Genomic DNA, 276,246 nt, shown 5'->3' with positions numbered 1-276,246 from the left:
GCCTGGGTGTTGTACGTGACCCCTCGCAGAGCCCCGTGCCCAGGGCACTTGTTTGGTGCTGTGTGACAGCAGTGCCAGGGGCTGGGCTAATGAAAAGGTTTGCTGGGTGTTAGACTGCAGCCTGGTAATCCCACCAGGGAGCTCAAACAGGTAACTGTCCCTCTCCACCTACATCTGTCACCCCACTGTGGGTGCCTCCATCACACCACATCCTCTATCTCCATCTGCGGGAAAACTCCTCCCAGCCTTCAGGTGACAAAGAGCAAACGCCCCCTGTCCACCACGTCCCCAAACCTGCCTGGCTGCACAGACCAGCCCTGTCACCCTCCAGCCCATGCTGACAGTCCCCATCTGTGCCCCCACAGCTGCCATCCCTGGGCTCTCCTCACGGGCACCCTGGGACAGAGTCGTGGCTGAGGGCATTGTGGGGAGCTGTGCCAGGGGTGCTGGGCCACTGGGCAGGGTGGTCAGCGTGGTCACTGTGTGGTCAGTGTGTGGTCAGCGTGGTCAGTGTGTGGTCAGTGTGGTCATGGAGGGCAGCCTGGCAGCCCCACCACACCACCACTGGCACTGGCACCGAGCTGGACCGGGCACCAGAGAGAGGTGGCATGTTGGGGTGGTGATGAGAATCTATCACAGACACTGACCAGACACAGGAACAGGATGAGCAGCTCCTTAAATACCTGCCCATAATGAGTAGCAAGAAAAAGTGCTCCATCATGGGTGATTGCAATCTCAGGGACATTTGCTTGGCGCTTTTAAAAATTAAAGATAATAACTTTCTAACAGAAACAATCTTGCTGTCACCTTGGGGAAATTCTCTGCTTGGCCTCACTCAGAGGGCTGAGAGGAGCTGGAGGTGGGGGAAGAGCTGGTGCCTGGCCAGGGCAGCCGCTTCCAGCCCAATTTAATGCCTTCACTGCAACCCAGCTCAGCTCAGCGGAGCCAAAACCAGCCACGGACAAAACCAAGAGGGGAAAATGGAAACTCAGGATCTTTCCTGCATCTCACACTCTTGCCCAGCCTACTGGAATGGGGAATGAGAAGTTGAATTAAAAAATTTAAAATCAGGGACTTTGATATGGGAAATAGCAGGCCACACACAAGTGGATGATGGGAGAAGTTGATGGGATCAGTTAAAATAAATCTGCAACTGAAAGGTCAAGGGTAAACAAAGAGGAATTCTTTCATTGTGCTGGAAGGAGCTTTCCTGATGGTGTAAAGCACGGCTGGATCATGGTGGTGTGACTGTCAGTCATGGAGCACAAGTGACACATGCTTATTTATTCATCAGATACTTCTGTTCTGTACTCGGAGACAAACAGGCTCCTGCATTCTGGCAGGAGCTGGGGGGATGCTAAACAGCGGCTGCGAAGTGTAAACACGGAATCGGGAGGACCAGAGAACTTCCTCCCAGGGGCATTCAGAGAACAGGCCGAGAAGGCTTCTGAAGATCTGAAATGGATTTTAATAAAGCTTGGCATTCTGTTGAATTTCTAGAAGATGGGAGAAGCTGGTTTAATGCCAGGAGTGATGCGATGGGCAATGGCAGGAGCTGTGTCCCCAGCACCGCCCGTGGGTTAGCAGAGGTGGGAACGGAGGAGGAGGCAAATGTCAAACAGCCTCGTGGAAAATAGACTTATCAAACTTCATAAATTTTTCTTGATATAGTCACAAACTCAGTTGATAAAGGAAGTCAGTAACATAATACATTTAAGAATTCCACAGTGTATTTGATTTAGCTCTCCTGAAAAAGTTAAAGACCTGTATTATGCAGAATCAACAGCACTTTATTAACGGGGCTGGGAGCTCACAGAGACAGTTCTCTCATCCAAGGGATGTTCCTGCACAGGATTGCCTGTTACAAGGACAGTGCTGAGCTATGACAACACCTTTATTGAGAGTTTTGAATAAAACATGAAATAATTGGGAGTAAAACAGGGAGAGGGCAGAGAAAAGACTGATGGGAATACTGACAAATGAGGGAGGTGGGTCAGGCAGATTTGGGCAGCTCAGGCTCATTGAGCCATGGCCTTCTCCACACAGCCAACTCCAAGGATCAGGAGCCAGGAACCAGGAGAGCAAGTTCCAGTCTGGGGGGAGGAGATGCTGCTCAGTCCCACAGGATAGGCCGGGGGTCCCACCACTCTGGGGACTCCCTGCGAGGGGCTCAGTGACCTCAGTGTGCAACCGGGCTCACAGCAGGCAGAACTTGGGCAAACAGCCCACATGGAACCCAGGTACCAGAGATTGTTTCTTGTGTTCAAGGGGAGTTTGAGGAGCTCGGGAGCTCTCCAGTGGAACCCCCAGCCTGATCACCCTTGGGTGGAGCCTGCAGGAGTGACCACCCATCCACCACTGAGCCAGGCAGGAGCTGCAGGTCAGGTGTAGAAAGGACTGGGCAGGGTCCTGAGCTGTGGGATCAGCTGATGGTGCCTGCAGTATTGTGTGTAAATCCAGACAGGATCATCCCAAAAGACCAACCCTGAAAGCCCTCAGGCTCAGCATGGAGGAATTGCTGAGCAAGGCTGTGCTGGAGCTGCTCTGGGGGACATTGGAGGGCCCAGGATGGGCCCAAGGGGTACAGCTCAGCTGAAGGACAGCTCTGGGACACAAGATGTCTGTGTCCCCTGCAAAACACTCCACATCCCACCCCAGAGGAACACAGGATGCTGAGCATCCTCTGTGAGGGAGGCAAGCAGAGCAACGCTTGGCCTCCTCCAGAAATGACAGAGCACTTTATTCTGATGAGGGAAATGAAGGAGGAAAGGAAAAGTACCACATCGCCTTAAAATATGGTATTTTGAGCAGCCTTGGCCAAATCCTCCTGCTCCTTCTGCCTGTTTCAGATCCGCATGATGCCATGGAGCCAGTCCCAATCTACACCACGCAGCAGGGAGGACACGGAGCCTCCCTGCATTTAATGATGCTGCATTTAATGATGCTGAATTTAATTAAGTTTGATGAAAACCGAAGTTCTGTTACTTTCTTGAAAACACCGCTGGCCTAAACAGCTATTTCTCAACTCCAGCTCTCTCCCCAAAGCACCGTGTGCTTCCCTCCCTGCCCGACACAGCCGGCACAGAGGAGAACAGGTGACGCTGACACAGGCACGGGGGACACGCAGTGCCCAGCGCTGCTCACACCTGAGCTGGACACACGAGGGGACACCTGGGCTGGACACAGAGGGGACACCTGCCAACCATTCACATCTTGTAAAAGCAACAACCAGGATCCAAAGGCAGAGACTGGAAGCAGACTGCCGCGGCCCAGCAGCCTGGAAACACCTGCCTGGGCTCCAGCTACTGAGTCAACCGCTAATTTGTGTTTCCCAGTGTGGGTGGCTCTCCATGGGTCTGCGGCGGCTCCATTCAGGATTTATCCGCTCTCGCCGATGGGCTTGTGACGCTCACGTGGTGCGTGGCTCCCACGCAGGCGCTGCGCCGGGACCGGCGGGGATGCTCGGAGCGGGCGCTCACGTCGGGCTGAGCCCGCCCGGAGCCACGGGGGCTCCACGCGCGATGCCACCCTCCTCACACGCCTCCAGCCCCCGCTGGCGGCAGAAAGTTCGGGGCTGAGGCAGCTCCCGAGGGGCAGGGAGCTCTGCTCGGTGCCAGAAGCACGGAGAACCGGCCCCTGCGGCAGACCGCGCTCGGAGCGGCGCAGGGGATGGAGCTTCTGTCCCTGCTTCGAGCCCCACGCAGCGAGCGCGCAGAAAGCCGCAGGCGGCCAGGCCCCGAGCAGGGCTCACACAGCACCTGTAACACAGCCGTGTAACAGGTCCAGGGCTCTGCCCCCGGCGCTCCCAGGGCTGGGGGGCTCCTCAGCCCCCGCCCCAGCGCGGTCCTTCCCCCGCTCCTCCTCCTGAGCCCCGCTCAGCCGGGGGAAGTTTTCCCTTCCCGGCACCGCACTGGTTAACAGCCTGCGAGGCGCCTTCTCCTGCAGAATTCAGGAAGGTGATGAGCAGCCCCAGCAAGTCCCCCCGGCACCATCACAGGCTCCTGTGCTCCCCTCGGGGGCAGGCTGGGACCCTCCCTGTCCGTGCCGGGGCGCTGCGGACCCCGCAGCCCCGCTGGCACCCCCGTGCCCCTCCGGCACCCGCAGCCAGGCAGGGGATGGCAGAGCCCGTGCCCCGCACGAGGCCCCGGCGGTGCCGCAGGTACGGACCCAGCCCCGCACGGCTCCCACTCCCACTCCTGCTCCCACTCCCACTCCTGCTCCCACTCCAGCAGCTCTCAGAGTGCCAGCGAGGGCTGGATGTGGAACAGGGAGTGCTGAGCCCACGCCCCGCTGCTCTCAGCCCCGTGCCCAGGCTCAAGGTGCTGAGATCCAGCTCTGAGCTCTGCCATGGCACTGCCAAGCCCTTTCCCCAGTGAGCTGTGCCCAGGGCAGCGGAGCCTCTCTGCCTCCTTCCAAAGCAGAGATTGATCACTGTGAGGGAAACATAAAACATTGGCTGGAAAAAAAAAATACAGGTAGCAAACCAAAGAATTTTGGAAATTACTCATGCCTCCAGCAATCCCATCTTTCACATCCCTGGCTCCTGCCTCCTTGGCTCCCTCAGCCCAAGAGGGGAGACAGATTATCTCAAATTATTTATTATGGAATTAGAGCATGATCCAAACCCTCCCTGAATCAATAAGAAAGCCCTGACTGACTTCACTAGGTTTAGGAGCGAGCACCAGGAGCAGACAGGGTATTTCTGCATCTGTGACTCACCGAGAACTTTCCAACGTGGAGGAGCAGCTCGGCGCGGTGGCTCGCTGCCCCCACGGCTGGAGGGGCCGCTCCTGGCCTGGGGCGGTCTGACACCGCCAGGGTCCCATAGGACAGTGGGGCAGCTTCTCCTGAGCACACAGGACACCAGTGCTGCCACTCAGTGTGAAAGTTAGGGCCCAGGGTGATGCCATCGGCCATTTTTTGCTGCGCAGGTACCAGCACCTGGCTCTGTTAGAGCTCATCTTTAACCACAGCCTGTGGGTGCTCAGAAACACCTCAACCAGAAGCTTTGGGACAAAACTGCCCCAATTTGTGGCCTGTGCTGCAGGAGGGCGGCAGCTGCTGGGCCTCGCCAGGCAGGCGCTGCTGCGGGAGGGAAGCGCCGGGGCGAAGCGGCGAGGCCGGGCAGGCGAGAGCTCTGCCGTGGGGCAGCCGTGCTGGGACAGCCCCGCCGTGGGACTGCCCGGCCCCGGGGACAGAGGGACGAGCTGCGGTGGGGCAGCAGCAGCCCGCCCCGCTGCGCTGCTCAGAGGGAAAGGGCAGGAGCTGAGCTCGGTGATGAAAGCGCCGGGTGCTGTGGGTTTCCCCCTGGTGACAGGGACGGCGGAGCCTCGGAGAGCGGCAGCAGCCGCGGGCCTCTCACTCACCCGTTCCCGATCAGAAGAGGGACCTGTGGCCCCTCAGCTCGGAGCTCCCCGAGAGGACACAGCGCGTCTGCCGCCGCTAGCGCCGGTGCCCGGCACGGGGAGAGCCCGCAGAGCCGCTCCTCCCGGGCCCCGCGCCCCGCCTGGAGCAGCCCCCCGTGAGATTCCACCTCGGTGCCACCGCGAGTGCCCGGGGAGGGGTGCGGAAGGCGGCAGCGGGGAGCGGCGGGGCCGCCGGCCCGGGGGATGCTCGCATGGCCGGGGGATGCGCCGCTCGCCGGGGGCCCGGATCTGGGGTGGGGGGGTCCCGCGATGCAACCCTTCCCCCGAAGTTTTGGGGCCGCGGGGGTCGGTACCTTCCAGGCAGCACGTCCTCCAGAGCCCCGAGTGGGTCATCACCTCCTCGTTCTTTCGGCTCGTGTCGTTGTCGCTCATGGACTTAGTCCTGCACACGCCGCGCGAGTAGAGCCAGTAGTCGGTGCCCACGGCGATGGTCATCAGGCTGAAGGCTGCGAAGGCTCCCACCGTGGTGACGAGCATCTGGACGCCTCTGTCACACATCCTCATGCTGCTTCATCCTCCGGCGGCGGCTCGCAGGGGAAGGGCCGGCGCCGCCGCCCGCCGCCCGCCGCCTCATGCCCCCGCGGCCGGCGGAGAGCCGGGCCCCCGCGGCGGCGCGGAGCGGGGCGGCCCGGCCCCGGGGAGCCCGGCAGGCATGGCCCGAGCGCAGCCCGCGGAGCGCAGCAGCCCAGCCCGGCGGAGCGGCTCCGCCGTGCGCTCCCGCCGCCTCTCCCGGCGCCTCCCCCGCGCCGCCCGGCCAAGGCAGCGGCGGGGGGCGGCGGGGGCGGGGGGCAGCGGGGGGCGGGACCCGCGGGGGGCTGCGCCGCCGGGACACCGCCCCCCGCCCGCTCCGGCCGGCCCGCGGCAGGGACCGGCACCGGGGGGACGGGGACCGGGACGGGAAACCCACCCCGGGGTGCCGGCACTGGGCGGGGACCGCGGCCGTGACTGCCCCGGGAACGCCACCTCGGGGTGCTGGGGATCGGGACTGCCCCGAGAACGGGAGAAGGACCCTACAAGAATACCCGGACTGGGAGGGGGTCCCCACCGCCGGGCACAGGGACTGAGCGCGGACCGGGGGAACGAGACCGTGACCGCGCCGGGGGCCATCCCCGGGGTTCTGGGACCGGACCGGGACTATCCTGCGACATGGACCGAGTGGAAATCCCCCCGAAGTGCCGGTACCGCCCCAGGGACCGTCACCCACCCGCACCAGCCCCCGGCATGGGGCTCCTCGGTTCCCTGATTCTCCCCAGCTCAGTCTGCTCGGTGCCTGAGCATCGGTACCGACACCGGGTGGGATCTGGGACAAGGGGCTGGGGGCCACACGGCAGACCCCAGGGAGGGCGCAGCACCAGCCCGGGCAGACACGGAGCTGTCCCTGTCCCGGCAATATCGGTGTTCATCCCATGCCCAGGAGCTGGCTCAGCCTGAGCATCCATCGTACCCACAAGCCACTCCTGCACCATTCGCAGCAGTTAACCCCCCTGTCCTCTCCCTCTCCGCTGTCTTCTCATCTCCCTGAAACATTCCTCAGCCGGTTGGATGAGCCCATGACTCATGCGACCTTTCCAACAAGCCCTAGAATACACTTACCTCTGGAATTCACGGTCCTGTAAGGGCCACGGTGAGACGGGAAAACGAATGATTTACACGATGGCGTGTGCTTGCTTCCCCAGCCCTCATCTGTATGCACTCACATGGAAATACTAGTTATTTACTCCAAAAAGGCAAACAGAGAATTATGAAGGTACTGAGAAATTAAGAATGCGAAAATTAAGTAGCTCCTCAACCTGGAATCACCGTTTGTGCTGCTCCCCAGGCAGGGCACGTTGATTGCTGCCCTGCCGCGCTCCCTCCCCAGCTTCCCGCTGGCTCCTGGCTGTGGATCACCCTGGTTCATTCCCTGCTTCCCCACGGGCCCTGTGCCTGGTTCCCAGCTCAGGCTGGAGGCGGTGCAGCTCTGCCCAGGCTCTCTGGGCGCACAGCACCAGCTCCTGCTTCCCAGCCTTTCCATCTGGAGAGTGGCAGTGCTCGCTGAGCTGGGAGGGGACACAGCCCTCCGAGGAGTGTGAGGATGGGAATGCAGAGCTTTGGGGTCAGCAGCACCCCCCCACCCACCCTGCATCACAGGGGGCCTTCCTGTGCACCTTTTGAGGAGGGGTTATTGCTCCTCAGTTTTGGGGAGCGCTGCTAGCAGAGGCACACGATGGTTCACAGGTCGCACCTTGGTGTCACAGACTGGACACTGGGATGAGCCCTGGGCATTGCTGCACTGGGTCACAGCATCACAAAACCCCAGAATGGTTTGGGCTGGAAGGAATCTTAAAGATCATCTAGTCCCACCCCCTTCCATGGGCTAGGACACCTTCCACCGTCCCAGGCTGCTCCAAGCCCTGCCCAGCCTGTCCTTGGGCACTTCCATGGATCTGGGGGCAGCCACAGCTTCTCTGGGCACCCTGTGCCAGGGCCTGCCCACCCTTCCAGGGAAGAACTTCTCCCTGATATCCAACATAAATCTCTCCTCTTTTAATTTAAATCCATTCCCTCTTGTCCTGGTGCTATCTCCCTGTGTAAAAAGTTGCTCTCCGCGGTTTCCCCAATCCTTGCTCTTGAGCAATCCCGTGGGCACCACGAAGGCTGCTCAAAGCACGGCACAGGGAAAGGCTGAGTTTCTGTGGGACATCTGCCTCAGCCCCGCATGCAGCCACCCCCGCCACCCCTGCCTGTCCCCACGCTGTCACCAGCGCGTGGGGCAGCGCCTGACGCCAGCACCCTGCCCGGCCCCCGGCCTGCGCAGAGGCTGCAAAGATATCTCCCACCCACAGCTGAGGGGCTGCAAATTGCCTTGCGAGTGGGGGATTTTGCAGCCTTAATTGTGTTATTTTAACACAGCGTGTGTAGGTGTGAGCAGAGTGCACATGTACCGTTTCCTAGGCTTTGAACAAAGCGAGCTCAAACAGAAGCAAAGTCCGTGTCACATCGTGTTGGCCCCTGTGGGGCTGGAGGTGGGGACAGCCCGGCCAAGCCCTGCACCCCTCTCACTGCTCCGTGAATGGAGTGGCAGCTCCAGGAGCCAGCTCGGAGCTCTGGCCTCCCCAGGGGTTCACCAAGATTTGGGACCAATGAGAATTTGGTGACCATGATATCCTGCTCTGCAACTCAAACTGCAGGGTCATCTTTAGCCTGGCACCCTGACCTGGACAGCCCAGGCTCCTCCAGCCCCAGCTCCATCACCTCTTTCTGTTCCCTGCCTTGTCCATCCTCATTTTCCTGCTCCTGGACCTGAACCCTACCATGCTGGGCAAAGTAGAAACAAATAACAAAATCCAGCCCATGCTGCAAAGATCGTACAAGTCTTGCAAGAAAAAAGTGGTCCTTGCAGGCAAAAATGTCCTAACCTGAGATCTGTAAGGCTTTGTCCTCCCAAATCCAGCGATGAAAGCTCTGCTGCATTTAAATTGGCAAAGTGACAGGAAGTAAGTAGTCAGAAATAATCCCTAGCTGGATTAGGTTTTTCCTTGAAGGAAGAGAGGCTGATACAAGACGAGTTTGGGTCATTAGCGATGCAGGGAGATGCTCCAGCCCTGCCTAGTCCTCACTTCATTTTCCTGCTCCCGGGGGCTGCGAGGGGATAAAGACTCCAGAGCCTTCGGCACATGTGTTCATCCTTCCCCACTCCTACGAGGGGATTATTTATATCTGCACACACTTTGGAAGTGCTGGCTGCAATCCACTGGCTCCAGCAGGACTCCAGTGGTGAGGGTGGTGTGTCCCTGTGTGATGTGCTCTGCTGCTCTGACAGTGATGCCACACGTGCCGCAGTGCCCATGGCACAGGCCGCCTGCCTTGGTGCAAGCCGGTGCAATTCCCGACCAGCTCCGCTCTCCCTGCTGGATTTCCGACAGTTGAGTAGCAATAAAAATAGCAGAGGAGGAACAGCAATCCATTCTGATTAAGCCTCTTTATTCTGAGAGATGCCGGGGGAGCAGGGGTGGCCGTGTGTGGGCCAGCACCACGCACCTTCCGGTCCCACAGCAGCAGCGTGCCCAGAGCTGGGGGTTTTACCCACACTTCTCACATTCCTCCAGTGCTTTTCCCCTCTGTACACCGACTCCCTGACAGGAGGGTGCAGCCAGGTGGGGCTCAGCCTCTTCTCTCCAGGTGGGACAAGGGGAAACAGCCTCCATTTGCACCATGGGAGGTTTAAAGTGGATATTAGGGAAAATTTCTTCACTGAAAGAGTTGCCAGGTTGTAGAGTCCCCATAGCTGGAGGGATTTAAAAGCTGTGTGGATGTGGCATGTAGGAACATGGGTTAGTGGTGGCCTTGGCGGTGCTGGAGGAACAGTTGAACACCAGGGTTTTAGAGAGCCTTTCCAACCTGAATGATTCCATGATCCTTTGATTGATTCCCTGGGCACACAAAACAAGCAGAGGAGATGGAAAGGGATGGCACAGGACAACAAGCGTTATGGCACTGCCCCAGGGCTCCTACAGCTGCTCCATGGCCAGCAGCTCCCCATCTTCCTGATCCTGGGCTGTGTGAGGGAAGTCAAGAGAATCCCTTCCCCAAGGTCAGACACAGAGCAGCCTGTGCATGGAGTGTGTCTGCACGGGATGGGTGGAAGGATGGACAGGGAACAAAGGCATCAGTGGGCAGTGGCAGCCCAGAAGCAATAAAAGAACAAATAGCAGAAGATTAAACCCATTCTGTAGTCAGGTCCAGCCGGACCACGCTGAGCCACGAGGAAAGGTTCAGTGCTGCTCCAGCCTGCCACAATTTAATTGATTTGATTTAAATCCTTTGAAGAAGAAGTGGATAAGGAATAATGAGGCAAACAGGATTGTAATGCAAATGAAAGAGATGAAAGATGGCTTCGGGGAGACGCTCTTGAAGGTCAGCGCCCAATGCAGAGCAGCTCCTGGTCACTCAGTCCAACATTAATGAGGCTGTGTTCCCCGGGATGCTTTGATGGATGGAAGGATGGATCAGGAGGCAAGCACCGGGATGTCTGGCCTTTAATCCCCTCGCTCCGGGCGGATCATCCTTCACAGCCGCGGGGAGGGTTTTACCTGGCTGTCACAGGGACTCTGCTCCTGCTGCCCGTGTCACGCTGGGTAAGCAGACTTCCTAATCGGGTTTTTCCAGATACTCCAATGGAGGCTCGAACTTCAGAATTAATTAACTTCACTATCAAAAGCTGAGTCATTTGTCACAATGGTTTTGTCATTAGCTCCCATAATTAAGGCAAGTGTCACAAAACCAAATGTTTCACTTACACAAGCCAGGAGAGGCAAAGCTCAGGAGTGTTTCCAACATGCTGGGAACGGGCACCTCAGTGAGCCTGGGGAGGGGTTCAACCAGGCACCCCAAATCCCTGGGCTGGGCTGGGGGCCCTTCCTGGCATGGCTGGAAGTGGTGGAACAACCAGGGGCTGGGGCTCAGGGGGGACACCCCCAGGGCTGCCCAGCCCGGAGGAGATGCCAGGGTGTGCCAGCAGTGCCAGGGCTGGCTGAGCCGGGCAGTTTTCCCACTCCCAGGAGAATTGAGGCGTTCCTGCTGACCACCAGCCACACGGGGTGGGAGGGATGAGGATATTTTGCTGCAAGTTTATCTAATATTCCCAGAGACAGGAGAAGCCTTTCCCAACCCCGTTCCACACGGGCACTTCTAGCAAAGCAGAATTCCTGGATGGAGGAGGGAAGGGATGTGGCAGGCAGCTCTGCAGAGCCTGAGCACACACTGCTGGTGCCGGGAGCCCCCACAGCCCCCGGGGCACCTGCAGGCGCTGGGGGATCCCGCAGGGTCCCGACCCCCGCGGCCGCTGGCCCTGCCCAGCACTCACCAGCGCAGCCACCTCCTGCCCACAGCCCTGCCCGGCTCCAGAGACTGCAGCTGGTGCTCCGGGGCGCTGGGCAGAGCCTCTCCGGCAGCTTTAGGTAACTCGTTAGCCAGCAGTGAACTGAGGATGCAAAGAACGTGCCCCCTCCGTCCCCTCCCCACCGTGCATGTGCACCTTTCAGCCCAGCTGCATCGCCCAGATCCGTCCTCTCTGGGACCTGCACTGGGGCAGCTCCATTCACTATCATCTCCACCTATGCAGCTTTTTGACCAAACCCCTGAAACGTCCCAGCATTTCCTGCCGTGCCAGGAGTCGGTGGGACCCCCCACCCAGGACCCCCCACACCCAGCCCCTGGCTCGTTCCCAGAGTCCCGTGGGCAAAAGGAAGCCAAGCTCTCAGGGTTTCTTTAAAATTAAATATTTTATTTTCTCGTACATGCAGCAAATCGAATCAAGAGTATATGCCCATCTAAAAGGAGGTCTTCATGAGAACTGTTTGACAACACAGAGCAGGTAGTCTAGGATGTAGAAAAGTCATCAAATACTTGCAGGTGAAATCAAAATCACAAACACAAACTGTTCAACAATAAACATTTTCTCTTTTTTTTATTATTTTTTCTTTTTTTTTTTTCTCCCTCCTTGTTTTAATTGCCACTTTGAATGTGATCAGAAATAAACAGCTTGGGTGACACTTCCATGCATGGAGCCAGAGGCGTGTGGTCGGCAGCCTCATCTGCTCCTGCCACAGCAGAGCAGCCACAGCACCGGGCAGTGTGAGCAGGTTGCACCCTGCAGGTGCAATCCCAGCCCTTGGGAACAGCAGGATCCTTGTGTCCTGTGCTCAGATCTCTTTGGTTCCTCCCTGGGGTTACAGCTCTGGGCTCACAACCATCAGAGCACAGCGACTGCCCTGCACCCACTCATCTCCCATCTGTCTGCATGGGCTGGCCACTGCACAACCCCCCCTTTATTCAATGGATTAAATGGATCCATCGCTCCTTTGGTGATGGGTCTCCTCACAAGAAGGCTGCTCAGAGCCCCAGCCAGGGGACACAGGCACAGCAGCAGCTGCAGCCCCCAGCCAGGAATGAGTGGAGTCACACTGGGAGCAGAGCAGGGTCTGGAGCTGCCCCAGACCAGCCAAGGGGTCAGCACAGCCCCAGGGGGAACTGTCTGATCCACACTGTCCCAGCTGAGAGCCTGAACACACTTACCTGTAGCACTGGGAGGTAATCCAGCCTGGGACAGTCAGGATGTGCCATCCTGTGCGTGTCCTGCCCTCCTCAGCCCCTCCTCAGGGCTCTGTGTCCCCCTCTGCCACAGGGGACCCCACTGCCAGTCCCACTGAATCCAGAGGGGACACCAGACATGAGGATCACTCCCCCTGCATCCCCAGCAGCTCCAGGTGAGCTCCAGGTATGGATTCCTTGGGCTTTCTCCACACATCTGTGGAGCCCCTGGGGACTGGGGACCAGCGCTCTCCTGAGGCTCTCAGCTCTGAGCATCCTCCCGAAGCTCTGTTTTCCCCATCGAGCAGTGAAGATTAAATCATCAAATGACAGCAAACGGTGACTCAACCCCTGTCACTCTGCCCTTCCTTGGAGGAGTCCACACAGATCTGAGTGTCTGTGCAGGGCCAGGCACATCCCACTGCACGTTCCTCCACAGAAGAAACAGGTCATCTGGAAATAAGTCTTGGAACAAGAGTTTGGCAAGCAGCAGAATGGACAGTGTCAGGAATACTCAAGGTATGAGTCCTGGGAAGAGGACCTGGCATTTGCCAAGCTTGCCCAGGAGCGTGGATCTCAGTCCCAAACCTGCCTCCAAAGCTGCCTGGTGCCACATCCCAGCATCCCTGCAGGTCCCCTCCAAGGCCACCTGGTTTGCTCAGCGTCCAGCAGCGCCTGCTCCATGCACAAGTGTCACCCCAACACAGACACAGAAGTTCCAAACAGAAAAGGTGTGACTGCCCCCGCAGCAGCTCCTGCAGTGTGCCCACGGCCCCGGGGTGCCCCTCAGCCCCGGAGACCTTCCAGCAGCATCCTGCACAGACCTGGGAGCACCTCCAGAGCCAAAGGTACAGAAATTAAAAAACATTCACCACTGAAGTAATACTAATTCTGCAGCAACAGGTTTGAAGGTCACGGTAACATGCTCTGAGGTCAGCTGTGGTCTGCAGAGGATGGAGCCATGTCTTCGGGACGTGCCGGGCTCAGGGCAGCCCCCACCAGCCCCCCGAGCCCTGGGCCTCCCCTGCTGCAGGGCCCCTCGTACATCCCCTCCTGGATCTGGCACAATTTGCAGTTTTTCTGGGTTTGGTTTGGGTTCCTCCAGCCCAGGGCGGGACCCGAGGCCACGGGCTCAGCTGTCACCCCAGCAGGCACAGGACAGTGCCCGTGGCTGGGTGACAGGGAGGGGACTCTCATCGGGCCCCCAGCACTGGGACAGCGCCTTAGCTGCTGGCAGCCTTTAGTTCTCAAGGAATCATTGAAAGAAGAAAATAATTTCCAAAGGTAGAGTTTCGTGTTTATAAAAGATCTACAAACTAGAATTTCCTCGATAGAATTCCTTATGATTGATAAAATCCCACCCATTTCCCTGGGGCCTGGAGGAATGGCTGCATCCAGCAGAGCCAGTGCTGGCTCAGAAAACTCACCCGGGGTTCTGCAAACCAGCCAGACTGGGCTGTGACGGGAGCGGGGCGACACGAACTGGGCAGATGCTCACCTGGGGCTCAGCCTCTGTGAACCCACCAATCAGCCAGGGTCACTGCCCAGCCACCGAGGGCAGTGCCTGCCTGCCTCTGCCCTTCCTGCCTGCTCCTGTCCTCCTCTGACTGCTCCTGCCCCCTCCTGCCTGCTTCTGCCCCCTCCTGCCCCTCCTGCCCTCCTCTGCCTGCTCCTGTCCTCCTCTGCCTGCTCCTGCCCCCTCCTGACTGCTCCTGCCCCCTCCTGACTGCTCCTGCCCATCTCTGCCTGTTCCTGCTCTCCTCTGCCTGTTCCTGCCCATCTCTACCTGCTCCTGCCCTCCTTTCCCTGTACCTGCCCCCTCCTGACTGCTCCTGCCCATCCCTACTTGCTCCTGCCCTCCTTTCTCTGTTCCTGCCCATCTCTACCTGTTCCTGCCCTTCTTTCCCTGTTCCTGCCCTCCTCTGCCTGCTCCTGCCCCCTCCTGACTGCTCCTGCCCATCTCTGCCTGCTCCTGCCCTCCCTTCCCCGTTCCTGCCCTTACCTGTTCACCCCCTGTTCATCTCCTTCCTGTCCCTGCTCCCTCCCGCCTGCCCCTGCCCTCCCGCACGCCACGGCTCTGCCTCACAAACGGCTGCTGGAATTGTCTCTTCTCATTCAGAAGTTTTGGTTTTTAAATGATGCAGAAGGTCCTGGATTACTGACTAAAACCCCCAGGAATTTGGTGGAAATCGGGGAAATCAAGATGTCTGTGAAATCCATGGGTTTGGAGCCTGGAAGAGAATAGCAGAGGGTGGAAAGTAGAAAAGTTTCCGTTATAAATAGCCCTCAGTGCAGCCCTTTGGTCTTGGGCGTGTTTTCAGTTGGTAAATTGTAAACCAAGAATATAAATGTGTTTTGTTTTGGTAGAATATTAATATCCTTTACAGAGCTGTTACATCTCGACAGTGTCTGTGAAAGATTTATGCGAGTGCTGACAGAGCGTATCAAAACTGCAAACTGTTCCAGATGTTACAAAACCCCCCCACCTTTCACTTAGAAAAAGGGTTTGCTCTGATTTACAAGAACTGGCATGGGAGTGGTTCGGCGGGGAAGGCGGGTGGTGGGGGACGCTCCGGAGAGCCGGGCTGACCCTACGGACAATGCATTGGAAAAGAGAGGTCTAGAAGCAGATTTTTTTCCACACTGATCAAATATATCCATGTCTTGAACAAAAGGCTCCTCTAAGACAAGCTCACACTCATCGCAAGCTTCAGCACAACGCTTTAAGCGATCAACCATGCTTAGCATTCCACAGCAACGCTTTGCGAGCAGCTGGGTCACTGGGATCTCAGCGTCCCGCTGCGAAAATTACAGAGACCGTAGCAATTTGGTATATTTCTGTTTAAAAACTCTATTAGTCACCACCAACTACAGTTCCTAGAAGTATCACTGACCGGTAACTGGCACCCCGGACACCTCCGGCTAGGGAAACCAAGCTAGCGAGTGGCACGGACACGGAGAGGCTCCGAGGAGAAGCGGTCGGCGTGTTTGGCGGGAGGGGATGTGTTGTGTGTCTGCACTGCTAATCCCGGAAGACTAGTGTCGTATGTACAGGGCCACCTGGCGTGGGACAGCGAGGGCAGGGCTGCGCCGCGACTACACGTTAATGACAAACTCGGGGTTGGTGTAGGAGAATCCAGCAAACTCGTTCTGGTCCAAGTTCATGATGAAGAGTTTGTCCGTGGGCGTGAGCTCCACCGGCTGCCGGGTGAACTCTTTGTCGAAGTTGGAAGTGTCGCGTTTGTCTTTCTGTTAAACGGAAAGCACAGAGTTAAACCGGGGAAGGAGCGAGGGGGTGACAGCACCCGAGGGTGGTGGCAGCACCCAGGGGAGCCGCGCTGGCCCATCGCTCCACAGCCGGGCAGGAACTCACGGCCCTGTAGAACAGAAGCAGCCCCGCGCCGGCAGCAAGAAGAGGAGAACAGCAGCTTAACACAGCTGAAACACACGGGCAGGACACAGAGGGACAGGTGAGAGCCGGGGGTGGTCGCTGGTCGCTGCGGGAGAGAGCACGGAGCAGTTCTCAGCATGCAGAGCCCTCCCTGCAACCAGAGACCGGCACTGCACTGGGGGAAGGAGCCTGGAGGAAGCAACATGCCTCGAAATGGCAGCAACAGTCACTACCATGTCAAAATTTGCACAAAATAATCAGCTGTAAGAGCTCTTTCTGCTTTAAGCTGGATTTTTGAATGATGCCGTGATATGGTGTTGACCAGCACTGGTTCATTGATGGAGGATGTGATTTGCTCCAGGGTTGTACAGAGAAAACACACAGCACTTCAAAACCTCTGAGAAGGAAAATTCCACATATGCAACATTTTCTCCTCGCAATTTCTTAAGAGGAACAACTTTACAGCTACACCCAAGCCAAAAAAGGGAAAAAAAAGGACGTTAGTGTCAGGATTAGAGCTGGGAACCTGCTATCAGCACTGCGGAGCCAGGCTGGGAGTGCGTGGGCTGCTCCTCTAAACCCTGCACATCAGAGAGATCCTGGCTCGGGGCTGTCCTGCTGTGGGAGGTGACAGAGCCACGGCTGGAGGGGTGACTGAGCACTGAGGGTACAGCACAAGCACCCCAGGTCCTTCATCCACAGCGACAGCACTGCAGGGACATTGGCAGCTGGGACTTGGCTCTGCTCTGCCTCGTTACTAAAGCCAACAGGGGCAAAAGGCTTCTCCACCCCGCCTTCCATGGCCCCATCCAGGAGAGACCCCAACTCCCTGCTGCAGGTGACCTTCCCTTGCCGTGACACAGGTAGGACCTTGTCACAAATGTAATGCCTTGCAGAAACCTGTATTTGTTTTCCACTTTTCCCAGATTTTGCCTTTGAAGTGTGGCCCTACCACGCCAGGTCCTCGCTGTGCTCTGCTGCACCACGATTTCCAACCCTGGATTAATCTGCCAGCTTGAACTGAGGAAAGTGACTGTGGGGGTCCTGCAGGTGCTGCACCCCACCCTGTGGCTGCTCTCCCACTGCTGTCCTGCTGAAGGACCTGACAGAAGAGATGCAGTGTCCTCCCTGCAGTCCCTCTTGGCCCAGTGGGACACTGGGGTGCCTTCATGCCTCAAGCAGGAGCATGGCCAGGACGCGGAGCCAGGTGTTGCTGCCAGCCTGGACAGGCCAGGAGCACCACACCACAGCTGGACTGAGCCCTGGGAGATGGGCCAGCAGTGCATCAGGACCTCTGGGGATGCTTGGAGATTCCACTTGCCACAACAGACATCCCATCAGGATGGCTTTAGCCTTGAGGAGGAAGATCAGGAAAAGCCAAGGATGATGGAGAAGAGGCGAGGCGGGAAGAAAACCAGGTCTGGATGGAACTCAAGGATCCAAGAGAGAAAAGGTAGGAGAAGAGCCAGGATAACGCTGTGCTGTCAGGCCTTGAGCACGGTGATGCCCTGGAGGGCACTGGAGGCTGCCAGCCTGTCCCTGAGCACCAGGGTCCCTCTGGGGCTCCTCTCCAGCACAGGGAAGGAAGAAGACGTGGATTTGAGGGCACAGAACAGGAGCAGGGAAGGGCAGGCAAGGTGAAGGGGTCAGCTTCAGGTGCAGAGTTCTGCAGGCAAAGGGTGAAGCAGTCAGAATGTGAGGACAAGCCCACCTCGATGGCAGCAGGGTCCCCCAGGGACGAGGGCCGGGTGGTCCCTGGCAGAGCGGCCGTGGCTGGGCTCGGGTCTCTCTGTGAGAAGTGGCCCCAGGCTCCTGGAGGGGTCTGAGCTGACCATGGGGTTCCTGAAGGCCACATCCATCCAAATCAACGTGTCTTACCAAGCCAGGAGCTTCTCCTGAGCAGGAATGCTGTGGGATGCTGCAAAGGGGAATGACACATCCACATGTGACGGGTGCAAGTCACCACCGAGGTTCCCAGCCCTTGGGAGGGCACAGCCTGGGAGCCCTGGAGTGGGAAAAACCTCCTGCTGCTGCTTTTTGGCAGGAGAAAGCTCTGGGAGAGGCTGCGATGGGCCCTGGAGGGGGCTCAGGGCAGCCCACTCCCCTGCACTGCCCTCGCCAGCAGCCCCCCACTCCTCGGGGCCTTGGCTGGAAGCTGAGCACAGCAAGGCATGGGCTGCTGGTGTCTTACCTTGAGTTTGGTGGCAATTTGGGCTCCGTCAAGATGATGAACAGTCAGGGAGCAGGCAGGGAACGGCTGTGTGGGTCTCACGGAGAGAGGGGAGTGCAGGGGACACTCAGGGCTTAAAGCGCCTGGCAATGGGCCAGTTGACTCTGGGAAGTGACGAGGAGCACAGTGAGGAGCGCAGCGGGATGGCGCGGCGGTGACACGGTGTGGTGGTGTCACAGTGTGGTGGTGGTACAGCGTGGTGGTGTCACAATACGGTGGTGGCAGAGCGTGGTGGTGTCACAGTACGGTGGTGGCACAGCGTGGTGGTGACACAGCACGGTGGTGGCACGGCGTGGCGGTCACACAGCGTGGCAGTGGCACGGCGTGGCAGACAGCCCGTGGCACTGTGCTCCGGGTTTGGCCCCGAGCAGCATTCCTGCCTGGCCACAGGGACGGGGATCCTCCCCGAGCGCTGCCGAGGAGCCGCTCCCGTGCCGAGCTCCGGGGCTGCGGCGTGGGGGAGGACGCCTCGGGGGGACCAGCTCCTGCCGGTGCCCGGCACCTCTCAGAACAACCTTGCAGAACTTGGCAGACGCGGATTCCCAAAGGCAGGAGCGAGGTTAAGAGGAACCTGTAATCCCTCTTTAGCTGAAAGTGCCAATCGCTTCTCACAGGCGCTCCTGGGAGGGCGGGCAGGGCTGGAAGCAAGGATGGATGGATGAGTCACCGGCGCTCGCTGCCTGGCCGGCCTCTGCAGTCTCCGCGAGTGCGAGGCGATGCCGCAGTTCTGCTCCAGGCGCCGTGAGACATCCCCGAGCGGCAGCGCTCCGCCAGCCCGCGCTGGTCCTCACCTCGGACCGTCCTTCCTGCCGGGGTCATCCGCACGAACTCCATCCCTGGCCCTGCTGGAGCGGCCCAGGGCAGCGTGCGCTGCTGCAGGAGGCTGCGGGCAATCGCTCCCTTCTGGATGATGCTTCCAGTACATCCCACCTCGGAGTTTTGGGACAAAGGCAGAGGAAGAACGAGCCGCGGCTCCACCGCCGTCACTGAGCCAACATCCCCCAGCGGCCGGGGCGGCTTCCAGCCCCGGCTATTGGAAGGAATCACCTCGCTGAACTGCAGAAACTCATTATTGCTAAACACATGCAGGTTTCTGGGGGCGTGTTTTCTCACCTTTTATTTTATAATCAGTATCAGAAACAAAAAAAAAAAAAAAATTGGCACATTACAAATCAAGCAGATTGATACAGTGACAGCCCACGAACATCTGCAAGGGTAAAAAAGGAAGCAGCGTGATTGTTGTCCTTTCAAGAGAAATTCACCCTTCCTGAAATGTTTCCTTTGACGCCAGAAACAAAACTCGGGCCATTTAAATACCTAGAGGCAATTTTTAAGGATAGAAGTATCTTTTGAAACAAGTTTCTTTACACGCTTCCTATCAGAATTCACAATACTGGTCAGAGTTAAATATCTCCCGTTTGGGTCAATACCATTTTTGACACATTTAAAGCGCAGGTAACAAACTCCATCAATGGCTTTGGCATTTGAAAAGAAGAAAAAGCTTCACTACGGAAGGGATGTTGGTGGTGTTTACCAGGGTGACCACGGATTCAAAAGCAACACTTCCAAATTTCCCATTTTCCGTTTCCCGCTGGTTGTTTGCTTTGATTTTAAAAAATGCTACTTAGGAACTGCACAATCAGGAGAAATATGCCAACAGCAGCTCTGCCTTCTCGAATAACTTATCCCACTGCTGGCACCCAGTGCTGGGAATAACCCAGCCCATCTGTGCGGGGAAGGGGAGCTGTGGTGGGGCTGGACACAGCAGGACACAGCCAAAAAGGGATCCAGAACCAGCATCTTGGCTCTCCAGAACTTTTGGGAAGAGAGAGAGAGAGGGGAATGGTTTCATTAAAAACACTTACTTGCCACTAAGGCCAAGAAGGCTAAATATTAAAATTTCATGATTATATTAAAACACTAGAAAAAGGAAAGAGCAGGAATTAAAGCACATGATGAAGGGATTTCTCCCAGTTGTCACCGTGTTTCTGTTTTCATTCTGTCACCCACTGAGCTGCTCCCATTTTCTACAAACAAAATGTTACAAAAGCCCATTTGCAGCATTTCTTGCACATCAGTCCCCTCCAGTGACATCCCAAATAACAAGGAAGACACTTGAAATATGGTCACTCCAGTAACGAGCTAAACAAAACCCATGGATGCAAGTTTTGCGATGGAATGTGTCACCACAACAGCGGCTGGAACCGGATGACAGATGCAGGGATGAGATCTGCACAGCGACTTAGCTCTTGGCTTGAGGCTTAAAAAACTCAGAGTTAACAAAGGAAAATCCTTCGAATTCTGACTGGTCAATGTTCCCGACGACTTCCTGGTCGGGAGGTGTTAGCACGGGCGGATGGCGAGTGAAAAACCGGTCGAAGTTTTCCGCATTGCGTCCGCACTATGAGAGGGGAGAAAAGAACCGTGGTGGGTGGGGCAGGAAGCGTGGGATGAGGCTGCACCACCCCGGGAGAAGGTGCCAAACACACTTGGTAAGTCGGGAAGGCGTGGCATGGCATGGCATGGCACAGCCAGGGCCTGGCAAAGCCTGGCTGTGCCATGGGAAGTGGCTGCAGCAGGAATGAGATGGGCTCTGATGACTCGGGGTGGCTCCTGCCCACACACACACACACACCTGGTACCTGCCCCCAGGGCAGTGCCCACCTGGGCATCCCCCCTTCCCCAGAGCACGAGGTTTCCATCATCCTGCCCTCCTCTGCACTGCTCAGAGGTTTCCTCCTGCTCCAGGGGAGGATCCAGCCCTGGCAGTGTCCAAGGCCAAGTTGGACACGGCTTAGAGCACCCTGGGACAGAGGAAGGTGTCCCTGCCATGGCAGGGGTGGCACTTTAAGGTCCCTTCCAACCCAAACCCCTTCTGTGATCCCACGGTTCTGATTCCCAGGGCTGTCCCTTCCCTACAGCCCATCAGACCACGATGGTCCACGGCCTCACAGTCCCAAATGGTGCCAAACACCTGATTTCATTTTCTCAGCAATCCAAACAAGAGTCCTGTAGCTTCCCAGGCTGCAAACCCCGATTTAATGGAATAACCAACAGCAGTATCTGGGATCAGCTGGGTGCCTGGTCACTGCACAGCCACAGACCAACCTTCATCCCTGCCTGTCACCCACATGTCACACCCCCACGACTGCTCCAAGGGCTGGCCACCATCCCTCCTGTCACACACACAGCCAGCGCTCTCCAGGCTCAGTTTTCTCAGAGGAGCTGCTCAGGCAGCACCTCCCAGTCCCTCAGGCCTCTTTCCCACTGCCCCAGGGAGAGAGAACACACTCCAAGTGCTGCCACGTCTTTTCCTGGGCATTTAACTTTCATTTGTTAAGTAAACAGATTTGCATTTTTAATAAACCTCAGACTAAATATAATAAAATATTAATGACAAATACATGCAGAAGTCAATGTTTCCCAGTTCCTTCCTCCACTCTGAGGTTTAAGGGAAGACAACACGAATATCCATCAGCCTCTGATGGCCTGTTCCTTTGGCAGCTCTTGTATTCCTTATAGCATCCAGCGAGACACTTGCTCTCCTCAAACCTCTAAACAAAGCTCAAGGGGCAATGTTTGAGCTGATTTAACTCCAGCTCCTCCAGCGTGGGCACCATGGTAGCCTGGCTTTGGTAAGGCCACATCTTCACATTTCTAGTCTGGCTTGCTTAAGCTTCTGCTCCCAAAGGCATCTCCTGCCCATGCCCTGAGCTCAGCCGAGGCTGGATCCAGCCCTGCTCCCCGGCTCCTCTGTCCCTCTCCCGGGCGGGGCAGCCCCGGCTCCGGGCAGCTCCGGGCAGGTTCTGGGCAGGCTCCGGACAATCTCCGGGCAATCCCCGGGCAGCTCCGGGCAGGTTCTGAGCAGGCTCCGGACAATCTCCGGGCAATCCCCGGGCAGGTTCTGGGCAGGCTCCGGACAAGCTCCGGACAATCTCCGGGCAATCCCCGGGCAGTCCCCGGGCAGGTTCTGGGCAGGCTCCGGACAATCTCCGGGCAGTCCCCGGGCAGGTTCTGGGCAGGCTCCGGACAATCTCCGGGCAATCCCCGGGCAGTCCCCGGGCAGGCTCCGGACAATCTCCGGGCAGTCCCCGGGCAGCTCCGGGCAGGCTCCGGCCGCCGCTGACCCGCAGGAGCCGGGGCTGCTCTCCCTGCACTGTAGCGGCTACTCCGCACCACCAGGCACCAGCCTGAGGACCGGGCAGGAGGATGTTTGAGATGTCTCACAAGCCTCATCCTCAAGTCATGGCATTAATATCAAAGCAGCAATTAAACTCTGCAAATGGGAGCTGCCAGTTGCACAGAGCCCCGGAGCCAAGGGCAGGGCAGGAGGAGCCGGGCTGGGAGCTCAGGGCCACCGGGATGGCACAGCCCGGGAACAGGATCCCTGCAGGAACATCCCTGGCAGGGCTCACCTGCCCACCCCAGCAGCTCCCAGGACACCCCCAGAGCCTCCCAGGGCCCCCTGTCCCTCTGTCATTCCCTGTTTGCTTCAGGAGCCCTGGGTGCAGACAGGCAGGGCAGCCCACGTGCAGTGTCTGACAGCGCTGCCTTGCCTTCTGGCTACAAAGAAATGTGCTGTCTTAGGAAAAAAAAATAAAATAAAAATAAAAAAATCAAACCAGCAACCCCCTCAGAAAGATGGGAAAATTAATCCTGATGAGAGGCTGCCAGTTATTAGAATAGGAAGCACAAATATATTTTAATATGAATATTGGCAAGCAAGAATTTCTCACTATCATGCAATGAGGTAAGAATATGTGGATGGCAAATTTTGAAAAGTTACATCTATCTATGGCATTTCCTGCCCTGCTGTGTGGAATTTATGGACATTCTGTTTGGATTCAGATAAAATGGATGGGTAAAATCAATACTTTAAAGTCGAAAACTGCCTTTGAGTTTATAGAAGACACATCCCAGCCCAACCCTGAGGCTGGAGGAGGTGAGTTCCAGGCTCCAGGATCCTCCCTGGATGAGGGACAGCAGGGAGGCTCCTGCTGCTCCAGGCAGCAAATGGTCATTGTCTGCATCAGCACCTTCTTTACAGCTTCCCAAATTTAAGTTCCTGGTTAATGGACACACACGCCATGTGAATTTTTACATGTATCTAAAGCCATCTTCTGAAAAATTGTCCTCATTTTAGTCTGATATTAATGTACGGGCATCACTCTGTCCTGACTGGAGAAAGGGGGAGGGTGGGAATTTATCTGACATAAATCCTGGTGTGTCCTGTCTAATATTTATAGCCAGCACAGAATGGCTTTTCTCCCTGAGCTGCAGAAATAAACCTGTCAGCTCCAAAGATGGCCTTGTATTTAATCACTTCCCTGCTTGATTTCGAATAGAGACAAAAGGCACAATAAAATATTTTCCATTGATCCCTGGGATGCAATCAAGGACCATAAGAAATCAAGGCTGCTGCTGCCACCCACCTTTGTTCCCAATGCCAAGAGGAGGTGCTGGACACCCCCGATTTCCCAGGGTTTTGTCCCAAGCCAGTGCCACAATCACAGTCCCACCCTGCAGGCATCTCCTGAGCAAGTCTGACCTTCCTGGTGCTGCTCTGGGCCAGGGAATTGGCTACTTGAACCCTGGGGGGGATCAGGGCTCTTCTGGCAATGGCATTTAGGGGCATTTGGAAACTTGGGGCCACACTGAGGGTCCCTGTGCTGGTCAGAGGGGACAGTGGTGCCTTTCACTCGTGTCTGGCATCCAGTTTGGGGTGCTCCAGCACATCCCTTTATCCCTGCTGCTGCCAAAGGGAGCATCCACTGCAAGGGCTCCTGGTGTGGGACCATCTCTCTCCTAAGGAAAAAGCCACATTTCCATTTCCTAATGCACTGAAAACTGAGGCTGAATAGTCTGGGAAACCCCAGGGAAAGTCTTTACAGGGCCCTGGGTCTCCCAGAGCAAATCCTGACTGGATTAGCAGAGATGTTCAACCTCAGCACAATCACCTGCCCAATGTCAGCCCTTCAATCCTTAAATCCCATCTAATTAGGAAATTACTTATGCAAACATTAGAACCCACCTTGAACAGGCTGAACTAAGGCTACAACCCCCCTGTGCAGGGAACTGGTGTTCTTACACATCCAGGTCTGTAAGTGGCATTTCAATATTAATTAACTCCAAGCAGTTAGAGGGAAATTAATTTATGCAATTAAAAATTATTAGATTAAAAGCCATTTTTTAACCCCCCCATGCTGTTGTGAATAATCCTGGGCTCTGCCGTGTGATTTCAGTGCTTTCAAAATGAGACTTTTCAAATCACTAGGCTTTATGTAAAGTAAAGGAGTAATTAGATACCAAAAACAATAATTATCTCAACGAGAGACAGGGAGAGCAGGGAAGTGTAAATACACTCCCAGGGTAACTGCAGACCCAGGAAAGGAATTGTTATGCACCAGCCAGAGCAGGGAGCAGCCAAGCAGAGCCCCACGTCAGAAGCACCAAAGACAACCCAGCCCCTGATCTGTCTTGTTCCTGACTCTGTGATAAAGGTTAATCAAGCACAAAGCAACACAGGAGCTCCTGGGAATTCACTCCCAGCTCCGGGCACGGAGCAGCCCAGCCAGGCACAGGCTGCAGCCTCCACTCGCTGTTGGTGGGAAATGCTGGAGGTTTTGGGAGGAGGCAGACACTGAGAACCCTCCCCAGCCCCTCCTGCACCTCCCTGTGCCCCCAGCCCGAACTGCAGAGGGACTACAGAATCACAGAAATGGGATTTGTGGGATCTGTGGGAGCTGCAAGAGCAAAGGTGGCTCTGTGGGGACTGGGAGGGTGAGGAGCTGAGCCAGGAGTCAGATCGAACACGAGCTGATGATGCCTCTGATAAGGTAAATGAGGCTGAAGACAAATGGGATGGGGCTCTGCTCCCCTTGGCTGGTGTTACAGGGCTGAGCAGGGACTGGAGAGGGAGAGGGCTAGGGAAGGTGGGGCTGATTCCCAGCCATCATTTGCATCCTTTTCCTTATTTTGAAGCTCTGGATACTGACAGTTCCTGCAGCCTGACCTTTAGAGATGCTAACTACAAAAAAAAAAAAAAAAAAAAAAAAAAAAAAAAAAAAAAAAAAAAAAAAAAAAAAAAAAAAGAGAAAATAGACTAAAGCCAAGGTGAAGAGCCAGGCCAGCACCAACCCCCTGTGCAGCAGCACTTGGCCCTGGTGTGGCACCTGAAGGTCACAAGCATTTGCCCACATGTCCCTTTTTCACCCTCCAAATGCTCCGTGCAGTGTCCAAGCCCTGTTCCCATCCCTGCTGCTCTGCTTGGCACCAAAGAAACTGCTTTTTCCAGCACAGAGGCACTGCTGGAGAAATATCAGCTATCAGCAGGTACCTGAGTTGTCTTAATCCTCCCTAAATCCCAAATCAGCTGCTGTTAATCTCCCTGTCCTATCAAACAGGGAATTTTCCGGGCGCCAGCCACCAGCTTAGAGTCCCCCTCCCCAGGGCCGGTGCCACAGGGATTTTTAGAGAAAGGAGGCATTTTAAACACGACAAGATTTGCACATTTTAAAGCAGCAGAGCAGTAAGAAAGTGCTGTTAATGGAATTCAGTTGTTTTTCACTGCAAAGCACCAAACACCAATGTTCTGCCCCTGCCCAGGGCAGGCAGTGACACTGGGGACCTGCTCAGGGAGAGAGAGATGGGTGGAGGGGAGGCAGCAGCAGCAGCTTCATTGGAAAATGGACACAGAGGTGGGAAATGGCAGAAGCTATGGATTAAAGAGACAGGGACTTCTGCAGAATAACCCAGGGTGTCCCTACAGTGAATCCAGGTATGGACCAGGATCCCTCTGCTGCTGGAGCTCACGAATCCCCCTTGTACCTCAGCATCTCTGGCACAAAGGTGCACCCCCAGACAACAACTCATGGGGCACACAAACAGCCCCAAACACTTTCTCACTGTTGTACTTCGATATCAAACTCACAGTTTTCCCAGCAATGCTGTTCCTACATGGTCCAGTGCCCTGAAGATTCCCTTCCCTCCCAGGGAAAGGCAAGTAGGCAGCAGGCCAGCAGCCCCAAACGCAGGCAGGGCAGCACCAGCAGCCCCTCCGAGCCAGGATCCCTGCCCCATCCCTGCCTGAGGGGCTGTGGAGGCTCCTGCCCAGCCACCACAGGAGGGTTTATTCCAGTTTGATCAGCCAGGAAAGGAGCTGTAGGAGGGAAAAACCTGCTGGAGCAGAGAGGCACAGAGACAAAGAGCAGAGCTAAAGGCACCAAGCACCCTCCAGCAAAGGAACTCCCACTCCACGCTGTCCCTGAAAGCAGAGTTTTTCCAAGCACCAAAGGGGGGCCCTCAAACGAACGAGGTGTCTGTAAAGCAGAGGAAAAGCAGATGTGCAGAAGGCTGTTATGGGAGGTGGAACAGGGAGGCTGCAGTTGGAGCATTCCTGCACTCTGAGCTGTGATCTAGGAGGGTGGATTAAGGAAAATCCCCACCCTGATCACAGACATCAGCCATGAGACCACACTCAGTGTGGGTTCTGTTCTCTGTGAAGGACTTGGAACAGCACAGAGAGACTGGACACTGCTGTGCCCCTGCCAGCCCCACCAGTGACAAAGAGAAACAGAGAAATCCTGGGAGGGACATCCCTGTTCCCGAGTGTACATAAGGGCAGGGACAGCACAGGGACAACAGGGGGTCGTGCAGAGTTTGGGGACACAGAGCAGCCCCAGCACCACGGACAGGGAGACCCGTGTTGGGGTTCAGGCTGCACCCCTGCACTGGTGTCACACAGACAGATGTCACTGCAAACACAGCTGGACAAGGAGCACTCAAGCATTCCTGTCTTTTTTGACAAACAGCTTCCAATTGCTGCTGCCTCCACCTCGGTTTGCTCATCCCCCCAGGCTGCACTCCCAGCACATCTCTGCAGCAGAGCCAGGCAGGGCTGAGCAGGGGCAGCCGGGGTCCCCCCACCACAGAGCCGGGGTCCAGCCTCCTTCCACCCCGCAGAGAAACTGCACTGAAATCCTGCTCCACTGGCCACCCAGGCAGAGGGAGCTGAGCTGGGTGTTGGAATAAAGTTGGGATTAAAGAAAAGAAAGACCTGGTCAGCTTGGGATAAACGGAGAAAAAACCCAACAGACCCGGGATGACAGAACAGACAGGGAACACAAAGGGGTCCAGGAGCTGAATGTGTGGCGCTTCCACCCCTGCAAGCCAGAGCTGGGACCAGGCATCACAGGCTTCTCCTGCCCCAGGAGAGCTGTGGCATGGGCCACATCCCAGGGAACATGATCTTCTAAGGGGACAGAGAAGTGGCACCTCCAGGATAAACAGCACCCACCGAGGGTGGGAGAGGTCCCAGAGATTCCCTGGTAGTGGGACAGTGGGGGACCCGGCAGTGCCACAGTGGGGGGACCCAGCAGTGGGACAGTGGGGACCCAGCAGTGGGACAGTGGGGACCCAGCAGTGGGACAGTGGGGGGACACAGCAGTGGGACAATGGGGGGACCCAGCAGTGGGACAATGGGGACCCAGCAGTGGGACATTGGGGACCCAGCAGTGGGACAGTGGGGACCCAGCAGTGGGACAGTGGGGGGACCCAGCAGCGGGACAGTGGGCACCCAGCACACTTACAGCCTTTGGCTTGAAGGGGGGCTGGATCTCCTTGCGCTCCAGCTTGTCCCAGTCGATGTAGCGGAAGAAGGCGTGCTCCTTGATGTCCCGCTCCCCCTCGGGGCCGCAGCCCAGGCGCTTTGCAGGGTGCTTGGTCATCAGCTGGGGACAGCAGGGAGCAAACAGTCACTGCCTGTCCCACTGCTCCCCAAATGGCCCCTCTGAGAAGGCCCCAGGGAGCTGTTTCCCAGCTGGACATGCCAGGACATCGGGGTGCCATCTCCTCCAGAGGCCCTTGGGGCTCCAAGGAGAGGACACTGAGGAAGAAGCTGGAATGACTCAGGGACAGGGAAGGTTGACAGTGGCTTATGAGAGCAGACTGTGCAGATGGCACCGGTGGGATAAGCACATCCCCTTTCCCTCTGGGAATGACACTGGTTTGCCAAGGAACAACTCCAGGGTGCTGGCAGGGCTCCCTCAGCACCTGGCTGCAGCAGGGGAGCTGCCCAGCGGTCCCTTTGCTTGGCACAAACTTCTCAGCATCTGCAGAGTTAACTCTGGAACCCAGTGCCCCTTTAAGATGGAATCTGCCCTCCAAAGCTTTCATCAGCCCTGGAAGCAGAACCCCCTCACCTCTGGAGCTGTGGCAGCACAGACACGAGGTAGATCTCTAATGAGAGAGTCAATTTGGAGGAAAAAGAGCACAAACAGTCCATTAATGTTGTTTATCATCTAAACTTCTCCTCTTCACTGGCTCAATAAGAGAAAGGGGCCCCAGGAACTATGGGCAGCTGTACAACATTAATATCCTGGGGCAGGGTTTGAGCCGTGTTCAGAGATGAGATGGAGATTCCAGAGATTCACGAGACATTGATAAGGATGGAGAAAATGAGCTTTGTACTTGCAACAAAAGCACTGCTTTATTAAAAGCAGGGCAGTCCATCCTGATGCCAGGGCTCTGCAGCAAGCCTGACCCTGTGTCCCAGGGCTGGGGGTCTGTGAGTGCCCCTGGGAGGGACAGGAGGTGCCAGTGCTCTGTCTGGGGAGCTGAGACACCTCCCACCCACTGCCTGGACACAGGGCAGCCCTGCCACCCCCATGGCACACAACAAACTTGCTCAGGAAAGCCAACCTTTAACAGCTGCAATAGGGCTCTGAAAGCAAGGAAAATCCTGGGAAAAAAACCCCAAAACTAAAACCCTGAAAAGACAAAAAAACTCCAACAAATACAAGGTGAGAGCAGAGCCACCAACTGCTCTGTGAGCAAACAGCTCTACATCCCAGGCCTCCAGCTGTGATGGCATCTGCAGCTGCAAGAGTGATGGAGAGAGGCTTCTGTGAGGCAGCATCTCCCTGGAAAGCCCATCCACAAACAGCGAGGGCCTGGCAGGCTCTGCAGGCTGGGCCAGGGATTTTCCAGCCTCTGCTCAGGGCCAGGATGTGACTGGCATCAGCATCAGCCTTGCACAGCCCGTCCTCAAGCAGGGAGCCAGGCTGGAGCCAAGCTGGAGGGCCAGCGAGGAAGGGGCCAGAGGCCAGCAAAAACAAAAGTAAGAATATTTCTCCAGCTCGCTTTTTGTTAGTAATTGAGTTTCCCTTGGCACTGCAGCACACAGCCCTTTATAAAATAAAAGCCCAACAAGGAATCTCAGGAGCCTGGGAAGGTGGCAGCGGTGTCCTGACCTCGTGAACAGGTGTGGCAGCAGCACGGACTGCAGCTCTGGAGGGCTTTCCTCAGGCAGCAGCACCGGGGGAAACCTCCTCTCAAAACACCTGAAAATACTCCCAAAATACCACAGAAAACATTCCACGCCTTTGCTATCAGGCAGAGATTAGGAGGGAGCTGATAGCCACAGACCATCTGCTCTGCTCAGGCACCACCAATCCCCTCCCATGGGGTGGGAAAGGCCAGTGCAGGATCCCGGCTCCTGGAACCAGCTCAGGAGATGCACCCTGAGCCCCTGCACATGGGCACAGCTCTGGGATCAGAAACAAACCCCGCTGACAGCAGAGCAGGGCACTGCTCCATCTGACCTGTTAACTGCTGCTCACTGGCCAGTCCCCCCAGCCTGGGGAATGCTCCAGGTTACTGCCCAGCCAAGGATCCCTGATTAACCCCTGGCTCTGGGCTCTGCTGGGGCCCAGCCTTTCAGGAGCAAGCATGTTCCATCTCCCAGAAATGCAGCAGGAAGTGGGGACTGGCACCAGCACACTGGAGTGAAGCTGTGGGGGAACAACAACATGGGTTTGGAGAGGGTGGTGGTGAAATCCCAAACCCCTCACAGGTGAGGGCAGAGGTTTCTCCAGTTGTGGGTTTGTGCCCTGCTGGCAGCCCTGCCACACCCAACCCCAACAGCTCAGTGCAGCTCATCAGGACCTATTTCACTGTATTCCAGGGGAAAACGAAAACACTTAGTTCCCAGCTTACTAAGAAGTTCTGAAATCCCACACAGAGTTTTAATTAAACTTTCTGGTGCAGCAGTTTGGTGGTGGCAAAAAATGCCACGAGGTTTTGAAACAACAACAGAGGGAACCACCACTCTGCTACAAAAAAAAAAAAAAAAAAAAAAAAAAAAAAAAAAAAAAAAAAATCACAGGAATTTATGGAGAACCAGCCCTCCCCTGCCTGCCCAAATATCCTCCCATGCAGCCTCTCATCTCCAGAGTGAGGAGAGCCATGGCAGCTACACCCAGCAGAGGCTGCAGCCGCAGTCCCTGCTCGCTGATTTACAGCACCCACGTTGTGCCTGATGCAGCAGCAAACAAAGCCAGCCCTGAGCCTGGGCCCTGCTCCAGCCTCTGCTGCCCCGGGGCCGCGGGATGCTCAGCAGCACTGAGTGTCCCCCATCCCCCTGCCTGACCAGGAACACGCTGGATTTTCCCTTTACATCCCAAATAACACAGCAAGAGGATGGAAGATGGTGACAGCCTCGGTGGGACTGCCCCTCCAAACACCTGCCTGCTTTCTGAATTAAGGACTTGATTTTCCTGTGTCCTGCCGACGGTGGCAGGGCAGCACCTTCTCCCTGTGCCCCACTCCAGGTGGGAACACCTGCAGCAGCTTTTCCCCATGGGACAAGTGACTATTCCTCTTTAACACCAGCTGAGAATCCTGGCAACGCCAGGAAGAGGCTCTGAAATGCCGCAGTGGGAGCGGTGAGCGCAGGATGTGTCATTTGTAGATAGAAACACTATTTTGAGAGCGAGAACATTCAGATATTTTCAATATTAACTATTATAAGCAAACATTTCTTAAATTCCTACACAAACACTTATTTATAGCGAGGTGTGGCACTGAGGGGTGAGTGAGGCTCAGTCCCAAGCACACAGAATAACATTAGGACCTGGCCAGCCTTTATCCATCACATCCCAAATTAACTCAGGCTGTAATTAAGTCAGGCCTAGGCCCAGTCCATGGAGAGCCCAGCTTGGGATGCTGGGCAAGGCAGAGCTTCACTGCAAATTAAGAGACAGGATAATGAAAATGCTGCCCTGACCTCCTGGAGACACCATCGGAGCTTCAGGTTGTCCAGAAGGGCAACTTCTCACAGCTAAGTGAAAGGATGAAGGTTTTGTCTCTGATCTTATTTGGGAATCACATCCATTTTTCCTGAGCATCATTTTTCATTTCAGGCTCCCAGAGCTGGCCTGTCCTCACCTGGTGGGACACAGGGTCTGGGCAGGAGCCCTCCCTTCCCACCTCCCAGCCAACACCCCAGTGCCCTCCTGACGCTCCCCTGCCTGCCCCAGGTCCCAGCTGTGTCTCTGCTCAGTGTAAGGGCATGGGGAGGATGCAGGTGGGATTTTAACCTGGGTTTAGTACAGACACACTCAGTAGCACAAGCTGTGGCTTTAGGGCTGGAGGGCACCAGAAGCCAACAGTGTCAGAGCCTGGTGATGCTGGGGAGCAGTGGGGTGAGCACTGGGGTGAGCTGGGAGCCCAGGGGTGCAGGCTCTCCCACCCCACACTCCCCCAGCCCAGCAGAGGGCCCAGCCCTGCCCTTACCCCTTTGCAGATGGCCACTGCCTCCTTGGACATGGACTTGGGGTAGGCCACGTTGTGCTCCATGATGGACTGGAAGAGCTCGTCCTCATCTTCTCCCTCAAAGGGGGCCTAGAGCAAAGCAGACACAGCTCCAGGGGCGTTCCTGGATCTCAAAGCTCCCTTGTCCTCTGTGTCCTTGGCCATGGAGCCAGCCCCGGGTGTGCCACACAGTCACTTGTCACTGCAGTCACCGGGGCTGTGCCCCCAGTGCCACCCCCGGCTCAAGGAGATGCCAAGCATGGCAAATCCCCCCGTGCTCACACTGGAAAGTCACCCAGCCCAGAGGAATCAATTAAAACTCAATTACCTGGCCAGCCAACATCTCATAGAGCAGGACTCCAAACGCCCACCAATCCACAGACTTCCCGTAGGGCTGGTAAGCAATGATCTGCAAACAACAGCAACAGCAGCACTGCACCCCCAGCTCTCACCTGGCGGCTCAGGGCACAGGGACAGCCGGCTGCAGTGGGTCACAGGGACGGGGTAATTCCCTGGGACTCATTTCAGCACTGAAATCCCTCCCCTGGGACACATTTCAGCACTGAAATCCCTTCCCTAAGCACGCTCTGAGTCCCTCCCCTTGCTCTTCACCAGCGTCCTGGGGTATTCGGGTGTGAACAGTTCACACCATCATGGTCTTTAAAAGGAAAGAGCATTTAAAAGGAATCCCCCGTCTCGTGCAGTCCCCCACTGCCGGTTTGGGAAGGTCACAGCCCAGCAGGTGACACAGCCCAGCAGGTGACACAGCCCAGCAGGTGACAGCAGTTTTGTTCAGAGGGAATCACACACGGGGCAGTTGGTTCACAGGCTGTCCCTGTCACCTGGGCACGCACAGCTCTGCTTGGCATAGAAAAAGGCCCAGAAATGGGTCAAGCAAATCACAGGACAGTTTCGCCCTGAAGCCACACTGGCCTGAGCACGCTGCAGCTCCCTGAAGGAGGAGCAGCAGAAGGGCCCAGGCTGGAGCGTGGCCATGGCACCACAACCATGCAACCTTACTGCTGCTCCCAAACGCAGTGGGACTGCTCCTCTGGGACCCACGGGCAGCAGGCTTTAGTGCCTTTCCTGGGTGCCAAAGTGATTTGCATTCTAATTTCCCATTTGCTGTTTTTCTTCTGGAAAAAGACAAATTACAGCAAGGAGAAGGAAATAAGAGTTAAAGTGGAAAACACTTGGGCAAACACATGGAGAACTGGTCATTTGTCCTGCTTTGAAGGAACATTAATCACCCACAGTGACAAGCTCTGCACCAACACCACCAGTATTAATCCTGCTGGGGATGGAACACATGCTGGAGTCAATAATGGGAAACCTCCCTGGGTGCAGCAAACACAACGTGCTGCAGCACACAAGTGCATTGATGTCCTAGCAAAGAGAATCTCTTTTTCTAAAACATTTAAATGAATAAATATTAATTTCATCATTGCAAATTCAGCAGAGTGACAAGAGTTTAAAAGGATATTTTTAAGTGAAGGGAACAGACATTTGAGAATAATTACTCCTCTGAATTTCACAAGTCTGGCGTTAAACTGTGCCCATACAGCACTTCATGGAAGTGTCGTGTGTGACTATTACATCAGTAATAAGCACATGCAAAGTCATTTTGTGGGGATCTAGAGCCGTGGATGGGGAGCCTCTCCCCATCAGACACATGGCCCCTCACTGCAAACAGTGAGCTGGAGAGATCTAAGGATTTCCACTCCACATGAAAATATTATCCACTGATAATTCCCTGTTTGTCACTGGTCATGTTGTGCTGGAAACTTCTATCACACGCAGTGAAGGGCAGAGCAGAGCTCCTGGGTTTGGCATTTCCAGGAGCAAGGGAACAAGTGAGGAGCAACCTGCAGTGGGTCTGAGCACGCCAAGGACAGAACAGGCACAGAGCTGCCAGCAGGATGGACATGGGAAAAAAACCCAGAGAGGGAAAGCACACTGCAGGGAGAGCAGCATGAGGATGTGCTGCTCTTTGAGGTGGAAGCAGGACACGGCACAACAGGGAGGCAGATCCAACACCCCTGTTCCCTTAGGGGGATGTGGGGACGGGCAGTGCCGAGGACATGAACTTTGCAGGCTGCTGGTGAACTCCTGAATGTGCCTGTTTCAGCTGGAAAGCTGCCCAAAGGAAGGTCACTCCGGGAAGGGAGCAGCAGGGAGCTGACCCTCGGCCGCTGCTCCCATCCGTACCTCGGGCGCGATGTAGTCCGGAGTGCCACAGAAGGTCTTGGTGGTCACCCCGTCCCAGATGTTCTCCTTGCACATGCCAAAGTCGGCGATCTTTATGTGCCCCTCGCTGTCCAGCATCACATTGTCCAGCTTCAGGTCTCTGCAAGGCGAGAGCAAACCCGTGACACAGCGCACAGTGCCCAGAGCTGTGCTGCGGCTGAGCCCCGCCTGCGCCTCACACCCAGACCCTTTGTAGGATAATGTTTGGGGAAACCAGGGAAAATAAGTCAGGGATCTGTCAGGATGGAGTGCTGATTTTACTTTTAAGCCACAGGAATGCCGTGCTGGGCACGGCGCTTTGAAGTGTGCGATGGAAAACACTCATCTGGCAGGAGATGGATTTAATCGATTTTTTTTTCTTCTGCTCCCGTGAAATTCAAAGTGCACTTAGAGCTCTCGCCATGGAGAAGCACCTACTCAGCACAAGTCCCTGCCTCACCTGTGCTCTGCTCCCCTGAAATACAAATCAGCAGTGCTTCCCTCTGATCCTCACCCCCAGAATAGCTGTTTGTGGGATCCAGCCCCCAGGAGCTCTGCTCCTTTGCACAAGCTGCAGAGCTGGATCCAAGCGCTGATCCCTGGATCTGAATCCCAGCCTTGAGCCAGCGCTCCAGAGGTGGATGCTCCAGCCTCAAGGACACTTCTGTAGCAAACACTGGGTGTTTTGGTGCAGTTCATACATTCTGGCTGGGTTTAAGGATGCGTTTTTTAATTATCATGTCAGTGCTCAGAACCCTGACAGTCCAAAGGCAGACGGACAGGAGCTGGGATTCGGATTCGGGGAAGGAAGGAAGCAGAGCCACTGGGGACCAACAGACCTAGAATCTCTCTGTAGCAGCTGATGGCAAAAACCAGCCCTCATGTCAAGTTTGTTCCACTTCTTTCATCTTTAGCATCTCCTGACTCCAGCAGCACTGTTGGCATCTCCCTTTACAGAGCACTTAATGGTATCTGACACTCATTAGGATGCTCTGCTCCACCCTGGGCTCTGGGAATTCTCCCAAGCAGGGAAGAGCACTGAAAGCTGGTTCCAGAGCTAAACCAGCAGCGTGTGAGCCTGGTCCCACACATGGCAGTGACCCAGCTACCTCTGGGTGCTGGGATCATATTGGGAACGGCAAAGAAGCCTCAGTGGCTGAAGCAGAAGTGACAGAGTGGCACTGCAGAGCTCGGAACAAGCCACTGGCAAGCGCTGACTCCAGTGGCAATGGTAAGAGAGCAGCGCCCTGCAGCCAAATTCGGGGCTTGGAGCTGGTCCAAGCTGCCAGGGAGCATTTGTGTTGTGCGGAGAGGAGCACATGGAACGGAGGCAGGAGAGAACCAGAGCTGCCTTCCCATGAACCGAGGTAAAGCAGGAACCTCTCCCAAACCAGGGGCACCCCGCGGCTCCTAGCTCCCTTTCAGCCACACCACACTGATGGTTGGACTCAGCGATCCCACAGGTCTTTCCCAACCTTAAGGACTCTGCCATCTACCCGTGGGCAGCCGCCAGCCCCCATCCATGGCACGGGCAGGGCGAGGGGGCTGCGGGCAGGGCGGGACCCCCGAGCAGCGCTCTGCCCGTGCCCCGGCTCTGCCTGGAGCCCAGAGGAAGGGAGGGAGGCAGGGGGAACCCGCTCACCTACCGATAAATGATGCCTTTGCTCTGCAGGAAGAAGAGCCCGATGGCGATTTCTGCTGCGTAGAATCTGAAAGAAGAGGTTTCAAAGGGAGAGTGATAATTAAAGGAGATAAACGAAAACCTTCCCAATCGGACGGCACTGAAGGAAAGGCAGATGTGGCCAGAGGACAAGGCAGCCAGGGCAGGGAAATTCCAGAGAAGGATCACACCAGAAGGACCCGAGGCAGCCTGAGCTCGCACCGGGCAGTGATGCCACCGGGCTGCTGGGGGCTGTCACTTCTGGTTACACAAATTAAGCCAGAGCTGGATCCAGGGCTGCTCCTCACACACGCTGGCAGTGCAGCTCACAAAGCCATCCCTGCTCCCGGAGCCGGCAGTGCTGCCACCACTGGCTTTTGGGAATATCCCGGGTCTCAGAGGACTCTGCCAGAAGGGTTCAGCCCACCAGGCTCTGCTCAGTGTTTGTGGGTTTTATGTGAGCATCTGAGGGCTTTCAGGAACACATCCTGCTCTGTCCAGCTCTCAAGCAACAGGAGCCAAAAGCCCCCAGTTAACACTTGGGTTGGCCATGCTGGCAGAGGAGCCAAACCCAACATCCCTCTCATCCCCTGGGAAAGGACCAGGCAGAGCAGAGACCTGGTGTCTCCCAGGAAGCCTTCAAACCTCCCCACCTCGTGCCTTTATTTACCTAAATGTATCTATTCAACTCAATTACTTAAAAGTACAATATACCCCAAGGATGAGGTGGAGGCACCAGCATCCTCAGCATCAGGCAAAGAGTTCTGCAACTTCCCATTCCTGATCTCTGCGCAGGACACTGCCATGTCTGTGCCTGGGACGCTGTTTCCAGCCCTGTGACACAGGTACAGCCATACCTACCCCAAAGGTGCCAAACCACTGCACTTACACAGCGTGGGGCTCCTTGAACCTCCCAACCTGCTGGATCTGGTACATCAAGTCCCCACCATTCACATATTCCATCACAAAATACAAGCGATCCTGAAGGAAAAGAAGCAGGCAATTAGCACCAGGGTTATCAGAGCAGGGAATCTGCAGGGGTCAGGAGCAGGACCCGAGGTGACTGGCAGCTCCAGTCTGTAATTCCAGGGCAATACAGTCATCATCCCTGTCCTCCCTGTGGGCTGCAGGGGCTCCTGTTCATACACAGCCCATGAGGACTAATTCCTTAAGAATGCTCAGGGCTGGAGCTCTGCCCCTCTGCAGACAGACCCACTGGAGAAGGCAAGTGGAGGAATCCCTAAACCAGAGGTTTTTCAGTTCCCAGGAATACACTTGCTCTTCTTGCCAGAAGCCATTTTCAGTGTTGCTCTGCAGGTCCTTGCTGGCATTTCCCCAGGCACTCCACGGCTTCAGTCAAGGGGTGCACAGGAGACATGAGCAGTTCCCATGGGGACCAAAATCCATCCACCACCAGCAGGACTTGGCCAAGCACCAGGAGGGACGTGTGACACTCCCAGCCCTCCCCCAGGATGGCAGTCTGGGGGTGCACAGGTCTGCAGGGGACCCCTGCTCAGGCTGGGGAGGCAGGAGGGGGCTGCACCCCTCTCCTCAGTCCTTCCAGACTGGGCTGAGGTCTCACTCTGGTCATGTTCACATGGGATTAAGAGAGTCCAGAGCTGATCCCAGGGCTGGAGCCCCTCTGCTCTGGAGTCGGCCTGGGAGAGCTGGGGATGCTCACCTGGACAAGAGAAAGCTCCAGGGAGAGCTCAGAGCCCCTGCCAGGGCCTAAAGGGGCTGCCAGGAGGGCTGGAGAGGGGCTGGGGACAAGGGCCAGCAGTGACATGGGCCTCCAGTGACAACCCCGGGCTGCCCCATCCCACCAAGAGAAGGAAGGAAGGACACAGAGGCTGGTGCACTGCAGGAGCTGCAGGTTGGCAGCATTACGTAATAAAAGATTTCCCATTGCTCATTTCCTCCTTAAATAAGCCTTGCCCTGCTTTTAGACAGGAAGGACAGGGAGCCCACAAGAGATGCAGCTGGAGTCCTGCCACAGCCAGGGCTGTGGGGGAACTGGGGTCAGCAGCCATGAGGCAGTGCCTAAACCAGGGGAACTGGGGTCAGCAGCCATGGGGCTTTTCCCACTCTGACAGTGTCTAAACCAGGGGAACTGGGGTCAGCTGCCACGGGGCACTTCCCAGCCTGGCAGTGCCTAAACCAGGGGAACTGGGGCTCAGCCTCTGCTGCCCCCAGCACAGCCCCCCGGCTGTGGGGCAGCCCCAGGGGATCACACCCAGCCAGCCCTGGGGCCGTGGGGCTGTGCACAACACGTGGCACCGATGGGATGGAGCGGGGAATTCGGCTTCTCAGCTGCCTTGGGGATTCGGGAGCACTCCCCGTGAGCAGGACAGCCCCGGCAGGGCCCGGCCAGCCCCACGTGTGGCAATGTCACCTTGAGCAGCCCCCGGCGCGGCACGCAGCCCGTGACAGCCGCGGCAGAGCGGAGCAGCGCCGGGCTCGGCTGCAGCTGCCTCCTAAATATATCGGTCTGCTTCAAGGAGGAAGAATATTAAAGAGACGGGCTCTTGAAACAGCCAGCTGAGCTCTAAAAGCGGGAGCTGAGCGTTCCTGCTCGGGGTGGGGTGGGGAAGGGAAGGCTGGTGCTCCAGGGGAAGCAGTGCCGTGACTAAAGCGGGCAGATGGCTGGGCTGCCCACGGGCACGCAGCGATGGGCACCGAGCTGTCCTGGCTCCTGCCCGTGCCACACAGGACGGCGTCTGGCCAAGGCTGGAGCGTCCAAACCCGCTGAGCGGCAGCACGGAGATGTAAATCCACTGCAGAGCCTGGCAGGGAGCTGGTGACACTCCCCCGTCCCTGGGCAGCCAGGAGAACGCTCCCAGGACTCCTTTCAGTGCCCTTGTAATTCACTGCTCCATCCCCTGCCTGGCTGCGCGCCGGGAACAAGAGGCAGAGCCAGGACAGCAGCCAAGCTCCCCATCCACACCTTACAGACACTGGGGAGAAATCCTGCCCTGGGAGGGTGGGCAGGCCCTGGCACAGGGTGCCCACGGAAGCTGTGGCTGCCCCTGGATCCCTGGAAGTGTCCCAGGCCAGGCTGGACAGGGCTTGGATCAGCCTGGGCTAGTGGCAGTTGTCCCTGCCCATGGATGATCTTCAAGGTCACTTCCAACACAAACCATTCCAGGATTCTGTGATTTATCGTCTCAGTGTGGCTGTGGCTGCTGTGCCCTTCACTGCTGCGCCCCAGAGGTCACATCAAAAGCACAGCTCACCTGGGGACACCAAAGGACCCCCAGCTCAGCCCCCTCCCCGAGCCCAGGCTCTGACCTGGGACCTTTCAGAGCACCCCAGATCCCCCAGCACAGGCACCTCTCACCCTCCAGCCCCAGCCAGGAGCTCTCTCCTTGCTCATCTTCCCCTTTTCTCTAAAATGCAGATTTAGGGCTTTTCTCTCTCCCAGAGCCGCTGAGCCAACAACCCCGGCAGAGAATTGTGCTCTGGACTGTGCTCCCAGAAATCAAAGTGCTTTGTGCCAGCCTTTGATAATACACCCTGCTATACATTTTGATTACATTACAAATACGATTACTATTAAGCTACTATAGGTCTGCCAGGAATAATCCTGCGCTGACTCACTTCAGATGCCAGGGAGATGCTGTGTGAAATAGCTGCTCCTGCCACATTCTGATTGCTGTGCTGCAAAGCCGGGGCCGCAGGCTTTAAATACACTCAATGTGTTTGGTAAATGAAATTTCTGGGGTAATATTAAAATGTAATCCTCCTGGAAAGCATTGTCATCGTTCTAAAGGACTCTGCTGATTCCCTCTGCCTGGGTCCCACTGATGTGTACCTGGACATTCTCATTCACAGGCTGCTCCAGGGCCGGGCAGGGATTGTGTTAAAGGTCCCCTGTCCCCCTCTCCACTCCTGACTCATACAAACCCAATCAAACACCCGTGGGAAAGGGGATTTCTTGCAGTTTGGATTGGGTTTCTCCCTTTGCTCAGGGCTTTGATCAGAGGAATGAGTCCTGGGAACAAGTGCAGCACTTTGCTATTGAACCAAAAGGGTTGTTGCGGGCTGGGGGCAGCTGAGGGGCTGGGAAATCACCTCTAATGTCAGCAGCAGCTCCCTGCTGAACACATCCCAGGCTGCAGCTATTGTACATTACACTTCCACGTCCCACAGCCACATCTTGGCCCTGGAGGCCCTTTTGCCAGTGAACTGGAGAAGGTGTGAGGCTGCCAAGGCACAGAATACACAATTGCTTTGGCAAGTGCAGTGACGTACAAAGAACATAAAATCTTGGAGTGGTTTGGGTTGGAAGGGACCTTAAAGCCCATCCAGGGCCACCCCCTGCCACGGCAGGGACACCTCCCACTGTCCCAGGCTGCTCCAAGCCCCATCCAGCCTGGCCCTGGGCACCATCCCAATCCATTTTCCAAAGGCTCCCAGTGCTGAGGGTCCCCAGCCCACCACAGCCCTTGGTGGGGACCAGAGGTGACCCCAGCCCTTACCATGGTCTGGAAGCAGGAGTGGAGCTGGGTGAGGAAGGGAGGCTTCCCCGAGAGAGCCAGGACACGTTTTTCCACCATGGTGCACTCCACATCATCGTCCTGGATAACCACGTCCTTCTTGAGGATCTTCACTGCATAGAGCTCGTCTGTGCCCTTCCTCTCTGCCAGCATCACCTGCACCAGGGACAGGACACGTGTGATCTTTGAGGTCTCTTCCAACCCAAGGCATTCCCTGTTTCTGTGCCTCACACAGTGTCTGCACCTCTGCCCTCTCTGGTGTTTCTGCTCAAAATGGAACTGGTTTGGTTCATTGCCTCCATTGATCACCATTTTACACAAGCTGAGCTTTACAAGGCACCCCAGCCAGCTGCTAAAACCAGAGCTAATTTTTAGGTGGTAAAAGCAGAAGTGCTTTGGCTGCTCAAAACCGGTGGAAAAGAAGAAGTAACCACCCCAGGAACATATTTTGATGGAAAATTAAACCTATTACCTGAACGTAAGAGCATTAGATACAACATCGGTTATATAGAGACCTGCCTTGCCATCCACAACCCTGTCGGAGGAAAGTTAACTAAAGCAGGGAGCCTCTGAGCCTGGCATCTGCTTCTGCCCTGAAGGGACCTTGCTGAGGATGTGGCTGCCACCCCACTCTGCAGTGACAGCAGAGCTTGGCTAGGGCACCCTGATAAATGCAAGAAGTGCTCGAGGCCATCCATGGCTGTGAATGGAGGCAGCTCCCAGTGACAGGGCAGCCTGAGCACAGCTGAGCCAGCCCTGCTCCCTGGGAAAGGCAAAAGGACTTCCCAGCTGCTGAGAACCAGCTGAGGGACGTGCAGGGCATGGGCAGGAGGGCAGGCTGGAAACCACCCTGGGCTGCACTCCTGAGCACATCTGGGCTGGATTCCCCTCTCCTGGATTACAGAATCCTTCAGGTTGGAAAAGAGCCACGGGATGATGGAGTCCCACCTGCGCCCACCTTGTCCCCAGCCCTGTCACATTCAGGCCTTCCCTGGACACCTCCAGGGTTGGGGACTCCAAACCTCCCTGGGCAGCCCCTGCCAGTGCCTGACCCCCCTTTCCAGGAAGAAATTCCTCCTGATACCTTTGTCCTGATGTCTGAAGGTGTTCAAATGTCAAAGATCCAAACAGCCAAGTGTCCCTGGCACAGCCCAGAGCCCGGGATGGGTGACAGGGGAGCAGGGACCAGCCCGGCCCATGCCCTGCCCTCCTGCCACATTTCACACCCAGAGCAGAGCAGAGCACTGCACAGCTCAAAGGCTCTCACAGCCCAGAGAACTCTCCCACTGCGCTGGAATGTTGGAACCCTGGGCACTGAGAATTTTAGACTTTCTGTATTAACAGGCACTGATCTCCAAGCAAACACTGCATTTGACCTGAGGCCTTGGAAAAGGCTTCCAAAATTAAATAATAGGACTGGGATTGTGGGTGTGTAGTTTAAATAAAAGTGTGTAATATCACATAGTAGAAAACTATGAGTAGAAAACTATGAGTAGAAAACTATGAGAAACCTTAGAGTTTAAGGTTTTAAAATACAGTAATATATATAAAACAAGATAGAGGTTTTAGGGCAGAGACTAAGTCCTTATTTTCACCTTCTCCTTCATGGGTCCAAATAGTATTCTGTAATTAGATAAAAAGTCCCCATTGCGGGCCACAGGTAGGTAGTTATTAGGTTAAAAGTAAAAATAATTTAGGTGTCATTTCTTAATTAGACAGTTTATCATTAAAAGGCCTTGTAGAGAGAGAGATAGGACTCCATTTTTAGTTTGTTAGCTTGAAGTGCTATAGAAATCAAAGTTTGTGAGACTGTAATATAGATAAAGATTAATCAACATCTAAGTCAAAAAAAACCCAAACAAACAAAAAAAACCCCATCTCACTCATTTAATCCCAACTCTAGCAAAAAACCCAAAAAAACCCACCACTACCCTGGAACCCAGCAGCCAAAGGCTCCGCCCTGCTCAGCAAAACAACACAAACCCCAAAAGCCTGACAGCTCGAGAGCACGACAGATTGATTAGCTGCAAAAATATGAGCAAGCCACCTAAGTTCCCTTCCCTCTATTTATAATACAGCACAGCCAAGCCAAGGTGGGCTGAGCCAAGCGCTGCCTCCTTCCCTGAGAGCATCTCCCTGCCCGTGCCAGCCCCAGGGAGCTGCCACCAGCCACGGCCCCGGGGACCCCAGAGCACCAGGGACATTGTGTCCTGAACGTGCCAAGCCAGGACCACACAGCCCCAAGCCCCTCTTTTCCAAGGCATTTTCCACCCCCTGAAGCTGCCTGGCTCGGGGGATCTCCATCTGCCAGCGCGCTCGCTGGGAAGCAGATTGCATTCTTTTTTAACTTTTTATTGGTGCAGGGGAAAAAAAAAAGGCTGATATTTAACTTGATTTATTCCTGTAATATAGAGTATTTGTTTGGGAATGCTCCAGAATAAGAACTGGAGAATCTTCTGAACACAGAGAAAGCAAGTTTTGTCAAACTCCACTGAGGCCAACGTGTCGGTTCTCCCGACCCTAGACAGCTGAGTGCGGGGAGAGCAAAATACTGAGCACTGAACCTGAGGTCCTGATGCCAAAGGGTTAAAAGAGACAGACAGAGGCTCACTAAAACAGTGTGATTGTAGTCCAAGAGCTCTCCCAGCCAGCAGGGACTGGCAGGAGGGAGGCTGGCAGCAGGCAGCCAGGCACAGGAGCAGGTGCCAGCCCAGGGGAGGGAAGGACACAGTGCCAGCCCGAGAGAAGGATGGCAATGCCATGGACACAGCCAGCTGCTGGGCACACCAGGGGCTAGGGAGCTGCGGGAACTGTTCTCCCTGCCCCAGGCACCTCTGCCTGGCTCCTCCCGAACATCTGGCACCTCTGGCGAGCACAGGAAGCGGGGACGGAGCCGTGGCACCTGGGTGTCCCCGTGCTGGGATGCCGGGGCAGCAGGGATGCCTGGGGAAGTGCAGGAACACGTGAGGGCGAGGCTGCATCCACCCGGAGAAACCAACGTGCCGTTTTAATTAGCGCTAATTAGCATATTTATAACATTCTGTTCCAGGGAACAGTTTCTGTCACACATTCCCTTATATAAGCCAGAGCCGACTGAGGAGTTTGCTAATGTTTCTCAAATTTAAGGGGAGAAGGCGGCGGGGGACACGGCACAGCCACGGAGCCTCCAGATGCCAGGCTCTGCCTTTAAAGGGATGAGGTGTTGGGAGGGAGGGGACAGGGGACATTTCTGTGTGACAGCAGCGCGGGCACCAGGCACGGGGCGTTCCTGCACCCCAGGGCTGATGCTCTGGGGGCTGGGGACCGTCAGGACCTCCCCATTCCCTGCCTGTCACAAATGTTTCCATGGATCTCTGAGCTCTCCACTTCTGGAGAGGGAGCAAACGCTCATGGCTGGACTTCCCAAAGCTCTCCAGTGCCAGCAGAAGGCTGGGGAAAGAAGGGATGCTCCTGCTGCACCCCTGTGCTCAGGGGAGCATCCCTGCACACCCTCCTCATCTCCACTACCTGCCCGAGCAATGAGCCCGCAGGCACAGCAATAATCCCGGCAATTAAAGCAATTCACTAATGAGGGTGGGGCTGGGCCAGCCATGGCACCAGCAAACACTGCACCCACCTCCTGCAGAGCCCCAGCGTTCCCTGGAGCACTGGGATCCCGAATGGAAATCAAGAGACTTGGCAAGACCCCAAGAAAATTGAAGGCTCCAAGTCATATAATTATCAGGAGGATGAAATTCTGTTACCGCTCACAACCGGTCTGGGAAGTTAATTAAAATGCTCCCACATATTTGTAAAGAAGAAAAACCCAACGAAATAAAACAGAGCTTTAAATACACAGCTTGTCCCCTGCTTCCCAAAGGGATGGATTTTGTGGTGGCCTCATTGACATCTCTGGTGTTCCCTGCCTGGGGGAGCCAAGCTGGGCTCCCAGCACCGTGACACCAGTGCTCCCAGTCACCACCACCAGTCACCAGTGTGCCTGCAGACAGTGCCCAGGGGGAACCTCACCTTCCCAAAGCTTCCTTTTCCCAGCACCATCAGGAAGTTGAAATCCGAGAGCTTCATCCGGTCCCGGCTGCCGTTGTTGTCCAGTTTGGAAATGGCATTTCTTGTCTTCTCATCCGCAGCCTTGGACCCGGTTCCAATCTTGGCTCTCTGCAAAGGTGGGCGTGGGGCAGGGAGGAAGAGAACACATGACTGATGGGGCAGGGAGTATGGGCATTACAAACCCAGTGGGTGCTCCCAAAATCCCACCTCAGCAGCTCTTTCCCACCTCAAAAACCACCCTGAGCTTTGGGAGCCTTTTCCATGGGCGTGATGGGGACAGCACCAAGAAAAGCACTGGAGAAGTCACCAGCCACGGCACATGGCACTGCTCATGACCTCACTGATCTCTGCCAGAGCAACTGGGAATCACCTGTGCCCGTGGTCACCCCTCTGCCCTTGCCAGCAGGACACAGCAGCCTGCCATGCCACCCTACACCATGTCCAGGTCATCCAAAGCATGGAAAAGAGGCCTAAATGAGCTCTTTTGGGGCAAAAGCTGGCTTCTGTCTCTCACCTCACCAGAAAAAGAGGGATGACTATAAATATATTAGGGTAAAACGTGGGATTTTTTTATCCAGCTCCACATCCATTACTGCCCTATGGTCCCTTCCATTTGAGATATTCTGTGATTGTATCTGATATTGGAGGGAACCACAGAGGAAGCCACAAATCCATGTGGAACAGGCTCCCAAAGAGACAGACAGCCTCTCCTGCACCCCCAAAGAGACAGACAGCCCCTCCTGCACCCCCAGACAGACAGACAGCCCCTCCTGCACCCCTCAGACACAGACAACCCCCTCCTGCCCCCCCAGCCATCACAGCTGATCACTGAGGACCCTCATTTTAAAGCCCCTCATTTTTAAACACCAGACCCCAGCAGCAGCCTGGTGCCTCCTCCCCAGGCCAGGGGCTCTGATGTGCTGCTCCTCCTCCCATAAAAGCTCTCTCAGAATTTATTCCCTTTTAATTTCCAGAAATGTGTGGCAGTGTGAGGCCTGTGCCGAGCTCAGCCTAGCATGAAATTCCATTAACCCGATCCCGGCGGTTCAATTTGGCTGCTGCTGGCAGCCCCTCCAGACAGCACCTCACGGGGAATCCACAGCCCCTGCTGCTGCTAATTGCTTCTCACAAGGCTCTCCAGGCTGCAGAATTCCCCACTCAAGGTCACCTGCAGCACCTCTGAGCCTCGGAACAGCTCCTGCACTGCAGACCTAAGGAATGGTGTCTGGGATTTTCTCACATCGCTGGTGTGACCACGGCTGTGCCCCAGCTCCAGCACACCCCACTCCTCACTCCCAGCCCCAGCAGAGCCACAGCCCAGCTGGAGGGGGATTCCTTGCCTGAGACACCCACGGGAGCAGTGGGGAACACACAGCAAGGTGAGGGGGCAGGTGTGCTCTGGCTCCTCTGGACAAACTCCTCATCTGACTGCCCAGACCATCTTACCACCACTGGAACATCATGGAATACAATAAAAGCCAGCTGTTAGTTCTTTATGCAGCCAAAACCCATTGGTTGTAGCTAACCTTTGTACTGGAACAGTCTTTCCTTGGATATTCAGGAAAGTTGTGTATAAATAAATAAAAAAGGAAGGAGAACAGGAGCTGACTCTCCAGTCTCTGCTACATTTACAGAGTTCATGCTGAGAACCATAAGGGCAACTCTCTTATTTCTGTATGGCTCATTGCATGTCAGTCTCCAGATGCACCACACTCATTCCCAGGGTTCTGTGGAGACTTCAGCTACACTGAAAAATGGCAAATTTCTGCTAATTCAGCAACGTCTGCATCAATCATTCAGCAAGAACTTCCATGGCTTATTAAGTAGTAAATAGACATTTCTCCTTGGGGCCTCTTTGGGGAGTTGGACCCTGCTCCACATTCCCTGCGCTGCCAGGGGAAGAGCTGGCAGGGAAAGGTCTCCTTGCCAAGGGCACGGCAGGCAGGCAGTGAGGAAAACCCCTGAATGCAAGACAAATCCATTCACCTCAAACTTCTGCCTCAGTTCCTCGTTTCCTTCCTCTCCCTCGGGAGGCACCGGGACATTGAAATACTCTCCCTCCTCCTGGCTGAGCAGCTTGAACCTGCAGGGACAGAGAGGACACGGGTCAGGGGCTGCAGGGAGGCAGGAGCTCACCTGTGCTCCAGCACAGCATCCAGGGGACCCTTCCCCAGGTCAGGAGAACCCCCAAACCACCCTCAGTGGCTGGAGGCATGTCTCTGGGTCCCCCGCTGCCCTGGGGACCCCCCAGCCCGAGGAGAGCATCCACTGCCTGCAGTGGTGGGCACACATAGCCCTGGTGTGGCTCCCAAACCAATCCTGACCCCAAACCCACAGACAAACTCGTGTTTCTTATGGCAGCCACGGGTACAGGGAGAGCAAACCCCCTCCCTTCAACTGTCCCCCGAGGACAGCACACGGCATGTGGTGGCACTGCCCACCCTGAGCAATGGACAGGATGCTCCTCCAAAGGAGGGGGAAAGCTCAAGCAGTAATTATCAGAAATCAGGGAAATGCCACTCAGATCCCAGGAGTTTCACCCTGCTGGGGGCACAGCCAGTCTGTGCTGGGCACTCAGACACTGCCCTGGCACCCCTGGGTGCCACACAGACACCCCTCCATGGCACCAGAGACCCCCAGCAGCCCCAGAGGTGGAGCAGAACCTTCCATGGGGCTGGAAGAGGTGCTGCTTGCGAGGTCTGAGGGGCTGCCACCCTCCCATCTACAAACATCCCATGCTGCTTTGTGTCCACGGTGCTCATAAAACAATCCCAGCTCACCATCCATCCACGCCTGACTTCTGCAGCTCAGAGATCCCGAAGGACAAGGAGCCCATGAAATCATTCCTGCTGGTCAGATCCCAGTCCCAGATCTCCACTGACAACCGCCTGTCTTTGTCTGCCTCCTTCAGCTGGCTGGAAGAGAGGAAGGGAGAAGGGCTGCTTTCATCCTGCCAGCTGCTCCCACACCCCTGTGTCCCCTGTGCTCCACCAGGACATGGCTGCCAAGGGAAGGGACGGTTCTCAAGGCCTGCTGAGGTCTCCAATATTTAATTTCCAAGGCATGCCCAATTCTCATGGAGAGCACGGAGTTCCTGCCCTGACACACTGCTCTGAGCGGGGTCAGGGCAGAGGTTTGAGGGCCTCTGTGTCACTTACAGAACAAAAGGAATCATTTCTCAGTTGAATCAGCTCAATGCCTCTGAATAATTAAATCAGAGCAAATAAAGTCACATTAATTCTTGGTGGCGAGAAAATTCACTTTACAAATTTAAACGTTTTCCTTGTACTTACAATTTAAATGTCTCATTCCACTCAGGATTCAGGGAGCACTTGATAGTTTTGGTCTTCTGTTTGCTTTCGTTTTTGGGGTCAGGGATTAGTTTAAGCTTCACGTAGGGATCTGACAAGCCATTAGGGTCCATAGGAACTAGGTTTTTAGCATCTCTTACTGGGGAAGAGAAAAAGGATTAAATTCAGTATTCCAGCTATAAAAATACCCAACAACTGACAACTTCCCTGTGTGCCAAGAGTATGTGTGAAAATAGTGATTAAAAGCAGAATTAAACTGGATCTGTGCAGACATGGGCATTACATGAGGAACGACATAATTAACGCCGAGCAAACGCGGCTCTCGTGGATGGGGGAGGCTGCAGGGTCGACTCAGGAGATTATTTTTACTTTCTGACAGGCTGATTTGTTGTTTGCTCTCGGTTTTAAGCAGTTTAAAGCTGATTTGTTTCCTCCTGCCCCTTGGGAAGCAGAGTTGCACTGACTGGTGGGGGCCTGGGGATGGAGCTTTCCTCGAGGAGTGGGAACAGTGACGTGAGGGTGCTGGGGTGGGAGCAGGAACCCAAAACCACCACTGCAGCGGCCACATCCAGCACCCAGCTCCCCCCTGGAGCCCCTGGGGGCTGGGGATGCCCATGGGCACCATCACTTGCCCTCTGGGCAGCATCACCCCAGCTCTGGGGCCAGCATCTCCTCCGGGAAGCAGGAGCAGAGCGGGAAGAACAAACCTGAGGTGACTCAGCTGCTTCTAATTGGATTGCAGCTTGGACAAATTAAATACAGCCAGGCTGAGCTGAGTCTCTTTGCCCAGATTAAGTCCAAAAGGGTCTGTCTGTCTGCCAGGGGAAGGATCTTATCTTCCCCCCAGGGCTGAGCAGAGATGTCAGAGATGTCAGAGATGGGAAGTTCGATGGGCCGGGATGGAGGCGAGCCATAACCTGGGGAAAAGCTGTGTGAAGGAAGGCCAGAGCAGAGCCCCCGCCCCAGGCCTGCCCAGGGATCCGGCACAGAGGGTCCTGCTGTGCTGGGAACCTGCTGGCAACAGCTCTGCTGTGAGGGTCACGGGGGGCTCAGCTTCAGCCCCTCATCCCACAAGGAGGAAGAGGAGAAGGAGAAGAGAACTCCAGCTGCGTGTGCAGCACCACAGGAGGGCAGAAGGAACTTTCAGGGTCAGAAGAGTAAAACCAATAACCCCGTTCCCAGCTCACCAGTAAGGAATTTCTCATCAGGTTGGGAACTGGAGAGTTTTGAATGAATGCCCCAAAACCTGCCATCTATGGCTGTCCTCCCTGAGCACTGCCCAATTTCCAGCTCCACGGAATGGAACTCGTAGCCAAAATCCAACTCTGCGTTTATAAACGAGCTCATTTATCAAACGTGACAGCCCCGACAGCAGCCTGTGAGACAGGGAGAGGTGTGATCCTGCCGGGAAGCGCCGCCTGCCCCATCCATCCATCCATCCCAGCCCGCTGCTCGCCGGGGCCGCGGGAGGCGCCTGCAGCAGCCGCAGCCCCCCTGGCAGTGGGGACAGAATGACTTCATCCCTGACGGTGACACGAGGGACCTCGCCGGGGATGCTGCCATAGAATCATCTCGAGTGGTTTGGGTTGGAAGGGACCCTAAAGCCCCCCCAAATGGCACCACTCTGGGGCTCCCTGTGCACCCCCAGTGCCCTGCTGACCCGGGGCCTCTCCACACACTCCCCACGAGCTCTTCCTATCTCTTCTCACCTTCCTGGCTTTCAAATGACCATGAGAACCTGTTTTCAGTGCCCACCTGCAGCACCTGTGGGAGCCTCAGGGAAATGGGGACAGCCCATGGCCAGTCCCAGCAGCAGGCACCGATGGCAGCACAGGGCAGGGGAGGAGGATGGCCCTCACTGCTGTCCTCAGCCTGCTCCTGCCCCAGGGCCAGCAGAAACACCCGAGGATCCCCCGTGTGAGCAGCAGAACGAGCCCAGGGCTGGCAGAGGCTCCGGGCTGTCACACGGCCGGTGTCCCCTCACGGGGAGGAGACACGGAATGATGTCACACAGAACCGGCTCTGCCCCGGGTTTCACTGTCCCAGCAGCCGGCACAAACATCTCTGGAGACTAATGAACAACCCCGAGGTGTTTATCGGGCTGTCCTTCGCTTCTTTAAGGAACAGGAGAAGTCGTTCCTGGCCCTCGCAGTTAATCAGTTTATGCCCTGAAGCATGAGATTTGATTACCTCATGTTATTATCTCAGCGTGCAGACCTCAGAATTTCATTAATGGGAATAATTTTATCTATTCATTTGAAAAACCCAAAATGCTTCTGCTTGACCTTAAGAAACTTCCTGACTTTTCAAGCAGAAATCAACAATTAAGTGAGGGTAAAATAAAAACCTGGAGCGGCACAGCAGCGGTACCTCACGGCAGGGGAGATGTGCTCCTTGCCAACACTTATGGCATTTATTTGACAGTTAAATTTGATGTAAAATAGTTTTACATCTCTCATATCCTGACAGTTTTGTGCATCATTAAGAAGCAGTAACATCATTATTAACAGTGATGAGTAAGAATATTATGATCCCATTTAAAGCAAGTCCTAAATCACTCTGGGCACCAAGTGTGGCCAAGGAGATGCCACTGTGGGTTCAGGCTGTGGTCAGGACAGATGTTGGTGAGTCCTGGACAGCTCTGGAGTGGGGAATGCAGGGGGGCAGTGCTGCCAGTGCCCTTCTCCTGCACACAATTCCTGTGGCAGTGGGGACACAGGGAGGAGATGTCACCCACTGTGCCTTGAGGGCCAGGGCAGGCACAGCTGGGTGAGTGATGTTTGAATAATTTACTCTGCAAAGTTTGCAATAGCTTCTCAATAAGGGTTCAGAAAACATCTCTGGATTACTCTGGCAGCCGTGGCTGGGAAGAGACACCCACATCCCCCATGGAAAACGTGGGAAGCAGCCTCAGTCTGCCACACGCCCAGAGCAGGAGCAGCACGGAGGTCACGGCCAGGAGAGCAGGGAGAGGCCCCTTCCCCAGCCTCCAGCGTTTCAAGGAAAGGAAAGATTGATACGCTGCATAAACAAACCCCAGCAAGAGATTTCCTCAATCCGCCACACGGGGCTCCCTTTGATGTGAAATTAAAAAGAAGTCTACAGCAAACCCGCTCCTGCCCTGCTCCCCAGGCAGATCCCATGGGCTGTCACATCCTGCACCTCCTCTCTGAGCACGTGGAACCACAGGCCCTGCTGAGGGCAGCAACTTCTGCTTCCCACTGCCCACCAAAGGAAAAGGCACTGGCACAGGCTGCCCAGGGAAACTGTGGCTGTCACAGCCCTGGAAGGGTTCAAGGGCTTGGAGCAGCCTGGTCTCATGGGAGGTGTTCCTGCCCATGGCAAGGGCTTGGAGCTGGATGGTCTTTAAAACAAACCATCCCACGATTCTATGGATCTGTGAAAAACCCCTCCAAAGATTGGCTCTCTGCAAGGTCAGAGCTGCACTCCCTCAATCCCAGCCCATCACCTCTCCTGGCCTCTGTTCCACAGCTCTCGGATGGGATTTTGGAGAGGGGAGGGCTCTCAGGCTGACCTGCAGCACTCATCATCTTCCTCCCTGCAGCAGCACCAACATCCCCGGGCAGGAGCAGCCCCATCCCAGCCAGCACTCACATTAACACCCTCGTGAGTTAAAACATTTAATTAATGCTCTGATAGGAATATATTTGCACATGCTGGTACAATGGAAAAGGCACAGGACTCATTATGGCTGCATCTGCCTGGGCCGGTGATTATTAATTAACGCACTTCCAGCTCGTTTATCTAATCAGCAGAATTGGTTTCAGTTTTGGTCACTGTTTTCCCTCATCAGGCCGGTGAATGGGGGAGCTCCGGTGGCGGCAGGTGCTGCCAGGAGCCCCACGGGGCTCAGTGGGGACACGAAGGACATTCCCCAGGGACAGCAGGGAACTGGAGCTGGTTCCGGCAGGAGCACAGGGCACTCTCTGCTCCACACACACACACGGGCAAAGGCCACACTGAGGATTGCCCACACACCCCACAGCACGAACCCTGCAGCTCTGCCTCTTGATCCTTTTCCAGCTTTGTACTTCTCAGACCTCCTCCCTTTACCCCAGCGCTGCCTGGAGGGAGACAGAGGAGCAGTGGGATGCTCTGACAGGACAGACAAACCCCCACTGGAATATGGTGGGAAGAGCTGGCTCTGGAGAGGAGCCCTCAGCACAGCTCCCAGCCTGGAGCAGCCGTGCCTTTAGTGCACTGCCAGCCCTCACGTCCTCCCAGCCCTCCATTTGCCAGGCTCAAATATTCATGGCCCTTAATACGACAGGCTCAGCATAATCTGCACTGGGAGCTTTGCTGTTAGGGAAGCAGAACTGTGCAGTGCCTCGATGCCACGTTAATGTGCTGTGATTTCCTGCTTTATCCCACAGTTTTTTCTCACTAATAAGACACTTGATCAAAGCCCAGAGCAGGACAGCGACTGTGAAGGTGCATTTGCTCCTGTCCCACAGCAGGCAGGCAGTGCCCTGCATGTCTGTCTGTCTGCACCAGGGCCTCAAAGACACATCCCACATCCTAAATATTGGGAAGGAATTCCTCCCTGGGAGGGTGGGCAGGCCCTGGCACAGGGTGCCCAGAGCAGCTGTGGCTGCCCCTGGACCCCTGGCCGTGTCCAGGTTGCTTTATAGCACCCTGGTCTAGTCAAAGGTCTCCCTGCCCGTGAGCTTCAGAGATGAATTTTAAGGTCACTCCCAATCCAAACTATTCCAGGACTCAACGTTTCTGTGAAAAACCCGCATTATCCATAGGGAGGGAAAGACTGGCTTTACAAAGAGAAGAGGGGGAAAAAATCAGAGTAAGAGAAGAGAAAAGCGCAGAGCTGAGGAGCACACGGCAAATCCCCGTTCCATTTGTCAGCTCGACAGGAAAATCAAAGCGGAGTTGGCCGTGCCCGTGCTGCCGCCTGCAGGCACCGGCCCTGCCCTGCCCGCTCCTCCCGGCACCGCTGCGATGCTCCGGCCACGGGAAAGCTCCCCAAATTCCTGGGCAGGCGTCCCCCAGCTGGTGAGACAGCGAGAATTTCCCCCCCCGTGCCCGGCAGAACCCTTTTCCCGAGCAGCAGGAGCAAAGGTGGGCTCACCCCGGCCAGCGCTGCCCCCCACCTCCGCCGGGCTCGGGGGCTGCTCCATCACCCCCACCCATCCCCTCTCGACAGAAATCCGCCCCCTGCCCGCCCCGCACTGGAATTCCTGCAGAAAGCCTGGAAAGGGCATTTCCCACCAGCAATCTGCTCGGAGGCTGCCTGGCTCTGCCCCCGCCCGCTGCCTTCCCCCGTGTGCCCCCCCGGGGAATTGTTCGGCTCGGGAAATTCCTCTGAGCCCATCCAGCACTGCCAGGGCCACCACTGCCCCATGTCCCCAAGTGCCACATCCACAGAGCTGTTAAATCTCCTCAGGAGTGGGGACTCCAAACCTCCCTGGGCAGCATTTCCAGGATGGAATTTTCCCTAAAATCCCACCTAAACCTCCCCTGGGCCAGGCTGAGGCCGTTCCCTCTCCTCCTGTCCCTGTTCCCTGGGAGCACAGCCCGACCCCCCCGGCTGTCCCCTCCGGTCAGGGATTTGTGCAGAGCCACAGGGTCCCCCCTGAACCTCCTTTTCTCCAGGCTGAGCCCCTTCCCCAGCTCGCTCAGCCTCTCCTGGGGCTCCGTTCCCTTCCCCAGCCCCATTCCCCCAGCCCCTCGGTGTCCTGGTTGTGACGCCCCGGAGCTGCCCCAGGTCCCTCAGCAGTGGGTGTCTCTGGGTTGTGCTCTGGGGCCATCTGGGCTCCCCAGTGGCCAGCTCTCCTCTCCCAGAACACTCCCACTCCTCCACCAGCTCCATGGCAGAGCTGGAGAGCTCAGCACGCTTCCCTTCCTTCCTGGAGAAGCCAACAGCTGACACGTTTTCACCAACACCTCCAGAACGGGCCAGAAATAAACCAGCCTTTCAAAGCCAGCTGAAGAAATGAAAATCCAGCTGCACAGAAGGGCTGGGGAGCTCCTCTGCTGCCTGTGGGCACACGGCACAAGGAGCCTGTGGTGCCTGAGAGCTGCACCCCGCTGGCATCTGATGGAGGCTGCAGGAATCACAGCACCTTAGGCTTGGAAAAGACCCCCAAGATCTCTAAGTCCCACCTTCAGGAAGGCACCTGGGAAGCAGGACATGTGCAAACATAGTTCTGCCTGGTTCACTGAGGCTCTCCTTTAAGGACAAATCCAACAAAAATTAAATTACAAAGTCCTCCACAACTTTTTTTTTCAAATTTTCATCAACATTTCCAACAACTTGATATTTTTTCTGAGAACACTCCCGATGGCTCTCCCTGGGGGGACAAGCACCCATCAGAGCACCACGGGATCCCCCAGAGCCAGCCCCATCCCACAGAAACAAACCCTGGGGAGGTCACTGACGGTGACAGGATGAGGCAAACCAGGGAGAACCTGCCGAGGGCGGAGGGATGATGGAGAAGGATCCGGTGTTGCCATGGGTGTCTGTCACGGGTTAACACAGCTCGGTTTTTAGTTAGAGTGGAAACAGTTTCCTGTCAGGACCTTGGGATTGTTTTGGAAAAGACAGGGAGCTATCAGAAACCAACCCTTAGATACTGACACTTTGTTTAACCACTGAAAAAGCTGATTGTGACTTTGGGAATTCACATGGCAGCGCGGGGTCCCCGCCCGCGCAGGGGCACAGAGGGCCACTTCACACCCCTGGTTTTGACTCATCCGGGAATAACCGCGGCAGCTCGGCCGCCCCTGCGGAGCCACAGCGCCCGGAGCTGCCTGGTCACCCCGTGTGGGCAGCAGCCTCCTTCCCCAGCACGGCCTGCAGCACACAAACCCCCGGGGACTGTCACTGCCGTGCCCACAGACTGCAATCCCGGCCTCCCGTCCCGCTGGCACCGCTCCACCCGGAGCCACAGCCTGCGCTGGTGTCCCCGCGCTGGGGACAAGGGGCTTCACCGGAACGTGGCTCAGTGTTCTCTGAGGTCACGGGGGAAGCATTATATCCTGGGAGTCAAAATCCAGGTGGCAAAAGCCTCTAGAGATGGGATAATCCTGTTCCCTGCCACAAACCACACCCTCCCTGCAGATGCTGAATTTTTACATCATTCCAAAACCCACTTTGGAAAGTCTGTGACTGGAAGTGCCATCAACACACGGAGCCCTGGAGCCCCAGCCAGGCTTTGCCAGGGGGCTGGAGTGCGCCTGGAGGAGGCTCAGAGCCTTGTCCTGCCTTGTTGGGGCTGCTGGGCACTGCCAGCGGGCACTGCTGTCCCTGGGCACACACGCACCTGAATCATCATTTTAAAAAATTAAGCTTTTAGCCTAGGGTTAGAAGCAATTTACACTGATTAGGATGCAAGCTAGGAAAAATGGCAGATAAGTTAATGATTATTAGATGCTTAAGCTAGAGCTAGAGGATGGATTGCTTGGTGGTTGTTTTAAGTTGTGTTCGTAGAAAGAAATGAAATAGATGGACCCTCATAATGACAAGTGGAAACCAAAGGAACCATAACCTGCACCTGGACTCAATGCTAATTGATCATGACACAGGAGGGATTGGATCGTGCCAAAAGGTCGTGAAAGCCCTGCCAGCAGTGAGGAGGTAGAAAGGTCATTGTGATGAAGACCTTTCTGACTTCATCCTTCGAGGCCGCCCATCCAATTCAAGAGAAGAATTGCGCAGGCGCGAAGGACTTTAAACCTCATTGGAATACAAAGCGGGAGCGGGCGGTGCTGGGGTTATGCATATACATGAGCATTTTGTGTATGTAGGACTTGGGGCAATAAATAGAGGGCAAAGAGCTCTTTCATTCACGGGCACAACTTTAGGAGATGACTCCTGCGCCGCCCGACGTTGTGATAAACACTCCGCTTTTAACTTTAACTAGTCACAGGGTCTCTGCCCGCGGGCACACGGGTTTTGGGGATCCATACCTACGACGGTGAGCACGTCCTTGTCGATGTCGGCGCGGATGTAGATGCGGCCGCGGCGCTCCGTGTGGTCCGTCCCGCACAGGCTGGGCACGTTCATCACGCAGCGCTTGTGCACGTTCATCATGCAGGCTGTGCCACAGGAGGGGACACTCAGCACCCCGGCACGGTTGCCGGGGCTCTGAGCAGGGCACGGGGACAGCCCCGCCCGCCCGTGAAACCGCGATGTTGGCAGGGAGGCTGGGATGAACACGAATGGATTTTGGAGGGCAGCTGGAGACTCCGAGCGCGGGCACAGGAACCCACTGCCACAGCTCTGGGTCCTGCCTGACTGACCCCGGGGCTCTGTCAAACGGCTTGAGTTCTGCTGACCCATTAAAATTCCCTTCCATCACCCCCCAGGGTGCTCAGCTGCATCCACCAGGAGCCAAAAAGGGCCATTAAAAATTACCTGTGTATCTGTATACACACAGAGAGGCATAACGATCCGTCTCTATATAAAGATACATATATCTGCATTTACATTTTAAAGCAGTTCGCTTCCCCTTGGCAAGATTCCCAAGGCTCTGAGGAATTTGCTGTTCCCAGACAGCCAAATTTCCCCATCCCCGAGCAAGGAGCAGCCAAGCTCGCTGCTCCCGCCGCCAGCGCCGGCACACGCTGCATGTCCCAGTCCCCTTAAATAGGAACATACAGGATTAACTTGGAAAATTACTGATTCCGTCCTTTCCCTCCGCTTCCAGCCCCCGTTTTCTCCTCGCCGCGCAGCGATTCCCCCGCCGGCAGCTCCGGGAGAGGCGGCGGCAGCGCGGGGCCGCGGCCACAGGGTGTCACTCGGAACCAGCGCTGCGGAGCGGCCGAGCCGCGGGGATGCTGCGGGGGGATGCAGGGGAGGATGGGGAGGGCGGACACTGCCGGGGATGCTGCTGTGGGGCGCTTCTGGAGAGAGGGTTTGGGGGGATGCTGCTGCAGTGGGGAGTGTGGGGATGCTGCACAGAGAGATGTGGGGAGATGCTGGTGCTGAGAGGTGCGGGGGGGTTCCTCCCAAACCAAATTCTTTCCCTCCCCTCTCCCTGCAGCAGCTCCGGGGGCTCCCCACACCGGGTCAGGAGGTGCCCACTCGTGTCCCTCGGGCACTCAGAGCCCTGCAGCTGCACACTGCTGGCAGAGGGCACAGGCTGTGGGCTGCAGCCCAGCGCCCTGGGGTGCCTGAGCCTCACCCCGGGGTGCCTGAGCGCCCCTCGGGGTGTCTGAGCCCCCCCGCCATCAGTCACTTACTGTCACATTTCATCCCCTGGTGGATGAGCCCGTACAGCAACGAGCCGCAGTGGTCACAGAAGGTGGGGCTGGAGTACGTGTGGATTTTAAATTTGTGTTTGCTCCTGGGATCCTGGGAAGAAAACAAAGGACAAAGATCATAAACTTGCATCAAATATTGGCAAGGCACTCCTGCTCTTCCCATTCCAGGGGCCAGCTGGCTCCGGAGGTGCTGCTAATGGACTTCAGTCAAGTGCCACCAGCTCGTGGGGACCTTTTCCAGCAGCCACCAGGATCCAGCTTTATTCCTCTTCATCTGTGTTGCCATAACAATGCAAAAGCAATGCACTGGCTTGGCTGGGGATTTAGTGTTTTTCAATAACTCGGTCTTAGCATGGAAAACACCAGGTGAAATTGGTAGGTAGGAACCAACAGAAGGGCTGGACACTGCCCAGCTTCCACGCAGAGCAGGAAAACCACCCATGATTCCATCTATATTAAGCCTGCCCAGGAAACATCTCCTGTGCTCTGGTTCCAGCCCTCCCCTCACACTCCCAGGCATTCAAGCTGCTTAGGGGATACTTCGATATTTTGAGCTTTCTTAAAAGCAAGGGCAGATTTTTGCCCAGAGCAGACACCAGTTTATCCTTTTATCCCTTGTGCAGGCACTGGGCAAACTCCTGGGCTCCAGCAAGGATCAACAGGAGTTAGAGCTAAAAAAACCCAAATCGTGGAATGCCAGAATGGGTTGGAAGGGACCTTAAAGCCCATCCAGTGCCACTCCTGCCATGGGCAGGGACACCTCCCACTGTCCCAGGCTGCCCCAATCCCTGTCCAGCCTGGCCTTGGGCACTTCTGGGGGTCCAGGGGCAGCCACAGCTGCTCTGGGCACCCTGTGCCACAGAAAACTTCCAGAAGGAACAGCTTCTCAACAGGGAGACAGAACCAAGCATTGGAACAGAATCTTGGCATTTCTTGGCAGGTTCCATGCAAGAGAGGACAATTCTGGGAGCTGAGGAGAGCCTGGAGCAGTGGGGCTGGGCAGAGGAAGCTGCTGGGGCTCCACACACTCAGGAACAGCACAGGCAAGGGGGAAGGTTCTGGCATGGAGCAGCTTGATTTCATCTCAGGTTAATTGCTTAAGGGTTAGGGATGAGGCTCAGCTCCCAGCTCTGTCATTCGAGCTGAGCAGCTTTTTAATGGCCTGGAAAGCTGCCCAGGCTTTAGCAAAGACACCTTTTCAGGGCACTGTGAGCAGAGTAAATAAATAAAGAGTGGAATCAGAAGCGAGCTATAACATCACCGCCAATACATTCCATCCCCCTGAAATTAATTTCTCAGAACTGTTGCATTGGAGCTTCCAGCTGCATTAATCACCTGCATTCTGCTTTACTGCTCAGCACCACAGATAACCCCAATGGCCCCCGGGAGGGGGAAAACCAACAGAGCTTCCCTCAACTTGGTCTGTGCCATGCCAGGGATCGGGTACAGGCTTCAGCCAAGGCACTGAAACTGGAAAGAGCTCACATTTTACCCCAAGGAAACTGCTTCCAGACACAGCTCCCAGCGTGGGCTCAGCTGGCAGAATGGCACAGGAAGGTTGAGGGGACAATGTGTCTTCTGGTCACCCCAAGCAGTCAGTGCTGTCAGTGGCTCTGTAGGTCTGAAAGCCTTTTGCATCCAACATGCATTTGTAAAACAGCAGAGAAATTAGGCCTGGATTTTAGGCTAGAACAGGAGGTGGAGGGAGTTTTTCCCCCTGAGACTCAGGGCAGGCAGCCAAGAGGCAGCTGGGACTCAACCTTGGGATGGTCAGGAAAGTTCCAACCCAAACCATGCTGGGATCCTGATTCCCTTGCCAGTGTCCTGGGAGACAAGAGGTGTGTGGCTGCCCAGCCCAGCATCCTGCAGAGCCCCCAGGCACAGCACCTGCAGCCCCCTGCTTCGGTTTCCCTGTGCAGTGAGACAGAGGCAGGGGACACAGGGGCAGCTCTGGAGAAGCCATGTGCCAGCATGTGACACACAGGGATTGTCCCTTCCCTTCCCTTCCCTTCCCTTCCCTTCCCTTCCCTTCCCTTCCCTTCCCTTCCCTTCCCTTCCCTTCCCTTCCCTTCCCTTCCCTTCCCTTCCCTTCCCTTCCCTTCCCTTCCCTTCCCTTCCCTTCCCTTCCCTTCCCATTCAGGCAAGGGAGAGCGTCAGTCATTCATAAAAAACACAAGATTTCTGCAAAGGGAGATGACTCCCACTCCGTGTGAAGGATGTTGGATTCCCACTGGAACCCAGAGTTCCAGAAGCCCGAGCTGGAAAAGCAAAGTGCCAAAGCAGGCTGGGCTCCCCAAACCAGCACCCCGTGCCCCGAGCCGGCTGCACCTTCTGCTCCATCCCCTGCTCTGGGGAGGCTCACACCCCGAGGGGCAGAGCCAAAGGCTGGCAGGGTGATGGAGCAGCCAGGGCTGGAGAGGAAGAGCTGCTGGGCTGTGCCTGGGAGGGGCTGGTGTCACCTTGACCAGAAAGTGCCAGGGACTGGCAGTTGTGGGGATGGTTTTTGAGCAAGGCTGAAGTCTCTGCACAAAGAGACTATTTTTGTACCACGGAGACAGGACTGACGAGAACACTGCGTATGCAGATGCTGAGACTTAAACCAAGAATGGTTAAAAAGAAGTTTGCCAAGAAAAGAAAAGGCTCTTCTCCTCCCCCACCAGTGCTGAGCCAGCCTGAAGAATGGGGCAGGAACAGATTTGGAGCAGAGCTGGAAAATGCCATGAGCAGAGCCAGTGCATGGCAAGGCCTTTCTTTCCCTTTCCCTTTCCCTTTCCCTTTCCCTTTCCCTTTCCCTTTCCCTTTCCCTTTCCCTTTCCCTTTCCCTTTCCCTTTCCCTTTCCCTTTCCCTTTCCCTTTCCCTTTCCCTTTCCCTTTCCCTTTCCCTTTCCCTTTCCCTTTCCCTCAGGGTGGCAGAACCCACCTGGTTCCTGCTACCCAGTCCACCAGCAGGTTTCTGGTGAAACGAACTGATGCAATAATATCTCATCCCTGACTAATTGCATTTGAAGTTTCTCCTCTTCCCTTGTCTAAATAAGAAAAAAAAAAAAAAAATCCTCCCTGTGAGGGTGGGCCAGCCCTGGCACAGGGTGCCCAGAGAAGCTGTGGCTGCCCCTGGATCCCTGGGAGAGGATCCCAGGTTGGATAGGGCTTGGGACAGTGGGAGGTGACCCTGCCACCAGTCTCCCAGAGCACTGGAACTCCCAATCTCCTGCAGCAGAGACTCAGGAAGGGGCAGCTGGACCCACGTCGAAAGCCAAGTGTGTCTGAAACCTCTGCACTCACATTTGCTGCATTTGACAGAACACAGAGCTTTGCCTTCGAGATTAGAGGCTGCTGCTTTCCCCGGCTCATGGCAAAGAAAGCTTTAAATTATCTCTGCTGAAGAAGAATTAGCACAGTTCATGTGAAGAGACCATTTTAAAGTGAATTTCATAGTGATTTAAACAGCATAATAGCAAACACAACACAGCCTCAGCTTACTGCCTGCATTCAACAAACCCTGGCAGGGACATAAACCCCAAACCTCGCACTGGATTCCCAAATTTCCCGTGTGGAAAATCCCCTCGGTATGCAGGGAACGACTCACAGCAGACAGAAGTGGTCTGGCATCCCTTCCAGGGAAAGCAAGAGGGCAGGGGTGGCAGTGTGACAGCTCCAGGTGGCATCCTGCCACTGGCTGGGTTGTTTTTATGGGCATGCACCAGGGACGGGGAGCAGCCCTGCCTGCACAGGGCTGGGAGAACACCTCTGGTGAGAAACAGCTCTGAACCCCAGCAAAAGCCATGCCAGGAAGTTCAGGAACAAGGGAGTGAGGGTGAGGACCTTTGTGTCAATGAGAAAAGCTCCAAAAAAATCACACAGACAGCCCAGAGGAGGTTACACACGAGAGGGAAACAGGTCCTGCTTGGGGCTCCAGCAGCGTGCTGGGACTCAGAGCCCTTTAAAGTCGCTGCCGGCCAAACCCAGTCTGTGATTCCAGAATTCTGGAGCATCCTTTGTGCCACCCTCCCCGTTCCTGGGCAGCCTGCCCGAGCCTGTCACGCCGCGAAGGCACTTTGACATTGCTACACCGGCGAGGAGTGACACCAGAAGTGTTTCTCTGTCGTTTCCAGCCTCCCAGCCCCAGCCAGGCTCCCGGAGCACGGGCCCCGAGGGCACAGGGGCCGCTCCCGGGTCAAACACAGCCTTGCCCCCGGCAGCTCCCCGCCACTAAATCCATTTTTATTGACAAAAGATCTCGTCCTCTCGTCAGACAACTGCAGAGGATTACGGATGAGAGCCGTTCTCCTCTGGCTGCTGCTGCCAACACCAAAGAAAACACGCTGCCTTTCCGAGCAGCAGAAGAAACGCCGAGCTCAGCCGCTCTCCCAGGGCAGCCTTTGCATCTCCCCATCCTCCAGACGTGTAACTCACACGCGCCTCGGCGGTGGTTTTATCGCAGCTCCAGCAGAGCGGGGCTCCCACGGCACCTGCCCTGCGGCGTCCCGGGGCTGGCAGAGCGCAGAGACCCCTGAACACCTACAGGAGCCGCACTGCTGGGTGGGCACAGGCTGCCACACACACCTCATCCCGCTCCCAGACAGGCACAGACCCAGCTCAGCCCAGCCCGGCATTGCACAGGGAGGACACGGACACAACCACCCGCTCCAGCTCCTCCTTCAGCCAGCAGCCGCCTCTGCACTGGGGTCCCAGACCCCTGCCCAGCCCTGAGACAGGGAGAGCTGCTCAGTGACAGGGCCGGAGCCATGGCAGCCTGGCAGGAGGAAGAGCCGGGCAGAAGGAGCTGGGAGGGAGCGAGGCAGAGACATCTTCATCCCACGGGAAATGTCAGAGCAGAGAGCAGGTGCCCTCGCTCCAGGGGCAGATGGCACAGCACGGGAGCTGGAGGAGTTAATTAGCAGGACAACAGAAAGCAGCAAGTTGCGGGAAGGTTGGGAGGGTTTGCCAAAGCGCCGGCCAGGGCAGCCCAGAAGAGCGGGAGCTGCGGGGAGGGATCGGGGTCCTGTTCTCCATGGTGAGAGGGGTCTGGGGGCACAGCATGGAGCCCTTCCCATGGGGAAATTCCTCCTGAAATCCTTCCTGAAATCCCCTCCCCAAGCCACAGATGGGGACAATTTACACACAAAATTGAAATGTTGCTACACTGGCCCCTTACCTTCCCAGAGCAACTCTGATATTTATTAACACATCCTGATTAGATGACCTTTAACAGGATCATGCAAAGAAGGTCATTTTAATGATTATTTTGTCTACAATTTAAATAATTATCCATTCTACTAATAGCTTCAGCTATAATTAGGTTTGCCAACTGGAATACATTTATACAGGCTGACTCTGGATCCTGGAGACCAGTCACACACTGGCTGTGGGTCAGTCACCGGCTGTAGGTCAGTCACACTCTGCTGTGGGTCAATCACTCACTGCTGTGGGTCACACACTAATCCTAGCCCCTAACCCTAAGTAAGCACTGACCAGTCACTCCAGCCCAGTGGTCACTGGGCCCACACGAGAGCCAGGAGTGCCAAAGCTGGGAATGAGGAGCAGCAGAGCTGAGCAGGAAAGGGCCCTGGGGCTGTCAGCCCCTCTGGAGCATCCCAGCAGTTCTCCCTTCAGGAGAGACCCCAGCAGACAGGACAGCAGTGTGGAACAGACAGGACAGCAGTGTGGAACACAAGTCCTGCCATGCCTGCAGCACAAACACAGCCCCGTGTCTGCAGCACCAGCGGTTCCAGCTACAGCTTCATTCCCTGCTGCAAGAAGCAATTAATCTTTCATTTTTTCCTGCTTGGAGACACTATCATGTGTAATTAGCCCTCTCTCCCAGATGGAAGCTCCTGCTTGGCAGTCTTGGCAAGGTTAAACACACAGCCACGCTCTCGCTCTCCTCAAGGAGCTTCAAACACAACCAGATCAAACAGACACCCCAAAGTGGGAGCACTCAACAGTGACAGAGACTCTGACATTTCACTGGTCTCCAGGGATTCCACTCTGCTCCCCAAGCGTGCAGCACCAGCTCCCGCCGGGTTCTCTCTGCAGCACCAACCTCCATCCCTGCAGCACGTCAGCGCCCTGAACCTCCAGCTGCAGAGTTCCACCTCAGTAATTAGAATTACCCAGTTAGGATGTAAGTATTCAGGTAGACCATGAGCCCTGCGCAGGTACAAAATGGTTTTCCCAATTCTCCAGCACTACGAAGACACAGAGATCAAGGAGTGAAGCCTGAAGATATTTTTCTTTTAGCACATTTTTTTTTTCCCCTGGGCTCCAGGTCTAGGCCACAGGGAAGAGCAGCTCTGGGATCTCAGCTGGCAGCAAAGCCCCAGCCCAGGCTGAAGCATCCCTGCCCTGCACAGCTCCCAGCACAGCTCCCTTCCCTCTCCAGCTCAGCAGAACCACTGGCCCCCTGCAGGGATGAACCCACTGCAAGCTTTGACAGCTGCAATAAATCAAACTCCTCCTTTCTCTGGGATTCGCTGGAGATTGATATTTGTGGAAGAGTTACCAGTTTGCTGCAGCAGCTGCAGAAACACATCCCTGTATCCAGCACAGCCTGATGCCACCAGACCTGCCAGCAGTACAGGTGGCTCTGGATGCACACCGTGGTGATCACGAGCCTTGGAGCAGAGGAAAACTCCAGCTTTCCATGGTTCAAAGCAAATCCCTGGCCCTGGCCCATTTCTGAAGCCAACAAGGCATTGCTGTGTGCTGAAGTCGTTCTTCCTCTCCTGATTCAAAGCTCCTTAAGGATGATCTGATTATATAATTATAAATATGATATATTATAGATATAATTATGCTGCTGTAAGAGCAAGACTGACAGTGCAGGAGGAAGGAAGCTTGCCCTGCCTGCATTCCCAGTGACACCCCCGTGTCACAGGGGCAGGGGACAGACCCCAAGGGCTCTGGTTGCCTTTGCTGAAGAGAAGAAAAAAATAACAAAAAATAAAAGAGGGAAAAAAAAAAAAAAAAAAAAAGCTATAAAAGGGCCATTTTTTCCCTGCCTTAGTCCCAAGGACTGCATTCCATCTTCATTTTCAGAAGTTATGTGTTAAAAGATTAATTAACGGTGCTGGGCAGCTGTTACCTGTCTGCTGCCTGTGCCATGGTGCTGATGCTCCCCCGGGGACAGCAGTGAGTGACGGGGACTGTGACCAAGGGCCTTTACACCAGCCATGCTATGGAGCGGGGTGTGTTAAACCTGTGACAATTTTATTTACACCCTTCCCGGGCAGAGGCTGCCCAGAGTCACCCAGAGCTGCTGCAGAGACCAGCTGGGCGCTGCCTGCCCCAGGGCCCCTCGTGTGGCACGGCTGGGGCAGGGCTGGTGGCAGCGAGGGCAGAACATCGTGCCCAGCCTCAGCCAGAGCTCTGCGGGGACAGCGGCGGTGTCCCCGGGCACTGCAGCCCCCGCTGCCCTCCCCTGACCGGCACAGCTCTGCCGGCTGTCCCCGCTGCCAAACCCCGTCCTCCTCCAGCAAGGGGAGTGATTTCGGCATTTCTGTCCCCTCGGGCACCCGCCCAGCCGCTGCCGGGGCCACTCCCGGCCGTGGGCTGGTGGCCCCTCGGCATCACCCAGCTCTGCTCAGCCACCAGCTCCTTCCCCCGGCACTGCCCTGGAGCCTGACCGGCCCCATCCCATCTGGGCACCAACAAGGACCCCAATACCCATCAAAGCAGAGATCCGGGGGGTGACATCCAGCCCCGCAGCGGGGCACAGGCGTGAGGCGTGCTGCGGACACTCCGTGCCGCTGTCCGTGCGTGTGTGAGGTGACAGAGAGCAGAGAGACACTGACAGTGTCAGAGCTGCAGCCACGGCCGGAGGGAACCCGGCAGTGCCACATCGTGTCACAGCAAAGGGCTCAAGGGCTGTGAGACCTCCGGCAGCTGTCCCCGGAGTGAGGGGACAGCGCTCTGCCACATCCCCCGCGGCCCGCAGGGGGACACGGACACCTGCAGCCCTCAGCGAAGGGACCACCCCTCTCCACCCTGCCCTCATTTCTCCGTGCCTTCTCAGCTCTCCTTGCCCCGTTCCAGCAGCGGGGAGTGAAAGTGCCTGGAGAAAAGGCTGGGACCTTTTGGAAGGTGAGCAGTTCAAAGCCATCACTTGCCTCTCCTGCAGCAGCTCCGTCCCCTCTGTGACCTGATCCGGGCCAGGGCATTAGGACAGATGCTGTGCATGCACACACTGACCCCCTGCTCCTTGTAGGGACCTAACCCTAACCCTAATCCTGACCCCTAACCCTGACCCCTAACACTAATCCTGGCAGTGCCATGGGCACCGGCGATGGAAGAGGGATGCTCCCAGCGTCCCAGCCAAGCCTCAGCCTCTCTCCCTCACTCCAGGCAGGCAGCACCTCTTGCCCACACCTCCATCAGCAGTCTCTGCTTGTCCCTGGCACAGGAAGCCCTCAGGGGCTTCTGTCCTGTGGGGGACAGCAGTGCCACCCTGCCACCTCCCCCAGGGTTCTTCTGTCCTGTGGGGGACAGCAGTGCCACCCTGCCACCTTCCTCTGGGTTCCTGCACCGGTGGAGGAAGGGCAGTCTGCGCAGACACCAGGGCTCAGGAGGGGGAGCAGCCGCCCAGAACAAACCTCACCCACTCTGAGAGCCCGATCCCCCCCAGCCCCTCTCTCCCCAGCACAGGGCACAGCCCCGTTTTTGGGAGGGTGGCCGACAATGCGTGTTGAGCCTCCACCTTCCGCAGCCTGTTACGCCGCCTGCTCCCACCACTTCTATTTTTAAGGGTGAGAGCTGTGGTGCTCTGTCGTTTCCCCAATTCGAGCTCCTCTCTCCCAGCAGTTCCCCAAATTAGGCAGTTTCCACGGTAAAGCACAGAACCTGCCAGACAGGCCTGAGTGGTGCTGGCAGAGCTGGGCTGGAGAGCCCAGCCCCGCTGCCCCCGAGCTGGGCACCCACTGGGAAATAAAACCCTCAGGGAAACAAGGATGGGGACTTAGCTAGCAAGGGTTTGGGGGTTTTCTGACACGAGGGATAGAAGGTCATTGGGACAAAGCTGCAGGCTCAGCCCCAAAGGGAAATCTCTGCCCCCTCATGCGTTCCCTCTGCTCTGCTGAGCACAAGTCATTGGGTGGTTTGAGTGTTTTAAGTGTCCCAGAGTCACCACAACTACAGAATCTCAGTGCCTGAGGGGATTTAAAAGCCACGTGGACACGGCACGTGGGGATGTGAGGTAGTGGTGGACCTTGGAGTGCTGGGGAATGGTTGGATTTGGTGATTCTTAGAGGCTTTTCCAACCTAAACCACCCTATAAATTAGAGACGATGTGAAACAACAACCCAGGAGTGCCCTGAGCCAAGGAAGCTGGAGGAGCACCTTCTGTGGGTGCTGTGAAGCCCAGGCAGCCCCCACAGGACCCATACTTACATCCGAGGCAGGGCCCTTGTCGGCACCGGGGCAGGAGAAGGTGACGAATTCATGGCACCTCTTGTGCACCACGAAGCAGCAAACTGCAAAGAGAACACAGGGACAGGGTCAGGGGCACGGCACTGGCACCACGAGAGCCAAGAGGTGACACAACAAACCACGGCTGTGTCGGACTCCTGAGCAGTCCCAGGAGAGATTTTCAGGCAAACCTGTGCGGCAGATTTTTAAACCTTAGGGAATATCCCCACCCAGACCAGGCATTTTGGTGAAACTCAGCAGAACAAAGTGTGGAGTGAACGTCAGAGGAGGGCTGGGAACACTTCTGTTGCTCTGAGCTCATTGTCACTCGTGGCACACGCTCTGAGGTCACCGCCGGGAATGAAGAGAGGGAGAATCTGGCGTTCGCGGGGATCTGAGCTGAAAAGTGCATGTGGCCAAAAATGGAAGATTGTACCCAAGGGAACAGGTGGGCAATTTTCCTCCCACAGCTCTGCTTTTCTTCAGCATCTCCCCAGCCTCCGTTTGCCAGACCAGAAGACACGCACATCTTCCTCCCCTCACTCACGTCAATGCCAGCCTTGCCCTCCTGGGAACGGCACAGGGAAATCAATCCTGACGTGCCACTGCCCAGACTTCCCTGCAGAAGTATCCAGAGCTAAACCCCATCCCCTAAACCACCAAACCCTTTCAGCACGTGCCAGCCTGGAGCTGCCAGCACCCTTTCTGCAGTTTGTGCAGCCAAAGCTCTACATTTCAAGGCTGATTTTTTTTTCCCCAAATGCCAAATAAGCACCTCACCTTCAGTGACAGACCTTGAAGAATCATTTGTCACTGTAGGTAACTTCAACTGGGATGGTCCAGATCCTCCTCCAGGGGTCTCAGCCCCTCTGACCCTGCAGCTGGAGGTGGCAGCACTGCTGGGGCTCCCCAGCTCTGGGGAACAGAGGCACCACCTCGCAGGCAGTGTCACCTCTGTCACCTCCTAGGGGCCAGCTCTGGCCTGGGCCAGCTGCACTGTGCATTCACACCCAGGGGTGCTCAGCCCCATCCCATGCAATGAAACCTCAGCTCCAAGAGGCCCAAAGGGAGCCCAGGCAGGAAAGAGGCAAAGAGAACAAGCCCTGGTTCTGAGGGGAGCCTGGGCACCACACTCTGCCTCAGGCCTCTCCCATCCACCACTTCCTTTTCCCAAAAGCTGCAGTTACACTGAATAAAAGCCTCTGGAAGATGAGGGGCAGGGACTGAGGTTTGGAGACAGAGCACAGGAACCAAACTGAGCTGTGCAAGAACGGAGCAAGTTCCAGTTGCAGAAATATGGGACTTTTCCTAATGAACAATGAAAAGGCAAGTGACATTGGCCATGAACTTCACAGTCCCCTCCTTGTGCCCTGCTACATGCAGCTGTAAATGCATTTTCCTTTTCACATTTTCCATTGTGAACAAAAACAAACCCAGAAGGCTTTAGAGGCAGAACAGCTGCCAAGAGCTCTCTCCTTGCAGGACCTCTCACTTGCTTTTCTGAGTCAAACAAACAAACATTTTCTTGAAAGCATTGCTCACCATTTCTGTCATTTGTATATGGAGACAGAAGCATCTGGGAAGCAGGAAGGAAGAAATTAGAGCTCTATTAGCAGGGATTTCTCCTGAAGTGTGTGTACAAACCATGACACAGGCGCAGGGTGGGCGCTGCTGCCACAGGCTGGGATGTCCTGGGAGCTTCCCAGTGGAGCTGGGACCATTCCAGCTCAGCAGAGGAAACCAGAGTGCCACCAGACTAAACTCACCCTGGAATGCTCTGGATGGGAAGGGACCTTAAAGGGCATCCCTGGAAGTGGCCAAGCCCAGGCTGGAACAAGCTGGGACAGTGGAAGGTGTCCCTGTCCATGGCAGGGGTGGCCCTGGATGGGCTTTAAGGTCTTTTCCCACCCAAACCATTCCAGGACTCTGTGATTCTGATCTATGGCAAGGATAATCCTCTGGAAGATGGGCAAGCCGAACACTTCCCTACACACCCAAGGCACACCAGAGCTCTCTGCCCCCGGCAGCAGTGGGGGCTTTGCCTCCACCCTTCCCAAGAAGCTGCACAAGCCTCAGAAAGATCCACTGGAACATTTCCCATGTGCTCAGGTGAGTGCTCCATCCATGCAAAAGGAAAACAGGGCCAACAGAATGACTCAGGAGCAGGATCTCGTGTCAGTTTTCCCCTCTCAGCTCCCAGACCTGGCCTGCCCAATGGACGTGAGGAGGTTGCAGAGATCTTTCCACTGCCATGCCCTCCTGCTGTCATCACACTTCAGCAGTTTAAGCCCATGTCTTTGTCAGTTTACAAACCCCAGCACGAGCAGCAGCTTTCCCAGGTTGCTAATTAGACAGTTAATTTGTAAATCTTATTATTTGGGTAATAAAGTTATCAAATCCCACCGGTTGGCTACAAACATCCCAAGTCACTTGTAGGCAGCAAGAATGAAAGATTAACCTTTCCCATTCCTTACTGCAAAATGCAGGAGATTTCCTGGCCCTAAAGTCCCCTTCAGGGCCAGCTCCATCACAGGGCTCTGAGGAGACATCCCTGTCCTGGGAGAAGGGAAGGATACAAACCCTATGGAAGGCAAAGAGCTCTGAGCCCAGCGACTCTCCACAGCCTCAGGAAATTTGCTGGAACCCACAGTTTTCACAGCAGCCCCAGCACAGTGTCTCAGATCTGAAAAGATTTGTCCCAAAACATCAGGGCAAGATCACACACCTCTGTTCCCTGGGATCCTGACACAGTCCTTAGAAGAAAGATCTCCTGAAAGGTTGGGTTTGAGAGCCAAGAAACCACAACAGCAGCAGGGCATTCTCAAACCCTAGGAAACGTCTTATTGTGGAGGATGAAAAGAGAGAAAATGCTAGAAAATGCTAACACAGTATTGCTTATATATATATACACACACACACACAGAGAAAGGCGTCTTGGCTTAAACCACTGCTCAAAAACCCTCCAGAAAAACCACAGAGCAGTTTCCCTACTGATTCCAGAAGGTGCAAATCAGTAAAACCACACCAGAAGGTGTTCCAGGCGTTTGAAGGCTGCAGAACACACGTCTGGCTGCAGCTCCAGCACGGGAAGGGCTGCCCCAGGCCAGGGGACAGCATCCCCAGCTCCAGCTGCCCAAGGCTCAGGGCGTTCCCCGGGCTGCAGAGGGACAGGCTGCAGAATCCCAGCTCCAAGCAGCAGCGTGGGGCTGGCAGCACTTGGCTGCCTGCACAAGCTGCAAATTCCTGCAGCAGCAGCAGCAGGAGCTGCGGCAGCTGCTGATCCCGAGAGCGGCATTCCCCCAGCCCTACACACGCCCCTTGCTCCTGCAGGACATTCCCGGGTCTCCTGTTCCCAGGGTGAACAAGCTCGGGAGCCTGTCCCTGCCATCCGTCACCTCACCGGCTCCCTGTCCCCTCGGGCACTTTGCCCGAAGATAACGCCGTGCCCAAAGATTTGCTCTCAGAACACAAAATCCCTCCCAGGCCAGGGGTTCTGCCCAGGAAAAGCCCTTTCCCAAAGCTGTAAGCTCCTTACCCAGGCACCAGGCTGCCCTGGGAGCCAGCCCAGCACAGGCATTCCCAGGGATATGAAAGCTCAGGAGAAGCCCAAGCCAGTGTTCATTGGCAAACTCCTGAGACTGCTGTGCCCATCCTGAAGAGCCCAGAGCCGTGGCACTCCTGGCACATGGAGGAGCTGCCTCAGGGTGACAAATACTCCCGTGGCCTGTTGCCTCAAGTTTGCCTGCTTTTCACTGTTTGCATATTGTTCTCACGCAGCTTCAAGTAAACGATGTACATTTTTAGAAAATTATCTTTGTTGACATGCTTCTTCTCTCTAGGAGGAGAAAGATGATTGATGGTGATGTTCACCAACGAGGTCGAAGAGGTGGCTACCTGTGTAGCCAATCTTGGCCTGTCGGTAAAATTGTATATATTTTGGAGTCAGAAGAATAAAGTAGAAGCTTTCCTTCTTGACCTCCTGCTGGCCTGCCTCATCCTTTCCTGCTCCTAACAGCAGCCGCAAGTGTGACTGTCACACGTGGCCGTGCTCACCCCCAGGCTGGGACACGGGGTGGGATTGGTCCCATGTCCCCCACGGAACGTCCTCAGCTGCAGGAAGGCATGCAGCCCTCCCCAGAGCTGTGACAAACGGCTTCCTGCAGGAATGAACCCTGCCTGGCAGCCCACGGAGCAGCCCTGCCTTCCACTTGATCTCCATTTGTTGCTCTAATTTCATTGCATGAACTCCTTGTCCCAATGTTCTGAAGAAGGGAATAATCAATTTTCCCGAGTCCTTCTCGAGATGAATAATTCAGGGACGTCACCTCTGCTGCCTCCTGAGTCCAGCCCTTCCCAGAACACACATTCCCACCCCAGGGAAGCCTTTGTTCCCCTCCGTCAGGCCAGGGAGAGGTCTGGAAGCACCAGGAACAGTCGTGGATACAGCATGTCAAGTAAGGGAGACAGATGGAGAGTTAACAGACACAGAAGAAGGTTCAAGCAAGATTCATCTCAAAATCAAAGCCAGGGAGGAGTTCAGCCATCCCCAGGGAGCTGACAGAGCTGAGCTTTGGCAGATGGCTCCAGTATCAGGGAAGCTCAAAGATTATTTCAAGCATATCTCAGTGTGTAGCTGCTCCCTTCCAACCTGTGGATATTCTCATTTGGATAACGTCTCCACTTCCCAACCAACAACAGCTTTAGGAAACAGCTTGGAATTCAGATTAGCAAAGCTGAAGGAAACAAAATAACACCAAAAAAAAAAAAAAAAAAAAAAAGAGAGAGAGAAAAAGACTTTTTAAGGGAGCTTTGTGTTGCTCCACCTACGCTGGGCAAACCCCCGGGGTCAGAGGCACGGGCCCTGCCCCAGGGAAGGGACTGAAATGTGCCCCAGACAGAGCTGCCCACGACTTTCCATTCCATGCTAAAAAATCACACTCACGACATCAAACAGAGGCACTGAAGCATGGTAATCATAAAATAAGGGGAAAGAAGGGCTCCAGGAGGGGAAGTCCTGAATTTCTGACAGCGCTTTACAGCTTTTAATCACTTAGAGCATGCAGAGAGAGAAGCTGAGCTAAAATTTGCGCTCTTTGGATTTAATCCTCAGCTTTGGTTAAAAGCTTTCTGGGGTTCTTACAGCACAACAATCTTCAGCTCCTCAGACTTCAGCGGTTTTCCCACTGTCAGCCCCAGAGGGACAGAGTAAAGACAGCTGTGATCCCCAGGGATTTCTGGACAGCTCCAGGGATGGGGATGGCACGGGGCTGCTGCTGCTCCAGGCTCATGTACTGGGTGCCCCTTGGCTGGAGGACAAAGGCAGGGACACCAGGGACACCAGGGACCCTGCCGTCCCTCCCTGGGTCTGTGTCTGCTCCACCACGCCACAGCAACCCCAAGGAATGAGGAGGAACCTCCATCCTTTGGGAGACATTTGGGGAATTCTGCTGGTTTTGACAGCCCCAGCACAGCGGCACTGGGCTGAGCAAGGAGGTCAAGGGAGGGGACAGAGAGGACAGAAGCCACTGGGAGCCAGGAGAGGAGGAGAAGCCACTGGTTCCATGTGGAGGATGAAGGGGGGTGCAGGGGTAAGGAGGGTGAAAAGGCCTTTCTGCCTGGTTAGGGTTTTTTTTTACAGAAAAGAAGAGACATCATCCTTAAGGAAAAGGAGGGGAAATAGCACATGAGGCTCCTGCTCTGTGAGGTGTCCCCAGCTCATGTCTCTGCAAGGCTCTGATTGCCAGAACAGCTACAAAGGTTCCAATCCCAGGGAGTGATTCTTCTCCAGCCCAGTTAATCCTGCCCCAGTGGGACACAGAAACTCCATCACAGCCCTGAGGGGTCCAGCCTAGCAAAGCAGTGCTGACAGAGGTGTCATCGAGTTCCAGGAAGATAAAACTGCATTTCCTGGGGTTTCTGAAGCAAAAGCAGCAGGATGCATCTTTTTAAAGTTATACAATCATCCAGCCATCACAAAAGCAATTGGCACTGTCCCTTCTGCTCCGTGGGAGGTTCCAGCAGCAGGGCCTGGAGCAGGGACCCCACGAGACCCTGACAGCAGTCCCAGCTCTCCTCATCCCTGGGGACTGATGGGGCATGAACACAAACACGGTGGCATCAGGGCCCCCCACATCCCTTGGCCAATGCCAGATCCCATTTTGAAGGGAGGGAAGGATATTCCAGCTCCTCCTGGTCTCCCAAGGCCTTTCCAGCTGAGGAGCTCAGCAATGGGAATTGGGAATTACCTGCTGAAGAGCAGGAATTCTGATCTGTGCAAATCCCTGTCGTGAAAAGGGCAGACTGAAATATCCTCATTAACTTGGGCTCCTTACCTGCCCAAAACCCCAGAGCTAGGCTTTTCCCTCACATCTCCCATTGACTGTACGGGGAGAACTCCCAAGAAAGCTGACCCCTCACTCTCGTGCCTGTTTGCTCTGTGGGAGGGGAGAGGGCAACTTCAACCCTCGAGCCAGAGCCCTGGGATGCTGCAGAAAGGCCCCAGGCTGCCCCGTGCCCCCAGAGCTGCTGGAGCTATTTCCAGAGACACAAAGACGTTAATTTGACATTAGAGAGCCTGTCCCGGCTCCCAGAAAATCGGCTCAGAATTTAAATACTCCATCAGCATTGCTGCCACCCTGAGCTCTAACAGAGATTCACTTCCAGGATGAATAATTCAGGATGCGGAGGGGACAGAGCCACCACGGCCCTGCTGGGGGACCCAGCCCAGGGGCCAGCAGGGCTGAGCCCTGACCTTCACTGGGGACACTCCCAGGTCCCCAGGAGGGGCAGGACGTGGTGACAAAGTAGCAGCTCAAAGCGACTCACTGTTCCCATGTCCCCACTCAGACTCTGAGCCCAGCACAGCCCCCGGCCCGTGCCAGCAGCACCCACAGCTCCCCAGGGAATCTCCCGAGCAGCTGAACTCTCCTCCTGCTCCAGTTCCACCCCTGAAAGGCCCGTGGTGTTGGGAGCCCCAGCAGAGCCCCGGGGGGCAGTAGGCAGTGTCTGCGTGCAGTGTGAGAGCTGCTGCCCAGCTCCTTTCCCTGCCTGCGCCGGGGGCTCAGGAAAACACCAGGAATACAAAGCAAACGGAGCTTTGCAGAAAGGGAAAAGGAGCCTTGGTGCTCCCGGTGTATCCGGAGGGTGAAGAGACCCCAGAGATGCAGGTCTGACACGTCCCCTCTCCTCCTGCTGTCCCAGCCCAGCTTCAGGGAATGTCACCATCCCACAGCACTGCTGCGTTCTGCTCTCAGGGCTGGGCACAAGGGGCACCTGCAGGGCTCAGGTGAGACCTGGCCAACAAAACCCCCGTGAATCCAGTGCCCACCAGCAGAACCAGGAGGGGCAGAGAGGCCTGTGCTCCGGAAAGGGACACCGTCAACATTCCTCTTCTTTCATTGAAGCGGGTTGAGCGTTTTGGGGCCAGCCACGTGCTTTTAGAAGAACTTTCATGAACAAAACACCCCGAACCGCCCGCAGTTTGCCATGAAATACCATAATGAATTGACAACATCCTCTGCATGACAATGAGCGCGCTGGAGCCGGGCGGGATGAGCAGCATCAATCATCCCCGGCAATGGAAGAGGAGTGGGTGGGGACGGGGACGGTGACAGCAGCAGAGCTCGGATCAGGGAGAGATCTTCATCCTGCCGCGGCTCTGGTGTGCCAGAGCAGCACCCAGAGCTCCAAGGGCAGGGCTGCCGGGCACGGGGGCTGCTCCAGGGAGGTGCAGCTGGCCCAGGGTTTGTGCCTCTTGCTGGCACAGGAACCTGTGCCATGTTTGGTTGTGCCAGGGGCTGAGTTCCTCCGATCAGGGCATGGCACAAGTCCAGCTCCTGCTTCCTCTCCGAATTGCTTGGGTCAAAAAAGCTGCTTGGGAGCAGTGGGCAGAGCATCCCAACATCCAAAGGGACCGTGGGGGAACAGCTCTTCCCCTGCCCTGTGCCTGTCCCCGACCACACAGGCACATGGCCCAGTCCCAGCACAAAACAAGCTGTAGAGAGATCACCAACAGCTCCTGGAGAGATCACCAGTAGCTCCTGGAGAGCTCTCAGAGGGGCTCTTTGCCCTGTGGGGGTGGCCCCGGGGCATTCAGACACCACCTCATCCCATTCCCCAAATCCTGCTGCCCCCAGGACACAGTCAGGGCTGGCAGGACAGCTCCAAGCCAGCAGAAAGAATTGGGCACCTTCGTCGCTGCCCAGACCCAGGCAGGAGCAGCGCAGCCGCAGCCCAGTGCTCCCACCCCCAGAGCGGCCCTGCAGGAAGGGGAGAGAAGGAGCTTCTCCCAGCCCTTAATTACAGCCCGGTCACACACTGCAGCACCAGTAACAAGTGGGGGTTTAGGTTGGAATTAGGTCCTTCCCGTGTTAATGACCTTGTTTGTTAAAGCCTGGGTTGCGAGCCCTGTGGTGCAGGGTGAGAGGAACACGCTGGGCTGGAGGGGACAGCCCTGGGCCACCACGGCCAAGGCAAGCAGGAACACTGATGATTTGGGGGTTGCAGGCATTGCAGGAGGAACAGGTAGGTGCTGGCCGAGGTCAGGCAGAGGAGAAGCTCTTGAGATGCAGAACTGATGGACAGACTTGGTTGGCACCTTGGACAAATGGGCATCAAGGACACTCTGAGCCCCTCTGAAAGAGGCTGGGGTCTGGGACATCGCTGGGGACATCCCTGGGGCCTGCAGCCACCTCCACTCACAAACACCCACACAGCAGCCTGGGGAGCAGCCCCAGCAGCCCCACAATGACACCCTCAGCATCTCCACCAGCAAGAGATGAAAAATAAGCGCTCAGTGATTAATCGAAGCCCCGAGGGAGCAGATTAAACGGTCCTGGCAATTAGTTCTGGATTTCTCAGGAAGGCGCTGGAAGACAGTGGAAAGCTGCTGCAGTCCCTGAGGATGAGCACCAGAGTCCTCCTAAAACCCTGCACCAGTTACACAACTCGCCGAGCACCGTGGCGATGTGTTAAATTACAGATGGTCTCAATTAAAAGTGCAGAGATGGAAAGGAGGCTTGGAAAAAGAAAAAAAAAACCAACCAAAACCAAACTCCACACGAGAAGAAAGAGAAGATCATTAAAAACTTGGCAGCCTACTTTGACTCTGGTTGACCTGGTAATTTAATATTGTAATTGAAACTTCAGGTCAGACTCATGAGAGGAGGGAGAAATATGGGAAGGTATCCCGGCAGGATCAGTGCAGCCCAGAGGAGAGGTCAGGCATTAGGAGAGGGCAGCCCCAGCACAGATAACCCACCACCAGCCCAGCCTTGGCTCTTGCAGCTCTGAGCTCCAGAAGATGCCAGCTCGCCTGCTTTGAAGCCATTCCTTTTTGTCACAGCGTATTAATCCTGTTCAAGGCAGATAAAAACCCAGTCCCCAAAGTGCTAATAATGTAACTCAGTTAGAGCTGGATTTTGTGGCTTATCTCCAAGACAGAGAGGGGAACTTCACTCCCATTTTCTTCCTTGCATCCCCTCCCTTCCCCCTTAATTTTAAATACTCTGAGCTCTGTGTTATTTCCAAAAGCAGAGCCCAAGCGGCGCTGCCCAGGGAGCACTGCCTGCTCCAGGCGCAGGCCAGGAGGGACATCAGCCTGGTGAGGAGTGTCTCAGAGGGTCCCAATTCCAGCTCTGCCTGCAGCTGGTGCCCAGCACTGGTGTCACAAACACCCTGGGGGTGGCCAGAGCCAGAGGGAACAAGCACAGAGGTGGCTCCAGCCTGGGGACACCCTGCAAGGTGAGGGATGAGGGAGGGTTCTTCTTCCAGAGCCCTCACCTTCCCTCCAGGAGCGTGACCAGTGGGCCAAGAGCTGGAATCCCAGCCCCATCAATGTGAACATCTGCAGCTCTTTGAACGAGGCACCATCAGGAGCAGACCATGAGCTCAGAGTTACTGCACAGCAAGGGCTGGGAGGCATTTCTACATCGCTAAAGAGCACAGGCTGTAATCCTGCTCCCCTCTGCATTTCTAAAAAAATCCCCACAACACTGCATGATCCCTCTGCTTTCCAGGAAGTGCAGAAAACAAAAATAATCATGAATACAACAGAAACTTTTTTTTGTGTGTGTCTGATATGAAGAGTAATGACTTCCCTGCTGCTGCCTCAGGCCTATTTTGAGCTGGCAGCATCTTAGGAGGGTTTGTTCTCCATACACCGAGCAATGTTTGAAGGGTTTCTTGAACACCCAGGAACGTGAACAGCTCCATTTAACTACAAATGAAAGCATCAATTAGCCAGGGCCGTGGCAAGGTGAAGCTGCCTACAGAGGGTTTGTTTGGTGTTGCAGTTGTGCTGCTGTGCACAGCCCTGGGTTTCCAACACCAGCCCCTGACCGTGGCCACACCACCAGCACAGTCCTCCCCTGGTGCCCAGGCCCAGGAACCCATGGCATGAACTTGAACCAGGTGGTTTGAAAGATCCCTCCCAGTCCCGGCTTGCCCTGGCAGCACTTTAGGCACAGGCACAAACAGTTCCTGCCATGACACGTGTCCTGTCCAAGCCCCGAGCAAACCAAGCCCTCAGACAACCTCAGGACCCTTTTCAGTCCATCTCTGGCCTCCCTGTCCTGTTGGAGGACTTGTCTCATTATTTCACCCCCTTCCTCCTGCTGCACCGCTCAGGCTCAGCCCCACAGCTCTGCCACAGCCCAGGGGCTCCCTTGGCTTTGGGTTCTCCCAGTGTCCCCAGAACTCTGCAGCTCAGGGGGTTCTGAGGGGCCACAGGGGCTGGGGACTGCACCTCCTGCACCCCCAGAACCTCTCAGCACCCCCCAGAACCTCCCAGCACCCCCATCTCTGCAGGCCCAGCCCCGGCAGTGTTATCACAGCAGCTCCATCTGCTCGGGCAGGGCTGACTCACAGTCCCCACGCTCCACCCCGGCCCCCCACGCTCTGCACCCTCCCACAGCACCCAGCCTGGGGGGCTGAGCACTCAGCAGCCACCCCGTGAGCCACGGGCTCAGCCAGGAGCTGCTCCACGGGCGTTAAGGCTGCTCTAAAATAGAGGGGAAATAAAATCAAGCGTTATTTGGCCCTGGCTGTCTGCGCTTTCCAGAGCTCGCCGCTACCACAGTGGGAGGATCAGACACCCCAAGCTGCTGCAGGCAGGGGAGGGATGTTCTCCAACACCAGTTCTCACCAAAGGACCTCCTCAAAAAGGCACCAGCAGCTCTCACCCCCCAGCGCAGAGCCTCCAAACAGACATCATCAGGCAGCAGAAGGAGCCAGGGATGCAGCAGCAGCGCAGGCAAAGGGATGGAACCCTGGAGATCCCCCTGCCCTCTGTGGAGCACCCCGGGGTGGGCAGTGGGATCAGCAAACACAACAGCAGAGGCACGGCCAAGGGCCCCTGTCACACACACCCAGAGGATGTCTGTCCATCTGTCTGGGGTCAGGACTTGTCCCAAGCACACACCAGCTCTGTGGCTGAGCAAGGGACAGAGCTTGGCTGCCCCAGCACTGCCCCAGGCAGCCCTGAGCTCATGGAGAGCAGGGGCACAGACCCTGCTGGGGAATTGTTCAGCGGATGGTCCTTAGGAACATATTATTCCTAATTTATAAATCCTGCTCACAACAGCAGCCAGGTCGGTCACAGATTTGCCCTGGTGATGCACCTGGCAGGACCCAGCCCCTGAGCAGCATTGCTGGTGCATTTTCTGCATCCCAGGACCCAGCCCCTGGGCAGCATCCCAGCTCATTCCCTGCACCCCGGGGTCCCTCTGCCAGCACCATCCCAGAGCCACCAGCCACGAGGGCACCGTGTGGAGCAGAGGTGGACAAGCTCCAGCTCCCTGAGGCAGGCAGCAGCTCCAGCTTTACATAACAGAGTGGATGTTGGGAGGGAAGGACACAGCGGGGGTGGCTGAGGCTCCCAGGGAACGGCACTGCCGAATTCTCCCGAGCTGCAGCCCGACACAGGACAGGACAGGGGACAGCCCAGCAGCCCTGGCACAGTCTGCAGGGAAAAAAATTGCTATTTTGGAAACACTTTGCCTGTGCCCAGATGCTCTGTTAACCCCATCACCCAGGGCTGACCCTCCAGTGCTTGTGCTGAAGTGTCAGGGAACAGGAGTGAGGAGAAGGATCCCAGGTATGACCAGGCACCTTCAGGATCCCCTTCCCAGGCAGCCTCCAGCCAGCCCTGCATCCCTCAGGTGAAATCCTCCAGGAGCACCACACTGGAAAATACTCCACACCCTCGCCTCATCTCTCCATAAAATGGGAAATGAGACCATCCCAAGCCCTGCTGAAGTCGCGGCCTCTCCCCACTGCTCCTTCCTCTCCCTCCTCCTGGAGCCTCAGTCCCAGTTTGTGTTGTGAGGAAACTCCCACGGGATTTGTCCTGGGACAGGCGATCCCTCGGAAAGCCTCGGAGCGCTGCCTCCCACCACGAGACAAGGCGAAGGCTGCTGAGGAGAGCAGGCAAAAACACATCACAAAAAAATCTCAATGATTTGGAAAGTTTCCAGTCGAGGAAAAAAACCATTTATCAAGCACGGGCCTTTTTGCACGAGAACAAACAGCAGCGCTGGGGATCAAGGGCAGCCTGGGCAGAGCCAAAGTCCAAGGAAAAGATGGAAGGATGCCTGCAGGACAGCCAGGCTGAGCTCAGGGCAGCAGGAGCTCTCAGGAGGACACACTCGGCAGCCTCCCAGACAAATCTCACCCCCCCAGACCCTGCTCTGGCATAAATCAGGCACGGGCAGAGCTAGGCAGAGCTGCAGCCCCCCCCAGTTCTGTTCCAGCAACAACCCAGCCCCTCCCTGCTGCCAGACGCCCCCAAAACACAGCCCCTGCCCAGGGTTTGGGTCATGGAACAATCCAGTGGTGGCTGGAGCATCCACAACCTGCCTTCCACCCGCTCTCAACCCTAAACTCTCGGGAAGGAGCTGTCAAGATAAAAACCGCTGCCACTTCCCACTTCCTGCGCAGGAACCAGCAGCTCCAGCGAAGGGAGGGCTGCAGCACACGCTGCTGGGCCACAGAGCCTGGGGCCACCCCCAGGATGCTCATTCCCGACTCCTGAGGAGGCTCGGGCTATCCTTGGCTTGGCTGATGCTCATCCTAGCGGGGAGGCAGAGCCGGGCCAAGCCAGGCACAGGATCCATCCCCTGAGCATCCCTGCACTCCAGGATCCAACCCTGAACATCATCCCAGGATCCAACCCCTGAGCAGCCCTGACTGCCAGCCCAGCCTGACCGGGCCTCGGGGGGCTTTGGCTTTTGGCTGGGCACGGAGAAGCAGGGAGGGAAGGAGGGAGGGAAGGAGCGAGGGAAGGAGGCAGAGGATGCTCACCGCTCTCCTGGGTCCCAGCCAGGAGAGCAATGCTCACTTCCCGGGAGAGGTTTGCCAGCAGCACCACGAGCAGCAGAACCCCTCAGCCCCGAGGCCGCAGGACGGGCGCTGCTCCAGCCCCCGCGGTCCCGGGCAGGGGACGGGATTACCCGGGGGCCGCTCGCTTTTTCCTGCCTGGAACACGGGCCATTATCTCCTGACAGGCTGCAGCGCCGGCTGTTATTGCACAGCAACATCTCTGCCTTGAAGACATTCAAAGGGCTGCAGCTGGCAAGATGCTCGTGTACTTGGCACCGTGTTTGATGCTCCACGGATAAGATATTAAAATAACATTTCCAACATGCAGATTTACTGTGTCTGCTCCCTCCTCGCTCCAGCCAGAGCTGTTTAGAGCAGGGTTTTATTGATGCTGCCAGACAGGCAGCGCAGAGCTGGAGGAGTCACCTTGCTACGGGAGGAGTGGGCAGCTCTGTCCCTGTCCCTGCCCCCGGCTCCTCCCAGGGAGGCTCAGGAACCTGCTCAAGGTGATGGCCACGGGGAGCTGGGACAGAGGAGCACCAGCCCTTGGCCAAGGTCAGCACAGAAGGTGAAATCAGACACTACCTGCAGGATCACGTTAAGGGAAGGGTTTTAAAACACATTGCTGGGGAGGAGGAAATCAAACCTGCCTCGTGTTTTACCTTATTTTAAAAGAAATTTATCATTTAGGTGAATTCTGTTTTGACAAAGTGGCTGAAGCGTTTGCCTTCTGCTGTCCCTAAAAACTCCATGAAGGCAGGCCCTGAGTTTGCTGTTGGTGGGGAACAGTCCTGTGCAATTACACACCACTGGGTTCAGTGAGAGCGTTATCTGGGCTGGCAGCTGGAGGAGGAGCAGGACAGGAGAAAAGAGAGGAGCCCTTTTATTTCCATGGAGCTCTGCAAAGAGCTCTCCTGGCTCACTGTGCCCGTCCCTGCTGGCCAGCACGACTTTATGAACGTTTACGATATGCCCTACTTTCTAACGCGGCTCTGTCCCGCTGAAAGAACCTATTTGCATTTTTAATGAAGTTTGGATAAGCAATTGAGCGGCTCCCCAGCTCGCCAGGCTCCAGGAGCCTCACTCAAAGCCCAGGGACGGCCGCCCCCGGGGCTCCTGCCAGCCCTGGTGTCACCCGGAGCCAAGAGGGGACATTTCATCCCAATTCTGTGCCGACACAGCCCCGACCCTGCCCCGCCCCAGCCGTCGTGCCCAAGGGCAGCTTTACATCCAGTCGGCTTTAATAAAGCGATAAAAGGGAAAGCTCCACACAGAAGAGACTAAGTGGGACAATAAAAATCTGTGAGCTCGCCCAAAATGTCTCCCAGCTGTTCTGCAGCACTTTGGAGGAAACAAAATAGGACAGATTTCAGAAATACCCAGTAGTGCTGAGCTGTGTGTCCCCAGCCACGTCTGCAGTTCTCACCGGCCTCTTCCCTTTGCTGAGCAGGTGAGAGGAGAGGAACCTCTGCTGAGCTCTGAGGAGCTGTCAGCACAGCCAGGACCAGAAGGAACAGAAGCTCCTGGTAACTCCCTGGAAGTTGCAGCTCTGGCTCCGAGTCCCCAGCTGTGTGCCCAGCTTTTCCACGCCACCAGTTCGATTTTTGGAACACAAGCCTGATCTTCAGCAGAAGAGATGCTCACCCTTTACCCGTGACACACTACAGGGCCAGGCCTCCTCACCAGGGCAGGAAAATCAGCTGCAGCAAGAGGATCAGAAATTCCACCCCAATTCCCAGCAATGTCACCACCCGGGATGTCCCCTCCCTTTTGGAAGGGTCACGGTGCAGCAGCCCCACAGCAGGGATGAGGAGCCCACCGAGGCACCCCAGGCACCCTCCAGTGCCGAGCAGGGAATGCTGCAGAGGTGACCCAGCCCTGCCCCACAGCAGCCTCCTGCACGTCCCTGCAGGAGGAACAACGTTCCTGGGAGATTAAAGGAATTTTACTGCCTGGAACTGCCGGGGTTGGACAAGGAGGCACGAAGCCAACAGAGGGGATGCTCCCCCTCCACGCTGCCTCCAAAGCTCCTGCAAAGCCACTCTAAAGCTCGTGCCAACACAAACCTGTGTCTGTTGGAAGAGTCTGGGGCCAGAAAACCCCTAAAAGGAGTGTCCATCCAAGCAGATCTCATTTCAGCCCTGCTCAGGGTACCTGGGCCCCACTGCCCATCCCCAGGTGCTGCCTCCCGCCCTTCCCCGGCAGCCCCAGCCCAGCCCAGCCTGGATTGGCAGCTGCTCGGGGGCGGTTTTCCATCGCTGAGCGCACGGCACCCGCTCCTCAGCACATGATCGAGTAATAAATATTTGGAAAGATCTGTTATTTTTATATAAACAGTCACAACACATCGCCGAGGCTGGGGAAAGAGCCGGCTCCTCGCTGCCGAGCGCTGCTGCCACCCCGCCGGCCCCGTGTCCCCTGTGTCCCCTGTGTCCCCTGTGTCCCCTCCCCGCACCCCGGGGAGCTCCGAGGGATCGGGACTCGCTCCTCCCGGGCTGCTCCCGGCGCCTCACTCGGGATCTCTTCAGCACAACCAAAGTTTTGCAGGAGCACAGCTTCACCACCTCTCCCAGCCCCATAAAATCACTGAGGCTGGAAGGGATTTCTGGGCGTCATCGTGTCCATCCCCTCTGCTCACCCACCTGCCCAGGGCCGTGCCCAGCTGGCATTTGAATATTTCCCAGAAGGGAGACCCCGAACCGTGTCTGGGAGCCGCTCCAGCCCTCCCCTTGCCATGGGACTGCTGTAACACAGAAAACTTCAGGCTCATCCTCCCTTCCCCCTGCATCTCCCGGCTGCTCCCATCCCCAGCACCATCAGCCTGGCAAATCTGCCAAAGAGCCCCCACACAGCTCTGAGCTGGAATCGGTTTGGTCCTTCTGTAAATTACTGCCTGCACCACGGGCGGCTTCTGTCGAGAATGATGGAGACTGGAGTTAAAGGAGAGGAAGCAGGTTCAGCCCAGGACTCAAACTCACTTCCAGCCACCCTGAGGGAAGCTCTTCTCTGCCCTTCAGACTCTGGAACATCACACACTCACCAAAAGGTGCCTCCCCATGTTTTGCACCCTGCCAGGATGCTAACTCACAGCAAACTGGTTCTCAAATAAACCACAATTTACGTGGCTGAACCTCCTCCTGGACTGCACGTTCTCCTGCCTTCCATCATCTTCCCTCCTCCAGCAGCTCCAGGACCTTCCTGCCCTCCCACCCTGCCCAGGCAGCACCGCCGGGCCATGGCTCAGAGTGACACCCACCTGCGTCAGCTCTCTGCCAACCTGGGGGCCATTCATAACAATTACCTTGGCATTCTCTTTCATTATCGTGTTATTTTGGACGGCAAAGGCTGACCCCAGCACATTCAGCTCCTTAATGGAATTACAGCTCCTTCCGCAGCCCCGGGCAGGGAGGGAGAGCTGCAGCCCCGGACGCTGGAGCTGCCCTGTCCCCTCTCCCTGAGCTGCAGGGACACAGCACGGCTCCAGGCTTTGCCTCTGCTCAGGGAGCAGCTCTTGGCACCCTCAGCAGCTGTCGGCACCCTCAGCAGCTCTCTCTGGGCTCTCACACCGACCTGCAGACCCTCCCGTGCCGTGATCGCTCCGGGAGCATCCCCCAGCACGGGCTGCAGCTGAGCACAGCTGAAACGCGCACAGTGAGCAGGGCATGCCTGGAGCAGGGCTGGGCTGCTGCCCCAGCCTTTTCCTCGGCAGGGTGAGTGTTTGCAGACCCACAGACTCTCCTCCCTGCCAGCCCCAGCTCCTGCCTGCTGTCCCAGTTCCCACCCTGGGAAACATTCACATCTCGCCGCAGAGCAGCTCCTTGCTGTGAAGTTCGAACCCGACACAAACACTTTTTGCTGCTTTTTTCAGTGTTGCAGGTGCCCAAAGGAGCAGGAGTGAGTGGTGGGGCCCTGGGGAACACAGGAAGGGCTGGAGCTGGGCCCCAGCACATAATTGATTGCCATCCCCACCTAAACAAACCACTACCACGGGGGTTTGGAAAGCAGGAAAGGGTTTTCAGGAGCAAGAGAGGGTGAGCAAGCTCCCAGGAGCAGACACAACTTCTCGTGATGCTGCTCTGATTCTGCAGTGCCCGTTCAAGAGGGCCAGGCTCACCAGGACGGATTTCAGCTGGGCTAATGCGACTGCAGAACAATTCCTCTGGAGCTCTTCGCTCCAGGTCCAGGATCTGGCCTACATAAGATCCCATCACTCCTCCAGCAGGCTGCTGACGTCCCTCCAGCGAGGAAGGAACATTCTGGACGGCGTTTGTTAGAAAAACCAAATGTACAGAAATACCAGGAGCGCTGAGCTTCTCCTCCATGCTGCAAATTACAGGCTGGGTAAGGCCTCCCCTCCTGTACCTGCCACTGGTGCACCTGACAAAGACAGCAGCCTCTGCACTGGCAATTTCATAGAAAAATATCCCAAATATAAATTGATGTAATATTAGAAGGCAAAATACTCTCTATGGCAACCTGAAAGGTCTTAATTATCCCCGCAGGTGGCAGAACGAGCAGCCCCACACACGCCGAGTGGCAAAGTGGGCTTTTGAGTGGGTATGGAGGGGAAAATCTCATTCAACCCCTTGAGAGTTCAGGCAGCTCCTTCATTAGGGAAAGATCCTTGAACTCCCCGCACCACCCCAAAAACTATTGTATTTGTGACTTCCAATCTATCTGAGTGTGTTAACTAGCAGGGAGCAGGAATCAAACGAGGTTTCCAACTCCAGCGCGCCCGTTCCCGTAGCAACAGCAGCCCTGTGCTGGCGTGCCGGGAGGGGAATGCCGTGGGATGGGGATGCTGAGCACAGCCCGGCCCCAGGCACACGGGGGGAACCCCGGGGTGGCACCAGCACAGCCAGCCTGGGGCTGGGGCACGGCGGGTGGCAGCAGAAATCACCAAATCCCAGAATGGTTTGGGTTGGGAGGGAGCTTAAAGCCCATCCAGTGCCAGCCCTGCCATGGGCAGGGGACACCTTCCACTGTCCCAGGCTGCTCCAAGCCCTGTCCAATCTGGCCTTGGACACTGCCAGGGATCCAGGGGCAGCCACAGCTTCTCTGGGCACCCTGTGCCAGGGCCTCCCCACCCTCACAGGGAAGGATTTCTCCCCAGTATCTAACCCAAGTCTTCCCTCTCAGTCTGAAGCTCTTCCCCCCTGTTCCATCACTGCCTGTCCATGTAGAAGTGTCCAACATCAAGCACATCCTGGTCTTGCAGGAATTCCAGTGCCCAAAGCAGCTGTGTGTGAAGATGTGCTCTGATGGCTCAGAACAGAAGGGCCAGTGGCATCTGCAGGGAGGAGAAGGTGTTTAACCAGCACTGAAACAGAAATTGCCTCCAGGGAAGAAGCATCCAGGTGGGCACACACAAATTGGGAGTTACTGCTGTAGGAATATTTCCTTTGGAGATTGTCAACTCTGCAGTGAACTCCTGACCACCTGGTAAGACAGTGCTTAGACATCATCATTTCTACAAATACAACAACCAGAAAAAACATGAAAAAAACCCTAACAATCAATCTTCAGCAGAGTCAGCCTGAGGTCAACTTCCAGGAGAAATTTGCTGAGTAATTCTGGAGCAGAAAAAGCTCCTTTTCAATTCTTCCCTGTGAGGGTGAGGAGGCCCTGGCACAGGGTGCCCTGGCAGTGTCCCAGGCCAGGCTGGATGGGGCTTGGAGCAGCCTGGGACAGTGGAAGGTGTCCCTGCCCATATCAGGGGTGGCACTGGATGTTCTTTAAGGTCCTTTCCAACCCAAACCATTCCACGAGTTTGAAGCTTTCCTCCCCCCAACTCTCCTGCTCCTTGCAAACACTTTCCACACAACTGTGGATAGAGCTCCTTGAGAAAGACCCAAAGTTTTTGTCACTGGGCAGATCTGACAGCAAAGGGACAGGAACACAGCTCTGCTGACTCTGCAGAGGCACCCGGGGAGAACAACACCTCAGCATCCACCTTCAGCTGCCAACAGGGCCACTGAAACCTGGCTGTGAGGAGCAGCGTTAGCAGATCCTGGGCTCCAGGCTCCTAAAGCAGCAGGGCAGTGCCAGCCCAGCCACGGGGCAGGGGAGGAGCAGCAGAGGTCCTGAGCTCCAGGCAGGTCAGGGCTGCTGGTCTGGAAAGCACTGACCCAGCCTGCAGAACATCACAGTAAGGCTGGCACAGCCTCCAGAGAACAGCTCCTCTGGATGCCCACCACGTGCTGGGGGCAGCCCTGGCTCACCCTGTCCATAGCTGGCCTCTGAGCAGCCTCAGCAGCAGCAGGGCCTGCTGGGTTCACACTCAGGCAATCCCTGCACCTCCATCTCCACGAGATCCAGGCACTCACCTCAAAGCCCGGCCTCGGGGCTGGTGCTTTACACAATCCCAGACCACGCTGAGCACATCAGGGGAGCTCCTCCTGCACTCCCCCACGCTTTCCATCAGAAAAAAAAACCTCCTACAAATTTTATTATCAGCTTCTAGTAACAAGTCTGGAGCAAGGAATTCTTCAGGCAAAGGCTGGGGATGGAGCCCTGCTCCCACACCTTCCCGTGGCTCTGCAGCACCCATGGGAACCCTCCCAGGAGGCCTCGCCCCCGCTCAGGAGCTCTCACCACAGCCCCTGCATCCTCCACCACATCAAGAGGCAGATGGATCATTCTCACGTCAAGGGGAAGACGGACCGAGTCAAAACAGAGAAGGATTCCTTTGAAAGGGCCCCAGTGCGGGGAGGGTGCAGCTGCCGGGGATGACAGAACCAGGCAGCGTCCCCAGGGACATAGCTCGAGGCAGCTCCTCGCTCATTCGGGTACAGAAGTGGGAGAGCAATTAGGAGGAACAGCGAGGAGCTGCTCCCCCTTGCAGCCTGCCCACTCACAGCCTCCCTCCACCGTGCTGCAGAGCCCCCCACAAACACCAGCACAGCCAGAGCCTGCAGAGCCCCCCACAAACACCAGCACAGCCAGAGCCTCCAGCCAACCCCACCTGGGAGGGCTCCGTCCTTTGGGCATCATCAGGTGACAGCCAAAGGTTTCCTGAGGGTGCAGGAGGTGTGTGACCCCAGTACAGCCACTGCTCCTGTCCCAAAATCTCCTTGGAGCAAGGAGGAGCAGGGCCCTGCACAGGACTCGCTGTCACAGCAGAGAATTGGTGCTCGAGCCCCACCAGACACGAAACAAGACAAGTTCAGGCTGAGCAGCGAGAACCTCCGGGTGTCAGAAATAGCTTTGGGGAAGTGATACCGCAGACAAGGCTCCGGGGCACACACGGGGACTTCTGGGGGCACAGTGCCTGCCACTGCTCTGCTGCTGCCCCTTCCTGCTCTCCCACGGCCCCACGGGCCTGGCACCACAGCAGCACTGCTGCAGGAAAACCTGCAGAAAGATGCATCTCCTGCACCTCCCAGCCAGCCAGCCCCCTTGCTGGTGCTCTGGGTGCAGCCTGACCTCAGACTTCCTTTGGCTTCCCCCCAAACCAAGCCCCCAGCACAGCCTGCCCCATGCCCAGGCACTGCCACCTTCCCTCCTTTGGATTCCTGTTCCTCTGCCTCGACATGAAGTCATGTGTTGAAGTTATCAGAGAGCTGGAAGTGAGTCAGCACAGCAAAGACAGCCTAAGAATGAAACTAATTAAAACTCCTCATTCAAGCCAGCATGTTCCAGCAAACACTGGACCCCAGGCAGAGCCAGTTGCAGCAGTGGATGCAGGACACGAGCCCAGGGCTTTGGTCCCACCTCCTGCAGCAGATGGCACAAGGAATGGGTCCCTTCGTCACACACAGGTCAGGGCTGTGCTCCTCACCACCACACGTGGGCTTTGAGGAGTTTTCTCCAGCCTGATGCCTGCAGAGGTCACGCTGCAGCTGGGGAACACCTGAAGGCATCACCAGCTCACCATGGGGTGGTGGGACACGCTGGTGACTGGAGACAGTGAGTGAAACCAGCTGAGACACGAGCTCAGCTCAGCTCCAAGCCATGCAGGAGGAGCAGGTCAGGCAAACCCTTCCCTGGCCTTATGCTGGACTGACCCTCGCCTTCTCTTTTTCAGGGGTAAGGATGGAATTTCCCGACCAAGACTAAAAAAACCCAAGGTCAAACAGGGATCTGAGCCCTCAGCACTCCACAGATCCAAGAGCAACACCTTAACCTGGTCTGAGCAACTCCCAGGGACTGGGCAGGACCTGAACACCTCCCTGCCACTGCCTGCTGCTGCTGGTGTTCTGGAAATGCTGTGCCAAGAGTTTTTGGGCCATCACTTGCAGGGTGACACTCACAGGGACGAGCCTGGAAAGCTGCAAGAGGAGAGGTGTTGGTGTCAGGGTTTGTGGGCATCCCATGGGCACAGCTGGAACACAGCTGGCCCTTCTCCACCAGACAGATACAACAGGGAGAGCCCTCACCACGAACACAGAACCCCTGAGGCTGGGAAAGCCCTCAGAGCCCACCTCAGAGCACAAACCCACCTGCTCTGCTGCTCAGGAGTGTGGCAGAGCAAAAGCATTTTGACCACTGGCTTACATGACTAAAAAACATTCAGTTCAACCCTCTCTGCTGCCGAGAGCGTGTCCTTCCTGCAGCTGAGATGGAAAATGAGCCTGAAACCAAATCCAGTGTCTGCAGTGGGCAGGGAGGGCAGCAGAGCCTGGCTCTGGGCAGCTCCTGGGTGGGGATGATGCCCCTGAGCCCAGTGGCAGACCCACTGCAGTGGGGAGAAGACAGACTCGCAGCAATTCTGGAGCAGTTTGTGGCATTAAAGCACAGAGGTGCTGAGCACTTTGTCCCCTGTCACCTTCCAGCCAAGTCAGACAAAGCAGAGCCGAGCCCCTCTCGAGGGTTTATTATTTAATATTGGCGTGTAAGCAGAGCTGCCTCACGCTAACAAACTCTGACAGGAGAGAAGTAACCATCCAGCCACCAGCCCTGCGAGAATCACACCAGACAATTAAACAGCCCTTCCAAAAATAGCCTACCTGACCTGCTACCACTCCTGACTATCAATCCAGCCCTCCCTGCGGAGAAGCTGCTACAGTTGAGTCAAACCTCAAAATACTCCCTCAGAATAGAGCCAAGCCAGCGCCGTGTCTGTAAGCGATCCTCCCCTTCCTCAATTTAGACTGCTCAGAAACCTTCACAGAGAGAAAAATCACTACGTGTCAGGCAGAGCAGAGGCTGATACTGCCGGCAAACACGGCAGCAGTGGGGGAAGGCTGCGAGCCCGCGGTGCAGCCGGCTGCGGTGGCACAGTGACGGGGAGCTGACATCGGGACACCGCGCCGGGGAGCTCCACCCGCTCACGGGGACGTCTGCGGAGGAATTCGGAGTCTGAGGCCTTCGAAGGTGCCTGGCTGGTGTTTTCCGTGCCCTGCAGTGCGTGGGAATGATGTGCAGCGTTGACAGAACCCCCTTCTGCCTCCCCCTACATCCCTCCGGGCTTTGCTGATCCCCAGCCCCTTCACAGAGCCCACACCAAGGAGCTGCACCCTCAGCTGCTGCGGATGAGGAGGGCTCTGTGCCTGAGCTCTCCTGTCTCAGGTAACCCCACATCTGCCTTCAGCCCCCATGGAAACGGGAGCAGGCTGAGCCCCAGGACCCACCCCGCTCCTGCCTCCAGCATCACACCACGACTTGGGTTGGAACGGACCTGTAAGACCATCCTGTACCACCCCCTGCCATGGACAGCGACGCCTTCCAGCATCTCTGGCTGCCCAGAGCTCCCTCCAGCCTGGCCCTGGACACTGCCAGGAGGGAGCCTGCAGTGCCATGTGAAGGCAGCACAGCCTCACACCCAGCCTGCTGTGAGCAGCGTTCCTGGAGGAAGGCAGGGCACTCCACAACAGGGAGCTAAACCAGGCAGCAGAAGTTTCTATCTGGGTATGGTGACACCAGGGAGGCTGGATGTCACCTCCCCCAGACCCTGGCAGAGCAGGCTTCCCCACCAGGCACATAGATGCAAATAAACTTTAAAAAAACCGACCCTTTCTCACACATTACACAAAGACCTGAAATGCACCCTTTGATTCTTCATTTAGGCCTTTTTTAGGGCTGTATAATTTTCATTCCTCTGCCAGCGAAAGTCACAGGAAGTCACTGCACAGTTTCCGTGTTGCAGCCCTGCTTACAAAACCTGGCTCTGGCAGAGAAAGCTCCGCCGTGTGTCCCAGGCAGGCACCGAGGCCACCAGAAGTGCCCTGCCAGGATGTGCTTCCTCCTGTCCACCTCCCCAGGGCAGCAGCACAGCGCCAGAGGCTCTGCAGGAGATGAGCAGCATCCTCATCAGACATCTCCACAGGGAACAGGGCAATTATCCCGTCTGTCTTCGCCTCTGAGAGCAGCCCCGAGGCTCTGGTGGGCTGTTACCTGAGAGCACAGCGGAGCTCTGCTCCTCAGGAGGGGGACAGCAGGGGACAGCCGCTGGCATCACCCAGGAGTTCCAGCTGGGCCCTGCAGAGCCACAGGCTCCTGCCACAGCTCGCCATCACCGCGTACAAACGTGGATTTTCGTGTCTAACTCCATCAGATCCAGCTGTCCCCTGCTGCTCATCTCCTCCAGCAGCTCTGCCACGGAGGGAAGGGGCACTGCACACCCCAACAGCTCCAGCAGCACAGGAAAAGGAGGATTTTCTGCAGGACCACTGCTTTTCCCAGCTGTTTCAGCACGGGTTTGTTCAGCCTCCCTGGGCACCAGCATCGCTCCTGCAGCAGCAGCAGCACCACCAGTGCTCCCAGCTGGCTGTGCCCGGGGAGCAGCACAGCTCCCGCTCCCAGCTCCGGAGATGCTGGAGCCACAGGGTGATGCTGAGCCACGAGCCCTCACAATTAAGGTGCTCCTTTCAGTGTAATGGCTTGGCAGGGCCTGGACAGCACAATAAAACCTGAGCAGGACAAGACCTGAATGTGCAATAGGCCGATCAAAGGAACAGCTGTCCTGACAGCAGCCACCTCCCACGGCCACTGCAGAGCAATTAGAGGAGCCCGAGAGTCCCCGCAGCGGAGGAAGATGAGAAACCAGCTCATTATTAGATGTCCATCAGCCCCAGCTCATTACAGGGAAAGGACATCAAAAGCAAAGGCCAGGAAAGTGGGACTGGAACGTGAGCAGCAGCATCCACACAGACACCTCTGCTACTGGAGCACCAGGAAATCCCACAGCTCCAGCATTCCCAGCACAGCCCTGGCAGCACCTCCACACATCACGGTCACACACCTGCCCCAGAAATTGTGTGTCTAAAACAAAGTGCTTGACCCCAGCTCTCCTGCAAGTCCACTTTTAGCCTTGTACTAAATGGATGGGTGGTGACAGCTCCCCAAAACCTGTGGGATGTTCCAACAGCAGGAGATGATGGTCCTGAGCGTGCCCATCCCAACACAGGTGGGGCCAAAGCCACCAGCATCACCAGCACCTCCAGTCTGGCTCCAGCCCACCAGCATTCCTGTTTCCTAAATCATCATTCCCAAAGCCAAGAGCTTTAGCACCCCGTGCAAGTCACCAGGGAGCTGACAGCTATTATTTTAGGAGTCTCCATATGGGCCCATTGCAGCATCTTGCTGCTCTAATTTAGGGCACAGCCTGCTGGGGAGGGGATGCTGCTTCCACCCCCGGGGGATGTTGGACTTGGAGCACCTTCCAGTCCCTGAAGGGGTTCCAAGAGAGCTGTGGCTGCCCCTGAATCCTTGGCAGTGCCCAAGGCCAGGCTGGATGGGGCTTGGAGCAGCCTGGGACAGTGGAAGGTGTCCCTGCCCATAGCAGGGGTGGCACTGGATGGGCTTTAAGGTCCCTCCCAACCCAGCCAGCACCACCATCTAACTGGTCCCAGAGTTTCCCTGAGTGCCCCAGCACAGGGCAAGGAGGCAGCACTGGCTGGGAGCCCTTTGCTTCCCCTTTCAGAAGGCACCAGATGGGCCACGTTACTGTGAACCCTGTGTGAGTGCTGACACAACACTGCTCCTCACATGACTTTCCTCCTGCTTTTTAAAGAAGTTTTCTTGTTTCGCTCTGACACAGTGGAAGTAAATTTACAGTCAAGGCAGGAGTGGGAAGGGAAGAACTTGCTGCAGAGCCCGAGGCACCTGATCCAGGAATAAGATAAGGGACCAGGCCCTGCAGCAAGGAAGGGGCCCCGGTGCTGGGGGAGGCAGGGCAGCCCCTCCACCCACAGCAGGAAAGTTTTGCTGCCTCCAAACCCCACAGAGCAGCAAGAGCAAAGGGCCAGATGACTCCAGATTATGGAGAATGATGGAGAAGGCTGCAAACCCCAGCCCGGGGGTGGGACAGATGATGGGGGACACCATAAAGCCACCGAGTCCTGGCTGGAGGGAGGATTAGCTGTTGTGCCTCTTCCAGGATCAGGGCACGACGAGGCTGCTTCCAACCCCAACAAGCCACACCAGCAACAGTGAGAGCAAACCAGAGCAGGGGCCAGGGGAGCCTCACTGGTGTAGGTTCCCCCCACCCCTGGGTGGGGTGTGCAGTCCCCGGGGGATGTTCCTTTGGGTGGCCCTGCAGTGAGGCACCCACTGCAGCCAGCATTCCTTTACAAGAGCCCCAGCCTTATAATTTCTGCAATTAAAAAGGGAGTTCTTCTGCTGCGAGTTAAAATAGAAGTTTTTGTCACAAATTACCGGCTTTCACTCCCCTCATACCTGAGCTTAAACTGAAACTTAAATGGAAATTTACAGGAGAATGAGAAAGTGAGTCAGCCTGCCCTTCCCAACAGGCATTTATTTTCATCCTCTTGGACTCAGTTAATAGTAACAGCAGAGAAATTAAGTTTATTCCAAATTTACAAAGCCCAGAAGAGGGGAGGTGGTTTTGGAGGGAACTCCACAGCCCTGGGGACCATTGGCAGCACTGGGATTTGCTGCTGGCCAGCGATGCTGTGCTGTGGCTCCTGTCCCCAGCCCAGCAGACACCACAGGATCCAGGGATCCATCCTGCTCTGCGGGGCCTCTCCCAGTGCATTATGTCACCTATGTTATGCCACTTTTCCTACCCACACCACCCAGGGGAAACAGCCCAAACGACCTAAAAGATAAATCAGCCTCTTGCCTCATAACCTGCTGGGCCAAACTGCAGCCAGGTGGAAGCACAGGGACTTTGCCTTTGGCACAGAGGCCTAAAGAGCTGGGAATTTCCAGCTCTCTTTGGGAAAGGAACAGCAGCCACTGGCAGCAAAGCCAAAGATGAAAGCAAAGCAATCCTGCCATGATGAGGAGCAGGACCCAGGCAAGGCCAGGAGCTGCTCCCAGGGAGAGCCAGCCCAGGTCCCCTGTACCCAGGGGAGCAGGACAGCCTGTGAGGGCCCTGCCATGGGCAGCACTGAGACGTGGCCCAACACCAGCCCTGGTGACAGAGCCACGCAAACACCCAGCCTGTGACAGCTCCAAGGACGGGCTGGAGCAGGAGCCAGCCCAAGGGTCTGGGCTTGTTCCCATTCTGCACTTGTGCAAGCTGACAACACAGGAGAAACAAAAAGAGTGTCCAAAACGCATCTCCAAGCGTTCAGAACACATTTCAAAGCACCTCATCGTCCAGCAGCAGCAGAGCTGAGGTTCAGGAGATGCACTGCAAACCTTCCCACCCTACCACACATCTCCTGGGTATTCAGGTCAGCAGAGGGGCTGCTGGTAGAGCAGAAAAATCCTTCTACGTGTATAATAAAGGAGAATTGAATTCTGCTCCAAGGTGGAGAGACAGAAGCCATTTGTCACGCAGCATTCGCTGACAGGACATGTCCACAGCCCAGCCCTCTCTCCCTCCCGCAGAGCTGAGTGCTGCAAACAAAGGGATTCGCACCCACAGGCTTTGGGACCACGACACACATTCACCCAGCTGCAGAGAGGGAAGCAGTCTGAGCTACAGTTTGAAGTTATTTTAGAAAAATTCTCTCCAAGGGTTCAGCACCTGACCAAAATGCAAATCACCATCATGGCTTCCTGAGCAAATGAGCTATTGCTGCATTTTTTCCAGTCCGGCAGCATCTTGCTCTGAAGATCTAATAGCAGCCCTACTGAGCAGCAGCTAATTAAAGCCTTTCCTCCTGCCAGAACCCCAGATTCAGTCTCTAAATGACCCAGTAAGTGAGACTTTTTCCACCTCAGAAGCCCTGGGAGACACCAGGCCAGCAGCTGTGTCCTTGTCACTGCTGTGCCTGTGCCCTCCCTGCCCAAGGCAGAGGCACCACGGGCTGGTCCCCGCTCCTGTCCCTGCTGTCCCGAACCAGGGGATGGGTTCAAAGTTCACCCACACAGTTACAGCCCTCCCTTCCAGAGGACTCAGCCCTGAGGCTCCTCTCCATCAAAGACCAGTGAGCAAGGCACATTTGGAAATGAACGGACTGAGCTGTTGGGGACGGCCCTTAGATGCACGATCACACGAATGTGAATTAGTCCAGTTTAGAGCCATGTCTAGGGCAGAAATGTCCCCTGACAGGCTGGGGAGGGGACACACAGGTGCTGCTCAGCCTTTCTGCCCCTGCACACAGGGATGGCCCTCCTGGCACCTCTGCCACCCTCACAAACCCCCTGGCAGCTACAGATGTTGCATGAAAGGGCACTTGGCTCCCATCAGACCCTCCAAAAAACCAAAGTTATTCCAGCCAACTCTTCAGAAACCAAGTTGAACTCGGAGATGTTGATCCCTCCCCGATCAAGGCTGGTTACCCAAGGAGCCCACACAGAACCTGGGGCAGACAACAAAAAACCCACACACCATCCCACATCTCCCTCATCGGCACCCAGCAAAGGCACCTCCACGGCAGAAACGGCACCGAGAGTTAAGAACAAACACTTGGGGGGTTATTTCCAGCCGCGCAGAAATCTTCTGGGTGACAGCGACTGATCCTGAGCGACAACTGAGGACAGAGGGGCTCCAGTGCTGTCCCTGGAAACCTGGTACAGCCTGGCATGGCCCTGCGTGGTGGGGACAGGTCACCTGTCCCCGGCAGAGGGACACACCCCTGCTGTCCCCTGGGCAGCCTCCCCCTCTCGGCTGCTCTCGGTTAAAGCCAAGCTCTGGAGCAGCGCCAGGGATTTCTCCCGAGCCGAGCTCAAGTGAAGGATCTCCGTGGAATGAACGCCAAGGAAGAGAAGACCCGAAGGCGCGCGGCTCAGGCTCTCGGGGCAGGCACATTGTCCCCGCCAGGCTCCAGCCCTGTGCCCTCCCGGCCCTGCTGGTGATGCCGGGGCTGCAGCCGGCTCTGAATCAGCCTCTCCACAGCAGCGCCGTGCGGGAAGGGCTCCGGAGCTGGAGACGCTGTAAATAATGACTTTGCACTGCGTCAGGAGCTAATCCACTCAGTGATGCAAATGAAATTCATGGGCCACTTCCCCCTCACTCCGGCTCCCGGGTGATATTATAAAACAATCCTGACTCCATCGCGATGTGATGTCACCGCGGCTGCAGGAAGCCGTTCAGGGGAGCCAGGACGACTTTCACTCCTCTTCACCACCTCACTTTTCTCATTCTTCTGCTATAATTGGAAATCATGAAAATGCATTTGTTCATGTGCTCCGAGTGTCAGCTATTCAATGTGCCTGTGCTCTCTGTAAAGACCATCAGAATGAAGGTATTTAACTGTTCCCCCCAAAGGTGAAGCTATTCCTGTTGCATCCTTTCACATGGCAACAAAAGATAGGGAGGAATCCACCAGCAGGATCAGCTGGAACTCGCTGCCAGCACAGCGTGAGGAAGAGGAAGAACAGCTGAAGGCTGAGATTTAGACATCTGAATCTTTTTTAGCTTCCCTGCTGCTGACTAAATATCAAATGTAGGAAGACGAGAGCAGAACCACAAGAGACTGAAGATTTTAAACATAGAATCAGAGAATCCTGGCATGGTTTGGGTTGGAAGGGACCTTAAGTCCATCTTGTTCCAACCCCTGCCATGGGCAGGGAGACCTTCCACTGTCCCAGGCTGCTCCAAGCCCCATCCAGCCTGGCCTGGGACACTGCCAGGGATCCAGGGGCAGCCACAGCTTCTCTGGGCACCCTGTGCCAGGGCCTGCCCAGCCTCTCAGGGAAGAATTTCTCCCCAGTATCCCATCCAGCCCTACCCTCTGGCAGTGGGAAGCCATTCCTTGTCCCATCCCTTGTCCCAAGTCCCTCTCCAGCTCTCCTGGCAGCCCCTTTAGGCCCTGGCAGGGGCTCTGAGCTCTCTCTGGAGCTTCTCCTCCCCAGGTGAGCACCCCCAGCTCTCCCAGCCTGGCTCCAGCCCCAGGAGCAGCTCTGGACTCCTCTGGGCTCTCTCCAGCAGCTCCACATCCTCACACACAAGCCGTGACTGAGCATAGAGCCACTCGAGCTCAAGGCTCCTGCTCCAGGGCAGCTGCTCCAGGATCTCCCTGCACAGACCCCAGTTATCTCCCACTTGCCCAACCACACCCCAAAAAACAAGCAACTCATCTCCTGCTTGGAGCTGGAAAGCTTCCCTTGTTCCAGAGACTGAGCTGGGGAGGGAGCTCCCACCCAAAGAGGGAAGCTCACAGACTGGCTCTTTGGAAAAACCCAGATTTAAGTAGATGCAAAAAAGCCAATTTTCAGGGAGCTGTGCCATAACAAGCCTCAAGTTTTCAAATCCAGTAACTTCCATGTACTGGAGCTTATTAATATTGGATTTTTTGGCAGGCACTGCCTTGTCCAGCTCGGATTAGCAGCAAGTATATTCTGCTTGTCAGATTTAAACAAGATGTATAAATCTGGCACAAAAGCAAGACCAAATATGGAAGCAAATTATTTAAATTGACAAGATGTAGCTCACAAGCACTAAGCACTCGGCAGTCAGTGCCCATCAGCTGGGGCAGGAAGGCTCCTGCTCTGGGCCACAGGAGTTAAATCCTGCAAGCAAGAGGCTAAGGAGGTTACCCACCCCAAACACTCACTGATTCCAGCCTGGATCGGAATTTCTTTTTTTTTTTTCCGTATGATGGGAAGGGCAGGATGGCTATAAACAGCTGAGGGAGTCAGCCCAAAATCCCTCAAAAGCAAACGGCCTGAGCAGTGCCAGGGAAGGGAAGGGAAGGGAAGGGAAGGGAAGGGAAGGGAAGGGAAGGGAAGGGAAGGGAAGGGAAGGGAAGGGAAGGGAAGGGAAGGGAAGGGAAGGGAAGGGAAGGGAAGGGAAGGGAAGGGAAGGGAAGGGAAGGGAAGGGAAGGGAAGGGAAGGGAAGGGAGGGAAGGGAAGGGAAGGGAAGGGAAGGGAAGGGAAGGGAAGGGAAGGGAAGGGAAGGGAAGGGAAGGGAAGGGAAGGGAAGGGAAGGAAAGGAAAGGAAGGGAAGGGAAGGGAAGGGAAGGGAAGGGAAGGGAAGGGAAGGGAAGGGAAGGAAGGGAAGGGAAGGGAGGGAAGGGAAGGCAGGGAAGGGAAGGGAAGGGAAGGGAAGGGAAGGGAAGGAAGGGAAGGGAAGGGAAGGAAGGGAAGGGAAGGGAAGGGAAGGGAAGGGAGGAAGGGAAGGAAGGGAAGGGAAGGGAAGGGAAGGGAAGGAAGGAAGGGAAGGGAAGGGAAGGAAGGGAAGGGAAGGGAAGGGAAGGGAAGGGAAGGGAGGGAAGGGAAGGGAAGGGAAGGGAAGGGAAGGGAAGGAAGGGAAGGGAAGGGAAGGGAAGGGAAGGGAAGGGAAGGGAAGGGAAGGGAAGGGAAGGGAAGGGAAGGAAGGGAAGGGAAGGGAAGGGAAGGGAAGGGAAGGGAAGGGAAGGGAAGGGAAGGGAAGGGAAGGAAGGGAAGGAAGGAAGGGAAGGGAAGGGAAGGGAAGGGAAGGGAAGGGAAGGGAAGGGAAGGGAAGGGAAGGGAAGGGCTCATAGGAGGTGACACCGAGCCCTGTCCCTGTTTGGGACACACAGGGGCCATCCCATGGTGCAGAGCAGGATGTGGCCAGGGCCAGTGGCCAGCAGAGCCTGGCAGCTGGCAGGGAGGAGCAGCAGGAGCAGAGCTCCATCTGCCCCACGATGCTGCAGGAGCAGAGCTGTCACATCTCATGAAGGACATTTCTCTTCACAGGGAGCCTCAGCTGTCAGGGCTGCCAGGGCTCCAAGAGGGGCTCTGGGAGGGCTCAGCCAGCTCCCCACCCATGAACAGGAGTCACCCTCAACAGGAGAAAAGCGAGTGCTGCCGCCAAGTTATTAATGATATGGAGTTCAGGTGCCTCCTCGCAGGGAGAACATTTTAATTTGTTCCATTTTTTCCAGTGGAGGCTGGTCTAAAACCAGGATGGATCAATCCCTCAGAGCCTGCATCAACGTGGCCCCAACAGCCCAGGACAGAGCACAGCAGAGCCAAACAAGCCACCTGCACACAGGGGGAAGCAGTTTGGCCACAGCCATCCCTTTGGCTGGCCCAGCCGAGCCTTGGCCACCCTCTCCAGAGCAGAGACACCTTTGGGGTGCTGACAGAAGGAGCTCCCAGGACACAGCTCCATCCCCCCAGAGCTGCAGTCAAAGCATTTCCTCCCTGCAGCCCTCAGCTCCTTGGGAGGAGGCACAGGGAGGCAGCAGAGCATTCCCTGGGAGAGACCCCACAGCTTCTCCACATCATCCCCATCACCTGGGTGAGCCCAGCCTGCGGTTTGGAACTGTGCCTTCCCTTCCCAGGAAGAGCTACAGCAGCACAGCTACTTCTGGGAATTGCTTCTGCTTAACACAGAACTGGGCTGCTACCAACCACCACTGAGCTGCCTTCCTGTGTCCCCCATCCCTTCTGTGGCTCTTGTGGAAAAACTGACTTCCTGGTGCTGCTCCTGCAGGACAGGGCCAGCCAGGGCCACATCTCCCCCTCTCTGCTGGGGCAGCAGCCCCTGGCACCAGCCCTGATGGGGCTGAAGAGCTCTGGAGAGATTTTCACCTTCATCCATTGGATCACTGTCTGCAAAACTAAGGCAGGTACTGTGTCGTTTTTACATCCCTGGTGTTCGTGTCACCTCTCTGCCTCCAGGGACTCCTGGCCATGGCACAGAGGCCACCAACACCAGCCCAGACCAGTGGGATGGAGGGATGGGCTCACAGCTGGGGAACAGCAGCCCACAACTGTCCTTTCCCTGAAGAAAGGGAACCCCAAGGGACAGCCCTTGTCTCCCTCGCCCTCAGGCCCAAATGCCCCTACCCCACGTCTCTGTTCAGCCCCAGGTGTGGGGGATTTGTCACTCCAGGGCCCCACTCCAAGGAGCACAGGACCTGTGGTTTCTGCTAAATCTCAAAGTGTGGGACACAGCCATTCCAGGTAATGCTCAAGTCCTCGGCCAGGCTTTATTTCCTACAGCATCACTTGAAAGGTCTGGAGGGGCCCTGGAGCTCTCTGTCCCCTGCCCTCACCCAGCTGTGGGACACCGGGTGATCCCAGAACAGTGCTGGACACCCAAGGCTGCATCCAGGACCCTAGATGGAGGTATCCTGATTTGGTGTTATTGCATTTTCCAAAGTGTTCCTTTTTGACGACCTCACAGAGGACAAGGAACACGCTGCCCAAGCACCTGTGGTTCCTGTTCCCCTACAGGCAGCTCCCTACTCCCCCTTTTCTGAGTGCCTCTCCTTTATGGACCAGCAGAGCAGTGACTCACTGCACTCTCCACCACACTCCGTGCTGCCCTTGGGGCTGAGCTGGCCCACAGACACACAAAGCCACCAGCCCAGGGGAGAGGCTCTGGCAGCTGTGGCCCTGAGCAGCATCACTGCTCTCACAGCTGCCTGCTGCAGGAGAAGTCACTCAAACACTTCACCCGGGCACAATCCCATCCCAGCCAGGACTGCGGACCTCCCGTTTGGTTACCACACACTTTCAGTTCAGGGGAGAGCACTTTCCCCTTCCCCTGGTGATCACACCCCTGTAACAACCTGTTCCAGGCAGCCCTGCCCTCCCTGAAGGACGGACACAGCCAGAATTAATTTCTCAGTCACTGATCCTGCCACTTGTTTGCTGATAGATCCAACAGGAGTCTGGATGGCACCGAGGAGCCTCTCCAGCCTCCTCAGGTTTTGCCTGTTGAGCCGCAGGAGGAGGAGGAGGAGCTGTGCTGCCTGGGAAGGAGGAGGGCAGCAGCCACTGCAAGGGCTTGCGCAACTCCCGTCCCTCCAGTTCCTCCAGAAACCCCAGCAGATAACAGAATCCACACCAAGTTTTGAGAGCACATTCAATCAACCCCACCTCCTGTTCCACAGCAGACGCCAAACCCTCAAGGTCTTGCCCTGTTCCACAGCATCTTCTGCTGGTGCCAAGGCAGGTGAGTGCCCACCCACACCTCGGCACCAGTGAAGGGTGCCCTGCACACCCTGCCAGGGACCGTGTGCTGCAGGAATCTGTGGGATCACATGTGTGTGAGCGAGCAGGCGTGCAGAAATGCTGCACTGTTTGCTGAGGAGTCTCCTTAGAGACAGCCCAGGCATTAAATTCCCCAGGAAGACTCGATAGCTGGAGAACAATCATGGCAGAAGCTCAGGACTGGGGTGGTTTAACCTCTGCAGTGGTGGCAGAGCCAACAGGAACCAGGCAGACGTGCTGCAAACCCTCCTGCCACCCCGAGGCACCCAAATGTCCACGGGCCAGCTCCAAACCTCCTGCCCAGCATCCCATGGCTGGCACCAGCCAGCAACGGGTACCCCGGGAAGGAAAGAGACCACCTCATTATCGGGCCCGAGATCGTTTTAGGATGACAGCTATCTCCGGAGATAAGAAAGAAAAATCCACCCTGCAGCTGCGGGGGGGAAGGGAAAGAGAAACCACTTCCACTGTGAGCCTGGGGCGAGCCCTTGAGCGCTGCACGGGGACGGCGGCGGCTGCAGGGATGGAGCTGTCCCTGGCCAGCCCCACGGCCCCGGCACTGCCAGAGGGCTGCACGGCACACCTGCCTCCTAACCATCTGCCTCCTAAACACCCCTGCCTCCAAAATACCTGCTTCCAAAACACCCTTCTGCCTCCTAAACACACCCATACTAAACGCTCTTACGTGCTAAGCACCCCTCCCTCCTGAAGGCCCCTCTCCCTCCGAAATACCCTTCCCTCCTAAACACCTCCATGCTAAACACCCTTCCTCCTAAGCACCCCTCCCGTCTGAAGCCCCCTCTCCCTCTAAAACATTTCTCCCTCCTAAACGCGTCTACCTCCAAAATACCCTTCCCTCCTAATCACCCTTCCGTCCTAAGCACCCCTCCCTTCTAAACATTTCTCCTTCCTAAACACTTCTACCTCAAAAATCCCCCTCCCTCCTAAGCACCTCCATCCTAAACACCCTTCCTCCTAAAACATCTCTCCCAAACCCCCTTCTCCCTCCTGAACGCCTCCCTCCCAGTGAATCCTCCCTCTCCCCTGAGCACCCCGCCCTCCCCAGGTGCTGTCCTGGTCCCCAGGTAGGCAGCGCAGGGCAGGGTGGCTTTAGCGAGGCCACCTCAGGTGACAGCGTTCAGCCCAGGCCGGGAAGGACCGTGCCGAGGGGCACAGCTCCCATCTCCTGTCAGCGCCGTGAGCACCGGGCCGTGCAGGAGCACAGCCCATCTGTGCAGGGGAGCAGAGCCACTTCTCTTTTCTGCCCTTAGCTGCTGTGCAAGCGCTGCCCTGCTGCCCCGGGGACACGGCTCCAGGACTGCCTCACCCCCCTGCCAGGCGCACAGAAACCCCCTCCGAAATGTGCCCGTCTCCAATTTCTGCAGCGTTATATAATTAGCATCGTTTGTGTTGCAAAAGTAATTGCAGTAACATTTTTAATTAGTCTATTTGAACACTAACATTGCTCCAGTGTGCATAATATGTTGACACGAAATTACTGGGTTTGAGGCAAGTCGGAATGATTGGAGTTTGTTTTGCTTTTGTTTGTTACTTGTTTAATAGAGTCAATAAGAGCGGGGCCGAGCCCAGCCCGCAGAGTGGCTCGAGCTGCAGGGGAGAGCAAAGTGTGATGGGTTTCACTTCCGTCTGGGGGGAGGAAGGGTGGCTTGTGAAGGCACTGAACTAGAGAGAAATACTTGCTTGAGAGGTAAGGCCTGGGTGACATTTCCCAGCTGCTCAGTTCTGCTCTCAGATGTTGACTCGTGAAAACACAAAACAGAGTGAGAGCACCGGCCTTGGAGGACAGGGGGAGGAAAACCTGCGGGGAGGAATTCTGTGTGGTATAAAGTTCGGAAGGAGATCTAATCTGAGGAGTTGCTTTGCTTACTGAATCATAAGCAAGGACAAGAACTAAACATTCTCCCCAGAAAAGTTCCTGCATGAGATCCAAGCACCCATTACCAAACGATGCTTTGGTTTTTTTCCTTTCTCTTCAAGAAGAATCAAGATTCTCCTTTCCAAGATCTTTTCTACATTGTACACGTGAAAGGAGTGACAGATGCAGGTTATTTTTTGCTCCCAAGTGTGAATCATGTTCCATTGCTCCTCACCGCTGCCCAGGCCCCCAGCCAAGGGCAGCCACAGCGAGTCCAGGCTGAGCAAAGCCAGCTCCTGGGGACACATCCCCCTCAGCACCCTGACACACAAAGGGACCAAGAGTAGCCTGGACAAGAGGAGAAATAGCCCCCGAGGGTGCCAAGGTGGAGGAAACACGAAAAGGAAAGAGAAAGCTGCCAGTTCCCAAAAGGCGACCAAGAACCTCGCTCTCCAAAGCTTTCGAACCAAATTCCCTTTCCTTCGCCATCCTGCAGCACTTCCCTTCGACAGGAGAACCAAGACTTGGCCACTTTCTCCTTCCCCAGCCTGCAGGCACCAAGGGGCTGCTCCCTCCTCACACATCCCCGGTGTCGGTGCTGCCTGGAGGAACCCCCGGCAGGGAAGGGGAGCACACACACTCCCCTTTTCTCTCTGCTCCTGAGAAGTTTGTTCACCTCCCAGCTGCAGCAGGGCCAGAGCCCCTCTGTACCACGGGCTGAGAGCCTCCCTCGGGAAGAGCTCATCCTCCTGGCAGCTCCAGGCACATCCTTCACCTTCCAACACCCACAAGATATTGATTTCTTTTTGTTAACCTGCCAGGACCAGCGCTGCTCCTGGAGCGACTGTGCACAGGCCTCCTGCCCACACCCAGACACTTTCTGGCTCACGAGAGAGACGTTGGCCCAGGAAGTCTTCAGATGCACACGAGGATAAGGAGGAGATCGTGTTCGAGGATAAGAAGCAGATTAGCAGGCAATTAAATGGCATTTTGTGGTATCCATTAGTATTTCAAGCTACAAAGAGTCAGTTTCTGCTAACTTCCTGCCAAAAGTCACAAGTAATGAGCTAATTAACAATCTAATTATTGCAAATGTCCTAGAAAGAAAATCAGGGCACAGGTGAAAACCTACTTAAAGCGAGCACAGCAGTAGGAACAGCTGAGAGCAGACAGGCAATGCCCCAGCTGCATTTCCAGCCATCCCACAGCACAACGGGACCAAACACCCGGGGAAGTTGAGTTAAAGTGGAATTTAAGCTGTGCTCAGTAAAGGGAGAGCTTAGACCCTCACTCCAGAGCTTCCTGCCAGCCCTGTGGGGCTGAAGAACCCCTTAAACAAAAGCCAGCCCTGGGATTTTCTGCCAGTGTTCGCTAAATTCAGCAGCGGCTGCAGCACAACCTGTGGGGCACAAACCCAAAGCTGGCGATGCCCAGCAGGAGCTCCCCTGGCACAGCTGGAGCAGGGCAGAGCCAGCCCTGGCACCCCCAGTTCTGCCTCCCAGCAGGACGAGCCCCGGGGCAGTGTGACCCCAGAGCAGGTGGCAGGAGGAGAGATCTCTGGGCTGACTGCCCGAGCTGGAAGGAGGGAATTCATCCTGCAGGAGACACGGCGTGTGCTCCACCCAGGGCACAGCCGCTGCTGATGGGCACCACCCCAGAGCTGCCCCATCTCCGGGAGCACCTTCACCTGGGCACCGCGGCACCGCACAGGCAGGACCTGGGAAAACCCACAGATCACCGATTTTAGCAAAGTAAAAACTGGGCTGGTCTGCGGGGCTCAGTCTGCAGAATTCCCTGTTGCACAGTAATATTCTCTTTGGCCCATTCATGTCTGTAACACCAGAGTGACCCAAGAAAGGGCTTTCTTAAGGCACAAAGGGATGTCACCGAGCAGTCACACACCCCTGGGGGTGTCACTGGGCACACAGGGCTCCTGGCAGTGCTGCTGGTGGCACTGCAGCTCTCAAGGGCTCCTGCCCCACCAGCCAGGGCTGTGCTGCTCAGTGATGCCGAGGCCACTCCTGGGCCCACCCTCTGCCCTCGCACTGAGCGCTGCTTTAACACCACCAAAAAACTCCCAAGGATAAACCTTGGAGCAAGAGCAGGTTACAGGTTTGGATAACAGCTCCTGACAGCTGGAAGAGGCTTGGAGAGGAGCCAGTTACCCGACACTGGATGCTCTGGGTAGAGCTGAGCAGGGCTGCAGAAGACACGCAGGCAAACCCTGCCGGGCCAGAGCCTGGTCCCAACCTGCTCCACAAACACAGTCTGGATCCCATGGACACTGTGTTTGCACAAAGACACCATCACTGAGAGGAAATCAGGGAATTCACAGCCAGGGAAGCCTGGGAACACCCAAACCAGAGATCCGAGGTACACAAAAATTCCTGTCAGTAACGTGACTGAACTGCCCGTGTGTGAAACCTCAGGTGCCAGGGAAAGCTGTGACCTTGAGAAACAGCCCTAGGACACCTTTTAGTCCCCTCATCCACTTTCCTCTGCTTGCCAACACCTGTCCAGGCCTTCAGGCTGGGGTTTGGGAGGTGGCAGCGAGATGCTTTTGGTATTTTAAGGTTAAACACACGTGGCAAGCGTTAAGGATGAGTAGCAGCATCGTTTAAATTGGATTAACCTTACACTGCCGGTACAGGCGGCTGCAGAGATGCTCCCGAGGCAGAGCCCCCCACCCCCAGCACCTCACACCGAGTGTGCCACTCCAAAACCCAAGGACAGCTGCAAAGAGGAGCCTTTCAGAGCTCTAAAGAGGGTTTGTTTTCATGCCAGATACCTCAGCTTGGGAGGCAGCCACCCACCAAAATTAAACTCTGTCCCAAATATTCACAAAAGCAACATTTCCCTGCTAGCAGCTGCGAGCACCAGCCCCGTTTGAACCCCACACAGGTGGGACCCGCAGGACAGGGCGAGCTGAGAGCAGGGGCAGCCCCCAGCTGGGCTGGCTACAGCAGAGAACGCCTGGCTAATTCAGCCCAGTTCCCCGAGGGGACATCCCAAATCCCTGAAGAGCCCCTCCAGAATCTCAGCATCATCAGAACAAAGAATTATGGTCATAGTAACCCGGCTACAGCAACATATTTTGTTATAAAGCCTCATTTTTTTTTCCCCCAGCAACACAACTAAGCCATTCAAGTCCTCGCCGGCTGCGCAGTTCCAGCCGCGGCGCTGCCCTCGCCCAGCCCGTTCGCCACCCAAACACATGTTTTGGCGTTAAGTACATTAAAAACAAACTCCCCTCGGCCTTTTTTTCGGAGGATTTAGCCGAAGTCCTGAGCGCTTATCTCCGCTAACGAGACCCGACCGGCTTAAAGGCACCGACTAGTTGCCGGGTTGATTAAAAAAATGACTAAGCTGCTTCCCGGTGCGGCGGGGATGCTCGGGGCCGGAGCCGCGGGATGCTCGGGGCCGGAGCCGCGGGATGCTGCCCGCAGAGAGATGCGGGGCCGGTCCCGGGGGGCCGACACGGAGCGCGGGTCCCCTCAGCCCCCCGGCAGCGCCACACTCACCTTGACACTGGAAGCCCTGCTTGCCGAAGCCCCTGCGGAGAGAGAGGCGGAATGAGACACCGGCCCCGCACAGAGCCCGCCCGGAGGGGAGCGGGCAGCGGGGGCAGCGGGGTGGGATGCGGGGGATGAGGGGAGCCGGCCGGGAGGAGAGGGGGGCCCGGAGGATGGCGAGGATGAGCCCCGGCGGGCCGGGGGAGCACAGGGAGGGATGTCCCGCCGAGCCGGTGTCCCGGGGCGGCTGCGGCCGTGCGGAAGGAAGGCTCACCAGATGAAGTCGGTGCAGTGGCTGCAGAAGGTGGGCTGCTTGAAGAACCGCGCCGTGAACTTGTGGTTCTTCACCTCGTGCACGTTTTTCTGCCGCAGGGCGCCCTTGCGGGCGAAGCGCACCGGGGCCTCCTCGCCCTCGGGGGCCGGCGCTGCCGCCGGCGGCTCGGCCATGCTGTGCGGGGGCTGCGGGCCCGGCCCGGCCCGCTCCGGTGCCGCTGTTCCGCCGGGGCTGCCGCTGGTCCGGCTGCGCTGCCGGGGCCGCGCTCGGGGCCGCTGCCCGCAGCTGGCGGGAGGCTCCGACACCGCCCGCCGGGCCACGCCCCCTCATTTACATACGGCGCCGCCCCGCCCTCATCTGCATCGCCGGCCACGCCCCCGGCGCCTCGCGGCCCCGCAAGCCCCGCCCCCCGCGCGCCGCGGCACGGCCACGCCCTTCCCTCTATTTGCATATTTAGTTGCGTGGGGCCCGGCCCTTCATTTGCATAGAGCATCTGCATCCCGCGGGGATGGACGCCGGGGACACCGGGAATGTGCAGGGATAGACATCGGGAACAGAGAGAGATAGACACCGAGCATGGGCAGGGATAGACACCGGGAACAGACAGGGATGGACACCGGGAATGCGCAGGGACAAACCCCAGTGCAGGGACAGACCCCGGGCACGGCCAGGGACAAACCCCGGGGCAGGGACCACCCCGGCCGGCAGCCCGTGTGAGGTGGGGCTGTGGGCAGGGTCACCAAGGTGGGGACATGGCCCCGTGTCACTGCCCGAGCCATCCCGCGGGGATGGACCCCGGGGACACCGGGAACAGACAGGGATAGACAGAGTAATGCTGGTTCCCGCGGGTGGGGGAACCAGCAGCACTCAGTAGGAGGGAGATTTGGATGTGTTGGTGCCAGCCATGGGGACACCTGCAGTGCCCCACACCCGCTGCAGGACTGGCAGCGACAGCGCTGGCTCCTCGCAGTTCCAGACTTCCCACTGCTCAGGCCAGAAGATTTTATTCCCACCCTGATTTTCTGCACAACAGGAATCATGTCCAGAGGGGCTCCAGGCAGGAGCTCAGCACAGCAGCTGTGCCAGGCTGGGCACTGGGGTGGCCCCCGGGGAAGCAGACCAGGGCTCAGGCACAGGGGCACAAACACCAGCTCAGTGTCCTCTGGGAATGATGTTTTGAATTTTCAGTTGGAACAATGACCTTCTTTCACCGACCCACTGCAGACACCTCAGCTGGCTGGCACAGAGGAGTCTTCCAACCACATCCACCAGCGATCTCTTGCTCCTTGACAGCACCCACTGCCACTGAAAATCAGATACATCAGCCTCCTCCTGACATCCAGGTCTCCCTGGGCCCACCTGGTGCTGCATTGTCCTGGTCTGGGTGCTGAGGAGATGAGAATTCAAACCAAAACATGAGACAACTTCAAGTGAAACGGAACCGTATTTCCACGAGCGAGTCTTTCTAAATTCTCATTTCTGGGATTTAATTCTGGATCTGCATCCACGTGATCCTTCCCCTTTTGAGGCCCGAGACCATCCCTGCTCAGCTGTGATCCAGCCCTCCATCCTACATGCTCTTTCTCTGAAGAAAGCCCCGCTCACTCCATGGAATTAAACACCCAGGAGACTTTCCCAAAATAGGCCCAGGGCTGTTATTATGCAGCTGCTTTAAAAGGTTCATTGCAGTAATAAAACGGGGCTGACCTGTCCTGCTGATGTCACCCTCCCAGGAGCTGCAGGCCCCTTCCATCTCTCTGCACCATCTGATTTTCCTGCTAAGAAGGAGAATTAAGTTGCAGCCATCCCTGTTTGTGCAGTGCCGTGCCAGGAGGGGATGAGGGAACATCCCTGGGGTGTGGGGGGCACAGGTGGGGCTCTCCCCCTGCCCCAGGAACCCCACTCACTGCAGGCTCACACAGGGAACTGAGGAGCAGAAATAACTCCTCCTGCATGGAAAGGAACCGAGCAATAGTGGGAATAATAACGGGGCGTTCTGACTCCTTCCCTCCGCACTGCTCGAGGGGAGTGGGGTGTTCCCCTCAGCGCTGCTGCACTGCACGTGGAGCCACACCAGGCTGAATTCTGCTTCTTTTAACTGTGAACTCTGGGCTTTGCCTGTTTCTGCCTTGTTGTTTTTTTACTGTATGTTCCCATTTTCCGAGGACAGCCCCCATAACTGCTGCATGTGGAATGCAGAGAATATGGCTTTAATTTCCCCCTATGAGTGTTGATAATCATGATAATCATGCTCAAAATTTTGCCACTGCTGGGCCATGGTACAGAAGCACAAAAGCACAAAAGCCAGGTACAGTCCTTGATCTCAGGGGATTGCTTTCTTCTTTCCTTAGTTTACATAACTCTACCTTATTTTACTTTTTTTCATTATTTAATGCACTCTGAGCCACGTCATATTAAAGGCAGGATCTTCATGGCCGTGTCAATTTTCGCAAAAGCTGAGGATGCAGATCCCCCCCACCCCCCCACCGCCCCCCCCTCAGAACTTTGAAACGTCGGGATGAACATCCCAGCAGCTTTTTCCTCTGAGGAAACTGTTTCATTTATTAATGCAAGAGCAGCCCCCCAGATGTGCGGAGGGACTGTCACACACAAACAACCCCCGTGCTCGGGGGAGCACAGCGATGGAGCAGAGGGGAAATCAGCCCGGCTCATTCCTGTTGCCATCAAAGTGTGGGTTCCAGGGATGTTTTTTCCCCTCCATCAGTTCCTGCTGTAGAGGAGGCTGTGGGAAGTGGTGTCTGCAGTCCCTGGCACGCAGGGGATCTCCATGGAGCTGTCAAAGCCCGGCTCCCTTCGCCGGCGGCTCCGTGGGGCTGGGGGCAGCCCCTGTGCACAGGAGCACGGCGGGATCAGAGCAGCCGGCCCTGGGGACGTGATTCACATCCTCAGGAAGGGACCTCATCCTCCCACCAGGCGGGCCAGGAGCTGCTCGGGGAAGGGGGAGCTCGGAGCAGCCACGGGGCTCGTGTGGGGAAATGTGGGAGCGGAGATGCCGGCGTGAGCCCGCGGGCTCGGGGAGAGGAGCCCTTCGGGGAACACCGGCCTTTCCCAGCAAAACCCCTCACCCCAAATCAGGGGACACAGGGAGCGGGATGCGCTGAGCTGGCCAGCTCCAGTCCCGCAGCCTCACCCCACAGCCGGCCCCAAAGCCCAGCGGAGACACACACAATCCCCAAAGCAAAGCGGAATTCTCCGCATTTCCCGGGAAAGCTCTGCCTGCACACGTGCGGGAGCCCCTGGGCGTGTGGGAGCCGCGGCCCGGGAGCAGCGGCTCATGTGGAGCAGCCGGCAAAGCGCTGCAGCCTCCAGCCCCCCAGCTGCTGATGGGGGGATGCTGCTCCCCCTGCGCCTCTGGAGAACCCCAAAAAAGCTGGAGAACAGATTTGCCTCTCCTTTTTTAATCTCTTTCTTTCTTCGGGACCCAAATCCGCCACAGGAAACAGGTGGAGGGAAAGGCCAGCTGTAATTAGATATAAAGGTGCCTCAGCAGCCCTCGACAGCCTCCACATCCGTTTGTCCTTGTCCTCACCCAGTGCCAGGAGGGCCAAGGCAGGGACAGGGATCCTGGAATGGGGACAGGGACCCTGGGACAGGGACAGGGATCCTGGAACAAGGACAGGGACGTTCTTAGGCAGAAAATCCTGGTCCCTCCAAACTCTGGAGGATCTTGTCGCTGCTCACAGCAGTTGATGTTTCAGCCCCCGCTCAGAGGCTGCTCGGGGGTTCCCCGGGGACAGCACAGCCCCGGCCAAACCCCCCGGGACAGAGGGCCCGGGGGTAGAGCCGCAGCTGGAGCCGCAGCTGGAGCGGCGGGCTGGGGCAGCGCTGGGGAGCCGGGTCTGCCCCGGGTTCCGCGGGGACACTGGGGACGGGCGGGGTGACGGGCACCCCCCGCAGCGGGGTGGCATCAGCTGCTCTGGTTTTTCCCTTTCTGCTTTCACAGTTTTCGCATGTTCCACGTCCTCCGTGCAGCGAGGATGGAGCGGGGAGAGAGATGCTGCGTTCATGTGAGGAGAGACCCAGCTCCCCACCCACCGGCGGCAGGAGATCCTTCACAGCCGCCGCTGGGCGAGAAAAAGCCCAAATGTCGGCGCCTGAGCTTACATAAACCTCCGGAGTGGCCGGAGCGAGGGGACAGCCGCGGGGACACGGGGCAGTTGAAGGGACACGGGGACAGCCTCAGGGACACGGGGGCAGCCGCGGGGACACGGGGACAGCGCCGCCCGCCTGGAGCAGCCCCTGGTCCCGTCCTGGATGCGAAAATCCATCATTTCCTTTGGCCTCCCCCAGCCTTCTCCAGCAGCTCTGCCGCGGCGCGGATGTGGAATGCCTTGTCGGCTCTGGGATGCGGGGATGGGACGGACACGACTCAGGGACAAAGGACGGGACTCAGGCAGGACGGTCTCTGGGGACATCAGCACACTGCCGGCGGCGACAGGGGGACACAGAGGGCTCCGGCTGGCAGTGGCCCCCAGACCATCTCTGCTCCCCCAGAGGAGGGTCACACACAGCGGGCAGGGACACCCGGGAGTGTCGAGCAGAGAGGAGGAAACCCGGGCAGAGCAAACAGGGAGCTGCCGTCCCTCATGGTGTCCTGAGCACGGGGGATGCAGCAGCCGGCAGGAGCTGGCAGTCTGATCCTGCCGGGGCAGGAGCGGCTGAGCGGCTGCAGAAAGGGGTTAAACAAGGCTCCATCCCTCAAGGACTCCCAGGCTGCAGGGATGGCCCGGGGGTGCAGTGCTCAGCCCGAGAGGGGCAGCAGGGCCGTGCCAGAGGAGTGAAACTATCCCCAGCTCAGAGCTGCTGTGCCTGGTGCTCGTCTGTGGAAACACATCCTCGTTTCTCAGAGCCAGGAGCGTTTCATCTCCCCTCGAGGCCGGGCGTGCTGCAGGTGAATCAGTGACATGAGGAGCCCGTGTCGTTCCCTGCCCAGGGGCTGTTCACCCCCTGCTCCTGCCGCAGGGACACGGCCCCAGGGCTGCCCAAAGCTGCTCTGAGCCCCGAGCACGGGGGGCTCCCCCTGCTCGCATGGCTCGGCACATGCCAAACATGCTTAGGCTATTTAAATATTTCATATTCCTGGCTGCTGGCTTTCAGGGAGAACAAATTAATTCTGTTTTATGTACCCAGAAACGGCCCACATCAAACCGCCTTCCTGCACAGTTGGTTAAGCAAAGTTTGTGGTGAAATCTTTGGGGTTTTGTTGCTTGGTTCCCAAACCATCTGATCGATTATTGGCTTCCATGTCCTATAACTCCACAGGAAGTTGTCTTTATTCCTTGCTAACGATCCAACTTTTTGATATCCCTCTGTGCTCCACATGGGTGAGTGCACGGCGAGGGCAGGGTGGTGGCAGGGGTAGAGTGGCACTGCCACCTCCACACGTCTCACCACGGGGCAAAGGGGAGCTTCAGCCTTGGGACAGCCAGGCAACAGCACAGAGAGTCAAGGGCAGCATTAAATTTTTAGGCTGGATGAAAAAGCAAGGCTCAAACTCAACAGTGACTGAGTGATGTGAGCGAGTGATGGGCTCGAGCTGATGCAAGATGAAGAGAAAGCTCCAGGGAGTCCCCAGAGCCCCTTAAAGCGCCCATGGGATTTCCAGGAGAGCTGCAGAGGGGCTTGGGACAAGACATGGAGGGACAGGACACAGGGAATGGCTTCTCACTGCCAGAAGACAGGGCTGGATGGGATCTTGGGCAGGAATTGCTCCCTGGGAGAGTGTACAGGCGCTGACACAGGGTGCCCAGAGAAGCTGTGGCTGCCCCTGGACCCCTGGCAGTGCCCAAAGCCAGGCTGGACAGGGCTTGGAGCACCCTGGTGACACAGCCCAGCTCAGGGGGCAGAGGCAGGGGGAAGCAGCAGAGCCACCAAGTCTCTGTCCTGGTCCCTGGTCCGGGCTGCAGCACCTGCCCCCTCTTGGCTGCGCAATAATTCTGCTTGTGCCATGGCCAACTCCAGCTGCTCTCCCCCCGGAGCTGAAGTCCTCCGCAGCTTCCTTCTTCCTGAGGGATGGCTGAGTTTATATCCATCCTTCATCGCATCGCTCGGAAAAATCATCTCATAATGAATTCCTCACCCGGCCCTTGCAGGAGCCTCATTTAAATAACAACGAGGCTCATTAACGGCGCAGGGCTGATCCCTGCGCAATGATTTCTTCATTAAGCTTTGCCTGGGAGGGTTTTCCTCCCGGCTGAGCCAGTAATCCCTTCCCTCACAGGCGCTCTCTGCTGCTCCACACTCAGGGATCCCACCGGGTCCCCCTGCGGGGCAGGGATGTGCCGGGACGCTCGTTTTCTCAAGAGCCCTATTGTATCACCTGGGGGTCCCAAATCCCGGGATGTGGAAATCCCCATGGATGATCCCCGTGGATGATCCCCATTCCTGCGATTCCTTTGGCCTTTGGCCACCCGCAGTTTATCCGGGCCTGGCCGGGGGCCTGCCCTCGGTGCATAAATCCCTGCAGGCAGATGCTGCACGGAAAATGGGGCTGTAAGTGAGCGCGGGGCTGGCTGAGTTTGTGTCCCTGTGTCCCATGCCCCTCCCCAGCAGCTCCAGCCCGGCTGCTCCGGCCATTCCCCAGCACAAACCAGCCTGAGATGGAGCACAGACCCCGTGAGCGCCGGGTGGGGCTCCCTGCTTCCCACCGCCTTTATCTCGTGTGATTTTCCACTGGAGATTATTCCAGCTGGAGGGCGAGCAGGGAGCTGCGGGCCGGGAGTGCCAGAGTCCTGCCTCGCTGTCCCCTGGTGTCCCGGTGTCCCCCTGGTCACCCTCACAGCCCATCGTGTCCCTGCAGTTCCTCACTGGGAGGAAAAAAATATGAAAAAAATACTGCAGAGGGCAACCTGCCTGTCATGAATTTCCAGAAATATTTTTTTTTTAAATTCCATTAAAAAAAAAAAAAAAAAAAAAGGTCCACCAGAAAGACTTGGGGCTTCACCAGTTTAGAAACCAAAAGGTAAATTTGGGATGCGAAACATTTGCACAAGGCTTTCCCTCCTTCCTCTCTGATGAAACAACTCGGGTTGGTTTTACAGCGGTGCTTCGGCTGCTCCTGGGTTCGCCGGCCCCGGGGGCACCCCTGGGACAGCAGGTGGGAGGACGCAGCGTCCTGCGGTCCCCTGGGCGTGTCCCCGGGGTGTCACCGTGTCCCCTGGGCGTGTCCCCGGGGTGTCACCGTGTCCCCTGGCTGTGTCTCCAGGGTGTCACCGTCCTGCCTCAGCTCCTCGCCCGGCGCAGGGATGGGAGCCCCAGCAGGAATTTTCTACATTCAATCCCAGCAGGTTGTTTTACTCCACGAGCCGCGAGGTTTAGTTCTCCTTCCCTCACGTTTGCTTATCTGTGTTTGTCAGCCAGATCGTACCGGTTGCCATCTGCAGGAAGCTGTAAATTGTTCTCTGGCTTTTCCCTCTCCGCTGCAGCTCCTGCAGCTCCTTCCTGCTCCTCTCGGAGCGGGGGATCCGCAGCGGGGAGGGCAGGGGTGACACCGTGGGGTCCCACCCTGCTGCTCTCCTGCAGCTCCAGGGAGGCACGAAGCCCCCGAGCAGCTCCTGTGCCCACGGAGGTTTTCCCTGGACATCAGGCCAGGCTGTGTCCAGCCCGGGCCGTGCTCAGGTCACTCCTGTCACTCGGGGTGGTGCTGGCAGTGGCACACGGCAGGGGAGGGGAGCCCACCGCGTTTCCAGCTCTCCCTCTCTATTCCCCATCCCAGTCTCCCCATGAAAACCCTGGGCGTTGCTTTGCACTCCCAGGACAGCCCGTGAGGTGTCCCCTGGGCTCCCCAGGTGTCCCCCCTGCTCCAGGAAAAGAGGGGTAACTCTGTAATCCCAAATTATCCTGGATCGCGTCCATCAGGTGCTGCGAGCTCTTATTAACAAACGTTTGGGTACCAAAGGCCATCCTGCCTTTCCCCCCACGCCAGCCCTGTTCATTCCGGACGGAATTTCCTCCCCTGGAAGGACTCTCCGGACTGGCAGCAGGTTCTCCAAGGTAATTTAACCCTGCTGCTCCTTCCGCTGGAAAAGGAGCGCTCCGGGGGAATTCCCTGTCCGCCGGAGCCCCAGTCCGTGGGATCCCGCACCCTTGGGACCCCCACCCGTGTCCGGGGTGGCCCCGGGAGCCGCGTTCTCCCCGCTCCGCCCGGCTCGGGATGTCACCGTCCCCATGGCAACTGGAGGGCTGAAAAAAAAAAAAAAAAAAGAAAAAAAGAAAAAAAAGAAAAAAAGAAAAAAAAAAAAAAAAAACCACCACCAAGGAGGAAAGGAGCTGAGGGAAGAGCGGGAATGGGAATGGGAATGAGGATGGGGAAGGGGATGGGAATGGGAATGGGGATGGGGATGGGAATGGGAATGGGAATGAGGATGGGGAAGGGGATGGGAATGGGAATGACGATGGGAATGGGAATGGGAATGGGAATGGGAATGGGAATGGGAATGGGGATGGGAAGGAAGCTGTGACAAGAGCAGCCCTGGGGGGTTCAGTCCCCAGGGTTCCACAGGGACATCCCGGGCCGAGGCTCGCTCAGGGTGGGGACCCAAGGCGGACCTGCGGTCACCCACCGGCCCGGGCGGGACCTGTCAGACCCCGGCAGCACCGCCGCTGCTGGGGCAGAGCACGGCCACCTCCTGTTGCTTCTTCCAGACCCATCCTTCAGCCCTGGCAGCGCAGCATCCCCTGCACAACCTTCCCTGGGCTCCTTTCCGCTGAGCGCGGCCGAGCTGCCGGACCCCGCGGGCACACGGCAGCCCCGGCGGCACAAAGGTGCCCATTCCTCCTCCATCCGCAGCCCGAAAGGGTTCCTCCCTCAGCCCCGCTCTTCTCTGCACGATGTTGATCATTTTGATGGAGCATTTGTTTTAATTTCCCAAATGAGGAAGCAATCTTGTAAATATTGTGCGGTAATTAAAATGGCTATTTATTGTGCGGCATTCTGGCTGCTGCCAGCGCAGAACACGAGCAGCATTCCCCTGCCGAGCCCTCGCTTCTGCCGGCCCGCGGCTGCAGACGGCCCCGGCGCCCGCACGGCCCCGGCCCTGGCGGTGGCACAGCGGGGACACGGATGTCCCCAGGACTGCGGGGCTGCTGCTCGGCTGGAAAACACCCTGCCAAGGCTGAGGAGCCAGAGCAGCACGGGCTGTCGCTGAGGATTACCTGTGTGACCCTGGACTGCCACTCTCAGCAGATTTGCATGAGCACAGATGAGTTCTCTGAGGCTTTCCCTGCTGTGGTTTCTGTCCGTTATTTCTTCTCCACGAACATTCAAAGTGGCAAAAATTGAAAAAGTGACACTTGCAAATAAATGTCTGTGCAAATCCATTCTAAAACCTCTTTTAAAATGTAAATCCTCCAGCTCGAGCGGTGCTGGGCACAGAAAGGGAGCACCCAGTGGTGCTGGGGGAAGTGAGGCTGGATGTCAGCCGGGAGGGGGGAATGGGCTCCAGGGATCCGGGGGTCCCCAGGGGACACCTCTGTGCCAGCTCCTCTCCAGGGGGCCCGAGTGGGTGGCCAGCGCCAGTGAGAAGAAATGAAAGATCAATGGAGTGAGTAGAAGTGGGGTGGAACAGGGGGAAACCCTCTCTTCTCACTTCTCCTTTCCTCCAGCCTTGCTCCAGGGCCTTTCCCGTTCTGCCACAATGGGCCTGGTCCCCAACACTGAGCAGGGAATGTCCCCTCCTGCCCCCAGGAAAAACTCCAACTCTCTGCCAAGGGTCCCTGGAGCTTTGCCCGTGCTGGGGGAGGTTCCTTGGTGCTCTTTGCACACCCTGGTGGGGCTGTTCTGGCTCTGGGGGACCACAGCAGGCACCGTGCCTGGGCCTGAATGGTGGGCAGGGAGGGGGCAGTGCTGGGGACACGGGACAGTGATGAGGGACATGGGACAGTGATGAGGGACATGGGACAGTGATGAGGGATTTGGCATGGGAGCAACGGCTGTGGCACATCGACGAGGGACATGCCACAGTGTTGAGGACACGGCACAGCAGTGAGGGACACAGCACAGTGTTGAGGGCCATGACACATCGCTAGGGGACATGGCACAGTGGTGAGGGACGCTGCCCAGCCTGGGGGCCCAGTGCACAGCCCTGGGGGCAGAGCCGAGGCCGGCAGGGCAGGAGCCCATCCCCATCCCATCCCCATCCTCTTCCCATCCTATTCCCATCCCCATCCTCTTCCCATCCTATTCCCATCCCCATCCTCTTCCCATCCCCATCCCATTCCCATCCCATCCCCGTCCCCGCCCCTGGCGCGGCTGCCGAAGCTTCCCCACAATTCCAGCCCACTCCCACTCCCCCATCCCCTCGCTGCCGGCTCCTACATGCAGCTGCCAGCTCACGAGCAGAGCTGGCTCCGCGCGTCATCGCCACCTCCGCTGTCCCCCGGGCCCTCCCACGCCGCCACCGGCCCCGCCCGGGCCCGGGGCCACCCCGGGGAGCCCCCGCGGCACCGGCGCCGGGCACAACCCGCAGCTCCGGGGCTGGAGCACACACCAGGGATGAGCTCGGGGTTCGCCCCCTGCAGCCACTGCGGGTCTGCCTGATGGGCAAACTGAGCTAAAAGGATTCATTCGCCTTTTTTTTTTTTTTTTTTCCAGGCTGTGGTTTGTTTCTCCAGCTGCAGAAAACCTTTGGAGAAGAGCAACAGGAGAATTCCCTGATGCTCTCATGGGGCACATTCTAAAGGTGTTGACCCATCCTATCACCCTTCACCCAGCTCCTGGCACCCCTCAGTGTGCTGTCTTTGCCTGGGGGGCTGCTGCTTTAGGAGCGGGCTTTGGGGAGCACACTGCCAGACTCCTGCAATCCTGCTGCAGGGAGGATTAGGAAAGGAAAACACCGGGAGCTGATCCTCTCCCAGACTGCAGGTGTGGGCTGGTGAGCAACAGGCACAAGGAAGAGCTGCGTATTCTTCTGCAGCACCCTGATTGTTTTCCCTGTGTCCCCAAAGCGCTGGCACCAGGCACAGCTGGTGGGACCTGGGCCAGCATGTGCCTGGTGTCTGTGCAGCCTCTGGCGTCTCTCCCGAGTGCCCTGAGCCCATCGCAGCTCTCCATCACACAGGGGCTGAGTGTTGGCGCCTCCCCAGCCCCTCATCTCAGCAATGACCACCCTGTGACTGCCTGTGGCACCAGGATCCTGCACTCACCCTGTTCCTGAGCCCCATCTCCAACCCTACGGAGCCCTTTCCATCCCAACAGGCACCAAGAACCTGGAAAACCCCCGGCAACATCCAGCAGATCCATGTGCTGATAAAAACACCGTGCAGACCCATGTCCAGGCCTGATGCAAATTTAATTGAACGGGAATGAGATGTATTTTATGTCCTTAAAGCACATTAAGTGCTTGGAAGTTAATTGGTATTTAATTAGCATAAATCAAGCACTTTAATAATACTCAAGGAAAAACAACACGGTGTTACAGATGCCTTATCAAAAGTCACCCTGACAAATTAAAGATGATTGTGCCAAACATCAGCACACGAGGCCGTGCACGGGCTGTCCCCTCTGCTGTCCCCCTGCTGTCTCCCCTGATGTCCCCCTACTGTCCTCTCTGCTGTCCCCCCTCTTGTCCCCCCTACTGTCCCCTGCACCTGGGGACCACAGGAGGTGGCACCACTGCCCTGGAGGGACCTGCTGAGCCCCGCTCCCGCAGCTCCGAGGAGAGGTGCCCTGAAACCAGGGAGCAGCAGGGAGATGGGCTGTGGGATGGATCTGGGGTGCAGGAGGAAACTGGGGTGCAGGATGGAGCTGGGATGCAGAAGGCAGCTGCGGTGCAGGATGGATTTGGGGTGCAGGATGGATTCGGGGTGCAGGAGGGCTCTGGGATGCCGGCGGCGCATCCCGCGGTGCGGGAGGTGCCCGGTGCAGAGGCAGCCGCAGCCAAACGCGTTTCCTGCGGGGCCGAGCATCCTCTGGAAGGGGAAGGTGGGAGCTCGTCGCACCACGGCCCCGCTCCCCCCGAGAGCCGTGTCCCGAGCAGAGGCGGGGACACCCCACAGCTCGCTCGGGGACCCGCTCCCTTTTGGGGAGGAAACAGCGACTCTGCTCCATGTTTGGTTCGGCATTTTTTTTTTGTGGCGTTGCCATGACAACCGTCCCAGTGACATCTTCACGCTGTTTGTCTCCTTCTGGGGGCTGCATCATTTTCCTCCCTGAATGAGCAGCGGCCGGGTTCCCTCCCGGCTCACCTGGAGCCCGCGGTGCTCCCGGGGCTCTGCCCAGCCCGGGGTGGGGGACAGAAATCCCCCCTTCATCCCGAGGCAGGGATGCTCCAGTCCCGGCGTTCCCTCACCCCAGCATCTCTGCAGCATTGTCCTTCTGTAAAATCACATCTCTGTGCGTGCCCATGCCCCTGTACGGGTCACCTCCCGGCACGGGGAAGTAGAAAACAGCTGAAAATAGCGAGGTGACATTGGCAGCGCCCTGCCAGCCCCGCCACGGGGACAGCGGAAAGCCGGGAACTGCCCTGTCACAGCAACTGCCAGAGCCACCAGCAGGGAGAGGGAGGAGGCGTCTGCCTTACCCGGGGCTTGCTCCAGACCCGCGGCTGCCGGGGATGAGAACAGCCCGAGCCAAGCCCAGCCCTGCCCGGGGAAGGAGCTCTGTCCCCGCTCAGGGCAGCCGAGCTCTTTCCCCCTCCTGCCTCCTGCTGCCTTCCAGCCCCATCCCCGCGCTGGTGGCCCGGGGCTGGGCAGGGTGGGCAACCCGGGGTGGGGCACAGCTGTCCCAGCACAGCCCCAGGGGAGCCTCCGAGACACGCTGGGGAAAGCAACAGGCATTTCCCGAGAGTTAAAATGTCACAAAATTGGGAGTGACTTGACCCGGGGAACGCGAGGGGTTCCTGTTTGGGGCTGGGGGTGCTCACAGGGACTGCCGTGTGCCAGGGCAGCCCCCCCGCCCCCACGGATCCCCTCGGGGGAGGCTGGAGGCCGCAGGATGACTCAGGGCAGCGCTGCCGGAGGGGATACGGATGCCCGGCTGACGCAAAGCTGCCGCGCTGGCTCCTCTCCCCCTGCCCACACAGCTCCATCCTCCCCTTCCGCTGACTCCGCTGCCTCTGGCAGCGCCCCCTCCGCCCCCCGCCCGCAGCGCTGCTCCTCTGGCAGGGCAGGGACGGCCCACCCCGGCATCTGGGTGAGTGCCTCAGCCCTGGTCCTCCTGATGCCCCGAGGGGCAGCGACAGGGCTGTCCCCAAAGGTCCCCTCTCCTGTCACCCTCTGGGGCAGCATCCCTGGGGCAGGGGCTGCTCGGCATCGTCCCGGCCGGGTTGAGAGGGGGGCAGCGGTGCCCACCCAGAGGGCACAAGGCTCCCTGGCTCTGTGCGGGCCCGGGCACAGCCCTGGGGGCTCAGAGGCTGTGCACGGGCGGTGCCAGGGCAGCCTGGGGCTCCAGGGACACCGGAGCTGTCAGGGATGCTCTCGGCAGGGCTGGCAGAGCCTGGGGACAGGGGCTTGGCCCTTTCCATCCTCCCTCCAGCAGCAGAGGAACCACGGCTGCCCCACGGGGGCCAGGGAGATGCCGAGGGGGGCAGGATGGACGGGAAGGGGCAGGGGCAGGAGGTTCCACACCGGCTGGGCTGGGCTGCCCATGGACGGGGCCCTGTGTCCACTGTCACTTCAGGAGCAGGCGAGTGGCCCGGTCACCCAGCAGGAGCCTTTGGAGAGGTAAAAGAGACAGAAATTTGGGGTCAGCGTTTCTGCCATGGCAAGGACACAAGGACACGGGGACAGCAGCAGCCCTAGGCTGATTCACCACACAAGATAAAGGTGAACATGTGTGGACACGGGCTGGACCTTTGCTGTCACCCTGTCCTCATGGGGCAGATCAGGGAAAGGAATCTCCAGCCCTTGGACACCCCTCTGGAAAAGCAGCTGCTCGGAGCCTTGCCCGATGGAGGAGGCAGCAGCACAGAGGGCACAGGGAGGGTCAGCCTGCCACTGTCAGTGTCACCGCAGGTGTCACCTACCTGACCAGCGCCCCGACGAGGAGGGCAGCCACCATGGGCCCCACCCAGTACACCCAGTGGTAGTCCCAGTAGTTTGCCACCAGAGCTGGCCCGAAGGCTCTGGCTGGGTTCATGCAGGCTCCGGACACGCCGCCCCTGGCAGGGGAACAGAGTGGCTGCGTCATCCCAGCGGGACACGGGGACGGCTCCTGTCCCCTCCGTGCTGGGACAGGGCAATGAGCGGGGTGGGGCAACAGCATCCCCCTCCCGGCGCTCCTTCCCAGGGCAGTGGCCTTGGAGCACTCTGCCCCATCCCGGCCCGGCTGCTCGGTGATGAGGATGAGTTTTCCTGGGGGATGGGTTTGCAGGGCAGCCCGGACCCCGCAGTGGCTCTGCAGCCTCTCAGGGACCAGCCTGGCCCCAGGAGCAGCTGCTCACCGGCTTCACTCAGAGGCCGGGGAGCTCCTGGGCAAGCCCAGCCCGGGTGGGAGCAGCAGAGCCCATTTCTGTGGGGCAGGGGGGTCGGGGGAGCGCGGGGAGGGCTCCACACACGGGAGCGGAGCGGGAGGGATCACAGCAGTTACAGGTTGAAGGGGTAAATATTTGCCCAGGGGTTTATGCCGTGTGTAAACACGGCCCGGGGTCCTGCCAGAGAGGGTGGGAGCTGCTGTAACCCAGCACTCCATTAACATTATTTCTCCGTTAATTGCTTGTGCTCGTTACCCTGTCACAGTGGCACCGGGCTGAGCCTGGCAGCAGCCACGGGGACACGACGGACACAAAGGGACACAAACTCCTCCTGTTTGCTCAGGGCTTCCCACGGCAAACACAGCCTGGGCAGCCCCGGGGTTTATCACCCACGGCGGCTGCTCGGGGGGCTGAGCCGGCCCCGGTGCCACGTGCAGGGATGAGCTGAGGCTGCTCCTGCTCCGGGCTGAGCCCAGGCTGCTCCTGCACACAGCCCATCAGCTTTCTCAAAGCTGCCAGAGCTCTCACTGGGTTCGTTTTCTGGCTTTCCTGGTGTGCTCAGCCTGCCTCAGTTTCCCTGGGCAGCAGGGCCCGTGCTGGGCTGCAGGAGGGCAGGTCCCATCCCATCCCGCCCCATCCCACGGATCCCATCCCATCCCATGGATCCCATCCCATCCCATGCCACCCCACCCAGGAGCCGGGCTCTCTCTCCTCCCCGGTGCAGCTCTTTGGGGTGGCATTTGGGGTGTCCCGATGGAGGGTGCTCACAGGGTCCCCTCCTGAGCCTGGTGGCAGCAGCCCCTGCAGTGATGTTCCTGTGTGGCCCTGCCCGCCCTGCGGGGACACGGTGGGGACCCTGCGGGGACCCTGCGGGGACCCGGAGCTCACCCCGCCAGGATGCCGGCGGTGACGGTGAGGCCGATGCACAGCGGGGCCAGCGGGGTGCGGCTCCTGCCGTTGACGGCTCCCATGCAGACCACCAGCAGCAGGAAGGAGCTCAGCACCATCTCGGCCACCAGGACAGCGGGGACCTGCTCGTCAGCCGCGATGCCTCCGAAGGCTCCTCCGCTGGCGTTCGCGAAGCGCTCGCTCGGTGTCACAGCCTGCGGGGACAGCCGTCGGTGCCCACCGTGCTGCACACTCACCCTGTGCCGGCAGATGGGCTCGCTGTCGGGGCAGCGTGGGCGGCGGGCGGCTTAAAGAGGAGCTAAACTCAGCGTTTGCCGGAGAAAAGCCGGCCCCGAGCTCCTGGCAAGAACCGGCTCGTTGGGGAAGGCTCCCGGCACATCCCGGGGCACCGGGCAGGCCCCGCTCCCCGCGGGGGGAGACCCTCCGGCTGCCCCGGGGGTGACCGAAACACACGGGGCCGGGAATGGGCAGCGCCGAGCCTGACTGGCCCTTGTGGGGGAACCAGCCCAGGGAAACGCCCCGAGGGAAGCTGGCAGCGCTGCAGGGCCACCCTGAGAGCTGCTGTGCCCCTTTGGTGGGCACAGCAAACCTCTGGACAGCTTCATGAGCCTGGCCCCAGAGGCCACGGGAGGCCAGGCCAGCTCTGGAGAGGCAGGAACAGTCCCTGTGCCCCAACCCTGCGTGAGGACACCCCTGGGGGCCGTACCTTGGCAAGGCCAGCTCCGATCATCCCTCCACAGAGCTGGGAGAGCCAGTAAGGGATGAGCATGGTCATGTGCAGCCCCCCGACCAGCCACACGCCCAGAGACACGGCGGGGTTGAAGTGGCCTCCGCTGCCGAAGAGAGAGGAGCATCAGCAGGGGCTTCACCCCAGCACGGGGTTCCCCCCCTGGGCTTGCTGTGGCCTGGAACCACAAAGGCTTTTCCAGCCCATCCATGCTGCAGAAGGGAAGAATCCAGCTGTTTCCTCTCCCTGCAAAGCAGCAGCAGCGGCCTGGGCAGCGGCACGGGCAGTCTGAGGAACAGGGTTTGGGGTCACCGAGGTGCTCCCAGGAGCTGCTGCAGCACTGGCAGGAGGGGTCTCACAGAGCTGCAGGAATGCACTGGTGGGGCTGCACCCAGCCTGGCAGGACACATGTCCCCCAGGGGCCAGGGCAGGGCTGCTGGGCTGGGCTCTCAGTGCCAGACCTAAATCCTTCACCTCGAAAAGCACATGCAAGTCAGACACAGAGACCCTCTAATTAAGACTGATTACCATGAGACACAGATTAATGAACAGGTTTCATAACTGATCAGCCTGATAATTGCTGCTGATGAGTCAGAGAGTCTGGGAACGATAACCACATCTGACTCCTCAGCTGGGATTAAACCCCTCCAGGAGAGCGGGGAGCTCTTCAGGGACAGTGTCCTGGCTGGACATGGCTCCACCGCCAACACCCCGGGCTGGGAGGGAGCCTGGGGACTGAGGGAGGACCTGGACCCCAGCTGGGGGAGCAGCCAGGCTGGGGAACCCCCTCACCTCCCGGGCAGGGCTCCTCTCCAGCCTCCCTGGGCACAATCCTTCCCTGGGAGGGTGTGGAGGCCCTGGCGCAGGGTGCCCAGAGCAGCTGTGGCTGCCCCTGGATCCCTGGCAGTGCCCAAGGCCAGGCTGGATGGGGCTTGGGGCAGCCTGGGATAGTGGAAGGTGTCTCTGTCCATGGCAGGGGTGGAACTTGGTGGGATTTAACCCCTTTCTAATCCAAACCATTTCAGGATTCTGTGTGAACCTGACTTTAGACTAAAAGATCCCTCAGTGCAGGATCCTGATCTGGCTTCTCCCAGCTTCAGAGCAAATGGGGGACCCCCAGACCCCTCTGCAGCCCCCCACCATAAAGCTCCCCTGTCCTGCTGCCCTAGTTTCACCATGCCAGGGTTTGGGGTGCAGGGGGGTCCCTCTCAGCTCTGCCAGCACTGCTGCTGTGGGTCAGGAGTCCCCACTGCCCAAACCTCACCCTGGGCTGTTTCCCCTCCTAGCAGGCACTGATATATATTATCAGTCCTGTTGCTCTGGACTCTGGGGTTTGCCCGTGATCCTGGCCAAGCCACCCAGGAGAATCCCATCCCTGGGCTGTGTGGAGCTGACACAAGGGAAGGGAAGAAAATCCCCCAGGGACTCTTTCAGCTTCTTCGTTGGTGATAAATCCGTATCTCAGCACCACACAAGATATTTTTCAACGAGCAGATTTGTCTAAATGTTGCTTTTGAGTAATTGAAACCACATTTTTTTTTAAACCTGAAAATACCCAGAGGAGGAACACAGTTGGGTCAAAATGTTTTGCTCTGACATCCTTGTGAAAGGAATAATCTCAGCTTCACAGAGAATCATAAAATTATTGAATGGTTTAGGCTGGAAGGGCCCTCAAGTATCTCCTAGTTCCAGCTCCTAGAAGAGAATGTTCCTGTTCCAGCCAATTTTTATTAAAAGTTATTAAAGGCTAAAAATCGAAACACTGCAATCCAGAGCCAGGTGAACCCCAAGCCCATGGTGTTACAGGTGCCACCAAAGATGCCACCACTGATGCCACCACCCCCCAATGGGCCAGGCTGCCAGCCAGGGGCTCCATGCCAAGGCAGGGGTGCTGCAAGATTTGGGCAGGGAAGAGCCTGGAAGCAGCAGGTGGGATCCACGAGCATTTCCCCAGCCCAGCTGCAGCCCCAGAAATTGTTTGTGTCCCTTACCTGATGTCCCCCAGCACGGTGACGGTGACCCCCAGGGCCAGCCCGTGTGCCAGGGCTGGCTGCAGCCTCCCTGTGCCCCCAGAGTCCTCCAGCACGGCCAGGCAGCCGATGAAGATGAAGAGGGCAGTGCCCAGCAGCTCGGCCAGGCAGGGCTGCACGTGGAGCTCATACCAGTGAGGCTGCGAGGGCTGCGGCTTCACCTCCATGTCCATCACCTCCTGCACCAGGCAGGGACCTGCCATGGGATGCTGGAGGCAGAGCCTGGATGTGCAGGAGGGAAGGGACCAGGACCCCAGGAGGCTGCCCAGGCTCCCCCTGAGTGTCTGAAGAGGCAGCTCTGCACGGGAGGCTCTAAATACAGATCGGATTTGCATTGCTAAGAAAAAAAAAAAAGGGGTCATAAAAGCTGTTGGGCCGGCCCCCAGGGATATCAAAGCTTGTTATCACTGCCAAGCCTTGGTTCAAGGCTTGGGGGTTTTTTCCTCTGTTGCTGTGGATGGTGTAGTTTTCGGGGGTTCTGCCAGGATTCAGGACGTGGTTCCTGCCCTGCACACCTGGAGTGTGGCAGCTGTGCTCAGCCCTGGGGCCTCTGTGCCTGCTGGAGCTGCCAAGGGCCAGCACCCTGGGAAGCAGCTGATGCTGCCATCCCAGACTGGTCCAGGTGGGAAGGGAGCTCTGAGAAACTGGAGCATCCAGTGCCAGCCCCATGCCCTGGGCAGGGACACCTTCCCCTGTTGCCTTCCAACCTGGCCTTGGACACTTCCAGGGGTCCAGGGACAGCCACAACTTCTCTGTGGCTTCATAACTTCTCTAGGCAGCCTGTGCCAGGGCCTCCCCACCCTGTGAGTGAAGACAAGTCAGAATTCCTTTAAAGCTCAGCCCACATCCTGCCCAGATATTCCGAGGCTGGGGGTTCATGTCTCTCTTGCTCTTCTCTCCAATGAGGATGTGGCTGATGGTGCCAAAGGATCCACCAGCCACTCCAAAAGCTGGCACTGATCAAACACTGAGCAAACCCTCCCGAAATCCTCCTCATCCCAGCAGGGATCACTGCCTGGAACACCAGATTCAGGCAGGGCAGAGGGAATAAGGGGGGATCCCCAGGCACCAGCGTCTCACAAGACACAGCTCCCAGCACGACCAGCAAGGGCTCCCCTGGGAGGGGTTTGAACTGGGGCTGAAGGAATCCAGATGTAGCTGATCTTTGGAGTATTGATTGTGAGGATGAATGTCACATAGCCAGTGACAGGCACGGCCCCAGGTGATCCCAGGGCAGCTCCCTGGAGCAGCAGGAATGTGCCCACAGCCCAGGGATCAGCCCAGCCCTCCAGGGATGGGCCCTGCAGCCTTGAGCAACCTCCTGCAGCCCCGTGTTTGTGGTGGCTGATTGAGGACTGGGGTTTATAGGAACTCCTCTCTCTTGTAAGCAGGGTAAAGAACTGGTTTATGATGTTGTCACAAGGCACTGGGGATGGGAAGGAAATTTCCACTTGCCTGTCTCTGTGGCCACAGCACAGACAAGGGTCAGGCAGAATCCCAGTAAAGGCATCTCTAAAAGAGCCTCCATCAGCCCATTTCCCCTTTCCAAAAGCTTGCTTACTGCAGCCAAGAGGTCTTGGCATCAGCTTGTGGATATCACTGGGATGTCTGTAGGAGTGAGAGCTGGGTTTCTCTGCTCTTTGGGGCCCCCAAGAACCCTGGGACCTGTGGGACAGGGAAATACCTGAATCCTGGCAGCTCCCAGGGCCAGCTTCCACCAGCTCCACGGGATCCATCTGTCACCACAGCTCCCAGCATGCCCAGCCGAGTGCTCCTTTGGGAGGAATTCTAACTTGGGCAGAAGGAATCCAGATCTCATTTATTTTTGGGGTACTTATTATGAGAGATTAATGTAACACATATCCAGATTTCAGCTGGTCCCTCCTTGCAGCAGCTCCCACGGTGCCACACAGGCGCTGACAGGAGCTGAGCTGTCCCAAATCCCACATCCCCAGTGCCACCAGCAGCATGGGCAGGTCCCAGGAGCACCAGGACACGTCCCTAGCCAGGGAAAAGGCAGCAAAGTGGCTGAGGCAGGGGCTGCTGCCACAATCCTGGCACGGGAACACTGCCCAGGACAGTGCCACTGCATCCAGGCTCTGTCTCCCAGCAGTGGTGGCTTCAGAGCACAGCAAGGTCACAGCCCAAAGGCCAGGATTAACCCCCTGTCCTTGGCTTTTAAACATTTACCACTCTCGAGGGAGCTGGAGATGTTTGCCTGAGCCTTGCAGAGGAAATGCTCCACATTCAGGTGACAAAGGCATTAATTATTGCTGAGCACAGGCCTGGAGCAGGACAAAGCAAGAGCACAGCCTGGAGGGAAGGGTTTCCCTTCGGTGGCAGCGTCAGCCTCAGCACCTGCCTCGAGTTCAGAGGTGCCCTGGACAGGCAAAGGCAAGAGCCCAGCTCGGAGCAGCCTCTGCCCCTCAGGGAGGAGATGAAATCCTCCAGGTTTGCTCAATAGGATACAGGGAAGCTGTGCCCGTGGGAAAAGGCGTGGGGATGAGAACAGATAAATCTGTTCATATCAGCAGACACTTATTTTTGTCCTTGTTTGGGCTTGCACCGATTTGTTAGATAAGTGACAATAGCAACTGTGTCAATTAGTACAGGAAGTGGTGCCACCAAACAAGCCAAGGCTTCCCAAAATAGTTTTTAGGAACCACAGAGAACGTTTCCGTCATCCATCTACCTGGGCAGGAAAGCCAGAACTACCCCTGTTCTATCCACCCCGTGTTTCACTGCTCTCCTCATTTCATGGTGCAGATCTGCCACCTTTCCTTTGCTTTTCCCTACAAACCAAAGCACTCAAATGAGGGTCTGTGTAAAAAACTAGATTCGAGGGTTGAATGATCTTTAATGTCCCTTCCAACCCAAACCTTTCTGGGATTCTAAACCCAAACCACCCAAACTCCAGAGAACACTCAAGCAGATGCTGAAGAACATCACCAAGTACTGTTAACACTCATAGAATCTCAGACTGGTTTGGCTTGGAAGGGAGACTGAAACCCACCTGTGCCAGGGCCTCCCCACGCTCCAAGGGAAGAATCTCATCCCAAAACCTAATCTAGACCTCCTCTCTGTCCATTTGAAACCATTCCCCTTTGTCCTGCCTCTCCATGCTCTTCAAATCCTTCAAGTGCTCTCTGTGAATTGGTGCTGGTACATTTTAAAGACCAGAATTCCACCTGCTGCTATCAATAAAAAAGTTACTACAAAGCATTCTGGTGCTGCACAACGTGGTGCTGCAAGGAAAGACCCTGGCAAATCCAGCATGGGGGTCAACTCTTTGAAAGAGCCATAAAAAATCAGAGCAGCTCTTCTGCCACTGCCTTATCTCCCCGTATTTATCTCGGAGCCTGAGTCCCCGGGATTACACAACCGCGGCTGAAAGAGAACTTGCAGAATGATTTGCAGCTCGTAGCTGTGGCACAGGTGAGGTGACCTCTGCCCCTTCACAGAGCCCACGTTGTGTAAGAGTTTTCCTCAGTGCAGATGGAAATTTCCAGGGATCCTCAGTGCAGACTGAGCTGGAGAACAGGGATGGGTTTGTGTCAGCTCTGCATGCAGACTGGTGCTTGAGAGGGGAAAATGAGCAGCCAGGTAGGATGAAGCCATTCAGAGCTTAATTCTGGTATTTCACATTCTCAGTTCTGGTGCTTAGCATTGAAATCCACCAAGCTGCCACAGAAGGGACGGATGCTCCTAGTCCCACACACCCCTGCACATCTCCCCTGCAATGACCTGGCCCCTGGTCAGCTCCCTGGCAGTCCTGTCAGCCCACCCACATTGCCATCCTCAATAGCCACATTCTCCTGTGCCCCAGCAGCCCAGAAAAATTGTGTAAACTCAAAATGGGGAGCTGGCAACTCTGCAGAGAGGCTGAAACACTGTGCACTGAGCCAACCGCTGCTTTTCATTCCACTCCTAAAGCTGGGCAAGCCCCAGGAACTAAATAATTTAACTTTCTGGAAGGCAACTTCTTTTATCCATCTGTGAGGAGAGAGCAGGCAGTGCTCAGGGATGGGTAACGTGGATGGAACACAGGTACAGGGCGGGGCCATCACCCAAAACAAGGATCAACAGCCAGCCTGAGCATGGACAGGAGCTCCCGGCTCCTGGTGGAACAGTCAGTGACTGGCAGCTCACAGGCAGGACCACTGGAGTCTCTCCTTTGCCACGGACACAGGACCCAGCCTCCTCCTGGGCAAAGCTTCCCATTCCATTCCCCATCCTGAGCAGGGCTCCTGTGGACACAACCCCTCCCTGGGAGGGTGGGCAGGCCCTGGCAGAGATTCCCAGAGCAGCTGTGGCTGCCCCTGGATCCCTGGCAGTGTCCCAGGCCAGGCTGGAAGGGGCTTGGAGCAGCCTGGGACAGTGAAAGGTGTCCTTGCCCATGGAAGGGGTGACACTGGATAGGGTTTAAAGTCTCCTTTCAATCCAAACCATTCTCTGACTCGTAGAGATGAATTCTGCTGCCCCATCAGTACCAATCCCCAGGAGAAAGGCCAGGCTGGAGCAGGAGGGAGAGGCAGAGATCCAGGGGCAGCTCCAGCATCGCACATCCCACAGGCAGCTGCAGCAGCAGGCACAGGCCACCTCTCCTGCCTGCAAAAGCCTCCTGAGCCAGCAGCTCCCCAGCAGAGCAGCGCTGCTCCAGCAGCACCCTCCACATGCAAACATTCCCTGGAGAGAGCTGAGGCATTGATTTCTCCATTGCAGTCAGCACCACCCTGAGCACGGGCTGCCCACCCTGTCCTCCCCCACCAGCTGCCAGGGACCCTGGTTCCTTTGATCCTGCTGGAACCCCGGAGCACAAGGTGACCCAGTTTCCTCACCACTGCTGCCAACGCCGAGGAGAGGCTCTGCAAGAGTTTGTGCAGGAGTGATTTCCCTTCTCCTCTCCCAGCTGCCTGCTGAAGAGCTGGCAGGGGAAAGCCAAGCTGCTGCAGGGCAGAGTGGCAGTGGTGCCTCATCCCACAGCACCAGGGCCAGGTTCTCTCTCCCCTTGGGAGAACAAATCACACAGACACCCAAAATAGAACTGATGAGCACCAGGATCTGCCTCATGCTAGCAGAGACATTATTCCCAAACACAAAAGGATGGAATTATGACAAAAAAGACACAAAGCAGTGATGGAGCCCAGGACATCCCCACAATGAGCTCTGCTCAAACCCGCTGAGATGAAAAATGCAGCAGCTCAGGGGAGGTTTCCCAGGTGGGATCAGCTCCAAAGGAACAGATTTGGATGTTCCAGGGCAGGTCCAGCCTGGCTCCCACTCAGGAAGATGCTACAGGAGGCATAAGGAACATGGTCCCAAAGGAGGTCCGGCCAAAATGAAATCGATAGCAGAGATGGGCTTTCATGTAACTCTGAATCCCTCATTTAATTCCCAAGAAACGAGCAGGACACTGTCGGTGCCTCTGGGCAGGAGTGACTGCTCAGGAAGGCTCCTGCAGGGCACAGGGGTTGTAGGGCTGGGGTTGAGTGGTGGTTTTAATCCCTGAAGGAAAAGTCACTTCACAGTGATCTAAGCAGCAGGCAGAGGTTTTCTGGCAAGACTGAAGTCCCTGAAATTGCAGCCAGAAGTAGAGACAAACTGAGACTGCAACAGAGTTGTCTTTCTAATCTGGACAAATACAGGCTGAGGCCATCCATTCTTCAGCCAAATTATTCCCCTTATTTTATCATTTCTTCACAGGATCTCAGAATAGGTTGGGTTGAAGGGACCTTAAAGAACATCCAGTGCCATGGGCAGGGACACCTTCCATTGTCCCAGGCTGCTCCCAGCCCCTTCCAGCCTGGCCTGGGACACTGCCAGGGATCCAGGGGCAGCCACAGCTGCTCTGGGCCTGCCAGCAACTGCTTTAACAAACAAAGTCCTGGTGAAGCATTGGGTGAGAGGAAAAATGTCACTAAACCAGACAGAAACCAGTCATTTCTAGCAAGTAAGACAGGAGACAAATTATAAATACTAAACATTTATTATTTTTCTCATAGGAAGGTGGCAAGATTCAATTTCGAACAACAGGACAAGGGCTTTCATCGCTGTTGGGATTTTGTTTTGCTTCCTTTAAGGGGAAAGAGAGAAGGAGGAACTGGTGTAAAGGTACTACCAGAAGCAGTGCAAATTGAGACTAATTTCTTTCTTCAGCATCCAAGTGCTGAAACCACAAGCCTTTCCCAGTTAAATGAGGTCTATTTTCCAGTTTCTTGTACATGACTGAACACAGTCAGGGCCCTCCTTCTCCTTCACCCTTCCCCAAGAACCCCCAGCAGTGACAGCTTTGCAGGGCAGTGAAGCCTGGAGAAGCCAACACAGTGACACTTCATCAAAATTGGACCTGAACAGAACAAAAATGCACAGAATTCCCTCCCTGCTCAGCCATGCCCAGGGCAGGGACCCTCTGCTGCAGCTCCTCAGTGTTCCAGGTGCCTGTCACAAACACGTGTTACACATCCACAAAAACACAGAAGAGGGAAAATCAAAGAAACCAAGAACACCTCACTTCCAGTTTGAAACTAAGGAAGGCAAGCTTTAAACAGGAGTTACTGACACCTTGTGCAAGTCCATCATTAGACAGCTGGAACAAGTCCTGCTCACAGAAAATACTCCTTGGAACCACCCAAAGGCACCAGGCCTGTCCCCAGCAGCAGCACCAGGAGCTGTCCCAGCCACAGCCTGGGGCTGGCACGTGCAAATCCCATCCTGTCCACGTCCTGGCAGAGCCAAGGCAGGCACGGGGCTCCCCAGGGTCCCCTCCCTGCTGCCCTCAGAAGTCGATGTTTGCCAGACCTGTGTGAAGAGAAACAGGGATTTGGGGGAAGAAAAGAGGATTTCTTCTCATCCTCCCTGCCCTTCACTGCACCAAGGGCAGTTTCAAAGCATCTTTCTTGCTGTATGTGAGTTATTTCATGTTTTTAAAATTTAAATAGAAAGGATTTGGTGTGAGGAAAACAGGAAACGGGCTGGGCTGTACTTTTCCAACCCTATTTTGATTGTGATGCAGAATTAATTTGATGAAGTCAGTTTGCAGGAGCACTGGAGTTATTCATGGCAGAAGGAAAAACACAATGTTCAGGAACCTCAGAGTCTGCTCATGAAATTAGGAAGACAAAGCAGGGAAAAGAACCATTAATGAGGGCAGTAAATTCTCACTGGAAAAAGCCCTGCTTTAGATGAAGGCATATCCATTCCATGTCCATTGGACACTTGATTACCACCTTTGAGATCAGTGTCTTTTGTAACTTCTAAGATACCCTGCACCCCCCAACCTCAGCACCCCAAACTGCCTGCAGCCTTTCTCTGATCACAGCAAAGAACAATGCTGACATCCCCCAAACACGGGCTGCTGTAAACTTTGGGGCCTTAGCTCCTCTAAATATAAGCTGTGTATTACAGTCACCACTTTTCAGCCTGAAGAAATCCCATGTAGAATGTGAGTTTTTGAGCTCAGAACTCTGGAGGATTCAGGAGAACACCAGCACAAGGCAGCAGCTCTGTCACAGCAGCAGCAACAGGGTGTTGAAGAGCTCCTTTTACCAGTTTTTATTTGAAGGTCTCCTTTTAGCAGCTCTGTCAGAGGCTTTGCTGCCCAGCCAGGCTGCAGAGACCAAATCTATTCCCATTTGCTGAGGAGCAGTTAATAAAATCTGCTCTTGGATACTGTCAGGAGCAGGGAAAAGACAGAGAGGATGAAGGGGAGGCAATGATCTAAGCAGCAGGCAGAGGTTTTTTGGCAAGACTGAAGCCCCTGAAATTGCAGCCAGAAGTAGAGACAAACTGAGACTGCAGCGAAGTTGTCTTTCTAATCTGGACAAACACAGGCTGTGGCCATCCATCCTTCAGCCAACCAATTCCCCTCATTTTATCATTTCTTGAGCAGCAGCAACATCCAAATACTACAGAAAGCCTAAATCAAGTCTCTCTCTTCCACAGAAATTCCAGTCCAGGAGAGACAGAATTTTAAGAACAAAAGGAACAAGTAAAATAGTTCATTTCAGAGGGAATATTCTTCCCCAGAGAGAAAGTGGTGTGGAAAACTTCAGTGTCAGATGGCTGCAAATGGGGACAGTGCAGAGAAGCCTGGGATAAGTAATACAAATTTATCTTTGTGTTGTCAGGACACTGTGCCTTCATATACCATGTGCCCATATGGCACTTCCCATGCATGGGATTTGTAAACCTTTCAATTAGCACTGATGGGATAAAGCAGGCAGTTATTTAAAGTAACCCATACGGCATCTTCTGGTGGAAAAATTCCAACTCCCCTGTACTGGACAGGCTTCCCACTTGGATGCCCATAAACCCTCCAAAGGCTGTGGAGGAACAATCCCCAGCTGGGAGGTGCCCCCAGCCCAGGGATGGAGCAGCAGCCTGGAGCAGGGGGGTCTGAGCCAGCCCAGGTGTAACATCCCACCCCCAGCCCTCCCACAGGACATTTCCATGGCAGGATCCCCCCCAGGTGCTGGAGAACGTTACCCAGGTTGCTGCTGTCCTTGGAAGCCCAGCAGATGCAGTAGTGCTGCATCAGTTGTTCAAACAGCTCCTTTTCATCCAGGAATTCAAGGGCTTCTATTCTGCACGAATAAAATGAAAGTTGGGATTTGAGCTGGACTCTCAGCAGAATTTTTACGGAATTGTTCAGCCCATGGGAGTGAAAACTGTGGCCAGAAAGGCAGTTACCTCTCCAGGGAATAATTACAGGTATTTGTCCATGATGGCACCACTGCTCCCACCCCTGTATGGAACAGGTGACCCACAGAGTGCTTTCAACTCCTCATCCTTGGAATTCCCTGTTCCAGGACTCAACTGTGTAACTCCTCACAAACAACAGGGCTGCTACTGAGGATCTAAAGGGGCCAAAGTTCCTAAATGCACCCCAAGGTGTGAAGTGCTGCAGAGGAACACTCTGGGAAAGACTTTTTTAAAGAAAAAGCATTTGCCTCAGTGATACTGGAGGACAGGGTTTACATAACCCTATTTCCTGGCATGTGGAACAAGTGCAAGGAGCTGAACAGATCCAAGGTAGCCAAAAATGCTGCAGAGAAAGCACGAGCTCTGTGTCTCCACCAGTGCCATATGGTCCCACCACACATCCCTGTTCCTATTTAAACCACCTCTGATTTCCACTCTCACCTGTTCAGTTCCAGGCTCTGAGAAACCCCCATACATGAATATTTTGACCAAGGAAACTTGTTCAGTTAATTCCAGCTATGAACGACTCACTGCAATTCACATTTCACATTACATCCCTAAGAAGTTATCCCCTAGAATTTCCCACAGTTTAGCATTTAATGCAGAAATATTCACAAAATCCAGGCAGATTATGACTGTTAAACAGCCTGCAGTCCCTGCTCTGTGCTCTGAGCTCTGCAGAGCCAGCAGTCTCCCCCTCGTGACTTCAACGTGTCGTGGTTTAACCCCAGCCAAGATCTTCACAAGGAACATTTTGGGGACTGCAAAAGGTCAACACAGCATTTCTGTGGCATCTTCCATCTGCAAACTTCTGTCAGGAGATGCCTTCTGTCACACCCAAATAAGCCATCACTACTTCCAGTCTGCTCCTGGCAGTGTTCACTCTCTGGATCCTCAATCCAGGCATGATCCTGGATAATGCAGAGCTCCAGGCTTAGGAATGTTGTGTCTCTCTGGGCAGAACTGGCCTGCAGCCCCCTCTGCCACACCAGGGGATCCCACACTACACATGGACAGGAAGGATCTTGTTAATGGCACCTGAGGATGACTTTTTGGGTCCCAAAGTGGTACCTTTTGACATCAGCCTGTGGCAGGAAGCTGTACACCTTCATCATATCGATGGCACGGGCGTTTTCCCAGCCATTCTCCAGCAGCCGTTCCCTCTGGAAAACAAAGGGCAGCACAGCTCTCACAGCATTCCAGGGAAAACACCTGAGGACAGCTTCTCCCACTGAGGATTTCACGGGGTAGCTGATTGAGCTGTCCTTTGAAGAGCTCCCAAACTTCCCTAAATGTGTGCTGCTGCTGCTCTGTGCAGGGTCAGGCAGGGCTGGGCTCTGACCAGGAGGGTTTTCATGAAGGAGAAGCTCTGGGGTGACCTAATTGTGACCTGAAGGAGCCAACACGAAACATGAAGAGAGTGTTTACAAGGGATAGAGTGCCAGGACACAGGGAATGGCTTCCCACTGCCAGAGGGCAGGGCTGGATAGGATTTTGGGAAGGAATTGTTCCCTGTGAGGGTGGGCAGGCGCTGGCACAGGGTGCTCAGAGAAGCTGTAGCTGCCCCTGGATCCTGGCAGTGTCCCAGGCTAGGTTGGACAGGGTCTGGAGCACTCTGGGACAGTGGAAGGTGTCCCTGCCATGGCAGGGGTGGCACTGGATGATCTCTGCAATCCCTTCCAAACCAAACCATGCCCTGATTCCAGGATAATGTGGCCAGCAAAGGGCTCAGTGACTGCCCCACCCTGCCCTGGTGCCTGCTGAGCCCCACAGGCAGGCTCAGAACTCACAGCCAGGTTAGCAAAGCTCAGTGTCAGCCCCCCAGGCTGTGTGCCCCTCACCTGGGACTGCAGCGAGGTGCAGAGCTCCACCCCAGCCAGGTTGCACTGCCGCCGCTGCAGGTTCTCGATCATGATCTGCCCAAAGCGATCCCTCATGTTCACCTCGGGGAGACAAGGAGACAAAAGTGTTCCCCCTTCCCACCACCATGGAACCACGGGGAAAAGCAGGGCCCTGCTTAAACCCCTGCACTGCCTACGTCACAAAATGCCCAGGGAATCAGTGATACTGATGCAAAATGCCCAGGGAAATCAGTGAGTGGCACATCCTGACAGCAGCTCTCACTCCTCACTGCCTCCTCCTCCTCTTCCTCAGGAGCAGCCCCACGGCAGGGAACAGTGCCACAGGACAGTGATCCAGGAGAGGAGCAGCCCCATGGCAAGGAGACAGTGCCACAGGACAGTGACCCAGGACAATGACACAGGACAGTGGCACTGCCCTCCCTGGGCTGGCAGCACAGCTGCCTCTGCTTTCAGCTCTCAGCAGCTTGCTTCAGCTCTCCAGCAGTGATTTACAGCTTGGAAGATCCTGTTACTTATTCCTGGAGCCACCTAGTTCCCCCGAGGCAGTGTTGTACTTCCACAGGGAGAAACAGAGTTCATGCTGATGTGATTTTTGCTCCACTTTGCCAAAGAACACAGAGGTAATTATGTAATGTCATACACCCAGAGCCAGCACTCAGCATCCTTTCTTTTCCCTCTGCTTTAGCTAAATCAATATTCTGTGGGTTTTTCCACGAATGGATTAAGTCTCAATTATTTTGCTTCAACATAGTCCAGAAATTGTCTTTCAGAATAGCTGTATTTTCCCTACAATGAGCTAACCAAGCTCCAAGTTTAAACACATTACTACAGAAATTCAGCAGAAACTGCTGTTTCTACAAAAGGACATGGCCCACTCTCATTCCTCAACAACTCCCACTCACGAGAGCAATTTCAATGACAACAATGCAGGTCCAAAAATGCCCCTCTGGTTTTACCTGCTCATAATTGATAACCATGGCCACGGGGAAGGTGCTTGCTGCCCACTTGAGCAGGTTTGCAGACTGCTGGGGGGTCATGTAAACCAGCACACATTCGGCCACCAGCAGCGTTGGCAAACTGCAAAACAAAACCAAAGGAGATCATGATTTCAAAAATGAAAAGAGCAAGAAAAATCTACTAAAGGTTGTGAGCCAGCAAGTCTCTCCATGTCCACAGAATTTCCTGAAAGAGCTCCATTTTTTCTGAACTAGACACTGAAGACTGAATGAAATCGCTTCATCGCATTGACTAAAACTGGGTTTTCTGGCAGCTGTGAATTAATGAACCACAGAAGACTCCTGTAGTTGGGAACCAGAGGTTTTAGGGCTCAATCACCCCATAGTCAGCCCTCAGCACAGTACAGTGAGCATTCTGTGAGTCTTGTCTGACAGCAGGAACTGAGGTGTGTTAAAATTCCCTTTGCAGGACAATTGTACCCTGTGGACACAGCTCACATTCTTGTAGAGATCAGTGAAATCAGGCATTAATTACAAATTGAAAAAAAAAAAAGTTTTCTCTTTAAAAGAAGTTCAAAGAAGAATTTTAATTAGACAAATTCGTTCAGTATCTGTAAAACAATCTTCACATATTATTATCTAACAAAATGTAATCTATAGTTTGCACGTTGCCTCTTCCCCCTCCATCCACCAAACAACAAAAATAGACATCTACACAAGTGATCTTCTTCACAATTATTGAGTTTGCTTCTAATTGCTGGAATGAAAGGGGGAAAAAGTCACTAGAAGCAGGAGAAATTCCACAAGGAGCAGCAATGTAGGCAAGCAAGGCAACATTTCAGAGGATGGAAGTGTAAAGAATTAAATGGCAATTTGATGCATTCTGCTTCCCCATATGCTCTCTCCCACCCAGCCAGATCTCTGCTATTTATATTGCTTAGATTTTAAAGGTCTGTCCATCATCCACTCAAAAACTCAACTCCTGCCCCCCCCAAAGCCTCATGTTGAACAAGAAAACCCCGGAGCACTTTTGGGATTCAGATCCCAAGGACTCCACTGCAGTCCCACCAAAAGGTTTAGGGAACAACGGGGGTTTAAGAGGAGGCCACAGAAAATAATTACAGAGATACAACCCAGAAATCACAGAATCCTGGAATGGTTTGGGTTGGAAGGGATCAGAGACCATCCAGTGCCACCCCCTGCCATGGGCAGGGACACCTTCCACTGTCCCAGCTCCAAGCCCAAATGTCCAACCTGGCCTTGGATAAGGGTTTCCACAAGCCCCAATTAAAAAAAAAAATTAAAAAACCCAATGAAATCCTTATGATCTTACTGTACATCCAAGCTATGTTTCTTTAGCTTTTCCTCCAGATCTGATGAGAAACGGAGGTCAGCTCCTACTATGGAATATCGACTGGAGTCCAGGCTGTGGGAATCTGCAAGGCAAAAACGAGGACAGACCAACATCACAAATGAGAGGGATGCTGGAGCTGTGAATCAAATAAACTCCACAGGAGCACATGAACTGGGAGCCAAAGTTTGGTCTGTTAAACCCAACTACGAGCAGCAAAAACTCCTCTTTTTAAATCATGAATTCCCTTCCCAGGTGTGTTTCCAGTGCTCCATCGCCAGCAGACCCTGCACTGAGCCTCCTCTCTCCCTCTGCAGCCACGCTGAAGCTGAGAGGTTATCCCAGCTGTTACCATGGTTTCCAGGAATGCAGAGAGAAGAAAAATGGGAAGATTAAAGGCAGGATTTCTTGTTTTGTTTGGAGAGTCTTCTTAGATGGCCCAATGTATGTACATGGGAACTACATAAAAGTGCATCAGTTTCTGAAAAACTAAGCTAAGTGACAATATTTCAAATATGAACAACAGATATAGCTATATAAATTAATTATATATGCAGTTATATAATAAATATGGGGACCAGACATAGACTTGGGGCCAAAAAAAAAAGTCATCAAGTAGCCTTTTGATATGACTTAGTGGTGGTGTTTAAGGAAAGAGTCAAATTAGAGAAGGTATTCTGAGCAACAGATATTCCCCTGGGATACAATGGGATCCTGAGGATGCTTCAAGGAACAAATGCAGAGTCCAAGAAGCCTCTGCCATCCTGGCACAGCTGGGAGGCAGCAGCAGAGCCTCTTGTCACCATTAATTCTGACACCCAGCAGCAATGAATGCACCCAGAGGAGCCCAGAGCCCACAGGAGGCACTTCCCAAGTGCTCCATCAAACCCCCCCAGAGCCTAAGTTCTGCAGGAACACTGGGATGGGACTGGAACACCTCAGCTTTTCTGGAGGGGACTCCAGACCTCCCTGGGCAGCCCCTTCCAGTGCCTGACCACCCCTTCCATGGAGAAATTCCTCCTGATGTCCAACCTGAGCCTGCCCTGGCACAGCTGGAATGAGGAGAGAGGAGAAGCCAAGTGACTGAGGGGGCAGGATGAAAGGGGTTTCCACTGCAGGAGAGGGGAACAAAAAAAACTGGGAACAACTGTGGGTTTTCCCAATTATTACATCAAACACTCCAGAGGATGCACCTCTGTTCAGTTTTCAAGTGACCAACTCCCTGAAAGCAGCACTAACAAGTGACAATAGCTGCCATTCCAGCAACACTTGGGAGCAGATCCAGGAATCAGAAACAGTTCAGAAAGAGAGTTACAAGGGAAGAAAAGAGAGAGAGAAGAAAAAAAAAAAAAGTTGTGCAGCAAATGATTCAACATTTTGAGTCAAGGCTTTTTCCATGTGCATGTTCTGTAATAGCTTTACTACTTCCCACACCCTTCTATTTAAGTGATTACATCAAGGCCATGATAATGGCATCAAAAAAAGCCACCCAAAAACCCCACCACACACAGGGAAGTTCTGAAATAGGGATTGGTTTCTGTCCATGGATACGGCACAGCAAGCGTCAGCCACCACAATTAGTAGGGAATTAATGCCAGCTCCCTGTCCAGCTTGGACACACAAATACATCAATAAAGAACAGAAATAAAAGCCAGAAATAAATCACAAAACTTTTTAAGTGATCCAGGAGAGAAGGAGCACAAAGACTCCAAGGTGGAAGTAAAGGTGCCTTGCTCACATCACACTGATTCGAGCACTTTTGTCATAAAGCCCTGAATTGGTTTGGACTGGAAGGGACCATAGAGACCATGCAGTGCCACCCCCTGCCACAGGCAGGGACACCTTCCACTGTCCCAGGCTGCTACAACTTGGCCATGGACACTGCCAGGGATGGGGCAGCCACAGAATCTGTGCCAGGGCCTTCCCACCCTCACTGGGAGAGATTTCTCCTCAGTATCTCACTTAAATTTCCTCCTTCTCATTCTGATCACACTTAACTGGGCAAACTCCAACTCCATCACCTCTCCGTTAGGGAGCAAACAATCACTGATGGCAGCTGGGGACAGCTGGAAGTGCCCCTGTCCCCAACCTGGATGGCAGAAATCCATCCAGAAACATCCCAAAACCTGCTGTACTGCTGGGACATGATCTGGCACCAACTCCTACCTTCCTGCAGAGCTGGAGATTCTTGGGGCTGTGCTGTGCAGGGCCAGGGCTGCACTGGGATGTTCTCTGTGGGTTCCTTCCCACCCAAGGTATTCTGTGAAGTAGCACAGGGAGCAATCTGCTGTCCAAGACTGAGCAGCCTTGCTGCAAATGGATTTTAGAATTCCTGCCCATCCACAGGGCAGCTGGGAAAGGAGAACCAAGCTCCAGCTTGGTAGCACGGTCACATGGTGCCCATTGATTTTTTGTGAGGAACAAGAGTTTGTTTTAACTGAATTGATTTTCTGTGTATGTTCAAACCCCTCTGTTCATTCTTACTGCAGTGCTGTGAGTCAGGCAGCTGCCCTAATGCTGGCACAGCCAGAGACATTTGGTGGCTTAAACCACTGCAAATCTCATATTCCAGGCACTAATTCCTACCCAGGCACCACCTCCTCGTGTTTGTTTTTAGTGAGGTTGTTTGGTTGGGTGTTCTCTAGAACCGCCCTGGGGATTTGTGTGATGCTCACACTCAGCCATGTACAAAGATTCTCTCTGTATTTGGCTGAAGTGAAGATTTGAGAAACACCAAACTCAGACTTAATTTGAGAAATAGAAGGAAGGAGAGAGAGAAAGGGAGGAAGGTGAGCCCCACCACCCCACCCAGGCTCTCCTGGCCCAGACACACGGCTCAGCTCTCCAGGGATAATCAATACACACAATTCTGTGTTTATTTTCCATGACTCTGGCACAGAGGTAACAACACGGCACAAATTTCACAGTCATAGAACAAGACAAGCTTGTAGTAACTGAGTAGTAGCAGGAGCTGCTTCGTTGCCTTTTGACCTCACCACACTGAATCTTTTCTTTGCAGCAATGTCAGGAGAAGTAACTGCTGTGCTGGAGGGAGGCCCCAGGCCCTCCCTGCTGCCCTGACAGCACTGCAGCCTCCAGGCACACCAACCTCTTCCTCTGCCACGAGATTTCAGCTCTCTTCTCTTACTCTCTTCTCACATTAGTGCAACAATTTCCTGGAGGTTTTCCAAGAGACAGCATGCAGGATACTATTGACTCAAAGAGATTTCATTAGGGTTTTCGTGTAAGGTATCTTCTGGCAGCTTTACAAAGCAGCAGCCCCTGCAGCCTGCTCTGCATGCTGCTCTCCCCCAGCTCAGGCTTCGCTGCACCCCAGGGCACTGCCCAACACTCAGCTGGTCCTGGCAGCTCAGGGACAGCCCCTGCAAGTCCCCCTGACACCGACCCTGGGTCACAGCAAGGTCTGGGGATGGAGGGAAGCTGAAACAACCAAGTGCCCAAGGTGGCCCACGCAGGGGAGGAGGTGTGAGAGGCACCCAAAGGAACAGTTTGCACCTGCCAAGGGGACAAAGGTGCAGCAGTGGCCTCCCAGCACATCCAGTGCCACTGAACGCTGGGGACAATCTGCTGGGGTATTGCCATAAGGATGTCACTGCTTCTCCTGGGGCCACCCCGCTGCAATTCTGGGCTCCAGCTCTGTCCTGGAGCTGCTTTGGCTGCCCATGCTGCCCTAAAACCAGTGAAGTTGGGGATAAGCAGCAGCTTCGTGGCAAGATTCAGGGTGAGCAGAAAAGCAGTGACAGAACCTGAATCCTGTCAATCCATATCAGCACAACTCAAAGCCAAAATTGCAAACAATCCAAACAAATCATTCCTGCTACATCAGAGACCGGAGTGTGAGCTGATGTGGGGAGGCAGGCACAGGGAGGGACAGGATTCTAAAATCCCAGTACACATCCCTACAGAAATGTATAACATTTCCCTGCCTGCCAATGCTGCTCCCCTGTGCCAAGTGGCATTCCCAGAATCCTGCACAGTTGTACCAAGTCAGACCAAAGGTGGTATCATCCCCAGGATAGTTCCCAGCCTTCCAGAGTGAAAAAGTCAAAGAGAGGAAACTCCTACCAACACTGGCACCTAAGTGGTTTTCTAGCTTTTTCTCAAAAATACTTGAAATTGCTTTGTATTTCTGCACTATTACTGAGCTCATGCTTTCATCCATCTATTTATTCTAATACCCAGATCCTGCAGGAAGGCAGCAATAATCATTTACATGTGAGGCACAAACTGTTTTTCCCCCCATGTGCATCACTTTCTATTAATCCACATTGAAATCATCATCAAGTCACTAATTTCACAAGATACTTCTACAGTTCTTTACCACTCTTCAGAGTTTGGATTTGCCAACAAGCTGCCACTTACTAATCACTGTATTTTCCCAATTTTTTCTTAGTGTTGAACAACAACATATCCTCGAGCACAGATCTCCATCTCTTCCATAACAAAAATTAACAACATATGCTCGCCCTCCATCCCAGCTCCTCATCCATATGAGAACCATTCCTTCCCCACAACCATTGTGCCATTTCTCTGGCACACTTTGCCATGGGACACAGTCAAAACACAGTCTTGAAATCCAAGCACTGCACTGATGTCCTTTTCCAATAGAAATGTTGACTTAGACAACTCCAGCAGAGCTGGGAAGCACAACTTACCTTGCCAAAAGCCATGGTGACTCTTTCTCAACACATCCTGTGATTCCTGTGCTCTACTGTTAAGAGTTCCTATGATTTGCTCAGTAGAGACTTCAGTCCTACTGCCTTGGGAGTCCCTGGATTTCCCCTGGAGCCCATCTGAGCCACAGCCACAACCTTCCAGCTGGAGACAGTTTGAAATGACAGGGCACAGACCAACCAGCAGCTGAGTAAATTCCTTCTCAAGTCCCTTCAGATCTGTAAGAACTCTCTGCTCATCTGTTTGGTTTAATCTACTTATTCCAGCACCTCTTCTGCTGGCACCTCCCCACGAAGTTAATTAGCTTCCATCAATTGATCCTTAAACCAGAGTTCAGAGAGATCTCACTGGATCTGACCTCTGGCTGGGGCTCGGTTCAAACTGGAGTTCCAGGACACTTCCACCACCCTCACACATCCTGGCCATGCTGCTGCATCCCAGAGATCTCTGTGCAGCAGAGCCTACACCACCCTGGCTACAGCAAGGTGGTTGCTCTGAAGTTTTAACATCCAGCACTGAGAAGGAGCCAGAGAAGCAGCTCCAGAGAAACCAGTCTCCCCAGTACAGCCCAGTGCTGTGGGACCTGGCTGTTACCAGCCCTGGGTTACAGCTCCCTGGGCTGCCTGGGAGCCCTTCTGCTGAGCTGAGGCTCTGGGCTTTCATCTTTGGAGGCCTGAGGGTCCAAGGCAGAACTCTGCCCTCCCAAGGACATCTGCAGGGCTGGGAAGTGAAGACACAATAACGAGCAGCAATTCAATGTGCAGAATGTGCCCATGGAAGGGGCCTCAGGTGGTGACAGCAGGCTCTGCCAGGGTCACACAGAGCAGTTGCTGTGGTGGAGGCAGGGAATTACTGCCCCTCTCCATTGTCCAAAGCAGCTGCTACAGCCCAGCATCTGCACAGGGAACATGAACCCAATGGATGCCAGAGATTTTCCACAAGTAAAAAGGTTTTCGAGTGCAGTCCTGACACAAACATACAATTATAGAATGACTTGAGCTGGGAGGGACCTTAGGGACTATCCAAGGCCACCTCTGCCATGGGCAGGGACACCTTCTACTGTCCCAGGGTGCTCCAAGCCCTGTCCAGCCTGCCCTTGGACAGGGGAGTTCACAACCTTCTGTTCCCTAACGAGGTTAGAAACCACAAGAGTACATCACACCACCTGAAATTACTATCCTTTAAATCCTAAAATGTAACAAACAGCACTGGCTCATGAGCCTGGACTGTGCAGGCTGTGTTTCTGCTGTAAAGACTCTGCTAAATGTAAAGATTTGTGCTCTTAATGAGACAGAAAGCAGATAAACATTCGACTGATATTTTAATCCAGTATCCATGCCTCTCTGTAGCATTTTTCCTTTCCTGTGACAGAAAAGGAGCTACATATGAAAGAAAAAGAAAAAAAACCCAACAACTTTCTGCCGGAATAAAACCACTTAAAGAGAAGACATTTCTAACATGACATGGAACAAATGGGCAGGAGTCTGTGAGAAAAGAAAAAAGCCTTTTTTCCCTCCCAATTCTCTGTCCAAACAGCATTTCAAACATTAAAAGCCTGCCCACATAGCAGAACAAAATGATCAGAAAAGTTTTAAAAGTGCTACAGTACATCAGTGACTGAGTTTGAAGATGACTCACCTATTAGAAGAGAGTCCCCTGAATGGGATTCCATAATTGGTTTTGACAGGGGAGGTTTTGATCTGTGGGAAGAAGGAAGAAGCATCTCAGAGCAGTTAAGCTTGTTGAACAGTGTGCTTACAGCTTTTTTCTTAACATATATATATATATATATATGTGAGTGTGTGTGTGTGTCAGAAGCAGCCAAGGGAATATCTCTGCCCTCTGCTGGAAAGGAAAACCTTTGCAAGTTTGGTGAACCTGGAGCTGAGTTTTATACACAATTCAAGTTTTGAGACAATCTTTCAAGAGAAATCCTGTACTCTGTACTGTGGCCTCAATAACCCCTAATGGATTCATCCCAACAGGATATTCCCAGGCAGCTGCAGCTGTGCTGCCTCCAACTGAACGGGCACATCTGGGAATTGAGCAGTGAATTCAACAGCAAGAGGAGACTTAATCACCTCTAATTATCAGGAGACTGCCCCTGCCACAGAGCTCTGCTTGCCTCCCTAATGAGACCTTTCACACCTTCTGCAGCCTGAGTGTCTTGGTTCAGGGTAAATCCGGGAGGAAGCTTCTGAACAAGGTTCCTTTGGGAAGTAAATCAAACAGTTCTTCTCTTAACTGGTCTGAGAAAAAAATCTCTTTAGAGAATAGTGGAAAAAAACTATCTATTTAACAAATAAAGTGCCCATAAGCATAAAAAAATTAATAAGAAGAAACAATAAAACTTCTTGCTGTTTTGAAGAGAGATGGAAAACTGAGACAGTCCTTGCTGTGGGTTGTAGCTCAGTTTTCTTAGTTTTTTATTAGTTTTTCTGGCACTGAAAAATGCTGAGATCCAGACTCCAGAGGACTGCAGGTGTGAGCTCCTGGTTCTCTTCTGGGTTTTCAGTTCAGAAGCATCATAAAGTCACCCGAGGACACTGGGCAGTGGCTGCACAGCCTGCCTGCATAATAAACCTTTATTCTACACACAGCCATGGACTGGTTTGGGAAAAGACCTCAAAGCCCATCCAGTGCCACCCCTGCCATGGGCAGGGACACTCCCAATGTCCCAGGTTGCTCCAAGCCCCATCCAGCCTGGCCTTGGGCACTGCCAGGGATCCAGGGGCAGCCACAGCTTCTCTGGGCACCCTGCGCCAGGGCCTCCCACCCTCACATCCCAGAACATGAAGAGTTTCTCAGCAGAGATGAAATAATGACACTGGCTGACAGTCAGTCTCCCACAGCTGAACACAGGCCTCAGACTTACTTGATATTATGGATTTTTCTTGCAACGATCATGGGAAAATCCACTTCAAAATATTTTCTAGGGAGAAGGTTTTCATCCTGGGAATTGCAGGAAGACACTAGAATTAGGGACATTCAAGTTTCACATGCACAGGACAAGACAGAACCTCAAATCCTGAACAGTTCTGGTTTGGCTTACGTTGGCACTTATAACAGTGGTATAACAATGTCCCACAGCTTCAAACCCCCTAAGATCCAACAAAAACCAGCTGAGAGACATCAGAATGGCCTCTAAGAGATAAAGAACATATTTAACACTTTATGCAATCACAGAATCCCAGGATAGCTGGAGTTGGAAGGGACCTCTGCAGGTCACACAGTCTAACCCCTGCCCAGGCAGGTCACCCAGAGCAGGTGACACAGGAACGTGTCCAGGTGGGGCTGGGATGTCCCCAGAGAGGGAGAAGGACTTTAAATCCAGGCGCCAGGTCACTGAAACACTCCAACCATCTGTTCTGGGGATGTGGGAGAGCACAGCAAGAGGAAACTGCCCCAGCATTTACCAGGATTTTCAGCACAGCCTCCCAAGGAAAGAACCAGGAAGGTTTTGCACAGGCTCACCCAGACAGTGCCCACATTCCAGCCAGAGCACAGCACACCAGCCTGCCTGCACTACAAAAGAGGGGAAAGCTCTTCATTCCATGCTGGCACGATTTCCCAGCCTGGTGAAGCTGTGCCAAGTCTCTCCCTGTGCAGCAATCCCTTTGTGATGGATGTTGCTGCTTGTTCTGGCTGTCAACCCGTGGCTTTCTGAGATGAAACCAGCACTCTGAGCCCTCAACACTCCAGTAACTGCCTCCCAGCTTCTGTACATTCATGACACCACACCTGCTCTTTGCAAAGGACAAAGAATTGGAATTACAGGCCCCACTTCAGCTTTTAAAATCACTGTTACCAAAACACTATCCTGGCAGAGCTTTTAGAGGAATGCACGTAAGATAAAAACTTCACATCTCAGAAAAAAAATCAGAGCTGTCTCCCTTCCACTGATGGAATACAATGAATTGTGACCAAGTAAAATGCTCCTCAGGCTTCCCTCCAGAACCCAAATTTAGCAATGTGAATGCTAATGAGAAGACAATTCACTCAGAGGTGTGTTCACCCAGAATGACACCTTCATACAACACCTGAATAACTGAATTTCCATGAATGGCACACACACACACAAACAGTCCTTTCTATGGCACAGGCTGCCCAGAGAAGCTGTGGCTGCCCTTGGATCCCTGGAAGTGTCTAAAGCCAGGCTGGATGGGGCTTGGAGCAGCCTGGGATAGAGGAAGGTGTCCTCGCCCACAGCAGAGGGTGGGACTGGATGATTTTCCAGATTCCTTCCAATCTAAAGCACTCTGTGATTCCATGATTTACATACATAAACTCACAAATGGAATCCCAGGGGACACGGGGAAATTGTGGCAGCAGGTCAGGGAGTGATCCTGCCCCTGCACTCATCCCTGGTGAGGCACAGCTGCAGGGTCCAGTCCTGACCTCCAAGAACAACCAGGAGCTGCTGGAGAGGGTCCAGCAGAGGCCACAGAGGTGAATTGGGGTCTGGAGCATCTCCGTGAAGAGGAGAGACTCTGGGAGCTGGGCCTGGTCAGTCCGGAGAAGGGAAGGCTGAGAGGGGATCCTATCAATCCACACAAATCCCTCCCAGGGGTGTCACAGGATGGTGCCAGACTGTTCAGTGACAGGACGAGCAGCAATGGCCAGAAACTAAAACACAACGAGTTCCACCCTGACAGGAGGAGGAACCTCTTTCCATGGCAGAGGAGAGCCCTGGAACAGCCACCCAGGGAGGATGTGGATCTCCCTCAGGAGATATCCCAAACCCACCTGGACACATTCCTGTGTCACCTGCTCCAGGTGACCCTGCCTGGGCAGGGGGCTGGACTGGATGATCACCAGAGCTCCCTTCCAACCCCAGCTATTGTGGGATTGTGTGAGAGCTGCTGCTGTGCCCCTGCACAGTGCCCTGTGTGCCAGAGCCAGCCTGGAGGAGCCCAGAGCAGCCCCTCACGTGCCCCCTGGCACTCTGTCCCCAGCCAGGCCTGTCCCTGCAGCCCTCATTACCTTCAGCCTCCAGAACAGGGTGTCCATGCCAGCCCCAAGATTCACAATCTGACAGTTGCATTCTGTCCTCTCCAGGAAAGCCTTGATCAGGTAACTGACCCCATGAACACGAGCATAATAACCTGCAGCACACACAAACCGGGGGAGTTATTAGTGTCACTCCGTGTTTAACTCTTATGAAGATCTGTAGGCAGTCTATAGGAAGAATAATGCTCTCTTTTCAAGATACCTAAGGGCTTTTGTTCTTCTTTTTTAATTACAAACAAAAAACTCATGTGCTGATAAAACTCAGTTCCTTGGGTAAATAGTTTTAGTCAAGGTTCAGCTCAAGCAGAGCAGAATAATTCTTCACTTGCAGAGACACAACTGTCCTGGGTCAAACCAACATTTCTGACTGTTCTGAGAAGATCTCTACACTGGGACACACAGAGACTGCCCATTCAGAACACACAAAGCAAAGGAAGAGAGTTTTGATTCACAGACTGATATTTAAAAGATCAGACACAGCATGGAATTACTGCTGTGAAGAACCCTTGTCTCATTCTTTCCCACATTCCCTCCTCTCTTTAACTCCCAGGTTTTGTCAGGACAGGTGAGGGGTCCCCAGTCCTCTTCCAACTTGCCTCTGTTGATCTCAGGTGCTTTCCTTTCTTTGGCTTGTCTCACAAAATACTGGATGTAAGGGTCCTTCCAGTAGCCAACACTCACAGCAAACCTGTGCAGCAGCAGGGAAAAGAGAGAATTAAGAAATAAGACCACCAAACTTTGCTCTAAAAGATACACAGGCTGGAAAGGTCCCTCTGGCCTGGGTGTGCACATGCACAGTTTAAAAATCTGTTCCATGTGTGGAATTGCTTGAATTAAGAGATTATATAGTTCAGTTAGAAATTTTATCTGTTGCTATATTCATTAAGCATCGTTTTAATGGCCTCTTCACTACTGGATGAAATTTTGTGAGCAAAGACCCAAAATTCAAATATTTCCTCCTGGGGGATCCAGAAGATGAATTGTCTGTCCCCAGCTCCTCAGACACACAAACCAGGCTTTACTTCTACGCTATATGACAGGGTGTTTGCACTTAACCCAAACCTCCTACACATCAGTTTAACACAGCGTTACTCCGTTTAAACAGAGCTTATGAGTGTCACAACTGATTCTTCAAGGAAAACTCTCCAACCAAAGCCAACCACTCAAAATCTGCTGCTACAAAACCCAAAAGGTTTCTGTAGCACCCGGGACGCTCGGGGGCTCACCCGCGCACACACCGGGATCAGCTCCGAGCGTGACCCCAGCCGGGCCCGGGCCACACGCGCGGAGCCCCGGCACCGGGAGAGGACGCGGCCGCTCCCCGGGAGCTGCCCGAGCATCGCCCCCCCACTGCCCAGCCCCACCGCGGGGCCGTGGCCGGTACAACGGGACACCGGTGGGCGCCGTCCGGCCCGGCCCGACCGCTGCCCCGGCTCCGGTACCGTTTGCAGACGGACGCGTCCTCGCAGGTTCCCCGCACCGCCTCGTCCGCCTCGTCGGGGCCGGCAGCGGCCGCCATGGAGCGCGCGGGGATCGGCCGCTGCCGCCGCCCCTGCGGCCACGCCCCCCCGCCGCCGCTCATTGGGCAGCCCCCGCCGGAACTCGGCTGCCATTGGTCCGTGAGCTCATTGATATGCACGGCTCCCAATGAGAGCGCGCGGGGTGCGGCGCCTCATCCAGGAAGCGGCGGCGGAAGCGCAAGGCAAGATGGGAGCTGTAGTCCGGGAGCCGCTCGGCGCTAACGGCGCGGGATGCGGGGTTGGGGCTGTGCGGGGACCGGCGGCCCCGCCCGGGAGCTCGGCTCGACATAAACCGGCAGCACCGGTGCCGCACAGAGAACAGCGTAGGGACAGCCGCGGCGCTGAGGAGGAGCGCCATGCGGGCTGCGGGAGGGACATCCGGGCCGGGAGCCGCCATCACGTGCGGCGCGGGTGGGCAGGCGGGGCCGGAAGCGGTGTGGGCCGGGCCGGGCCGCGCCGGGCGGGCGGTGCTGGGGGCGGAGGCGGCGGCGGGGCCGGGGGCGGCCGGGGCACAGCGGCGGGGCCCGGGCAGCCCGGGGCAGCGGCCGCCGCCATGAAGAAGCAATTCAATCGCATGAAGCAGCTGGCCAACCAGACCGTGGGCAGGTGGGCGGCGGGGACGGGACGGGGCGCGGGGGGCTCCGCTCCGCGCTCTCGGCCCCTCGGGGCCGTGCGGGGGGCGAGGCCTCGGGGGGATGGCGGGGAACGCGAGGGGCCGCGGCTTTCGGGGGTAAAGGCGCTCGGTCCGTGCCGGGCCCGGGGCTGTGCCTCGCCTGTCCGGGGGTCGCGGCCCCGCCGGGCTCTCCGGGGGTCGGCGGAGCCCTCGGGGGAACCGGGCCCCCTCCCCGAGCCCCCGGGGACATTTGCATCGGGCGCTCCTTGCCTGCGCTTCGGCGGCTTTCGTTTCCTTTCTGCCGGCGTTGATGTGGAGGTGTTTGCTCTATTTGTCGCTTTTCTTTCACGCCTAAGAAGACTTCCGAGAGTGCCTTCTCCACGACTTCGTTTGCCTCTCCGGGACTTAATTTTTACAGGACTTACCGGAGCCCTGTAGGGACAATCGCCACCAGTTTCCAGCTGTCGGAGTCTGGGAAGGTTTTTAACTCGGTTAGGTAGCAACAAATCTGTGCCCAGACAGGGAAGTGCCCTGCAGCAGCAGCTGTCCCTGAGCTAAACATGCAAATGTCACCGCGCTGCTTTTCTAGCAGAAGTCTATGCTTTCCTGCAGAAACTTCCTTCTACTTTTAAAGATTTAATCTGAAAATCAGTTCCTATATTGAGAGTGTGAATTGAAAAGTCTGTACTGATACCGAAAGTATAAACTTATTATCTGAGTTTGTCTTGGTGGCATCCTTTCCAATAACTCCCTTAACGGGGTGTTTGTTTTTCTTGGAGCCCACACAACGCAGGGCAGCTCATAAAGTGCCAGCTCATAAAGCCCAAGGAGGAGATTTTTAATGAGTTTGTTTTGCTATTAAAGAGGGAACAACTTCCCAGCCAACCTTATCTTCTTGTTCCCCTTTCATATGAATCAATGGATTTTTTTTAATGTCGTTGGAAGGACCATTAGCATTCTCTGTTTGCATGTGTCAGCCCCACAGCTCCAAATCCCGAGCGGAATTTGGAGTAATCCGGGTTGTTCTGGGCAGGATAAACAGCTTGGGGAGCTTTGTGCTTCCAGGGGCAGGTGTGGGTGTGCGGCAGCGCTGGGAGGGGAGGCTGGCACTGACCTTTGGCCGGGCAGGTGAGGGCTCTGGGGTGCTGGGGTGTGGTGTCTGGGCAGGTTCCTGCCACACTCCTGTGCCACCCAGCCTAGGGTGCCTTGGGCATGCAGGGGGTGAGGGGGCTGGTTTCATTGCAATGCTGACACTGCTGTCAGTGGTTTTCATTAAAAACTGGATAAATGACACCGGGTCATTTGGTTTTACACGTTTGATATTCATCAACTGTGACTATTTCATGTTGCTCACCTGCTCACGTTTCATGTGCAAGTCAGCAGGGCCTTTCCCAGAGTAAAATCCCGTAGCAGGGATGGATTTTAACAGGTTTCACTCTCAGGTATCAGGGCTGAGGCTTTCAAGTTTGGTTTGAGAAGCACTGCAGGGCTTGTGGAAGGCATGGCAGGCATTCAGCAGGAGCGTACAGACAGTATTATATGTTCTATCGAGTTGTATTGTGTTATATTGACTTGGTGAACTCATTTATTAGTTTTTTGCGCTGGGACAGAATGAGGAGACAAGTCCTGCATCAGGAGGATCCCTGTAGTTGTGTGAATGCCTGAAGAGGTGATGGCTCAGTGTTAGAAGGCCATGGGGGACCTGCAGGGAAGGAGCTGCTCCCCAGGAGAAGCAGTGTTGGGACACATTTGGGATCTATGCCGAGGGCTCGCATCCCTGGGGCTCATTCCAGCATCTCCTGGTGCTGTGTTTGGAAGGGGTGTCTCCTGCTCTGCTCTTCCCTCCCTCAGAGGTCCCTGAGCTGTGGGAGAGCAGCCACGTTCCCCTGAGCTCAGCAGGGCTGGCAGCCACTCGTCACCCCGTGGGGTTGTTGTATTAATGAGGGGAAGGAGGAATGACACTGCCCTGCTTCCAGCCAGCTCCCAGGGCTGCCATCCTGGCCCTTGCACCCCGAATACCAGACCTGGCATCAGGGAAGTAACACCTTAATATGGGGAATAAGAAAAGATGGGCAAGAGCTCCATCAAAGCTGAGGAATGGCATTTATGAGAAGCCTGTGAGTCCATGGATAGAATTAAGTGGAGTTATGAAATACATGTAGGAAACTAATTAAAGAGGGGATTAGCTCAGTGGAACAGGATTCCACAATAATTAATAGATATGTTAAATATTTTGCGGCAATTATCTCATGGATGTTCTTGGCTGCCTTAAGTGTTCAATCTGCTGCTGAGGACTTTATATTTCACATATTGGACAGATTTGTTGTCAGTGCTGCTAAAAGGGAGCAGCACAAGCTCTGGGAAACCTAAAAAGGGAAATATGAGAGCTTGGGCCAGGTGACTGAGACACAGCCTGGCACTTGAGGTGGCATCACAACGTTCTCAGAGCAGTCTCAGCTGCAGGAGTGAGCTGGGAGTCCTGCTGTGTGTTGGTGCTCATGGCATCCTAAAGGTTCTCACATCCAGTCAGGGTAATCCCAAAAAACAGGGCTGGGACCTGCAGGTGAGCAGAGGCAGGGCTTGCCAGGAAATCAGTAGTTCCACATGAGCTGAATGAGTGCATTGCCATCAAGTGGCATCTTGCCCACAGCAGGCACAGGGCTGATCACCCAGAGGAACGAGCTCAGAGCTGACTTTATCTTGAGCTACATCCTGAATCCAGCTGCAAACAGCTGGGAAGTTTTAGTTAGGCTGAAAATAATTAGTTGGGGAGGGCGTGGAGAAGAAAGGAATGACTTTAATTCAGAACTTCATGAATTTCAGGTGGCCTGTGATTCCTTAGAGGTCACATGCTGGGATTGCCTTTCATGGAATTTCTGTCCTAATTCCTCTAAACCTTCGTCTCTTTGGAGGCCCAGGGCTTGTATCCACTGGGAGCAGCTGTGTGTGTGCTTGGGCTGGGCACAGAGCCCTGGGAAGTGGCACTTGTGGCCTCGTTTAGGACATGCTGCCTCACAAATTGGAGGAGGTGAGGTTGTACCTTCCCTTGGGAGGCTTTCTGAGCAGATCCTCTCTCCAGCAGAGCACCTGAGTGTTTGGCTCAGAAACTTAAGTGATACTATGTTTGATGTCAGCGAAGGGACTCTTCACGGATCTACAAGGGCTTGTCTTGGTTTCCATACCCTTTTATAAATTACAAAGGAGACAGATTTGATTAGAAGCTTGGGAATATTCTCCTTTACAGCTGCAGTCATCCCTAATGAAAATAAATGTTCAGAGCTATTGTCATCAAAGCTCTGCAGTGATACACTAATAAGCATTTGAACTACATAGCTGAGTAATTTCCATGAGGAATGAGCCAATGGAGAGGTCTGGAGTTGCTGTTTGCTTACAGAACACACGTGGGTAATTAATGACATTTCAGGCTGTGACAATCTCCATGAGTTGAGCTTCCAGCCTCTGGGGACCAACTGCTGCTGCTGTTGTTGATGTTGCCACCAGGTTTTTTCTTCATCCTTCAGGTGTAATCCCTGAGTAGCATTCTGATTAAAAACGATTCCAGACAACTGCTGGGGAGGCTTGGGTCTGGTGAAGTCACCCAAGATCAGACAGGTGGATTTTCTTACTGCCTCTGCTGGGTGAGATACTCGATCTGCCCTGAGGCTCCTGCAGTAATTTAAACCAGGGACAGGCAGCTCTGACTAATTAGAAATCTGGAAGAGCCCACAGAGTGCCTCAGAAGGCTCTGGTTTTATGCAAGAGCCTGACTTACTGTAGCTTCTGTGCTCGTTTCCCACTGCTCAGATACAACTCTGTGTGTACAAATGAGTTTTTCCAGGCCCTGTACTCATGGCATTGCTGTGACTCACCAGGAGTTTTGGAACATGGCTTTTAATAGCTCATGTCCTGCATAAAAGTTACTGTGCTGAACTATATTTAGTGGTTCTTCAAGCCACTTGGCAATGTGTGAGTCTTGAGTCTTGGAACTGGAGTTGTAACATAATTATCATATTAAAGCAAGTTGTATTAAAATACCTGTTATCAAAATATTGTCCAAGGAGGATCTGCTTGCATTTATCTGTGCATCAAAAACCTGCTGGAAAGCAATAATTTCTAGTAATGTTTCATGAAAAATGTGGATGGTCCAAATGATTCCTTTTTTTTTTTTTTCCTGCTAGAGCATTATCCATTGATTTTTGTCTTTCCCAGAATTGTTCTGTGAGTTATTACTTAAGGAAGCTTTATCTGTTTCTTCATGTCGTGTTGATAGTACTTTAAAACTTGCTTTTTCAAGTGTCCAGGGTGCTAAAATAAGAGTGCATCCATCTCTCTCAATACTTCCATCAATATAACATTGACCTTACAGTGCCATTTAATATCAAAGAATTTCTTCTTTAATGTTTTTATGGTTTTGTGGGAAGGGGGGAAAAATGGAATATGTACTTAAATTTCTGGCTCACCCAAACATCCTTTAATAGAAGTTAAATCTGGTGAGTGTTATTACATGCACTGCTTGTTGTGTTTGGCAGAGCTATTTGAAAAAGTGGTAAACAGCGTTGAAATATTTCATATTTACGAGGAGTTTGCAGGTTGGCATTTGTCTCCATCGGAGTGTTCATGAAAAGAAAAATCTCATTTCAGTGTTTATAATCGTTATCTTAAGCATTTCCTGTTTATCTCCCAGCGAAGTTCCAGGTCTCTAATTAGGAAATTGCATTAGATCTTTCTAGATGGCAGCTGAATCCAATGATGGGTTTAAAGGAGTCTGAGTGGATTTAATTAGGGGGATGCTGTTGCTGAGCAGGGCAGGGTTTGGGGCTGCAGGTCAGGCCCGGGTGGGAACAAAGTGTGTTTGGGGAGGGAATTAACCACCCAAGGATCACTGTCAGTGAACATCTGGGGACTGGGGCTGCTGGACAGGGAGCACAGCAGGAGCTGGCACACACAACTGCAAAATATCCCTTCCCTGGCCACTCCCAGGGCACTGGGGGCTCTGCACAGGCACAAAACTCAGCAAAGAGCAGTTTCCATTTGGGGTGGGAGCAAGGGAAGAGCTCAGTTACCCCAGCAGCACCGCTCAGCCCCAGCAGGGCCAACAAAGTCTCTGGATATCCGTGCATTTATCTGTTCCCTGCACCCTTTGGGGACCTCTGACACAATGTGCAGTTTGGGACTTGGATTTTTCTACCAGGACAAACTTCCAATTATAGAAAACCAGGCAGCTTTTAATGTGTTCAGTTTTGGGCTGCTTTTGGGGCTGCATTATCACAGTCATAAACCACAGATCATAGAAATAATTCCAGAAATGGATGTTATAAACTGGATCCAAGCTGCGGTCTAGATTGAATTTTCTGAGCATGTCTGTTAATCCCATTGATTAGTGTCCCCTTCAGAGCAGATTGCTGAAGCCAAAGGAAAAACCACCTGAATTTACTGAAGGTGTGGACTCTGTAGTGAGTTTTTTCCACTGTTCAGTCTCAGTGGAGAGAGCTTGGCAGCTGGGGAGACCCATGAGGCTGAGCTGCTGGATTGCTGTGCTGGAACCTCTGCTAGGATCACAGGTTCTGGCTGTGAACAGGAAAGAAAACTTATTCTGGCTGAGTTTTGGTGTTTCCTCTAGATTTTGTAAAGGCAGTGAGTTTATCAGGATCCTGTAATTCCTCGTGGGCCAAGATGATCTCATGTTTAAAGTCCAGGTCATTAAGAATCCTGAAGATTAGACACTTAAGAAATTACGCTGTGTTTTTAAGAAACTTCTTTCTTGTGCCCTTACAAGGGCAGCACCGGGTTTGAAATCAATGAGTACATAGTTGCTCAGCGCTCATTTTAAAAGCCTCATGGCTTGTGATCTGCTTCCAGACCACATGAAACCTGGGAATGCCTTGCCTGGGCTGCCCGTGCCTTGCCCAGGTCCAGGAGTGGTGACGCGGGCAGGGTGTGAGCCCAGGGATGCCGTGGGTGGCATTTCCCACGTGTGTGCTCCCAGCTCTGAGCCAGGGCTGGCTCCTGCTCCTGGTGGCCTTTGGTGGCTTCCCAGTGTCCCCCTTAGCCTGCCCTCTGCCAGTGGGAAGCCTTTCCCCCCACACCCTTGGGAACAGTCTCTCCTTATCTTTCTGGTCAGCTCTTTCAGGTGCTGGGAGGCCACAATTAGGTCACCCTGAAGCTTCTTTCCCAGGGAAAACTAAACAACAAGCTAGATTTTGTTGACATGAATAGTAGGTGGTGTGAGTTCCAGTAGGAACCAGCTAAAGCCTGTTGGTGAAAAGAAAAAAGTAACTCTGTAACTTTGTGTCCGACTTGTGTGTCAGGTGCCGAGTGGGCAGTGGGTAAAATGCTTGAGATTTTTGTTGCAGAAAAAGAAATGAAAAGATTCCGAGCTGGGGGATTTGGGTAGTATTAATTGCCTTCGTGCATGCATGTCCTCTTCTCCTTTGGCTCTGTTCGAGCTGCTGCTTGATGAAGCAGATGAGAGGGCTGATAAAATATTCACAATCCAGACAGGCACCGTGGAACCTGCTCCGGCTGGATCAGCTCGGGCTCCCTGTTCTGCCGGGAGTCAGGACTGCGTGAGGATAAAGGCAGCCTCTGTCTCCAGAAATCCTGGTCTTACAGTGCCTCCAAATGCAGAATGAAGTATCCTGTTTCTGTGCAGGTGACTCCCAGGTGTTCTCAGGAGGGTTTGAGGTGCAGGCCAGCAGGAAGGGCAGTGCTGAAGCTGGCACACCGTGCTGCTGTCACACAGCCTGAGTCACCATTCCTGGCCAAGGCTGCCGGGGGAAACACTCAGGGAAGCACAGGGAGCTGGAGGGGTGGGATGTTGTCCACAGGGATTGAGTGCATCCAGGGTGGAGGTTTTGGTACATAACAGCAGGATAGGGGAGGTAAAAGTACACCTGAACCTGCTTTAGTGGCAGCCCCTCAGCTCTGGACACAAGGAGGTCCCTGTTTGCCTCCTGATACTTATTCATATAAAAGAAGTAATGCCTATCAGGGATGATTCCTTGATCTGATGGGGATTCTTCAGAGTGAATCATTTGAATATCAGGTTGTGCTCAGAGTCGAAATCTTGGAATAGTCATGATTTGATCTGCTAAAATAGCCAGCAGTGATGTAACAGTCTGTTTTGGCCTGATGCTGTAATGGGATACACTTGGAATTGATGGAAGCAAATGTATTTCTTAGACACTTGCATGGTATTTTTAGGTTATGATAATGGATCTGTGGCCAGAGCTGCTTGTTAGAGGTCATTGTATTAGCAATGGTGAAATGCCAAATAACAGGGTCTTTTTAGGAAGGGGTTAAATGGAAAGTGTCTTTCTGTGTTAGAAATGTTTTCTAATATTCAGCACAGTTTCTAGAAAGAAAGGAATTGTAATTTAAATGAAGTAGCTCCAATTTTTGGCATTCAGGAGAGCCTCCAGCCCACGGTATTGGGCCTTGCCTGAGGCAGCAGCTGGCCATGGCACAGCTCTGGTCTGAAACTAATGGGAGTTTGATTAAACACCAGTTAAACTGGGTAAGGAAGTCTGACTTTAGTAATTCAGAACCAAGTGAGTTGAACAGATTACTGTACTGAATTCTTTATTTTTCAGGCTGCTTGGCTGTTGTAGGTATCAGTCTTGAAGGCTAAACTTGATCCTTGGTCTCTTCCATTCCAAACCGTTCCAGGGTTTTGTGGTTTTGCTTAAAATTTATTCCTTAGGAACCAAATAGCCTTAGAACCTTGGAGTTTGAAGCTGCTATTCCATGGCTGATCCATAGGACAGTCGGGATACTTGTGCAACTTCTCCTTGGCTGATGCTGCTTCTCACCAGGAAACAGCTCCTCCAAGCCGGGCCAGCTGGGTGAGGTCACAAGTGCTGCTCTCGCTGAGGTGGAGCCTATTTTCCTGGACAGGGATTGTTGTCTGGTGGAGTTAATTGCTCTGCAGAGTGACGGGGACATCCTGGAGTGACTGCAGGGCAGTGAATCAAAGGGGTGCACAGCCGGGATGCAGAACCGCCGAGTGGCCTTGGGGTCAGAAGGATCAATAGAGGGATCAGTAGAGGGATCAATCAGTCAATCTTCCTTCTGTCTTGCAAATTGTCCTGTGCTCCACAGCGCTGCACTGAAATTTTTGTGTAAGTAACCTCCTTGGTTTCTCAGGATCCCAGGGAGGCTTCCAGAGTGAAATTTAAAATTAATTAAAGGATAAGTGGCAGCTTGTACAGCTGAATATTGGACAAGGTGGGTAACTGGTGAGAGCTGTTCATTGCTGTTGTACACACAGGTAACACATCCTCCGTGTTTAAAGCTAAGGAAGCTACTTTAGCCAGTGGCAGGAAAATTAGTTTCAGTGGTGGGCTGGTTTTTAGAAGATAAATTGTCCTGCAGGCAGTTTGAAAAGTCACAACTGAGACATGGCTGTGGAAAGAACAGCAGTTACTCAAATGCAGGCTCTTCACATAAAAATATCAAGCAGTCGTTAGGAAACATCAATCCCCAGATTAAAAAATTCTATTTTCTGTCGGAAATGAAGCTAAAAACCCGATATTCTCACACAGAGAAATCAATGTGTGAGCTGAGCTTGCAGCTTCTGTTTGGGTTGAGCATTCAGCTGCTCTGCCCTGCTGCAAAGTGATTTCACACGCAGATTAAGTGTTCTGAGCTGCTGAATTTGGTAGGAACAGAACAGCAAGCTAAAGTAATCCTGCTTTTGTAACAGCAGGTCCAGGCGTGTGTTGAAGTGCAGGATCATAAACCTCCATTAGCGTGAGGCTCCTGATTCCTTCTCAGAAATGCAGGGATTGAGTGAACTTTCAGTTTCGTGCTGGAGCAGCCTCGTGGCAGGGTGGGAATGGCCCAGCTCAGCGTGTTGGACACTCTCATGTGCTCTGTGTGTGCTGTGTCCAAGCAACAGCAAAACAGGAGCCGTGTCCAGCGCTGGGATCCCGGGCTGGAGGCTGCCCTGCCTCTCCTCCTCCTGCAGGAACAGCAGCCAGGGCTCAGCCATTAATTGTTAATCACGGCCGCGCTCAGGAAATCAGCGCAAAGGCTCCGTTGTGAAATCGTGGGCAGAGGGAATAATCCCTGGTTTGTCCCCGCCTGGTTTTATGTAACTTCAGATCCCCCCTCAATTCCCTTGCAGTCTTTTTGCTGTTATTTCAATGCTTCCAGCTCCTTTTTGCAGCCTGACTTTCTATTCCTGCTTTATTGTTCTGCCTTTTCTGCATTTCCTTGTTTTGCTTCTTGTGTTGATTCGGTTTGGTTCCTTCTCCAAGGCTATTTCTTGCCAGTTTTGTGAATCCCCTAACTTAAAATAGGTGAGGCTGGGCAATACATTAAAAAACAGCAGTGTTACCTTTACTGGAATAATCATTTCTGGACTGGAGTTTTTTTTGACACTTATGCAGAACTGGAGCCATTGAATCCCTGGATGCCCTGTGCCAGGTCCTCACTCCCTTCACAGAGAAAAAATTATTTTTTAATATCTAATCTAAATCTACTTGCAGTCAGTGTGAAGCCATTCCCCCTTGTCTTGTCAAAGTTGAAAAAAGGCAACCAAATATGCAAAAAAACGTCCAGGGTTTTTTCAGCAGTTCACTGAATTTTGTTCATTCCTGTAGTGCATATTTTTCCTATTCAGACATGTCTGTCCTGTAAAAAGCTTGTCTGTGGAACAGGCAGTGCTGCTTCTTGGAGTCCTTTCCAGCAATTGACAGTGCAAGACTTGTGGGAAAAGAAATCATGAGGCTTAAAAATGAGTTGGTGGTTGAGTTGGTGGTAATCCACCTGTCTCATGGCTAGAGTGGAAGTCAGGATCTGTTTGGAAGTTCAGGAGATGTTGGAAGGTGTTTTGGTAGTTTTTGAAATTCCCTTTTCACATGTGGAGTTGTTCTCATGTCGGCAGGTGTTTTGGCAAGGGGACTGCACTCGCTGGGATGTGAAAGCTGCCAAAGCCACACAAGGAATCCCTGAGCCCTCCTGAGCTGCTCCTGGGCTCTGCTCAGCCCTGTGGCTGCTCTGGCTGTGCAGAGTGCCCTCAGCTCTGCCAGGGCTCTGCCAGCCTCATTCCCAGCTGCCTTTCATGCCTTAAGCTTTAATGTTTTTCAGATTCTGTGCTGCCTAGGTGTGTAGCTCTGAGCCTCACAGTCAGTGTCACTCAGCTCTGCACAGAGCAAAGAGACAAAACAAATCCTTTTCCTGCTGAAGACCAAGGACAACTTTCAGGCCAAAAGCACAAACAATGATGGACTGGAGGGGAGAACAAGGATGGGACCTCACAACCTGAAGCTGGAATTGGACAATTAACCCCCAATATGCAAATGGACCAAAACTTTAAAAAAATGTAAGATCTCGTGACCATTTGTCCATTCTTTGTCCACCTTGAGTGTAGCCAGGTGGGTGTAGAGCCAGGGCTGTCCTTGGAGCTGCTGAGGGTGGGGATGCTCCTGCCTGCCCAGGGAGATGGAGCAGGAGGACACAGCCACATCTGTCAGCAGCCCTGCCAGCTGTTGTCACCTCGTGGGAATGAAATGTTGGCCCCAGGGTGTACTTTCATGATCAGTTGAAGCTGATCTTAAGTAGCTGCTGTTGCTGAAAGGGACAGATTTTCTTGTACTGGTGCCGCTTCTCCAGCCTGTGGGTGGCCAAGGAGAGGGCCAAGGCAACTGGGAACCAGTTTCTTCTGTTGGATGTGATTGCAGCCTGAGCTGCTGCAGCAGGGAGGGCTGTAAGAACCTACACCTGACTTTTGGGAAGGGGGGATGGTTCAGGCAGGGCCCTGGAAGGAGAGAGGCTGTAGGGAACTGAGTGAGGGGGAGTGAAGCACTTGCTCCTGGGCTGAGTGGAGCTGGCACAGCCCTGCAGGACCCAGGTGAGCAGCTCTGGCCAGGTGCTGGCCCCGAGGTGCTGCAGGATCATTTCTTGCTCCTGGTGCCCAGGTTAAATTTCACCTGGAGCTGCTGCTGTGGCCCAAAGCACAGGAATCCCAGTTCTGGCAGCAGCTGTTGTGTTGGCACACGAGGTTGTAAAATTACACCTGGCATTCAGGAATAACAATTCAGGAATTATTTAGGTTGATTTCTGCTGGACTGTTCTTATAGCAGAACTGTACCCAGCTAATTTTACATAAGTGATTCTGCATAAGTAAGAGGTTGTTTATTGCTTGGGAGGGAGAGGCCTTGGGTGAGAATAAACTTGTAAATGTAAATAAATACCTTGCAGTTAGATATTAAAAGCAGTTACCAAGACGTGGTGAGGAGGGTGTTTATGTATTTTTTTAATAAATTATGTTAATAAACTGACGTGTTTGGAAAGCTCCAGTTCTGTAGTGAAGTACAGTATATGAAATGCAGGTTGTAGTACTTAAGGGGGAAAAAGCAAAGCATAAGAAGTATGTCATCATTTGATAAGCTACACCAGAAACTTTTAAAAGTTTATCTCAGGTTCTTTGGTTACTAATTTCTGACAGCTTGTCCTAGGACTCTTTGAGGAACAAAACATGAGCCTGCTACTGGATTTCACCTTCTCTGGATTTTAGCAGTTAAAATGTTAATCCCCTACAGCAGCACTTCGCCTTTCCTTCAGAGGCTATTAATAGTTTCACCAATCAAATGCACTTTTTAACAGAAGTTGCATTGTTATTTGCATAACAGAGTTTTGAGGGTTTTCAGAGTAAAAAGAATATGGGGGGAGCTTTAATAGCTGTGACTTTGTCCCAGGTCTGAAACAGGAGGTCAGCAGTCAGTATTTGCTTTGCTGGGATAGCAGGTGAGTAGAAGCACTGAATTGTAAATTTAGTGTCAACAGAGGTTTACAAGCTGTTGGACTCATCAAGCTGCTCACTGAAACATCGCTTCCTTCCCTCAAACAAAACTGCTGTAAATTAGCTGCTACTTTTAGACCACAATTGTATTTTTGCCTGTAGAAAGTTCAGCCTAAATTCATCTCAAATTTGCAGTGCTGTGGCTCAAAGTGATCTACCCACCTTTCTTTGACTGAAGTTGACCGTGCTTTTGTTGAACTGCATCACCGTTTGGTGAAATTCTCAAGGAGTGATATTAAAACCACCCAGTGTGTGTTTTACAAGGGGGAGCTGTGCAGGGCCTTGCTGCAGTGCCTGTCCCTCCAGGAGTGGCCTGAAAACAGGATTTGGCTTGAGCTGTGGTTGTTCTCCAGAGCTAAATTTACTGCCTTGCTCCAGAGCCCAGCCTTGGATCCATTTCCCGGAGACAGGAATTTCAATCCCCTCCTGTTAGGAGCCTGTTTCCCTGCTCTGCACAGGAGCACTCTGCTCCTCTTCCCAGGATTATCTATCTCCCTGCAGCCTCAGAGAGCAGGGCTGAGGTGGGAGATCCAAGCTGAGCTCGGAGAGTGAGTGACCAAGCACACTTTGATGGGGGAACTCAGTGCAGGTCGTGAAGAAGGAAGGCAAAGCAGCAGAAATCTCTGTGTATCCACTCATTGATGCCTGAATTGTAGTTGTGCAGCTCTGAGGTGTTTGGATCCCTGAAATGTTTTGGAGGTGATGCACCATTTCTAAGGCACTTCTAAAGGACTGGAGCACAGGAGTTGAAGCTGGTGGGTGAGTTCCAAAAGAGCAGCCTTTGGTGGGATTTCTGTGTCACTGGAACGTCTGTGGTCACCAGATTTACAATTAAATCAATTTTAATACATGTACAAAAGCTTACAGTTTTAATTTGGGTGAAAAATGAGGATAGGAGGCAAACTAAAAGTCATGCTGATGGCTGGTTGTGTGTCGTGTTGCCTAAATACTGGTGTTGAAAGTGAGTGGTGACTAGCACCTGACAGTGTTCTTTGAGTTATTTTTAGATATTTGAAACGCACTTCAGAATATTGATGCTTCCCTTGGGGTCATGCTGGTTTCCTTTCAAAAGTTAGCCTAAGGTCAAACAGGCAGGAGTGAGTCGGTGGTCCTGAAACACCTTGGAGTTGTATTTTCTGTGGAGTTTGTCTTGGTGAGCGTTAGGAAAGCAAACCTTTTTGAAGGGGAATTGTCACCTAATTCTGGATTCCTTGTTTTGGAGCAGAGCTGCTGATTCTTTCATTTTTCCTGGCAGCAAGTGCTGCCTATTGTATGTGGAAAGCAGGCAGGATGTGCTGCCAGCCCGCCGAGGTGCTCGCTGTTACCTCACCAGCGAGCTGAGCTGGTTACTCCTGGTAACAAACACTGCCTTTGTTTGAGGAAAAACCACCCAGCAGGGAAGGCTGGCTTTAATTCTGTCTCCTGCTTGGGGTGGATGTCTCCTTGCTTCCACTGAAACCTTTCCAGGGTTGTGGGCTTGTCCCTGCCCTCCCATGGCATCACCTCTGCCAGGGCCCCCGCCCAGCTGGGTGACTCAGGGCTTGGTTTCCACGGTGACATTTCAACTGAGTCACTTGTTCTGCTGGCAGTGGCCAAGGTTTTATGGCTCTTGTGTCAGGTTTCCTTCCAGGTCAGCCTTTCAGGAGTGTGGATTTCATAGAATCATGGAATGCTTTGGGTTGGAAGGGATCTTAAAGCTCATCCAGTGCCACCCCTGCCATGGGCAGAGACACCTTCCCCTGTGCCAAGGTCCTGGGCACAGCCAGGGATCCAGGGCAGCCACAGCTTCTCTGGGCACCCTGTACCAGGGCCTGCCCACCCTCCCAGGGTGGAATTCCCACCCAATATCCCATCCATCCCTGCCCTCTGGCACTGGGAAGCCATTCCCCCTTGGCCTGTCTCTGCAGGCCCCTTAAAAAGTCTCTTGCTGTGGTTCTGTAGCTTTGACCTGCCTTGGAGATCAGCTCTGCTTCAGTACTGATGCTCCAGTGATGGGCAGGACCAGGGGGCTCTCAGATACAATTTAGATGAAGCATTACTTCTTTTAAATCCCCAGTGGCAGGTTTAATAGACCCTCTTCATTTTATATGTGGAAATGTAAATTCTTTCCCGATGGAAGATAAACACCTTTATCTCAGGAATTCCCATCTGCTGTTTCCAGATGTACAGAAAAGACTTCTGGCCTGGAAGTGTGAAGGAGCTGCAAATTGCCCAAGTGAGGGGATCAGTTTTTAACCTGTGGAGTGGGAGCAGTTCTGCCCACCCTTCCTGGGCTGAGCCAGGCTTTGAGCTGCAGCAGAGCCCTGTGGCTGAGCTGGGCTTCAGGCTACGTCAGAAAGAAGGGAAGAAGTAAAGGGAATTAAAAGGAATTATACCACAAAACACTCTGACAGGAGTTCAATTAGGGGCACATGGAATGCATTTTTAAAATGTCACAGCACACCGAAGTATTGTGATTAACGTGTCTAGATTAAAAAAATGCAGTCTTTCCCTGTAAAACCAATTGGCATTTTGCTTGGAGTGGGTTAAGGCCATGCCACCCCCAAGTAGGAAATGGCACCAGCATTTATATTCCGTATCATATTTCGTGCCAAGTATTAGCTGTCTTGAAAAGAAGATTTGCTTGAAGAAACAAGAGTTAAAAATGACAATTTCTCAGTGTCCTGGGATGGTGGAGGGCAAGGCTGGCTCTGCTCAGGGTTTGGCTGGACCTGCCAGCTGTGCTGTGCTCGGAGCCTGCCCTGCCCTTTGCTGCCTTTCCCACCCTGGAGCTGTGTCAGGGAGGCTGTTTGTCCAAAGGGTGAACTGGGGGAGCTGATTTGGCTGAGGAGCAGCTGTTTCTGTCCAGTTATTCCAGTTCTTATATCCCAGCTGTGCCAGGGCTGGTGTCCATGCAGGAGAGGGGCTGTGCAGACATGAGGAGGAGCACACGAAGCTCTGCACAGTGGGCATGATGTTGTGCTAACTGTGTGAAAGTACTGATTGCAGAGAATTCAGTAGCTTTATCCCCTTTTGTCATTAAGAGGATTATTCCAGCCATTATTTATAGCCATAACAAGTGCTTGTTCAGTTGTGTTTTTACAATCAGTCTTTTAAAATGCACTGCTGGCTTGAGACCTCAGTGCCAGTTGATTCATGTCAAGGTTCTTGTGGTGCAGCAGAGAAGCTTCAGTTCTCAGAAACTCCTTTCCCAGGGGAGCAGCTCCATTCTGCTGCAGTGGAGCAGTGCCAGGCTGGCAGAGATTTTGGATTTGGGCAACTGAAGGCCCTGGTGCTGTTGCTGTGGTAGGTGGGGTGCCAACATTCCTGGGCTGCTGCCCTTGCCCTCCTCTGCCAGCACCACCTCTGGGACTGCCACCTCTGTCCCCAGGGGTGTGGGGAGGCTCTGGTCCCCATTTCCCTGTGGATCCTGCCCTCCCAAGGCACAGGGACAGGACCATCCACGGTGAGGGGCTGGGCAAGGCGTGCTTTCCCCATTAGAGGCTTGGAGGGACTTCATTTTGCAACCCAAGTTTAACTGTTTGGACTGAGTGGAGTTGAGCTCTGGGAATGTAAACAGCCCTGGCTGCCGCAGCCTGGTCTTCAGAGGGCTCAGCCTGGGCTGGGCTCAGGGTGTCCCATGGGGGAAGGAAGCTCCAGTGCAGGGTCACCAGGCTGGTGGCCAGTGACCAGCACTGCTGGGCTTGGGGAAGCCCTTGGGAACACTCTGCAGTGAACTTGATTCCAGATCAAGAACTGGAATCCAGTTCTTGATTCCAGAAGGGTTTCCTCATAGCTTCAATTAGATAAGGTGCAAATAAGTCCTAGCAAGGGCTGAGGACAGAAGTTCAGCAGTGAAAAAGGAAATATGTTCTTTTTCAGAAGTTTGCTGCTTTCCTGATTCACTGGCAGAGGGAATTAGCATCCCTCGAAGCTGCAGTTGGATGTAAACTTCAAACTGGTCATACCTGTAATTCCAAGAGAGGCAGAGGTTAATTCCAAGGGAGGCAGAGGTTAATTCCAGAGGAGCCAGGTCCCTTTGATGGTTTGCTGCTTTCCCCTGTGCAGAGAGGAGCTGAGCTGTGCTGCTATCACAGGGTTGTGTTTTCTCTTTCATGGTTGTGTTCACTGAAAAACAACATTATTTAGTGGCTCTTTCTTGGCTTCCTTATTAAAGGTGGAATGTGGGCCTGCAGGAAGGGTGAGGTCTTCCCTCAGTGTACTTCCGAACCTGACATCACCAGGGGCTGTTGTGACTCTGCCTGGCCACGCTCCTGCTGCCACCCAGGGCTGGGGACAGCATCCCACAGGGAGATCTGCATTATCCTTTAGCTCCTGGAGAAGCCAGTTCAGTGTCCAAAGAGAGCTTAAGAGAAATAAGTACAATTATTTTGCACTTCACATAAGGATCCATACTATGTGGGTAACCACACTTAAACTGGGAACAAACTTCTGCTGGCACTTTACTGAGCCATCACTGCTTTTTCACTCCCATGGATAGAATGTCCCAGCAGAAAGTAAGGGAAGGAGAGATCAAACTTGGTATTACTCTAAAGTTGTAGGGAAGCTCTATTCTAATATTTGAGGGGGTTTGAATTAAAGTTGTGGCTACAGCAGAGTGGGTTTTGCAGGGATAAAATACATATCTATAAATAATTGCTCTCTAAGAGGATGTAATTTCCGTCAGACAAAATATTTCTGTTTGGGTGGGAGAAACGTTTATCAATCTTGTCTGTGTTTTCCTCAACAAATAAATATTCCAGTGCTGTCAGAGTATTTCAGCTGCTATTGTCTGAGCCTGGCTGAGGTTTGGAGCTTTTACTCTATTCTGGCACTTAATTATTAAACACCTTGTGGTTCACAACTAGTTCAAGCAGATAATGTGCTGTAAAATCGAAATCAAATAGATGCTTTAAAAACACCCACCCAAACCTGAAGGAATCTTGTCCTTGGAGGCTTTTGGCACGTTCAGCTGCCGAGGCCAGATCAGGAACAGGAGCTTTCCGTGCGTGCCCAGGTTTGCAGCGGGTTCTTTGACAGATTGCAGGATCTGATAAAGTCTGGAGTAGCTGAGGGACTCTGGCAGCAGCAGGGGAAATTCTCTGAACAGGAAAAGTGTCCTGGAGTCCCTCCAAGAGCTCCATGGTGTAGATGTGTAGTAACGGTGGGCAGCAGAGAGGGAGAGACCAGGGTGAACTGAATTTCTTGTTATTTTATAGGCCTGGCAAAGGGGAATCAATCACTGTTAGAGACAGAGAACCAGCAACAAATAAACCCGTGTCAGCATGAAACAGTTCAAAGTTTGTGTAAACTGGGATGACAAAAGGTGTGGAAGTGTGTGTGTAAACAGAGGAGTGTGTCTGTAGCTTTTGTCTGAAGTGTGTGGAAGCAGTCAGGAGTTTTCTATTGAAGGCAAACTTTCCTGGGAATACCATTAACTTCTGATGAGCTTCTCGAGTACCAAACCTCTGTTTTAGTATTAAGGAGTTCAGCAAGATGAGGTGATGGGAGGTTTCTGGTGAAGGTTGTGTGTGTGAGGTTAAGAGAAGCTTCAGGCTGCCATTCCCACTGTTTCTGAGGGATAAAGCTCTGCAGTGCTGCAGTACAAAGAGCTGATGGTGGCTCTTCTCATGGTTTTATATTCCTTTATATTCAGGTGCATTGGTTGCAGTTTGTTTTGGCTTATTGGTTGCAGTTTGCTTTGGGTTGTTCCACGTGCAGTTGGAAATACCGTTTGATGCAATGGATTCGGGCTGTGGGCTGGGCATTCCAGGGATGTCAGGGTTTCCCAAACTCCCTGTGCTGGGAGCCAGGGCTGCCTGTGACATGCTGAACATGCTGGTGTTTGCAGCGGGGGCAGTAATGGGATTGTAACTCGGAACTGAGCAGGTTTTGTTGGAATTGTTGAGGCAATCTGTGACCCTGAACATGCCAATTGTCTGACAATGTCTTTTTTCCTCCCTTAGGGCTGAGAGAACAGAGGTACTCAGCGAGGACCTGTTGCAGGTATTGTAACATCCTTCATATGGATTTTTTTTTTAATGTTGTGATGTGTGAGCCTTCTGAGGTTTGTGGTGTGGGGATGTGAGGATAAACACTGCACGTGTCAGGGGTGGAACCTTGGATGTCTTTGACTTTCCAGCACATGAAGAAACGGGTACATTTTGAGTAGGAAAACACAGTTACTTCTGTTTCTGAGTCCAATCACGTGGCTTGGTAGAGTGGAGGAGGAACCATTCTTGCTTTTAATGAGATGAACAGGCTGATAAGCCATGAACCATTGGTGCTGATGACTTGCCAGTCTGTCTGGGGAGGATGAAGAAACCCTGGCTGGGCACAGCTGGTTTCTGTCCTCACTGCTCTCACCTGAACAGATCAGCTGGGCCTTTAGAGAAGTGGCACAAATCATTCCAACTGCTCACTAATAAAGTCTGTTATTGCCTGAAGTAAGTGTACAAATGCTTCTTGTTTGGCTGTGCTATCTGTTCTCAGATTTGTCATGCTGACATCGATTTGTTTGCAGACTTGTCATCTTTGTGCAAATTTATCATCTCGTCAAACACGACTTTCGTGGTGGAATTTAAACTGCAACTGTCACATTAACGAGGGTGACTGATTCCACGGAGCAAATTTGCCTGCAGACTTGTCCTACATAGTTGTCTTCCTCTGGTTTTTTTCTGCAGGGTTTATAAAAAGAACACAGATTGGTGAGGGAAGTCCGGCTGGCTGCTCCTGGGACCTCCAGTGTGGTGGTTCTTTCTGATTAATTACAAATCATCTCAGCCTGCTTGAGGTCAGGGCTTGCAGATGGAACAGGGGAGTCAAGCAGATGATGGAAGTGCTACTGGTTCAGAGCTCTGCAGCTGCCCAGGTTCAGGTGTCAGCCTTTAAACACAATTTCAGCACAAATACACAGAATTATGGAATCCCAGACTGGTTTGGGTTAGAGGGGACCCTAAAGTCCATCCAGTGCCACCCCAGCCATGGGCAAGGGACACCTCCCACTGTCCCAGGCTGCCCTCAGCCCCATCCAGCCTGGCCTTGGACACTGCCAGGGATCCAGGGGCAGCCACAGCTGCTCTGGGCACCCTGTGCCAGTGTCATTGAAACATTTCACCCTGTTTTCAGGGGGTTGCTTTATTTAAACTAAAACTACCTTCCCGGTTTGACAGTTCTGTTCTTAATTTCTGAGGAGATGTACAGCTCAGTGCCACAGAGGATGTTAAACACCTTGCTGGCCTTCGAGGGCCCATCTGCTTTCTTGCTTAGCTGCAGAATAGTAACAAGAAGTGAAAGCCAAAAGCTCTGCTGCTCGTTGCCAAAAAAATTTTGCAAGCAAGGCTTTCCCAGGCCCCGAGCAGCCTGGCTACACCCAAGTGGAAGAATTTACTCACTTGTTTGTTTGTTCTTGGGGGCTTGTGCAGGGGCAGGAGGCTCTTATCTAACCCAAGAGTTTGGAAACGTGGTGCTGCTCACTTCACAAACATGGTTCACAGTTGGGCTTTTTTATATTTAGCTCAGGCTTTGCCACAGGATTGTTACAGCTTTTTTTTATTCTGTTTTCTGAAGGGTTGTGCTCCATTTCAAGTGCCTGTTCCATGTGTTTCATCTGAAGACAAAGGCTATAATTCAGTACTGAAAAGGCCTTTACAATAGCCCTGCTTTCTGGCAGATAATCAAGCAGTTGCGTGATGTCCTGTGCTCTGGGGATGCCCTGAGGGGACAGACAGCGTGGCCTGTGGGTCACATTGTCACTTCAGAGGTGGCTTGAAGGAGATGAATGTCCTCTGGTTTTCTTGACATCTTTGCACTAGAAAGCAGATCAGAGAGGAGAGGGTATGACTCTGAAGTTTCAGGGTCATGTTGCTCCTATCAGTCATCTGCCCTGGGTCTGCAGTTCAGGGTGCCTGGAAAGAGGCTGCAGGGAATGTGGGTGCCTTTCCAGGGAACCTGAGCCACCATCCAGGGCTGCCCAGGGCTTTGGGATGTGCCAGGCTCTGACAGTGGCTCAAGTCCAGGATGTCACCCTGTTCCAGGTGGGGGAAAACCCTGTGCTCAGACTTAGACTTTAACTGCCTGACCTTGCAAAAATGAATTCTTCGGTAACAAGAGGATGATTTAGAATGTGGTGATGGTGCTTCCTCCCTGAGAGGGTGGGGAGACCCTGGCACAGATGCCCAGAGAAGCTGTGGCTGCCCCTGAGTCCCTGGCAGTGTCCCAGACCAGACTGGACAGGGCTTGGAGCACCCTGAGATCATGGAAAGTGTCCCTGCCCATGGATGGGCTTCAGGGTCCTTCCAACCCAAACCATTCCAGAATTTCATTTTGAAGATAACACAAGAGAAGTGAATTATCTTAGCTGCAACAATAGACACCAAACAATACCTGCTTGTTCTTTGATCTCCACATGGGCTTTTTCCACCTGGACTTAATTTTGAATTTGTTGCTCCATGCACTGATAAAAGGCAGAGCCTTGTGCTCTCAGAGCAATCTCTAAGCAGTTTCTCTGCAGCTCATTCTACCCTAGCAGATTTTTACTGAGCTTTTTGGGCACTTCAACTTGGGTTCATATTGCTCTCCTGAAAATATAATAAAAGTGATTTTAGAGCTGTATAAAAAACTGGAATCTGTTCAGATTTCTACAGATATTTTTTTCCCCTTGCTTTTTAAATAGAATCCATTCCAAAGGGCCTCCTGTTATTCTTGGTGAGTCATCAAAATGCAGATAAACAGCATTCTTTGGGTGCTGTGCACGGAGAGCTCAGTGCCATGAGCGGTTCTGTCCCACTGCTCATCACTTTGTTTGTTTTTGGTGTTCTTTGAAATAAAATTGTCCAAATTCCTTACTTAGAATCCCTTAAAAGAACAGTTTATCATGTATGTGTTTGTCCTATTCACAGGCTGTGTATTAAGCCATGTTTGAATTAGATGCTGATAAACAGAACTCTTGTTTGGGCTTAGACTCCTATTTTTTTAATTCCATATCCCCATTTGGATCCCAGTAGTCTCTTCCTGAAAATACTGTTTTGCTCAGCGTGTGGGAGCTTTGTCCTTGTGTTTAACAGCCAGGGAAGGACGTGCAGGAGGACCTTGGAGTACAGGTTTGTACAGTGGGAAGGAGCTGTCAGACATGTCTTCAGCACCTGCTTTACAAGGTCACAGTGAAAACTACGAGTTTTCCCAGTTTTTTTTCCCCTAAATGAGTGTCTTGGATACCTGGATGTGCCATTCATCTCAGATGGCAAGTTTCACCCTGATTCCCTTTTGCTGAGATGCCAAGCAGGGCAATGTTTTTTCCCTTTCCCACTTTCCAGTGCCATGAGCTCTGACTGAATTTCCGTGCCACTGAAGAAAAAACCAATTTCAATCTCCCCCCCCAAGCATTTTTTGCTGTCAGGCACTTCTGCTAAGCAGCTGCACTTCTTTGTAAGCCGGAGAATTTAAGAAATCTGCAACTCGGAGCGATGTGTGGTACAGGGGGGAAGGTTTTCTGCTGAGGCCAGGGAAATAACTTCTGGTTTTTGTGTTGTTTTCTCTTCCTCCCCTGTCCCCCGGGGCTGCACAGATCGAGAGGAGGCTGGACACAGTGAGGTCCGTGTGCCACCTGGCCCAGAAGAGACTGATTGCCTGTCTGCAGGGCCAGCATGGCACTGACCCTGACAAGAGACACGTGAGTACAGCCCTGCCAGGCCAGCTCAGCTCTCACTGCAGCTCAGGGAGCCAGGCTGTCAGAGCAGCTCACTCTGGCACTGGTGAGACCCCAGAGAAACGCCAGTGAGACCCTAGAGGAAAACCCCAGTGAAATTCCAGTGGAATTCCACTGAAACCCCATCTCACCACAGCACAGCCTGGGAGCACCTCAGCAGTTCCAGGACACTTCTTGTCCCTGCAGTCTGCTGGGTGCTTGGAGCTCTCCTGACACCCAGCTAGGGGAAGGTAATCTGCAGCTCTGACCCAGCTCCTCACATCTGGAGTTGCCCTTGGACACTGACACCTCTAGCTGGCTGGAAATGGTTTTCTGTACACATTTGGGTTCTGTCCCTCCTTAGCAAAGCCCTAGGTAGGTTTTCTTAAAGCATCAGAACCAGAAATAATTCACATTAACACTTTCTCCTTTTATTGAGTCACAGAGACCTGAGAGCAGGGGCACACAGGACCTCTGGGACAGACATAACAAACTGGTTGCCTAAATCTCAGCTTAAAGCTGTTTATCTCTCCTTGGCAGTAGTTGAGATACGCTTTGGGCCAGTCATTCCAGCTAAAACTGAGAAGAAAGTGCTTTTCAGAGTGTCAAAGAACAGGAGTCTTGGGGCTTGAAACTTTCTGTGACTTGGCATTTTCTTGGAGTCCAAGAATGAGCTGTATTTGTGTAATAGAAACCATATGGAATAGGAGCAAAACCTGAGAGGGGATGTGCTGGGGAAGCTGGAAAGAGTGAGCAGCACGAAGCTAAGCACTGTTCCTTCTGTTCCACAGAAAAAACTTCCTCTAACAGCTCTGGCTCAAAATATGCAAGAGGGATCCATCCAGCTGAGTGATGAAACTCTGCTGGGGTAAGTGTTTGCTTCTTTTTCCTGACTTGCTGTCTGACATCTTATTGCCTGCAGGGCTCTAATTAGAACCTCTGGGTGCACAAAGGCTGGTTTCAATCTAATAAAACCTAATATTTCTAGATTTTTTTTTCTCTAATGCAAAGGGAGAAACAGTGAGTCAGCAGTTTTTCTGGAATGATTTGGAGACAAGTTTTAGGCTGAATTGCATTCCAGAGGATTCTGATTCTGTGCTATCATACAAGCTTTTAAAATGGCTTTTTTCCTTATGGGTTAGTAGAATTGTCATCTCCATCTGAAGTTTAAAATATTATGTATTTTACAATTAAACTGCATTTATATTTTAAACTGTGTTCTGCAGGTTCGAATTGATGACTTAAAATAATGTCAATTTGCATTAATGGCTCCTAGTTCAAAGTAGCCCCCATTTATCTGTCCTGGCAAAGTGGTTATTTGCAATTTACAGGAAAGTGGCTGAAACAAATGAACCTCCATGTGCTGAATTCCTGGAGCCAAGTGGGTTTTTTATTTGCTGGTGGGAATTCTTATGGAGACAGTGTAGAATGACCTTAGAAACCTTTGAGAACATATTTCTGAGCCACTGCAAGAGATTTGAACCTGGGTAACAATCTTACAGAGTAGGGGTTTTCCTTATAACAAGCATAAAATGAAGGTTAAGTCATGAGTTTGGAGCCTGACACTGCTGGGCATGGGATTGCTGGGAATTAGGGTGTTAAGACCTTCACATTAAAGGGGCTTAGGAGAAAATGAAACACTGCATTGAGCAATTTTTCCTGCATCTGGCAAGATGGAAGGATGGGCTTGGAAATAAATACTGACTCCTGTGCCCTCAGGGCTGGTATAATCACCTGGATGTCTAAAAGCCTCCCAAGTGTTGTCAGGGCTCAGGAATTTAGAAGACAAAGGTTTAGTAACACCACCTGCCTAGCCCAGATTTCTCCAAGAGAGAACAGTTGGGTCCAGGCCATGAAGGGATGCTTTGTTTTCTACAGCACAAAGCTTTCCAAAGCTCTGCTCTGCCTTGAGTCCTTCTTCTTCAGTCAGTGGTGACTCCCGTGACAATTTCCTGTAATTCTTACAGGAAAATGCTGGATACCTGTGGGGATGCGGAGAATAAACTGGCAATGGAGCTCTCCCAGCACGAAGTACAGATTGAGAGAGAAGTTATAGACCCACTGTGCCTGCTGACAGAGGTGAGCCAGCTCAGCCTGAGAGGAGAAACACATCTGGATTGATGCATGAAATGAGCAAAGGTGCTTTATCTCAATGCTGCTATTAAAAAATTGCTTAAAGGAGCCCTGTGTTAGCAGTGGAAAGTGGGTATGAAACCTGCCACATGCCGTTTGTTACAATGCACAATTTAAAACTCAATCTAAGCCCCTGATTCTCATTTCAGACAGAGATCCCAAACATTCAGAAGCAGAGGAAGCAGCTTGCAAAGCTGGTGCTGGACTGGGATTCAGCAAGGGGAAGGTAGGAGAGCATTTCAGTTACTGGGTGCTTTTCTGTCCATGTGAACTCTTGTTGACATCTCATGGCATCTGCTCTGATCACTGCTTGCTACTGAAATGCTGCTGAGCAGGCAGTAGGTGAAAAGGGACAAACTTACATTTAGGTTACAGCAGAAAAGGACCCATGACTGCTAGATCCAAACACAGTCAAGATTTTGGAGTTCTTACATGCTGGTATATAATTGGAAAAATGTTGGAAACTCATCCAGTTTCCAGTTCATGCAAGTGTTTATCTTAAAAAAGGAATCACTGAAGTTTTTAGCCTAAAGAGGGAACAGGGATCTCTGTGTGTGACTACACCAAGTGCTTTGACAGCCCTGAATGTAACCATCTCCTTGGGAGGGTCCTGGGTTGTTCCTCTCACCCCTGACTGCCTTTAAATGGTTTTATACTGCCCTGAGAATTGGTGGAGCCATTTCAGCATATCCTACAACCACATTACAGACTGGGGCAGATCCCTGCTGATTTTTATAGTTGGATTATGTCAGCATGTCATGAATGGTGTGTTTTGAACCTTTTAGTTCTGTTGGAAAACCTCTGGAACTGTGGGGTTTGTTTCCTGTTGAAAGAAACCAATTCCAGGGGAGCCACAAGTGCAGATTCATGTTGAATATTGATTTCACCAAATGAAACTTCTCTTCCCCAGATACAACCAAGCCCACAAGACTTCAGGAACAAATTTCCAAGTGCATCCTTCAAAAATAGAATCTCTTAAGGAGGAGATGGATGAAGCTGGAAATAAAGTGGAGCAGTGCAAGGTAAGGACAGGATGAGTGTCCCTTCCACACCTCCCATGGAATTGCCCAATTGTGCAGCTGCACATCATGTGGCTGTGACACTGTGTGTCCTAGGGGCATTTTCATGCCAGCTGATCTCTGGATTACTTTAGTTCAATGAGGAACTCCATCCAGGGTGTTTCTAAGTTGGGAATTTGACATGATTTTCAGTTTCAGTCTGAGCCAGCTGTATCCAGGCCATGTGTGAACGTTCAGGGTGTCTGGGTGCTCCAAGCCATGGAGCAGCTGGGCAGTAGGAGCACCTGGAGGAAACTGAAGCTGGGTCAGCCCAGGACCTTTCACAGCTCTGAGCAGTTCACATTCATTTTCACTTCTCAACAGCAAATGCTCCATTGAGTACTGAGAACTGAAACCATTTTTATTAGTACTTTCCTTTGAGTGCTATAAATAACCGGACTGAATGGCAATATGTTCTTGACTGAAGGGGGCAACTGCTTTGCTGGATAAAACCAGAGTTCAGATTTTTAAACCATTTTCCTTGGAGAACGCTTGGAGCAGAGCAGGTGCATTCCAGCTTCTTAGTTCAAACTTCCCGCAGGCAAAACACAAAAAAACCATGTCTCTCTGTAGGATTTGAGGTGAGTAAATGTGAGTAAATTTGCATCTCTCCCAAAGGATCAGCTGGCTGCAGATATGTACAGCTTCGTGTCCAAGGAGGGGGAATACGCCCGCTGCTTCGTCATGGTGAGTGTGGGCACTGGGGCTCTGCTTCAGCACAGCTGGGCACACACACTCAGTCCTCAGAGATGACATTTTGTGTGCTGAACCTTTAGTCTTGTCTTATGTGCTCATCAGAAGCTAATGCTCTTTTTGTTTTTTAAAATGTGGCTTCTGTTCTCAGTTATTAGAAGCACAAGCAGATTACCATAGAAAAGCATTAGCAGTCATAGAAAAGGTCCTACCCGAAATTCAAGCCCATCAAGGTAAAGTAACCTGTGCTCTGGCTGATGCTTCTCCTTGCCTGTGCCACCTATGCACAATATTCTCCTCCTCTATCTTGATTCTCTTGCATGCAGACTGATTTAATAAGGCCATTTTGATCTGCTTAACAATTTTACATTCCCAAGCATAATTCCATCTTCGTGTTCTCCGGAGTTCTCCAGCCATGTTTAACACACTAATAAAATGTTAATTAAGGATCTCTCTGATACCCAGGAGGGTAAAGGAAGGATTTTTCTATTTGCTTACCTGTTTTCCTTGTGCCCTTTTGCTAAGTCACACCTGGCTCTTCAGGCCAATGAAAGTGTCATTGTGATATGGTTCTTGAGTGATTACAGGTGATTATCAGGAAAACTCCATGGATTTTAAGGAGCTTGATTTTTCTTTCCCCCCCTCATTTTGTGCAGTCCTCTTTCCCAGAGTGCACTGCTGGGAAATTGAGACTTTCATCTGGTTATCAGCTTTAAAAAAAGTGAATTGTACAGCTTCATTTCTTCCCTAAGAAGAGCTGGAACTGCTCCTAAGCTTCCACTGTCAGGGGACTTTCAGGTGTACCACTGATGATTTGGGATGAAGATGCACTCTGTGTTTGGAAACTACTCTCCAAAATATTGGCCATGCTGTCCCTGAGTCTTTGGAGAAATAGATGAACAGAGTCTGAGGGAAAATAGAATCTGAGCTGGGGAAGGCTCAGGTATCTTCAGCTGATGAAGGTTGTAAGAGATGAACCGATTCAATACATAAATCAGTAGGAGCACTGTGGTGTGGGCTATCTGCACTCAGTGTGGAGAGGAGGGAATGCAGACGTGATGCTGGTACAACAGCAGAGCTCAGCAGAAGGTTCTTTGTGGATATGGCTGCTTGAAATTTGTTATTGTTGCATGGAAAGTCTGTCCAGAGCAGCTGAGCACCAAATGCTTCAGAACAGACTGGCCTCCCTAGAAGGTGGCTGGGAGCCATGGTGGCCAAGTGGCTGAATGCAGGGAATTCCTCACCTTGTGTTTCTAGCTGCAGTGTAAATTAGAATCCCACAAAGGTTTGGGGTGGAAGGGACCCTCAAGCCCATCCTTGCCGTGGGCAGGGACACCTTCCATGATCTCAGGGTGCTCCAAGCCCCATCCAACCTGGCCTGGGACACTGCCAGGGATAGGAGCTGGGACTTTGAACAAGTACTGAGGTTTCTTTTCCTAAGTTTGCTGTAACTTGCAAAGGTTGGGAAATGTCATGTGCATCTCATGGCATATTAATGAGAGGGACTAAAACCTGACAGGGGAGGTGACTGATGTGTTTTTGTAAAGAAAAACGGTGAATTAAGTCCTTTGCAGAAACCCTTTGCCTTCAGAGAACTCTTTGAAGTCCTCTGAAGTTTTTGTCTTTTATGGCCTCTTCTCCACATAAAAGAAATAACACATCTGTACTAACAATAACCTTTTACATCTGCATTTTTTTCAGTTAAAATGGCACAAATGGGTCAGAACGTGAATTGTAGGAAAGAGGAAATTCACATTCAATTTGGAGAAATTTGTGCTAATTGGAGCTGAACAAGAATTGACAAATTAAATTGACAATTTGAATGTTACAGTGCTGAGCTGTTACCGTGGGAATTCTGATGTGATACACTGGGGCTGTTAACATCCATTGTAATTTGATGATGTAAAGAATCAAATTTAATGAATAAATTTTTTATTCACAGCTCAGTTTTTATTCACCTTAAATACAGTTAGAACAAAAATCAGCCCAGGTCATGCAGTCTGGACAAAATTTTCCTCACAGATTTTTGCAGGCTGGAGCCAAAACAGTGTTACTGCAATGTGCAGCCTTGTGCTGGCACTTGTTGAGGTTTGTTATTTATAATTCCAGTTATGCACAGAATTTGTATGTGATATTCCATCCAGAAAGATGCAGAAGTATTTTTTTTCTTGACCACCAGCAGCCTCATTTTCTCTCTGCTCATGATCCAAGGGACTTTACCAATCAAGGGCTGTAAAACTCCTGCTGTAGTCTGAACATTTCTGTGCTGTACTAGAGGCTTTCTTCTCTTCTTGCCTGGGCTATAATTCAGGGGTTTGCTAGATAATCCTGCTCAGTGCTTTGATACTCTCCAACTTAGACAAATGGACTGAAAAGCCAGCTTTTGGAACTCCCCTGGAAGAGCATCTCAAGCGCAGCGGGCGGGAAATCGCCGTTCCTATCGAAGCCTGTGTCATGATGCTCCTGGAAACAGGGATGAGAGAGGAGGTGGGTAATTCCAGATCACAGAAATGGGGGAGAAGGGGCCCAGTGAAGCTCATTCTGTTTGTTAACATCTTGCCTAACTACTTTCCTCAGTAAGCAGTTGATAAATGTTTCGCCACAGGATAAGCTCAGCAGTGTGTGAAGGATCTCGGGGGTGGATGCACATACAATGAAAATTAGGGGTGGGCTGAGGGTGGGAAAGAATTGAACCATGGTCAGGGGGCAGTGACAGGACACATGAAGGGCCAGCTAGGTCAGCTGTCAGGAAAGGCACCAAAGCTGGAATGTTCTAAAAGAGGCTGTTGTAAAACTGATGCTGTTCCATGCTTGTGCCAGTGTGTGGTTACCAATCAATACATTTAATTTCTGTGATGCAGGGCTTGTTCAGAATTGCTGCTGGAGCCTCCAAGTTAAAAAAGCTGAAAGCTGCCCTGGACTGTTCCACTTCCCAGCTTGATGAGTTTTACTCAGATCCCCACGCTGTTGCAGGTATTGGGAGTGTTGTGAATCCGAACCAGGTGTAAATTGCTACAACACAACTTTGTGCTGTTGATCTTCACAGTTAAACTGGGAGAAGTGACAATCGGCTGCAAGTTCACTGCACAGTTTGACACAAATAAGTGTAGGTTGCCCGTGCTGATCACACCTGATGTATTTGTTACAATGGTGTGGAAAACTCGGGTGATCACAATGCCCCACCTGTCACATCTCTCGTGACAGGAGTGTTAACATGGTCAAGGTAGATGTGAGCTGTGTGTAGACTTAAATATATCTTTATATTCCTTTGTCCTGAAGAGATGATTCAGAGTTTTATAGCATCTTTCTGTCAGATTGCACTAATTACCGACAGACCCTTTGTGTTGAGATCTGAGCAGTTCACTGGGGAAGTGTCAGGCCTTACCACTTTCCCTGGCACTTGGAATTTATTGCCCAGATAAAACTGCAAATGTGAGGGCAGGATTTTCCCTGAAGTGTGAAAGCAGTGGCTGAGGAGCCACCCTGTCCCTGTCTGCATTGCAGGTGCCTTGAAATCCTATTTGCGGGAGCTGCCAGAGCCTCTCATGACCTACAGCCTGTATGAGGAGTGGACACAAGCTGCAAAGTAAGCATGCTAGAAATAGCTGTAGAGGAAGTCCTGCTGCATATTTCTATTCAGTTGGATTCTTCATAGATGAATTCAAAAGAAACAACCAAGCTCACACAGTTATTTGTTGTTTTACTAACGGGTATTTTGTGCAACAAATTATTTTAAATAATAAATGGCTTAATATAGATTGCACAGAATGTGGTGAACTATCTGCTTTATTTAACTATTAGGGCTGCTTCAGGCTGCTGGTTGCACAGTATTGATGCTCAAGCAGTTTTGTTGCAAGAAGAGATAATTCAGGGATCTGACAAGCAGGTTAATGAGTACAAAACATTTATTTGGCATAAGTGGAAGTTTATACAATTAATTTCTGCCCTCAAGATGTAATGGCTTTGTTTTTTTCTTTTCCTTTTTTTTTTTCTTTTTCTTTTTTTTCTTTTTTTTCCCTATCCTTTCAGTATTCAGGACCAGGATAAGAAGCTCCAAGAGTTATGGAGGATTTGTAACAGATTACCTGAGCATTACCGTGTTAACTTCAGGTAGGTGTGAACATCTCTTAGCTCAGCTGCTTTGCACCTCAAAGCCAATTAAACTAAACTCTAATCCAGGTGTGCTTTTCCTGGCCAAATTCAGTGAGATTTTTTAAAATACCTCATTTCATGCAGCAGTGGCCATGCATAGGTAGTGTCCTCAGATTAATTCTCTATTGACTGTCAGGAAATAGTGATGCACAGAGCCTTTCTACTTATGGCTCACACTCTGCTCTTTGCTGCAGTTTCCAGTCTTAGAAATCACCTGGATGTATCTTAAACATCTCATTTTTCCTTTTGGTTTTGCATTTTGGAAATGAACTGGAACAAAACCATCTCTGGTGATTCCTAGAAGCATAGAATTTCCATTACAGGACCTGAAGCTAAGCCTTTTTCTCTGGAAGTATAACATTTCTGTGGTTCTGTTTTGCTAAGTTGGGAGCTGCTTTCTTTGCTGTCCAGTTCAACTTTTATGATTCAGGAGTAGAAACTTTGGGCAGCTGCCAAGCAAGAAGGCTGCTCATCTCATTTCCGTGCTGTTGGGACCTCTCTTTACAAGTTCTTGAATTCTTATTTATTTGCTTTCAACAAGAAATGCTTGTGGTTCCTGTGTTTAATTATTTCTTTCCTTTTTGAAGGTATTTAATCAAATTTTTAGCCAAGCTTGCCCAGAACAGTGATGTTAACAAAATGACACCGAGCAACATCGCCATAGTCTTGGGCCCCAACTTGTTGTGGGCAAAGAATGAAGGGTGAGTTCTTTTAAAAAAGTTTCAAAGCAGAAGTGGGTGAAGCTGTAGAATGGGTAGGCTTAAATCCTTTAGTCTATTCACAGCAACAGACTGTTTACCTAAAAAATATTTCCAGGGTTCTTTCAGCCCATGCCCCCAGGTCCTTTGAGGCAAGAAGGTTTTTAGGGGTGTTTCCAAAAGCTGTGAATGTTCCTGAATAGTCTGGAGTCCAGCACAGTTGCTCCTTCTTTGGTACTGAGGAGTTGATCCATCATGCTTAGCCTAAGTTGTTATTTAGGTAGTCTGAATTGATTTTAATTTTCTTACTTTGATGGAAGTCTGAATAAAGTGTTCTTCAAATCTGTCCTGCAGATCCCTTGCTGAAATGGCAGCAGCCACTTCAGTGCATGTGGTAGCAGTTATTGAGCCCATCATTCAGCATGCAGACTGGTTCTTCCCTGGAGGTGAGTTCCTGCCACAGCTCAGCAATTTCACATTACCCTGCAGGTCACTCTCAGTGGCTGTGCAGTGAGGCACGCCTTGGGATGTGTGTTTCTTAGGAGACATTCATTCTGTCTGTCCTCTTCCAGATGAAGATTTCAATGTGTCTGGGGCGTTCGTGGCAGTTCCTGCTGTTAATTCCAATCACTTGTCACACACTGGCAATGACTATGAATGTGGGACCCTGGAGAGGAAGAGGCCTCTGAGCATGACTGTGATGGAAGGGGATTTGCTGAAGAAGGAAAGGTAGGTGTAATTCTCAGCTTAGGGGTCGATTATAACCCTCTTCCAATGAGGCTTCAGTCAGACACCTTCACTGGTGTCAGGAGAGAGATTTAATGGAGCTGCTGTAGATAACAATAGTGATTTATTTCCTGTTGTTGCAGCCTGAGGATGGCTCAAAGGTAATGTACTGTTACTTCCTTCCAGTTACACTTCTGCATGATAAATCCCAAGCAGATACTGCTGCTCCCAGTTTCCATTCTGGTGCAGCTTGGGGGTGGTCTAGGATTCACTGGAACAGAAGTGTCTGCAGTACCATCTCTCAGTCTCTAACTTCTGGTATTCCATGGCTTCTCTTTCAAAGCCCATAAGCTGAGGTGGTGTTACCTGGTGCCTTCATGATAAGACTTCTGAGTTGATGATGGTACAGTATTGCCACAGCAAGCAGTAGAATGCTAAAAACTCCCAGTAAAATGTGCTGTTTCCCATATAACATGTAGTGTAATGTTCATTCTTATCACTCATCATGAGTATTCAAGTGATGTGATTGTTTTTAGCTGTTGATGCAAATATTAAGTTGTTATCTGTTAGCTGTGAGCAGCCACATGCAAATTTGTCAGCACTCACAGAGGAAGAAGAAAATCAGTTCAAGATTCAGTGTTTAACACAAGAAGAATAAAAGAATTTCTAGATTGAATGTGCTGTATGCATTCTAAAATCTGTTAAGAGTTGAGGGTCTGTTTCTCCATTGTTCTTGAAACACAAATAGAATGATTTGGGTTGGAAAGGACTGTAAAGGTCTCTCATTCCAACCCCCAAAATCAGAGCCTGTCTCCAGTAGCTTTTTTTGACTCTCTGCTGCAACTTAGTGTGTGATAGAAACAAAATTCATGTGGCAAAATCCCTTTAGTCAGGAGCTACTGTGGTATGTAAGGAAACATCTGTATTTACATGTGAGATTCTGAGTGCTCTGACCTCATCGTCATCAGTGTTTGTCTCCAAATGTAATTGAGTAGTTCGTTCCTTGACGTTTAGCTTATCCCTCCTGTGGGGATAAGCCAAATCCCGTTGCATGTCTTAACACTGCTGGTGTTCTGCAGCCAGTGGAAGCTTTAACATCGTGGTGTCGTGCAGCCAGCCGAGCTTTCCTCGTCGCTGCTTTGCATGTCGGGGTTTGTCTGGGGCGGGCTGGGCCACCCGGAGTCCTGCTGCTGCTGCTGCTCTGCAGCACCTGGGGGTGGCCGCCTGCTGTGTTCACTCTCTCTTCTCTCTGTAGCTTTGGTGTGAAGGTGCTGGAGTTCCCCGCGACCCCGCGGCGATGTGGCACTGTAAACAGAAAGCTCACATCGCCCGCCTTCCAGCCGCCGCTGCCGCCCTGCGAGCCGGTGGCCGAGCAGCCCTGCCCACCCACCGGGGCTGAGCCCGGCCCCGGGGCTGCCCCTGCTCCCTCTGCTGCCCCAGCAGAGCAGCCCCACGCTCCAGGCGCTGAGGAGGCCAGGTAAGAGGCACGGCTTGTGCTGCTGGCAGCTTGGCAGCGGACTGGTGTCACCTGGGACAGGCGTCTCTGCCCCTCGGGATGTGCCTTGGAAGATGTGGGCAGCAGGGCAGGAACTCTCCTGCCGTGGGTATGGCTCCAGAACTGACCTTCTGAAATAACACACATGGTTCTGGATGTTCCAGGACTGGGCTTATAAAATAACACACACGGTTCTGGGTGTTCCAGAATTGGCCTTCTGAAATAACACACGTGGTTCTGGATGTTCCAGCATTTGGCTTATAAAATAACATCCATGGTTCTGGGTGTTCCAGAATTGGTCTAATAAAATAACATCCATGGTTCTGGGTGTTCATCTTCTAATATAACATACATAGTTCTGTCTGTTCTGGAGTTTATCTTCTAAGGTAGTGGAATTCTTGGGGGGGGGAAAAATGATGCTGAAAAATACAAATACAGACTCTTATTTCTGCTGCCCACACTGACCTTCCCAGGTTATGTTCTAGAGGTGTGCACACAGGTGATACCAGTTTGCTGCTGAAGGAGCAAAACCTACAGTGGCAATACCAGAAACCTGTTGGTCTTGTTTGTTGTTTCTTGTACACGTTATCTGGATATGTCTTGTTTTGTTGATTTGTCTGTAGCAAGTGTTAGTGATGAGCAGACTTGCTTACTGGAAAACTGGCAGTCAGTTTAGCATATTTCAGGATTAGTTTCTTTAGGACAAGTAGGTTCACAGGCTCTTTGCTATTTAATTTCTCTTGAAGCTCTGCAGTTGTGTCCCTGGACTCCAGGGCTGACTGCAGCAGCCTGACTTCCTCCTGTGAGGTGTGGAAACAGCACTTTGCTCTCAGCTCTGAGAGCTGTGACAAACCACGTGTGAAGCCTGCAGTGCCTCCAAATGTCAGCCTCAGCACCTCAGGGTGAAATCCCACCACGGGGTTTGATGCAGCACTGACTCCTGTGCACAAAGCTTGTTCTCAGGTGACATATTTACAAACCCAGCTCGTTTGGAAATCCCCTGCGGACCAGTATTTCCTCCACAGATGGCTTTTGTGGCAGAGGCAGCTGAAACAAAACCTGTCTCAAAGTTGCACTTAAAATCTGCACAGCCTCTGTGCAAGTACTCAGAAATGATGAGCAGCATCTGGAGAAATGGCCATTGTAAAGTGCCAACAGAAGTGAGTAAAGTCGGTCCTTTAGAAATTGCTGCAGGTGACTCTAAATGTAGAGAAGTGAGAGAAGCCTGCAGGTGCACAGCCACAGGAGGGGACCTGCCCAGAACCACCTCAGCTGGCTCATCCTCCATCGCCACCCATCAACCACTGCCACAGTGTTCACCACTGAAACATGTCCTCAAGTGCCACATCCACATGTTTTTTGAACACTTCAGGGACTGTGACTCCACCACTTCCCTGGGCACCCATGCCAGGGCTTGACAATGCTTTCCATGAAAATTGTTTCCTAATATCTGATCCACAGCACGGTTTGTAATGGAACAGCTGCAGCCGAGCCGGGTAAGGCACGTCACAACCATCTCTGATGTGGGTTTTTTCATTTGCAGTACCTCCAAATCCAAGGACAACACGTCTGCAGGCACTCCTCCCCCCGTGAGGAATGGCAGCCAGGCAGGCCCTGCCCCGGGCCAGGCAGCCCCCAGCACCTCCCAGCTCTCTGTCACCCAGCCCCAGAACGCTGCTGGTCCCAGTCCCCACGCCCTGAGGAGAGGTGTGTGTTTGTTTGCTTTTCAAGCCACTGTGTTCCAAGCCTTGATGTACTGCAGAAATGCTGCTAAAATAACTTTATCAGCATCTCTGCCTTTATACAGACAGCAGTTTAATCTGTTGGCTTGTCCCCAAGGCCTGGCTGTAAAGCTGGGACTTCTGGACTCTCTCTGAATGGTGATAGTGTCACCACTGCTGTTTAACAAACTCTCTCAAAAGCTATTGATCAGTAAATGCTTGAACTTGATAATGCACTGGTTTATTTTGATCACATAGCTGAGGATATTTTGTGCTACTAATTGTTTTCTTCCGGAGCTTGGTTTGGAATCCTAGAATTCCAAAATGGTTTTGGGTTGGAAGGGGCCTCAAAACTCATGTTGTTCTGTCCTCTGCCATGGGCAGGGACGCCTTCCACTGTCCCAGGCTGCTCCAAGCCCTGTCCAACCTGGCCTGGGACACTCCCAGGGATCCAGGGGCAGCCACAGCTTCTCTGGACACCCTGTGCCAGGCCCTGCCCACCCCCCCAGGGAGGAATTCCTCCCCATATCCCATCTAACCCCATCCCTGTCAGCGGGAAGCCATGCCTCGTGTCCTGTCCCTGCGTGTCCCTGATGCTGAGCTCTCCCCTCTTCTCTCCACAGCTGTGAAGAAGCCAGCACCAGCTCCCCCCAAACCAGCCAACCCTCCCCCGGGGCAGCCAGGAAGCCAAAGCTCTTCCCCAGCTGCTCAGCCACCATCTATCTCTCCAAAACCACCGGCCAGAAGCTCTTCTCCTCCTGCTCAACACTCAAACCAAGGAGCAGCCCAGACCTCCTCCCCTTCCCAGGTTTCTGCACCTCGGAGATATTCCAGCAGCCTGTCCCCAATCCAAGCTCCCAGCCACCCTCCCCCGCAGCCCCCGACGCAGGCGACTCCTCCCCTGCAGCCCAAAAGCAGCCAAGCATCTCCCGGGGAGCAGGGAGCGGATCAGCCCTGCTGCTCCCTGCCGCAGACTCCCACTCCTCCCGACACTCCCCCGCTGGGGAAGCGCCCGGGCAGCGCCCCGGCCGTGCCCCCCGAGCCGTGCCAGGCTCCCAGCTTACCTCAGAGTGGCACCTTGCCCCGGCCACGGCCCGTGCCCAAGCCCAGGAACAGACCCAGCGTCCCTCCTCCTCCTCACCCTCCCTCGCAGCTGCCTGCGGATGGGACGGCTGCAAACCCCGCCCAAACGGCGTCCAAAATTGTCACAGGTGAGTGTGACAGCCAACGCTTCTGGGGGGCTGGCAGGGCAGGGAATACTGTCTGGAGCTGGGGTTCACACAGTGCCTGGAGCTGGGGTTCACACAGTGCCTGGAGCTGGGGGGAAACTAAAGAGCACAAATCACAGTTCAGAGACTCAATAGCTCTTTTCCGCTTAAACGCCCACCCAGCTGCTCTGCACGTCATTCCTGGGGCAGAAGTGTTTGGGGGCAAGTGGAGATGAACTTTGGTTATTTTAATTTTTTTGCCTCTTTGGAAGAAAACTGGACGCTGTGACAGCAGCTCGCTGAGGCTGTCTCCAGCTCAGCATCTTGGCAGTCAATTCTGCTTGTACATCTGTTGCCAAAAAGCAAATATTTAGAGGAGGGAGAAGATGTAGCCAAGGATGGTGGATTTCAGCACATACTGAGATAAGAAAAGGGCACAAGTGGTCACTGACACGTGTTCTAGTAGGCAAAACATGCAGAGAATGTTTTACCTTATCAGAACAGAGCCTTCTGATGTGCATTTAAGTTGGACACCCAGAAGCTGAAGGATCGCCTGTATTAAATTGTATTTCTTAGGTCAATATTTATTGAGCTTCACATTTTAAGTGCAGTCCTTGCTTTAAGACAGTCATGAAGTAAAGAGAAGTTTCTTCTCACAGAAGCTTCATGAAGCTTGTTACCAATTTGATTGGGAAATGCTACTTTTTATTAAAGATAGTTAATAAAGTTTATTTTTTTAAAAAATGTAATTGCTGAGGCCATTCAAAACCAGCAGCTTTTGGAATGTTTTCCTGCTGAGTCGCTGCTTATTCTGGGAAATTCTGAAGGGAGAGATACTGAGTGTGGGAGACTAATGCTTTTAAATCTACTTATAATTAATAATGGTCGAAACTTTCCCATGACACTGCAGCTTCTCTAGAATTAGACTAATGTATTGGAATGCAGAGTATCCATTCTGTTGCCTAACAGCTCTACCCCAATGCCTTCACAGGTGGGGATGGTTACTGCGAATAAGGTTTGTACTCACAGAAACTGCAATTGCAGCTGAACTGCTCCTGTTTGTAGCTTGAGTTCGGACATGTGCTTGGAACTGTGCTCTGCCAGCTCTGTGTCCTCATCCCTCCATGGGACATGTGCTCTGCCAGCTCTGTACCTTGTCCCTCCATAGCATTCTGCCTGCCAGGGGCTCTGAGGCCTCTGCTGCTCCATTGCAACAGGCCTGTGAGCATTGAGTTATTCCTTAAGTCCCTGGAACGAATTAACACTTCACACCAGACCCCCAGAATTAGTCCCCAGGTCAGGTGTGATGAGTGACCTGTTTCCAACAGGCTTGTTCTCTTCAGTCCAGGCAAATATCATTTTTCCTACAATTTGGTGGTTTGTGGTTACATTTTAATGTAGCTCTCACTTCAGTTTTGTAGCTATTGGAGGGCTTTTTTGCAAAATCCAGGCTGGTGTGACTAAAGCAGTGGCAGAACAGCCCCAGCAGCACCTGCCCCATGGCAGGTTGGCTTCAAGCCTCCTGCTCAGCCCCAGCTCCTGCACACCTCCACTCACTTCTCCCTGCCCAGCAGGCTGGGAGGTCAGGGCTGCCTGCCTGAGTTAGCTCAAGGTTTCCCTGTTTGCAGCCGGGACACTGAAATCAGTATTGGATTGAGAAGTCAGGCTGGAAATCATTTAGGTTTGAGGGTTTTAGTTAATTGGAGAAAGAGGTTGCCCCGAGAAGCTGTGGCTGCCCCTGGATCCCTGGAAGTGTCCAAGGCCAGATTGGATGGGGTTGAAGGAACCTGGGATAGTGGGAGGTGTCCCTGCCCCTTACGGGATTTCATGGTGAAACCAGCAGTAAATGAGCTGCTTAAAGCAACTGAAAAGGAGCTTTGATTTTTAAAATAACCGACTTCTCCTGGTTGTGCTTTTGTCAGTGTATTTAAAATATGAGGATAATTTATTCCCAAAGTGACGTCAGAAGTGAGGCTGGGCTCTGCATCTTGACAGCACTTTACAATGAAGTTAACAGCAGCAGCTGTGCTAATGAATCAAACTTCAAGGGAAGACTTAATCTAAATTTCCAAGTGTTTCATAGTTTTGACCGTATTTATTTTCATTTTAGGGTTTTCCTGGTTCTGAGGAAATTGCTTCAATGATAGCAGACAGGGAGGGTTTGTTTTACCTCAGTGTAATGGGAGAAATCCTGGTCTTGTAATTAACATCCAGCTGGGGCTGCTCCATTAGAATTGGGCACGGCAAGCACCTGCCAGAGGGGAGTGCAAACCGGAGCAGTTTGGCCCAGGCGTGTGCTGTAAACAGCATGGAGCTGCCATGCAGGAGAGCTGCTGAGGGAGGAGTCTCTCCAAAACTGGTGAAGGGACCTAGAAGATCCAGCTGAAATTCCCCTGGGGAGGGGTTGAAGTGACACCTCCAGTAGTACACTCCATGCTAAAGCGTTCACCTTTTCCAGATCAATGTGTTTTTAAAGGATTAATAATCTGAATTAACACCACCACCTGTCACATAAGAGTGTCTGCTCTAATATTCACACCTGCACATATGAGCACTCACAGACTCACTAATTCACAATGTGCAGCTGCTGTTTTTAATTTGAACCTTAACGAGTGGAATGAGGGAACAAAATTAAGGTGCCAGCAGACGTCATAATAATCCCTGAACAGGAATTCTGAACTGTTCTCAGGATACTGTTGACTCCTTTGTCCGTGTACTGGACTTTAGTAATGCCTCAAATTCTATTTTTGGTGTTCAAGTAAGAAGCCCTAGAATATTCTAATCAAAGGTTTTATTAAATAATCCAGATGTTTGACCAGCATTCAGTAGGAACTGTATTGGCAAGTGCAATGGTAAGGAAAAGGCCCCTGATTGGCCGACACTATGGCTAATTGCTAATTGCTAATGATGTGTGTGCTAACTACTAACCCCCCCCAGTGCCCTGCTGTGTGTGTCCCTCGGGCATGGCCAGAGAGGGGCTGCTGCTGCTGCTCCCATTAACCCACTAAAGCCTTGGAGAGCAGAATGTGAAGCTCTTGGTGTCCCCTGGCCACTGTCACCTTGTGCTGTCTCCGTGTACAGAAAATCCAGAACTGGCTGTGTGCTCCATGCAGCTCCTGCTGTACCCGATGTCACTGCACTGTCCTGTGTCACAAATGCTCTCTCCCCGTGTCACTGCATCCCACAGGAGCTGCTCCAGGGGCTTGGGACACTGAAATGTCCCTGCCCATGGCAGAGGGTGGGATGGGATTTAAGGTCTCTTCCCAGCCCAGCCCATTCTGGGGTTCTGTGGTTTAACTCCTGCTGAGTACCAGGTCAGCCCAGGGTGGGATTGCAGCTGCTCTGTGCAGTGTCCCAGGACACAGATCCCTGCAGCCTGAGGCTCTGGGGGCTCAGGAGCAGGGCAGGCTGCACTCAGGGGCTGCTTCCCCCTCTGCCAGGTCATCCAGAAACCTTCAACTCGAGCTTTTCTACAGTAACTTGTGGGTTAACTTCAGGATTTCATGCTTGAGTTATGAGTCCCAGTCTCTCTAGGATGCCTGTCTGCACCTCCTGTGCTTGAAAACAAGGCATTTATTTGGATTTTTTGTTGATTTAAGTGATCTAAATTACTTTCTATGTGGAGCAGCTGCTGGCCTGCAGTAAAGGATGTCATGGCATATTATAAATCAACTTTCCAAAATCCTGTCAAGATTTTCGGTTACCTTTTTTTTTGAGCTGCTAGGGATTTTTCTGGTCTGATAATTCTAGCTGCCAGGGCAGTCAGTCACCAGAGATGCAGCATTTTGTGGTCCTTTTTGGGCACCTTGGCTTGAACAAAATCCTCCTCAGAAGAGGCAAAGACCTTGACATGCCCTGTTAATACAGGAGAGAGATTTAATCTGCACTTGGTGTATATAACTTCTGCCTCCTTTTGACACCATCCTTGTTCCTGTTGCTTCTCAAAGTCACAAGTGCTGTTCCCTGGTGGATGATTTAGGTACCAAATTATTTTGCTGAGTGTTTTGATGTGAAAGTCCAGAGTAGCTTGTCCAGGGGGCTTGAGGAATCTGATCCCAAATCAGAGTCAGTGTGCTCCCTCTTTCAGGAAGAAGTGGGTTTCTGTTGCTTTGTCCAGGACTGAAGTGGGATCTGTAGGAGGAGCAGCCCGAGCTGTTCAGCTGGGCTCAGCCCTCTGTGCCTTCAGGGGCCAGCTCTGTTCCAAGAGCCCCTCATTGATCTTTGCTTTCCCTTCTCTGTCTAAGGAAATGCCCAGGAATTCCCGAGTGAATGAGCCGGCCCCGGCCCGGCCGCTAAACTTGCTGTTCCCTTTTTGTGCAGACTCTAATTCCAGTATTCCAGAACCACTTGCAAACCCTCCTCCAGAGCTTCCTGCAGAGCCGGCGGGCAGAGAGCTGCACAACCACCTGCTGCTGGACATCGACAACGACACGGAGAGCACCGCGCTGTGACCGCGCCTTCCCCGCCCTCCTCTCCTGGGGGAAAACCCTCCGACCTAACAGGGAAAAGCTTCTTCTGGCAACGTGGCACAGTTGTGCAGGGCTGGGACTGGAGCCTCATGGGGACAGCCACCTCCAGGGTGGCTGAGCTTGGAGGAGACCTCTCAGAAAATGGAGCCCAACCTTTGGCCGAGCTCCGGTTTGGCGCTCAGAAGAAGTTTAATGATCTGGGTCTGGACGACGGTTTTCAAACTCTTGGATGGAAGGAATGAATTCCTGCAGGAACTCGCCTAGGAAGCGTGGTCAGTGCTGATACAGGTGGTATTAGCAGAAATTCCAAAAGAATAAGAAGCAGAACATTAGTTATTTAAAGTGCATGTCTGTATTAGGGAAATAATCCTTCTCATGGCACGGTTAGAGGTTGTTCGTAGTTTTTAGCCCGTACCAGGAGCTGCTTCCCAAGGGACATTCCCTCTTGGATTTGCTGCAGATTCCCCTCAAGCCATGAACCAAACCCCTGCCCCAGTGCTGGTGGTGACTGCTGGTTCTCAGTCACCCTGTGGAACTGTGGATGCATCCAGTGCCTTGAAGGACTGTCGTGCTGTAGGAGGAACTTCTTGTCTCTTTAATCATTTCATTGCTACTTAGGATCAGTACTTACCCTGATTTCATAGTTATTTGTATTAACCTGCTTTGTTCATGTGCAACTGGCAACTGTTTCACCAGGAAACCGTGGAAATGGGGTTTGTGCTTTTGTTGGAAACGGTTGAATTTTGAAAGAACTTTGAAACAGCTCTTTGGATTCAGCAGTTGAGTGAACATTTATAAAATTAAAGATTGGTTTTTGTCAACTTAAGGCATCTTTATTCTAGTTTTGTTGCTTCCACTGAGTCCTGAAGGTCACAGTGATTTCCTGGACTGTGTAGCTTGGAGTCACTGGCTGCACAGCTTGGTTTTTCCCTTAAGGACTTCAGTGGGAGCACTTTAGGACCTTCCTCTGTCACCACACCAGCCCTGTAACAAATCTTTGTAACTCCAAATTCAGTTTGGTGAGCCTCAGACTCCAGTCCTGTGACTGATTCTGATGTTTATCCCCCAAACTGTGCAGTGCCTCTCTCCCCCAGCGTTCCCAGCAGTGTTTCACATGCTCAGGAAGGATCCCCAAGTGCCAATTCCCTTTATATGGTTTAACAAGAGTATTTTCTGATTCTGTGGGCTGCTGCAGGTGTCCAGGTGGTCCTGCCTGTTGTCACTGCCTGCACACACAGCTGTCAGTTCTGGGGGTGAGGTTTGCTAGGACCCTGCAGTATTTAGTGAATTCTGGGACCCCCCAGCAGCCTGGGGAGGGGGAGCAGGCTCTGCAGGGAGCAGGGGCAGGTCAGGGGCTCCAGGAGGAGCCTCCTCCGTCATGGGCATGGGGCCCAGAGGTCTTGGCAGCCCCCCCAGCCCCACAGACTCCAGGCAGGCAGGGACCAGCTCTCACTCTTTAATTAAAGTTTCTCTGCAGCTGCACAAGCCCAGGGCCAGCGATGGTCCCCAGCCCAGGGTTCTCCACTGAGGCACTCCCAGAACGGCTGTGGGTGCCCAGGTGATGAGGGGCTGCCCCTGGGCACCTCTGCCCTAGCACACTTGGTGGGTTTGGCTGGTTGAGGTCCTTCAGGTGCCCCCCCAACAGCAGTTCTGGAGCAGTTTCCACGCTGGATGCTGATGTTGGTGTGGCCAGTGGAGTGTCAGAGGTGGTAATTCAGCCAGAGCTCCCAGACAGAGCCATCAGCACTCAGTGCACACAGGGAAGGAGCTGAGCCAGAGGCACAACAGAGCCCAGGCAGCAGCCCTTGGCTCTGCTCCAGGTGCTCGAGGTGTCACTCCTGTCCCTCGAGGCTGGAGGAGCTGAACCAAAGGGGACCCAAGTGGTCGTTGCTGGTTATAGAGGCATAAATAGGAAGAGAATCCAGGCTCCCTGAATTCCAGGCAGTGCTCTAAGGCCAAAGAGCAAAATTAAATATTTAAAATAACCAAACCAACCTTCCTCAGCTGGTTGGTGCCAGGTGGGGTCTGACGGTGCCAGTGCCAAGTGCTCAGCCCCGGGCACAGCCAGGCCCCCATTAGAAATAAGGAAAATATTATGTCTTTAAAATGTCTTAAATAAAGAAATAAAATTTAGAAAGCATTAAGAATTACATTAACCCTCTGCTACTCATTAATATTTACACCAATTAAGATTAGTTGATGTTGTGTGGGCGGGCATCACCCCTGGCTATGCGAAGTATGCCCAGAGGAAGACCCCGGCACACAAACACAGGAGCAGGTTGATGTTCAGGATGTGTTTCACCAGGGGATTCTCCTCCAGGGAAACCACGGGCGGGGGCTCGGGTTTGGGTACGCCCTCAGTGCCCTCCTGCCTTCGCTCCATCCCGCAGAGCCACAGGAAGGTGCTCAGCAGCTTCGAGTTCCCCTTGGCCTCGGCCGCACCTGCAACGAGAGTGGGGAGGGAGAGAGGGGTGAGCCTGGCCAGCACAGGCACTGCCAGCAGTGTCTGCAGCTGCTGGGCAGAGGGTTTGCTGCAGAAACTGCCCGTGCTCTCTGCACGAACACTTCTCTGCCAGCCCTTTGGTCAGCGCCTCGGGGGCTGTAGGACCAGCTCCATCCTCCCTGCAGCTCTGAGCTCAGCTTCTGCTCTCCCCAGCATTTTAAGCCACGGTGATGATAAACCACACCTAAAAACTGAGCTGTGGCTGCTTGGTGCCCCTCAGCCTCCCTGGGCAAGGGCTGCTCGAGTCCATCCCTGCTACACCTCTGAGCTGGACTTGCCCAGTGCCTTGGGACACACATCATTTAACGCTGGGAAGGCAACGCTCATGTCCAACAAGTGGGAGACTTCCGAGCAGCAGGAGAGCTGCACCATAACTCATTAACTCACAGCAGCTCGTTACAGATCAAAGGAACAGGCAGCAAAAGCTGCAATGTTACATAAACAGGGGCCTGAGCCTGGCAAAAACAAGGGATGCGAATCATCACTGCAGAATGCGCAGGGAGCTCTCCTCACAGCTGTACCTAACACTGACAAGTACAAGCTTTTAAAAATGCAAGTCTTCCTTCACTGAGCTGCCAAGAACTCAGCCCAGGGCTCTGGGTTCTCCCTGCTGCTAGAGCCGATCAGAGAACACTAAAAAACAGAAAAGGAATTTCATCGACATTGTGTTTTCCTCCACCCTCTCCTTTTCCAGCCACTTCTGGCAGCAGGTGCCACGGGATAGTGGCCGTGGTTCTGTATCCCATCCAGATCCTCTGCTTCCAAGCTTTTGTAATGCCATCGAGAGTTGGCAAAGAAACTGGACTCCTGTTTAGGTCAAATGTCAGGTAAAGCCTTTTTCCCCCTGGGCAAGAGGAGATGGAGGTCAGACCTCACTGTGGGGGCAGCTCTGATCTCTGCTCTGTGACAGGAACAGGGAATGGCTGGAGCTGTGCCTGGGGAGGTTTAGGTTGAATATCAAGGCAAGGTTCGGTGCTGGGCACTGCCCAGGCTCCTCAGGGAATGGGCACAGCCCCAGAGCTCCAGGAGCCTTTGGGCAGCACTCCAGGGATGCCCAGGGTGGGATCTGGGGGTGTCTGTGCAGCGACAGGAGCTGGACTCCATGGTCATAGTGGGTCCCTCCCCACTCAGCACATCCTCTGCTCTTTAATTCTAAGATTCCTTCAGTGCACCCTGAAGCTACAGAATTCCAGAGGAAGGATCTTTAACATTCCTTGTCTTCCAGGCTTTTAGGAAGGCCGGGGGCTGTGAGGTAGGGGGGTTTCTGAGCACGACCACTTACATTTGTTATCATCTGAACTATTGTCGGGAGCGGGGCTGAGCTCCAGCTGCAGCGCGGGCGGGTCCTTGGCTGCCGGCTCCTGCTGGGGCAGAGGGTCCCCGCGGGTGAACCAGGTAAGCCGGCTGATCTGATGGCATGAAGAGTGCTGGTAAGGAAACTGCCCGAGGGCCAAAATCCGCCCTCCTGCCCCGGGGCAGCAGCCGAGGGCTCTGCCTGGGTTGGTGTCCTCTGGAGCACAGCAGATGCTCGTCCTCCACCTCAAAAGGGTGAGGCTGCCCCTGGGCACAGACTGACAGTGCGTCAGGAAGGAGCAAAAAGAACAGAAGCTGTGGCCAGGGAGAGCTGGCTTGAAGTGGAGGTGCTGAGAGAAGAGGCGACAGGTGGGGAATACAGGGATTTTTCTTCAAGTATCTAAAAGAGTAATTTTAGAGCATGTTCTCAGTGGCAGTGTGGATAGAGAGGGATGAGCACCACATAAAGCTGGCAAGATTGAGGTTGGAGATGAGGAGAAGCTGTTACAGGGAGGGCAGGTGAGCTCTGGACTGATCACACATCTCCCCTGCTGGGGATTTCTGAGTTCAGGGTTAGTCCTGTCTTGAAGCAAGAGGAAGTGCTGCTGTGTGAGCTCTGAAGCCCCCCTGCCCCTCCTCTCTGCTCTCAGTGCCTTCCTGCAGCCTCAGCACCAGCACATCTACTGAAAACAGTCGAACTGGCACAAACCTGTTCCAGAGGAGAGGTGCTCCCTGCACTGGGTTTCTCTTTTCTGCCAGTAAAAAAGTTTCCTCTCTAAGTTACTAAGAAAGTTGGTAAAGATGACCCAGAAGCCGCAATTTCTTGGAAAATAGAGGGGAAAAGGCTAATTTGTGATGGATGAAACACACACACTTGAACTTAACAACAGCTCTTGGTAGAATCTACTGTTGACCAGTCTCCAGGGTGGGATTTCTGGGCCCCAAATCAGAAACAGCAGCAAAGGTGCTGGAGCAGAGGAAGGGTCACTGCTGCAGGTGTGACCATGAACCAAGAATGAACAGAGGCATCTGCAGCTGATTTGTCCCCGGGGATGTGGCGTGGGACAGCCTGGTGAGGGCTAAGGGAGCAGAGGGGCTGGGTGACACACGCACCATTTCGGGGGTCGGGGGCTCGGTGACCAGGCTGACCAGGAGCACGGTGAGGGTGGAGATGGCTGCCAGCACCATGGAGAAGTAGAGGTAGTGCATGTACTTGACCACGCCGGGCCGGCTGTCGGGCTCTCCGCACTGGGGCTCGGGGTAGACGAAATCCAGCACCAGCCGGACCACGCCCAGCAGCAGCCCCACCACCAGCCCCCAGAAGGCTCCCTGGAGAGGAAGAGGATGAATTCTGTGTGAGAGCAGTGTCCAGCCAGGGTGCAGGGCTGCTCTCAGTACCCCCAGCAGGGTCGGTACCTTCTCGTTTGCTCTCTTCCAGAAGCAGCCCAGGATGAAGACCACGGCCACGGGCGGCTGCAGGTAGGAGCTGATGGACTGGATGTAGATGAAGAGCTGCCCACCCTGGCCAGCCTGCACCAGGGGGATCCACAGGATGGACACCACGGTGAGCAGCAGCACAAAGACCCTGGGTGAGACAAAGGGGCATTGCTATGAGCTCAGGCCCTGCTTTTCCTCTTGCTCAGGGTGAACTCTGACCGAGGTGTCCCACAACCCCAAAGCCTCTGCTGCAGTCCTGGCCGGGCCTGTGCAGGGTGGTGTCACCTCAGCAGCTGTGCCCAGATGTGTGTCTGGCACTCAGGCTCTGATCCAGCTCATCCCAGTTGTCCCCACCTGCCCACGATCATCAGCTCCCACTCGGAGCAGCGAGGACGGAAGTGTTTCCAGAGGTCCATGGTGAAGATGGTGCTGGAACTGTTGAAGATGGAAGTCAGGGAGGACATGAGGGCTGCTATCATCACTGACATCATCAGGCCCCTGAGCCCTGGGAACAAGGAGGAGCAGAGCCACCCTGAGGAACCCTCACTGGCTCCACTGCAGGGTGCCCTTCAGGTCTTCTGTGGGCTAGAACAGACTTTTTAAACTGGTTTTAGCTCCAATTTGAAATGACAGTGGTGGGTTTGTCCCACACAAACCCCACTAAATGACAGTTCCAGGCTATTTTCCTCTCTGAACTTCCCCCCCAGACTCCTGTGGCTGCCACGTGCCAACCCCACCAGGGCCAGAACCATCACCAGGCTCTTACCTACAGGCAGGAGCTCCAACACCAGCTTGGGATAAGCAATATCAGAGCAGCCAGAGGGGTTGCCACAGATTTTTTGGCAGATGTCCGGGTCTGCACAAGCCACCAGGTCTGAAACGAGCAGTGTGGAGTGAGAGGCAGCATTCCCAGGCACAACACACCAGTGTCTCTGGACAAATTCCTCTGCTGAATGTTGTAAACTGCTTTCTAAGGGAAATACTGGAGAGCTTTGGGGGCTTCCAGCAAATGACACAGGGCTATCTCAGCACAGGGATGGCTGGGGCTGCCCTGGGAGGATCTGCATCCTCCAGCTCCTAACTGGAAGAAAATTCCTTTATGTCTTGGGCATTTGATGCATTGGAACGTCTCAACTTATTCAGGAAAGGCTTCTCCAGCTCAGTGGAATTGGCTCAGGCAGAGGGAGGGAAGAGATCCCTTCCTCAGCACTTACCTGGGAAGAGAACCCGGCTGATCATGCCTGGCATTACCATCATAAAGAGGGGTAAAATCTTCAAGTAGGAGGTCATCAAGGAGCCTCCTTTGGCGTGGGAGAGGTTTTTGGCAGCGAGGGACCTCTGAACAATGACCTAGGAATGAAGGAATGGGTTTGGTTGGCTGCCAGCAGCAGGGGCTGGCTGGGATGGAGCGTCCCGGCTTTCATCTGCACTGAACTCAGCCAGTCTCAGAGGGTGATCACAGGGCTTGGCTGTGCCTCTGCAGTTGTTGCTTTGGGTCCTGGCTCCTCTGAGAAACACAGGCACTGCTTGTGCCATCCCAGCAGGGCCTGGGAGGACTCTGTGCTGCAGGGCCTGACCCTCACCTACCCATGCCCAGCACTGTCCATTCTTCTGCACTGAGGACTTCCCTGACCCTGTGGAGAAGCCTGGCCAAGGAGCAGGACAGACCCTGAAACTGGCACAGTTAAATGAGAGAGCAGGAAAGCACAACTGGAACAGCAGGAGGTGTTTTTAGGGCTTCACGTCCCTGGCTCTTATGATGTCCCTGGGAGGGATGGGAGCCAGACCCCAGGAAAGGTGAAAGAAGGAATTCACAGGTAGTTCACGAGGAATGAAAGGATTAAGTTAAAAAGCAAACAAAAAAACAAAAGACTTCTTCATAGACTGGGATTAGCACAGAGACACATTCTTACCCCTTTTCCCATGGAGATGATTACAATATTTAGTTGTGCATACCAAGTTTTCCTTCTTTAGGACTTGAACATCTGATTTTACTGATGGTAAAATAAGATTTTACTGATGATGCCCCTCAGAAAATCAGTCCAGGCAAGGCCACAAACCCCCAGGTTTGTAATGAGATTCAACCAACCACAGGAAGAAGCAGTGACCCACCTGGTCTGTGCACCAGTACCACAGGGATGGGATGGTCATTCCCACCAAGACTCCTGGCCAGGGCAGGTCAGAGTTCACAGGGTCTCGGAAAATGTGGAAAGCATCTTTCCTGGGCAGGCCACAGCTGCTGTTCTCCTTGCGGATGCTGGGAATGGCATCAAAGTATTTTGCCTGTAAACCTTCAAGGCCACCAACTTCAATAAAACCTGAAATGGGTCATGAGAAGCTGTTACTGCATCCCCCCAGGCCAGGAGTGTGATTCCAGTCTCTGGGTCACTGTGGGTGATGCTCCACAAGTATTCCTTCAACATCAGCAGCTCTTGATTGTCACGCTGGGCTGGGGAAGAGCAGACACTCAACTGCTGCCTGGAGCAGGGGCTGCCTCTCCTATGGAATCACAAATCCTGGGATGCTTTGGCTTGGAAAGGATCTTAAAGCCCAACCAATCCCACCCCAGCCATGGGCAGGGACACCTTCCACTGTCCCAGGTTGCTCTAAGCCCCATGCAGCGTGGCTTTGGACACTTCCAGGGATCCAGGGCCAGCCACAGCTTCTCTGGCACCCTGTACCAGGGCCTGCCCACCCTCCCAGGGAAGAATTTCTCCCTAATATATAATTTGATGAGGTTTCTGTCATAGTTTAAGAGACAACCCCCCAAGAAAACACTCACTGAAGGCCATGAGGGACACGGCCCCGATGAGCATGATGAGGGTCTGCAGGGCATCAGTGTAGATCACAGCTGCCAGGCCACCTGGGAGGGCAGAGAGGCACAAACTGGGATGAACTGGGTTTGTTCTGTCAGAGCAAAGTTTGTTCTGTCTGTCACACTTTGCTCAGGTTCTTGCCCAGCAGCACTGGGCCTGGCTGGGGGGGTTCTGTCCATTCTGGGGGGAACTTTGGCATTTCTCAGGATCTGAGTCATCATGAGTCACCATTTTGCCATTATAAGCCAAAAGCAGAAATAGTTCTACGGGAAATACATGGAAAAGCTCTAAAACAAAGCCCAAGCTGAAAAAGGAGGAGAGAAAAAGAAAGGGGTTGGGATTTTACATGACTGGGGGTGAGCAGTGGGAAAGGAATAACCTTTATTTGGGATTTCTGTGTGGCTGTTTTCCATTTGGCCACTCCTAAGCCCTGAAAGGGCATCCAAGCCTGGAGTCTTTCCGCATTACACGGCTCATTGTGGTGTAAATCCCTCACACCTCGGGAGAGCCCCGGGAAAACAGGGAAAATGCACACTGAGAATGCCTTGGCAGAGCTTCTCCTTAAGGCAGAGGTGACCTGCACCCACCTGGGGTGGCCTCTGAGGACGGTTCACTTACTCTCACCTGGCAATTTTTTCTAAAAAGGTGAGTTTTCAATTGCTTTCCCACCCCAGTATCCACACCCATGGCAAAACCAGGCTGCTGAGGGGGCAGGACACAGTGCATGGCATGAGAGTCCTGGAATGGCTTGGGTTGGGAGGGAGCTTAAAGCCCATCCAGTGCCACCCCTGCCATGGGCAGGGACACCTTCCACTGTCCCTGGCTGCTCCAAGCCCCGTCCAACCTGGCCTTGGGCACTTGAATGTCTCAGCTGAGCAGGCAGGGCATGGGCAAGCGCATGGACAGGTCAGGGGCAGGGTCAGTGCAGGTGTGTCCCCAGCACGCACCAGACACGGTGTACACGGCAGTGATGGCCAGCAGCCCGGCCACGGCGATGTACAGATCCCACTGCAGGGCCTGCTGGATGAACAGGGCCCCAGCATACATGTCCACCTGCAGGGACAGCACAGGGACAGTCACACACTGTAGGGACAGTCACACACACTGCAGGGACAGCACAGTGACAGTCACACACTGTAGGGACAGCACAGGGACAGTCACACACTGTAGGGACAGTCACACACACTGCAAGGACAGCACAGTGACACTGCAAGGACAGCACAGTGACAGTCACACACTGTAGGGACGGCACAGTCACACACACTGCAGGGACAGCACAGTGTGTGACTGTCACCACCCAGCCCCTCCCAGTGTGCACACTTAGCCCACCAGACCACCCCCTTTACTGGGACCAGCCTGGTTTGGACATGACACCCCCAGTGTCCCCCAGCAGGGCCATTCTCCAGCCAGTTTAACATTACTATTGGTCACAGAGGTGACAGCAGGGATGACGGGGCTGTCACACACGGGCAGTGTGTACAGCTCTGGGACAAAGGCACTGGGGTGAGCGTTTCTCCTTCCCCAAGCCCCAGGGTGAGGGAGCTGGGCTGGGCAGGGGCTGGGGAATCTGCCCTGCAAACCTCCCCAGCTGCCACAGCCCCAGCTCCCCCCGGGAATTGTCCCTCCTGCCATGGGGACAGGGTGACCAGCAGGAAAAGTGTCCCCGGGGCTGGGCCCAGCCCTGCCCAACCAGCTCTGCAGCTACGTGAAAATGTTGCGGGTTAGGAGAGCTTCAGGACAGGCAAAGGGAGGACAGACAGGTGTAAAACATCCTGAATCTAGAGCTGCACGATCAGAGATTCCATCAGATGCTCACTTGGATGGAGAGGAGAAGCTGAGCCTTCCCCATCGAGCCACCTGAACCCCAGGACTTACATCCGTGTCTGACAAATGCTGGAGTGCTTTGGGGTGGAAGGAAAGCCCATCCCACTCCTGGATGTGGGCAGGGACACCTTCCACTGTCCCAGGCTGCTCCAATGTCCAGCCTGGCCTTGGACACTGCCAGGGATCCAAGGGCAGCCACAGCTGCTCTGGGCACCCTGAGCACCTCAGTCCCTCACAGGGAGGAATTCCTGCCCCATGTCCCATCCATCCCTGCCCTCTGGCAGTGGGAAGCCATTCCCCTGAGTCCTGGCACTCCAAGCTTTTGTCAAAAGTTTTGGGAGGTTCAGAGGCAGGGTCAGACACGGTGTCCCACTCCGGCTCTCTGTGTACAAGAAAATCCCCAGCAGGGATCTGTGCTCACGGATCTGTGCCCTGGCTGGCAGTTAATGAACAGCCACCGAGCTGTTGTGCAAGGCTTGATTCAGTTATTTATTCCAACAGGTGCAATAAAGGAATGAAGGTTTTTCTTCTAACCTTGTCCCAGCTCCTCCATCCTGCTGTAACAGCACCTGGTGTCTGCACAGGCAATAAATGTGCAAAGGGGAGAAACTGAGGGAGCTGCCAGGGGTCCAAAATCTAATATCCACCCTCAGAGCCCCACCTTTCCATGGACTATTGCTCAGGACACTGACACGAGCTTTCCCTCCCCCTGTAACAAGCATTCAGGTGCTACCTGAGGGAAAAAATAATAGAAGCTACTCCTTTTTGTGTAGGTTCTCAAAGAAATACTGTCTCTCTTCCTTGGGTGTTCTGATCACAAACCGTTCTCTGCTCATCCAGGAAGAGCCACTCGCATTTCTCAGCCTCATTGCTCAACACACATTTCCACAGGGAATTAAATCCAATCCCTTGCCCTTTTCCTCTTCTACTTACAGATATTTTGGTGAAGATGTAGATGAACAAGTAAAGCACAGCCAGGAATATCTGAATCCTTTTGCCTCCGAAACGTCTTTGCAAATACTCGGGCATGGTTGTAACCTATGGAGAGACACGGAGTGAGGGAAGGTGGGACCTTCCCTGGGTCATTCCCAGGGCTGCCCATGGGGCTGTGGGGGTGTGTGCAGTGGGACAGGAGCAGCAGGGCCCTGGGGCTGCCCTGGGCTGGGATTTCACAGAATTCACAGAATTTCTGGGTTGGAAGAGACCTTCAGGATCATTGAGTCCAGCCCAGCCCCAACACCTCAACTAAACCATGACACTGAGTGCCACATCCATTCTGCTTTAAACACATCCAGGGATGGTGACTCCACCACCTCCCCGGGCAGACCATGCCAGTATTTTATCACTTTCTGTAAAAAACTTCTTCCTAATATCCAGCTCATATTTCCCTTGGTGCAGCTTAAGACAGAACCTCTCATCCTGTCAGTGCTGTCTGGGGAAAGAGACCCAACCCCCGGCTGATACAACCACTTTTCAGAGAGTTGTAGAGAGTGATAAGGTCATCCCTGAACCTCCTTTTCTCCAGGCTGAACCATGGCTGGGGGCTCTCCATCCCCCTGCAGGGGACACAGAGGGACTTTGCCCATGGCCAGGGGGGCAGCCTGAGCCCCCTGTGAGCCCCTCTGTCACCCCTCTGTCATCCCTCACCACCCCAGGGACACACAGCCCACACCTACCCCCGCGGCGATGTAGATGGGCAGGAAGAGCCAGGCCAGCACCAAGACAGAGAACATCCCCTGGGAAGGGAAGGGGGAAAGGGGGGACAAGGAGGAAGGTCAGACCATGCTCGGGTGGCACACAGGGTCCCACAGCCGGGGACTCCCGGAGCAGCACCAGGAGCTGCCGGGGCTGAGCCCTGGTGTCCCCGCAGGGCACGGGGAGGGCTCCAGCTGTCCGTGCCTCACTCACATTCCACTCGTAGGCTGTGGCAGCAATTCCCGAGGCAGCTCCCGAGCCAGCCAGGCCGATGAAGTGCCCGCTGCCCACATTGCTGGCAAACAGGGATGCACCCACCTGGGGAAAGGCAGAAATCAGGACTGGCCCTGGCACAGGGCATCGTTCTCAGCCTGGCAGGAGCACAGAGAAGCTGTTCTCTCCCCTCCTGACTGCAGAGGATGTGAAATCCCTGCCAGCGTCTGCCACCTTCTTCTTTTCCCTACAGGCTCAGTGGCCCTGGCGCCCCTCTCCAGCTTCTTCCACCATTCACTGCCTATTTGTGGGTGTGTTCAGGACCATCCTGATCCAAAGCATCCGATCTCTTGTGAGTGAGCAGAGGTGGGGGGGAACAGGTAGAAATGTCAGGTTCTGGCATCAGCACCTCCTGAGGGACCAGCCCAGCCTGGAGAGACACCCCAGCAAGCACAGGCTCAGCACAAAGCTGTGTCTATGGTGGGGACTCCCAGGGAATTCTGGAAATCTTCAGGAGCAGCCAGGTTTTGTGAGGAACTGGACTGAGCCTCACCCCCCAGCCTCAAATCCAGGAGGGAAAAGCCAAATGCTGGAGACAAAACACAGGAGTGACTTTTGCTGGTTTATTCCTATTTGGAGAGGCAGGCTGTGGCCCAGCAGAAGCGTTTGTCAGTGGCCGCAGGGGGAGGACAGGGGTACTCACAGGCCACCAGACCATCTGTCCCCCGGCGAGGAAATAGCCTTTGACGGTGCTGCGCTGCGTCTTCCACATGGACTGCGGGCACAGAGGGGGACACGGGCTCAGAGACTCCCCCAGCACAGCCCCTGAGCTGCCCCCGGGTGGAGGAGAAGGGTTTCCTGAGGGACAATTGCTCCTGGGAAATCCTGGGGACCCAGGGAGTGCCCTGAGCCACCTGTGGAGTTTTCCATCCCCTTGGCGCCCCGATGGAATGTTCCCTGTGATGAGCAAACTCGATGGCCCCAGGTCAGGAAGGAGGGAGAGCAATTTTGGACGAGGGCTGGGGAACCTCTGGATATTTAGAGCACTCAGGAGGAATGCTGGGCTCTGCACTGTGTGGTTCATGGGCTCCCCTTCCCCAGAGACGATCCATGCACCACATCCAAAGGGAGCAGCTATTCCTCCCTGCCACCTGACAGCCAGGCTGGGCTTTTGCTGTCACAAAAGCCGTGCCAAAGGATGTCCTTCTGCCTCATTTATATATAGACCATGTTAATAATTTAAGGAATCTGCTGTCAGGACCCCTGTGCACAAGCACAGGTGATTTATAGGGCAGCAATTCCTTCCTGGATGAACAAAACCTCATTGTTAGCAAGACTTTGTACTCAGACAGCGTCTTCCTCACAAGGACTCTCAAAACTTTGGCTAACATAGGCCTGGACAACCCTCCCCAGGGACACCGAGGGCACTTCCCAGGCTGAGGAGAGGACAAGGACCTGCAAATTCCCCCCTCCACTTGTTCACTTGAGTCCAGTGAAAAGCAGCCCGATTCCAGCCAAAGCAAAACAACTTGAGGCCAAAGCAGTCCCATTTTCCGGCACATCAGCGCCCAGGCGAAGTCTGTAACAAGTGTCTGCTCACCCAGAGCCCCACGGCGAGGACGAAGATGAAATAGAGCACGAGCACAACGATGTCCACGGCCTCCAGGGTCTGCTGGGGGAACACGTCCCACGAGGGGGTCACAGAGGCTGGGGGGACACTGGTGGGGTCCATGGCTGCCTGAGCACTCCTCTGTCCTGCTGCATACACCTGTGAAAGGAGGGGTGAGGGGGCAGTGACTGCCCCGGAGGCTCTGAGGATTTCCTGAGGTGCTGCTGGTGCCAGAGCTCTGGGCGAGGCTCCTGCCTCTGTCTTTTGCAGGCCAGGTGGGCTGGTGGATTGCTGGTGTGATTTTCTCACTGGTGAGAAATGGGTACATTAGAAAGAAGGTGAAAGCAGCTGGAACAGGCAGAGGGAGGGAGCAGAGCTGGGGCTGACAGCCTGAGGGTCCCAGGGTGGCAGCACTGCAGGACTGGCCCCAGTGAGGAGCTGCTGCCAGAACCGTGTCCCTCCCAAGCCAGCAGAATGTGATGGCACATGAACAGCCCCAGCAGTGCTGGCATTTTCCTCCTTTGCCACAGCAAGAGCTCAAGCCCTGTGCAGAGCCCTTGGGTCTGCTCCTGAGCCAGGGAACTCTACTCTGCTCCTCATCAGGAGCAGAGACTGGCAACATGTCACCAAGGAATATAAAACCCCATTTTCTTCTCCAGAAACACCTGATGGTGAGGTGTGGCATCACTGTAGGATGCCTGGAAGGGCTCCCTGGCTTGCAGAAGGGACAGGGTGAGGTCCAGGCAGGGAGGTTGGTTGGGAGTTTGAATTAATGCAGTTCCTTCCCATTTCCTCCTTCCCTCAGCTCAGCCCCACTTTGAGAGCAGCACAGGAGGGGCAGTCCCTGGCTCAGCAGTGGCTGCACTCAGTCCCCAAGGAGCCCTCAGAGCAGGTTTGGGATGGTTCCTCTTACCCTGCTGAGCCGAGCAGAGGGCCCCCCAGAGAAGAGCTGTCACCGCAGCTGGGCCAGCCCTGGTGTCACCAGGTGCCTGCTGGTCCCTGTCCTGCACGTCTGGCCCGCTCCTTTGGCCTCTCTGGCCCTTGGAAGGGGACACTTATAGGCTGCCCCCTGCCAGAGGGCTGCAGAGGTGTGGCCAGGGGTGCTGGGACACCCGGCACGGACACGCTCGTGACAAGTGGTCAGACAAGTTCTTCCTCTGAGCAAAGCCAGGCTGGGGCAGCCTCCTGTCCCACGGCTGTCACAGCACCCTTTGTCCAGGTGTGCTGCTGCACCTGAACCTGCCCTCAGCTCACCTGTGGCCTGAGAACTTGCCCGGAGTGTGACCAACCACGCTCCTGCCCAGGTGGATGAACCAGGAGAGCACCCGAGTGGAGGAGCTGCAGGATGGAGGTGCTGGAGTGCTGGGGAGGGAGTGCCACAGTCCTGCCCCATGTCCTGCAGCACCGCTGGGGTCATCCATTTACCAAAGGTCAGGCAATAAATAAGGAGTTCCCAGGGGCAGGAACCATCCCAGCACCTGCTCCCTCACAGCTGGGAGTTGTACCCTGACTCCGCAGCCTCCAGCACGAGAGCCAAAATTGGTAGAGAACCGTGATCTGGTTGAGGTCCCAGCAGCAGGCTGGCACTGGGGACACTCTGCACGTGGGCAGAGCCTTTTCCATGCTCTATAACCCCCCTGGATCCCTCTGGATCCCTCGTGAGCTGTGGCCTGGCAGGGATGCAGGCCACTGATGACCAGACCACTGCTATCTTACCTCTTTAAGGGCCAATGTGTCTTGGCTGCCGCTGAGTTTTTACTGGCACGCTTAACCTCTAACGAGGAAAGGAAAAACAGGCATCGGTATGTCAGCCCGGGGAAGCTGCTAACCCTGCTCCCACACCTCCAGCTTCCCCTGGCACCGCTGGCTCCTGCCATCCCGGGACACCGCCCGCCTCAGGAGCCGTGGAGCAGGGCCACAGGGTCACAGAGCCGGGGACTCTCCTGAGCCGCGAGGGACACGCAGAGATCACCCGGGGCTCAGCCCCGCGGGCGGGACAGGGCTCGGTGTGTCCCTGTGTCTGTCTGTCCCTCCGAAGGGACGCGGGGACAGCTCTGCAGCACCTGCCGTGCCCGCGGCAGGGGGAGGAGAGGCGGCTGCCCCGCAGGGACATCCTCGCCCTGCCGCAGGTGCCGCTCCGGCTCCGCCCGGCCGACGCCGCGCGTTCCCCGATCCCGACTCCGCCGGGGCCCAGTGGAAATTTTGCCCGTTTTGTGAATTCAGCTCACAGCCCGCTGTCCCCCGGTGCCTGGCACAGGCGGCGGCGCTTTCCTCGCCAGAGATTGTGAGGAAGGAACATCCGTGGCATGGGAATGAAGCTGCTGGAGCCGGCCCTGTATCAGCAGCGCCGGGGGACGCAGCCCACGTGGCTCTCGAGTGACCCGGCGGCACCGCAGCGCTCTAAATTCCTCCTCTGGGGATTCTTTTAAAGCATTCCCAGGTCCGTCCACCTCCTCCAGCCGCCACGGCTCGCCGGGGCCCAGAGCAGCCCAGCAGAGCCCCGAACCCGACGGAGCTCCCGACTCGAGGTAGAAGCCGAAAGGGAACTTACTGCGCTCAGCTGGGTCTTATTCTGCTCCCCGCGCCGGGCACCAGCAGGGCTCTGCCAACTGACAGGCAGCTTAAATATTGCCAGAGAATCGGGGTTTGCCAGCGGAGCTGTTAACAGGGTCACAAGGAATGAGAAGGAATATTTATAGTCAAAGTTAAACTAATTGACCGAAGTTACTCTTTTGGTCTCCCGTGGCTCTGGTGAGAAGTGCATTATTTTCACTATCAGGGCTCCCGGGTCAAACTCCACGGAGTGCCATTCTCTTAAGCAATCTGTGCGGCTACACAAGGGACACAGAACAATAAAAAATCCCGGCTGATGTCCTCTGGAGCTGACAGCCCGTGGCACAGGGAGGAGCTGACAGCCAGCCCTGTCTCTGTGTTTGTGCCTGAGCCTTCCAGAGCGCAGGATCCATCCGTGGGCTGGGATCTGTAAGAGGCTGCTGGGGCTGGAGGTTAATCCCAGAACCGAGTCCCTCCCTGGGAACAGGCCAGAGGTTTGTCTTCAGCATCATCTGTCTGAAAACCCTGACAAACCATCGGGGCCAAAACACACAGGGTGAGATGCTATAGAAGGACCTCACAGCACAGTGCCCGTGGCAGGTGGCGGCTCCCAAATCCCTGGAATTGGAGTGCACAGATCCCCAGCAGCACTGCTGAGGAGCCCCTTGCTGGGCAGGTGACCCACGAGCCTGGAGGGAGGATGGAGAATGGGCACTGTGCCCTCACTGGCCTAATCTGTGTCCCAGCCTTGAAGTTATCAACAAGGGTTTTACTGTAGGTGACACTCTAAGGGTGTGTTTCAACCTGCCAGGGGCACGGTCAGTTGGGATATTGGGAATAAATTCTTCCCTGTGAGGGTAGGGAGGCCCTGGCACAGGATGCCCAGAGAAGCTGTGCCTGCCCCTGGATCCCTGGAAATATCCAAAGCCAGACTGGATGGAGCTTGGAGCACACTGGGATAGTGGAAAGTGTCCCTGCCCAGGGCAGGAGTTAGGGGTGGATGATCTTCAAAGTCCCTTCCAGGGCCAACTTGATGGTTCCATGAAAAACCCACTGTCCGTGTTTTATCTCATTGTTTCCCAGCCACAGCTCTGATAAACATAACTGTAACCCTTGGAATCTTGCGACTGGAGATGCATTAATTTCATCTGCTGGGATTTAGAACCCCCAAATTTTCCTAAAGGTGGATCCTCAAGGGCTGCAAATGCAGTGCCAGGTGTCTTGTGCTGCCTCCCAGTCTATGCCACCTTTTTCCCCCTGACTTACAGCCCTTCCAGCCTGAAGCTGGGATCTTTCTTTGTCTCTTTGGCATCTTTTGTGGCACCTGGAGAATAATTCCGGATTGTGACCCCTCAAGCCACAATCAAGGTACTTAGTGGGAGGGTTCCCGGGTGGTTCCACTTTGCCTTGGGGACACCTGGTACAAATGTGTCCAGCTGTGATCCACCCTGACCATGCTCAAGCTGGTCATTTCCTCTCTGAGGTCTTTTCTCCTCTGTTTCTTGCAGGAAAGAATGAAATCCCTGGAGCTTTGGAGTGTGAGCTGGGATTTTCAAGGACACTGTTTCCTGGTGTGTGTCAGAGGATGGAAGTGGCACCCCTGGAGCAGGAGCAGCCAGGGCTGCCTTCCCTGCACTGCCCTTGGCTGCTGCCAGAGCTGTTATTTCCTTCCCAAGGACAGGCTTTCCTGTGAGGATGATCCCGTGGTCAGGGCTGACGCAGGAATTCTGTGTGAGGCTCAAAGGTGCCGGCTCCGGGCAGGAATTCCCTCATGTCTGCAAAAAAGTTACCGGAGCCCAGGAGAAGGGGAATGTGCAGGGAATGGTGTCAGTGCTCTGTGGGACGTGGTGCATGGAGACCCTGGGACATCATTCCCTGGGGGTTCATGGGCTCAGTCCGGACAGTGCAGCTGTGACAGCCACACTGGGCTGGTCCCTGGGGCTGCTGGATGGGCCAGGAGGAGTTGGAGCACTTGAAATGGAATTTTAGGATGGGTTGGGTTGCGTGGGACTGTTGGAGGTCACGGAATCCACTCTTCCCTGCAGCACATCCCTCGGGATCCTGTGCAGGGGGGTCCTGATCTCCAGGGAAGGGGATGCACGTGGCCAGCAAGGGACACTGTGGGTGGCTCTGCACGGAGTGTTCCAGCCCCAGGGAGCTCCCAGGGCTCCAGGAGGCTGCTGTGAACCAGCTAAACCACAGCACCTGATAGGGAACTGCTCCCTATCTGTCTGCTCCAAGTGTCACGGGAGATAAATCGCCCCGGGACGTAAACTCAGCCTCAGCCAAGAATTCTTTTTCAGAGGGAAACAATTCCCTGGCTCATAGAGTTCACTAAATGTTTTCTTCTGAAGGCTGGAGTTAAAAATCCATACTATTTTAAGAATTTGCTGCTCATTTTGATCCCTCCAGCCTGGATGCTGTGGCGCAGGAAGGTCCTTCAGGCAGTGATTCCATACCAGCCCCAGCCCAGCCCTGCAGGTGTCAGCGGCCAATATTACCAAGTGCAGAAGAGCCAGATGCAGAATTCCTCCCACCATCACCAGCAGCAATCCTGGACAGAAGGCAGAGGTCTGTGCAGTCAGGAGGCAGAAGGCAGTAGCTTTATTTTAGGAATAGCACATAGGCATTGGGTAGAGACTGAACTGTGAATATACATCATCCCATTATCAAATCATATCATCGGAAGTTCTGGCTCTTTGAAAATATTCACATAAAAATACCAAAGGGATTGGAGTTCTAACTATTTCAGAAAGTTACGACATGTAGCAAAATCTATGTACAGCATCTTCTGTCAGGACAGTTTCAAAAGAAGCTCTGGTGGTTTAAATGTTGGATATGTTTTTAAAAAAGAAAAAAAAAAAAAAATCAACGGAATGCAGTGTGCAACATCCAAAGGGGAAAGAGGAGCAGAGGGAGCGTGGCCCTGTCCTGGACCTCGGGGACACAAAGCTACCCACTACCTGGCACTTAAAGCTGTATAAACGGAGATCACTTGTGAAAATTTACTTCACTTTCTACAGCAGGGTTTAAAAAAATACCAAAACCCGGAGATTTGAGGGTGGTAAGGTCTCCCATAAATAATGCACCGGTCGGTGATTGTGTCCTGGAGCGGCGGCTGCAGGACGAGCCCTTGCTCTGGCATCGGGTGGAGGGGTGACCTGTTCTGCGTTTGCTGCGGGGCCGGGATCGGGAGGCGATGGACGCGTTCTGCACGGAGGAGATGCTCGCAAAGGCGCCCACGGTGCGGCTGCTGCGGGAGCTGGCGGGAGCCTGCGCTGGCCGAGGGATGCTGTCCCTCCATCCCAGGGGCGGCACGGGGGAGCGCGGGCAGCTGAGACAGCCGGGCCGTGGGGACAGAGGGGTGGGCAGGATGGGAGGTGGGTGTGCAGGGTGGGAGATGGGTGTGCAGGGGGGAGGTGGGTGTGCAGGGTGGGAGATGGGTGTGCAGGGTGGGAGATGGGTGTGCACACTGGACGGTGGATGTGCACACTGGGAGGTGGCCGTGGACGTTTCTGGAGTTCCCTGGGACATTTATTCCCCATGAAAAGCAGTAAAGTAAATTCCTGCAGTACCGGGGCTCTCAGCACTCCAGACTGGAACAGGGCAGGGGGTGTTTGCCTCTGCCCTGCCTCGGGGCAGCACCTGGGGCTGCAGAGGACTCCTGCTCATGTTTTTAGGCTCTCAGGGGTTCTGTGCTTTCCAAGGAGGCATCAAAATGCTCCCGGCTGTCTGCTGGCGAGCTCCAAGAACCTCGTGCTGATGGTGTTACACTCTTGGGAAGGTTTCAAGATCCGTCAGCCTCTGGCACAACCCAAAGCAGAGCTTTGGCCAGGAAGGACCCGTGAGCTGGGAAGGATCAGATCCGTCCTTGGGACCACACGGATGTGCCAGGAGGGCTCTGCAAGGTCCCACTGCTTTCCATTGCCACTGGCTGGCAGTGCAAGGGAATTGTAGCTTCCAGGTCACCTCCAGTGATCTCTGCTCTGCTGTTACCCTCTGCTCAGGTGCAGCTCCAGCCCCACAAGCTCTGCCCCAGGGCAGAAGGGCTTGGACAGGGACTGGAGAGGACTCAGCAGCATCCTCAGGGTCCCAGAGGAGCTGGAGGAGGCTGCCCTCCTGCTCATCCCCCCGTGCTCCCCTCCCTGCTGACCTGCTCTGGCTTCCCAGGGGCTCTGTGGCTGGGCTCTCCCCACCCCAGAGCTGCCTGGGCAGAGCCCCCCACGCTCGGGCAGTGCCTGTGGGGATGTGGGGAAGGTCTCCAGCAGCTGCTGATGCCAGATACAGGTGTCTGAGAAATGTGGGACAGTGGGGATTTGCCAGATGGATGTGAAACCCTTGGCTCAGTGATCCCCTGGAAATGGAGGGTGCCAAGGAAGCTCTGTCAGGACCAGTGCAGGGTTTATCTTGGTGTCACCCTCACGCCGCCCTCTGTCACCTGCAGTGCCTTCTCTGTGCCCACCTGCCCCGACCCCTCTGTCCCTGACTCTGCCGGGTGGTAGCAGGTGGCAGCAGCGTATTTACAACCAGACTGGACAGGAGCAAATTGCACTTTGTTGGCAATGAATTGTTGCACCTCGGGTGGCCACGGGCCGTCACCAGGCGAGGGGAGAGGTCATCCTGGGGCTGCGCTGGCTCTCGCCCCCCTGCACGTCACTGAGAGCCCTCTGTGGGACAGAAAGGGCAGCGCTGAGTGTGGGGCTGCTGTGGCAGGAGGGAGCTCAGGGTATCGGCCACAGGGTGCCCAGAGAAGCTGGAATCCCTGGAAGCATCCAAGGCCAGGTTGGGCAGGGCTGGGAGCACCCTGGGAACACCCATGGCAGGGGATGGGACATGGGGTGATCTCCCTTCCAACCCAAACCATTCCAGGATTCTCTGAACAACCACATCACCCTCCCCTGGGGCTTGTGCTTGAGGCCTCCCTCAGTGTCCCACCCTGGCCAGTTGATTTGTATGTTAGAAAAATTGCACTTTATCAGCATTAGAAAAATTGCCTTGTACTCAGGTACAGCTGCTCACAAAAGCGCATCCTGCTCCCACCACTCACACACAAATAACACACCTCACTGACACTCCACAGGAGATACTGTGGAAAGGTTCAGCTCACCTCAAACTTGCTCATGAACTCTGCAAAAATGCCAAAGAAGGCTTCAGAAGTCGTCATTTTTGAGTCTTCCCCAAAGAAGGACAGCACCTTGCCAAACTCCTCCATGGCCTTGTGCTGCAGGTCGTCCAGGGAGCGCATGGCAGGCTGGGCACTCTCCAGGAAGGACTGCAGGAATTGGCTTAAGGACAAAGAACTGCTCCATGGCTCTGGTGGGGATCACAATCCCTTATCAATATCTTATCAAATGGCTGGGATCCAGCCCAGCTGGCAGCAGGGAGCCGCTGCACTGGCACGTGTGGAGGTGCTGGCACATGTGGAGGTGCTGGCAAGCTCAGCACAAGTCTCAAGGACAGGTGTCCCAGCACGTTCCCCCCGGGGCTGTGCCACACAGGGGCACCACCAAACCTCCCCAGCCTGGCTGAGAGCTGGGGGAGCTCCCCAGCAATGCTGAGAGTCCCAGACACAGCCCTGGCTCTGGCAAGGAGCCCCCAAGGCACAGGCAGGGTTTCACTGGAGGGGGATTTCCCCTCTCCCAGAAGGATACGGTCATGACGATGGCAAACCTGTCCTCAGGGGTGGCTGGCATGCTGTGACAGGCCTTCTGGATGTCACTCACTGTGGTGTGCAGGTCCTTCAGGTCAGCTGTCAGTGTCCTCTGGTTCACTGCAGGAGAGCAGCAGGGTCAGCAGGGCTGGGATGGGGAGGTCTGGGTTTGTTCCCACAACACGGGCAGGAGCGTGGCCGTGGGTCAGGGGGTCAGTCTGTCTGCCTGCACTGCTCTGCACCAATAATCTGCTGCCCAGGCAGGGAGGACAACCAGAGTGTCCTGCTGGGAGCAGCAGGTTACCAGGAGTTCTTGGTGCTCACACCTAGAGAAGTCAGGGGTGTCAAAAGGAGCCTGGAACACACCGAGGACAAGGAGCACACAGGATTCATGGTGATGGACACACAGGTAGCTGGGAGGGGACAGGAGGGACACAGGACAGCAGGACAAGAGAGGACACAGTGGCAGGAGTTTGGGCAGCTGGGAGCCTCCAGTGAAGGAAGGGTTATTTGAGAGTTAGGCCAGATACAAACTCCAGCTGGGAAAGCTCCAGGTACAGACCTTCCTCAAGTGGAAATTTACAGCTCCAGGCCGGAATTTGCTCCTTTATTTATCCATTTAGCACTAATTCCCAAGGGAATTGCTCACTAACAGCAGGGGATGGTGTGCCAGGGGAATGCAGCTCATGCTTTGTAGAGATTCAGTGCATCATTTAAAATCACAGAATTGTGGAATCATTTAGGTTGGGAAAGCCCTCTAAAGTCATCCAGTCCCACTGTTTCCCCAGCAGTGCCAAAGCCACCACTAACCCAAGCACTGTCCCCAAGTGCCACATCCACAGCACCTTGAAATCCCTCCAGGCATGGGGACTCCACTCCTGCTCTGGGCAGCTGTGCCAGGGCTGGGCAGCATTTCCAGGGTGGAATTTCCCCTCAAATCCCACCTAAACCTCCCCTGGCCCTGAGGCCATTCCCTCTCCTCCTGTCCCTGTTCCCTGGGAGCACAGCCCGACCCCCCCGGCTGTCCCCTCCTGGCAGGGACTTGTGCAGAGCCACAAGGTCCCTCCTGAGCCTCCTTTTCTCCAGGCTGAGCCCCTTCCCCAGCTCGCTCAGCCTCTCCTGGGGCTCCATTCCCTTCCCCAGCCCTGTTCCCATCCCTGGCCATGCTCCAGCCCCTTTGTGTCCTGGTTATGAGGGCCCAGAGCTGGCCCAGCACTGGAGGTTCCCCAGCAGTGCCAGCACAGGGATGGGCACTGCCCTGGTCCTGTGTCACACCTGACCAGCCCCTGGTGCCACCACCAGCACCAGTGGATGGAGAACAACTCCAGCAGATGTGTGACAGGTTTTCATTGCAGAAGATGGAGCTGTAGGGTCCTTATTGAACGTGACATAGCTGTGACTGAACTGTGACCCCTCCCCGAGGTGCTGCACCCTCTGCACCACAGGTGACCGCGCAATGCTGGCACCTGCAGCAGCACCTGCACAGCTGGATGGAGGCTGGGGCACACCATCTGCTGGCATTTCCATTTCCTGTGCCTCCTCTGCACTTCCAAGGTGCCTCTGAAACTGGGAATCTCAGTTTCAAGTCAGGAGGGAATAGCAGGGCAGGGACCAGAGCCTCATCCAGGCACCGCCAAGTGCAGCAGTGTGGGATGGGTGGCACCTCACTGTCACTGAGCTCCTTCTCCTCTTGCTCAGGACCATTCCTCCCCTGTTCTGGCTCCCACCCTGCTCCTGCCAAGGCTGTGCAGCTCCTGGCTGAGCCCAGACTCAACCCAGACCCAGAGGCAGTGCGAGGACACGAGCTCCTTTACCTTTGGCAGCGAGCGGCACTGTCGGAAGATCCTTGGCAAAGCCCAGGAGCTCTGGGAAGTGTTGGCTGAGGGATTTGGCAAGAATGTGCAGGAAGGTGGATTTCCCATCGACAGTCTTGGTCGTGTTCAGCTGCAGCAAAGCAGAACAAGTGAGGACCCCCCTGCAGAGGGAGCGGGGCTCACACACACTCGGGGTCCAGCCCCACACTCCCCTGGTTAATGGTTAAATTGCACATTTAATGTTTACACACCACGTGTGCCCACATTGGTGGTGTGGAGGTGCCCCCTCCTGCAGGACAGGGCTGTCCCCACCCCCTCTGCAGCCCCTGTGGGGTGAGGACCTTCTCCCGGCCACACCTGGCCCCTGGCCAGCCTGAGGTGGGCAGGATTCCCAGCACTGGAGCACCAAACTCACAGCAGAGTGTCTCTGAAGTCCCCCCATGGACCACTCCAGCCCCCTCCACCCCTGGGGGCTCTTGTGAGAACAGCCTTGCTGGACACAAGGAGCTCCCAGTGTCGGTGTCCCCTGCAGTTCCTGGCTCCTCTTACCTCAGTGAGGAAGTTGATTTTAAAGCCCGTTGTTTTGCTGGTCTTGGGCTGCCCATTGTTCAGGTAGTTCCCCATGGCCAGAACAAACTGGAAAGAGGAAACCAGGCCATGAGGGGCTGGTGATGTCCTGCACAGGTGTCCTCTCATCTCCCAGCTCCTGGGACTCTGAAATTCTTGTCACTACCCATTAATGTACAGAAAAACACTGTCCCCATGGATTTAAGGAATTGCTGGGGGAGTCACTGGCCAGGAGCTACTAAGGAGTTCCATCACTCATCTGCAAATGCCTTTGAGCACACAGAGACCTCATTTATCCCACCTGCTTTTTTTTTAAAAGCAAAACCAAATGCATCAGCAGCAATTTGGGACAGCTCCTCTCAGGAGGGTCATGGAGGAACTGCAGTGGGATTTGTTCTCTCTCTGCCAGGCACAGCCCATGCCAGGACCCCAAAAACCCCTCCTGAGGGGGACAGGCAGTGTGGGGTGCACAGGGACCAGCCTGGCATGCTGCCCAAATGTGGGACACACCCCTGGGGCTGGCCGTGGGTGCTCCTCTGGAATGCTGAGGGCCTTTGGTGACTTGCTACAACCAGGAGGGACTGCTCTGACCTCCAGGATCTTTGCCAGCTTCTTGCTGCTTTTCAGCTCTAGGGAGGCCTTGCAGATGCACTCGTAGCTGGCTTTGATCTCCTCAGTCTTCTCCTGCAGGGTGGTCTTAAAGTGCAGGCTGCGCAGGCGGATCTTGTACTCGGGCACCGACAGCATCTGGGGCAGGAGGAGGGCAGGGTCACCATCCCCAGCAGCCACAACCCCTCCTGCACGGGCTTTTTCTGCCCTGCTGCCCTGGCCAGGGGAGCAGCAGGTACAGGCGGCACACACGGAATGGCTGGGCTGGTTTGCTGCCACGGGATGGGCACTGCCACACCAACATCCACGAGGGACTTCATCAATAGAAAATAAACCAGAGGTGGCCAAAGTCACTGTCCTCAGGGACCAAACGTGGTGGTGGCTCCGCAGTTCTGAACCAGCCCCTGGGAGCTGCCCTCAGGCATCAACCCAGCATCAGCCCAGTGCCACCAGCTCCTTCCACTCCAGGTGTGAGTGTGCTGCTGGCAGGGACAGGGCACACACAGCTCACCCAGGTGAGAGGCACACCTGGGGGCTGGGGCACACACAGCCCCTCCCAGAGCACGTCCCTGCCCGGGCACCTGCAGCACGAACTGGTCGGGCTCGCTGAGCTTGCCGGGGTTCTCCTTGTAGCTCTGGAAGCGCTGCACCTCCTCCCCGTCCGGGGCGTAGAGCAGGAGCTGCTTGATGTGGGACGGCTCCAGGCGATCCGTCTCCATCGTCATCAGGATCTGCCGCAGCTCGATGTGCGACAGCTTCAGGTGGGCGATCAGGATGGCTGCGGGGAGGGAGGGACGTCCCTGTCACTCCGCGGGAAAGGAGGGGACCCCGGGGGTGTGGCAGGGCTGGGGACACACTGCCCGGCAGGACCGGGACAGGACGGGGACATCAGCCTCCCCACGGGGTGAGCCTTGTGCAGGTGGCCAGGCAGGCACGGCCCTGGGGCAGGGAGGGCTTCCCACTCCCTGGGACCCTGCAGAGGCTGCACGGGCACCCCACGGGTGGCTCTGGTCCTGCAGCCCCCCAGGGCACCGCACACGCCAGGCTGGGACCAGCCCTGCTCCCACAGGCAGGGAGGGATCCCTGGCAGGCTCCCACCAAACCCTCCCACCCTCCTCCCCACCACAAGCACATCCTGGAGAAGCAGCACTGCCCCTCCACTGCCCCACCTCACCCCACGGGACCCTGCAGGACAGTGAGGCACATCCCATCTCCATCCTTCCCCAGAAAGTTCCCTCTTTCCCCCTGCCGGGGGCTGAACACAGTCTGGGGCAGCTCTGGGCTGCAGGAAAATCCATCCCGGCTGAGCTGTGCTCATGGGATCGACCTTGTGTTCCTTCCTTTTACCTTTCCAGTTCTCTACATCCCACCTGTGGGCCCCTTTTGGGGGTACCTTCACCGTGGACTTGACTTACATGTGTTGTAGGCCTTTTTGTGGGACAAAATTTCAACCACGTCTTTCTTTTTAAAGTTTTCAGGCATGAGAGTTGGCTCTGGAAGAGAAACTGAAAGATTTAATCGTGGGTAAGGACACGCTCAAGAGGCTCCAGCGGGAAGAAAACTGTCCTGCAAACAGTGAAACCATGAATGAGAGGGAGCAGAACGGATGCTTTGCACACAGCAATGGCTCCAGGAATCCTTGAATTCTGCGATTCAAAGATCTCCCCAATGGAGGACTCAGCTGGAGCTGAAAAAGGCAAAACGAGAGGTGAAACACACAGAAAATCCCAGACTGCTCAGAAACATCCTAAAAAAACCCAGTGTCCCCTGAGATGAGTCCCATTTCATCCCACTGCCAGCTGGGCAGCGTGGCCCTTGCAGGAGGGCTCAGACATCCCAGGTTTTTTACTGGAATGTCTCCCACCAGCACCACCAGCACTCCACAGCCCCAGCCTGCATCCTGCTCTGCTTTTGTGGCACCCAAAAACTCCTCTGGGTGGGAGATCCCACTGGGTCTGTGGGACACCTCAGCTGAGGAGAGCAATGGGGGCTGCACAGGCACAGCTCCAGACCCATCACAGCTCTTGGGAGACATCCACTGATTGTTTGTGTGGAAAGCCAAGTGCTGCTGGTGGTGATTTCTTTGGACACAAGAATGTTTTCACGGCTTTTTCAGCATTTCCAGAGTTCTCAAACACTGGAGCTGCGATTGGTGAAAGCCTCCAGCCAGGTGTCAGTGCCCAGTGAAATGCGGAGAGAAGATAGATCACGGCAGCAGAGATAATTAAGGGAGATAATGAAACCATCTCCACCTTAATGATCCGCTCTGCCACCAGCCACGAAATCCTGAGGATGAACAAATTCATGCCACGGGTGATGTCACAGACAGGCATTGCCTTGCTGCCCATCCAGCCCCAGGTCCTCCCAGCTCCTCCCAGTTCCTCCCAGCTGGCACCAGCCTCTGCTGGTACCAGGAGTTATTTTGGGGCTCAGTACTTACTCGTGGGTTTCTGAGTCCCGAAGTGCAGCTCCAGGTCGAGGTATTTGACCATGTCACTCAGCTTGTCGTAATCCGAGTCTTCCCCGAGCTGTGGGGGATGAGGAGTCAGGAGCTGTGCCGGCACAGGGACAGCCCGGCGGTGCCCACCCGTGCTGGCACATTCCCTGTCCCCCACACTGAGCTCCGTGTCCCCAGAAGGAGCCAGGACAGGCTGGTGGCACCGTCCTGTGGCAGGAGGCTCAGATTCCCTCAGCTCCTGGCACAGCTGAAATCCTACAGAGCATCTCTTGTCTTCCCTTGCTCCTTGGTTGTGATCCCTTTACTGAAGGATAAAATGGGAATTCCAGCAGCTTCAGGAATTTTTCTGCAGGCAGAAAAATCACTGTGAAGAAGTCTCTTCCTTCCCGGAGCGCTGAGGAGAGGGACCTGCAGGATTTCAAGTGCCTGTGGGGCTGGAAGATGATGGCACAGCTCCCCTCTGGCTGCTCAGGGAATACAGTGTGTTAAATCCCAGAGTTAAACCCCAGGCGGGGATTGGATCCACCTCAGACTTCTGCTCCACTTCATGTCCACGGTGCCAAAGAATTGCCATGTCTTGTCTCACCCCTCACCTCTGCTGTCCCCTGCCCTGTCCTGGGCTCTGCCCTCACTCTGCTCCGACCATCCTCATCCTTTCCCACTGATAAAACCCTCCACAGCTGCAGAGCACATCTGGAGGCAGCTCCTGGCTGTGGCAACCCCTCAGGGCAGGGCAGTGCTCCCCTGGGCTCTGTGGCTGAAACCAGCACCTCAGAGGATTCCCAGGCTCTCTCCCCACCCCAGCAGGTTGGTCCAAACCGCTGGAACAACGACACGAATCCCTGCGGAGCCTCGGCGCAGCTCTCTGCTCCCCAGGACGCGGCCGGGACCCCCGTGCCTCACCCCACTGCCCTCTCCCGGGCCATACCTGCCCCCAGATGGTTCCCTCCGAGTTCTCCACCTGCTCCCAGCGCAGCCTCTTGACGCTCATGTGGTTGGACTCGCTCCTGCGGTGCAGCAGCCCGCGGTGCAGGGGAGGAGCGCAGGGCACGGGCGGCGGCGGCGGCGGCGGCGGAGGAGGAGGGATGGGGTGCAGGTGGCTCACCAGGGACTTGGGGGCGGGTGCCGAGCTGGCCTTGGTGGCCTCGGCCTTGGTGGGACCGCTCTGGGGGTCGTGGAACTGCAGAGGGGGCGGCGGGGGCGGGGGGCTGAGGGGAGGAGGAGGGATGTGGTCCGAGAGCGTGGAGTAGGTCAGGGAGCTGCCCTCGTCGCTGCTGCTGATGTACTCGCTGCTGCTGACATCGTTGGTGACATAGCTGCCCTGGTCATCCTGGAAACTCATCTGGCACAGAGCAGAGGCTGGAGGTGGCACCTCATCCTCCATCCAGCATCCTCCACCCACACCACCCCCTGTGTCCTGCCCCTGATCCCTTAAACTTTAGCTTTCATATTTTCAGATTCTGTGCTGCCTAGGTGTGTAGTTCTCAGCCTCAAGTGCCAGTCAGCTCTCTTCACAAAGCAGGGAGACAAAATAAATATTTTTCTTGCTAAGGACCAAGGACAACTTTCAGCCCAACAGCACAAACAATGGTGGACTGAAGGGAGGAACAAGGATGGGACCTCACAACCTGAAGCTGGAATTGGACAATTAAACCAAATATGCAAATGGACCAAAACTTATAAAAATATAAGATCTTGTGACCAGCGAGCCAGTTTGTGACCATTCTGAGTCCACCTTGAGTGTAGCCCTGGCCAGACCCTGTCCTGCCCAAGGTGGATCCTGGAGACCTTTCAATAAATAACTGCTTTATTCTCCAGCCCTGTCCAGTCTCTGTTTCAGGTCACCCTTCCCAAGGCATCGCCTTTCCCTGCCACCTGCAGAGCCCCAGGACGCGTCCCTTGAGGCCGCGCACGGCCAGCTCCATACCCGGGGCACCTCTGAGCGCTCCATGCCACGCTCACCTCCTCGTAGTCATTCTCGGGGGTGAGGAAATCATCCACGATGGTGACGCGGTGCCCCAGCTGCTCGCTGAGCGCGTCCAGGAACCTGTCGGTGTCGCGGCTGCGCGGGGGCCTGGAGAAGGTGAAGAGCTTCTTCCGTCGCGACAGCGGCGAGTATTGCCGGTGTTTGGGCGACGGGGCCGGGCTGCTGTCCAGGCTGACGTAGGGGTTGGACTCGGTGCTGCACGGCGAGGCCACGCTGCTGTGCAGGCGGTAGTAGCAGGGCTGGGTCGCCAGCGGCTCGCCCGGCCACGCCAGCCCCGGTTTGCGGCCACCTGCGGGACACAGGCAGGTGCTGTGTGGGCGGCCTGCAGAGCCCGAGGAGCCCGAGAGGGAGAAGGAGAGAAGGGATCTGTTCAGGCGGAGCCCGCAGTGCAGAGCAGCACGCTGTGATCCCATGGGATGCTCCATCCCACAGCTGCCCTCCAGCAGCCGAAGCTCTGCAGAGGCCGCGCTGCAGCCATCGCTGCTTCCTTATGAAATGGCACCAAAGAGCACCTTGTGTTCTCCTCCACCTGCCCGGCCAGCACCACCCACGGTCACCTGAGCTCCCCTAGAGGTACCTGCGGCGTGTGGCAGCTCCGGGGCGGGGGGTGATGTCCTGTGCAGGGCAGTGTTGCCCACCTTGCCAGCGAAGCCGCCGATCAGGCGATTCTCCAGCTCCGCATAGACAGCCGACATCTGGGCAAGGACAGAGAGCTGCTGCTGTGCCCTCACACACAGGCCTTGTGGACCCCCAGAGACCTGCCATGGGCCCACAGAGACCTGCCATGTCCCCCCAGAGACCTGCCATGGGCCCCAGACCAGGCTGACCAGAGCAGCTGTGGCTGCCCCACCCCTGTGTCCAAGGCCAGGCTGGACAGGGCTTAGAGCCCCCTGGGATAGTGGAAGGTGTCCCTGCCCCAGGCAGGGGTGGGACTTTAAGGTCCTTCCAGCCCAAACCATTCAGGGACTCTGGCCTGTCAGTACCCGTCTCTTACTCTTTAAAGGGGGGCTTCACCCCAGCCCAGGCCACTCTGGCTTGTCTGAGCCCCCCCAAGAGCCTCTCACTGATGAGGCTGCAGGAAGACACTGGCAGACATCAGCCTCGTTAAAGGTGACTAATTGCCCAGGAAGGTGACCCCAGAGAGGCAGGGACAGCCCCCTGCAGATATTCACCCACAGACACGTCCTTCCCTTTTTCCTGCTGCCCTGTGTTCACAGTAAAGGAGTCAAAGTGCTTTCCTGTGGACACACCACCCCACACCCGCGGGCAGAGCCTTGCCAGAGGTGTCCCTCGCCCAGTCACACCATTTTGGGGTTGGGTGTCTCCGGGAGGGACGTGCCATCACCAGCCTGTCTCTCTCCAGGGATCAGGCGAATGGGGACCTCCACGGTGTCACTGCCTGCGGGAGGGAGAGACAAAGCTGTGACTCCTCTGTCTGTGCCCCCAGCTCCCCACACCCGCAAAGGGCCCCCTGTCTCTTGCTGGGACCCAGAGTGACCCCCCTGCCCCAGCTCCCGGCTCTGGAGGTCCGAGGGAGCAGTGCAGGGTGGGTTTAAGATCAGCACAACAGTTCTGAGCTGCACCACTCTTCCCTCGGGTCAGCTGAGGACAGGGCTGCTCCCCACAGCTGGCCAACATCTGCCCAGACACGGCTCCCCTCCAACACACACAGCTGTCGGCTGCTCTCCCTGCTCTAATCCTCACCAGAAAAGCTCCTCGGAGCCAAGTTAGAGGATCTTCCCCTCGGGAAATGTCTCAGACCCCCCTGACAGCAGAGGAGCACCACATGCCAGGGAGCTCCTTTGGGAGGTCATGGGCAGGTCGTGGTCAGGAGCAAGGGTCAAGGGCCCCTCAGCATCAGCCAGGAGTGATGGGAACAGACAGGTCTGTGTCACCTGAAGGGAAGGAGGGCTTGTGCCCCAAATGGGGTTCGTCAAGAGTCTCAAAGTGGCCCTGAACCATGATCTCCTTCCTCACATGGATTTCACAAATGTGGTTTTTCCTGTTAATTTGATGGAATCTGAGAATGTTCAGAGGGAAGCCACAAGTTTTGCCCCTAGCAGGACCAGTTCACATCTGAGTAATGGAAGGGGTTGGAAACAACATTCAGCCTTATGATCAAGTGGCCTCTCATTTAACCGGCTCTTTCACTGTGGAATCTCTGTCCCTGGAGGTGTCCAAGGCTCCCCTGGATGTGGCACTCAGTGCTCTGGGCTGGGTGTCAAGGTCGGGAACAGTCACAGGTCAGGCTCAATTACCTTGGAGGGCTTTTCCCACCTAAATGACTCTGTGATTCTACGATCCTGCGACTCTGTCTCTGAAAACACGGATTTCCCACCGATGCCTCCATGCTGGCTCTGCTCTGACCTCCACCTTTGCCTCCATCTTCTCCCATCAGGAATTTGGTCAGGAATTTGGCTTGGGGCAGAGCAGGACACTGCAGGCACAACCCCCAGGAGCCAGCTCCCAGTCACCCACCTGCTGCCCCCTCCTCAGGGCGGGGGGTCCGGAGGCTGCCCCGGCACAGGGAGGCCCCTCGGATGGAGCTGCGGTACCGATCCTCGGCCTCTGCCTCGGCTGCAGCAGGAAACACCTCTGTGAGGCACAGCCCAGAGCTCCCCACCCCTCCTCACCCCGGCACAGGTACCCCCAGAGCCCCCCCGGCCCATGGGACTGACAGCAGCTGCCATTCCCAGGTAGCTGCTCTCTCTATCCCCAGGGAGCTGAGCAGCTTCCAGATGCTCCTGCCAGCCCAGGGCAGGGATGGATGCACAGAGATGGGACATCTAGTCCACTTTTCCAGCAGGATTGGCATCCACCAGCTCATGGCCCACAGGAAACTGCAGCCCTGAGCTGGGCTGGTCCCAGGAAACCCTTCCTGCCCCCAAGGGGAAAGAAGGAAGTGGGGCCAGCCCTGGAATGCTGCCTGCAAGGAGCACATGGTCCATGCATTGTCCATGTGCAGCTCAGTGTGGCAGCTGGGGGAGGCTCAGGCTCACAGCAGGATGGAGGGAGCAGAGCATTCCTGTCTGAGGTACCTGACAGGGCAGCACTGGGACGTGGGGATCACTGGAGTTTGGAAGCCCAGGGGAAGGACCAGCCCAAACCCAGAGATCTCTGGCCATGGTGGTCCTAGACACACAGAACAGACCAGAACAACCAAAACTGCTCATGCTCAGAGACTGCCTCGTTCACCTGAGACACTGAGAGGAGCCAGGGACCAGCCTGGAGCTGGGAACAACAGCCTGGGACAGGGAGATTTGCTCCTGTGCTTCCCTCCTCCCCTGGCTGGGGATTCCTGCTCTGCATTCCTGGCATGCAGCTGCGATCTCAGGTTGTACACTAATAACAGGGCATGAATTCTTGGGAATGCACAGCCCATGGCTGAGCTGTGATTCTGCACACACAAAGCAGAGGTGGCTGAGTGCAGTGAGCAGATCCAGCATGCACGGGGCACAGGATCCCATGCACAACAGGAAGGATTTGCACCAGGACTTGGAGCTGTTTCTGTTTTCTGCTAAAATCACCGTGTTCCTCCAAAAGCCTCTCTTCAAGCAACGCTGCTTTTACCTTTGCTGAGTCTAAAGTTAATTAATGTGAGTAACTGAGAACGGGAAAATTAGAAGCAATTAAGAGAGAAAACGCACAGATTAGGACATTTCACTTCAAACCTGCTCTCCCCAATCGACCGCTGGCTTTTTGCCACAGAACGAGGCGAGGGTGATGGTGAGGGGACAGAGGGATCAGGGACAAGGAGCATCACCAACTGCCTTTGTGTCTTTCTGGGGAGAGCAGCAGCACCTCTTCCAACGTGGATGTTTCTGTGACATCCCAAGGGACGCTGTGTCACCCTTATTTTACCTCTCTGATCTGAATGCTGCCCTTAAACCAGCTGCTCCCTTCCTGGATTTCCTCACCTCTGACCACCTGAACAGCTTCCAAAAGCCTTTGCTCCCAGGATTCTGGTACCATCTCTCACTGCAGTTTCATTCCAAAACTACACCAGCACAACTGAGCTCCCAGCATCCATCAGGACACGACGTGTCCATCCTGGAGCACACGGACTCCCTCTCACCTGCCAAGGCCTTGTACCCCAGAAACCTGTCAATCTTTTGCTGGCAGTGCTCCTGCTCCTCGTAGCTCAGCAGCTGGTAGATAAACTGCCAGAGGACTTGCTTGGCTGGTGTGTCCAGCACTGGGTAAACATCCACAATGAGGGTGTCGATGTTCCTGCAAAACAGGAGGGGAGGGCTGGGCAGTGAGGGCATCCCTCTGGCACAGCCACAGCTCTGCTGCCTCCCAGCCCCACCTTTGGCATGGGCTGATTCCTTCCCTGCTCTTGGGACCCTGGGCACTGAGAATTCCAGCCTTTCTGTGCTCACAGGCACTGACCCCCAAGCAAACACTGCATTTGACCTGAGGCCGTGGAAAAGGCTCCCAAAATTGAGTGACAGCCCTGGGATTGTGGGTGTGGGGTTTGAATAGAAGTGTGTGATACCACAGGGTGCAAAACTCAGAGTTTAAGGCTTTAGTATATAGTAATATATAAAAAGCAAGATGGAGGACTTAGGGTGTTGGCTAAGTTCTTCTTTCTCCTTCTTCTTCATGGGTTTGGGTGTTTTTTTGTGTTGGGTGAAACTGTTTGCATTGCGGGCCACAGGCGGTTGGTTATTGGGTTAAAAGTGAAAATAATTTAGCTGTTATCTCTTAATTGGACAATTAATCCTTGAAAAGGCTTTGTGGAGTTAGAGAAGTACTCCGTTTTGTACCTAGCCAGTTAGAATACTGCAGAACTCATGGCTTGTGAGTTCTTCATAGGTTAGAATTAATAAACATCTGAATCCCAGCACGAAACTGCATCTCCTGTGCAATCAATCCTAGTTCTGGCAGAGGAAAAAAAGAAGCCAAAACTTTCACACTCTGCAGATGTGCAGGGATTAAGAACCACATGAATGTGGCACTTGGGGACATGGTCAGTGGTGGCCAGCAGTGCTGGGGGAATAGTTGGACTTGAAGGCCACAGAGGGCATTTCCAGCCTAATGGATTCCATGATTTTATGTGTAAGAGGGTGGGACAGCACCAGAAAGCAGAGAGAAGCCCTGGAAAGGCTTGAATTTTAGCCAGCTGCAGGTAAGCAGCCTGAGGGAGAAATGCCCTGGGGAGGGTGGCTGGGCTGGCAGGTCCTGGGGACAAAGGCTCCATCTGATTTTGGGGGGAAAGGCTGTTGGGAATAGCAGGGCTGAATACCCCATGAGGATAGAACAGTCTGCCACAGGATGAAATTCTGCCCTGGCCCAGGTTGCTCAGAGAAGCTGTGGCTGCCCCTGACTCCCTGGAAGTGTCTAAGGGAAGGTTGGATGGGGCTTGGAGCAGCCTGGGATAGTGGCAGGTGACCCTGCCTACGGCAGAGGGTGGAACAAGATGTTCTTTAAGGCCTCTTCTAACCCAAATCATTCCTTGATTCTGTGAGAGCCTCGGATAAAACACTGCTGGAAGACCAGGCAAGGACAGGAAACGAGGTCACTGATAAAATCTGGAGTGTGGCAGGGGGTGTGCCTGGATCCCTGCACAGGACAGGACAGGAGGGACATCCATGGCAGGATGAGGCTTCTGCCAGCCACAGCCATTCCCGTGCAGCCACCAAGGAATGCTGCAGCCAAGATTCTGGGAAGAGTGAGGAAACAAGGATGGAACATGGAGAGATTTACTGAAAGAGCTGGAACAGGATCTGGGGCTGTCAGGGACAGCCAGGCAGCAAGACAGCTTGAACTGGGGGATAAGAGGTGACCAAATTAACCTAAAGGAACCAAAACCTAAAGGATCTGCCCTGGACACCTGGACTGAGATGAGCTCGTCCTCAGGCTGGGGAACCTGGAGAGCAGAGGGACAGCAGAGCTCGTGTGACAGCAGAGCTGGTGTGACAGCAGAGCTGGTGTGACAGCAGAGCTGGTGTGACAGCCTCCCAGCCCAGCTCTGCCTGACACCGACCCGGGCAGGGCAGTGCTGCAGGCGCCAGGGGGAGGGTGGGGCTGGAGTTACCGATGTTGGAAGAAGCCCTCCAGCGCCTTGCAGACGGTGAAACGCTCGGGCGGGGTCAGCAGGTGCTCCAACTGCTGCGTGAACGTCCTTCCTTGGATCTTGATGCTAGAGGGGAGAATCTCTGCAACCCACTGCAGGGAAGTGAGGGCCGAGGAGTTGCTCGGGGACTCAGCAGAGTCAGAGTCTGCAAAAAAATATTCCACCTTTCCTTGGTTTCTTTGGAGGGCAGTGGAGCAGTTTGAGTGCCCCTGGCTGTGTGCTTTGGAGTAGGTGATGTTGGATGGGCTTTGGAACAACCTGCTCTAGAAGAAGGTACCCCTGCCCAAGGCAGAGGGGTGAAATGAGAACAGCTTTAAGGTGCTTTGCAGCCCAAACCGTCCCAGGCTGCTGTGGCTCTGTGGAGCAGGGAGCTGCTGGGGTTGCTTTGAGTGCACCTGCAAAGGGGTTGGGCCTTCCAAAGTGAGAGCCCCACTGCTGCTCCAGAGGGAAGAGGCAGTCCCTGACTGCCAGGTCTGTGCCCTGTGGAGCAGCAGCCCAACAACACCGGGACCCTGCAGCCTGCACAGGGCTTGGGAGGCTCTGCTGGAACCGGCCAGTTCCAGAAGAGATCAGCAGAGCCATTCAAGGTTCACTCACACGATCATCCACGGGGGATCTTTGGTCTCCAATAGATGCACGGGACTGGTGGGTTCCTCACCTTCCCAGGGCATCTTTTGAAGCTGAAGAATTGGACATCCTTGGTTCTGTCAGCATAACTTTTTGTGCCAGATTTAATTATACAGGGAAAGATCAATCTCTGGTGAAGGGTGTTTCTCCTTACCACTCTACATACAAAAATCAGACTAATTGGTGTCATCATATTTCTTTAGTCCAATCTGCATTTAGTGACCTCCCTTTCCAGTTACCACAGGGAATGTTTGTCATTTGTGGACACAGAGCCTGGCCTGCTATTCCCAGCACACATCATAGGTGGGCCATGTAGCTTAGGAAAGCTCACTCTACTAACACTCAGTGCAAAAATGTTTATGAGACATAGAGGAAAAAGATAGATCCATCAATACAGTCCAAACTCCTGGAGTTCTGGAAAAAGGTTTCCAGCATCTGTCTTGCTACCACAGCTCAGATCATCAGCAGCACTAAAACCACTGGATCGGCTGTGGAGGGTGCTGTGCCTGGGGGTCCTGCCCTCCACAGGCACCCCCAGACAGCCTCAGCTCTCCTCTTCAGCAGCAGCATCAATTATTGATCCCTGCAGCAGGATAACAACCCTGCCGAGCACAGCCCAGCCCCGGAGCCGCTGCGGGTGAGCGGGGTTGGATTACTGCGGACACGGCACACACTGCACGGGAAGGACACTGCCAAGGGACACCGAGGACAGTCACACAGCAGGATGAGCCCCTCTGGAGAGCAGCCAAGCCTGAGATCCAGCCTGATCCCACAAAGCACAAGGGGCCACGTGCCCTGGGGAGAGGAGCATCCCCGCAGGCGGCGCGTTAAACCTGCTCAGCCTTATGGAGGCGCTGGGCAATTCCCTCCCACGCCAGGAATTCGGGAGCTGGCGCGGGGGTTCTGCTCTCCAGACCCTCCTCGCTGCACTCTTACCGTTGGAGAAGTTGACGATGCCCTCTTCCACCACCAAGGTGGGCATGGCCCCGCTGCCCTGCAGCATCGACACCACCTTGTCGTGGGAGCAGTTCCTGCGGGCACAGCAGAGCTCGGTCAGAGCTGCTCCACCCCAGGAGAGCACTGAGAACACACCTTCGTTTATCGTATTCATAAATGAATGCTTTCGTTTATCCTGGAGAAGCCTCCTCGTGCTGCTCAGAGCCAGAGGGGTTTGGGCCCCGCTGGGATTCCCTGGATTCTCTCCATCCTTGTGTGGTTTTCCCCGTGCTGCGCAGGGAGGAACCTCCCGAGGGACAGCCTGGATCCTGCCCCACGAGTGGGCTTCCTGCTCCGCCTGCACCAAGGAATAACCACGGGAACGGCTGTGGGCACCCTGAGGAGTGTCATGGCCCAGGAAGGCAGAGCTGAGCTACACCCAGACCCAGAAATTGATTTTTCCTTTAAATGACAGAGCGCTGCAGGTCTGTCCTCGCCTGTCCTAATTCTGCGTGAAGAGAAAATGCAAGGTGAATATAAAGTGTGTAGGTGAAAAAAAATCTTGGGATGCCCTTGGAGAAGGGTATGGGCCAGGCTGGGACAATGCCTGCCAAAAACACGGCTCAGAGGACAATCCTCAAGCTGGTCTCTATTTTCTGGCTGTGCTGCATCAGCCAACAGTTCGCTGGATCAGCTGAAACGTGAGAACCTGAGCCCTGACAGAAGCAGCATCAGTTTAACCTTTAAATATTCATCACTCTCTCTTGTCCTGTAGCCTCCTCTAACCCTTTGCTCTTGGTTTTTATGCAGAAAGACACACTGAGGACACGGGGCTGCTGCCCTGCACTGGTGAGGAGCACGAGTCCCTCTGGTCCTATTGCTTTGGTACACAAACAATACACAGAATTAACTTCTGGGTACCAAAGTGATTCCTATGTGGCTTTAAGCTCCTGATCCCATTGTGGGAGGGATTCGTGGGCTGGATGGAGCTCTGCTGCTTTCCAAAGCAGAACCTCAGGTGTTTAGCACATACAGATTAACTCAGAGTGGCTGAAATTGGGGTCTGGGGGCAGGCTGCAGTCAGAACCCAGGTTATATAAACTGTCCTGCACAGAGAACTTAGAGGAGGAGCAGAGATGCAGCAAAATGCTCCTCTTAGGGCCAGATTTTGTACAGGAGCACTAAAGGAGCTGTCCCCAGCTGTCCCCACAGGGCAAACCCTTGTGCACAGCAGCACAGGGGGACCAGCTCCTATTTCCCTTGCCCAAGGGTGACCACAGAGTGTGTTCAGCCCCTACCCCCAGCCCTGGGTGCCCTGCACAGCTCCTACCTCATGTCCAGGCCGTTGAGGAACAGGATCCTGTCTCCAGCTTTGAGAGCAGCCTTCTCCGCCGGGCTCCCTAAAGGGACAAAGGGGCTTCAGCTGCAGCACCCCTGGCTGGGATGGGGGTCCAGGGACACCCCCAGGCGGGGCACACCCTGCACCTGGGTCATCTGGGTGTGCTGGGACTGCTCACCCAGCTGGGTGCAGCACCCAGTCTGCACTGGGAACACTGGTGTCATTTCAGGATAGTCACTGAACACATTTCCCACTTCTCAAAACAAGCAGTGGGTAAAGCCAATCTAAATTGCACCAAAGATGCTCATTATTCCACTGGAAAAACTCCATCACCGAGCCTCAGAACAGTCCCTTTTTCTCTTTTTTTAGCAAACAGCACTTCACATTTCAAGTTCAGACCAGAGATCAATAAATGATCCCCTGAATCTCTTGTTCTTACCTGGCAGGACAGACTCGATCCACACCGGGGCATGGCCACGGAGTGTGAAGCCAAAGCTCCTGTTGCCTTTATAAACTCGCACAGTTCTGTGGGTGAGAACAGCCAACAGGATGTCAGAGTACAAGATCCAGCCCTTGTTTCCTTCCCCAGCCCCTCCACGATCCTGTCAGCACAGGTTCTCTTGAGTGCTCAAGTCCCCAACGCTCCCAATGTCCCCACAAGATCCCGTTGGATACCCCCGTGTCCCAAAGTGGAATGTGGGATAAACATATGGATTTAAAGAATATGTATGTAAGTATCAAAGCTAAAAATAATCTGATTCCAACCTCCCATGGCAGAGAGTTGGAATTTGGATGATCTTCAAGGGCTCTTCCAACCCAAACCAGTCTGCGATTCTTTATTACAGAGAATTAGAGAGACAATGTGGTTCAGGGAGCAAAGGTCTCGTAGGCTGATGAGAGAGGGATTAAATTCCTCTAGGAAATTTTGGAGGGAGCATTAGGAAATCTCCTTGCTGGGAGGCTGATTGGAGCTGGGAGTTGTTCCCACAGAGAGCTGGGGGAAAGCAGAATTACTGTGATCAATTCCAACCAGCTGGCAGGGAGGGAGACTGTGCTGGGACTGGATTTTGGGCGAGTCACAGGGAAGATCATGGAGGCAGGAAGGTGGGCTGGAACTGGACACCCTGGATTCCCCAGCCCCAGGGCAGGATCGGCGGGCAGCAGGAGGAGCTCTCCGGGGCTGCTGCGGTCTGGCCATCTGGGCAAGGGAAGTGGGTTAATCCCTGTGCTCCAGGGATTGTCTGTCCTTCCTCCCACAGCCTCGCACCCAGACACCTGCTGGGGCACGGCAGGGCAGACACGGGCTCGGAGAAACAGGGAGTCTCAGGGTCGGAAAAGACCTTTAGATTATGGAATCCGACTGTGAACCCAGCAGCACTCCCGTGTTCAGCACTGCCCTGTGTCCTCGAGTGCCATATTCGCCATTTCCTCTGCACTTCCAGGAATGGGGACTGCCCCGGGCAGCCTGTGACAATGCTTGACAGCCCTTGCTGTGAAGGAATTTCCCCTGATATCCCAACTAAGCATCCCCTGCTGCAACTCGAGGCCATTTCCTCTCACCCTGTCACTCGTTACCTGGGAAAAGAGACCAACCCCAACCTGGCTCCAAGCTCCTTTCAGTCTGCTCCGTGCCCGGGTACCCCAAATTCTGCTGGCACAACCAGGAATGCTGAAATTGTGCTGGCACAGCTGGGTACCCCAAATCCTGCTGGCACAACCAGGAATCCTGGAATCCTGCTGGCACAGCTGGATACCCCAAATCCTGCTGGCACAACCTGCACTCCACCCAGCAAGGAGCAGACGTCCCCTCTCAGCCTGCACGTCCCACCTCAGCTCCTCACACAGCTCATCCCAGCCAGCCCTGCAGAGCTGAGGGGACACGGAGCCCCGGAGCTGTGACAAGAGGCACAAATCTGCGCAGCTTTCCAGAGGGAGCGATCTCCGCTCATCCTGATCCCGGGAGAGTTTCACACCGGACGCACAAACCCGCGCCCCAGGAGAGCTGTTACCTGCGGGCAGCCCCCGAGGCCACATTGCTGGTGACGAGCGAGGTGGTTTTGCGCAGGCTCTTGCTGAGCTCCTCGTGGCTGCGGGGCACGGAGCTGGCGCGGGTGGACACCAGCAGCCGCTCCTGGTGGTCCTCGCTGCGGCTGCGGCGCAGGCGGTTGCTGTGCTCGCTCTTGGAGCGGCAGAGTTTGCTGATGAGGCTCTGCGACACCACCTCGTCAAAGCGCTGCCGGTGCTTCTTGGGGATGAAAATCCTGCGGAGGACGAGGCAAGAGAGGAGAGTGAGGAGAGGGGCCAAGGCAGCTGAGGCACAGAGCTGCGGATCCGGACATCCCTGGAAGGGAAAGAGCAGAACTCCCCGTGTGCGCTTGGACTCGGTCCTCACAGAGCTGTGAATGCCGGGGCTGGGGACACCCGGGTGCTGGGGACACCGGGGGTGCTGGGGACATTCAGGATGCTGAGGAAACTGGGGGTGCTGGGGACACCAGCTGGGACACCAGGGACAGCAGCTGCACCTCTCTCCCCATCCCATGCAGAGCTCTGTTGGAGCAATGATGTCGGACCCCTCCTCCAGAGCTGCTTCTTCCCCAACATGTTCCGGCACCCCCCAGAAGGTCTCTCCCCATCTCCTGCCCCAGACTCTGCTCTCCTGGGCTCCGGCCTTGAATATTCCCACATTCCAGCTCCCTCCAGTGCCAGGCAGGAGCCTCGTGCCCCTTGGGAGAGGATGGTGCTGCAGGGACGGGCACGGTGGCACCGCGGGCAATAGGACACCCCCTGGAATTTGCTCTGGTTTGGGTCACCTCCCCTCTGCCTGGCTGGAGCAGCCAAGCGGCCTTTGTGCCTCTGCAAGGAGCCCCAGGACACTCCGAGGATGCACAGGGAGTGCACAGCAGGATCCCAGGAGGGAAGGAGTCACCGCTCCCACCTGGCCCCAGGTGAGCTCCACAACCCTGGGAGACACTTCATCTTTTCCTTTCCATCTCTTCTGGTCGCAGCAGCCAGAGCCCGACAGACACCTGCTCACCTTCCCCTACCCTCAGCTGGCACATTTCGGGCCTTCTGGAGGAGCTGTCATCTCCGAGTGTTTCTATAGCAACTCCTGCAGCTGCAGCCGCTCGTTAGACAAAATCATCCCGTGAGGTTCGGCAGCTTCGTTAGCGCCTGGCACCTCGCGGGGTGTGAGAACACGGGCCCGGTGTTACCACAGCCCCGAGGGGTGTGAGCGCACCCCCGTGTCCCACCGCAGCAGCAACTGGGCCAAACTGGTGCCAGAGGAGCCAGAGGAAGCTGCTCCGAGGGGCGGCACCAGCGGGACACAGCTGGGGCTGGCAGGGGATCCCAAAGGGCTCGCTCCGGCAGCTTCACCGAGGGAACACAAAAAAACCTGGGTGGAGACAGAGGAGGGGAGGCTTCAAATCCCAAATCTACCGGGACCAGGACAGCGCTATTTCCCCCAGCCAAAGGCAGAAGTCAAAATAAGAGCTGGTGCAGGAGAAGACAGAGCACAAGGCACCCGAGGCTGGCAGATGCTCATGCAGAGCATTTGGTGACAATTTAAAATAAGCATCGGTGCAGTTCACAGGCGATTTTTGATTAACAGCAACTAGAAAGAAGTGAAATTGTGCTAATAAATTGTTCACCCTGTGGGATAGGGGAGAATATGGGTCCCCCAAGCCTCTGGCCTGGGCTGGGCACCCACCAGGGAGAAGTCCGGGTTCCTCACAGGCAAAATGAGCACAATCCCATTTAATTGGCCAAATTAAATCGGCCCTGCTCTTTCCAGCAGAGCTGCCCCACTTTGCACGAGTCTCTGCTTCACCACAGGGCAGAACAGCTGAGCTTCAGACCCGGACCAGGAGCGGGCACCGCTCTGGGACTGGCTCAGTGCTGGAGAACAGCAGTGCCCAGATAGGAGAGGTCTGACTACTGCTATAAACAATCCGATCAAGGCAGGCAAAACAGTTTCTGTGGCTGTTTCTGCAGTGTCCTGCCATCCCACGGGAGAAACCTGGCTTTGTCCATTGGCATGGCACCAAGGAGCACCCAGCTGGGGTTTCCTCTCCCAGCAAATCCCACCAGGGTTCAGGGAGCATGGATGTGCCCACCCTGTTTGTGGAGGCCAAGCAGGGACAGGGTTGTACAATGGCAGCCTTGTGCCTTCAGCTTCCTCCTCCTCCTCCTCAGGTGCTCCAGGTCAGCCCTAGCTCTGTTTGCTGATGGAGAGGGGATGGGAAAGGCACCCCTATCCCTGAGCCCTGTGCTCACTCCCATTCCCGGTGCTGCTGACCCCCAGGGCACCAGCCCTCCTCCTCTGCAGCCTCTGCACTCATTTGGGAGAGCTCAGTCTGCTCCAACACATGGATGTCAGTTCAGGACATTTTCCAGGCTAGGAAAGGTCCCAGATGCTCCAGGCTGCTTTACCTTTATCCCATCCCCAAAGCAGCCCGGCCAGAGTGGTGGCAGTGCCATTGTGCCTGTCCCCTGCCCTCACCTCCTGTTCAGGGCTCCTTTTGGCGTGTTGGACACCCCTCAGCCTGTGCCACACTCCCACCGCACAGCTCCCAGGTGAGTCACTGGCTGCCCAACTCCGCAGAGACAGTCCCATTCCTGCAGCCCACCCTCACCGGGAGCTGCCTCTCCCAGTTCCCAGCCAGCGCTCCGGACAGCCCCCGTCCCACATGCACATGTCCTGCGAGGAGCACCGAGCTCCCCAGGACAGCCCCACCCGGGTGCCGATGCCGGGGCTCGGAGGGACAGCACGTGTCCCCCTGGGAGGGCTCCAGGGCTGGCTCCAGCCTGGCCGGGGCGAGTGAAGCTGCCACAAGTTCTCTCAGCCAGGGGAGCGAGGGGACAGCGGGCCTCGCTCCATCCCGCCCCCAGCCCCACGCTCTCATCCCCCCGGGCTGGCCTACACTCCTGGAGACAAAACGGCCCCAAACGGGCTCTTCCCACCACTCCCCACCCCAACTCCCCGTCCGAGCTCCGCTCAGCTCCTCCAGCAGCCGGTGCCGCGGTGGGCGCGGGGCAGTGCCGGGGCTGTGCGGTGGCACGGCTGTCCCGGGGACACAGCAGGGTCCCCGCAGCCCCCAGAGGCAGCAGAGCCATCCCAGGGACTCCCGTGGGCCACGAGGCTCTGCCAGCACCCCTTCGGGCGGGCACCCGCGCAGCCAGCGGGGCAGGGACACGTACCGAAAATGCCGGGAGAAACTCCGGTCCTTTCCCATTTGTCAGGGTGCGGCGGGAACAAAAGGGAGACGCTTCAGATCCTCATGCAGCTGAGCCTCAGGCTCGGCTCACGCCCACGACGCGGCCGCTCCGACAGCCCGAGCGCGGCAGCCGGAGCCGCCCCGCCGCTGGCAGCCCCGCCGTGCCCGGGCACCGCGGCCAGACGAGCCGGGAACCGGCACCTGCACCAGCCCCCGCGCCCGGCCTCCGCCACGCTGCCAGCCCCAGGTGCAGCTTCAGCATCGGCCGGGAGCCTCGGCTGGCGTCTGCCGGGCTCCGGAGCCAGCTCTGCCCTCGCTGCCCGGCTCTGCCCCGGCTGGCAGCCACCGACCCTCCCTCTTCCCCTAAAAAACTGCAGGCGCTGTGATTTCCAGCTGGAACGATCTCGTAACAGAAAGGAGGGCACGGCTCGGCGCCCAACTCCGGGGGGATGCCTCGCTGGTGCTAATTAGTTGACTTCTAAAGTGCTTGTGTTTAAATTACGTGCTGCGGTAAGGGGTGAGAAACCTTAAAGGCAAACGGCATCGCGGGTGCGGGTTTGGGGCGGGGAGGTGGAGTTGCCGGGCTGGAGCAGGAGCAGGACCAGAGTCATGGGCCCAAACCCCCGCATGGAGCATCCTTTACCCCCAGGGTGAAGCGCTTTTCAGTAGGAATAAAGAAGAAAACCTTCTTTAATTTCAATAACGCCATCTTAAACACAGCACTGGCGTTTGATGAAGGCGATGTGAAGCTTCCCGGAGCTGCCAACATCACACACAACCTCCAGGTAGCAGCAAAGGAAGGAGACATGGGAAATGTGTGGTTTAGCCCCAAAACAACCCGCGAAGACCTGACCTTGAGTTTGTCAGTTGTGCAGAAAAACACGTCCCAGCGTGGATTAAAACACTGAGCTACACTTGGATTATGTCGGAACTGTGCTGTGGAAACTGGTTCCGAAAAGCTCTGCTGGTCTGGCTAAATGCTAAAATCTGGGAGAGAAAACTCCTGCAGGATTTATCCCCAGAACAGGAATTCTGCTTATGAACCCCAAATTCTAGAAAGTCATCTCCCTGTGTGTGTGGGACGGGGGTCAGAGCCCCCGCAGCTCCCACAGCTCCGGAGCCTCCAGACCCTGATGCAGGAGCAGGACTCGCTCCAGCCCGGCAGCAGCACGGAGCTGGGATCCCATTCCCGTCCTCCCCGTGCCGGGAGGCTCCGCAGTCACTCATCCGGCCGCAGATGTTTCACAGATGGGACCATTGTCACCAGTTACCAGGAATGAAGGTGCTTTTCCACCCGGGAGTGCAGAGGAGCACCGGGGCTGGGAGCCCCTCGCTGCCCTTCCCCAGCCACCCTGCTCGTCCCTGGGGGCAGCCCAGATCCCCCCGACAGATTTTGGAGAGGGTCACCCTCCCCTGATACATCCCAGGTCGAGTAACGATTCACTGAAGAGTCCCCTCGGAGCGGATCCACACCCCGTGCCTGGCTGGGGGTCCCCTTCCCCATCAGCACCCCAGGGTGCCCTCAGCTGTCCCAAATCCAGTGTCCCTGTGCCCAAACCACGCTGTGCAGCACGAGCTGGTGGCTTTGTCCTTGCCCTGGCGGGGACAGGCAGTCCCACAGCTCCAGGGACACGGAGACCTTCAAAGAAACCCCCAGAAAGGCTTTTCCTGCAGCTCCACTCTGCTTTCCCTGTTTTCTTTGAGACCCTGGAAAACTCATCCTAAGTGACCACTTCCCAAAATAAAAGTTGTCACTCCAGCAGGGTGCAGGTGGGCCAGGCTGATCCCATCTGCATCCCAGCCAGAGTTTGATTTGCCAAAGGAATTTAATCTCCTATCAGGAGATTTCGCACCGAGGCATTTTGGTCATGACCTATTTGAACTCCGCCAATAAAAAAGGAACTCACTCCCAATTGCCTCATTGGTGACACGTTTTGTTCCCTGCTGCCCTAATTCTTTTTTTTTTTTTTTTTTTTTTTTTTTTTGGACAGTTGAGCATATGCTGGGCCATCAGATTAGGGATTTTTTTTTTTTTTTAATGGAAGCAAACAAGAGCTGCTTTTCCTCCATCACCATCCTGTGATCCAGGTGGTTTATTAGTGGGGATGCCAGGACCGTGGGCAGGAGGACAGTGTCTATATCAGCATCAGGAGCTTGGAGAGTCTCTCATGCTCCATCCACATCCAAAAGAGCTGCGAAGCTCCCCCCAGCCTTGGAGAAGTGGGGACGTGGAGGGGATTGAGAAGCAGGGAAGCAGCACAATCCATAATATACAAATCCTAATGGCTGAAATGAAATTTCTGATCCAGGGCTGGTCACAGATGGCTGGAGCAGTTTAATATGGGAACACGCCAGGCAGTTTCATTGCCGTGAAAAACAAGCTGAGACAAATAGATTGTGTTGGGAGCCTTATTAACACGGGCTCGGTGGAACTTCTCCCGGAATAAGGAAGCTCCCGATGGATTTCACAGCGATTTCAGCCGTGTCAGGGATCAGGGATGGCCGCGATGCGAGCGGGCTCAGCCCAGCCCAGCCCAGCCCAGCACGGCTCCCCTTGGCTTTTCCCCGGGAGCTAACGGAGCCAAACCAAAGCGGTGAAGAACAAACTGCCCCAAAGTGTCCTTCCCGCAGCCCTGAGGCACAGCACGGCTTACAGGAGACCCAAGACAGCATCTCACGGTCTAAACTTAGTTTCCTCCAAGGATGCAGCCGGGTGGGACCCCGCATCACCGTCCAGGTTAACAGGACAGTGGCTGTGTCACCATCTGAGCCACTCGTTATCCCCGGGGAAGGCGGGATCTGAGACTCCCCCCAATTTCACTGCAAACAGATGTTTTTAACCCAAACGGTGCTGCCAGGGGCGGGTGCATCCCCGGCACGGCAGCACCGGGAAAACACACGCTGCAAAGGGACACGGTGCCCGGGTCGTGGGGGTGAGCGAGTGCCACAGCCCGCGGTGACACCGAGGAGGATCCCCCGTGTCCCGCTCGGCTCCGAGGGTCACTCCTGCCCCCAGAGCCCGGGGATGGACCGGGAGCGGCTCTGCAGAGCGCCGGGCGCCGCCGGACCGGCAGTTCTGCCCTGGTTTGAAACCAGCTCAGAAATCAGAGCAGCACCAAGGGACGTGACCCCCTGAGACCGCGACCGGCTCAAAATAACCCATCCCCTCCCCAGCCCGAGCGGGGCACTGGGAGCAGAGGGGACAAACCCCGCCGTGCCCCGGACCAGAGCCGCGCTCTGGTGTCGCAGGTGACGGAATAACCCAAATTAGAGCCTCCCCCTCCTGGCGGAGTCCGTGAGCGGAGCGGCTCCGAGGCAATACGGGTGCTAAGAGTTAATTAACTTCCATCACACCTTGTTTTCGCAGTGCCAGGGGCTGCCACATTCCAGAATTAACCTGATTGAAACCCATTTCCCTCAGTCCCAGGAAAGGCGCGTTCGTTACTCACCCGAGACAGCTCATCTTGCCCCCTGGCAGCCGGATTTCAGCATCCTCGGGCAGAACTACAACTGTGCACTTTGCCTACACACATCAGCCATATGGGCAGGGGATGGGAGCGGGGAGGACCCGGCGCAGCACGTGCATTATCCCCGCTATTCACAACCAAGCAGATGAAAAAAATGTCAGCAAATTAAAATCTGCAGGAGCTTAATTCTGGCCAAATGGGATGAAATCCATTTGAGATAAAAAGAAAGGAGGGAGGGGGGGAAAAAATCCGATATTGGAAAAGGCCGGCTGGAGGACGGAGGAGAGGTGGCTGCAGCCCCGAGTGGATCCTTGTGCTGACTCGGGGGTCTGGGGTTACGCTGAGCAGCAGCACTTTGCGTTAGAGCCCGGGGGGAGCCCGGGGAGGGGACAGCAGGGGAGGGGACAGCAGAGGACAGCCGGCAGCGGCAACAGCACAAAAATAAATACAGCTGGTGCAGAGAGAAGATCCAATCAGGCCAGCGCGAGGGTCAGTGGGAGACGGGGACGTTCCGGCGCCTGGCCCTGCGTGACAGGGGACACACGGGCACACACAGCCTGCCACCACCGTGTGACCGTGCCAGGGCACAGCCACCTGCCCGGGGCATGAAAGAGCGGCGGGGACCCTTGTTGGCGTCACCACGACATCCATGCCAGTCCCTGGGCGATGGCACTGCCAGCCTGGGGAGAAGTGGCTCATCCCAGCCCTCCGAGGGCTCCTCAGGGCATGGATGAGATCACCGGGGTGTGCAGGACTGTCCCTGTCTCAGGTGGAAACAGCCCCTGGAGAGCTGCGCACAGCCTCGCGGGGATTCCCAATGGGTGCTCCCAAGGTGGCAAGTCCTCCCTGGGGTGATCCCCCAGGACAAGCCCCAGGGCACTCGCTGCGTCAGGTCTGATGGGCTCTTTTGCCCAGATTGCACCCACATCACTGCCCGGGGTGGCTGCCCTGTGCCCCAGGGCAGCCCGAGAGCCACACCAGCACCCCTACACTGCACCCACCCCAGAGCCAGTGCTGGAACTGGGACACCCTGCATGAATCCCCCACATGGCCCTTCCCCAGCCCCGGCTGCTGCTTCAGGGCACAGACCCCAGACCCCTCCTCAGGCTGAACCAGCTGGAATCACCCAAGGAATTCACAGCCCCCTGAATCCAGAGCTCCCGGGAGCTGCTCACCACCTCCAGTGAGAATAAAGGCAGGGACAGCTCTTGCTTGGCAGCAAAGCCATCAGAGAGACCCCGGGATCAGCAGCTAGGATCAGGCACAGCAGCACGGCTGGCACTGCCCCCAGCACCCACAGCTGGGAAACCTGCTCTCCAAGGCACCTTTTTTATTTATTCTCTCGACTTCATTTCATTAAGACTAGACAGTAAATCTTTTCCCTGAGCTAAATATTTCATTTCCATTAAACCCAGATTAGCTGCCAGAGCCACGGCACCCCTCGCCCCAGCCCTGGCGTTAACCTTTCACATGGGGGCAGGGGCCAATCAGGGGGTTTGACCCTGTTTTGGGGAGCCATAAGGGGGTGCTGGCCCTGGCATCACAGGCTGGGCATGGGGCCAGCTCTGGATGGCAGCACCAGGTGCAGCCAAGCTCTCCTCACTGACACAGGGATTGCTGGGACAGGGACATCCTGGGGGGAACCTGCTGTGCCCCCCACAGAGGGGCTTGGATCCGGAAGAAGATTTGGACACTTATTCAAATCCCCTCTGTGGGGGGATGTAATCCCATATAATTCCCCGGGGATGATGACAAAGGGGATATCTGAGGCATTTGAGGTATTTTCATGGCTCTTGCTGGGGGGAAGAATTTTCCTGAATTGCGAGTGGTGGGGGCTTATTTCTTGATTTGGTTTGGGGTGATGGTTCAGGCCTGGCTCGGTGCCATCCATCCCCGCCCCCAGCCCCAGCTGCTGGCAGGTCGGGTCCCTCCAGGGTTCTCCGTGGGGACAGGACAGGCTGGGCATGGCCACCTGGACAAGGTGACTGCGGGCAGCTGACAGTCCCCTCTGCACCGTGGCCCTGCAGGGCTGTGCCTGTTGTCCCCGGGTGTGCAGAGCTCTGGGGGACCCCCATGAAGTCACAGCAGGGGGACGCTGCACAGCCAGGGCCCCCAAACCGCTCCTGCCACCCTCCCCATGGCCGGGTCACAGCAGAGACCCCGCACGGGGACGTTGTTATGGAAACTGTAATATCTTGCAATTCCTCTGATTAGAGCAGGAATTGGAAAGCTGGGCCCGGAGCGAGGCCAGATGGAGACCTGATTCCCTAATGGCCATGGTCTCAGCCTGGCTGTAATCCCACCACGTGTCCCCGTGCCAGCAGCAGCTCCAGCCCCAGCCCTGGCCACGCTGCCCAAGAGCAGCAGATCGGCTGCACTGGCAGCACCCCCATGGCACAGGGGCTCCAGAGCCCCAGTGGAGCATTGCCAGGGCATCCCGGGATGAGTGACCACTCCCTGGCACCTTGGGCAGCCCATGGCCCCAGCAGAGAACCCCCCAGGCCCCTGTCACTGCCAGAGCTGCTGGCAGTGCTGGCCAAGCGCTCACCAGCACCAGCTCTCACCCTGCAGAACTCAGATTGTTTTCTGGCCAGGCTTTTGGAGAATCTCCAGCGGCTCAGCATCTAACCCCATCTCCCTTCCAAATCATGCCCAGGCATGGGAGCTTCATCTCCTGCTGCAGGCTGAGGCAGTGGGGTGCAGGTCTCCCACACACCCTGAGCAGGAGGGCACAGTGGTGATGGGCTAAGATGCCACCAAGCTTGGCTCAGCTGTCCCTTGGAAAGCTGGTTGGCTTCTTCCCTGCGGGATCCTCCCAACCCTTTCCCTGCGGGATCCTCCCAAATCTTTCCCTGCAGGACCATCCCAACCCTTCCCACAGGACCATCCCAACCCCTTCCCTGCGGACCCTCCCGACCCGCCCTGCTCTCCCCCGGCAGCAGCAGGCACAGGCAGCCGTGGTTTGGTGGCACCAGGGCAGCTTGGGGGCGGCCCCTCGTACCTGATGCTGTCGATCAGGGGCCGGTGGGACTCGTGGGTGAGCACCATGCACAGGGCGCAGGCCAGACACTCCACCCTCCTCTCGGCCGCGTACTGCTTCAGCACGGTGAACAGCTTCTCCTTCAGCTCGGGCTGCTCCCCCAGGATGGCATCCACCTGCAGCGTGGGGGCCAGCACAGGACACTGAGCAGAGGAGCGTGGAACCGTGGGCAGGGCACTTCCACACGGGAAATGTGTCCCACTCCCTGCTCAGCCAGGCTGGAGGGAACCACGCAGGGAGGAGAGGGACACTTCAGACATCAGCCCATCACACAGCACTGCTCTGCTCTCACACACAGCCCTGCTGTTCCAAACATTCCACCAGAACAGGGTGAGACCCCGAACTCCCAGACTCTGCTGGGTCACAGTGGCCCTGCAGGAGTGGCTCTGGCACAGCTGGGATGGGATCAGTCTGGAGTCTGCCTGGCAGAATATGCTGCAACGGGCTTTTGGAGCTATTGATGATTCCTGCTTTGGGCATCACTCCCTGATCCCCCCGGGCAGCTCCATCCTGCCCTTAGCATCAGGAAGCTGCTGGGAATGGGCAGACAGAACATGAAGGTGAATGCCAGCCCTGGAAACAGCACTGACAGATCCTCTCTAGCTGGGACAGGAGGAGTAATTAGCTAATTACCGTCGAGCCAATTACCCTGCATGGGACCCTCCTTATTCACCTCCTCCCCCACTGGAGGTTCGGCCCTTGTCCTTGGGCAGTGGGAGCAGGTTCCTCACCTGGACCTCTCATGTGGGAAACAGGAACTCCCCGTGGCTGCCTCTCTATACCTGTGTGTGTTGGGTTTTCCTGAAAAGCCATGGTTTTGTGCTGCCAGCAGGTTTAACTGCAGGAAGGAGAAAGGAGCCCCTCACCATTCCCTCGAGCACTGGGGTGTGTGCAGGGCTGTGTCACCCCTGTGCTGGCACTGCCAGGGAGCCTGCAGCCATCACCTGTCTGGGGAAGGGGAAGAGCCATTTCTTCCAGGTGTTGTCCCACTTGGCAGCTCCCCAGGGAGCTGGCAGGAGCACCAGGACCCCAGCAGAGCCCCCCAGTGCCACTGGCTCTGCACAGGCACTGCTGCGGCTCCCGGCAGCAGCAGCACTTCAAGGTTACCAAATCTGGGGCAGCCACAGCAGCAGCGTCCCCTGGGCTGGCTCGTGAGCACAGTCCCCAGGTCCAGCGCAGGACTGACAGACTGTGATGTTCCTGCTGGTTTGGATCCCAGAGGGCTGCTGTGAAATCTCTGCCTGCGCTGGGATTGCAGGGCTTGGTGGGTGGGGATTGCAGAATCGTTTTGGTTGGAAGAGACCTCTCAGATCCTCGAGCTCAACCTCTGTCTGATCTCCAGCTTCTCACCCAGCCCAGGGGCACCGAGTGCCACTCCTTGGACAGGGATGGGGACCCCACCAGCACCATGGGGGTGCTGCCAGCCCTCATGGAGTTCCCAGGGTGTCCCTGAGCACACAAGGGACAAGAGAAGACATTGTCCAGGAACTAAAGCTGTGATACTCCTGGCGTGCTGAGACACTGGCACAGCCCAGTTCCAGCCCTGCCCCAGTGCCACTGACACGGACACCGCTGTCTGCCAGGCAGGCCAGTCAACCTGGGGCTCTACCCAACACAGGAGGCTGGGAAAAGGTGACCCGTGGGCAGTGCAGGTGTGAAATACAAACCACCAGCACCCTCCGACCTTCCAGCCTCGCTGGCAGTGGGCAGGCAGCAGCTCCTGGGTGCTCACAGCACCGACCAGAGCCGGGGTGCCAGGAAAAGGAGGGGGTAAAACACCCAGCTGGGTTTAGTATTTTCTACATCATAGAGAAACTGAAGCCACTTCAAACATCTGCGCCGCGAATTCCCTCTGGAGAGGCATCTGCCAGCTGAGCTGTGCTCCAGCAGCACGTGTGCTCTGCGCTCCTGCTCCTGCCCAGGCTGGTGGGGGCTGGCTCATGTGGCTTTGTGGGGCTGGGGAGAGAGGGGACAGAGGCTCTGATGGGGATGCTCACAACGCCACAAGGAATTCGCTCTCCTGTGATCATCCAGGAATCTTTTACTTGGCTTAATGTGACTTCAGGGACGGAGGCGGTGCGGGAACAACCGCCCCTCCTCATTAATCTCCTGTAATCAGCAGGTATCTGTTTCCCACGCCCATGAATCCAAACCTCAGTGGGTATTTGTGAATCTTTAATGGGGAAGCTGACTGAGGGATTCGCCTGATACCCACAAATCTCTTTATGGATGTCTTGTTCCTTTATTACCTCGGGATCAAAAAAAAAAAAAAAAAAAAAAAAAAAAAAAAAAAAAAAAAAAAAGCCTGCTACCAGCCTGCTTATTTTCATAACAGCATTTTAAAAGGCTACTTTGAAATGGAAATTAGAAACATTGAAAAAAACAACTGTGATCAAATTTATAATTAGCACAAAGCGAGGTGTTTGGTAAAACACCCACTAGGAAGTTTTCAGGAGCACAATGAAGATGTAATTGCGTTGATGTTTTTCCCTTTTGCAACAAAATAAGAACTGAAATGTCTGCGGGGTGACAGGCTCAGACTTTGAAGGGACATCCAGGAACGCAGCAGAGCAGGATCTGCCCTGTGGGTTTCTCCACACTCTTGTAGTGCAAGGGAATAAGAGCTTGGGGCCATCCCCAGGGAACCTCCAAGCCCTTTTGCAGCACCCCAGGTAATTACTAGACCCTTCTTTGGGGTGTTCATGCCCCAAATCTGCACCCCAGCCCCGTGACCAAGCCGGGAGCATCCCCCATCCCTGTGCCAAGGCTGGAGGCGAGAATCTCCAACCCACCCGGCTCAGGGAGCGCCCATCTCCCCAGCCCTTTATCCCACACCCGGCCTCACCTTCCTGCTGAATTCCTGCGCCTTCTGCCTCCTGTCCCGGCGGGCGGTGCCGGCGCTGGGGTCCCCGGCCGTGTCCCCGCGCTGTGGCCGCAGCAGCGCCAGGCGCAGGGACCGCCCGCGGCACGACCCCACCAGCGCGGCCGCCGCCTCGGGCAGCGCCACCGGCGTCCCGTCCACCTCCAGCACGTAATCCCCCGGCTCCAGCCCGCAGGCCGCCGCGGGGGACTCGGGGCTCACGCTGGCCACTCGCGGGGGGCTCTCGCTCGCCAGCTCGAAGCCGAAGCATCCCCGAGGTCCGGGCGGGATGCTGGCGTGCTGCAGCCGGGACACCACGCCGATGCTCGGCGGGACGTTGCAGCAGCGCCGGGCCAGCCCCAGCAGCGCTTCGCATCCCAGGGAGGACACGGGCTGTCCCTCGATCTCCAGCACTTCGTCCCCCGGGCGCAGCCCCGCCAGCGCCGCGCTGCTGCCCTCCTGCACCCACAGGATGTAGCACGGCCCGGAGCCGCTTATCCGGAACCCGAAGGACTCGGGCCAGCCCTGGTTGGTTGCCGGCATGGCCGAGACTGGAAAAGAAGGAGGGAAAGAGAGGAGTTGGGATGGCTTTTGCATCCTTAGGGCTCGTGCCCGTAGATGCCGTGTGGAGCCCAGCGGGTGGGGGGTTACAGCGTGTGCTGTGTCCCCCTCACCGTGGGAAGAAGGGCCCCAAGAGCCTGGATTTCCTCTAGATTTCCTTAAAATAACGGCTTTTACTCTGTCTTTGGCTGCTGGCGGTGCCACTGAGGAGGCCACATTGGCTGGGAGGGTAGGGGCTACACGTGGCACTCAGCTGGCACAGCCCTGGTCTCACCAGTGACACCCACCCACCCCCTCTCCCCATGAGCCTCATTTAGGCTCATTTAGGCATCTTGTTGTATTTATTTGTCCATCAAAATGATCAGTTCATTTCCCTGACATGTTACATTAATGAACATATGATCCGAGGACTTACACCAGCTTGATTTTAACCAATATTTTAACTCAATATTTTAGCTGTTTGCAACTACAAAATGACTGTAAATTCATTAGAATTTGCCAGATCCTCTCAGCTGTCTGAGGATCATTTCTTTGTGCCCTCTCAGTCCCATGTATGAGGTGTCCTGCTGGCAGCATCCTGAAATGGCAGGGTGATGGTTTTCAGCAGGACTTGTTTGTGGCTCACGTGAAGGGTTTGGACTGGCTCCATGGATGCTCAAGGAGACATCGGGCACATCAGCCCTGAACAGCTGCAGGACTTGTCTTTGCCCAAGGTAAACCCGGCCAGCTGATGTGAGCAGTGCACTCAGATGCCCTTTCCACGCTGTGCCGTCCGGATGACCTGGTTGTGGTCCCTTCCAACCCTCCCATTCCCTGACCCTGTGATGTGGAAGTGCCTGCACTGTCCGCTGACACTCGCTAAAATAACTCATATGTGGTTTTCCTCTGCGTTTGATCTCAGCTGCTTGTGAAGGTGTTTTTACCTCCGTATTCATTCCATCAGTGTCACTGAGCACACACTAACCACTTACACAAATAAAACTCATTTTTACCCGGGCAAATTATCTTACAGAGACTATGAGACTCAGAGGTGAGGGTGAAGCTCGGGGCAAGCCTGGCAGCAGCAGGATGAAACCCATCTGCAACCACACCCCATCCCCGGGGCTGCTGAGCACGACTTCTGAGAGCTTCAGCAGGAGCCCAGTAAGCGCTGGGATGGTCCCAGCGCTGCTGCTCTGGGCTGTGCTCCAGGGAAAAGCCCTGAGATCAGCGGGGAGCTGCACTCCCACCTCACCGCCCCTCGGCTCCAGCACTTAGAGAATTCTGCGGCCATCCAGGCAAGCCGGGGCCTCTCACCGGCGGCAGATTTGTCCCACCAAGGGCACGAAGCTTTCTTGACTCTCTTCCATCACCCCTGGAAGCGTTTCCCATGTACCCACAGGCCTCCTGGAAGCATCTTCCCGGCTTCCCCGTCCTCGCTGCAGCCCCTGGGCTTGGGGGCCAGCCCGGGGTGACTGAAATTGCTGCCGTGGCACCGGGACAGAGCGGGCAGGGGGTGGCTGCCCCTTCCCGGCCTTCTTACGGGAGCCCTGTGCCCTTCCAGCTGCTCCAGCTCAGAGCCAGACACGCGCTAAGGTCTTTCTGGCCTTCTCGTTTGCTAATTAACTTGATTTCCATAGCACAGAGGAGCGCGGGCAGACTAATTGCCGTGCTCGTCCTGGCTGAGCCCGGTGCTGACCTGAGCCTGCAGATCTCGGGGGAATTAGGAGCTGGAAGGAGGGAAAACAGATTAGTGCCCGTGGAGGGAAATCCTTTTCCCACACGGGGCAAATCCGAAGCGACAGCGCTGTGAGGAGCAGCAGGGACAGCTCCGGGGGGACCCGGGCGTGCCGGGACCTCGCCGGGAGAGGTGAGCGAGACACGGAGATTTGGGGAGTACAACCTACAGGGGGCTTGCCCCAGGGATTTGGGGGTCACCGGGAGAGCTGTCCCCAGCCAGGCTGCTCCGTGCGGGGCCGCGTGGGGTCCTGGCAGCGGGGAGCAGCCGAGTGTTGGCCACAGAGCCCCCCGCGCTGGCACCGACTGTCCCTTAAGCTGCTATTTCTGATTTTCTCCTCGGCTTCCTCGGCACTGAGGGATCCCAGGGCTTAGCACGCTAAGAGGTTTTAGGGAATTACACGTCCTGCTGCGGCACCGGCGGGAGGGGCGTCCGCATCTCTCCAGGGACCACGCAGTGAGCCGGCCTCACCTCAGCCCCGGGATGGGATGGACGGGGTGGGAAAACCTCCACTGGGACACCAGGGACACCAGGGACAGCTGGGCACAGCCTTAGCGAGGAGAGCTGTGGGGACCTGTTCTGTTCAGCCTGAGGATGAGCACCATGTGCCCAAAGGGTCTTCCTCCTGCTCGGGACCTCTGTGGTCATGTCACTGCTTCAGGCGATTGAAAACAACTTCTTCCTCCTCTTCCTGCTCCTCCTGTCCTCTCCAGCTCCTTTCTGGCAGGTTTTCCTGCACAAATCTCCTCATGAGCAACAATCCCCGGGCTTTGGGGCATCTGTCCTCCTGTGCTGACACTGACACACACAGCTCCTACAAACTCATGCATCTGTTACTATTGGCTGCCCAAACAGTTAAAACTGCAATTAATCCCTTTTGTTGTTGTTGGTTTTGTTCAGCCAGTGAGGCAATTGCTTCTTTTTCCTCCATTTGAAACCGACTTTAAACACCGGCAGCAAATTTTAATCCTTGAAAGAAGTGAATTCTGGGATCCCAGGTGAATGGAGGTGGTTTCCGTTAAGACCTTCTGCCAGACTTTGACCAGATGAGACTTTCTATGTGATTTTCACAGTGCTTGGACTGAACGAGCTTCATCCCTCTGAGTCTCAGCCTCTGTCCAGGTATTTGCTGGCTGCTTGTCCTTGAGCACAGCCTGTAAGGGCACCGAGAGTGGCCGAGCTCCTGGGCAGTGCTGGTGCCAGTCCCAGGGTGGTGGCCCTCACTGCAGCTCCCGTCCTGGCTGTGCCCAGGGACCATGGCACACAGACCCTGCCTGTCCCCCCACAAATAAACCACCCCAGCCCCTTCTGTGCCACCAGCCTTACCAGGTGACATCCAATGACACAAGGTAAGCTATTTCTGTACCTGTGGAAATTCTGCTGTCTCAGTAGGATGGGGGGAAATGGGTTTTTCCCTCCATCCTCCATCAGGACCCCGGTGTCTCGGCCTGCACTCCAAGACAGCTGTGCTTCAGGAGCATTTTGGCTGCATTTCTCCCTCTCATGTCTTGTTTGGTTCACTGGGGGCCCAAGTGGGTGCACTGGGCTTACCAAGGGAAAAAAGAGACTCTTCCTGAAACTCAAGCTCCTCTCCTGCCTCCCACCAAGCCGATCCATCTCCTCTTTGGCCGAAGCCCCTGGAGCAGCCCTGGAAGGCTTACCTGTGCTGTCCGAGCTCCAGCCAGCGGCACAGAGGGACCCCGAGCTGGGAAAACCATGCCAGCAGTTTGGGAGCCTTCGGATCGGTGACGCGGGCGAGTTTCTCTGGCAAATTCCAGGCGGGCACCGTAACCCAATCGGCCCCGGCGGGAGCGCCGGGCGGTTTCAGTTGTCAGGAGCGCGGAGGGACGGGCACGGCGCTGCACCCCGCGTGTCCCCACCTCATCCCCGCCCAGGTGGGGGCCGGCAGGTGCGGCAGCGAGCCCCCCGCACCTGGGACAGGGTGGCACCAGGAGGATGCGGGTCACAAGGCAATACCGTGCTCAGAGCTCCGGGAAGACACGAGAGTTTTGCTTTAGGGGCTCCACCAAAGGCCACAACACTGCAGGGATTTTTTGGGGCGATTCCTAAGGAACGACACAGGGCGGGCAAAGGGCAGCGGGTGGCGGCGCTCCGGGAAGACGGAAGGCGCCCATCAGCCGCACGGGGCTCACACGGTAACGTGCCCGGGACTGGGAGAAGGCGGCAGCTCCGGCGTTCACACGGAGCTGATTTCGCCGATGTTTTCGGGGTTTTATCGCCCCTCACAGAAGCAGGGGCTGTGTCGGGGCCGGGGCCGCCGGGGCGCCGGAGGGCGCTGGAATTGCCGGGATCGCCCGAGCGGCGCCGCTTCCGCCGGGCCGCGGCTGCTCCGGGAGCTGTCCCCCCCGACCCCCGGTCCCCGGGGCTGGAGCCTGCCCAGGGAAGGGAGCGGGGCCGGGGAAGGGAATGGAGCTCCCAAGGGAGCTGGGGAAGGGGCTCAGCCTGGAGAAAATAGGGATCAGGAGGAATTTCTGGCTCTGCACAAGTCCCTGCCAGGAGGGGACAGCCGGGGGGGTCGGGCTGTGCTCCCAGGGAACAGGGACAGGAGGAGAGGGAATGGCCTCAGGGGCAGGGGAGGTTTAGGTGGGATTTGAGGGGAAATTCCACCCTGGAAATGCTGCCCAGCCCTGGCACAGCTGCCCAGAGCAGGGGTGGAGTCCCCATGGCTGGAGGGATTTCAAAGCCCTGTGGATGTGGCACTTGGGGACAGTGCTTGGGTTAGTGGTGGCTTTGGCACTGCTGGGGAAACAGTGGGACTGGATGTCGCAGGGAACAGGGACAGGACAAGGGGAAACGGCCTCAGACTGTGCGGGGGAGGGTCAGGATGGACATCAGCAGGAATTTCCCCATGGAAAGGGAGCTCAGGGCTTGGCAGAGGCTGCCTAGGGAGGTTTGGGGTGCCCATCCCTGGAGGTGGCACCTGGAGGTGGCACTCAGAGCTCTGGGCTGGGGACAAGGTGGGCATCGGGCACAGCTGGGACTCGGTGGGCTGGGAGGGTTTTTTCCAACCTAGAGGATTTTGGGATTCTGTGTTTCTACCTTGGCCCTCACGGGGATAGATAAAATATGTATGTTATATATACATGTTTTATACACATGTTTTATACATTTATAACTGGGCACCCTCAGTGCTGGGTGCTGCTGGAGGGGACCCTGCTCCGTCCCTGAGCTCAGGGAATGTCAGACCCTGCTGATGGCACCCAGGGGTCCAACAGCCGCTCCTGTTCCACTGCAGGGCTCGGGATGGATTTCCTGACGCTCTTCCTGATCTACCTGTGCTTTGTGCTCGCCGTCACTGCCCTGCTCTGCCTCTGCTCGGGAAGGAAGGAGAGTTTCCTCACAAGGAGTGTCAACAGGGCAAGCCAGGTAAAGCACTGTGCTCCCAGGCAGAGAATGAACTTTCAGGGGAATGATCATCTCCTGTGCTGCCCTGCTTTGTTCTGCTAAAATTAGTGCAACTGCTATATTTGTTCTTAGGAAAAAAAAAAAAAAAGCTGTTGTGTGTGGTTAGAGTGGTGATATGTTTCATCTTGGTTTAATGTCTGCTCTCAAGGAAGTGGGATAGGAAGCAGAAATAAACTTCCTTTGAGATGATTAAATCCTGCCCAAGCAGATAATAAAAATCATTTGTGTCTCCCAGCTCCTGTCCCAGCCTGTGCCTGTCGGGGGTGGGGATGGAGCTTCTCACCACGCCAGAAGTGCCTTCTTCAGTAATACCACAACACAACTTTGAAAACTTAAATAAGAATCAGGCCTCAGGAATGTGCAGTTTTTGTGGTATGGGCTGCTGTCATCGAGAGGAAAAAAGTGGGGGAGGTTTGAGGATTAAAATAGGGAGAGCATTATAAGTGGTGGCAGATATTTTAGGGGAAGCTCTTTAATGTGTACTAATGCTGCAGGCTCTTGTTCACTAAGAAAGAAGCAGGAATGAAGAGGTTTAAAAGAGGATTAAGAATTGGCATTTTATTGTAAAAACAGGGAATTGGAAAAGCACTAGTTCATTTTTCTGACTGTTGGGCTATGTCTGAATGAAAAGGAAAAAAAAAAGCTGTAATATTCTTGGAAGGTAAAGGATAAGAGAATTATCACTTAAATTGTAAATTATATTTAATGCTGTTCACAGGAGTTCAGATAGACTTTTTTTTATTACTGGTACTATAATTCCTTTTGGTTTATAGACACACTGTGCAGAGAAATTGATTTTCCCCCCCCCCATATCTTAATAGCTGTTGCGATGAAGTGTTTAAACAGCAGCAATTAAATTACTGCTGTGGTGTGAAGCCACTGTCTGGAGGAATCTAATCAATACCTGTGCCTGGGAAATAAATACATGTGAATGTAATCAATATTTTACCTGGGATATAAATACGAGCAATGCTAAATGTAAGGTCACAATGTAAGGTAAGTTATTATAAGATAAGGACCAATGCAATATAAACCTCAGAATATCAGAAGGGTCTGAAGCTCTTAGAGGGCATCCAAAGGATGGACAAAGGGTGGTGAAGGGCCTGGAGGGGCCATGGGGGAGCAGCTGAGGGCACTTGGCATTAGCCTGCAGTTGTGTTGAGGTTTCCTGCAGGTTCTTTTCTGCTGGGTTGTGTTTCCTCTTGCAGCACACTTGAAAAAAAAACAACTTCTTTTTACAAACACTTGTCCCTCGAGCTGCCGAGCTGCGACGTACCAGTTCACACCAAAATATTTAGCATTCTCTCAGCTCCACATATGCTTTTTGCCTCCTGGTCTTTCACATCTGAGGCAAGAAGCTCTCACTGCATATTTTCCCTCCATGTCAGCTAGAAATAGGCTCAGCAGCTCTAATTCCTGCGCCGTGTTGCTATAGAGATGTGTCAGCTCGGAGCAGCCGAGTCAGACAATTCCACAGGCACATCCCTGGCTGAGGGATTCACTCAATGAACACGGGCAGGTTCCTCCTTCAGCACGTCGAGCTGTGCTTGAAAGGGAAATTAGACATGGAGCCGTGGGGCTGGATCAGAGCTGGAGCTGCAGAAACTGGATTTTTGGGGGTTTGGCTGGCTCATGGATTTTTTCCTCTTTTTTTTTTTTTTTTCTGGAGGCCAAAGGCTTTATCCTTTTGCTTATCTCCCTGTGATCTGTCAGATGGGCTGATGGAGCATATTGTAGCTGGGGAATTGGTCAGTTCTATCCCCTGCTTAACCCATCCCCACCCTACACCAACCCTAAGCTCCTTAGAACTTTCACACATTAACCCAGATATGTTTGTTTGGGCCTGGGGGACTCCCAGGAGTATGGAACCTCAGTCCCATGTGGAAAACCCCAGAAGCATTCCTGCTTCTCTTCTTTCTTCATGGAAAGGGGGGGGTCAGGCATTGGAACTGCCCAGGGAGGTTTGGAGTGCCCATCCCTGGAGATGTCCAAGGAAGGACTGGATGTGGCACTCGGTGCTCTGGGCTGGGGACAAGGTGGGGATTTGGCACAGGTTGGACTCAAGGAACTTGAAGGGCCTGTCCAAGCTGAGTGATTCCAGGATTCTGTGTGTTGTGGTTGGACTTTATGATCTTGAAGGTCTCTTCCACCTTTGACTCTGTGGTAAGAAGCTCAGATGCCCCTGAAAAGGAGCCTCCTCCCTGGTGCTGGGGCTGTGCAGGTCCAGAACTGAGGGATAAGGGACTTGTGCTTAAATCTGAGCTTGCCCCAAGGCAGCAGTAATGGCCAGGTAACACAGAGCTTCATTTCCCTCAGGTGCTGTCACTGGTGGTCCCCACCCAGCTCCAGAGGGTGACACACCGGGCACTGCACAGGCTCTTCCACACAAGGTAATGCACTTCTATCCCTTTGGCACTTGTTTTCACTCTTATTTCTGGTTCTGTTGGGATCTCCTGCCACATCAGAGCTCTCAGTATGATCCTTAGATATTCTGTCTCCATTTGGGATGCCTGTCAGGGATTAAAGATTCCCTTTGAGATTTGCCATGCTGTTGTCTCTCCCTTCCGTGCTCGTTTAAAGGGTGGTACCCTGAAATGTTTGAACATATTGACAAATGAAGATAATGTGGCTCAGGAACAGATGTTGGTCACACTGGTGGGATCCTGCATCCCCACAGGAATTACCACAGCCTCTCTGGCAGCTGCAGATGGAGTCCGACAGACTCTCAGTCTCCATCCTCTCCCTCAAATCCCATTAGTCTCAGTCCAGCAGCCTGGATGTCCAGGTGGCTGAGGGGGAAGCTGCACAGCTGCCAGCATGGAGCCTGCTGGATTCAGGTGGATTTTGTGGTGTCTGTAAACTCTGGTGCCTCAGGAATGATTTAAATGCCTTTTCTCTGGGGACAGCAGCTCAATGTGACAGTGACTTCAGGGCTGTAAATCTGCAGCTGTGTTGGGAGTGCTGGGGTGGGTTTGTGCCTGTTCTGCTGATCCTCTGCCCTAAACCAGCCTGAGAACAGAGAGTCAGAGGTGCTGGGGGCACTGGAATTCGCCACATACTCTGGAACTGGTGTTCACCACTGCCTACCTACTGCCACCCTTATTTTCTAACAGCTGTTTATATTGCTGCAGCATTTTTAAGATTATTCTGGGAGAATTTTCTTTGCTTTCAGAGTAGCAAATGTCTTCTGGCAGAGTGTTTTGTGGCCTGTTGCTGTGGCATATTTTGTCAGCAGCAAGTGATTATAAGACTTTGTACTGACAGGGAAAAAAATCCAAAGGACATGTGAATAAAGCAGGGAATTTAGCTGACATATTTAAAGGAGTGTATGTGGGAAGAAGAGGAGAAGAAGCCAGTGGATGGAGAAAACACTATTAATATGCAATCCAAGCTGGCCTGAAAACCTAAAAGAGGTGTCTCCTTGCATTTGGAAAGTCTTTGATCACCTCTGAGTGTACTTGACCTGTTAATCAGGATGCTGAGTATTAAATAGACTGTCCCCTTTCCTTTGCAGGAGCTGTTTGTTTGTGGTCCTGCACGTAGCCCTGCAGGCTGCAGTGTTTGGGGAGTACACCTGGGAAGTGTTTGTGTACTGCTGGGAGCTGCAGTTCCACCTCCTGCTCCTGCTCCTGCCCTACCTGCTGCTGGCTGGGAACCTGGGCTGCTTCCTGCTCTGCTCCCGGGCCAATCCTGGTAACATCGTGCTTGTGCTCTTTGAAAACAGAAGAAAAAATGCTACAAATCTCATTTTTTAGTTCTTTTTCATGTCTCTTTCACAGGTACAGTGACAAAGTCCAACGCTGCATCCCTGGTTAAGGTTTATGCCTATGATGGGGTGTTGTTTCAGAGGGGCCTCGTGTGTCCCACGTGCACCGTGGAGAAGCCAGCCAGGTCCAAGCACTGCAGTAAGGATCTGAAATTCCTTGATAACCGTGGCAGTAAAACCTTCCCAAAGGAATTCTCCCCCAGGAGCTGCAGTTCCCACTACAGCTGTTCTGTCACCAGCTTAGTGCTCATGGGGCTGTGTTTGTTTTCCTGAGGTACCGGGCCACAGCTGCATTTGCCCATCCGTGGAGCTGTTTGGGTGCTGTTTTTTCTCTCAGAAATTACCAGTTCCAAGGGATAATTCAGGGTCAGGATCAGTTGAGCTTGTGAGCAGCTGGAATTCAAATGAGAAATTATCACCTGTCAGGACCTCAGATTGATATTTTCTGTTTCATAGTCACAGAATCCTGTAGGGGTTTGGGCTGGGAGGGATCCTTAAAGCCCATCTCATGTCACCCCCTGCCAGGGAAAGGGACACCTTGCACTATCCCAGGGTGCTCCAAGCCCTGTCCAGCCTGCCCTGGAACACTGCCAGGCATGAGAAGTCCACCACCTCTTTTTATCATCTAAAATAAAGGTGGGAGCTGCAAACTCTGCCTTTCAGGTGCTTTGCCTGAAAGAGGAGCCAAAGTCTTGGAGCTGCAGTCTTGGTGAATAAATGAGGAAATGGAATACATTGTTTTTCTTAGGATACACAATTAAATTTACTTGCTTCAAAAGCTGCCAGCTAAACCCTGACTGCAACTCCCACATATCTTCAGCTTAAAAAACATGTAAAGATCAAACTTAATTAGGAATGAAGTGCCAAGACGTTTGTTTTGCCCCTGCCTCCTGGAGGTGTCTGCAGGACGTGCGTGCATCGCTTTGACCACCACTGTGTGTGGGTCAACAACTGCATCGGGGCCTGCAACGCTGGTGTGTTCCTGCTGTACCTGCTGTCCCTGACTGCCACAGCTGGGGCTGTTGCAGCTGTCACAGCTGCATTCCTCATCCAGGTGCTGCTGCTCTCCAACATCATGCACGGCACCTACCTGGATGCCCAGGGACAGGAGCAGCCCGTGGAGATTCCCTTCCTGGTCCAGGTCAGTGCTATAAAACGTTCTGTCCCTGCACTTTGCTGTCAGGAATGTTGTCCTGTTTCCCCAGCATGGGGAGAGGCTGCAGGGTTTTGGGACAGACTGCAGGTTTTTTAGCTGTTTTACATGTATAACTCGATTGAGAAAACTGCCACTGCTGAGTACTTTAAAAATGGGGGCTTTTTCTCACAGCACTTCCCATCCTACAGATTCCTGCCTCCAGGATCTGTCACTCAGCAGATCTGGTTCATAGAGGAGGAATTTACATTCCAGTGTTTAGCTGATGTAGTGAAGTTTAGGAAACAGCTGAGAGTCCCTGAGGTACCTTTGTGGGGGTGTTGGAGCAGGACACAGCACCCTGGAATGCAGATACAGTTCCACGTGCACATGGATGTGGATTCCAGCTGAGGTTCATGGAATTCAACCCTCCCAGATTTTAACTTACTTTTCTTTTTCTCTGCAGCACCTTTTCTTGACTTTCCCCAGGATTGTCTTCATGCTGGGGTTTGTCATCCTGCTCACACTTGTCCTGGGGGGATATTGCTGCTTCACTCTGTATTTGGCCCTCACCAACCAAACCACCAACGAATGGTGCAAGGCCCGAAGATGTGGGGGTTCCCCCCATCTCCCCTCAGAGCCTCATGACAGACCTCTCGTCTACAAAAACATTTATTCTAAAGGGATCTGGAGGAATTTAAAGGAAGTCTTTAACCCTCCTACAGTGGTGGAAAGGAAGAAGAAAACATGAAGTATTCTTGTTTCTCTGGACATTTTTTTAAGACTTTGGTTCCGCAGCGGGCTTGGCTGCCCCAGGCAGATTTTGGAATGAGATTACTGCAGAATTCACATAGTGGTGCCTCACCAGAGCATCATTTGAGCTCCCTTCCTCAGTGAGACTCAGGGCCAGCTCAGTCCTCGCCCCTGATTACAGGGATTTGGTCCGTCTTCCCAAAGTGAACCTTTGTCTCTGGGAAGGGCTAACACAGAGCTCCTGAGAATTATGAGGAAGCAGCATCTTTTTTGAGAGTATCTTTGGGAAACAATTAACCCATGGCTGTTAACAGTGACTACAACAGGTTGTGTGTATTTAGCTGAAAAAATGATTTCTGGCAGGATCTCACCTGCAGAAACCATGTCCTACTGCAACTTTGGAGCATTAACTTCAGGACAGAAATTAAAGTGTTCCTGTTCTCCTTCCAGAAATTCTTCTGGTTGAGTATAATAGAAGACAAATTGGAAAAAAATATAGTAAGAACTTTAAATAATTTTATTTTTAAAAATGTATTTATTTACATGCCGAATCTGTACAATATGCAATTAAAAATCCATATATGGTTTTAAAAAAACCAAATTCCTATACAATATGGCTTTCCATCCCCCAGGCTGGCTCTCAGAGCAGCCTGGCTGGCATTGCAGGGTACAATGATGCATTCATAGACCAGTACATAAGGCTACTTGTCCAGGATATCAAAGAAAAGAGAAATACTGCAGTACCATGCCTTAGGAGGCCAGGAGTGAGGTTAAAGGCATGAGAGTGTTTCAGTGGTGCTTAACACACACCACAACTCCTTAGGTTTGGTTTCCTCAACTTGTTTTAAATGCATATATTTAAATAATCCTTTGTGGGACCCCCACATATTTCCTACACTTTCTGAATCCTTTTAAAAAACTAGACCATTGCTGTCCCATGGGCAGAGGGGGCTGGTTCCCAAAGGATCTTCCTTAATTTGAGGCTGCTGTACAGAATACTGAGTGCCATTTGTGACCTATCAGTCTCCTCAGTGTGACCAGGCTGAGGATTTAACGTGTGGTACCGGTTTTAGACTGAGAACACCTTGGGCCTGCCCTGGCCTGTTTTAGACCTGTCCTATCCCATTTTAGGCCTGTCTATTCCCATTTCGGGCCAGTCCTATCCCATTTTAGGCCTGTCCTATCCCGTGAAGCCACTTCCCTCCAGAACATCCCCCTGTATTCTCTCTGAGCAGCCCCAGGCTGGAGCAGCCCCAGGCTGGAGCAGCCAGGCCCTTTGCCCTGCCCTCCCTCACACGATCACAGTCTGCACCTCCACCTCTCCCTCCTGCGAGGCGGCGATCACGAACTCGCCGGCGTGCTCCATGATCTCGATGTCCTCGGAGGCCACCATGGTGACAGTGGCCTCCTGCGCGGCCAGCCCGCCCTCGGTGGCCAGCACGGCGCCGTCGCCGATGGCCGAGGCCAGGGTCATGGCCACCTGCTCGGTCAGGCTCTCGGGAGTGGCGATGGTGATGGTGTCGGCGGCGTCGGCGGCCGCGGCGCCCTCGGCCACGGTGACATTCTGCACGATGATCTGGTGGCCCGAGTTGGCCTGGTTGACGATCTGCTGCACCACCTTCATGATGTGGCTGTCGACCTGCGGGGGGACAGGGGGCTGCAATGATGTGGGTGCGTTTGCTGGGGGAATTAAGAACACTTGTCACTGCAGAGGTGCAGCGACAGGAGCAGCTCTGCGTTCCAGGCTGCTCCAGCTGTTCACCCCAGCAACAGATTCTGGAATGGGTCACGTGGGCCTGATATTTCTGGGTCTGAGAGATTTTAGCCTGCTAGCAGCTGCTAACTTTTTCCCAAGGAAAATTTTGTCAAGAAAGCTTCTTCTCAAACCAATCTTGGCCAACAACTCTCCTTTCTCAAAACAATCTTTCTCCAGGTGGCGTTTTGCTGTTTCTCTGGTTTAGCCAATGGGATTAATGAGGTATCATTCCTATTCACCAATCATGTTAAGTCTGTATTGGAACACCTTATAAATAGTAAGAATTAGACAATAAAAGCCTTTTTTCTATGCTCTTTGCCTTCTGAAATATTTGGAGTCTCATCTTTCTTTCATGTCCTACAACGACAGGGTCATCCCTCCTGTCACTGAAGAACTGCTTTACCTCATGTCTTGTTCCCTCTATTATTTCAGTAGCTTCGCTGGTCTCCATGTCTTCAGTAGAAGTCTGAAAGACAAAGTAAGATGATTCCCTTTCTGGGTTCTTACAAAAAGAACTTTATCATGCAGATGTAATTCACTAAGATCTTTTACATGAGTCTTTCTGTTCTCCCCACATGCAGTAGCTACTCCAAAGTCAACTCCTTGACATTCTATCCCAATCCCACTATCAGGAACTACTTTAAATGAATGCACAATGTTCACAAATAACTGAATGTCCTCCCTCAGCAGGATTTGGCCAAGCAGCAGATTTTTCTCTTACTGGAGAAAAACTACAGCAGCACTCAATAATTGAGCTGTGTTACCCTGCTGAGATGAGAACTGGCTCTGTGTGATGGAGGGGAGAAAGCGAAATACAGAATTCACTGCTTTTGGCAGCCTCTGTTAGAAACAACAGAGATTATCTGGGACAAAGTAAGATAAATAGAAATGGGAGAAAATAGGAGAGAAAGCTGAAGCAAGCCTGTGAGGACCTAAAATCTGGTATGGTCAGAAATTCTCAGGCTGAACCACTGTTAGTCTCCCGTTTTCCTGCCACACAGGGCACTTTTAGGAGGGTGGGGAAGCCCAAACAAGGCTAATCCCACTGACTCCTGGGGCCATGCAAGCAGGGCAGAGCCTGTTTTACCTTGTCCCAAAACCCTGGAGCAGGAACATGAACCACTGCAGAGCTTTCCTAAGCAAATCCTGTGCTAAATTCCCAATGAGCAGGCTCAGCTGCCCCTTCTCACCTCGATGATGTATTCCTGGGTGTCTGCCACCACCGAGGAAAACTCCACCAGAACCGTGTGCGGATCTTCTGACAGGACCGTGGCTGCTAAGTTGTCAGCAGACTGACTCTCCTCTGACACTATCACTTCTTCCACCTCTTTCATAGCAAGGAGGCAGCCACCTGCATGGCAGTCCAGAAAAACATCATTTTTTGTGACCATCTCCAATAGTAGCTACGCAGCACCAGGAAGGGGATGCCATAGACAAGGGACCAGTGTCACTTGAGGGGCTCTTGGCCCATCAGGACAAGCCAAGGAACAGCCCAGAAGAGCCCACCAGCAGCAGAGCAGCTCTCCAGTCCAATTCCAAACATCACACTGGTAAAGTCAGGTGGTAAAACCACTCAGGGTTTCCAAGTCATGTGTGACAAATATATGGGAAGAATTTCGGTATATTTTAAATCATTGATCTTTTCTGCTGATACATCTCAGTATCTCCTACAAAAGTCCATTTTTGCCTCCAGTAAACTTGTATCATTCCTTTGGAACAACACCATCAGCACTACCTGAAGAAGTCTGTAAATCCCTGCTTAGGAGCTAAAGGAGCATCTAGTCCAGGGCAACTAATCCCACCAAACCTGATTACTGCTGACAACTTTACTCACACATCCCCCTCCCAGAGCATCCCCAATTCCACGCAGGTCACCAGACCCACCCTCACCCATCATTCCCACCCAGGCCAGGGGCAGCCTGCCCACAGCCAAGCCCAGAGCAGGCTCCCCGCTGAGGGCAGCCCTGCTCACCTTTGGTTTTGAGGTGCCTGTTGAGGGTGCCGTGCTCGGCGAAGCCGCGCCCGCACTTGTAGCACTTGAAGGGCTTCTCGCCCGTGTGGTGGCGGATGTGGCGCACCAGGGAGCCCTTCTCCCGGAACCCCCGGCTGCAGAACTGGCACACGTAGGGCTTGTCCTCCAGGTGGGTACGGAAATGCACCTGCTGGGCGTTCTGTGCACACAGGGAGGCAAGGGAAGGGCTCAGAAAGGACACAGGCAGCTCATGGACGAAGGGTTTTAGCTCCCAGGGTAGAACTCTACGTCTTTTATAGGACACGAGGATGATTTTCTTGGGTGGTGGTTTAGGGATGGTACTCCCCAAGTCACTGCTCTCACCAAGACTCTCCAAACCATGAGCCACTTGCTTGCTCCCCCTCCCCTTGTAGTGAGCTGGAGAGGAGAATTGGAGGCACAAAAGGTGAAGATCGTGGACTGAGGTAAGAATAATTTACCAGGAACAGAAATGATGTAAGAAAACAACACTACTGATGACAGAGGGTACAAGAAAGAGGTGAGCAATTCACCTGCCCTGATAACAGACAGAAGGAACCCCTCTCCTCCACTCCAGAACGTTCTGGCCATGCACCCTCCTGGCTACTGCAAATATTAACCCCGTCCTGGCCAGAACCAAGACACTGTTACTACGTGTTTGTTCCACATATGAAGGAACAGCTTCTTCAGAAGTGTGATGGTTTTAAAAAAAATGTCCTTCTTTTGCCCACTAAACCAAAACATCTTTCTGGAATTTCTGATCACAGAATCACTGAATGGTTTAGGGTGAAAAGAACCTTAAGAAACCTCTTGTTCCCCACCCTGTCATGGCCAGGGACATCTTCCACTATCCCAGTGTTATAAATACATATTGTATGATTGGCTTTTCACAAATACTAAAATGAATAAAAAGGGTATTTTAAAAAAGCCTCTAAAATAGCAAGGTGTGCACTTGGCTGAATGCCAAGTAAGCCCAACCCAGTCACACTTTGCATTTTTTGTCTCCTAATTGTCTTGTTCTTTTATTAAACCTATTTCTTAAAATTTCACTTACTCAAGAAAGTGAGCCTCATTTTTAACACCAAGGTGCTCCAAGCCAACTCAGCTTGGACACTTCCAGGGATGGAGCAGCCACAGCTTCTCTGGTCATCCTCTAAGAGGATGGCACTTGCTCTTTGAGGAGCAAAGGCTGGCTCTGGGGAGGGGGTTTTTGAGGGGGGCCCACCTTTGTTTTGTAGCGTTTGCCACACTTGGGGCAGGCGTAGGGCCGCTCGTCCGAGTGCACGCGGCGGTGGCCCTTGACGTGGGCGATGGTCTTGTAGAGCTTCCCGCACTCCCCGCAGCGGAACCGCCGCTCGTTCACGTGCACCTCCTGGTGCTTCTTCAGCAGGTAGCCCTTGGTGAACTCCTTGCCACACTCCTCGCACTTAAAAGGTTTGTACTCTAGAGGGACAGAGAGAAGAACGTGTGGTTGGTCCAGGGCAAACCCGCAGCAGGAGGATCTGGAGCAGGTGTAACTGAATTGTTAAAAAAAGCTGCCTAGAGAAGGAGGCGAATTGTATTGGCAACCACGTGTGTGGGTTTTCACAGAACCCCAAAATAGCTGGGGTTGGAACGGAGCTCTGGTGATCTTCCAGTACAGCCCCCTGCCCAGGCAGGGTCACCTGGAGCAGGTGATACAGGAATGTGTCCAGGTGGGTTTGGGAGATCTCCTGAGGGAGATCCACACTCTTCCTGGGTAGTTGTTCCAGTGCTCTGCTCTTTCCTCTGTCATGGAAAGAGGTTCCTCCTCCTGTCAGGGTGGAACTCGTTGTGTTTTAGTTTCTGGCCGTTGCTGCTCATCTTGTCACTGAACAGTCTGGCACCATCCTGTGACACCCCTGGGAGGGATTTGTGTGGATTGATGGGATCCCCTCTCAGCCTTCCCTTCTCCAGGCTGACCAGGCCCAGGTCCTGCAGTCTCTCCGCATCAGAGGAGCTGTACATGGCTGAGGTCACTCAGCTCGTGTCACCCAACAGCCCCAGCAGCACTTTACCTGTGCTGTGAGTTTCCTGTGAGTTACCTGTGCTGTGGCTCTTGCTGTGAGTTTCCAGGGCAGCAGCTTCATTGAAGGCTTCATTACACTGAGAGCAAATGTAACGTTTGTACCCGTTGGTTCTTTCTGCAGGTGGCTGCTGGAGAGAAAATGAGAAAACTGCTTTTTCTTTTTGTACTGGTGTATCCAGTTAGGATTGCTACCCAAATTCCCAGTTAAACATTCCAACTCTGACAGGAAAAAAATCTCTGTTGTGGAAAGAGCACGTGTGTGATTTCCCTTAAATTACACCTGCACAACGTAACTCTAAAACCTGACACAAAGCCATAGGCATGACAGTAACATATGAGGACAACAGTGCTGCCCACAACCAAATACAAACAAGGAAGATTAAAAAATTGATCTGTTGATGGAATACAAACATACAGACTCTGCTCCTTCCAGTTTGGCACACTCCTGCCCACATGGCTCCTCTTCCATGTCCACCCCTTTGTCCTCCAGCTCTTCTGGAGCAGCTGCCGCAGGTTCATCCGGCTTCTGCACCTCCTCCACAGCCACTCTCTCAATGACAATTCCTGAATTCCTCATGGCCTGCCTCAGCAGGTTCTCACTGTTCACTTCCCCCTCACACTGCAGCTCCTCGGGATGCGGCTGCTGAAGGAACAGAGAGGAAGCTCAGCACTACAAATCCACAATTTTTTACAGCAACGCTGCTGCGAGGGTCATGCTCTCTGGGGTGTCCAGTGCTGGGCTATGGGTTTGAAAGATCAACCAGGGAATAGTTTGGGCTGAGGAGGAAGAGGAGGTGGATCTGTACTCTGACAACCCAAGGGATGACAAGCCCACATGGAAACCACACTCAGATTTACTGTCAGTACCCAAGACACTTCTGCTCACAAGGTGAAACGTTCTTTACATAAAGCACAGAAGATGTTTGAGACAAGCAACACTCACATCTGGCTCCAGTGGTTTTGCATCCACCACGGGAAGTTCCTGCATCTGGACATGGACCTCATGGAGCACATTGCCTTTTGCATCTGTCACAAGGTGGATGACAGGGGAGGCTTCGATGGATTCGCTCGCTATCGAGGACATGGTGTCTGTGTTGGAGCTGCAGGATCCTGCAAGGGACAAAGCACGTGGAGAAATGCACCCCTCAGCAACTCCCTGTGCCCCCGAAAAATCTGCCTTAGAGCACAAGGTGCCTGTTAACATCACCTTTGTACCAGATTCTCAAAGATTCTTGAGTTCACACCCAGCTTCAAGGTAATAGTCTTGCTTTACAAATTACTTTTTTCTGGTACAAAAAATATAAGCTCAAAACCATGGGAATACTTTTTATCAAAAATAAGAATTATGAGTTGGCTTGGGTTGGAAGGGATCTTACAGGTCACCCAGTTCTACCCCTGCCATGGGCAGGGACACTTTCCACCAACTCAGCCCTGCCCTTGGACACTTCCAGGGATCCAGGGGCAGCCACAGGCTGCTCTGGGAAATCTGTGCCAGAGGGAATTTCTATTCCAAGTGCTGTGAGGGTTTGGCTTTATCACAAGAGGCAGGTTGTGGCAGCATCACTGACCTGATGGCAGATCATCTTTGTTGACAACTATTTCTTTGGTCATGTTGAAGCGGATTTTTTCAGTGCAAGGTGTCAGAGATTTAAGGTGCCTAGTCAAAGCTCCTGATTCCCGGAAGCTTTTTCCACATTTCTTGCATTTGTAAGGTCTTTCATCTGAAAATGACAAGAATCAAGACAACTGTATTAAAGCCAGCACTGCCAGGATCAGCTCTGTGTGAGAGGCTGAAGAACACGTTCAGCTTTTCACACAACTGTGCCTTTCCCAGAAACTTCCACTGCTTCCCAGCACCCCAAATGCTGGGGAGCTCAATAGTCTCAGCACAGCAAAACATGGGAAGCAGCAAGGAATTCCGCTGGAAGGCAAGTGGATAACCACAGACAGCCCCAGAAACAAGGATCTCTTATTTTGGAGAAGTCTTACCCGTGTGCCGCCGATGGTGTCGGATCAGAGACCCCTTTGTCCTAAAGGAAGTCCCACAGAGTTTACACTCATAGTCCTTCCTGCTGCTGTGAGTGATCATGTGAGCTTTGAGGATGCTGGCCTAGGGAAAGAATTTCCTTTAAGAGACGTTCCAAATAGTTTAAAGATTTTACATTTCAGCCTGCAAAGAACAACAAGGCTCCTTGTGAAAGCAGAACTTCCCTCTGGGAAGTGTGGCAGGCAGTAAAGCACACTGCTACTGAGTCTGGGCATCTCTAAGTTTACAGCCAGCCTAAAAAGCTCCCTAAAAAGCAGAGGGGATACTCACAGTTTTAAATGTCTTCTGGCACAGCTCACACACGTATCGCCCCTCCTTGTTCACCTGCAGCTTCACCTTGATCAGCTCGGTGGAAATGTCCTGCTCCTGCTCCTCGGGGCTGCCCTGCTCCTCACTGACCTCCCCATCCACATGGCCATTCGGGTTCTCAAACACATGATCTCCTGCTACAATGACCTCTTTGATGTGCCCACTGCCTGGGAAAAGGTGGGGAGACAGTTGGGTTCTTTACAGGACACAGCTTTACCCAACAAACCATCTACTATTTCAGCATTTCATGCAGAAAGAAGGAGAAAAGGTGTTTTAAACCTGCAACTCGTTATGGTAATCTTCTCATTATGGCAACATAAAATGGGCATTTCTGGAATAGAGTTTAACATCCAATTTCTATTAATTAATTGTATTAATTAAGCTGAAGGGGGGTAGGTTTAGAAAAGCTACTGGGAAGCAATTGTTCCCTGTGAGGGTGGTGAGACCCTGGCACAGGATGCCCAGAGAAGCTGTGGCTGCTCCTGGATCCCTGGGAGTGTCCAAGGTTGGACAGGGCTTGGAGCAGCCTGGGACAGTGGAAAGTGTCCCTGCCCATGGCAGGGGTGGCACTGGATGAGCTTTGAGGTCCCTCCTGACCCAGCCCATTCCATGACTCTTCCATGCCCCTGATGAAGGGAGGATTGCAGAGCTGGCCAGGGCTGCCTCCCAGAGCTCTCTAGCCCACCCCAAATCCCAGTGACACAGAGGTGTCACCCACCCAACCACAGCCCAAACCATCAGAAGAGGACACAGATGAGGGAACAGGTACCAGACCCACCTCGGGGATGCCAAGGCACCCCGGAGCTCACCTACGATGGCCGAGGCGTTGCTGATCTCCTCTGCTATGGAAGATGCTTCGACAACAATGTGAGCAACAGTTATGGATTCCTCGACAGCAGGAACCACCTGCTGGCACAGAGCACGTTTCAGCAGGCTGGTTCTGCTCGTCTAAACACACTGCTCCCTCCCCTCCAACCCAACAGACCGTTGCATCTTAATCATTTCCAGCCCCAGCTCGGAGAAGCCGCTGTCACCTTTTGTCCTTCCTGGCCGAGGAGCCCGGCGAGGGCATCGGGAGGGCGCTGGCAGCCCTTCTGCAACTTGTGCTGCACGAACTCCTCCAGGGAGCTGAACTCCGACTGGCAGCGCCCGCACTTGTGCACGTCATCCTCGTCTGCGGGGGAAAACGCCGTCAGCGGGGCCGGGACACGGCACCCCGGGATGGCGGGATGGGGTCGGGGTGAAGGGACCGCGGTGGTCGGTGTATTCCCCACTCCCTGCACCGGCGGGGCCACCCCGGGGCACCCGGCACAGACGGGCTGGGGCAGCTCCACAGCCTCTCCCGGCACAGCGACAGACCGGGCACCGCCGCTCTGCCCGGCCCGCTGAGCTGCCGGGGATGCCGGAGGCGAGCGGGGCCATTCCAGGCGCGGCACACGGAGACTCCGCCGCCTCCCGCCCCGCTGACAGCACCGGGCCGGCCCCCTCACCCACCGGGCCGCGCCGCCCCCAGGCCTGGCTGTGCCGGCCGGGGCCCTGTGAGGGCGGTACCTTGCTCGCCGAAGGGCGGCGGGAGGCCGATGAGGGCGGTGGGGGGCGGGGGGGGCCCGGAGCCCGCGGCGGCCGCGCCAGCGCCCGGCCCGGCCGCTTCTGCCGTAAGCGCCGCCGGCCCCGCGCCCGTTGCCATCGCGGCCCCCGTGTCGCAACGCGCCGCAAGATGGCGGCTTTACGGCCGTGTCGTCATAACAACGGGACGGGGCTCGGCGGGGAACGCGCCCGCCGCCCGGGGGTTCCGGCTGCCGGCGGGCGGTGTCGGAGCACGGCCCCTCCGCTCCCCGCGGTGACCCCCGAGCCCACGCGGAGCGGAGCCTGGGCACTTCCCGACGAATTACCGCGGAGTTCCCTAACGCGTTACCGAACCAGCCCCGGGGCGCCCCGGCCAATAGCAGCGCGCGGGGGCCGGGCCGTCGGGCAGGGCGGCCAATGAGAGCGCAGCGCGCCGAGCGCCATCCCGCGACGTGCGGGAGGACGGGAGGGGACACCGGACGCCGGCTCCCGGCGGGATGGGCGTGGCCGCCGGCACCGCCGCCCAATGGGGACGCGGTGCGCGCGGAGCGCGGCCAATGGGGAGGCGCGGCCGGCAGGCGCGGGGGGCGGCGCGGTCAGTGGGGCTCTCGGTGCGGCTATGGCGGACGCGATGGCGGCGGGCGGCCCGCGGCGCTGCCGGCGCCTGGAGGGCGAGGCGGCGCGGACCGTGCTCGCCAACGCCGACACGCTGCTCTTCGACTGCGACGGCGTCCTGTGGCGGGGCGAGGCGGCCGTGAGCGGTGCGGCGGAGACGCTGGGCAAGCTGGCGGCGGCGGGCAAGCGGCTGTGCTACGTGACCAACAACAGCGGGCGGACGCGCGCGGCCTACGTCGAGAAGCTGCGGCGCCTCGGGTTCCCGCCCGCCGAGCCCCGGCACATCTTCAGCTCGGCCTTCTGCGCCGCCCGCTACCTGCGCCAGGCGCTGCCGCCCGGCGCCGCCGCCTACGTGCTGGGCAGCCCCGCGCTGGCCGCCGAGCTGGAGGCCGTGGGCATCCCGCACCTGGGCACCGGGCCCGCCGCCCTGCCCGGCCCCGCGCCCGCGGACTGGGTGAAGGCGCCGCTCGACCCCGCCGTGCGCGCCGTGCTCGTGGGCTTCGACGAGCACTTCAGCTACGCGAAGCTGTGCCAGGCGCTGCGGTACCTCCTGCGCGGCGGCCCCGACTGCCTCCTGGTCGGCACCAACCGCGACCACCGGCTGCCGCTCGAGGGCGGAGCCGGCATCCCCGGTGCGCGGGGCAGGGGGGCGGAGGAGATGGTCCCGGGTCTGGGGGGGTCTCCGTGCTCAGTTCTGCGGCTCGTCACATCTCGGTGTTGCGTTGATAGAGCACAAGAAGTTCCACCTCAGCCTAAGGAAGAACTTCTCGTGGGGAGTGGCAGACCCTTGGAAGAGCTGCCCGGGGAGGTCATGGAGTCTCCGTCTCTGGAGACGTTCCAAACCCGCCTAAGCACGTTCCTGTGTCACCTGATCCAGGTGACCCTGCCTTGTAGGGGGTTGGACTGGATGATCTCCAGAGGCCCCCTCTAGCTCCAGCTATCCTGGGATTCTTTGAGGCAGCCTGGGCGTCCCGGGGCCTCTCCTCCACAGCACCCCTGAGAGAGAGAGAGAGAATCCTTATTGATCCCTTCCTTGCGAATAGGAGTTCCCTCTTAACGCTGCGGGCTGGAATCCCGACCTCCTGGCAGGCTTTATGCACCACCTGTCCCGGGGCCGACCCCTCCCTCTGTAAAGCCGAGGCATTGTCGGATTTGCTCCTGAGTGGGTTTGTCCTGGCTCGTGTGGACACCAGGAGCCTCCTGCCCCTAATCCCTGCTCCTGTTCCCCGCAGGGACGGGATGCCTGGTGAAGGCCGTGGAGACGGCGGCGCAGCGCGAGGCCTTCATCGTGGGCAAGCCCAACCGCTTCATGTTCGACTGCGTGGCCGGAGAGTTCCCGGTGGACCCCGCGCGCACCATCATGGTGGGCGACCGGCTGGACACGGACATCCTGATGGGCAACGACTGCGGCCTCACCACGCTGCTCACCCTCACCGGGGTCACGGCGCTGGACGAGGTGCGGGGCCACCAGGACAGCGGCTGTCCTGCCAGGCAGAGCCTGGTCCCCGATTACTACGTCGACAGCATCGCCGACCTGCTCCCGGTGCTGGGGGAGTAACGGGGGCAGCAGCAGCCCCGGCCTGTGACAGTAACGTACGCACTAGATACTCCCCGGGGTTAGAACCCTTAGCTTGTCTCCTCTCTGTCCTCTCGGTATGATTCTGTTTACATCTCAGTCTGAAATGCACTTTGGAACAAAGGGGGTGTTGCAGTGGCACACGGGGCTGGGGCTTGGGGCTGGGTTTAGTTGTAAATGCATCGATCCAATGTTTGTGGTGCTCCATGCTCTGGGCTGAGCTGGGGAAGTGGAGCTGGTTGATCTGAGAAGGATCATGTCCTGGTTAGGCTGAGCCTTGGTTCAGCATGGTTTGTTCAGGGAAACGACTCTTGGGATGTGCAGTAACTCTGGTTGTGTTTGAAAACACTTGTAGAGCTTGTTTGCCCTTGGGATGATTCTTTTTTCCAACTGGGGCCCTGTTCAGGGGCACAGCCCCACATCAGGTCACACAAATGCATCTCCTTTGTTTGACCACTGCACATTGCACTTGTGATGCAGATTGGGATGATCCCAAGACTTCCAGACCTCGGCTGCTGCACACAGTGTCTGTCCAAGGTCGAGTGTGTGTAAAGTGCATGTACACACAGGCACTCCCTAAGCATAAAGATAGAGCAGAATATATTTAAATTATAATTAGAGTCTATGATAATATATCTTGTTTCCCCAGAGGGAGGATGAGAGGGATGTACTTCACTTTAATTCTCCTAAACCGTTGCATTTGGTAATGCAGAGAGTCTGCAGCCATGCAGAGCTGTCCTTCCCTCCTGCTGCTTCCCAGAAATCCCTGGATCGATGCATACCATGCTCCTGCACTTCCCTCAGCACCACCGAGCCACTTGCCTTGGCTTCAGCTGCACAATCCCAATTCCTGCTCAGTCCATGGCTGGATGTGGTGCCCAGGACAGTTGTGCACAGGGAACCCTGTGGGTCCTGGCTGTGTGTGGCAGTAGCTCGTGCTTCCTTCCCATCCCTGAGGTTCAGATCTTCCACGTGTGCCAGCAGGGGCTGGGCATGCTGGGTGGTGAGGAGGAGTGCTGGCTTGCTCAGGGATGATTCCATTTGATCTCCAGGTGGAATTGGGCAATGAGGGGCTCACCACAGGGTGGTTTTTGTGCTGCCCAAATCCCACGGTGAACGCTTTTGCATTACAGAATTAATTGAAAATTATATATGCAAATAACACGCTTTTATTCCATAGATTCCAGTATCTAAAGTTCAATTTAAGCACTTGTTTTCCTTCCTGTCCAGCTGAGGAGCTCGGGCAGTGCTGATGCCATTTCCTGCCTGGTAACTTGTCACATTGTTTGTACAGCAATAACTCTGCAGTCCAGAAGGTCTCAGTGTTCCCAGAGCACTGGCTGAAGCTCTGAAAGGCTGTTTGTAATTTGGAGTTGTGGAAGGAAGCGTGGATAATCTCTTCCCTGCTCCTCTCTCCAGATGAGGGACTGCAAAGTGTCAGAGGCAGAACTTGCCCTTGATCTGGGTGACATGGAGATGGACATTGTGGACTCACTGCAGGTCGTGTCTGATGTAACAGTGTGGGTTTGGATTCAGTCTCTGTATCTGGTGCTTTTTGTGTCAGGATATGTCAGGAAAGGACCAGGAGACAGTCCAGCATCCCTCAGGCAGCTCTGTCCCTGCTGAGGGCTCTTGCTGGCAAGGGAGCCATTGCCTGGGCTCAGGGATGCTGGAATGTGCTGGTGGCGGTGTCAGTCATGCTTCAAAACTCTGTTCTGACTTCTAAATGGTTCTTAATCCTCTACTTGAATTCCCATTAAACTCTCAAACCTGCCCTCCCTAGCATTGTCTCATTGTGTGGTCTCATCTCCGTGAGCTTTGATGCAGCTCTGCCTTGGGAATCCTGGGAGTCAGGGATGCAGTTTGGAAGGGACCTTCTATCCCATCCAGTACCGCCCCTGCAATGGGCAGGGACACTTTCCACTGTCCCAGGCTGCTCCAAGCCCCATCCAGCCTGGTCTTGGACACTTCCAGGATCCAGGGGCAGCCACAGCTTCTCTGGGCACCCTGTGCCAGGGCCTCCCCACCCTCACAGGGAAGTTTCTTTCCAACATCTAATCTAACTCTGGCAGTGAAGCTTTTCCCCTGGTCCTGCCCATGCCCTTGGCCAAAGTCCCTCTCCTTTCTTGTGGGCTCCCTTCAGCCAGTTTGTTCAGCCTTGGGCTGTGCTTGATAGGAAAATGTCCAAAACCTTGCATTTTCCCTGGACTGACATCACATGAAGGAATTCTTAACTTTTCCTTGCCTCCACACCTTTGTTACGTCTGGCTGGCAGGTCTGGAACATTTGAGGGGCTCCTGGACTTTCTCAGGCCAGGACACAGGTGACAGTGTGAGAGCAGCACAGGCTGTGGTGGTGATTTTGTGGCACAGCCCCTTTATCCTTTTCCTCCGAGGGTGGCACAGGCATGTCTGTGCAGCCCAGGCTGGGGACAGCGGGATCAACTCCTGGCTCCAGCCCACGGAGCTCCGGCAGCACCGAGTTCCCCTTGAAATGTGGGAATTGCCGCTGCCACAAGGGCAGCCTGCCACTGTCCTCTGGTCATTTGATCTCTCAAAGAGCCTCACCTGGGCTCGTGTTGGGCCGTGCCAGCCCCGAGGGGACACAAAGGGCCCGATTGTGGCTCCTGCCCGTGCCGGGGGTGAGCAGGAAGAGCCACGCCGGGCACTGACAGCAGCGCTCAGCTCCCGCCCTGGCCTCAGGTTTCCCCCTCCTGCGGAGCCCTTTGGCTGCGAGGGACGGGTATTTATGTCCCACGGACACACGTTCAGGTTTCCCAGGTGTGCCTGGAGCCGGGATCATGCCCAGTCTGTGCGTGGGCAGGAGGCAGAGCAGCAGCAGCAGCCAGGTCCTTGCTTGAAGTGGAGGATGGACGGAGGGGACGGTGCCAGCCGTGCTGCCCCTGCAGTGAGTATCCCCTGCCGTGAGTATCCCCTGCCCCTGCCGTGAGTATCCCCTGCCCCTGCAGTGAGTATCCCCTGCCCCTGCAGTGAGTATCCCCTGCCCCTGCAGTGAGTATCCCCTGCACCTGCAGTGAGAATTCCCTGCCCCTGCAGTGAGAATTCCCTGCCCCTGCAGTGAGAATTCCCTGTTCTGCAGTGAGTATTCCCTGCCCATGCAGTGAGAATTCCTTGTTCCTGCAGCTCCTGGGCAAAGACTGGCTCTGTCCTTCCTGTGGGACTTTGGATAAGGGTGTGACAGGACAAGGGGAATGGCGTCATTCCATTCCTCCCACTGCCAGAGGGCAGGATTAGATGGGATATTGGGAAGGAATTCCTCCCTGTGAGGGTGAGGAGGCTCTGGTACAGGGTGCCCAGAGAAGCTGTCCCTGCATCCCTGGAAGTGTCCAAGGGGCTTGGGGCAGCCTGGGACGGTGGAAGGTGTCCCTGTCCATGGAAGGGGTGGTACTGGCCAGACTTAGGGGTCCCTTCCAACCCAAACTATTCCAGGATTCCATGATTCTATCCCAGATAGTGCCTGCTCTGTGCTTGCCTTATCCCCCTCCAAAGAGGCTGATCCTGGTAGGGTTTTTTGTTCATCCCCAGCACCCCCAGTTCAGCTCCTGCCAGGCAGCTGCTGTCAGCTGGGCTGAGGTGCCTTGGAGGTTTACCAGGGACAGACTGCTCAGGTAGCAGGGCAGAGGAGCTGAGCAGCCAGGGCCAAGCTGCTGGGGGTGGGTGTGAGCTGTGCCCTACCAAGGGCTGGAAGCTGCTGGAGTTCTGTATCTGCACCTTTCCCACCAGAGGGAATTCCACTGGTTATTGAAAACCTGCCAGTGATTGCAGGGCTGGGGCTCTGCTCTGCTGGAATTGATGGATTTCAGATATGTGCAGTTCTAACTCACTGCTTTTCTGGGGGAATAATCTGGGAGCTCCCTGTTTCCTATAAAAGATCCGTAACTGGCCAAAGGCTGGATGAGCCCATCCTCATGCAGCTGGAGTACATGTAATCCTGGGAATGGACTGAATTTCTCTGTCCTTCAGAGGATTGAGAAACAGGTTATTTTTTAAATGTGGGCTGTGTTTGAGATTATTGAAAGCACATTTTCTGCTTTGTAAAAATCTCGTTACGTGCCATGAAGTTAAATTTAATTGCTCCAGTATAAGAACTAAAGTAAATTAATAGAGCCAATAGAAATGTCACAGCACTGCCAAGCTATTTTCCTTAGTCTCATGGAGAACTTAGCAAGAAAATCCAGCACAGCCAAGAACAGAAGCAGGGTCACTCCACACGGAGTCTGATTCCAATGCTGACGGTCCCGCTGGGGATTTCTGCTGGAAACCAAAATAATTGAAGTTGTTGTTCCCTGTGTCCAGAAATCTGCTGCTCCAGCCCTGCCCTGGGGGCTTTGCAGCTTTCCAGGCTGTAGGAGTGCTGGTTACCAGGATGCTGGATCTGGAATTCCAGCGCTGTGGGATGAAAACTCCATTATTCCAGGTGCTGCAGTGGTCTGGCAGCTCTGCACTCCAGCCAGTTTGCACAAGGATTTGTCATGAGCTGGAAACGTTTGATGAAGAGTTGGCAGAAGGGTCAATTTTAACTCCTGTTCCTCCTTTTGCCCTGGCTCCCAGGACAGGAGGGCTCCAGCACACTGCCCAGCTCCCTCCAGGACCTTCTGGATCATCCTGTCCGTTGCCTTGTTGTTTTTTGCAGCTGTTGGCATCAGTGTCGTGGGGGTTCTCAGCTTCTCCCCCAGCTCTGCTCAGGTAAGGGATTGTGACCTGGGCAGGAAGCCTCCTCCTGCCTGCAGCCCTGAGCTGTGTGGGAAGCAGTTCCAGGAGGGATGGGTGTGCTGAGATCTGGGCCGAGTTTGGCTGGATGAGTCCCTGGACAATGCATGGAGGTGCTGCCAGGCTGCAGGCACGGCTGTGGCAGAGCCTGGGAGCCCTTTCTTCCAGCAGCACCTGGTGCCTTTGGCATGAGGGGCACTGGGGGTAAGGATGGAGTCTTGGCTCATCCTTCCCGTGGGTCAGAGCCTCCTCCTCTCCACTGCTGAATCAGACAAGGGACAGGGGCCAGCACAGGGCCAGCTGGGGATGGTGGTGGGAGATGCTGCACACAAGCACAGAGCAGCTGATGCTGGGGGCTGCCCTCCAACTCCTCTTGCCCAGGCTGGCTCCCAGCTTTTCCGAGTGACACTCCAGGGCCAGCAAGACCCGCTGAGGAACCAGACAGCTGTGGTGGACAAGGCCAGGAGCACTGTCACCTACTACGTCACCTCGCAGAACAACCTGAGTGCTGTGGTGCTGTACGACAGCAGGAATGTGAGTGCTGGGGCATCCCTGCCTCCTCAGCTCCTGTTTGCCGCCTTTCTCTGCACCCTTAGTCATGGAACACAGAGCAGGGGAAGGGAGAATGCCCATTTCAGGGGTTTCCTGGGACAGGGGTGGGTGTGTGCTGCCTGCTCCAAGCAGCACATCTGTCCACAGGGCTACGTGTGCTACAAGCCGCTGCAGCAGCGAGCCTGCTACCTGAGGAGGATGGACCCCTGGGACCTGCAGACCCTGCAGATGGCCCTCAACACCTCTGAGCACAGTGTGAGCACTGCTGCAGCATTCCTGGGGTGTCTGGGGGATGGATTGAGCTTTGCAGAGGGTGGCTGAATGTTCTCCCCTGTGTGGATTTGCAGGGGTGACTCTCTACCCCAAAGCATCCAGGGCAGGGCTCTCCCAGCCGGGGGCAGCAGTGGCAGCCCCCGTTCTGAGGGATTCATTGCTCACAGGAGCAGAGCTGTGCCCCCAGGCTGGGCTCTGAGCCAGCTCTGAGCAGCAGCTCCTGGGTTTATCCAGACCCTGATTCCTGTGGGAAGCAGCTGAGCTGCTGGGGCAGATGGATGTGTCCCATGGAGGGGAAGAGCAGGGCTCCTGCAGGACTTCCTTTCACTGGATTCTGTTACCTGCTCAAAAATCTGGGGGAGGAAAAACAAAGGGGGCCTGTTACCAACTCCCAGGGAAGAAAGTTGGAGGAAATCACGTATACAGACCCTCAGAACAAAATGTCAGTGGATGCCTGGGCAGGGGCAGATTGCATTTCCAGAAGACAGAAGACATTTATGCCCCTGCCATCTGCTATCCATTTCCTGAGAGGCTCCTGGGGGCTCCTTAGTCCTCACCTTACTCCCAGAGCAGTGTAGGAACACAGGCTCCCAAAGGAGATGCAGGGAGAGGAAAGCACCTGCCCAGCCCTGAGGCTCCTAAATAAAGCTCGATCATGTTGGGGGTTGCCAGCAGCCCACAGACAGAAAATGAGATCTGGCAGCCTCACCCTGGGAGCTGGGACAGGGCAGCTGGCAGGAGAACTCTGCTGGGGTACAGACCACTCCTGGGGTGGCCTGGGAGCCAGAGCAGGGCTGTGGGGCTGGAGGGCCAAAGTGCCTTGGGAGGAACCAACGAGGATGTTTCTTTCAGGCTGAGCAGCTGCTCCACCACAACAACCAGACCAAGTTCTACCGGGAGTTCCTGGGCATTGTGGCAGGGGAGCAGGTGGAGCCCAGGGGCCTGGGGGAGGCTGTGCAGGCCCTGTGTGAGCACACATCCCTCTTCTGGGTGCGGAGAGGGCAGGGTAAGTGGGGCACTTCCCCTGGCAGGGGAAGCAAGAGCTTTTCTAGCACCTCTAAGAGGATCAGGCTCTGCTGCACAACAGCTGATGCATCCCAGGACAGGCTGCCAAGGCCCAGGACAGGGACAGGTGACCTCTAGTGCAAAATCAGACCATTGTTCACCATCCCTGAGTGCTGGCTCATACCCACCCCATCCTGTGCTGTCACGCTGGGATGGGCTCTGAGCTGCCCCCAGCAGCACAGCACAGCCAGCACACAGAGCTGTCCCCTGAGACATCACTGATTAATCCCTGTCACCTTCATCCTCAGCCAAAGCAGCCTGCTGAGCTGTCAGCCTGCTCTGTCTCACTCCAGCTTTAATAAGAAAGGTCATTCCCTGAGGCTTTCCCCTTGCTCAGCTCCTCAGGAACTCCAGAGCTGCAGGACCAAAGTATCCCTGGGGACTCTGTAGCTGCAGGACCAAAGCATTGCTCTCACTGCTGTCCTTGCTCGTTGGCAGGGCCAGGGAAGCAGCGCCTCATCTACCTGTGCATTGACATCTGCTTCCCCAACAACATCTGTGTCTCCATCTGCTTCTATTACCTGCCTGAGTAAGTGCTGCAGCCACGGCCGCCCTCTGCCCTCATACTTGAACTGGATTCCTGAAAAACCTCTGACTTCCACGAGGAAAGGAACACCTACAACAGCCCCAGAGCTTCCTGCTGATTCCATGCTGCAGGTCAGGAGAGTTTAGAGAAACAGGATCAGGAGAGCTTAGAGAAACAGGAGGCCTGTGCTCAGCACAGACACTGCAGCTCTGCTCCAGGGCTGTGCCTCGTCCGTAGGAATTAGGAGACCCAGGCTAGAGGAATCCCGGGAAGCAGCTGGAGTTTTGGGGCTACAGGCTCTGCTCAACACAATGTGGTTGTTGTTACATTTGGGGGGTGGTTGGCTTTAGGAGAGCAGCTCTCCAAGTCACTCTGTGAAACACTTTGAATAAAGGGATAGCAAACCAAGACAAGAGCTGCCTCTCCTCTTTGCTCAGCCTCTCCCATCACTTGCAAAGGCTGACTTTTATTTTTTCCCCACTTTGGGGTACAAGAACATCCAAAGCTGTCAGCAGCCGATGCCCCAGGGATTCCTACAGCTGAACTGTACCTGTGTCCCTGCAGTGGGATCGTGTCTCCCCCTCCCATTCCGTCCTCCAGAGGCCACACACGTTTCAGCAATGTCCTGCCTGGAGCTGAAGCCTGGTCTCACCCCAGGCAGCTGCAGCTGCTCCTGTGAGACCCCCAACCCTCTCCATGTGGGAGGGGATGGGGACAGTGCATGTCCCAGGCTCTGGAGAGGGTCTGGCAAGGCAAGGGGAAACAAGCGGAGGTCCTGTCCTTGTCACACATGCCCGTTATCCCAACACGCTGTCATTGAAGGCCAGGCAGACCACGGCTTTCTGGTGGCCACTGTATTCCCTCTTGATCTCTCCTGTCTCCACACACCACAGCCTGGCCAGGTTATCAGAGGAGGCTGCAACAGAGAGTGAAAAGAAGATTATATATTACCTTTTAATATTCTTTTTTACTATTATTTTAAGAAATACTTTCCTCTTGCTTCATTCAGCCATCCTTAGGGCTGGTGATGACCAGCAAGGCAGAGCAGCTCAGTGCATTTCTCTGTATGTGGGGGTTAATTCTTTTGGAGAGCAGCGAGTGTGGAAATTACCACAGGTGTGTTTAAGGGACTAACACCCTGTGAACTGTGGCATGAACAACACAACTGAAGCTCTCCTCTCCAGTTCCAACTGCCCCACTGCAGCAGCACAAAATGCTCCAGCCAGCAGAACTGGGTGCTCCCACCTCACGCTCCCTGTGCCCCAGGCTCTGGCCATGTCCCAGCCAGGGCTGCTGCAGGCCCTGGCACAGCCCAGGTGCTGCCTCACCTGTGACAATGTACTGGGAGTCCCCGGAGAAGGCACAGTCCCACATCCAGCCCCGGGATGTCTCCCCAGGGTTGTTGCTCTTAATGCTCAGCTCTGTCATCAGAGAGAAGTTCGAAGTCCTCCAGATCTTGCATGTCTGATCTGCAGAACAGGTGGCCAACAGCCTGCAAGAAGGAGGCATGTGAGGGCAATCTCATCAGTCACTGTCCCGCTGTGGGCCTCTCGTTACCACAGACCTGGGCCAGGGCCAGTGACAGCCCGGAGACCTGCCCCCATTGCAATCAGATCTCCTCACACCTGCACTGTCTGATTTAGGAGATTCCAGCTGAACAGACTCAGTGAAGGAGCTCACACTGCAGCAGTTGGACCCCAGCTGCAGAACAGCTCATGGCAGCAAACCCTGCTGAGCTCAGGGAGCACAAGTGGGACACCCCTGACAGTAACCCTGTGGTGCCATGTCCCCTGTCTCCTGCCCTGCTCCTCCCTGGGGACCTGCACTGTGGAGCCAGCAACAGCCACAGCTGGAGGCACAGCTGGAGGCACAGCTGGCCCCTGCCTGCCCGTGTTTGCCCTGGGAAGGAGGTGAGGGGCTCCACACTCACGTGGAGTCGGGGCTGAACTTGCACTGCAGGGCGTAGCGGTTGTGTGCCGGGATCTTGGTCTTGGGGATCAGCTGCGTCACCTCCTCGCCGATGCCACCCGTCAGGTTCCACACGTAGCAGTATCCCTGCACAGACACAGCAGGATCTGTGCCCAGGCTGGTGACACCCAGCCAAACCAAGGCCAGTTCCCCACCCCAGCACGGCCTGGAGGAGCTCACCGAGCTGTTCACGGCTGCCATGTAACTGGCATCGGGGTCAATGTGCACCGAGTTCACTGACACCTCGGGCTCGGGGATCAGCTGCTCATTGTGGTCAGTCTTCAGGTCCCAGATGTGGATGGCCCCGCTCTGGTCGCCCACGATCAGCTCTGCCTGCAGGGACACACGGCCACAGCTCTCCAGACACTGCAGCAGCCTGGAGCTGGCACCCACATCGTGCCTGTGCAGCACCACTGGAGCCCTGCTCTGGGTTTCTGCCTCCTCTCTTCCCAGCTCAGGGCTGTTTCACACCCTGGCTGTCCCAGCCCAGTCCTGAGGCCCACGACACTCTGCAAAAGGCTGTTTCGCTTCCCAGAAGGGTTTGCTAATTTTCTAAACCCCAGAGCAAAGAGAGCTGTGCCGGTTCCAGGGCTGTGGCACAGCTGCAGCTCCAAACGACATCCACAGGAGCCAAGTGGTTTTCAGCACGTCTGAGAGGCAGCGTTAAGAGGCAGGTTGGCCACTGAACAACTGAAGCACTCAAGGGTGCAGATACCTGAAAAACACAACCTGAAGTGGGTTTTTCCTCTCTCTCTCCTCTTCTCAGGGGAAGGACAAGAGCCAAGGGCAGGAGTTCTGGCTCTGATCCCATGCTCAGAGCAGAAGACAATGCTGGCATGTCTCCACTCAAACCCGGCCTTTATCGACAGCCCTGCGCTGTCCATAATTTTAGCAGAATCCCTAGAGGAGATCAGGTCATCAGGCACAGCTAATCCTGTCCCTGGGAGCAAAGGCTGGTTCTGAGGAGACAAACACCACTCAATGCATTTGTCTGACTGCACAAAAGTCTTCCCTGGGCTCCTCAACCCTCAGCCCCCTCTCAGCAGGTGTAAATGCTGAATCCAAAGTTTTCATGGCTTTACTCAGGCTGTGAGTAATCTCTGGATAATTGGATCAGCATCACTGCAGAGGGAACTGCAGAGCCACAGAACTGCCCGAACAAATGCTGCCACCTTTGGTCTAATTAACCACCTTCTGCTCACAAACCAACACTCTGTACCTCAGCAGCATCTGGGTCAGGGATTATTTCCCACCTAAGACCTATGTTCAGCAATATTCATTTAACATAACACACGCTCACAGCACTGACACTACAAGAGCACTGGGACAGTCTGGTCCAAATAAGTGATCTCAAGTTTAATCTGAAATTCCTGATTTGCAAAACTAAACCTTTGCCAAATGAAACACAAGGGAACATTTCCATTACTCAGGACTTTACAGAGGTTTGCACGGCCCTGTCTGCAGGCAAAGCCACAGCCCTGCCAGCCCAGCCAGGCCATTAGCACTGACTGATCCCTATTGATTTCCTTGCTCCTGCTCCCTTCAAGAGCCCCCACTCTCCCTCTGCTCAGCAACAGCTGCGGAACCTACTGGTGAACTTCAACCAAACCTCACCTGAAGGGAACTGGGAATCAGCCAAAGGCCCCAGGATGCTTTTCCTTGGCAGCGTTGTCACCCTTAAGCTTCTCAGCTACCCCTAGTGTTCCAGCCTTGCACCCATCACATCCCCAGTGATGTTTGGGGGCAGAGCCTGCTCCAAGGGCGTTTCCTCCCATGGGATGAGCTCAGTGCAGCCCCTGTGCTGTCCCTTTGCAACAGCCACCAGGCCATCAGCATAGACACATCGTGTGAAGCCCTCAGGCCATCTTCTGCTGGGACACATCCCTGCAGCCCCTCAGGATTATCCAGAGCAGCCGCAGGAACAGGGTACCCAGAGAAGCTGTGCCTCCCCTGGATCCCTGGAAGTGTCCAAAGCCAGGCTGGATGGGGCTTGGAGCAGCCTGGGATAGTGGAAAGTGGACACTGGAATGAGATGAGCTTTAAGCTCCATTCCACAGACTCTCTGAGGTGGGAAACCCCAGTGGAAGCAGCTTCCTCACCTGGTTGGGGTGCAGGCAGACACAGTTGATGGGAGCGTTCACCTGGAAAATGCGCTGGCACTGGAGGTTCCGGGACCTGTGACAGAGCGAGGGACAGGAGCTCAGGGCTGTGTGATCGGTCCCACAGCCCGGGGCTGCTGCCGGACGGGGGGAACCCCCCGGTGCCCACCTGAGGTCCCAGATGCGGGCCATGCAGTCCTCCCCGCCCGTGTACATCCAGCGCCCGTCCTCGTGGAAGCCCACCGAGGTGATGTTCTTGCTCACGCCGTCGTAGTTGATGACGGGGTTGGGGTTGTTGGAGTTGAGGTCGTACATGCGGATGTGCTGGTACCCTGCGAGCACCGGGCAGCGGGTGAGCACCGGCCCGGGGCCCGGCGTGCCCGGCGGGGCAGGAGCGCTCACCTGCGGCCGCGATCATGCTCCGGTCCGGCGTGATCTCCAGGGCGTTCACCTGCTGCGGGCGCCGTTAAGGTCGGTACGGAGCATCAGCCGGGCCCGACCCGGGGGCCGAACGCGGGGACGGCCCCGAGCCGCCGGGGCGGCGGGGAAGGAAGGATACGGAGTCCTGGTGCTGCACCGTGCGGGTGCAGATGCCGCTGTGCGCCTGCCAGAACCGCACCGTGTGGTCGTAGCCGGCCGTGGCCAGGATCACCGGGTCGCTCCCCACCGTGCCCTGCGCCGCGTTCATGGTGCCGCCGCTCCCGGAGCCGCCGCGCCCCCGCCCGCGCTCGGGGAACTCCCTAAAGGCTGCGGGGTGTCTGTCACCCCGCGGGGTCTCGGTCCTGCCCGTGGGCCCGGCTCACCCCGCGTCCCCCCAGCCCCGCTCCCGCTCCGCTCACGGCTCCCGGCTCTGCGCGTGCGCGCGGCGCCTCCCGAGAGCCGCGTCAGGCGGGAGCGCGCATGCGCGAGACAGGGGCCGAGGGACGGACCACGGGCGGGCCGGGGGGGGACAGGAGAGACCACAGCGCGGGGGGAGAGCTGCCAGCCGTGCCGCCAGGGGGCGCAGGGCTGGGAACGGGGCGGGCAGCGCGGGCTATGGGATGTGGGATATGGGATGTGGGATGTGGGATATGGGACATGGGATATGGGATATGGGATATGGGATGTGAGACATGGGATATGGGATGTGGGATGTGGGATATGGGATGTGGGACATGGATATGGAGCATGGGATATGGGATATGGGATATGGGATATGGGATACGGGATATGGGATGTGGGACATGGATATGGAGCATGGGATATGGGATATGGGATATGGGATATGGGATATGGGA

The 276,246-nt window shown here is 54.7% G+C and overlaps 12 protein-coding genes across 23 annotated transcripts in view; 4 read left to right on the top strand and 8 right to left on the bottom strand.

Moving 5' to 3' along the window:
• The window catches only part of CACNG3 (calcium voltage-gated channel auxiliary subunit gamma 3), a 26,350-nt gene extending 19,197 nt beyond the window's left edge, over positions 1-7,153 (bottom strand). Inside the window, exons 1-2 of one of the 2 annotated variants that reach the window (XM_066329950.1) lie at positions 7,020-7,153; positions 5,720-5,913 (exon numbers count right to left, since the gene is read on the bottom strand). In XM_066329950.1, coding sequence (XP_066186047.1) covers positions 5,720-5,903 — 184 coding nt within the window. In that variant the 5' untranslated portion in view covers positions 5,904-5,913; positions 7,020-7,153. Of the gene's footprint in view, positions 1-5,719; positions 6,152-7,019 lie in introns of those variants that run through there. The other variant, XM_066329949.1, reaches the window with a different exon arrangement.
• A 7,467-nt stretch (positions 7,154-14,620) lies between these two features.
• On the bottom strand, positions 14,621-105,538 carry PRKCB (protein kinase C beta). Of its 2 annotated transcripts, none has more exons than XM_066329946.1 (17): positions 105,279-105,538; positions 105,014-105,045; positions 66,073-66,155; positions 56,668-56,779; positions 55,393-55,521; positions 47,431-47,587; positions 46,918-47,052; positions 46,124-46,220; positions 44,099-44,245; positions 40,073-40,246; positions 36,484-36,575; positions 35,581-35,643; positions 33,917-34,055; positions 32,037-32,117; positions 31,691-31,798; positions 27,706-27,846; positions 14,621-15,746 (listed from the first exon to the last, which is right to left on the bottom strand). In XM_066329946.1, the coding sequence occupies exons 1-17, from the start codon at positions 105,449-105,451 to the stop codon at positions 15,594-15,596; spliced, it is 2,016 nt and encodes a 671-aa protein (XP_066186043.1). In that variant the 5' UTR covers positions 105,452-105,538; the 3' UTR covers positions 14,621-15,593. The 2 variants fall into 2 exon arrangements, with proteins under 2 accessions (XP_066186043.1, XP_066186042.1); XM_066329945.1 differs by lacking the exon at positions 14,621-15,746 and adding an exon at positions 19,218-20,519 and having other exon boundaries at positions 105,279-105,537.
• Positions 105,539-118,905: 13,367 nt separating this feature from the next.
• AQP8 (aquaporin 8) lies at positions 118,906-123,576 on the bottom strand. Its single transcript, XM_066330402.1, has 5 exons — positions 123,335-123,576; positions 121,323-121,449; positions 120,596-120,810; positions 119,261-119,395; positions 118,906-118,948 (listed from the first exon to the last, which is right to left on the bottom strand). Exons 1-5 carry the CDS (start codon positions 123,574-123,576, stop codon positions 118,906-118,908), a joined length of 762 nt encoding a protein of 253 aa, XP_066186499.1.
• A 5,764-nt stretch (positions 123,577-129,340) lies between these two features.
• Positions 129,341-147,487, bottom strand: LCMT1 (leucine carboxyl methyltransferase 1). The gene is made up of 11 exons (XM_066329947.1): positions 147,390-147,487; positions 146,544-146,635; positions 145,921-146,042; positions 143,813-143,889; positions 142,576-142,637; positions 136,225-136,327; positions 134,892-135,012; positions 133,915-134,016; positions 133,145-133,236; positions 131,858-131,955; positions 129,341-130,171 (listed from the first exon to the last, which is right to left on the bottom strand). The coding sequence occupies exons 1-11, from the start codon at positions 147,464-147,466 to the stop codon at positions 130,149-130,151; spliced, it is 969 nt and encodes a 322-aa protein (XP_066186044.1). The 5' UTR covers positions 147,467-147,487; the 3' UTR covers positions 129,341-130,148.
• A 459-nt stretch (positions 147,488-147,946) lies between these two features.
• ARHGAP17 (Rho GTPase activating protein 17) lies at positions 147,947-188,729 on the top strand. 6 transcript variants are annotated; one of them, XM_066329943.1, is made up of 21 exons: positions 147,947-148,073; positions 165,832-165,871; positions 169,431-169,535; positions 170,342-170,418; positions 171,518-171,629; positions 171,833-171,909; positions 172,594-172,705; positions 173,360-173,428; positions 173,586-173,667; positions 175,794-175,921; positions 176,296-176,407; positions 176,939-177,020; positions 177,464-177,544; positions 178,174-178,287; positions 178,639-178,730; positions 178,857-179,013; positions 180,266-180,487; positions 182,049-182,212; positions 182,850-183,437; positions 186,242-186,286; positions 187,755-187,888. In XM_066329943.1, the coding sequence occupies exons 1-20, from the start codon at positions 148,021-148,023 to the stop codon at positions 186,247-186,249; spliced, it is 2,475 nt and encodes an 824-aa protein (XP_066186040.1). In that variant the 5' UTR covers positions 147,947-148,020; the 3' UTR covers positions 186,250-186,286; positions 187,755-187,888. The 6 variants fall into 6 exon arrangements, with proteins under 6 accessions (XP_066186040.1, XP_066186039.1, XP_066186038.1 ...); XM_066329942.1 differs by lacking the exon at positions 186,242-186,286 and adding an exon at positions 184,426-184,449 and having other exon boundaries at positions 187,679-187,869; XM_066329941.1 differs by lacking the exon at positions 186,242-186,286 and adding an exon at positions 184,426-184,449 and having other exon boundaries at positions 187,755-187,866.
• Positions 188,730-189,675: 946 nt separating this feature from the next.
• SLC5A11 (solute carrier family 5 member 11) lies at positions 189,676-200,417 on the bottom strand. The gene is made up of 14 exons (XM_066329938.1): positions 200,388-200,417; positions 199,685-199,789; positions 199,453-199,512; positions 198,710-198,814; positions 196,900-197,005; positions 195,919-195,999; positions 195,249-195,454; positions 194,351-194,486; positions 193,903-194,010; positions 193,491-193,641; positions 193,116-193,284; positions 192,813-193,028; positions 191,689-191,815; positions 189,676-190,345 (listed from the first exon to the last, which is right to left on the bottom strand). The coding sequence occupies exons 1-14, from the start codon at positions 200,400-200,402 to the stop codon at positions 190,131-190,133; spliced, it is 1,800 nt and encodes a 599-aa protein (XP_066186035.1). The 5' UTR covers positions 200,403-200,417; the 3' UTR covers positions 189,676-190,130.
• A 7,694-nt stretch (positions 200,418-208,111) lies between these two features.
• On the bottom strand, positions 208,112-241,038 carry GRID2IP (Grid2 interacting protein). 3 transcript variants are annotated; one of them, XM_066329594.1, is made up of 23 exons: positions 240,481-241,038; positions 237,597-237,751; positions 227,922-228,173; positions 226,352-226,437; positions 225,904-225,973; positions 224,574-224,668; positions 222,972-223,155; positions 220,968-221,161; positions 219,406-219,508; positions 219,167-219,180; positions 218,236-218,330; positions 217,509-217,626; positions 216,907-217,220; positions 215,873-216,286; positions 214,927-215,014; positions 213,902-213,979; positions 213,068-213,264; positions 212,469-212,624; positions 211,860-211,946; positions 211,311-211,440; positions 209,498-209,616; positions 208,954-209,118; positions 208,112-208,513 (listed from the first exon to the last, which is right to left on the bottom strand). In XM_066329594.1, the coding sequence occupies exons 1-23, from the start codon at positions 241,036-241,038 to the stop codon at positions 208,442-208,444; spliced, it is 3,744 nt and encodes a 1,247-aa protein (XP_066185691.1). In that variant the 3' UTR covers positions 208,112-208,441. The 3 variants fall into 3 exon arrangements, with proteins under 3 accessions (XP_066185691.1, XP_066185693.1, XP_066185692.1); XM_066329596.1 differs by lacking the exons at positions 219,167-219,180; positions 237,597-237,751; positions 240,481-241,038 and adding exons at positions 220,643-220,709; positions 234,578-234,591 and having other exon boundaries at positions 218,236-218,351; positions 219,410-219,499; positions 221,011-221,161; XM_066329595.1 differs by lacking the exons at positions 237,597-237,751; positions 240,481-241,038 and adding an exon at positions 231,112-231,146.
• Positions 241,039-245,953: 4,915 nt separating this feature from the next.
• Positions 245,954-252,451, top strand: ZDHHC4 (zinc finger DHHC-type palmitoyltransferase 4). The gene is made up of 6 exons (XM_066329937.1): positions 245,954-246,160; positions 248,516-248,589; positions 249,714-249,892; positions 249,979-250,104; positions 250,862-251,106; positions 251,564-252,451. Exons 1-6 carry the CDS (start codon positions 245,972-245,974, stop codon positions 251,846-251,848), a joined length of 1,098 nt encoding a protein of 365 aa, XP_066186034.1. The 5' UTR covers positions 245,954-245,971; the 3' UTR covers positions 251,849-252,451.
• On the bottom strand, positions 252,345-261,944 carry E4F1 (E4F transcription factor 1). 3 transcript variants are annotated; one of them, XM_066329933.1, is made up of 14 exons: positions 261,551-261,944; positions 261,034-261,173; positions 260,778-260,905; positions 259,961-260,162; positions 259,633-259,753; positions 259,212-259,364; positions 258,587-258,753; positions 258,059-258,286; positions 257,660-257,771; positions 256,822-257,039; positions 255,579-255,777; positions 254,797-254,957; positions 254,010-254,072; positions 252,345-253,489 (listed from the first exon to the last, which is right to left on the bottom strand). In XM_066329933.1, the coding sequence occupies exons 1-14, from the start codon at positions 261,684-261,686 to the stop codon at positions 253,142-253,144; spliced, it is 2,376 nt and encodes a 791-aa protein (XP_066186030.1). In that variant the 5' UTR covers positions 261,687-261,944; the 3' UTR covers positions 252,345-253,141. The 3 variants fall into 3 exon arrangements, with proteins under 3 accessions (XP_066186030.1, XP_066186031.1, XP_066186033.1); XM_066329934.1 differs by having other exon boundaries at positions 258,059-258,283; XM_066329936.1 differs by having other exon boundaries at positions 259,961-260,166; positions 260,809-260,905; positions 261,551-261,943.
• Positions 261,945-262,163: 219 nt separating this feature from the next.
• PGP (phosphoglycolate phosphatase) lies at positions 262,164-265,536 on the top strand. Its single transcript, XM_066329932.1, has 2 exons — positions 262,164-262,812; positions 263,413-265,536. The coding sequence occupies exons 1-2, from the start codon at positions 262,185-262,187 to the stop codon at positions 263,736-263,738; spliced, it is 954 nt and encodes a 317-aa protein (XP_066186029.1). The 5' UTR covers positions 262,164-262,184; the 3' UTR covers positions 263,739-265,536.
• A 3,110-nt stretch (positions 265,537-268,646) lies between these two features.
• Positions 268,647-271,292, top strand: BRICD5 (BRICHOS domain containing 5). The gene is made up of 4 exons (XM_066329931.1): positions 268,647-269,020; positions 269,186-269,293; positions 270,164-270,317; positions 270,815-271,292. The coding sequence occupies exons 1-4, from the start codon at positions 268,697-268,699 to the stop codon at positions 270,907-270,909; spliced, it is 681 nt and encodes a 226-aa protein (XP_066186028.1). The 5' UTR covers positions 268,647-268,696; the 3' UTR covers positions 270,910-271,292.
• A 33-nt stretch (positions 271,293-271,325) lies between these two features.
• MLST8 (MTOR associated protein, LST8 homolog) lies at positions 271,326-275,825 on the bottom strand. Its single transcript, XM_066329930.1, has 8 exons — positions 275,529-275,825; positions 275,372-275,423; positions 275,139-275,301; positions 274,970-275,045; positions 273,051-273,203; positions 272,833-272,957; positions 272,231-272,394; positions 271,326-271,818 (listed from the first exon to the last, which is right to left on the bottom strand). Exons 1-8 carry the CDS (start codon positions 275,655-275,657, stop codon positions 271,700-271,702), a joined length of 981 nt encoding a protein of 326 aa, XP_066186027.1. The 5' UTR covers positions 275,658-275,825; the 3' UTR covers positions 271,326-271,699.
• Positions 275,826-276,246: the final 421 nt, after the last annotated feature.

Source organism: Sylvia atricapilla, chromosome 15 (genome assembly GCF_009819655.1).
Source record: "Sylvia atricapilla isolate bSylAtr1 chromosome 15, bSylAtr1.pri, whole genome shotgun sequence".
Classification (NCBI taxonomy): Eukaryota; Metazoa; Chordata; class Aves; order Passeriformes; family Sylviidae; genus Sylvia; species Sylvia atricapilla.
This window is presented reverse-complemented; position numbering and strand designations above follow the sequence as displayed.

Excerpts from the sequence above, each read along its gene's own strand:
- GRID2IP (XM_066329594.1), bottom strand. The coding sequence starts at position 241,038 with ATGCCGGCAACCAACCAGGGCTGGCCCGAGTCCTTCGGGTTCCGGATA. Across the intron at positions 228,174-237,596 it reads CCCCTGATCGACAGCATCAG|GATTTTCATCCCCAAGAAGC; the intron begins GTACGAGGGGCC and ends CGTCCTCCGCAG. Across the intron at positions 217,221-217,508 it reads GGAGCTGCCACACGCCGCAG|GTGGCCGCAAACCGGGGCTG; the intron begins GTACCTCTAGGG and ends TGTGTCCCGCAG.
- ZDHHC4 (XM_066329937.1), top strand. The coding sequence starts at position 245,972 with ATGTCAGACCCTGCTGATGGCACCCAGGGGTCCAACAGCCGCTCCTGT. Across the intron at positions 246,161-248,515 it reads GTGTCAACAGGGCAAGCCAG|GTGCTGTCACTGGTGGTCCC; the intron begins GTAAAGCACTGT and ends CATTTCCCTCAG. Across the intron at positions 249,893-249,978 it reads CTGCTCCCGGGCCAATCCTG|GTACAGTGACAAAGTCCAAC; the intron begins GTAACATCGTGC and ends TCTCTTTCACAG.
- MLST8 (XM_066329930.1), bottom strand. The coding sequence starts at position 275,657 with ATGAACGCGGCGCAGGGCACGGTGGGGAGCGACCCGGTGATCCTGGCC. Across the intron at positions 273,204-274,969 it reads TCTGCCTGCACCCCAACCAG|GCAGAGCTGATCGTGGGCGA; the intron begins GTGAGGAAGCTG and ends GTGTCCCTGCAG. Across the intron at positions 272,958-273,050 it reads TGGCAGCCGTGAACAGCTCG|GGATACTGCTACGTGTGGAA; the intron begins GTGAGCTCCTCC and ends GTGTCTGTGCAG.
- ARHGAP17 (XM_066329939.1), top strand. The coding sequence starts at position 148,021 with ATGAAGAAGCAATTCAATCGCATGAAGCAGCTGGCCAACCAGACCGTG. Across the intron at positions 179,014-180,265 it reads GATTTGCTGAAGAAGGAAAG|CTTTGGTGTGAAGGTGCTGG; the intron begins GTAGGTGTAATT and ends TTCTCTCTGTAG. Across the intron at positions 180,488-182,048 it reads CCAGGCGCTGAGGAGGCCAG|TACCTCCAAATCCAAGGACA; the intron begins GTAAGAGGCACG and ends TTTCATTTGCAG.
- BRICD5 (XM_066329931.1), top strand. The coding sequence starts at position 268,697 with ATGGAGTCTTGGCTCATCCTTCCCGTGGGTCAGAGCCTCCTCCTCTCC. Across the intron at positions 269,021-269,185 it reads TGCTGTACGACAGCAGGAAT|GGCTACGTGTGCTACAAGCC; the intron begins GTGAGTGCTGGG and ends ATCTGTCCACAG. Across the intron at positions 269,294-270,163 it reads TCAACACCTCTGAGCACAGT|GCTGAGCAGCTGCTCCACCA; the intron begins GTGAGCACTGCT and ends TGTTTCTTTCAG.
- PRKCB (XM_066329945.1), bottom strand. The coding sequence starts at position 105,451 with ATGGCCGAGCCGCCGGCGGCAGCGCCGGCCCCCGAGGGCGAGGAGGCC. Across the intron at positions 47,588-55,392 it reads GGACGTGCTCACCGTCGTAG|TAAGAGATGCTAAAAACCTA; the intron begins GTATGGATCCCC and ends TCTCTTCCCCAG. Across the intron at positions 20,520-27,705 it reads CCCCCTTCAAGCCAAAGGCT|TGCGGACGCAATGCGGAAAA; the intron begins GTAAGTGTGCTG and ends CCCCTCTCATAG.
- AQP8 (XM_066330402.1), bottom strand. The coding sequence starts at position 123,576 with ATGGCAGGTCCCTGCCTGGTGCAGGAGGTGATGGACATGGAGGTGAAG. Across the intron at positions 121,450-123,334 it reads ACCGTGCTGGGGGACATCAG|CGGAGGCCACTTCAACCCCG; the intron begins GTAAGGGACACA and ends TCTCTTCGGCAG. Across the intron at positions 119,396-120,595 it reads ACCGCCGGCATCCTGGCGGG|GGGCGGCGTGTCCGGAGCCT; the intron begins GTGAGCTCCGGG and ends TTCCCCTGCCAG.
- LCMT1 (XM_066329947.1), bottom strand. The coding sequence starts at position 147,466 with ATGGCGGCCGCTGCCGGCCCCGACGAGGCGGACGAGGCGGTGCGGGGA. Across the intron at positions 133,237-133,914 it reads GCACCTCGCTGCAGTCCCAG|AGGGAACGGCTGCTGGAGAA; the intron begins GTGAGGGGCACA and ends TTTGTTTTCCAG. Across the intron at positions 130,172-131,857 it reads CAAGGACAGCAGCAACCTGG|GTCTGGCAAACATCGACTTC; the intron begins GTAACGTTCTCC and ends CTCTTCACACAG.
- SLC5A11 (XM_066329938.1), bottom strand. Across the intron at positions 193,642-193,902 it reads GTTGGAGCTCCTGCCTGTAG|GGCTCAGGGGCCTGATGATG; the intron begins GTAAGAGCCTGG and ends CCTTGTTCCCAG. Across the intron at positions 193,285-193,490 it reads GAGCTGATGATCGTGGGCAG|GGTCTTTGTGCTGCTGCTCA; the intron begins GTGGGGACAACT and ends TGTCTCACCCAG.
- E4F1 (XM_066329933.1), bottom strand. The coding sequence starts at position 261,686 with ATGGCAACGGGCGCGGGGCCGGCGGCGCTTACGGCAGAAGCGGCCGGG. Across the intron at positions 259,754-259,960 it reads GCCAGAAGACATTTAAAACT|GCCAGCATCCTCAAAGCTCA; the intron begins GTGAGTATCCCC and ends TTCTTTCCCTAG. Across the intron at positions 254,958-255,578 it reads CAGGCACCTCAAAACCAAAG|GTGGCTGCCTCCTTGCTATG; the intron begins GTGAGCAGGGCT and ends ACTGCCATGCAG.
- PGP (XM_066329932.1), top strand. The coding sequence starts at position 262,185 with ATGGCGGACGCGATGGCGGCGGGCGGCCCGCGGCGCTGCCGGCGCCTG. Across the intron at positions 262,813-263,412 it reads GGGCGGAGCCGGCATCCCCG|GGACGGGATGCCTGGTGAAG; the intron begins GTGCGCGGGGCA and ends TGTTCCCCGCAG.